Source organism: Diabrotica virgifera, chromosome 4 (assembly GCF_917563875.1).
Source record: "Diabrotica virgifera virgifera chromosome 4, PGI_DIABVI_V3a".
In the NCBI taxonomy this organism is placed as follows: domain Eukaryota; kingdom Metazoa; phylum Arthropoda; class Insecta; order Coleoptera; family Chrysomelidae; genus Diabrotica; species Diabrotica virgifera.
Window position 1 is genome coordinate 57,316,917 of NC_065446.1, and position 288,358 is coordinate 57,605,274.

A 288,358-nucleotide genomic window follows, 5' to 3' on the forward strand; every position below is an offset into this window, starting at 1 on the left:
AGTTTTAGAAATATTGACGAAAAACGTAAAAAAACTACTAATTTACCGACTTCTCCCCCATCTCCCCCCCAAACCGGACGCTCAATATGATGTAACTTTTTACTGAACAATATGTGGACCATATAGAACAATTTGGTGTTGAAGGAAAACTTTTACTTTGGATGTCTGGGATAGGCCTTTTTTGGACCAATTATACAATTGTACTATACTACCTCCGTAACTTTGGAACCGTTCATTTTAAAAGGGTTATGCATAGGGCCTTTTTTATTTCAAATTTAATGTAGAACAATTTTGTTTAGAGGGTTTTCATGCTAAACCGCTTAGTTTTAGAAATATTGACGAAAAACGTAAAAAACTACGAATTTGCAGATTTCTCCCCCCTCTCCCCCCCAAACCCGACGCTCAAAATGGTGTGACTTTTTTCTAAACATTATATGAACCATATAGAACAATTTTGTGTTGGAGGATAACTTTCACTTTGGATGTCTGGGTTTGGGTCTAACTATACCATACTATAGGTAACGCATTATATTTTATTTTAAATTATCCGAATGGTGATAAAACTTATGATATTATAAATTAGTTTTTGTACAGGTTTGGTTAAATTTTCGAAAAAAAAAGATTACTTGTAAAAAAGGTATTTTTCATATTGTTCTATTAGCTTTAAGAGTGTGTATCTATTAATACATGTCATGTAACCACTGTATTTATTCTTCATAAATATAATTTATTGGAATTTAAGTTTTATTGTTTATGCTAGTTCAACAGTGAAGTTACAAGGAGGTGTTAAGAAAATGTTCGTGAGCTTTTAGCTCTTGAGGAAGTGGACAAGACAAAACCATACTTATTATTCTCTCTTCTATTTCTGCTTTCTAGCATTACTGTACTCTATAAAGCGTCAAAAACAATTGGACTTAAAATTAACACCTCAAAGTAGTCCGCGATGAAATTGAAAGCCATAGCATCGACTAAGTAATAATAGCTTACAAATCGCACCCTCAGTGCAAGACTGGGGGACATGAAAGGAGCCTCCACGTAGATTGTGATCACTTGTGAATACAATCGGGCGTCCCCTGGAAACGAGTAATGTCGGCTAATCCTTTCAACACCGGTGCACCAACAACACAGATGCAATCAAAATCAAAACGGTCTTTATCAAGGCCATTTTTGATGACGACCTCAATTAATATTGAAGGACTATCAGCAGATAAAGAAGACCTATTGTCTAATATGTGCAGAGAACATGGTGTCGATGTTCTACTGGTTCAAGAAACCCATAGAGGTACTGCAAGCCGCAGACCAAGGATTCGGGGTATGAAGCTCATACTGGAGAGACCACACGACCAATAGGGTAGCGCAGTCTTCGTCAGACCAGATATCGACGTAGCATCCACATCTCTAACAGATCAAAATGACATCGAGATCCTCACAGTGGAGATAAACTCCTGTACAGTAACGTCAATCTACAAACCACCAAACGCTGACTTTGCTTTTGAGGAACCGAATAACTTTCAATCACAGCAAATCAAATTCGTACTGGGTGACTTCAACTGTCACAGTGTCGCGTGGGGTTACAACGAAACAGATTCCAATGGCGAAGAACTAGAAAAATGGGCTGAAAGCATGAACCTAAAACTTATTCACGATCCAAAGCAGCCTGCGTCGTTCAACAGCGGAAGATGGCGCAGAGGTTACAACCTAGACAATATATTTGTCAGCGACAGAATTTGAGACCAGGTGACAAAAATCGTTGGAAGCGCCCTCCCAAAGACACAGCACAGACCAATAATTTGTCTTTCCAACGCGGCAATCAGATACGAAATTGTTCCTTTCAAGAGAAGGTTCAACTTTACTAAAGCAAAATGGGAAAAATTCTCTGAAACATTGGATCAAGAAGTTTCCCAGCTAGAACCTTGCCCTGATTCATACGATAAATTTGTAGAAATCGTAAAGCAAGTATCACGGAAATTTATCCCTAGAGGTTGTCGAACTGAGTACATAGCGGGGCTCAATGAGGAATCTAAACCCCTACTTAAAAGATACGAACAGCTATATCAAGAAGACCCTTTCTCGGAAGCGACAATACAGGCTGGGGAGGAAATGTTACATGCGATATCCGCCAACAGAACGGAAAGGTGGTGCAAGCTGGTCACGAGTCTGGACATGAAACAAAACAGCAGACGTGCCTGGAAGCTGATTCGGAATCTTGGCAACGATCCCGCTGCTCCGGCAGTCAACATGACAGAAGTCACACCCGATCAGATAGCCCATCATCTTCTAATGAACGGTAAGACGACATCAAAAAAGAACAAGGTGAGAGCTCAACGGAATATCGACGAAGAAAGATATGTTCTAGGTACCTCTTTTTGTCTAGAGGAGATGAGAGGCGCGATCCATCAAATGAAAGATAATAAAGCGGCTGGCCTGGACGACATACGAACAGAGCAAATAAAGAACTTTGGACTAAAAACCGTAGAGTGGCTCGTAAAAATGATGAATTGCTGCATCCGTACATTACAAATCCCCAAAATCTGGAGAAAAGCTAGAGTGGTAGCCCTCTTAAAACCAGGGAAGGATCCGGCGGATACAAAGAGTTTTAGACCTGTATCTCTCTTGTGCCACCTTTTCAAGGCCTTTGAAAGAATGATACTGAACCGGATCGCAGAATATGTGGAGACTAAAATTATTCCAGAACAAGCAGGATTCAGGCCCGGAAAGTGCTGCTGCAGTCAAATTCTTAATCTCACCCAACATATTGAAGATGGTTTTGAACGGAAGGAAATAACAGGAGTAGCGTTCATAGACCTAACTGCCGCCTATGATACAGTTAACCATCAACGGCTACTCGCAAAACTCTACGAAACTACAAAGGATTTCCGACTAACAAGGTTAGTGAAATGTCTCCTCCAGAATAGACGCTTCTACGTAACGCTCCAGTCCAAGAACAGTCGGTGGAGGGACCAAAAAAATGGGCTACCACAGGGAAGTGTCCTCGCGCCGATTCTATACAACATATACACCAACGACCAACCCATACACCAACAAACAAGGCAATTTATTTACGCTGATGATACAGCGGTGGCAGCTCAGGGAAGAACCTTCAATGAAGTCGAAGTGAAACTGACAGATGCCCTGGGAGACTTAGCTCTATACTATGATAAAAACCATCTGAAACCCAATCCCACAAAAACCCAGGTATGTGCTTTCCACCTGAGAAACAAGCATGCCCGAAGGTCGCTGGAGGTGGAATGGCGTGGTCAGATGCTGGAACACAACAAGACGCCAAAATACCTTGGCGTCCGTCTGGATAGAACTCTGTCTTACCGATACCACTGTCAAGATGTCAAGAAGAAAGTAAGTGCCAGAAATAATATCATCCGCAAGCTAACTAATACAAAATGGGGAGCACAACCACACACTCTCCGCACTTCTGCCTTGGCATTATGTTTTTCGGCCGCGGAGTTTGGAGCACCAGTATGGGCAAACTCCGCTCACGCAAAGAACGTCGACGTGGCTCTAAATGAAACGGTCCGTATAATATCGGGTTGCCTGAAACCGACACGTATCGAAGAGGTATACCCCATTGCTGGAATTGCTCCACCACCTATCACGTCAGAGGTAGAACGGAAAAAGCAGGAGACGGACCGAAGACACCCCTTATATGACCACCAAACTCAGCCAAGCAGACTAAGATCTCGGAAAAGCTTCCTGAAAACATCAAGATCCATCCCCGAAGCGCCAGAGACGTGCCGAATACACCTATGGCAAGCGTCAGCTACCGCGACACATTTTCCTCCCTCGGAGGAAATGGATGCTGGACACAATTTACCGTATCCGACTTGGAAAGCGCTAAACAGACTAAGAACCGGCGTTTCACGTTGTGCTAGTAACCTGAAAAAATGGGGATACCAGGAGGACGATACCTGCGACTGTGGTGCGGTTCAGACCAGCCGGCATCTACTATCATGCACAGAGATGAGAGAGACCTGCACAGAACAAGACTTAATTATAGCAAATGACAGGGCCATCTATGTGGCCAACCATTGGAAATACAGAATTTAAAGTTGTTGGTGTTCCGGACACGGAAAGTAAGTAAGTAAGTGCAAGACTGTTGTAAGTCAAAATAAGTAAGTTTCGAGATAAAGACGATTTTGTTTATTTTCGTGTTAATATCGCTGTGCTAATGTCGGTGTGATAGTTGTGATATTTGGCCGGTTGAGCATTTGAAAGTTACTAAAGTTTTACACGGGATAGATATGCATGTCCACGAGCGAATGCCATGATTACTTCATTTTCATAAAAATTTTGACTTATAACAGTTTTGCACTGAGGGTGCGAAATATCTAGGGCATGAGATTCGCTTAGGCCAAGATAATCAGAAAACTGAAATAAAGAAGGATAGGTCTCACATGGGCTGCTTTTGGTAGGTTGAACAACATTTTCAAGTCTGATATACCAGTTTTTGAAAAGGAAGGTTTTGACCAATGTTTTTTACCGGTTCTTACATATGGTGCGGAAACACCTCTGAAAAAAGGAACAATAAATAAAATAGGAGCTACAACGTGATCAGTATAAAATATCTTCAGGATTCTACGATAAAGCCACATTTCAAAAGCCTCAATTTTCTTGCAGGTAGCGTCTGTGAGAGTCCACGATTCAACTCCGTACAACAGTCTAGGGAAGATATAACAACGTAGTAACCTGATTTTTAAGGGTATAGATAAAGCACGATATTTTAATAGCTTAGCCATTTTTTGAAATGCAGATCTTACTTTTTTTTCAAACCTTTAAATACCTTGAGTTTAACCATTGATACTCTATTATGAGTATCATCAATTATAAGACTTCATAATATCTACGCTAAAAGTAAAAAAAAATGGAAATAGCAAAGTCCCAGATACATAGAATCAATTATTAAATATAATAATAGACACAAATTTAAATCTGAAACTTTCCTTATTAGAACCTACTTCTATCAACATCCTAAATCTCTGGCTTCCACAATAATTTACAAGGCATAGAGACGACGAATATAGAAAGCGAGAAGGATTCTACAATATGCAATCACATTCCGCTTTCATTCATCTAGGAAAAGATACGAAAAAAGGTTCTTAGTACTCACAATCTGAGTAAAGATAGAAGTGAATTAAAGGACAATTAATTTATGTTTCATTTCGATTCAGAGCCAAGGCCCAATCTACAGACAGCTGTTTCTGTTTAGAACTTCATCAGTGTACATGCTTGCCCGCCTCTGAATCAAAATGAAAACGAGATTGTCCTTTTAATAGACCAGAAAGGATCTGTTTTTAGGTGGATGTGAGCGGTGGCATTCGGATTTTTGCGGATAAAGTTAGGTGATAACTTCGTTAATAATAATTGACTTATGCTCCTTCTCAAATATGCCCGGAACATTAATAAAAAAAATAAAATATTAAAAAATTTCGTTTTTTTTCTACTTTCTTTTCTTATAACTGTAAAACGATTCATTTTGGAACAAAGTCGTCTCAAAATTTGGAATAAAACAAAGATAATTAAATTTTCTATCAGATACGATTGGTTAAAAATGTCTTAATTTAACACCCTTGCTGCAAAATAGCAATAAATATAAAATAAGGGGGCAAAACAAGCCTGTCCTTATTCAATATTTATCCATCACTTAGGTTACACTTGGAACCTTGCTAATTCGCTTAGAAAATTTTTGTAATGTGCTAAAACCGTACACCAAATTTCATTAAAATTGACTTACTAGATTTTGCATAATAATTTTGCAATCTAAACTTTTTTTTTTTTAAATTAAATTTTTTTAAAATCTTGCACAACAAAAACTAGTTAAAGTTATAAACAATTTTTTGGCTTATAAACAAATTAGTGCTGTGTCCAGGAGGAAGTGCTACGGGCTCCTTTATTTAGATGGACTTACCCAAGTTTACTCTATGTATTTTGACCCGTAGAACACGAATTTTTTGGGTAACAGTTGATCCGGATGTCGATAAGATTGTTATAAACAAAGAACTTGAGGAGTTACATAACATCGATTTCTCGCAAGATAATACATTTTGTTGTATTTCTTGGGTAATTCTAAGCAAAAAACGTTCTTACAAGTTTTTTCGTAGGATGCATAGTTTTCGAGATACACGGGAACATTCAAAAAATCGAAAAATGGCAGTTTTTGAACGAGAATAACGTTTGATTAAAAAATAAAATAGCAATTCTGCTGACAGCATTTGAAAGTTTAAGTCAAATTATACCGGTTTTAATTATTTGCATTGCTAAAAATTATTTTTTTTTATTATTAAACAAAGCTATTTGTTTATAAGCCAACAAATTGTTTATAATTTTAAAACATTGCTGAGGCCCCTTAAATAATCCGATTTTAATTCTGTAAAGTGTATTAGATAGGTAGAGCACCTCTTTATATGTAAAAAAAATTAGCCAACTTCTAAATGGTCTACTTTTTGTTCAGAAAGATTTTAAAAAATTTGAACTTTTTTAAAAACATTTGCATTGCAAATTTATTACGCAAAATCTATTACGTCGATTTTAATGAAATTTGGTAGACCATTTAAGTAAGTTATAAGAATTTTCTAAGCGAATTACTAAGGTTCTAAGTGCCACCAAAGTGGTTAAGAAACATTGAAAACAACAGGCGTATTTTGCCCCCTTATTTTGTATTTATTGCTATATTGCAAAAAAGGTAATAACTTAATACATTTTTGACCAGTCGTATATCATACAAACTTCAAATATCTTTATTTTATTTCTGTACGACTTTGTTCCAAAACGAATCGTTTTAAAGTTATAAGCAAAGAAAGCAGAAACAAATCGATGTTTTTCGAAATTTTTAAATATTTTAATTTTTTTATTCATGTTCCGGGCATATTTAAGGAGCATAAGTCAATTATTATTACTAAAGTTGTCACCCAACTTTATCTGCAAAAATCCGAATGCCACCTCTCACATCCAAAAATACACGTTTTTTTACAGATTAGTCCTGGTCTATAATAGTCCAGAAAGCCACTGCGCATCCGCTAGGAAAAATATTCGAATTCGGATTTTTTGCACAATCTTACTCAAAAAGGACTCCTTTTAACAAATTTGCATGTTGCCAGGACCAAAAGATGGTCAAAAATTTTTTAAACGTTTTTTTTTTGTTTTTTTCCTAAAGTTATTTTTTTTGTATGAAAAAAAGTTTTTTTAGGTTTTTTGGATCATTACAAACAGAAAAAGTCTTTAGTGACTTTTCTCTAAAAATGATAGTTTTTGACAAATAAGCGATTAAAAATTGAAAAATTGTGAAATCGGCCATTTTTAACCCTCAAAAACTATGTGAAAAACTGAAAATTTGAATGTTGCCAAGGTAGGTAGATATTCTTTAAACATCGATTGATGGACTTCCGAAGAGTTTTTTGCAATACAATATTCAAAACTCCTTTGTTTTTTAATTGCTAATCAAGCGTGCGCGACACTATTTTCCACCGACAGTATGGTGCAAATGAAAGGAATAAATTCGTTATTTCGTAAATCGGCGACTTTACGGAAAAATCCAGAAACAGGTCGATTTTTATTTTTAAGTTATGATATTGTGGCATATATGGTATACTAGTGACGTCATCCGTCGGGGCGTGATGACGTAATCGATGATTTTTTTAAATAAGAATAGGGTTCGTGTGGTAGCTCATTTGAAAGGTTCTTCAATTATCTATTCAGTAATATAAACATTTACATCATTATTGATACAGGGTGTCCAAAAAATGTTATTAAATTAAATTATTTGACAAAGAAAGAAGTAGAAGGACACCCTGTATAAATAATGATGTAAATGTTTACATTACTGAATAGAGAATTGAAGAACCTTTCAAATGAGCTACCAAATGACACCTATTCTCATTTAAAAAAGTAATCGATACGTCATCACGCCCCGACGGATGACGTCACTAGTATACCATATATGCCACAATATCATAACTTAAAAATAAAAATCGACCTGTTTCGGGATTTTTCCTTAAAGTCTCGGGTTTACGAAATAACGAATTTATTCCTTTCAGTTGCACCACACTGTCGATGAGAACGCTGCCGCGACATCTATTAAATAAAATAGGAAAGTCTCATATACAGAATCCATTATTAAATATATATTGTGGAAGGCAGAGATTTAGGATGTTAACAGAAGGAGGTTCTAATAAGGAAAGTTTCAGATTTAAATTAGTGTCTATTATTATATTAGTAATGGATTCTGTATCTGAGACTTTCCTATTTTCTTTAATAGATGTCGCGACAGCGTTCTCATGGTGGATTTCAATCTATTTTTGAAATTCCCCTTAAAAGGACAATCTCGTTTCATTTTGGTTCAGAGGCGGGCAAGCATCTACACTGATGATGTTCTAAACAGAAACAGCTGTCTGTAGATTGTGCCTTGCCTCTGAATCGAAATAAAACATAAATTGTCCTTTAATTCACTTAAAAAAATTGGGTTTAAACATGTTTAGACTAAAATATTTTTACAAATAATTCGAGGCAATCATTTATTCAACAGAATATTGGAAAAACAATCAAAAATAATAATTTATTTACATAGATATACAACTTTACATACAAGTTAGCGTGCTTCTCAAACAGCTTTTAATGTATTATACTGGCTTCGTCTGGTTCGGGGCTGAAAATAAGATATTTCATTTAAATAAAAGATTTTAAATCAATAAGGAGTATTCAAAAATCAAATAATATCAACGTTTATACTTAACATAATGTCCAAAAGAAATTAGTTTCCCAATAAACGACACATTCTCAAGCAAATAAGATGAAAGGACCCCAGACCCATGTAAAAGTGGTTTCAGTTAAACTGGCAAAAACTTCACAATCAGGTAGCTTTGGTCATGCTGATCAGCTGATCAAAAGTTTCATTGCTCAGACGCATAAATCTATTATTTATGAGTTACAGAACTTCAAAGTGCCCCATTTACATAATATATATATATATATCTGATTAATATACAGGGTGTTAGTAAATAACTACCTGTAACTAGATAGTAAATATCGACCACATTTGTACTCTAGGAATTATCTTGAATCAAGCTAGTGAATGGCAAAAAATATAAACATAATGTTGACATAATTGACTTTGAAAAGGCCTTCGATAGTGTAAACAGAGAACAATAAATGTGGAAGATTCTAAACTGTATGGACTACTCATGAAATATATTATTATCAACTTGATCAGACTATTCTACAAGGAATATAGAGCCAGACTGCTACATGCGGGAGAAATGGTAAAAGATATGGCTATACAAAGTGGGGTTAAATGATGATGCGCGACATTATTCCTAATAATAACGGATTTGATCATGCAGAAAGTAAGTGATAAAAAACAGGTATCAGGTGGAATTTGCATGACCAGTTGGAGGACTTATGAGTTCGCAGACGACATTAATTTGTCTCCTAACCGAACATAGCAGCCATATGCAAAAGCAGATCGACAAGGTTTCAAAATACTCCAACGTAATGGACCTGAAGATAAATACAAACAAAAACAAAACACTGGAAAAGCAGCAACCAAGAAACTAAAATTGAAATAAATGGAAGACAAATAGAGGAGGTAGATAACTTTATATATCTCAGATCAATCATGAAAAAAAAGGTAGTAGTAGATCAGATGTAGAAAAAAGAATAGTAAAGGCTTCTTCTTCTAAATAGCTCTGCACTACTGCATTCAAATATGCATATAACTCAGTAAAGGCACAACATGCATATAACTCATTAAAGAACATCTGGAACACACGCGATATAACAGAATTAACCAAAATCAAAATATTTAACAGTTGTATTAAGTGTATATTAATTGTATGGCGCAGAATCTCGGAGACAGGAAGAGACAACTACTAAAAAATTACAAACCTTTATAAATAAATCGTTGAGAAAAATTCTGAAAATATACTGGCCGGATAAAATAACAAACGTATAATTACCTATGGGGATGAACAAAACAAGAGAAAATAACAGTCACGATTAAAAGAAGGACATGGAAATGGATTGGACATACTTTAAGGAAAGACCGAAATAATATAACCAGACAAGCACTCGCATACCAACCAGACGGAAGAGGAAGATCCGATAATAGCTGGAGAAGAACTGTAACAAGAGATCATGAAAGAATTGGCCTGAAATGGAGAGAAGTCAAACAGAGAACGAGAAATAGAGAGGGATGGAAAAATATTGTAGAGGAAATCTTTAAAGAATAAAACAGAAAAGGATGCGCTGATCCTGCCATCTTTCACTTTTGGCTAAGAAATGCAAGAATGCCCAATACTCCATAAGTAGGAAAGGCAATAGAGACAGAGAGAGTAAATAAGTGCGACAAACTTTAGGGATGATTCTGCATAAACATTAATGACAGCATAAAAATGGTTTAACCTAACCCTCTTCTCAACCCACGCACAAACTGAAGAAGCAAATGAAGACGACAAGGAGGAATTTTATGAAATTCTAGAACAACAGTACAGAACGGCAGCCAGACACGACGTCAAAACCATACTGGGAGACTTCAATGCCAAACTAGGTAAAGAGGACCATCTTAGAGCGGTGATCGGTACACATAGCTTACACGATAACACCAATGATAACGGATCAAGACTGGCAGAGTTCGCTGTAGCCAACAATATGGTAGTGAAAACTACACAGTCCCAAAGAAAAAATATACATAAAGTAACCTGGGTGTCAAATGACGGAATCACACGAAACCAAATAGACCACGTGCTCATCGACGGAAGACACTCTAGCAATATCATCAGCGCACACAGTTTGAGGAGAGCAGAAAGTGATTCTGACCACTTCCTGGTCAGAATAAAAATGAGAACAAGGCTAAACAAGAGAAATCCTAAGCAACGCCAACAAGGAAACAGATAGGACATTTCAAGGCTCGATCAACCTGATAATGAAGGCCAATATCAGTCACTGATCCAAAATAAATTGCAGACACTGGAAGAAGAAGAAACATCAACACCAGAATTGACCATAGACCAGAAATGGCAAAATATAACAAACGCCATAGAAAGCGCCGCGGCGGAAACTAAAGGGAAAGAAAGGAATAACAAGAAGAAAAACCAGTGGTTTGACCAGGAGTGAGAATAAAGCTTACAGCAGAAAGCAATCAAGAGGCTGGAGTTACTAACACGACCTACAGAAGAGAACAGGGAAGACTACAACAGAGTAAGGACTCAAACGAGAAGACTTTTGAAAAGAAAAAGAAACAGTACCTAGAAGCACGAATACAGCAACTCGAGGAGGAACATAGAACCGGTCAGTCTAGACAGTTTTATAGGGACCTAAAAACAATGACGGGCAACACGATCAACAGCCCAAGATTTATAAAAGACGATGCAGGACAATTGCTCACAGACGAAGAAGACATAAGCCGCCAATGGAGAAAGTATTTTGAGCAACTCTTAAATACAGAAAACCCCACAACGACAGGGCAACAAAGGCAGTACCAGTTAGCCGAACCTGAAATACCAGGGCCCACTCTAGCTGAAGTAAAGTCCGCAATTTCGTCCCTAAAAAAACATAAAGCCCCAGGCCCAGACGACATACAGGCGGAACTACTAAAAAAAAGGGGGAGAAAAACCACGAGATATATCATCTTATAAGAGAAGTCTGGGAAAGAGAAGAAATACCGAAACACTGGCATGAAAGCCATATAATACCTATTCACAAGAAGGGAGACAAACAAATATGTCGGAACTATAGAGGAATATCGTTAATTAATACAACATCCAAGATTATATCCATAATACTGTTTAGAGGACTAACTCCATACGCAGAGGAAATAATAGGCGATTATCAAAGCGGATTCAGACCGGGAAGGTCGACCATAGACCAGATCTTCGTCCTACGTCAGGTGTTGGAAAAAACTGGGAATTCAACCGCGATGTACACCAAATCTTCGTGGACTTCAAACAAGCTTAATATTTTGTTAGCAGAGAGGCTTTGTGGGAGGAGACTATGGTAGAAATGGGAGTACTTGGAAAGCTGGTACGATTAGCAAACGTGAGCACGGAGAACGCTTCCGCACGAATCAGAATTGGTAGCACCACGTCGGAGGAATTCCTCATTGACACCGAACTTAGACAAGGAGATCCTCTCGCCCGCTGTTTAACTTCGCACTGGAGCCTGCAGTAAAGAAAGCTCAGCCACAACTGACAAAAGGATTGCCGCCCAAGGATCAAAAATACTATTGGCTTTTGCGGATGACGTGGACACAATTGCACAATCCACCAGAGATGCAAAAGAAGTTTTCACCCTATTCGAGAACGGAGCCAAGGAAGTTGGTCCTAAGGTCAACGAGGACAAGACCAAGTACATGGTGGTTACGAAGAACCCAAGACCAAGGGTTAGACAAAACGTAACAATTAATGAATACAATTTTGAAGTCATCAAAGAATTTAAGTACCTGGGAGCAATCATAACATCTGAAAATAAATATGAAAAGGACGTGGCAGCCAGGATCATTGCAGGAAATAGGGCATATTACTCATTAAGGACCCTACTTAAATCAAAAATACTCTCAAGACCAGCAAAAATAAGAGTATGTAAGACAATAATTCGTCCCACAAGAACGTATGGAAGCGAAACATGGACTCTGAATCAGCGGGAAACGACAAAATTACTGGTACTTGAAAGAAAGATACTGCGGACTATCTATGGGCCTTGCAGAGAAGAGACAACAGGAGAATGGGGAAGAAGACACAATGATGAACTCCAGACAATATATGAAGATGAAAACATAGTACGCTACATTAAAGCAAACAGAATACGATGGGCGGGTCACGTGCTAAGATCAAGTGACGAAAGACTTCTGAACGCCACATTCTGGGAAAGGCCCGATGGAAAAAGGTCAGTTGGTCGCCCAAGAAAGAGATGGAAGGACGCAGTAGCCAGTGATCTACGCAAAATGGGATTACAGCAATGGGAAATAGCTGCTCAGGACCGACAACAATGGAGGAAAATAGTAAACGCGGCCAAGACTCACATAGAGTTGTAGAGCCAAATAATGATGATGATGATTAATGACAGTTTGTTACATAAATGTTATGTCAGCAAATGCTTCGCTTTCCGACATATGAGGTGTTGAACTTTTTCTTACAAACTGCTGATTTATTTATTGCTCTGAAACCGGTTGAGATATGCAAATGAAATTTGGTGCAGTGTAAGAGGTATTTATTGCACATTTTTTGACATATAATTAAGAATTTTATATTTATCGTTTACGCACATAAGGATACATTGGCCTGCTTAATAGCTGGATTTAGCTCCTCTAGATTTTTACATTTGGGGTTTTCTTAAGTTCTTAGTTGATTCCACTCCCGTTGAAAATATGAGACGATCTGAAATACACCAGGAATATCTGCGCGACTAAGACAGCCAATGAGACGGACAGGGGTGAATATTTAAAAATTATATTAGTGACATTTTCTGTTATTGTTTTGGTTTAATGCTACTGTATTGTGTGGTTGTTGCTAATGTATTAAACAAATGAAAAATACGCGTTAAGGCATTTAATTTTTTTTTTCATAAAAACGGCGCCTCATGTGAATAAAGGGCACAAGAGATAAATTGCCACAAATTGAACAACAAATTCAAAAATGATTTTTAATTTGAAATAACTCAGTGGCGTATCATTTTTTTTTTAGAAATTGATACCATTACTCGTATGCGCTCCAATGATAGATATACAATTTTTAATTGTATTTTAAAAAATGCGCAATAACTACTTCGTAAAACCCACCAAATTTAATTTTCATTTCTTAATCGGTTCTAGAGCAATAAAAAAATCGGCAAGTTGTAAGAAAAAATTTAACACCTCTTGTCTGAGAAAACGAAGCATTTGTGGAAATACTATAGCAAACTGTCATTATTACTTCTTGTGTTAACCTTATGTGAATATTATAATTTAAGATGTGAAAAGGGGCAACATTTAGACGTTAATCTTATGTGCTTACTTGTGTAAAATACATTGATAGTCAATGATCTTTTAACAAGAAATTGATAGGTATATTGCCAATTGTGAATTTTGTGAAAATCCCAACACGCACTTAATACATGTAGAGGGTGTAATAAAAAGACTGATCATAAATTAGATATTAAATTATTATTTTGAACTTTTAACATCACGTAACATTTTCTGAGTGCACTTTTACATATAGGTGTTAGGCTAAATCGACTTATTTTCAATTTTCATCCCTAAAAATCGTGGTATAATATTTATGATCAATCCTTGAGTATATGGAGATGTAATACAGTTATAGGCCTGGATCCCGCGTAACAAAAAAAGTTGTCTAGTTGGACAAACTTTTTTGTATAGAAACACTGGAACAGGGGAAGTTTTAATTGTGGAACGTGATTTTTTGTAGAAAGTGTCATCCTGACAAGTTTATGATTGTGAAAACTAGCAGTTGTTCTTAAGTTTATTCAATAGCAAACTTTATATTAGGTTTGTTCTAGCAAACAGTCAAACTAGTCAGAAACCATCAGCAAACAGTTGGTCAGTGAGAGAAATAATACTGTCACCAGTGCTATCCCCTCTACTCACGCTGGTCGACTATTCGCTGATGGTTTCAAACCGTTTGAAACTGATGCTAGAACAAACTTAATATACCTATCATAGTTGCGTTCGCGGGAACCCTGAACAATTTGTCGCCGACAATTCCTAATCTCACCTAATATAAATTATACCGTTATTAGATAAATATACACGGTCTATTTACTTTTAATTAATATTAAAAACTAATTATTATTAAATTATACTAAGGTAAATATACCTTGTATATTTATCTATTAACGATATCATTTATATTATTTTAAAGCGCGCATGCGTTTTCTGACAATTTATCCAATTTTCTGACAATTTCAGGTACCCGCGAACGCAACTAAATAGGTATATGAAAAAATGTTTGTCTGACAAATATGTTGGGCATTTTAATTATGTAGAGCATGTCAAATGACAGGAATTATGTTAGTGATAAATAGCAGTCTGATTTTTGCATGAGAGTTTAATGAAAGGGTAACAAATCAATTGGAAGTTCTGTCAGATAAAATACTTGGGACGTTTTCGTAGTCTGACGTTCGCAACCTGTAACATGTTCCACAGTTAAAACTGCCCCTGTTCCAGTGTTCCCGTACATCAAAGTTTGTCCGACTAGACACCGTTAAGCTATTAACAAATTTTCAGCTTGCTATTAATAGACTTTTTTTGGTACGCGGGATCCAGGCCTATTAAATGTAGGCACTACTTATAACAAATACACGAAATTATTACAAACACGCCCGAACTACATTACTTTTGACAGACAAGTGAAATAACAGAAAGGAAGCAACGTGTTAAAGGTCCCCAATGTGACTATTAAAATTACTTTACTAAATAAAACACTCGGTTAGATTAACAACAAAAAGTAAGAGCAATTTTTTATATTTTTCATTCAAGTTACCGGCCTAGGTTGATAAGCTTTAACTTAATTTTTATGTAAAGGTCAGTGCATAATTATTATTATCATGCACCATGCACGTATATTTTCCGGCACATAGCGTTTCCAGTCCAGCAATCAGACTGCACGTTCACATTTTCATACATCGAACGTTTGAGTTTGGTCGGGTGAAGATGTATTCTCGCTTCTGGCTCTTCTACTGGACGATGAAGAAAGCAAGTCAGTAGTAAAAAGTGCAATTGCTCTTTTACTTGACGATGAAGAAAGCAAGTCTGTAGTAAAAAGAAGATTTGCAGTATACATCCAGTGCTAAAGTCAATTATTTTTTTCAAATGAAAACACATGCATAAACGACAAAATAGCTAATATTTTTTAAAATACTGTAACAAAAGATTACTTTTGACCGACCCTCGTATAACAAGTCCCATCTCCACACACACAGAGCGACATCGATGTTTCTAGATCAGACGCGATGCAGCGGCGGGGAAGACATGCAAATTAACAGAATGTCGCGACAATAACTAAGATGGGCAGAACCTTCCAGAAATAACGGCTGGTGTATATAAAAGAACGAATTTTGTAAATAGAGTTAGTGATAAGCTAGAGTTTGTAAAGTAAACTTGTATAAATAAATTTAAAAAGTCGTATATAAATACGCACCGCTCGTTTTTTTTTTAACTGTAAGTTCGGTACAATTGTATCAAACAACCACCTAACAACGACTGGAAAACGACGAACCTGAATTCACATTATCCGTACCAACAGGTTCCGACTCGTTCCGTACTGCGATGCATCCGGAAAATATTGTTTGTGAATAAATGAACGGAAACGTAAGGTGTTTGATACTATAGGTACGTGCCCGAGAGTGTGAATTGTTCATATTTAAAATCAAAATCATTAAACCATATTTTTCGGAAACGAAACTCTACATGCTGGAAACGCTACGAGCATGATAATATGCACCGACCTACGTAAATATTGAGTTAAAAATTATAATTAAGATTCCTTAGTATTAGGCAAGGCACTAAAGCAGTAAAAAGCCGAAAACCTACCAATTTTTTGCAGATAGATGGATCTCGATGAAATTTGTTGCATTAGATTCGTAACTGCGTTAGGAAATCTTTTGAACTAAAGTGGTGACGTCGAAATGAAAATTGCATTATTGAACAAGGAAAATGCATTTTCCAATGTACATTTCGAAGTATAATTTAAAAACAATTGACAAAACTGAGTTTAGTATTAGATACCTACTACGACGAAGTTTTTGGGGTCGCTCAATACGAATATCATGTTGGTGATGGTCTCTGAGCCATCTGGTACAGAGGACGAACTGATTTTGTATCGAATTTCCTTCAAAACTCCAGGAGAAGAGTCCCTTCCCGGTCACCAGGAGGAGACTATCGCCGTCATATTTGTATTAAGCGACCCTTAATTTGGAAAATGCATTTTTTCTTGTTAAATAATGTAATTTCCATTTTGACATCATTAAGTTAGTTCACAAAATTTCCTAATGCACTTACGAATCCACTGCAATCCATCCAACTGCAAAACTGGTAGGTTTATTCCTTCATTGCATGGCCTACTCGTATATGTATGTTATTAGTGTATTTGGCCTTGGTACCTCTTTAGTAGTAGTATTATTATTTAAGTAAGCAACCCAAAATCCCAAGCATATTAATATTAACCGGTATATATTCCAATAAAAGAAATTTTCCTAGTCTATACCTTTATTTAAATTAGTAAAATACAACCTATATAACAAACACTACATTTAGTAATACAAAGGCTTTGTAATAATTCTAAATAAGGATAAAAGCTTATAATACTGCGATAAATGTGCAGACATTAGTACCAAATGAGAAGTGAGAATACTGATACAACATACTGTCACATTTATCAATGACTAGATCCATTTTGAAACTAAGAAAAAATAAGGTGTTAATATATATCACAATTAATTTCGTGTGGATCATTACCTCATCTCAGTCTTAGCTATACACTAAAAATAATAATTCTAAAATTAAGTAGTATTTCTTAAGATCAGATTGATAATTCTATCGAGGCAATTTTAAGAATTATTCTCCATTTTATTTTTTACAATGTTGATGAAATACACTACCAACAAGTATTGTACAAAAATGAAGGCGATAAACAGGAAATAAAAAAAATAACCGGAGATAAAACAAGAGTAATGGCCAACCGATGTAAATTTATGGTTCTTTTTCTTCTTCTTTTTGTATAGACATGCCTCTGTCTGTTTTTTCAAATGTGCCTCTAGTAAGTTGTCGTTACATCGTTCTCGTGGTTTTCCCACTGATCATCTTCCCATTGAGGAACCGTCTCTCACTGTCTTTACTACTCTATTTGTTGTCATTCGGCTTATGTGGTCATTCCATTTTATTCTTCTGTTTCTTACCCGGTTATTAATGTTGTCCACCTTGCATCTCCGTCGTATATCTGTACTTCTAGCTCTGTCCTATTGAGTCTTACCATCCATTTTTCGAAGGGTTTTCATCTCCGCTGTTTCGAGCAATCTTTTTATCCTCTCTGTGCCAGATCGTGTTTCTGCCGCGTATGTCATTATTGGTCTGATGACTGTTTTGTAAATTCTGCCTTTCATTTCTTTTCCGATATTTTTATTTCTCCATATTGTGTTATTCAGGCAACCTGTGGCTCTGTTTGCTCTATTCACTTGAACTTCCACTTCTGTGTTGAGCCTTCCATAGCTAGATAGTGTGATGTTTAGATATATAGGCATCACACTATGGTCGGTATAGTATAAATACCGTTGCACGTCATTAACTACGTCAGAGATCAAGTTGACATTGTTGCCAAATTGCAAAACAATTGCTGAACTCTTAAATTAAATATATCACTTAATTATTGCAGAAGTAGATACAATAAAACAGATTAATATTAAATGTAAATAAACAAAAACATTATAAATAGAAAACAAGAATTAAGTAATAATCTTCCGTTATAGTAAATAATAAAAACGAATCTGAAGTGTCAATACCGCAACTGTCAAATAAGGCTACCAATTTATACCAAAATGTCAGCTTCGTTCGATCGCAGTTAAAATGTGATCCGGACAAGAAGTGTGCTTCATAAAACCGCTTTATAATCCATTTATACAAGTTAAATGAAAACAAAGTTATGGTTTATTTCTTTATATTTATATTTCTTATATACCTACTTTCTTTGTTCCAAAGGACTTCCAAAGCTAAACGATTCTAAAAAGGAATAGACCTATAACTTAAATATTTTGTGTTGGTATCATGTGACGTCACTTACTATGACGCGGATGACGTGCATCGGGATTTACACTGTACGAACCATAAATTACCAAGGCAATATCTTTGTGGGCCACTGAAAACTTCATTCATATATTTGGCATTTTTTAAAATTTTTTGAATTTTATTCCAATGGGTATACATTCTCCTCCACCCCATTCCAGTTACAGAAATCCTTATTTTTTTTTAAGTCACTTTCCATTTCCTAAAAATATGGAAACAACCGCAATATTGGTATTAAAAATTACTTATTGAAATAAATCATTGAATTACTTATTGAAAGCAGATATAAAAAACTACCGTCCTATAACACTCCTGAATGCATAACAAACATTTTAACCAATAGACTGACGACAAAAAAGGGATTTAGCACAAGCGACCATTTATTAAGTATGAAAATCCTTATAGAACGAGCAAATGAATACCACATTCCTCTCTATATAGCGTTCATAGATTTAGAAAAGGCTTTTGACAGTGGTAAAATGTAAAGGCAGTTTTTGTTTTTGACAGTGTCGAACATTGGGCAGTGAAAAGTTCTTTGATTAAAAGCAGAATTGACCACAGATATACAGACCCAATATATATAAAGAAGCCACAACAACAATTAAAGTATACGAAGGAACACAATCAACTCAAATAAATAGAGGCGTAAGACAGGGTGAGACAAAATCACAGAAACTTTTCAATCGGGCTCTGGAAGATATTTTTAAAAGATTAGAATGGAAAGAAAAAGGTATAAAAATTTGTGGTACAACGCTTGAACCACCTAAGGTACGTTGATGACATCGTATTGATAACCGATAAAACAGAAGAATTGTTTGAAATGATGAAAGAACTGGACATAGAAACCGGAAAGATAGGTCGTAATATGAATTACAGCAAGACCAAAATCATAACAAATACAGATGAGGACATCACATTGAGGATCGGACAAGATGAAATAGAAGAAGTTCACGATTATATATATATATATATATATATATATATATATATATATATGTATATATATATATATATATATATATATATATATATATATATATTTTTTTTTTTTTTTTGTTTTGGTATATATTTTGATTACTAATTAAATAATCTAATACTAACTTTTCAACTTAAAATAAAATAAACAGATTTTTGTGTCTTTTTGACATTATTCGAGTGTCTTTCTGGCATTAATCAAAATTAAAAACTAAATTATTAAATCGAATTTTTGAAAATTAAAACATTGCTATTTAGATAACGTTGTAAGTCTCTTTTGTTATTTTTTATACAATGTATTTTAACTTAATTTCATTGTATTTATAATATACTCATTTCAGCTTACCCTGAAGAAGCAAATATATTTTGCGAAAGCTAGGTAATAACACAGAGTTTCACTTATCCTGCCCCTAAAAAATAAATGACTGCAACCCCAAAACAAAACTATAATCTATATATATATATATATATATATATATATATATATATATATATATATATATATATATATATATATATATATATATATATATATACCAGATATGACCCAGATATATATATATATATATATATATATATATATATATATATATATATATATCTGGGTCAAACTATAAAACTTAACAAGGAAATCCAAACAGCAGAGATCAAAAGACGAGTTAGACTGGCATGGGCGGCATTTGGCAAACTAAGCTACATCCTTAATAACAAAAGATATCCACAACATCTTAAGACCAAGGTATACAATCAATGCGTACTCCCTGTTCTCACTTACGGTTCCCAAACGTGGACGTTTACAAAAGCAAACATGGACAAGATCATAAAAACGCAAAGAGCAATGGAAAGGCAAATGTTGCACATAAGACTAATGGATAAAAAGAGAAACGAGTGGATCAGAGAGAAAACCAAAGTTAGGGATGTTAGACAAAAACAAGAAGTTGCAAAATTGAAATGGAGATTTGCCGGATACACTATAAAACAAAAAGAACACCGATGGAACAAAATTCTCATAAATTGGAGACCGTGGGAATATAAACGAAGCAGAGGAAAGCCACAAATGAGATGAGCAGATGATGTCAAGAAGCACGTGGGCTCTAGGTGGATAAATGTAGCGACAGACAGAGAAGAATGAAAAAGGGTTGGGGAGACCTATGTCCAAAGATGGACCGAAGAAGGCTAATTAGATAGATAGATATTGAATTAACACCCTTGTTAAATTTTATCAACAATCCAAATCAGTATATGCTCTATCAACAATCCAAATGCAAATCCACTTTGCACAATCATTGTAATGTAGGTTTTGATGTTATTGAAAAAAAAAACCTAAGCGTTGCATTTCATTTTTACGAGGTGTACCATTTCCAATAAACTGATATCCTTTAACAAAAATTTATTCTTAAACACTCCATCGAAATGCCTCTTTAATGATATGGCACACATGATATAATGAACAGTTTTTGGAACTGGACTATATAGGTGGTTGACAAATGATAGATGCCTGATCATCCCCTTTGGAATAAAATGGATCTGTTTCAGCATTTTTACAAAATCTAGTTGATATTGTAAAATATCAGAGTAGACCACGTATTTTCAGTGACCCAATTTGGGAAATTTGAAAACCCTTTTGTGTTCTGCTATACGTTTGTCAAAGATTCTGCTAGTTTGACCTATGTAAGTTTTTGGACAGTCACATGTCAGTTTGTATACACCACAATTGATTTTTTCTTTTGGCTCTTATTGTTCTTTTTTTATGTGTGTTGTTCCTTATGACTAAATGCTGTTAACACAATAAAATGTACTGCAGTAAATTTTAAATGGAGAATAAAAATGGTATTTTTTAAATAAACGAATGAAATAAGATAGATACTTATGAAGTTATTGAACTGATTCTATGTATGAAAGCTGATCAAGTATTTAATATTCAGCTTTAAATCGATGTAAACATTTTGGTTTCAAGTTAAGACTTTATACAAGATTTTAATAATTTACTTTTGAAAAATATTAAAAATTTGATTGTTTCACAAAGTCGTTCTTTCTCTGCTTCTTTTATGAAATTTAGTAGTTCTAGATTCTAGATTAATGTTTTTGCGGCGTTTTATGTTGTTCCTTGTTTTCTGATGATTTACTATTTCTTTAGGCCCAAAATGTTTTCACTTGTATCCACAAGAGTATTGCTAATCGTTTGCCAATTTTTGTCGTTTCTTTCGTCTAGTTTGGCTCGCAGTTCTCGTTCGAATTCTATTTTTGTCTCGTTATATTGTAGATTCTCAACGTTGAATTTTTTTCGTATAGGCCTGTTTGGTTCTTTCCTATTCCTAGCTATCTTGAATCAAATTTCAGCTTTCATCAGCAGCATCTAGGCGTAATTAAGTGATCACTGGTCGCATCTGCGCCTCTTCAAGACTGACACCTAACGGTGTGCTTACTACGGAGACCAAAGGATTGTATCCTGGCTCCCTGGATTTCACGAATATAAATACCAGGGAGCGAGGGTCGGAGCGAGGATACAATCCTTTGGTCTCCGTAATGAGCACACCCTAAGACAGATACGTTCTTCACTGCTTACTTATTTGAGTTGTGATCGTTTGATTGAAAGTGAGGATGTCTGGTGATTTCCATGACATCTTGTGGTCATGGTCATATCTACATGGTCAATTAGTATGTTGTTTATCCATAACTGTCGAGCAGGTTGTTACTTTTTGCTTATCAGCATCCATTTTGTCTTCTTGAAGTTGAGGTTCAGGCCGTATTCATCACTAACTGAATTAACCCTTTCCATTTCCTGTTGTAATTCATTTATGCTACTGACAAGGATCACCGTGTCATCGGAATATCTTATATTGTTCGTTAACTCACCGTTTATTTTTATGCCCTCATTTGCATTTTCCATACATTTTTTGAATACTTCCTTGGAATAAATATTGAATAGGAGTGGGGATAAGATACACCCCTGACGGACACCTCTTTTGATCTCCACACTTTCAGTAAGTTAGTTGCTAATTTTTGCTATTGCTGTTTGACCCCAGTATAGGTTTGCCACAAACATTGATCCAGTAATTTTAAACGTATACTTTTTTGACAATATCATTTATATTCACTTACTCTTTAATTTAAAAAGAATCTCAACCTGAAACGATTTCCATTATGATTTACGTGTATTAAAATTATTGTATTTGATCGTATTAAAATACTATGTATAGTAACCAGTTCAATACCTCTAGCGTCTTTTCTGTATTCCAAGTCATGAGATAAGATTAAGAAAGTTTTCTTTATAATAAAAAAATAATATCTACTGCATAACCCTCAGTATGTTGTAGATAAGCACTTGTGTGTAAAATATTTCAAAATATCAGTCGTGATCTATTTTTTAAAAATATTTTGTAAACGTTAACATTTAAGTCTAATTTAAAATTAATAAGCAGCTTTATACTTAACTAAGTACCTAGTAGCAATTCATACTTCTAAGCAGGAATAACTTGTTTAATATATTTAAAGGCATACATTATTGATGATAAAAGATTTTTTCAAATAACGTTGTGTTTTTAAAAAAATCGCTTACATGTTCATAATTTTCTTAATCACATAGGTACATCTCATGCCACACAAGTCACCGTCTTAGTCCAGCCTAAATTTTCTATTGCTGAACATAAGCCCATCTCATGCCTTCAACCTTATCTGTTCTGCTCCGTTCGTATCCAGTTTTTGTTCAAATCCTCCTTCCATCAATTGCGCCAGTGCTGCTGTTAGATGGATCGAGCAGCCAGCAACCTCTCTTTCTCTGGCTGCTCTTCTCCAGTTATTCACCCTAAATATCTCTTTAGTATAGGTTTTCCTTTCGTCTATATACCTCTTCCTTTCTTCCTACTGGCCAATCGTTCCACTAAGCGCCCTACTAAGTAGGTGTTCAGCCAGCAAACTACCCCAGTAATAAGTAAAAAACACGCCCTTAGAACCGATCACAAAGCCCCGGATACGGGGCAGAAACATTGAAATACCTTAGCACGGAAAAGTACTAAGAGAAAGAATACCAATTTACGAGCAGCATGCTGGAATATTAAATCGTGAGAAAATAAAAGATCAAGAGATCAAATCAAAATACCAAAATTTTCTAATCATTTACAACGGAAAGGATAAAGGAGATTATGCAAGTTTATGAGTACGTCTTTTACTGTACGAAAAAATTTTAAACGACATCAAATACATCAGCCACAGAATCTTGAAATCGACCTTGACTATGGAAAACTGCAAACTAGCAAACTCCATATTATATAAGATAACGCAACAGACATAGCAAACGTGAAAGTGAAACTGAAGATTTTATAACAATTGTCTCCAAGATACAATGGACAGGATACCAAGACATCCAAAAATAGCAATTCTTGGAGATCTTAAAGCAAGAATAAAGACTAATAGCATAGACAACCAAAAAACAGTGATTTAAGAATAAACAGCACATTTTCCCCCATAAACCCCAAAACAAGTAGGACTTGAATACTCGGGACAACACTCAGTGATAGACTACATAATAATAGGCCTGGATCCCGCGTACCAAAAAAAAAAGTCGAATAACAGCAAGCTGAAAATTTGTTAATAGCTTAACGGTGTCTAGTCGGACAAACTTTGATGTACGGGAACACTGGAACAGGAGAAGTTTTAATTGTGGAACAGTTTAAAAATTTGGAACGTCAGATTACAAAAACGCCCCATGTATTTTGTCAGACAGAACTTCCAATTGATTTGTTACCGTTTCATCAAACTCTCATGCAAAAAATCAGACTGCTATTTATAGACCTGGATCCTGCGTACCAAAAAAAAGTTGATTAATAGCAAGCTGAAAATTTGTTAATAGATTAACGGTGTCTAGTCGGACAAACTTTGATGTATGGGAACACTGGAACAGGGGAAGTTTTAATTGTGTAACAGGTTAAAAATTTGGAACGTCAGACTACGAAATCGTTCCATGTATTTTGTCGGACAGAATTTCCAATTGATTTGTTACCATTTCATTAAACTCTCATGCAAAAATCAGACTGGTATTTATCACCAAATGGGCATTTTAATGAGCGGAACACGAAGAACATGTCAAATGACAAGAATCATGTTGGTTAGTAATAGCAGTCTGATTTTTGCATGAGAGTTTAATGAAAGGGTAACAAATCAATTGGAAGTTCTGTCCGACAAAATACATGGGACGTTTTCGTAATCTGACGTTCCAAATTTTTAAACTGTTCCACAATTAAAACTTCCCCTGTTCCAGTGTTCCCGTACATCAAAGTTTGTCCGACTAGACACCGTTAAGCTATTAACAAATCTTCAGCTTGCTATTATTTAACTTTTTTTGGTACGCGGGATCCAGGCCTATTATCACCAATATAGTTCCTGTCATTTGACATGTTCTTCGTGTTGGACTCATTAAAATGCCCAGTTAGTGATAAATACCAGTCTGATTTTTGCATGAGAGTTTAATGAAATTGTAACAAATCAATTGCAAGTTCTGTCCGACAAAATACATAGAACGTTTTCGTAGTCTGACGTTCCAAATTATTAACCTGTTCCACAATTAAAACTTCTCCTGTTCCAGTGTTCCCATACATCAAAGTTTGTCCGACTAGACACCGTTAAGCTATTAACACATTTTCAGCTTGCTATTAATCAACTTTTTTTTGGTACGCGGGATCCAGGTCTATAACGAATAGACGAGTAATACCCGAACAACTTCTCGACAAGATCTCTAACATCGCAAAGTACAGAAAGATCACAAACTAGTACTGGGCAAATTGTTATTAAATATACCACAAATATGAAAAAATTACCTAAATACCCCGAAAACTTAAGATGGTCTCTAGCTAGAAGATCATAATAAAAGACGTTTAGAAGAAAAGTTTGAGACAATCCCAGTAATAAGGGGTGAACATGTAAACATAATAAAAAAGTTCAAAACAAAGTAGTTATAGAAGTCAAGAAATCTAACCCAACATAACAAACATATCAAACCCATATGAGACGCAGACCTACAATAACACCTGCTAGCAATACAAAGATATAAGAAACATTATAAATTCTAAGACAAGAGGAATAAAAAACACTGGACACGATTCACCAAGACATGGAACATAACCTATATGGACACAAAGAAAAGTTAAAGCGCATACCCAGTTTAGCATCGAAGAATTCTTTTCTTGCCGTCGCGATGCACTTGGCACGTTTCGACGCTGTCCTCACCACCTGCTAACCACATTTCAACATGGGGTAAGAGCGTTTCTTTTTTGAATTAATATTGATTTATGAGTTATGCCAATCGATTTTTCTACATAAACAAATACGGCATTTGCTATAAGAGAAGTATTTATCAAATAAGCCAATTTTTAAAAACACATCGAATTTGAAATATCCGCTCTCATATTTTCTAAAAATATACTAAATATAGACTGTTCGTTGGATCTGTTATCATAGTACTAAGAATAAATATTTTAAAAGCACCAGATACTTTATGGGGATTATAAATATCATCAACGAGTTTTACGTATTTTTAGTAACAACAACTTTTCAAAAAAGATAAATCTAGAATGGCATTCCTACTTGTAGACCCACCACACTTTTAAATACAATACATACCTACACATAACAAGACATAAATACACTAGACATACCATATTGGACACCGTGTTTGTAGTACAGACAATCATGCAAATAAACATAATGTGTTAATAAAAAACAATAATTGTTAAGCAATTAAAACTTAAGAGCGTAGGTGCAAAATTTCGGGCCAATGCTATTTAAATGCATTAATTTTTTTCGAATCCTAAGGAAACTAATAAGTATTTATGAAAAATTTAAACGTAGAATGAAAGATTACGTTATTACCGAAGGCCAAAAGTCCCTGAAAACTTCTATATTTATTTTAATAAGTTATAGGGGTGAAAAAAAAAAAGAGAAAATTAAGTGACTGTTCATTTTAAATATCTCATTCAAAAGAAACTTTTTGTTTATTCTAAGGGACTTTCGGCCCTCGGCAATAATGTAATCTTTCATTCTGCGTTTAAGTTTTTCAAACATATTTATTAGTTTTCTCAGGATTCGAAAAAAAATGAATGTATTTAAAAAGCATTGGTCCGAAATTTTGTATCTACGCTCCTAAGGTTCAAGGTATGTCAAATTAAATCTTATTTAGAGAATTTTAGCACTATTTTCCAATTTTGCTAGTGACAGGTTCCTGATATAATCGCAAAAACACATTTAGGTCATTAATCTAAAGAAAAAATAATGTAAGACTGGCATTTATTTACTGGCCAACTTTATAAAAATAAAATACTTAAAATATCGATTTTAAAGTTATCTGGATATCTTATTCCAATTTATTAATATAATTTAATTTTGGACCTTGTTGGGGGGTGGGGGCATTTCCCCTCCTCGTAGATCCGCCAATGGTAGATAATAACTGGTAGACATAAAATCTAGTCTTTAATTTTATTGTATAGCTTCTTCTTCTTTTGGTGCCTATTAGTTTCAAATATTGGCGATCATTTTGGCTATGGTATAGTAGTCAGTTAAATACAGTGCGCTGGAATAAGTGTTACCCCCCCCCCTTGAACTCATTTATTTTTAGCACATAAGCAAAACGCTTGGACAGGTCGATGTTTAAAATAATCGAAGTATATTATAACATAAATGTTTCGAACTTTACGCAATCACTCTTCAGGTGACATGCACAACTTTGATTTTTTTAAATGGGAAGCTTTTGAAATACAGATTACAAAAATGTATATTACTTTTCAATTTGATAATACATTGATTACAAAACGATCAGAACTTTCAGTTGCCATAAAGTCATCGGAATGTAAACTCAATTTTTTTGCATCCCACATGTTGGGAATTTAAATACCTTACATTAGGGCATTATTCCTGTTGCCTTTTGCCCATCACAAGGCATTTTAAGTAAATATGCATCTGTAAAGCATACATTTTATATTTGAAGGGTTATTACCCCTATATTTCTTTGGTGGCTCAGCTAGCATCCAGACTGTCTTACACTGATGATGATTTTGTAATAAAATCGAAAACGTTTTGTTCTGATGTAGCCCTTTAGGGATTTTAATAAATTTTATACCTTTTACAAAGGATTTATTCCAATTTTTATTTTGAATTATGAATTTATTGAATTAAAAATTTCATTTTAATGTAGTTTTTGACGTAAAGGGAAGAACTTCAAAATTAATATGGAAAAAAGCATGGATGCCTTCTGCAAAATATCTGTTTAATATGTGTCACACTTGGTATATTCTCTACTTAAAATAAAAGTTTGTGGTACTAGAAGGTACAGCATTGACAAATGAGATATTTATATTGTTAAATAATGTTGCCTTAGGAATCAAAAATCGACCTAGTTTAGCATTTTCACAAAATTCAATGAATATTGCCAAATATCAGGGTGGATCTTTTGAGTGGTCATTCCTGTATTAGAAATTTATAAAGAAAGGAAAAAAAGACCTGCAAGCAATAGGTTTTTTTAATAAGACTCTTTGTTTTCGCCAAGTACGGCAAAGTTCATTTAACTTCATTTACTATTTCTTAATTACTTATATAACTAACATTTTATATTCGTGTTATAAATAAAAGATACCACATTAAAAAATATAGACTATTTTGTCCAAATCTTGAATATTTATATCGAGCATTTCTGCGGTTTCGGTACCAACAGAAGCAAAATTCAATCTTCATGTAGAAGAAAAGTTGTTGTTACAATATAAATAAGAATAAATGGAGGTAACAATTTTACCGGTATTTTGGATGTACCCTGCTTTGAGTATGTGGACGTGTTATAACATTAAAATAACAAAAAAAAAAACATAAAATTAATTAAAACATGATAAATTTTTCATGGGAATATAATCCGATTCTCTTTTAGTTTCGGCAAACCTGAAAAATATTAGTAGCTAGATCACACAAAATAAAAATGAAGAAGATTATGCAAAAAGTACCAAATATCTATAAATAATTAACCTGTCTTCTGATTAATCTTTAATAATACCATTGTTTAAAAAGGATAATACGGATTCCTTTATTAAACAATGATAATACGTTTCTCTGCAATAAATATACGAGCCTTAACAACCAAATGTTCGGACAAACGAAGATTTATTGAAAACTTGGTGAATGGCTTGTAGTCTAGGCGCCAGAGGGGTCACCGTGTCATATTCAATTCTGATGGACAAACTCAACGGTTTCTTATGGATTTTTGGCTGCTGATTACGAATTTCGAGGGGGGATTTCGATCCGAGTGGTCAAAAAATTGTTATAAACAATTTAATTGTTTATAAATTGTTTATAAGGCTCTGGCTCATAAACTAAAAGAGATAAAAAAATGTTTCAAGTAAAATTTATTCCTTAATAAAAAACGAAGAAAAAACCGTTTACTAAACTTAAATCTAACAATTAGAACTCAAGATATTGTAAAATTAGTGCACAATGCAAACTGCAAATTGCAAAATAAGTATTTTTCGAAGCTTTATCGATCGTAACTCGGCTTCTACGCATGAAAATAAGTCCTAGAATATGTCGTTTTAAAGCTTAATTAACAGGCTTCCAAAAAAAGTTTGTTAGATTACTTATCTTCATTTGTTTTAAAGTTATACCCGTTTGAAGTTAGAATTTTCTTAAAAATATTGTACATTCATTTGTTTATAAGGGTTTCAAGCAAATTTGAGCTATTAACATTTATACTTTAATGAACAATAATGATAGAAAAACTCAAAAGGAACAATTTGAGGTTATGAAAATGTTCATAAGTTTATTTTTGGCTAAGATGTCGATATTTTGATGGCGCGCGCTATGAGGCGCAAGATCGGCTCACCGCGTAAAGGTTCACGCGCTAACTTCTCGATGCAAATTATAATTTCTATGCATACATATACGTTATCTTCATTTTTCATTTTTGAAGGTCCTAATAAAATTTTATCATATAATTCTTATAATTAAATCATCATACTGTACCTCGTATCACCTTTCATTCTATTTACATTGTCTCCTATTTTTTGCACTAAATGAGAAAAAAACATTAAAACCTAATATTTCAGAAGTATAACTAAAAAGTAAGTTGATACTATTTACTAATACTATTTTTACAAACATTTTTTTCATGCATCTGCAAATCTGCATACAGGGAATATCAGCTTTTTTACATCTGCATAAGTTCTTAGCGAAATTTTAACAGTTACATGGTGGTACAAGTCTGTTCTTGTAGGCAGTAAAACTAAAACTTTTTGAGGCTTCAGAGTCTAATTATCTATATGATATCCATATAAAGTGGATCTAGTTCTTTTGCAGCATCATCAAGGCCCGTCAATTGTGTGTATGCCGCCACATCATAAATGCTCGTTTTATATGCAATGATGATGCTGCAAAAGAACTCGATCCATTTTTATATGGATATCACATATTGGCTCATTTTCATGCGTAGAAGCCGAGTTACGATCGATAAAGCGTCGAAGAATACATACTTACTTGACTGTGAGCCAATCTTGCGCCTCATAGCGCGCCATTAAAATATCGACATCTTAGCCAAAAATAAACTTACGAACATTTTCGTAAGTTCAAATTGTTCCTTTTGAGTTGTTTTATCATTATTGTTAATTAAAGTATAAATGTTTATAGCTTAAGTTTGCTTGAAACCTTTATAAACAAATTAATGTACAATTTTTTTAAGAAAATTATAATTTCAAACGGATATAACTTTAAAACAAATGAAGATCAAATAATTTAACAAACTTTGTTTGGAAGCCTCTTAATTAAGCTTTAAAAGGACACCTTATAAGGCTCATTTGCATGCGTAGAAGCCGAGTTACGAACGGTAAAGCTTCGAAAAATATTAATTTTGCAATTTGCAACTTGCATTGTGCACTAATTTTACAATATCTTGAGTTCTAATTGTCGGAAATCTAGAGTTCCTTAGAACAAGTTTCCTCGTGTTTTATTAGGAAACAAATTTTATTTGAAACATTCTTTTTTATCTCTTTTATTTTATGAGCCAGAGCCATATAAACAATTTATAAACAATTAAATTGTTTATAAACAATTTTTTGACCACTCGAATCGAATTCCACCCTCGAAATTCGTAATTAGCAGCCAAAAATCCATAAGAAACCGTTGAGTTTGTCCATCAGAATTGAAAAGGACACGGTGACCTAATATACTTTATATATGACTATATAACTATATATGACTAATATACTTTAAGGAAAAATGAAAAGTACATACATTTAACCCCTCATCCACCAGAATTTAAATGCATTTTTTGCTTTTGCAATACCTTTTAATAGAGTGTTATTTCTACTTTAAAAAAGTTGAACTGGTTTAAAATGAATGGTTTTTGTAAAAAATGTGATCAAATTATAGAATTCATTTTTAAATTTTCTTAAAAATCTTTCTTTTTCTCCATGTAATTCGAAAATAAAAATGTTCCACCCCCCGAGAACTGGTGGGAGCCGCCCCCATAAAAAAAGCGCCATAGTATATAGGATAGACTTTGAATCAGGAGATTGGGCTACTCCCAAAATTTCATTAAAATCCATGCAGTAGGATAGAATTCGGAGGTAATATCTTGTTCTTAATCTCGCGCATTGACTGTAGTAATAGAAATAGAATGAAATGCAAATATTGTAAACTATTAATTTTTTAGAAAAATGAACTAATTTGAAATGAAACTCTGACTATAATATTCTATTGATTTATGCAATAATCTATACATCTATAGTGTGTCCCCGAAATGTGGCATCGAACATTTTCTCAAATGCAGGAATTAATGATGCGTAGAACCATAAAATATTTTCAAGTATACAAGGTGTTTCTAAAATATCAAAATAACGAGTAACTTTGCTATTTTTCTAGAATGTCAGTATCTAGTACGATAACGATAATAGATCGGTACGATAAAGATCTCGGGCGGCCCTTCCGTCCAGCGTTTTTTGAATTCTTTACTAAATCATTAAAACATCCCAATTCTCGCAATTCTAATTTTTAATGATGTGCATACAGCTACAAATCCAGAGAATCCATGAAGACAGCGTAGTAAATAAGTATTAAGTATTTTTAAAATAAGTATTGATTCATTAACATTAGATTATTAAAAGTTAATAATACCTACCTGCTTTTTAAAGAGTTTTTTTAAATTTCAATATAATTTCAAAACTGATGTAATTAAATCAACGGCGCAAAAAATTAAAATGAACCTTTAATCACAGTTTTTTATGCTCTTTTTAAAATGCACAGACAAATTTTCAAAATTTCAATATACAGGGTGTTGGTTCAAGGTCACAATTACTTTATATTTTTTTGTTAATCCGGACCTGGATTTTTCTTGTCATTAGTAATTGGTTCGTTCCAATGTGGTAAATAAGTACCTACTGATTATTTTTAAAATGAGTATTTATTCATATAACTTTAATAATTTATAACTAAAAGTTAAAATAATATCTGCTTTTTAATGTCAGAGTTCTAAAAAATCCAATATAATTTCAAAAGTCATAAAATTGTCTGGCCGAAAAATTAAAGCGAGCCATTAAACTTACTTTTTTGTGCTCTTTTCAAATATACAAACAGGTTTTCAAAATTTGAATATACAGGGTGTTGTTTTAAGGTCACAATTACTTTATAATTTTTTGTTAATCCGTACCTGGATTTTTCTTATGGTTAGTATGTCGGTCGTTTGGGTTTTGAATGAGACATATGTGTACCAAATATCAAAAAAAATACAGGGTGGTTCTAAAGTTATGGCTTAGGAAAGAAATCGGCAAAATCGATAAAACAACCTGTAACTCGGTTATAAAAGTCGGTAGGGTAAAAAATGTAGTATATCTAGAACCGGCCCGGTGACCTCTATTCAACGTTAAAGTATTTCCGTTTCCCAATGAAACACCCCGTATACACCCTCAAATAATAATTCCTTTGTCAATCAAATGAATCAAAACCTAATCAAAGAATAGAATGTTAAGAATACCTGATGTTATAGTTGGGTTTTAATTTCAGTATTTTATAAATGCTAGAATATTCCACGGGGTGTTGGGAACTTTGAGAAAAAACACAGTTTGATTGGTATACCCGGTATACAATGACAATTTACTTGTTTAGCAACAATATTATTACAGCAATATTGTTAAACAATATTATTACATCAATATTGTTAAACAATAAGGGTAAATATATTAAAAAAATCACTTAAATCGGACAACAGGTTTAGAAAATTCGAGATATTAAAAATTACCACTTTTTAAGGTGGTGCCTGCTTTTCGTGCCGGTCAGTGTAGATACTTTTGAATATTTAGTTGCCACGATATTATGATGCAATATTTTCGTTTATTTTACCGCCAACATTATAATTCAAAGTTTATAGAAACCAATAAGCCATTTCAATATTTTATTATTAATGTTATTAATATATTTGTTGCGGCTCGATGACGATATCTATAAATATATGTTTATAAATATATCACATACATATATAAATCTACTTTCGCTTTATGAAACAATTAAGCAAATGCAAAGAAATAAACTTTTCATTGATTTAAAGCAAGATGTGCCAAGGCCAGAAGACTAATGCATAAAATCAAATAAACTCATAGACATACTTGGGTGTCCCGGATTAGAGTAAGGCATTTAGAAAAAAATAAATTGATTTTTAAATGCAACAGCTAAAATATAGCAATTATCGCGGAATATCAGTAACAAATACAATAAGCAGAGTATATACAAAAATTTTAAGAGAACTGTATTTCCGTTAAAACAAATCATCGAAAAAAAATTGGAACGGAATAGGCCAATACACCTAGTTTTTATAGATTTGCCAAAAGCATATGACAATATACCGATACCGAAACTATGGGAAGTACTGCAAAACTCCAACATTAACTTTACTCTCATAAAAACTGTCCAAAATTTATACAGTGACATGAAATCTGCAGTAAAATTAGGAAACAAAATAACAGATTTGTTTACAGTCAACAAAGGTCTACGACAAGGTTGTTGCATATCACCGAGTCTGTTTAAGATTTATGTCGCCAAAGCCCTTACAATATGGAAAAGAAAATGCAGTGGAATGGGCATCCAAATCGACGACAACACCTGCCTGTACACCCTTCAGTTTGCAGACGATCAGATAATATGTGCAAACGATAAAGAAGATTTGGAATATATGACTCGCAAATGGGGACTGCAGATGAGTGTAGAAAAAACACAATATTTATGTCTAGGTGAGCATTCAACTGATATGATATTGGACAATAATCAGAAAATAACTACCTAGCTGTGACAAATATAAGTATTTGGGAATTAATTTCAACAAGGAAGGTACTGACGATGCAGAAATTAAGAGCAGAATAAATAAAGCAAGAACGATAATTAAATCATTGAACGGAGTTTTGTGGAGTACCGAGATAGGGAAACAAAGAAAAAGGAGAATATACAACACCATGATTAAGAGCACATTGGTATACGGATCCGAAACATGGAGAATAAAGAATAAAGGAACACCAAAAAAGAAAAATAGAAGCTACTGACATGCGACGCCCTAAGAAGAGCAAGTAGAACATGGAGATTGGACTGGGTTAGAAATGAGGAAGTAAAGCACAATGAATTTACAGGAAACGGTTGTAGAATGCATTGAGAAGAAACAATTAACGCGGTACGGACATGTTCAGAGAATGGGGGAGGAAAGACTGTCAAAGAAAATTATGAAATGGATACCTACAAAAAACAGGAAGGCCAAGAACGACGTGGATACAAGGAGTAAGACGATCTATGAGTGTACGAGGATTAGAAGATGAAAACTGCAATGATAGAAGATATTGGCAACAAGGCATCGGACAACGTCGGAGGACGTTTTGAACCCGAATTTATATATAAGCCCGAATAAGCAAAAGCAAAAAGTTGTAAGTCAATAGCTGTTGTATATATATATATATATATATATATATATATATATATATATATATATATATATATATATATACAACAGCTATTGACTTACAACTTTTTGCTTTTGCATTGTGTTCGGGATGACGTTCAAATAAAATTCTCCCAAAACTGCATAAACATGTCAAAATCGGTATATTAAGGGCCAGATTTTGTTACTCAGAGGTTTTGGGGTCGCTGAGCATAAATACGCCATCAGAACCTACTCCCCTTGCACCTGATGCCCAGGTACTGCCAACGAACATCATGACCAAATTTCGGTGCTGAACTTATACAGGGTGTCCAGAAACTCTAACGACAAACGAAGACAGGAGATTTTTCAGATAATTTTAAGACAATTTAGCTCAATTCTCCTAGTCCGAAAATGCTTTATAAGGGAGCTAGAGCTCTTTGAAGATGGCGCCTTGTAATTAGTTTTTCTTAAATACCTCCAGAACGCTTCAATTTAGAAAAACGAAAATTGGTACGTATATATATCTTCCAGAGATAAATCCATTCCATCCAGTGCCAATTTCTAGTACAGATCATAGGCGTCCGTTTTGGGTAGGGCAACGGTTATTTTATCACATAACTTTTTTGGCTTTAACTTTTAAGAATTTTTGATACTGGATTATTAAATTGTGCGGTATTCTAGTACTAAAAGGTACTCTTGGTTTAAGTCGGTAGGACACACGGTTTTCTAGAAAAATCGAATTGAAAATTTTTCGTTTTTTTGCATTTGAATAAAAATTAAAAAAAAAACGGTGTATTTTACCAACTTAACCCAAGAGTAACTTTTAGTACTAGAATACCTCATAACTTAATAATGTAGAGTCAAAATGCTTAAAAATTAAAGACAAAAATGTTATGTGATAAAATAACCGTTGACCTACCCAAAACGGACGCATATGACCCGTACTAGACATTCGCAATTAATGAAATCGATTCATCTCTGAAATATAAATAAACGTACCAGTTTTCGAATTTTTAAATAGATTTTTTTTGAAATTCTTTTTAGAAATTCAAAAAGAAAAATTTTTAAATCGATTTTTCTAGAAAACGGTGTATCCTATCGACCTAAACCAAGAGTACCTTTCAGTCGTAGAATACCTCACAAATTAATAATCCAGAGTCAAAAATGCTTAAAAATTAAAGATAAAAAAGTTATGCCATAAAATAACTGCTGCCCTTCACAAAACGGACGCCTATGACCGGTACTAGAAATTCGCAATGCATGGAGTCGATTTATCTCTGAAAGATAAATATGTGTACCAATTTTCATTTTTCTCAAAGAGCGTTCTAGGCAGAGGTGTAACCAGGATGATCCTAAGGGGGGTTACATCTAGAAAGTCTCTGGGGGGTATGGAATAATAACGGTGTTAAGCGTATAGAGCTCAAATTACATCCAAAAGGGGGGTTATAACCCCCAAAACCACCCCCTGGTTACGCCTATGGTTCTGGGGTTATTTAAGAAAAACTAATTACAAGACGCCATCTTCAAAGAGCTCTAGCTCCCTTAGGAAGCATTTTCCGACTAGGTGAATTGGGTTAAAATATCTTAATCTCCTGTCTTCGTTTTTCGGTAGAGTTTCTGGACACTCTGTATAAGCAGGTCAATCGGAGGTTTTTGGGGTTGCTGAATACGAATACGTCATCAGAACCGACCCCCGGTTACTGCTGAGGCACGTCATCTTCTGAAGTTTCGGCACTAAATTGATGCAACTAGATTATCTCAGTGATATTTGGGGTTGCTGAACAAGAATATGACCTCAGAACTGACCCTCAGAGCACCTACTGCCGAGAGTGACTGCTATGCACGTCCCGGAAAATTTTTCAGCTGGAAATTATAGTGATAAAAACTTTTAGGATACATTTCTAAAAAAAATACAAGTTCGAGCTCGCTACGACCAACTTAGGCTATTTTTGTACAGATCCTGAGTGAAATATCTTAAATGTTTGGTAGATATCCTTCTCCATGTCATAAATAATAGCTCTGGTGAAGTATAACTATCTTTTAGATTTCACACGCCTTTCATATCTTTTGTCTTTATTGCTATTATCTCGTCTTTATTATTTTGTAAACATGATTTTCACAAGGCTCTAACTGTAAGTACATAATATAGGTATTATTTCATCCAGCTCTAGATTTTCTTTTGTAATTTTTATCTTTTGACTAGTACTTGCTCATTTAAGTTTCCCACTATGTTTTTCTTTTATCTTCATTATTTGCTTTCGATGTTGTGGCCCATAAGATTTTCTTTATCTTTCAGTATTCCAGTATACTTCAACAGACTATTTTTGGAAAAAAAAAATTACGTAAAATTAATCTTGCAACAAAAGATACATTTAGTCCAGGATGTATCGTCGCCCCCGTTAGGTAAATTATTCCGATTCGCTATTTTTTGCACAAATTTACTCAAAAAGAGGTCCTTATAACAAATCCACAGGGTGCCAGGCGGTACCCAAATAATTTTTCCACTTCGAACATTTTTTTAGTAGTCCAGAAAGCCACTGCGCATCCGCTAGGAAAAATATTCCGATTCGGATTTTTTGCACAATCTTACTCAAAAAGGACCCCTTTTAACAAATTTGCATGTTGCCAGGACCAAAAGTTGGTCAAACATTTTTTAAACGTTTTTTTTTTGTTTTTTTCCTAAAATTATTTCTTTTGCGTGGAACAAAGTCTTTTAGGTTTTTTGGATCATTACAAACAGAAAAGGTCTTTAGTGACTTTTCTCTAAAGTTGATAGTTTTTGACATATAAGCGATTAAAAATTGAAAAATGGCGAAATCGGCCATTTTTAACCTTCAAAAACTATGTGAAAAACTTAAAATTTGAATGTTGCCAAGGTAGGTAGATATTCTTTAAACATCGATTGATGAAATCCCGAAGAGTTTTTTGCGATACAGTATTCAAAACTCCTTTGTTTTTTAATTTCTAATCACGCGTGCGCGACACTATTTTCCACCATTGCATGTGTATACAGTCATTTCGTAAACCGGCGACTTAAAGGAAAAAACCCGAAACAGGTCGATTTTTATTTTTAAGTTATGGTATTGTGACATATATGGTATACTAGTGACGTCATCCGTCTGGGTGTGATGACGTAATCGATGATTTTTTAAATGAGAATAGGGGTCGTGTGGTAGCTCATTTGAAAGGTTCTTCAATTCTCTATTCAGTAATGTAAACATTTACATAATTATTTATACAGGGTGTAGAAAATTTTTTTATTAAATTAAATTATTTGACAAAAAAGAAGCAGAAGGACACCCTGCATAAATAATTATATAAATGTTTATATTACTGAATAGAGAATTGAAGAAGCTTTCAAATGAGCTAGCATACGACCCTTATTCTCATTTAAAAAAATCATCGATTACGTCATCACGCCCAGATGGATGACGTCACTAGTATACCATATATGCCACAATATCATAACTTAAAAATAAAAATCGACCTGTTTCGGGATTTTTCCTTAAAGTCGCCGGTTTACGAAATAACGAATTTATTCCTTTCATTTGCACCATACTGTCGGTGGAAAATAGTGTGGCGCACGCTTGATTAGCAATTAAAAAACAAAAGAGTTTTGAATATTGTATTGCAAAAAACTCTTCGGGATTTCATCAATCGATGTTTAAAGAATATCTACCTACCTTGGCCACATTCAAATTTTCAGTTTTTCACATAGTTTTTGAGAGTTAAAAATGGCCAATTTCGCAATTTTTAATCGCTTATATGTCAAAAACTATCAACTTTAGAGAAATGTCACTAAAGACCTTTTCTGTTTGGAATGATCCAAAAAACCTAAAAAAATTGCTCCATGCAAAAAAAATAATTAAAAAAAAAAAAAACGTTTAAAAAATTTTTGACCCACTTTTGGTCCTGGCAACATGCAAATTTGTTAAAAGGAGTCCTTTTTGAGTAAGATTGTGCAAAAAATCCGAATCCGAATATTTTTCCTAGCGGATGCGCAGTGGCTTTCTGGACTATAGATCATTTTGGCCATTCTGAGCAAAAAAGGTCTCTTGTGATTTTTCTCAAAAAACGATTGTTGTTGAGTTATACCGGATTTAAAATTTAAAAAACGCGAAAATAGCCATTTTCAAGGCTTAATAACTCGGTTAAAAATTACTATTATGAAAGTCAGGAAGTGACCAAATCAAAGTTTAAAGTCCCCCTACAAGATCCTGAAGAAACTTCAGTTATTAGTGTATTACTAAGCAGTTATTTTTAATTATCAAAAATGAGCGCTAAGCGCGTATTAGGCGGCCGTCAATGGTGAGTGCGAAAGAGATGCACCATTCCGGCCGTCCAATTAACAATAACAGCTTAGTAATAAAATAATGACAAAAATTTCTTTAGGATCTTGTAGGGGGGCTATAAACTTCATTTGGTCACTTTCTGACGTTCATAATAATAATTTTTAACCGAGTTATAAGCCTTTAAAATGGTCATTTTCGCATTTTTCAAATTTTAAATCGCGTATAACTCGACAAAAATAAATTTTAGAGAAAAATCACAAGAGACCTTTTTTGCTCAGAATGACTCAAATGCAAATGACCTAAAAAATTGTCCGAAGTGAAAAAATTGTTTTTGTGAATTTGTTTTAAATGCTTAAACAATTTTTCGATCACGGTACCGCCTGCCACCCTGTAGATTTGATATAAGGACCCCTATTTGAATAAGTTTGTGCAAAAAAATCAAATCGGAATAGTTTACCTGACGGGGAGGACGGTACAGCCTGGACTAATACAACAGTTTAAAATCTTACAGCTAGCATAAACACAAAATTTATATTGTAAAATTTTAGTAAAAAGCGGTGCAAAAGTAATTTTCTGGCACATTACACAAGAAAGATTCGTTTACAATATATTAACATGTAGATTTTGGTACGTTTTACAATAATTTTCTTCTACTATATTGTTAAAAACACTCACACTCCATAAGCCGCACAAATAGGGAGAATTGGGACACAAAAAGAAAACAAAAAACATTTTCCCAGGAAATTTATTTTAGCTCAAGTTACACAAATACAGCTGTCACAGCCAATATATACTTTTTCAGACCTATACCTTTCACAGCAAATACAGGGCGGTTCAAAAAGCTTCTAAAGCCAACAAATAACGTCAGCAACAAATAAATTCTAGAAACCAAAGTTTTACGTGTTACCCTGTATACCTGTTAACTCATACCAGGCGCTTTCTCGATTAAAATGTAAATATATTACCAATACGTGGACTGTTCCTTAAAATAATATCAAAATTCAACTATGCTGTATTTCACGTTAAGAACGAAACGTTTGGCTTATGCGGATCAGTGTTGCCAAAACTCTCAGGCACGTGTTGCTACTAATTTGCCGATATAGATTCATTTTAATCAGACGGCGTGGCATCGGCGCGCTTCTATCGTCCATAAGAAATACATAGCCCTATCTCGGCAATGTTCCGTTCTTAACATGAAACGCTCTATAGTTCAAGTATCATTCAAGGGCGACTAAAATTTGAAGAGGAATACCTGGTAATGATTATGAGAATAGTTCATATTTACTATTATAAGGCATTATACCTATATTTAGTTATTTTAAATAATGTACTACTATTTACTAATTATATTACGTAATGCTATTTAATTGAATGTTTGCATAGGTTCTTTAAAAAACGAGTTATTCTACCCTTTCTATTAAATATATCTGCTAAATTTAATTTTATAAATAGTAGGTATCACATGACTATATCGAGGCAACATTTTTTAGTATTATTATTGCGAACAGTTGTTTTTATTAAAATATGTAATTTGATTACAGTCAGCATCATTCAAACTATTTTATAATAAAAAAAATAAGCCAGATACAATAGAGGATTAAAACAGGAAGACTTCCTGTCAACAGACTTATTCAACCTAGTACTAAAAAGACGATTAGAGGAACCAAAATCCAGACAAGCGCCACGATTCTGAGCAAGAGGCAAAAGTGCATAGGTTTCGCAGATGAACGCATAGTGTTTCTGATGCGTTCAAGAATGTAACTTCGAAAAATGTTCACAAAATTCGAAAAGGCTAGAAAATATGGCCAGACTATAAACCAAGAAAAAACCAAGTATATGGAAATGAGAGGGGAAAATGCAGAAGAAAATAATGGATCACTCTAAGGACGAATGAGAGAGTATAAATTTAAGAAGGTAACGGAATTTGAGTACCTTGGAGTAACAGGAATAGAGGAGGCGAATAGAGAGAAATAGATAAACGGTTGCTGAAAGGTAACAAAGCAGTAGGATCATTAATCGCACTGTTGAAGGGAAATAACGTGTCCAGGGTAGCCAAGATTCGAACTTCTGAAACAACAGTGTGACCAACGGTGATATAAACAACTTTCCAGAGGACATACCTTCAAAAATCTTGGTTCTGACTCACTGCGACCGACTTTTGGGGTTACATAGGTTTTTTAGTTATAGAGATTTAAATACCGTGCAGTCGGTACGTACCTTTCCTATTAGCCGGGTACACATGTGCGGGCCGAACTGTTTGCGAACTGGTCGCATCCAATTCGTTGAAAATATATTTACAGCGAACTCATCACGATCCATGGAAAGCGACGAACCAACGTGAGCAAAGTTTATGTAAATCTCGGTACACATATGAGAGCCGAGCTGTATGCGAACGCTATATTCGTATAATTTGTACGGCGGGACGAATCGCTTCGGAGCTGTTCGTTCGTCGCTTGTCTCGAACCACGGCCTGTCGGTTTTTGGGACAAACACAAAGGATATTCGTCGTTCAATTTGGATCGCGTACGCATCGATATTGTCTGGTTCGTTTCGTCGAGATTAAGTGAATGACGTATTCCTAGAGATAAGCAATGTGAGAAACACAATGTAATTATTTTTATTCTATAGCTGATACACAAATAATAATTGCTGTCTTTATGTACATTTAGAACATGACAGGGAGCAAAAAAGTGCGGAGAATATAGGCTAATAAGTCTAATGAGCCATACATTAAAACTTTTTCTCAAAATTATACATCGTAGAATATACAAGCTATGCGAAGAGAGAATACAAGACACACAGTTTGGATTCATAAAAGGCGTAGGTACAAGAGATGCACTGTTTAGTCTACAGGTTTTATTTCAAAGATGCAGAGATATGACTTGCGATATTTACACCTGCTTTGTGGACTACCAAAAAGCATTTGATACAGTTCAACACCGAAAAATGATGGATGTTCTAACAAAAGCCCAAATGGATGATAAAGACCGACGTATAATATAAAATTTATACTGGAACCAATCAGCCACAATAAGAACGAATCTTGGAGATGAACCAACGGAAGCGATCCAAATTCTACGAGGCGTTAGACAAGGTTGTATACTTTCCCCTATATTATTTAACCTATATTCAGAGGAAATATTTAGTGAAGCCTTGGAAAATTGCGAACATGGAATACTTCTAAATGGAGAACGCCTAAACAACATCCGCTATGCAGATGACACCGTTATTTTTGCAGACAGTTTGAACAGTTTACAGCAACTAATAAACAAAGTAAATGAAGTAAGTGAAAGATTTGGACTTCAAGTAAATATATCAAAAACTAAATTTATGATCATCAGCAAAAATAAAATTAGAGACGCCCAACTACTTATCAATAATACACCAGTGGACCGAGTAAAACAGTATAACTATCTTGGAACAATAGTAAACGAACAATAGGATCACTCACAAGAAATAAAATGTAGAATAGGGAAGGCTATGAGTGCATTCAATAACATGGCCAAACTCTTCAAAAGCCACAACCTTAATCTGGAGATAAAAATAAGGCTCCTACGATGTTATATCTTCTCAATATTGTATTACGGAGTTGAATCCTGGACACTCACTGAAGAAATGGAGAAAAAACTTAAAGCCTTCGAGATGTGGCTATACAGACGAATCCTAAGCATATCATGGACGGACAAGATAACCAACGAGATCGTATTACGAAGAGTGGGCAAAGAAAGAGAAGTGATGTATACCATTAAAAGGAGAAAGTTAGAATATCTCGGACACATAATGAGAAACGACACTAAATACAAATTACTGAAGGTAATCCTTCAAGGTAAAGTATTCGGAAAGCGAGGAATTGGGAGAAAAAGAATATCATGGTTAAAGAACCTGAGGAAATGGTTCTCCACAACAACAACTAATATATTTAAAGCATCAGTTAAAATAATTATAGCCAGAATGATCGCCAATATTCGAAACGAATAGTCACTGAAAGAAGAAGAAGAACATGACAGATAAAATTACAAATTAAATGAATCATTTACATAAATTTCGCACAAGTTGGTTCGTTGCTTTCCATGTATCGTCATGAGTTTGCGATGAGTTCGCTGTAAGTATATTTTTAACGAACTATATGCGAGCAGTTCGCAAACAGTTCGGCTCGCATATGTGTACCCAGCTTAAATGATTCATTTAATTTGTAATTTTATCTCAAAGTCACGTTCTAAATGTAAATAAAGACAGCAATTTATTATTTTGTTTATCAACAACTATAAAACAAAAATTGATTACATTGCGTTTCTCACGTTTCTTATCTCTAGGAACACGTCATTCACTCAATCTCGCGCCACGACAACGAACAGACAATATCGCTGCCTTCTTCTTCATGTGCCTTCTCCGTTGCGGACGTTGGCTATCATCATAGCAATTTTAATTTTGTTTGCGGCGTTTCTGAATAACTCGATCGATGTTAGTCCAAACCATTGGCGTAAGTTTTGAAGCCATGAGTGTCTTCTTCTTCCGGGTCCGCGTTTGCTTTCTATTTTACCCTGTATTATCAGTTGGAGTATATGATATTTATCATGTCTCATAATATGACCGAGGTATTCAAGTTCCCGTTTCTTAATTGTGAAAGAGATTTCTTTTTGTTTTCCCATTCGGCGCAGTACCTCTACGTTGGTGGTGTGAGTCGTCCAGGATATTTTGAGGATACGTCGATACACCCACATTTCGAATGCCTCCAGCTTTCTCATTAATGTTTCCGTCAGTATTCATGCCTCTGCTCCATACAGCAAAACTGGAAATACATAGCACTTTAGCAGCCGTATTTTTAGTGGGAGAGATATGTCGGAATGGGTGCCTACGTGGTCCAAATTGAACTGCGAAATTCCTTTGTGTTCGTCCCAAAAACCGACAGGCCGTGGTTCGTGACGAATAAACAGCTCGTAATGACAGAACGTTATACTAAAAATATGGGACAAAAATTCATTCAACTTATTTCAAAACTTTTCGAATTTTTTATGCGAGTTGAACCTGTACAGAAATATCCTGCTTCCAACAAAAAAGGCTGGACGAGTGAAACTGCAGGAAAAAATCGACAATTTTCAATATTTTTACCTGACATTTTTTTTACAACTTGTTCAAATGCTAAACTTATCACTGTGTCAATTTTAAGTAAAATAGATTTTTCGTTTTTAAAATAAAATTATTTGAAAAAGTTGTTTTTCCCTTCAAGATCTATGTAACTCCTTAAGCTATTATTATACAGATCCATCCATCCATCCATCCATATTTATCACAATATAATATAGTGTGCTATCATGGAAAAGTCGCACTAATGTAGGCCAAGATTAATAAAGTCGATGCATTGTACTTGTACAGATTAAGAAAAAAACAAGAATGCTTTAAAAAAAGAAGCAAATACATTTAGACCTCAATTGAAGAACCCATAAAAGTAATCTTTGGGTAAGGTATTACATAGGAAAAATGTTATTAAAAAATGTGTATTTGTTAGTAATCAAATCGATAATTATTTTCGATTTTTTAATTGTGTTTGCTGACCAATTGCCGACAAACTGTTTGTTTCCATAATATATATGCTTCTATCTGCATATAAGTTTCGGTTTATACATTTTCTTTTTCACTTTTTTAAAGAACCATCCTACTATTAAAGTGTAAGTAACTACTATGAATGTATATCAAATAAATCAGCCGTTTTAGAACTCGTATTTTTAATATTAACTAAGTCCTAATAAATATAACCTGTTTTGCTAGAATATTGAGCACAAATCTAACTTTTAAAAATAAAAACTAATTTATCAACGGTGTTTAAAATTAATGTATTTGGTGATTAAACCTTAATGTGAAAACTACATAAACAATGGTTAAACTATAATTTTTAACTGTTCGTTCTACTCGGTTTACCCATTTTAACCTCTTGCACGACATCGGTTATAGTTTTATAAAACTAAAACCGGAAATTGAGTCAAATAGTAGAATTATGGTGATTTCTACAGAGAAAACATTAATACTTATGTCAAAGACTTCCGTCGACAAATACTAATAATAAATTACAATTAAAAGCGAGAAGACATTCACAATATTATACACTGAAGGCAAAAAACATCGGCATAATTATGACTTGTGCAAAGTTTTCTCTATTCTGGGCTTTTCTTAATAAACTTTGAAAGTCTAATCCTGCCCATTCTTTGATGTTGCGCAGCCAGGTGATTTGTCGTCTGCCTTCTATAACAAGCTGAAGGAAGTTATACCTGTCGTGTCTAAATATGTGTCCTATGTAAATATGTTTTACGTTTCTTGACAATTTCTGTGAATTCACGTTCTCTATTCATACGCCTTAAAACTTCTTCATTTCTAACGTGATCGGTCCATGGAATTTTCAGCATACGACGAAATACCCACATCTCAAAGCTCTCTAACACATTCACGGACACGACTGCATATGAAGTCACTTACTCCATAAGAAGACGGCTACATGTGAAGCGTGTCCGTGAATGTGCTAAACGTCGTCACGAGCTGACTGTTAACGTCCAGGCTTCCATGCCGTGTAATAGTACACTATATACATATCACTTTAAGGCCCTAATTACAAAAGGAAATCATAGGCCCCAAGTTAGGCCCTACTACGATACGAAAGCATTACCAAAGACGAAGAGGCAGCGCTGAAAAATTTCTTTGAATTTACTTAAGCTAAATTTTTCACAGTTCATTACTGTGATTGTGTAGAGAAACATACTGCGGTCGGTCAAGCGAAACGTAGAACAGGGGTTACTGAGAGGGTATCAAAGTTGCTTTCCTACGAAGGTAATTAAATCCATTTACTAAGGCTGAAAATCAGTATACATATTCTAAATTGAATATAAATAAAAGTTATTATAGTCATTATAGTTATTATCAGCTGCATGACGGGACAGAGCCGGTCGGTCGGCCCCAATGAATGTACAGGGTTATTCACTATATTTTGACCCCCTTGTAAACAGCTTTATTTACAGAATTAGAAAAAAATGTAAAATACAAAAGTTATTCGATTTTTTAATTATGATTTTTTGACATATATATCATACTAGTGACGTCATCCATCTGAGCGTGATGACGTAATCGACTATTTTTTTTAAATAAGAATAGGGGTCGTGTGCTAGCTCATTTGAAAGGTTATTCAATTCTCTATACAGTACTATAAACATTAAGATCATTATTAATACAGGGTGTCCAAAATTTTTTTTTTGAATTATTAATTAAACAATTTAATTAATTTTTTTTTGGAAACCCTGTATAATTAATCATGTTAATGTTTATATTACTGAATAGGGAATTGAATAACCTTTCAAATGAGCTAGCACTCGACCCCTATTCCCATTTAAAAAAATAGTCGATTACGTCATCACGCCCAAATGGATGACGTCACTAGTACGATATATATGTCAAAAATCATAATTTAAAAATCGAATAACTTTTGTATTTTACATTTTTTTCTAATTCTGTAAACAAAGCAATTTACAAGGGGGTCAAAATATAGTGAATAACCCTGTACATTTACTGGGGTCGACCGAGCGGCTCTGTCCCGTCATACAGCTGACCGACTATAATAACTTTTATTTATATGTAATTTAGAATTTGTGTACTGATTTTCAACCTTAGTAAATGGATTTAATTACCTTCGTAGGAAAGCAACTTTGATACCCTCTCAGTAACCCCTGTTCTACGTTTCGCTTGACCGACCGCAGTATATTTCTCTGCACAATCACAGTAATTAACTGTGAAAAATCTAGCTTTAGTAAATTCAAAGAGATTTTTCAGCGCTGCCTCTTGGACTATATAATTTTGGTAATGACTGGTAAAACAATTTTTCAAAAGCCCCACAGAAAAAGGGTATCTGCATACTGCCGATATCATATTCAAGAAAAATAGGTCAGGTCTAAACTGGAACGACATGAGTACAGTACAACCTGCCATATCCGGACCTCCCCATATCCGGACGGTTCTGCGCGTCCGGATCTACCGAAATCTACCGAGAAAAGCAGTCCTGCTATTGGACAACGCACTAAAACAAGAACTAAAAGATGGCGAAATAATGCATTAAGGAATCTATAAAACGTGTCTATCGACGAAAGTTATTGACGGCGTTGATTACTGGAATGTATGAAGAAGAAAACGTTTCAGAGACTGTAAAAGAAGTAGTGGTTTTGATATCCGGATTTTTTCATATCCTGATCGGTGTGTCGCCACATTGATCCGGATATGGCAGGTTTGACTGTATTTAGAACGAAGAGATAAAATAGGCAAACCTTCACCACTATCTTTTATATATTCATTGACAATCAAACAAATAGTAAAATTCGGCAACTTTTTATTTCGTGTACGTAAAATATATCCTTAGTATTCGAAAATTTGCTTGACATAAACAGAAACATGGTATATATAATTTTTTAATGAAAATATTCTAAACAAATGAGCAAAATGTACAAATCACTAATGTATTACCTACAAAAAAAAAAACATAAATCCCATTCGACTTTCACACCTTTGGACCAAGTAGAAGCTCCAAAAAGCAAGAAAAAAATTCGTAATCACCAACACCAAAACAAAAATAAAACAGAGTGACGATCAAATTTCATTATTACCATACTTAAATAGAAAAAAAAAACTATGTATGTATATTCATCATAAATAGAAACTAAATTAACTAATAATTAAACACTCGATATACAATTCAGTTTTATTTTTTATGTAAAGGGCTCTTTGAAGGAATTTGACGGTTAAAGTGCTATTGGAAATGAGAAACTAACAGAATTACAGGGACAGAATACGAAGAAAAAATTAGTTCGTTGTTAACTTATATTAACGTATGTGAAGATTCAGTTGCAAAAGAGGAAATCTTCAAAAAGCTCTTCAAAAAAAATTTGAAGAACTGGAACTCAAAAATGAAGAGATAACAAAAAAATTGCGAGAAATATTTGCAGCTTCCACAACTGCACAAATTTATATATAAATAAATAAAAAATAAAAGCCGTTCAAACTATTTTTCAGAGAAAATTTTTATTAATTTTATCAATCATATTATTTAATTAAACTAAAAATCTTTAGTGATTCCAATAGAATGCTTTTTTTACACAAGTTCAGTATAATATTAAACACGAATAAAAAATAATTATTTAAATAAATTGCAATAAAACATAATACATTTACTTTAGCTAATCAAATATTTACTGTAAATACGTATTTATAATCGATGACAAGATCGTCACTCTGTTTTAGATAAGACAAAATAAACACAACTTAGACTTATTTGCCACAAATAGATGTAATTTATGACTGTAGTGTCATACTGTTAATATGGATTACTATACTTTATAATAGGTTTCAAAATTTAATCCAGGCTGGGTAAATCCCAGGGATTTTACTACGTCTCGGTATGCAGTCAAATAATAAAAGATTATTTTGAGAGTTCGCTATTTCAAAAATTATAAGTTCTACAAGGCTTAAAGGAATGAAACTCATAAGAGATCATACTTCATTCACGGAGTTAGGCAACTCCTTCAGTATATGAGATGTCAATTTGTCATATACCACTATTGATTAGCCTATCCTTAGTTTATCACAGTACGAACTAAATTTTAAATACTATTCAACATTAAATTTTGTTTCAGATCTTCGCTTTTAACAAACATATCGAAAATAATCGAGACTAAAGAGTTCATACTTTTGCCACAGTATAATACTGAAGAATCAGTAGTCCCTCCCCGAAAAGCCTTTGTTCTCTATGTTCCATTTTGGTAGTGCGCATCAAACATTTTAGTCCCTCGCGCAGTCAAATGACAGCTGACGTTTGCCGTGATTGATCTTTATCGTCGCGCATACAAAATTTTGTCTCGGGAGTGGATTGCAAAAATTGGAACCGTCAAAATTCGAGAGTGAATTAACTGATTCTTTAACATTAAACTGTGCTATAGGAAAAACCGATCACAGTGACATTTGACAGATAACGGCAATGTTAACTTGATAATAAAATACACATCAAATAAAGTATGTTCTCGTTATTAATTTAGATAGTTAAGCTCGAGATGTTATGTAAAACGCTCCCTATCTGCGAGCTTTGGAGTGTTTTTGCAACTCACATTGAAGTATATCCTCTGGCTTGGCAATAGCGTCTTCCTACGAGGTAGGCAACCAGTACCACGACTACTAGAAGGGCTAATACGCATCCAACTACGATTGGGACGACATCTGAAGTTATAGCGGAAGCTTCACAATCGATAGCTAAAAACATTAAATAATTAATTAGTTAAAAATAGCAATTTTATATAATTTATTTGAAAATTTCATTAGATACTATTAAATTTTTTTCTGAAAAACACTGTTGACAAATCCCATTGGTTACATTCTGTGAATGCATTGCAGTAGTAAACGAAGTATAAAAATATTGAAAATGAAAGACCTCTTCCGTACGTATCACCCTTTTGAGGCTCTTCAGACCAAACGAACGATAAAATCGAAGAAGACTAGGGGAATCTAAAATTGCATTCCACTACCTGTCTATTTATCTGCGTAAAATTCCATCGAATCTTGGTTCCATGTACTCAGATATAAGTAAAACTAGTAAAAAATGAAAATGAAAGACAGCTTATATTTCAATTCGTTTCAGAGGTACGTATTACGTACGTTTTTAAGAAAATAAGCTGTCTCCCCAAGCCAAATTATACAAATAATTTGCTTCAAAATTATACAAATAATTTGCTTTCGGACGCTGTAGCGACATCTACTTAAACAGTCCTCAGGTTTAGATCGAACTCGCTTTTCAAGTTCACATTTTTGTAAATCTCTCCTGTAAATCTGTTGGGACAATCTGTATTGTGTTTGAAAGATTTAATTCTCTGAAAACTTGAGTGTTAGTGTTGTGTTAGGGCACAAAAGATAACGGACATATGGTTGCTGCTTTGGCGTCTTCGATGGTCGCAAGGGTATAACATGTGTGGATGCCATGGATACGCTCTTGTTAAGTGACATCCTTACCCTTAAATAAAATATTGCAGTTTTAGAATAAAAACTGAGTATCGCCAGCCTCTCTAAGGCGAGGTGTAAGTGTGTGCTCCTCTTTTAAAAATACGTTACGCTCTCGCAATAATTACCCCTCTCGCTAATTGTCAACACGGAAATTTGTATAATACGACCCTTTCTCTCTATTTCGCTACTAAGACAATTTATCGTTAAGCCGCTTATTTGTCAAACTCGTTGTTGTTAATAAATGTTTTTGACGCTTATCACTTTTATTTCTCGTGTGCACAACCCTTCATATCGTGTTAATTAGTAACTATAAAACCAAACCAAATAAATTCTCAGAAATAGTCGCTCTAAAAGTTCACTAGTTTGTTAATATCGAAGGACTCTCTGCTTTTGAGACATATGCGTGTGGTATTAAAATATTCACCTATGTCCAATTAGGCAAAGGGTAATAATTAAACCCTTTTCGCCACTGTTGGGGTGAGATTCAATAAAAACTCACACCATCTGTTGGTCTATATCGACCCGGATTTTGGTTTGGTTTTCGCGTTGGGTGTGCCGCTTATTCGAACATTTTTGTGTGTAATACCTATATTACAAGACTTGTTAGTTCGCGACGCGATAAACTCTAAATAAAAGGAAATGAAGTTATTGTGTGTGGTTAGTACCTGCCGCTTGTCGCTGTATTCACTGGACTAATTTGGTGAGATTTTTTCATTTTTAAAACCTTTATCGCTGATCCAAGGTAAACTCTGCTCAAAGACATTTTACGGTCAAAAAACACTTTTGTAGACATTTAACGGGAATGCTGTATCTCTCTGTGTAACTTAGACTCTTATTCTTTCGCGTGGTTGATAATTGGCAAACAAAACTCTCCAGTGTAATTTAGGCTTTGCCGCGTATCGATAGACTCTCTCGCCGTGTGTGCTCTATCGAATTCGGGATAGAAATGGAAGACCTCAAGAAGAAGAGGACGCATTGGAAGGCTAAAATTACAAGGATCAAAAACTGGCTCTCACAAAAGGCTAGTACGGAAAACGATGCGTTACAATATCAATTTCGGCAAACAGAATTAAAAACCTGTTTTTTAAATATGAAGAAGTAATGGATCAAATAGACGAGATTGATGAAGCCGGTACTGAAGCAGAAGACAGGGTGACAATGGAGCAAAAATATTTCTCTATTCTCGCGGGCCTACAGCGTAAGATGGACGAGTTATTGTTGGGCCCCCCCCTCTCTCAGATGAAATAGCACTCAGTCAACTGTAGCCACTGCTAAGGCTAGGCTTCCCAATATCACCATGCAAACGTACTCCGGGAACTTCTCTGAGTGGAACTCGTTCTACCAGCTCTTTGAGACGCTAATAGTGAACAATGAAGAACTCAATAATGTGCAACGGTTTATTTACCTCAAATCGTTCCTGCGAAATTAACCCCTCCAGTTGATAGACAACATCGAAGTTGTCGAAGAAAATTTCGATATAGCTATAAAAACTCTCAAAGATCGCTACGAAAACAAATCGCGAGTGATTAGCTTACACATTCAAAAATTGTTAAAGGCTCCATCTCTAGTTAAAAGTAATTCAATGGCATTACGCGAATTTTTAACTCTAGCTCAGCAGACGCTGCTCGCTTTGAAAAATATGTCTGTACCAATTGAGCATTGGGATTTACTATTAATCGAAATATTTTTACAAAAATTAGATTTTGCTACACATAGGGCCTTTGAATATGATATTGGGACAAAGACCTTACCTACCCTTTCACAGTTTTTTAATTTTCTCGAGAAAAAGTGTGATATTCAGGAAAAATTAAATGTTTCAGACCATGAAAAAAGGTTACTAACATGACTCAATCAAAAACATCTTTCTTCTCATCAGTTGACCAACCATCACACTCTTTCTCTGATAATAATTGTATTTTTTGTAGAAGTAATGCTCATAAGGTTTATCAGTGTAATGATTTTAAATGCCTCTCTTTGCAGGAAACATTTAATTTTGTAAAAGGTAAGAAACTGTGTTTTAATTGTTTGGGTAGAAAACATTTCTCTCAAGATTGCGGCTCTACTTGATCATGTACTTTGTGCGGAGGTCGTCATCACTCATTCCTCCATGGTACCTCTGAAAATGTCTCTTCCTCTAGGAACATCAATAGGCAATCTCTCTCTCGTGGGCGCAATCTCTCTCTCGTGGGCGCAATGCTGAAACTCCCCAAAATTCGCAAGGTGCTTCTCGTATTGTCGCTCCCATATCTACTCAGCATTCTTTTAATAATTGCAGCTAAAATGAAGCTTCTACTATTTCATTCAGAACTCCTTTAGATGTGCAAAATTCTCCAGATTCTCAGCCAGCCACGTCTCTCTCCGCTTTATCAGTTAAAACTTATGCATTGTTGGCTACCGTTTTAGTAGCAGTTTATTCGAAAGACGGCAGACCCATGCATGCCAGAGCGCTCCTAGATAATGGGAGCCAACATTCGTTTATCTCTCGTGATTTGGTTGAGAAGTTAAAACTCATCCCTTATTTTAAACAGTTACAGATATCAACCATATCCGAAAACAGCTCACTCTCAAACGAAATGTTAAATTTAGAATTTTTCATTGGTTCAAAGTGCACATTTAAAAAAAATTGGGTTTAAAATAAAACATTTCTTTTAATTTTGAAAAAAAAAAATGGAATTGTTTATGGAATTATACCCCCTAATTAGCATCACATCACAAATACATTCTACCATTACTAGTTCACAAGTTACTTTGTTTATGTATTATTTATATGATCTATAAGTTTCATCGGCTCTAACTACTTATTTTTGAACAGGCTGTAGTTAAAATTGCTTGAACGAGTCACTAATCACGAGTTTAGGCAAATTTTTAACAGCCATAGCATAACCAATTTTTGTCTATCAAAGAGTAATAAAATGTATGTTTTGCTTTTCTGAATATTTTTGATTTTTTGTTTTCTTGTTAGACAAAAATTGGTTATGCTATGGATGTTAAAAATTTGCCTAAACTCGTGATTAGTGACTCGTTCAAGCAATTTTAACTACAGCCTGTTCAAAAATAAGTAGTTAGAACCGATGAAACTTATAGATCATATAAATAATACATAAACAAAGTAACTTGTGAACTGGTAATGGTAGAATGTATTTGTGATGTGATGCTAATTAGGGGGTGATTTTCGCGATTTTTTTACCAAAAAATATAAGGAACCAACAACATTTTGAGCGTAACTAACTTACTTTTAATGTTACAAGTTTTTTTTTTAAACAAAAATAAAACTTTTTTTAAACAGTTTAAAAAAGTTAAAATGAATTTTCCCCGAAAAGTGCTTCGTTTTTGGGTTATTTCACATTGAAATATTCGATTTGGAATTTGACGAAGAAGAACCTATTTTTCATTAGCTACAATTCTGCTTCTACTGGGTCTACACCTCGTGCATACACCATTTTTTTCAATTTTTTATAAGCTATATTTTTGCTAACAATATTTTTTTCGCTAAAATACTTCTTTTTGATTTATCTCCGAAAAACCGTCCAAAAACATGTTTTTTTTTGTTAAAAATGAACATATTCACTCGCAAATAACTCAAAAAGTATTGACTTAGTGAAAAACTCTATAGAACAAAAGTTGTTTAGAATTAGTAATTTTATCTAATTCCGGTCTTATTTTAAATGTATATTTTTCACATTCGAGAGGGGGGTATTCCCCTCCATTTTTGTAAAATGGACGGGATGTAGAATTGTAAACTTTTTCTTAAATAATAATAGACAATTTCAACTGCCTATTCCCAAATTTTCATCCTTCCTTTATTTTTTTGGGGTCAGATTGTTTTGATCGGGCTAATGTGTAATGAAAATAATGATCAAAATTTTTTTTCTTTACCGTACCATTTTGATATTATACATAATAGATTTACGCATTAAAAACACATATTTGTTTAAAATAAAAAGCTGTTTTGATTAATATTCTTAGGTGTTACCTTATGAAATTAACACACTTATGAATTTATTTAATAATACAAGTCGCATTCCGACTTCATTAGTGCAGTAACCCTGGAATCGCAAACTTTTCAGGAGAGCAAAAACAAAATGTTATGTGAACTCTTCATTTTTTTCTTTGCAACTTCCTTATCTAAGTTAACCAAATTCTGCACTCGTGTTGATTATGTAGCTACCTAATTCTAGTATTTAATTTTAGTTATTGACATTGATTTACCCTGAAATTCACCCTTAAAGTATGATAAGGCGCTATTGCTAAGGCACCCATATTCAAAATTCCTGGAGTATCAACAAATGTAGGGCTAACAAATTCATTATCACATGTTAGGGCAATATTTAAAAATGAACGGTAACGGTACTTATCACACATGCACTCTCGACATCTCGAAATCCATAAAATATATGACACTATTCCACAATGAAGGCAACGCCTAAAGCCTAAAGGAATGTGTTAGGTCAAAAACACAGATTTTCCATTTTTTTAGGGTTATGGCTTTATTGAAGTCGGGCTGCGAAGTATTTTATACCTGTTTTATACTTATTTTTGTAACAGGTCCTGGGGATCCAGTTGTAGTTCTTAAATAACGTATTTATGAGGGTGGTAGTTATGGGTTAATGTCCAAGTATCCAACCCAAAAAATGATACGGAGAACATCTCAGTTATCGTTAAATGAATTGAGGGGATCAGATGCTAAGGGGTACAAGTGATAAAATGGTTCAAAATTGAGAAAAACGAAGTCAAAGTTAAATTTACATAGTAAATTCTACAGCAAATTAATCACTTATGAACTTATTTTGAATTAATTTTATACCTTTTATTTATCTAATTGTAAAAGCTTTTGTAAAATTAGTTTTTATTTTCATTCAAAATATTTGAAATTTGGAAAAAAACGTTCGCACTTGTACCTCTCTGCTTCAAATTTTGCACTTGTTTCTCTTTGCCACTTAAGTACCTTACGAATTTCTTAAATTCTTAAACTAAAATAAAAGAAAAATTACGTAAAAATTAACCATTTTTATTTATGAAAACTTACTTGGTATATTTTGTGTTATTATTTCACTTATTTTGAATACTTTTTTAAGGGCTTGATTTGCAAAGATACTAAACAAATCACCAAAAATAATATCCAACACCTTACAGGCAAAGGGATACAAGTGAAGTTATACCTGTTTCCCGCAAACTGTTTTTAAATATTTCGTATAAGTAGGCAAACTAGAACCTGCGATATGTCGCCACTAGTAGTTTAATTCACCTGTATCTTTTTTCCACTAAATTTTTAATACTATCTGTCTGTCCCACATTGACTTTACAGTACACGAACATACAGTTGAGTCCGCGAGTCTTTACTCGTGCGTCATCATTTAAAGCATAGGAAATAAGTCGGAAATCTATTTTACGCAACAACAACTGACAGAAAGTGGCTACTGTTCCGATTACAGGTTTTATTATAAAATTTGACGTTATCAAATATATAGAATGTCAAATGTAAGTTTTGCTTCAAAATTTTTGTGCAGAATTACAGCTACATTTGAAGTAGCTTAATAAATTCTTTTATTATTATTGATTAATAAATAAATAAACAATTTATAAAAAAATTCAATAACATATTTTATTTTTGTTACTTTATTCACTTTGACGGAAATCTAAACACAATCATTTCTTTTCTGTGTGAATGACGTTAGCTTTGTATGTTTTAAATATTAATTGCCAGAATATAATTATTTACCTTAAAATTTCAAAGCCCAATATAAAATTAGTTGTGAAAACAACTGTTTGTGTAATAGAAAGAAACTTCAAAACGCAAAAATTCGACAAAAACCGCAAAAAATTCAACTAACTGACAGCCATAAAAGTAAACAAAGCAGAAACGTCAAACAAATTGTGCTTAAAATATGAAAACATACCGAATCGTCTTTTTTGTACCTATCTCTTTTCAATGCACTGAGTCTAGATGGTTCATAAAAATAACATGTGTTTTTACTTAATAACAAACGGCAGCTGGTTTGTCATGAGTTTCATGCGTGGAAGAAAATGATGCTAAATAAAAAGTATGTGTTTTATCTCGCCAGGTATTAATGACGCACGGGTAAAGACTCGCGGACTCAACTGTATGGCAATGCAATCCTTATGGGAGTTTTTAGCGCGGCGATGCCGATTTTCTTCAAAAGAATTTTCAATCGAACATTACCGGGGTCCTAAAAATGTAGGGCCCTAAAAATGTTAAATTAAAACTAACCCGTTACAGTCAATAGCATTGTAGTAAAACAATATTTTTCATTGTTTTTTGTGAGTGATAGTCATTTTCGAAAAGTAATCAGCAATCTTATAATCGATATGCGTAATAACTTTTTTTGGTTAAGAATGTTAGAATATCCAACATTAAAAGTGGATGTTGTTCTATGGTTGTTAATTTATGTATTGACAGTATAGACAGTTCTGAAGTAATGTCAAGAAAAATTTAAAATAGATTGTCAGTCAAGTTTAAGTAAAGTTTTATATTGTCCTACAGTTGAGAATAAATAAATTATAATTGTTGATGGTCAGTTCACCTAAATTAAATTATAACAAAGAATATCAAATAAACTTATAATTATTACTGATAACATTGTATTGAGTAACTGATTGCTTATTTGGAAAATTTGGATCCTAATTGCAGTTTATTGTTATTCTTAATGACTGATTTCCAACCTGAAATTAATGTCATTTTAATGTGTTTACACCCTCATTTAAATTTAGTATACGCTGTGAGCTCGTACGTAGAGGGGATATTTATAAATTCGCGAACGCCAGTAGTGGCAAGTCTGTAAACGATTACCGGAAATTTGACATAAATGTCAAAGTGACTAATTTAAAATTAAAATTAAAAACATTAACTATAAAAAATATTAGTTGGTCAAAGCTGTAGTATATATTTTTACCTTAAATATACTTACGTTTTAAATACTGAATTTACGTTTTTTAATGTTCCGTAATATGTAATTTTAAATTATTCTATTAATCTTAGCGCCATCTACACGATAATTGTGAAAGTATCCGAAGTAAGAAATTAATATTTCATCAATAGAACGTCAAAATGATTAGCAAAATCTTAAAAAAATCTATTACAATTTAATTACTTTTTAGCATTGTAAATATTAAGCGATAACAATTAAATAATAAATTTAAAAATTACCGGTGAAAGTTGAATTAGTAATCCGCCAGGAGCGACACCAGCGAAGCTCAGAGCGTATAAATTTTAAACTTAAAATTAATTTTAGTTAGTTCATTTGATTCGTTGAAGTTCATTAATTGTTAGTTAGCTCAGTTATTTTTCGAAAAAAAAAAAAATGTTTTAGAACCCCTGACAGCCACAAAATGTCACCAATATTAATTCCTAAGTTATCCTATAGAAAAAAGTATATTTGCTTAAAACCTGTGAAGAAGTATCGCTTTGGTATTAATTCCCAAACCGTTTTCTCCGTCTCTTGGTTGTAGAATAAATTACTTCTTTTTCCTAATTGGTTTATTTAAAAAGACTACACTTACTAAAGCTAAGTTTAGCTTTTACGCCAGACACATCGAGAATTAATATTGTACAAAAAAGTCCCAAATATTAATTTGGACTTAATTATGAACTATTATAATTGAAAAAGCTATCGTTTTTGAAATATATGTAACATTGACAAATATTTTTATTTAGGAATTGTCACTCATTTTTTGAGATAGATTTTTTAAGAAGGCCAAAATCGTGTATTAAATGTGACATAATTTTAGGGGCGTAGTAAAGCAAAGATTAGAATTTGGATTATATAATAAAGTTTCAACATTCTCCCCCGCGTTGAAGCATCCCTGCTTCAACTAAATTACACAGTAACAGAAACAGAAAAAACAAAGTGTTAGGAAGAATGTAACAAAACTAGAAATAAGCATGTCGGTCGTTTTAAGGTTGAGTTTGATTTGGTAATAAAGAAAGCTTTGAAATGGATCGGATAAACTCTCCGGAAGCCGTACGGAGCTTAACCACACGGACTTTGCCATCCTTACCAGGATATACTTCAATGATGCGCGCCAACGGCCACATCATTGGAGGTGCATTATCTTCCTTGAGTAAAACTAGTTTATTTACTTGCAGGTTAGAATATTCTTCAGCCCATTTAGGCCGGTTCTGAAGGCGATTTAAGTAATCAACCGACCAACGTTTCCAAAAAACTTGTTGAATTTTAGAAATCTGCTGGAAGGTGGAATGTCTATGTTCGTTTAAATGTGAAAGATCCTTTTCAGGATAAGCGGTGAGAGGAGACCCTATCAGAAAGTGTCCCGGTGTAAGGCAGGTTAAATCTGTAGGGTCATTAGAAACTGGACCTAAGGGCCGAGAATTTAGTATTGCCTCGATTTGACAAAGAATAGTGTTAAACTCTTCTGAAGTGAACAAATCATTACCCACCAATCTCCTGATATGAAATTTTGCGCTTTTGATGGCGGATTCCCAGATTCCACCCTAATGCGGAGATCGAGGTGGAATGAATTCCCACTTGGTCTCATTTTGTGAAAGAAAGTCACAGATAATATTTACATTATTATTAGTTTTGAAAAATTGATACAACTCATGTAGGACATTTTTTGCACCTAAAAAATTGGTGGCGTTGTCACTATAGATCACTGACGGATTTCCTCTTCTCGAGACAAACCGTTTTAAAGCGTTCAGAAAGGAGTCAGTAGACAGTCCAAGAACTAGCTCTATGTGAACTGCCTTGGTGACCATGCAAACAAAAACCGCAATGTATGATTTTATGAGTGGAGATTTACGAAGCCTTGAGGATTTTATTTGAAAGAATCCTCCGAAATCAATTCCAACTTTCTGAAATGGTCTAGAAACATTTACACGATCAGAGGGCAAACTTGCCATAATCTGTTGGCAGACTTGATTATTAAATCGAAAACACATATTGCAATTTCGAATGATTTTTTTGATCTCTCTGAGCCCATTAAAGGGCCAAAAACGTAAACGAATATTGCTCAGAACGGTTTGAGCACCAGTATGCCCGAGCCGCCTATGTTCGTACTCTAGTATGAGGGAGGTCGTATGATTATGGGGTGGCAAAAGCAAGGGATGTTTCTGTTGGTAGGGAATGGATGCGTTACAAAGCCGTCCGCCGATCCTCAGCATTGATAATTCATCGAGAAATGGATTTAAAGATAATAATTGTTTATTTGATAGTTGCTGGTTTGCAGAAAGTTCGGAAATTTCTTTGGAAAAATTGGTTAGCTGAACTTGCCGAACTATAAAATATAGAGCTTGGTCCAATTCTTCAACAGTGAGGGGATCAGATTGTTTGTTTCCTTTTAAACAACTGACAAATCTGAGTACATATGCGATAGTACGACGTAATCGAGAAAAAGAAGAAAATTTTTGAAATAATTGTTCCCAAGGAGGTTTTGAGTTGACGTTTGTGAGTATATTGGAACGAGTTTTTCTGTGCTCTGTAATTAGTTGATCAGCTATTGGGGGTTCATCAGAGAATTCTAAAGAATGATTAAGAAGAAAAGCAGGACCGGACCACCACAACTTGTTGTCCAGAATTTCTTGGGCTGATAAACCGCGTGATAGAATGTCAGCACTGTTTTCAGCTGATTTAACGTATCGCCACTGACAATTTTGCGTCAGTTCTTGAATTTGAGCAACTCTATGCGATACGAACACTGACCATTTACTAGGGTGTGCCCTGCACCAACATAAAGCGACCTGAGAATCGGTCCACAAATTTATTGAGTCATACTCTAATTTATTTTCGAAGACTTGTAGAATTTTGTTTACAAGTTTCGCCAGCAAGAGCATAGCGCAAAGTTCTAACCTTGGAATGGTAATTGATTTAAGTGGGGCGACTCTAGATTTTGAAGATACTAAAGTAGAAGAAATATCATTGTCAGAATAAAGAACTCGAAAATAAATGCAAGCACCATAAGCCTCTATGCTTGCATCAGAAAAGCCTTGAATTTCTATTTTGCTAATAGTTTTCGGACGAAAATATTGTCTAGCTATTTTTTGTTGTGAAAGCAAGGGGATATGTTCAATAAAATTGTGCCAATCTTTAAGAATGCAAGCGTCGTTTTTTACGGTGTCCCAATGAAACTTTTTGAACCATAATTTTTGCATCAGTATCTTACCTTTTACTATAACAGGATTTATCAAGCCTAACGGATTATAACATTGAGCTAAGATAGAAAGTATTTTTCTTTTGGTAACTGGACCGTGCACGATTTCTTGAGGCACGGAAATACAAAGAGTATCTTCTGCTGTACTCCACTTTAGCCCAAGAACTTTACTTGGGACTTCATCTATGTTTATGTCATAATCAGCTTTTTGATTTTCCGAAATGTCTTTGGAAATATTTTTAAGAAAATAATCACTATTTGAACAATATTTATGCAACTCAAACCCATGCTTATTTAAGATGGTCTTTAATTGAGAGTATAAATTGAAAAGTTCGTTGTGATTATATGAACCACAAAGGCCATCGTCCATATAGAATTGATTCAGAATTGCATCAGACGCAAGAGGAAATTCTAAAAAGTTTAGACAAGCAATTTCTTTAAGAACCCTTGTTGCCAAGAACGGGGCTGAATTGGTTCCAAAAACTACAACATCGAGTTGGATACATTTAAAGTCTTCATCAGGGTTTTCTCGCCATAAAATATTTTGAAGAAAAGTTTGTTCCGGGTTCACGAGGACCTGTCGGAACATTTTTTTAATATCTACCGTGAATACAAAAGGAAAAAGTCTAAATCTACATAGAATGTCATACAATTCTGGCTGGACCTGATATCCCTTTAAACACACGTCGTTTAAGGAATACCCTGAGGAACTTTTGGCGCTGGCGTCCATGACAACGCGCAAACGCGTTGTTAAACTGGATTCTCTAACTACACCTAAGTGCGGAATAAAATATTTATTTTCAGATTTGGCATTTAGCAGAGTTAGGGGTACATAATGAGCATGTTTAAGTTCAATTAATTCATCAATAACTTTTTTATAGTCTTGATAAAAGTTCCAATTAGTTTTAAATTTATTTTCTAAAGAAATGAAACGCTTTCTGGCCATGTAATAAGAATTTCCTAACTTTAGATTTTCTGAAGGTGATTTCAGCGGCAAACTTACTTGAAATCTACCATTTTGTAAAATTTTAGTTGTAGAACGGAATAGGTTTTCAGATGCCTCATCAGCTTCTGAAAGATAGAATTTATTGGGAATTTCCTCGATTTCCCAGAATTTTTTCAAACGGCTGTCTAATTGTAATGTGGAAAGAAATGAATTAGATTCAGTTAAAACTTCTGAACTACTATCTGTAACAGACATATTGGATACAGTAAAATGATCAGGAACTGTACCAGCTACCACGAAACCTAAGTGAGACTCTTGTAAGACTGGAAGATTTTTGCCAAGTCTGACGAAGTTAGGTAAAATAATATCGTAATAAAGATCTAAACCAATTAGAATGTCAATTTCAGAAGGCTTAAAAAATTCGTCGTCTGCTAGAAAGAATTGTTCCGGAATATTTAATTTTTTCACTAGTATTTTTGATTGAGGGAGAGCACAAGTAATCTCGGGTAATACAACTACTGAAAAATGAAAACTTCTTCGACGATCATAATTGGAAAATATGGTTATATCTGACATTTTAGTACAAGTCGAGCCACTCCCTCCTATTCCTGATATATGTACTGACTTGTTATACGTATCTAATTGTAACTTGTTCACAAGCTTCTCTACGATAAATGAATTTTGGGATCCTGTGTCCAAAAGAATTTTCGCTATGCAGAAATTAGCGTTTTTACCAAGTAAGGTTACTTTTGCAGTACCCAGAAGGATATGACTATTTTTTACTGACTGAACAGAGTGATTCGCTGAATGATTATTTGCGGTAGGGTTATTTTCCGTAAAATTTCTCGAAGGACCTTGAAAATTTGTTATTCCTGAATTTTCCTGTACTGGTTGGATATCCAGAGAACGGGTTTGAAGATTTGAATTACTATCGAGATGAGAAGATGAATTATTACCATTTTGAACATGAGCAGTATTATCTAAATAAGAACTATTAGATGAGATTAGAGAGCTATGGTTACCTGCGTAGCTATTAGGTTGAGAATTTGAATCATTATTATATAGAGAATGTGAATGACGCTTACTACTAGTCATTGGCGGAGAATGTTGATTTTCGCCGATTTTTATGTGCATTAACGAATTGTGTGACTTGGAGCAAAAAGAACATTTTTTAGAGGATTTACACTCTTTCAAATTGTGTTTACCAAAACAATTTATGCATAAATTCTTTGCCCTAATAAATTGCAATTTGGCTGAATGAGATATATCTTTAAACTCAGAGCAAGTGTAAATTTTATGGCCCTCCTTGTTACAGTAGATACAAATTAATTGAAATTGGCGATTTGAAGTTGCCTCATGCATTGTCGAATGAGATGAGAAATTTTTTCTGGTAGTTTTAGGACTAGAAATTTCAACATTTTCCAGAATTACTGCACGTTTTTCTAAGAATTTTAAGAAATGATTTAAAGTAGGTATTTCATCGTGATTCCTCTCAGATTCATATGCCTTAGCCGATTGAAAATCTAACTTCTTTTTTAGAATGAATATAAGTGTTAAGTCAAATAAATTTTCGGAAGTTAAATTCAAATTTTTTAGTGACAAAATATTCTTTTGAATTGTAGTGATTAATTCTCTTAATGTGTCTGACTTACATTTAGAAATATTATTACAATCAAAAATTGCTTGCAAATAAGAATTTATTATGGTGAATTTGTTTTCGTATCTCTTCTTTAAAATATTTAACGCGATTACAAAATTTTCATTAATTATCGGTAATGAATCTATAAGTTGAAGGCTTTCACCTTTTAAATAACTCTTCAAGTACACAAGTTTTTGGACATCTGTTAATGTCTCATTTTTCACTATGAGCGCATCGAAGAGCTCGATGAACGATTGAAAGTCTCTAATATGACCTGAGAATTGTGAAATTTTTATATCCGGAAGACGAACTGCTATTGGAGCACTACAAGAACCCTCACTGGATGAACTAGATCTTATCTGAGAAGGTGCAGCTTTTAATTTATTAACACAAGCGGTCAAATCGCTTACAAGTTTGAAATATTGATTTTCTGTAAACTCTCTATCTTTTTCTTCTTTGCCTGTATTTGATGCAAGGAATTCGATTTCATTTTGTGCTTTTTCATAATCATGAAATATTAAATGAAGTCTACTTAATCGCGTCTCGAACTGGGTAACATCTAATTCTACGTCTTTTTTGACTATAAACCAGTTATACATACGAGTAAGAGAAGACTTAGCAATTTTTCTGTATTTTTTGAACTCATCCATTTTTATTAAAGATATTGGAACACGAAAATGTCTTTGAATCACAGAATTTAATGATTTTAATGTCTTTGAATAACTGATAGCCAAATAGAATAATGAAACAAAGGGTATATAAATGGACTTATCTCACCCAGTATATCCTTTTACTGTTGTGTCGGCGAATAATCTTGAAGAACTTTCCATAAGTTTTATGCTGGTCAAAAATCCGGCTCGATGTAGGCCAAATGAAGAAAGTATCGCTTTGGTATTAATTCCCAAACCGTTTTCTCCGTCTCTTGGTTGTAGAATAAATTACTTCTTTTTCCTAATTGGTTTATTTAAAAAGACTACACTTACTAAAGCTAAGTTTAGCTTTTACGCCAGACACATCGAGAATTAATATTGTACAAAAAAGTCCCAAATATTAATTTGGACTTAATTATGAACTATTATAATTGAAAAAGCTATCGTTTTTGAAATATATGTAACATTGACAAATATTTTTATTTAGGAATTGTCACTCATTTTTTGAGATAGATTTTTTAAGAAGGCCAAAATCGTGTATTAAATGTGACATAATTTTAGGGGCGTAATAAAGCAAAGATTAGAATTTGGATTATATAATAAAGTTTCAACAACCTGTTTCTGATAAAATTTGGCATCACTGTTGGTCATAAGAACCTGTACTGTAAAGTCAAGGTGGGACTGTAGTATTATTTTGTGCACCTAACTTAGTTTACAATATTTTGTCACTTTTACCCCTTAGCATCTAATCCCCTCCATTGTAGCGCCCCTGCTACGGAATACTTTATTTAGTTTGGTTCAGAAACTGATTTTTTTTTTAATTTAGCTTAAATGCCTCGACAACTAAGGCCATTTGCATGGTATGGTAAATTTCGCAATGAGACGTAATGTGTTGTGTGTATTGAGTAAATGTCTTGTTACTTGGTAAAGTCGACTTCATTGTCTTTACAAAGAGACGCCACTTGTATACGAACGTCTGCGGCCCCTTCGGTGTGCGGTGTGTACCGATCCCACAAGGATATAGAAAGTATTTTTACTTATTAATTTTTAATAAAGAAAAATTTCCTACTCAGCTGAGATTCGAACTCACAACCCTTGGATCCAAAGTTAGGCTCTCTTACCACTGACTGAGCCACAGAGGGGAGAAACTGATAAATGAGGCTAAAATAATGAAATGCGAATACAATAAGTAAGCCTCATTAAACGTAAGATTAAGTTTTTTTCCTATTAATAATAATAATAATAATAAAGGCCTTTATTCATTCTATAATATTATTCACATAATGAATATTAGTTTAAAAAAAGCTCCAGGCGAGTTTCAGTTCAGGAGATGTATAATGCGGGGCAGAATACATGTCCTGTCTGTTCAGCTAACCTGGGCAAAACAAATAATAAAAAAAAATATCTAGGATTATGTATAATAGGTTACCTACTAACATTTAAATAAAAATAAATCAAAATGTAACATTAATTAACTTTAGTTTACCAATATGCGCTTTGAATGTAAGCTCTACTCATACCATGTCAGCCAACTCTACCTATGCAATATTTCCTAATTTTTCAATAACGAACCTTCTAAATTTGTTTTGAGTAAAATTAGTACCAGTAGTATATTTATTCATAACTTGGGCTATTTGATATGTAAAAGACCGCTTGTATTGCTGTGTACGATGATAAGGAATAGAAATGGTGTTTTTATGTCTTATGTTAATATTGTGTACATCAGTACGGAATTTTATTTTATTATAGAGATACGGGGGGGTTTTGAAAATAATAATTTTTTGGAATTGACAAGCTGAATGTACATGTCTTCTATGTTTCATACTTAACCACCCTGTTTCTTTAAGTTTGTAACTAATTGCTTGATATCTACGGATACCATGTATCAAACGCAGACAAGAATTTTGCATTTTTTGTATCCGATAACTGTCACGTTCTGTGATACAGGAATTATAAATGGAATCACAGTAATTAAAGTGTGATAACACCAAAGTATCACAGAGCAATTTTTTTAATTTTTTAGTAAATATATGACGAGATTGGAATAAAAACTTCAGGTTCAAATAACTTTTCTGCAAACACTTGGCCACATGACCACCAAATCTTAGGTTTTGATCTATATGTAAACCTAAGTTTTTCACAGTTTCCTTAAACTCTATTGAACAATTATCGATGGTGATCATGTGAGCAAAGTCTCTCAGAAAGATTTCTCTCCGCGCCGCTGAACCAAACACTATGCCTACCGACTTGTTGTTATTAAGTCGAAGACAATGGCTAGTCGAAAACTGATAAACTCTTTCTAAATCATAGTTGATTGCTGCCACTGCCTGTTCAGACTCATCAGGCTTAAAAGATAAATATATTTGAGTATTGAATATTAAAGTAGCTGTGAGCATTTTTCATTTATATGAATATGCTATTAAACCACAATTCGTGCAAAAATAATTATTCTAAAAATAACATCTCATTTTTGCTATAAATTATGCAGGGAAACCCCGGCCATAAAATAAACCGATTATTCTATGTGCATCCCGCATCCCGTTATTAGTTTTATGAACTTTTGGTAGACAATGAAAACCCCATTTCTTTTGTTTTTTTTTCTAAATAAATGCGATAAATGAAGTAAGCTGTATGTGTAAAATATGCACAGCTTTTACATACTTTAGTACATGTTATTGTGGCTTACTTAGACCGCGTTTATTGAATTTTTGAGTAACTTCTTAAGGTGAGTCCAGATGACTCCTGCTCGTGCTCGTACTCAGGCTTTTACTTGTGACTTGCCTATATGTGTACGAAATTTTCGCGTTTTGTGTACTTATATGACTTGTATTAATCGGGCGTGCATATCGTGCAGGTTGATGTTTAAAATGGAGTGGAATAACGATAGTCTGATGGATTTAATAAAGTTGTACGAAAAACACGCAGTTTTGTAGGAGAGTACTAATAAATTTGATAAAATCCTAAATAAAAAGAACGATCCATGGAAGGAAATATGCCAGCCAGGAACTGAATATAGATGTGCAAGAGATTAAACGCAAAATCACTTCACTACTGGCAACTTACAGAAAGGCTCGCTAAAAAGTTGCCCAAAATAATAAATCCGGAATAGGAACCTATGAATTGTACTGTCCCTGGTTTGCCTTTAAACATGTTCGTTTTTTGCACATGCAATATCAGCCTACTTCATCAAGTTGATAAAGCAATACATACATACCTCTGGCACAATAAGCAAAATTGACTGCTTGGAGAACTTAAACAAAAAGCTTAAGCTGGTGTAGGAATCACCTGAGGCTAAATATCTTAGCGTTACAGCTAATCTTTCTTTTACAGGAATTGCTTTTCGAAATGTTGTGTTTTTCTTAATGATTTTTGGACCAATTAAAGTTATCAGTTTTTCAAAATTACTAGGCGACATTCTACAAAATTTATGAAAATGGAGATTTTTAACATTAAGGTCACTAAGTAAGTTACTTCCACTGTACTCGCTTCGACTTTTAAACAGTGACGTCATCCACCGCCGTCTTTTTTTCTCATTTTCGATTTTTTTAACACGATAAAAGCCTCACTGGCTGCCGCAAGCTCGCCCTCTTCCATTGGAACCGCCGGAGTACAAGTATTTTTCCAAATGAACAAGTCTATGTGGACGGCCAAGTGAAAGTAAGGACAAGTACAACAAGCTTCACGAGTTCCAAGTAGAAGTACGAGTACACGTAGGAGCACGAGTAGTCTGGACGCACCTTTACTGGTCTTACTACTTACTTAGTCAGGCCCGCACTGGCCGATATAATTTGGCTTGAACTTTCAAATGCGGTAAGCAGAATTGCTATTTTATTTTTTAATCAAAAGTTATTCGGGTTCAAAAATTGCAATTTTTCGATTTTTTGAAAGTTCAACCGCGTTTATCTCGAAAACTATGCATCCCACGAAAAAACTTTTAAGAACATTTTTTGCTTAGAATGACCCAAAAAATACAAAAAAAAAATGTTTGTTTTGCGAAAAATCGCTGTTATATAATTCCTCAAGTTATTTGTTAATAATAATCTTATCGACATCCGGATCAACTGTTACCCAAAAAATTCGCGTACTACGGGTCAAAATACATACAAAAAAACTTGGTAAGTCCATCCTAATTACCCCCCCCCCCTGGCGATAGCAATATTTCGAAATGCATTTCGGAAAATACATTTTCCTTGTTCAATAATGCAATTTTCATTTCGTCATCATCACCTAAGTTCACAAAGTTTTCTAAGGCTTTTACGAATCGAATGCAACAAGTTTCATCTAGATGGATGCTGCTAACAAAACTAAATTTTTTGTAAAGTTTCCAGAATTTTGGCCACTAAGTAGTGTAGATAATTGTATATTTAATTTGGACATGTACGAGTAACTATCCATTGAACCTTCATTTATTTGGCATATAGAAATCTGAATATTATGTTTGTGAGTCACAGTGCTGCAATACTTTTTTGTTTATTTCTTGTATAATTTCAATCAATGGTATAATGTACAAGAATAAGATTGTATAAGAACGTTTCAAATATAAAGATATACTTAAAGTCTGAACAAATTATACAAAATAGTTTTCGTGATAAGTTTCATAAAAAAAATTATGAAACAGTTCGTGAAGTATGCTTTTTTGCGAACGCACGCGATGTTTAGAGCACGAGCATAGCGAGTGCTATATATCGCGTAAGTTCGCAAAAAGTACTTCACGCACAGTTTCATAAAATATTTTATCTACGATAAACAAATAAAAAAACTGCAACTCTTCGTCACTGGAATTCAATTCTATTCTACAATTTTTAGAACTTTGACATTTAAAAATTCTAACTTCTTTCAAACCACAAAACTGTCAAAACTTTTGTTGTAATTTACTGCTCATATGTCATCGCCATGACAACGCGAAAGTTACGGATATTTGATTATATGAAAGTGTGCCAAAAAACAGTGCGAAAAAGTAAATCCCATTTAAAATACATTGTTACCTACTTCACGCACACTTTAAACCCTTCACGCACTGCTATCTATAATGTCAGTTTTCACAAACTAAAAACTTATACATAATATGACATAGAGTAGATAAAAGGCCATTTTTAACTAATATTTTCCTATTTACTTTTCAAAACTTTACTGGTTTGGGGTTTCAAAAATATTTTTAAATGCAACTTTATGTAATGTGAAGCTTAGATCCAGTAACAAACAGGTCATAGAACACTAATTTCACTTTTTAGTGCGGGATTGCCACCACCTTCTGAGTGCGTCAAATAGAAGATGTTGTGGCAGTGCTCAAGGGTCGTATTTTCGAATTCAATTGAATTTTTTCGTATGTGTTTGGTATACGAATCTAAATGTGTATTTTTGAATGTCATTCGAAATGATATATACTCCATCTAATTTACTTACCGTTGCACGTCATCCGCGTCATAGCCCGTAACGTCACATGATACCAACACGAAATATTTAGGCGGTAGGTGTTTTCTTTTTTAGAATCCTTTTGCCAAGTACACTGGAATTACAGCTACTAGACTAGACATATTTTATTATATACGCATAGAAATAATATTTGAAGATTTTTATTAATGCTAACTTAAAGAAATACACAATAATATGTTTCGTTTAATTTGTATAAATGTATCATAAAGCTTTTTTTTTGAAGCACATTTGTTCGGAACACACTGTTACTATAATCGAACGAAGGTGACATTTTTGCATAAATTGGTAACATTTATTTGACAGTTGCGGTATTGACACTTTAGATTTGTTTTTATTCTTACTCTAAGTATTTGTTTTATTTTATTTTATTGTTTTTGTTATTTACTTTAAGGTAAGATTATAACTTAATTGTAGTTTTCTATTTCTTATGTTTTTATTTATTTACATTGAATATTAATTTGCTTTGTTGTATAATCCAAGTTTGCAATAATTGTGTGATTTGTTTGATTTAAAATGGATTCAGGATTTTTTTGTACTTTGGCAACAATGTCAACTTAGATCTCTGACGTAGATAATGACGTGCAACGGTAAGTAAATTAGACAAAGTGTACGTATACGAGAAGAATTTGCACCGACAACACTGCAAATTCGAACAACCAAAATTCAAATAAGAAAAAAAAAAGAAGAATAATTGACAGTTTTACTTAACCTATTTTATGGTGATTTTGTCATCTCAAATCTCAAACAATTAGTCATTCCAATGAACTGTCAGAATGGCCGACGGAGGGCAAATTTCATATGTTTACATCGACATTAATTTGTAAAGAAAATCCTGTTTGGTTGTTTTTTTTTGTTAATTATTTAGCGAAATCTGCGAAATTGTGATAGCAAATTAAATATGAAGTGGTTTATCGCCTACAGAACTGAATTATCCCATAGCAGTTACCAGTTTGTGTCAATAACTACTATGGGATAATTCAGTTCTGTAGGCGATAAACAACTTTATATTTAATTTGCTATCACAATTTCGCTGCACAATTAACAATAAAAAACAAAACCAAACAGGACATTATTTACAAAAACTGATGTAAATATTATATTATGACATTTTTGCCGTCCTTCGGCCATATTATATCACGTGATTTGGAATGGTCTATTCATTTCTGGTAAATTAGCTGAAAGGAGCAAAAATGGCATGAAATATGGTGGTTCAGTATTGGCCGAAAAGAAAAAGAGTTGAGCGAATTTGGACGGCCTCTGTGCCAAAGGTAACAAGTCATTTTTCGGATTTTTTTTTATCGTGTGATATTCATTGTTTTACCAATGTCTAGCTCTGTGCAAAAATAAACAAGTCCACTACCACTGAAAGGCTATATTTTTTTACGTGTAGAATGTAACAAGTTAAATATGAAAAATTTAATTTGTGCAAAAGGAAATAAGTGGACTTTTTTCCAATTAGTAAAAGTACATAAAGTCATTTTATAATAAATTTAGTATTTTTGTGCCTTAAAGTTGCTGAAAAAAAAAAGAAATAGTGCCTGAGTAAGTCTGTGTCAATGGTAACAAGTAAGGAAAATATTGTACATTTTGGAAGACGTCGAAAAATTTAATTAAATTAAAAGTACAACTATAAAATTTTTAAAGTTCAATAAAAACCACTATTTTGTATTGTTTTCTGAAAAAATTTAAAAATTTATTCGAAAAAAATCCAAGAACCGTTTTTTTGTTTCCTCAAAACCAGGAAATTTGACTTGTTACCTTTTGCACATAGGCCGTCCATTTATTGAGACGCATCCAATGTTAAAATGTAAGTTAAATGTAAAAATATTGTATGCAACAAAGATTAAAACTATCAGCCGAGATCTTTTTTCTGACGTACACGTCAGAAAATGACAATTATTACTTTTGGGAGTCAAACCGGCCAATTCGTGTACGAGCATCAAAATTCGAATGGTTTAGACTTTAGACCTTTTTGAGTCGACGTATACGAAAAAATTTGTACACGAAGTATTCGAAAATACAAGAAACTGGATTTCAAGCGAATGTCTTCTAATTTCGTATGCATCTCGAATGAATTCGAAAATACTACCCCTGAAGTCAGAAATTTTGACTGACGTAAGCGTGTTTTTGTAGTGAAAAGGACATAATACTACGATCTTTACACCCATTCGACATACATCTCATACAAATAATATTATGATAACAATATATCAATAATATACGAAAAGATAAAACACTGAAAATTATACCACTTAATCTATTTTACATACAGCTCAATAACATTTTGCAATTGTTATCTAGAAACGGATTAGTGACCAACGCGTTATATAGCAACTGAACAATTTTTATCATAAAAATGTGATAACTAGTTTCCTGTATTGAGATACAGGGGAAAAATAAAAATATGTAATCAAAAGTTCAGCACGGCCAAATTGTAATAATTGCTTTATGGAACTCAATTACGTTGACATACATGAAGAATAAGTAATACATGAACGTATACAGGGCGTTTCACTAACAATTGTCCATGTCGTAACTGGAGAAACCCTAGCACAAAATACGAAGATTTAACCCAAAATACTTAAATAAAATATTCTTTCTTACCGAGATACATAGTGTTTTATTACAGATGTTCTAAAATGATTTTAGCCCATGGTTAAAGAACCTTTTAATATTTTTTGTTCAAACTTGACACACAGTTTACACATGCTAGGGTACTTTAACTAGTCTTGAAGATATACCCTATTCCATGAACATACGCCTGTTTTGGATTACTTCGACAACGAATATTTTACTGTGCAAAATAAGAAGAACGAAAGTAAATTGCAAATTACATTGTTGTTTATTGGAATAATTATTAGCGCCATTTACTTTCGTAGTTCTTATGTTGCACAGTAAAATATTCGTTGTCGAAGTAATCCAAAACAGGCGTATGTTCGTGGAATGGTCCATAGTTTTCCGCCGTTACCAGAGACGAGCTGTAGGAATATATACTTCTTTTCCCCCCTTACAATATACGCCACTGTCGTAATAACCATTTCAGCAGTTTTTTTTGATTATTCGTTACTTTTTACCTAAATATCATCCGTTGTGTAAATGCGATAGAGTAAGTAGTTTTCAAGTTATTTGCGTTTTAAGGTAATGGATTGAATAAGATTATGTATTTAATGCCTGGTTGCACCAACAGATCTTAGGCTTAAGCTGAGAATATCATAATATAATAATAGATATACTTGATAACAACGTAAGAATTCAAAATTATGCTGCAACGTTAGTGATACTTCCGGTGGTCCTATCTATAAGCAGAGCTTAGCTAAGCTGGAGCTTAAGATCTGTTGGTGCAACCAGGCATTAAACACATAATCTTATTGAATGTAGTTTAAAGTACATAGTCTTATGGAATCCATTATATTTAAACGCAAATAACTTGAAAACTACTTTCTTTATCACAAAAGTAACAAGGAATCAAAAAAACATGCTGAAATGATTATTACGACAGTGGCGTAGATTGTGGGGGGAAAGGAGGCGAAAATGAAGTATATATCCCTACAGCACGCCTCTGGTAACAGCGGAAAACTATATTTTAAGACTAGTTAAAGTACGCTAATATGTGTAAACTGTTTGAACAAAAAATATTAAAAGGTGCTTGAACAATGGGCTAAAATAATTTTAGAATATTTGTAATAAAACACTTTGTATCTCGGTACGAAAGAATATTTTATTTAAGTGTTTTGGGTTAAATCTACGTATTTTGTGCTAAGGTTTCTCAAGTTACGACATGGACAATTGTTAATGAAACACCCTGTATACAGAAAACTAGACGATAGAATAACAGGAAACCAACTGGGATTTAGAAAAGGTTTTGGCACACAAACACTCATAAAATGGTGTCGAGATGTCAAAGATTACGAATTCATATGTCTAGGTCACCCAGAAAGCCTTCGACAATAGAACACAGAAGGCTTGCATATTACGGAACATAGAAATAGATGATCAGTATGTGAGAATAATTACCCATTTATACTGATACCAGAAATCCATAATATGAGTAGTACAACAAAAATCTAGAGACGCCTAAGACGAGGAGTACGCAAAAGATATGAACTGTCTCAGAAAGCAGACCATGGGTCTATTGAATAAAAAGAAGTATTTGCTTTTACTTTCTCGTATTTAAGTATTTACTTAATAGTAATTGAATAAAAGAACAGTAACTACTTTATATACAAGAGTTTACTTAGAGCAAAAAGTAATCCCTGTTATTTTCAAGTAATTACTGAAAGTATAACGTTATACATAAATTTTTCCAGTTCTTTCTTCTTTTTAGTTGAATAAAAAGAAGAATATTCTACAATTAGTAATACCTTAATATTTGTTAAGGGATCTCAAATGAATACTTACGCCAGTATCGTATACATACATACACCAGTAGGTATAGTAGAATGGTGTTTCTAAACATGCTTCGTTTATTATAATTATTATGGTTGACCTTATTATAAAAAAATATGCTCGTAAAATTAAACACTATAAGAACAGAAAAAGCATAAGTCCCAATAATGTAAGGTTCTATTGCGTTTTTAAAGCGAAAGTATGGACTTTCTATCAGATTATTTTTGCCACAGCAAGATGAAAGCAAAGGAGGTACACTTGGCTCTCGACAAAGGATCGAGATTTTCCTGCGATACTTTATGGTAGGGGAGCCCAAGCGGAAATTTTTGCAGTTTCTCGAGCGCGTCAGATTATTACATGGGGAGAAACCTTGTACCCTGAAAATGTACCTCTACCATATATTGACTCTTAATGCAGGGAGTTCGTTATGGGTGGGGGGGGGGGGGCGGAAAAAATCTATCCTTAGAAAAACTCGAAATCGTCAGATTAAGATAAGGTAAGTTAAGTACATGCAAAACAGTGTATACTTCAAAAATCTGACGATGTGAGCGGGGCCTAAGGAAATGGGTGAGTCCCAAAGTTTCACAAGCAAAAAGCAGATATTTCGTGAAATGAATGATAGATCGAAAAACTAAAAAATACTTACTCAATATTTTTCAAAAATCTATCGAATGATACCAAACACGACTTCCCGCGGAGAGGGGTGGGGGTAAATTTAATATTTTAACATCAGATCGAAAAACTGAAAAATACACTTATGTAATATTTTTGAAAAATCTATCAAATGGCACCAAGCACGACCCCCCACGGAGGTGTCGTGGGTTTTTTTTAAATCTTAAATGGGAGCCCCTCTTTTTATTGCAGATTTGGATTCCCTACGTAAAAATAAGTAACTTTTATTGGAGACATTTTTTCGAATTATGGATAGATGGCTCTATAATCTAAAAAAACGATTGTTACAAATGGAAAATTAAATTAAAAATGGAAAGTCCCCACTAAAATGGAAAACTTTACTTAACGTTTTTTGGTTTTAGAACCTACTCTTCACAACCCAATAGATCCCCAAAGTGCTTCAGTGACTGCACATTTAGCATACTTTGCTCCCCTACCATTAGTGACACTGAATTTCATCCTGGTGCTGAAGATTTCAGCGTTCACCATACGACAGTATGTAAAGCCATAAATAATGTTACTGACAGAATTTTTAAGACATGGCATTAGTGGATAAAATTTTCATCTGACCTGGAAGGTATGGAAGAAGCAATGATAAAATGGGTAAATCGATTCAAAATACCTACAGTCATTGGTGCACTGAATTGTACTCATGTTCAAATTAAAAAACCTTTAGAATTTGGTGACGAATTTATTAATAGAAAAGGATTTCCTAGCATAAATGTAAGAAGTAAGTGTGATGCAAATGAAGTGATTACAAGTGTGGAAACTCAGTGGCCTGGGAGTGTTCACGATTCGAGAATTTGAAAACAAAGTTCTATTTATCAAATTATACAATATACAATTATAGGTTTAGATGCAATTTGTGCCTTTTTGGAGATAGCGGATATGGAATCGCTCCATGGTTATTATGCCCATTCAAAAACCCCCAAACAGAAGCGAGATAGGCATTCCAGAGAAAGGGTGATAATTTAAAGGGTATTTGGGCAGCTTCCGGTATTAGGGTCTAAAGTACAGACTTTGGCTTAAGTTCCAAAAATCATGGTTTGTTGTGCTGTTTTGCATAATATTTGCAAACTTCTACGGGATGATTTTGACTTTCCCGAAAATTAACTGGAAAACCCGTAGGACCTTTATGATGTACACCACAATGAAGCGGAAGTATATAGCATCCGTCAAAAAGGAGTTGCAAAACGTCAATCAATAGTGGAAACAATATTTAACAATAAGATAATATTTAAATTAGATATTTAAAGCAGATATAAATAACATCGCAAGACAATTTTAAAAGTAAAAACTTACAAGCATAAGTTATTACTTACAAGTATATACTTAAATTTCAGACTGTTTTTCCAGCATTACCTTATCAGAAAAAAGTTACTTTTACTCAACTATAAATAAGTAATATCTTATTATTGTAAGTATTAGCTTTTGTTTAAGAGTTACTACTTCTAAGGTAATACTTATTTTTATTCAATAGCCCCATGCGTCATGCGATACACCTTGCGGGCAGCAGAGAAGGGCTGTATATTTTAGTTGATCGCACTACACAGTAATGCGAGATATAGAATGGATTTGGACAAAAAAAAATTGCCAAGCTTTTTCGATTCCATCACTTTCTATGATAAATATGTTTCTGTTTCTTTCTGTTATTCTTTTTGAAGTAGCTATCTTGTAGAGTCATTCTGTAAGATTTCGACTTTTATCTATGTGGTGCATTCTCGTGTTTTGTTATCATATGCGTTTTCATTGGGACTTTGCACAATAACAATCTATGATCGCCTCCTATTTCTGATGATGTTAGTGCTCTTCCATTGCGGTGGTATCTCTGTTGTCCTTAGGTGCATACATTGACACCAAATTCAGAGGTCTGACGTCAAGTACTTTTACAATTTGGTGTAAAAATTTTCTGTATACTAACAGAACGACTCCTTAGGCTCCAGTTTCTTTCAGCATAATTTGACCCTTTCCTTTTTTCTTTGTTTCTTATAGTGTACACATGTCTATATTTTTAAAGTGAAAACTTCTTTAGCGACGTTGTGCACTTTTTGGATGGGAAAAAGCATTGAATTCGTGACCGTCATCGCTTAGACGAAATAAATTCTGTACGTAAGTATATATGTTACGGACAATGATGTAAATTGGACATTGACGTTAAAGACCGGGTATCGTCGTGAATGTCCATTTCCGTTGGTTATTAGCGACAATGCCCGGCCTTTAACGATAATAACATTAGCTATTGGCCAATGTAAAAAAATAACCTAACATTATCAGTTTATCAGAGTTTTCATCAATAACCGGTTAATAACGACAGTGGCCAAAAGCAAATGGCCAATGTTGATAAATAAATAAAATTATGTATGATGTTCTCTTATTTTTTATTTAAGATATCTTTTGAAGGCTAATCATTTTTATTTTGACAAGATAGTGAACCATGGCATTTTGTAATACTTTTTACATAAATTTACGACGAGTAATTACAGCACGAGCACAGAAATGAAGCGAATAATAAACATAACCTAGCTTTTAGTCTGAATTTCAACATTGACCGATTAACAACGGGCATTGTTGACATTGACCGGAAAATGATAGAAATGTTATCAAGAATTTAAGATTATCATCAATGTCCAATTTCTATGATGGACAATAACGTTGATGTCCGGCCATTGTCGACAACGACTAATTCAACAGGCCATTGTCGATATTGACCGGTTATTAACGTTATTGACCGTATTTACATTATTGCCCGTAACATATATATTATGTGTATGTATATATAAATAGTATAGGATGCACGCAACGGGTATATAATATAGGTATAACACTTCTTTTTGGATAGGGAAAAAGCATCGAACTCGTGACCGTCATCGCTACGGCGAGATATTAGTAATTTATATACTATATATTGAATTGTGTATAAGTTCGACCGAAGTTATAATGGTTGGAGGAGGGGTAGAGTGTGTACCCGAAGGGACTTGCGGAGCAAACGCCCGAGGTTCACTTTCAATCATACTTTTATACGCATACTTTCAATCAGTAGTAACACGTTGTACTTACGGAGCACATGGTTTATGAAAGATTGTTATTTTTTTATTGTTATTTAGACCAGGAAGGATCTGTTTTTAGGTGGATGTGAGAGGTGGCATTCAGAATTTTGCGGATAAAGTTAGGTGATAACTTCGTTAATAATAATTGATTTATGCTCCTTCTCAAATATGAACGGAACATTAACAAAAAAAAATAATATATTTAAAAATTTCAAAAAATTTCGTTTTTTTCTACTTTTTTGCTCATAACTTAAAAACTATTCATTTTAGAACAAAGTCCTATTGGAATAAAACAAAGATAATTAAATTTTCTATCAGATGCGATTGGTTAAGAATGTCTTAATTTATCACCCTTGCTTCAAAATAGCAATAAATATAAAATAAGGGGGCAAAACAAGCCTGTCCTTATTCAATGATTTTCCATCACTTAGGTTACACTTGGAACCTTCCTAATTCGCTTAGAAAATTTTTGTAATGTGCTAAAACCGTACACCAAATTTCATTAAAATTGACTTACTAGATTTTGCATAATAATTTTGCAATCTAAACTTTTTTTAAAAAATTAAAACTTTTTAAAATCTTGCACAACAAAAACTAGAACATACAAATATTTGTCAATTTTTTTTACATATAAAGAAGTACTCCACCTATCTAATGCACTTTACAGAATTGAAATCGGATTATTTAAGTAGCCTCAGCAATGTTTTAAAGTTATAAACAATTTTTTGGCTTATAAACAAATTAGTGCTGTGGCCAGGAGGGGGTGCTACGGGCTCCTTTATTTAGATGGACTTACCCAAGTTTTGTTATGTATTTTGACCCGTAGAACACGAATTTTTTGGGTAACAGTTGATCCGGATGTCGATAAGATTGTTATAAACAAAGAACTTGAGGAATTACATAACATCGATTTTTCGCAAAATAAAACATTTTTTTTTTGTATTTCTTGGTCAATTCTAAGCAAAAAATGTTCTTACAAGTTTTTTCGTAGGATGCATAGTTTTCGAGATAAACGCGGTGAAACTTTCAAAAAATCTAAAAATTGCAATTTTTGAACGCGAATAATGTTTGATAAAAAAAATAAAATAGTAATTCTGCTGACAGTATTTGAAAGTTTAAGTCAAATTATACCGGTTTTAATTATTTGCATTGCTAAAAATGAATTTTTTTATTATTAAACAAAGCTATTTGTTTATAAGCCAAAACATTGTTTATAATTTTAAAACATTGCTGAGGCCCTTTAAATAATCCGATTTTAATTCTGTAAAGTGTATTAGATAGCTAGAGCACCTCTTTATATGCAAAAAAATTAGCCAACTTCTAAATGGTCTACTTTTTGTTCAGAAAGATTTTAAAAAATTTGAACTTTTTTAAAAACATTTAGATTGCAAATTTATTATGCAAAATTTATTAGGTCGATTTTAATGAAATTTGGTACACGATTTAAGTATGTTACAAAGAATTTCCCAAGCGAATTACTAAGGTTCTAAGTGCCACCAATGTGGTTAAAAAATATTGAATAACAACAGACTTATTTTGCCCCCTTATTTTGTATTTATTGCTATATTGCAGAAAAGGTAATACCTTAAGACATTTTTTACCAGTCGTATATCATACAAAATTCAATTATCTTTATTTTATTTATCTACGACTTTGTTCCAAAACGAATCGTTTTAAAGTTATAAGCAAAGAAAGCAGAAAAAAATCGATGTTTTTCGAAATTTTTAAATATTTTAATTTTTTATTAATGTTCCGGGCATATTTGAGAAGGAGCATAAGTCAATTATTATTAATGAAGGTGTCACCTAACTTTATCTGCAAAAATCCGAATGCCACCTCTCACATCCAAAAATAGACGTTTTTTCGCAGATCCTTACTGGTCTAATTCAATGTTTTCACTTCTGTCGGCACTCCATCGAGTGCCAGTTTCTTTTTTTCTGCAAGCTCTTTTGTAATTTCCTGCTCTCTTCTGTTTAGAAACTTGAAGTTCTAAGTACCGATTCGAAGTATATTTCTCACTTTCCATGAATTAGTTGTCTTCCTCTTTCTCGCGTTGGTCGTCGTAATGAAATTCCTTTTCTGAGGCATTATCCCGTTTCTATGAGCTGTATGGATATAAAGCCTAACATATATCACTTTTATATACCAAAATATGTAAAAATATTTTGATGTTGAACGGGTCGTCAGTGCCGGATAAAGGGGCGGGCGGGCCGGGCGACCGCCCGGGGCGCCAAATTTTGGGGGCGCCAAATTTTGAGAGACGCCGATATATAAATATAACATTTTTTACATTCATTATTTTTTTAAACTTTATAGATTATCTTTGGGCTAATATTGCTCCTAAGACAATTATTATTGAATAATTGTAATAATAAGAAACAGATTTCTAGCTCACAAAAATTCTCTAATAAAAATAATGTAACCTAAAAATTGTTATGGCTTTTAAAGGTCATTTGTCAGGTACTTTTATGGTAAACATGTTATACATATATACTTAAAATACACGAAGATCGGATTTACGAAGTATCAACAAATTTATGAATAGTCAGTGATATTATTATACTGGCGCTTGTCGTCATTGCCTCAATGGTTAAATAGTTTTGTCTTTCTGTTCTGTAAACTTTGCATTATCAACATTGTCGTGTGTCCGTTGGTGTGTAATTTGAAATAAAAAAAAAAAAAAAACAAACTGGGTATGTATGAATTAGAAATGACAAGTTCTTTTTCATATAAATATAATATAGAAATTTATTTCGAATACTTTGTAAGCGTTAAGATGTTTCACTTTTTGCATAAAAACGGCACGACCGACGTATGAAAAAAAGGAAGAATAGATTTTTGTATCACAAATTGAACCAGTAAATTGAGTAATTACAAAATGATTTTTTATTTAAAATATTTCAGTGGCGTACTATGTTTTTCTTTAAAAAAATTCGTCCATTACCAGTATTTGCGTCAACAGTAGATATAAAATTCTTAATTTTATGTCAAAAAATGCGCAATAATTACCTCTTAAAACACATCAAATTTCATTTGCATATCTGAACCGATTTTAGAGCAACAAATAAATCGTCAGTTTGTAAGAAAAACTTCAACACCTCATATCTCGGAAACGAAGCATTTGCGGACATACGTTTATAGAGCAAACTGTCATTATTTTTTCATATAGAAGTACCCCTTAAAGTTTGTCGCATTTATTTAGAAACACCCTGTATATTGAAGGATTTCCACAGTTTTCACTGTATTCTTTCACTCAACCGTTCTCTTCAGTTCTTTCAGTTTGCAAAGAATATCCTCGTGCTCTTTTATGATAAGTGGATGCCACTTCCTCATTATAGTTATTGGGGATGCAGCTATATCTTGCGCACAATCAATATGTTTTTTTGGTATTGTAGATAGAAGGTTTATACACATTTTTTCTGCTTGTTAACAATGTGCATTTATCTTTACCTCGCTCCTTCGTCGCTTGAACTTCAAATGTGCTCGATATCCTACGCTCTATGTTGGATAAGTTATAAATAATAACTATTGTACTATTTTCTAAATACGTAAATATATTTTTACATAGTTCTTTATAATAAAATTTCGATTTTTTTGCTTTTTTGGCGATTTTTTATATTTGCAGTAAATTTGTATATTCTTGTATGAAAGGGGCGCCAAATTTTATTTTGCCCGGGGCGCTCAAAACCCTTAATCCGGCCCTGGGTAGCGTTGTATGTTGTATTTTCAATGTCACAAAGTACCGGGTGTCCACTTATATTTTCCCCATTTTAACTGCCTATAACTTCTAAACGGCTCAAGATAGAAATATGCGGTTTCCGCTGAAATGTTTTATTTTAGTAAAAGTTTTGTCTGAATGGACTAAATTTTTTATATCGCTTTCAAATACGAAAAAAAAATGGCGGATTTTTGAAAAAACGTTGACTTTTTTTTAATGGAACACCCAGTATATTTTTTTGTAAATTGAAAGAAAGGTCATTCACCTATCCAGCGATATAAAGTTTTTCAAAATCGGTTGTCAAATCACTGAGTAATTAATTTTTAAAATGAGAGGTGCAACGTGGATATCACATACCTAAATAACATAACTAAGCAAATTGATGTTATGTTATGTGATTTCCACATTGCATCTCTCATTTTAAAAATTAATTGCTCAGTCATTTGACCACCGAATTTAAAAAAATTTATATAGTTGGATAGGGAAATGGCCGTTTTTTCAAGTTTTTAGGTAAATGACCATTTTTATGTCGCTTTTAAATAAAAAATGACGGATTTTTGGAAAAAAAAAACGTTGTTGACTTTTTTATTGAAACACCCAGTATATTTTTCGTAGCTTGAAAAAACGGTCATTTACCTATCCAGCGATATTAAATTTTTTAAAATCGGTTGTCAAATGACTGAGCAAATAATTTTTAAAATGAAAGATGCAATGTGGAAATCACATAACATAATATCATTTTGCTTACATAACATAATATCATTTACATGCATCACATAACATAATATCATTTTGCTGTAGTTATGTTATTTAGGTATGTGATATCCACGTTGCACAGCTCATTTTAAAAATTAATTACTGAGTGATTTGACAACCGATTTTGAAAAACTTTATATCGCTGGATATGTGAATGACCTTTCTTTCAATTTACAAAAAAATATACTGGGTGTTCCATTAAAAAAAAGTCAACAACGTTTTTTTAAAAAATCCGCCATTTTTCTTTTCGTATTTGAAAGCGATATAAAAAATTCAATCCATTCAGACAAAACTTTTACTAAAACAAAATATTTTATCGAAAACCGCATATTTCTATCTTAAGCCGTTTAGAAGTTATAGGCAGTTAAAATGGGGGAAAATATAAGTGGACACCCGGTGTAATATTAGGTGATTGCAGAACTATTATCGACTTATACCTAAAGATCGCGTGACTAACTTTTTCGAAAACAAATAGTACAACCTAAAATATTAAACTACTTACTTTTATCGTTTTAGAAAGCATTTTTGTTTTTTTTTCTTCTTGCGTCTTAATGTATTCATCACCGCATTAGATATGTTAACTACACATTCATAATGTGCCCTTCTGAAATTCCTTTTAAGGTAATATTTAATCGAGTCGGAATTTTAATAATACAAAATTTCTACTTGACACAGAGAAGAGAAAGAATGTTGATTTACAGAAGGTCGTAGAAAATGCTGTGAAACAATAAAAAACTAAAAATTATAAAAGTGATATATGTCAATTACTTTGATTATTTTGACGAGGGAACATCCGTAAATTACGTCGTTGAAAAGGGGAGGGGTGGACTTTGCTTATTACGACGGTATACTACCACATCCGAGGGGACCATGCGAGCACATCCGACGTCGTTTGAAGTTCACGAATATAAAAAATATATTCTATTTTAGAATTAAAAACAATTAGTATATTATTTTTATCGCATACTTTTCATTTTGTTTTTATCACTCACAGCCTTAATAATATTGCTAGCAGTTTTATACAGACTAACAAACAATAAAACAATGTTCTATGTCTTTACACAAACGCTTCTTTTCAGAACAACGTCTGGAAGCAATAAATATTAAACTTTTCACTTATTTACTGAATACTCTGTGTGAAACAATTCTACAAGAATGAATAGAAATAAAATATTCTATTCTATTTAGTTAGTACATTGTACCTATTTACACTTAATAAAAGAAATGGCATTGCAATCAAAACAAAATAAATATTAAGATTTATATGATGCAGTTAAGGAACATAGGAACTCCGATAAGTGTTGTCTTTTGTCCCAATAAAGCTAATTATTATTAGTTGTACAGTGAATTGAGACAAAAAAGTACGGGGATATTAATGAGCTCCATAGTAATACTAATTTGGATACATTCGTAAATAAACTTGGAGAGCTAACTTTAAAAAATCCAGAAATAACATTGAATTCACTAAAAGGGGGGTCCTGAGTTGCAATTGGGACGTCGGTATGAAGGGGGGTGGTCAACTGCAAACGACGCTTTACGACGGAAGGGGGGGAGAAGAGGGGGAAGGGGGACTCCAAAATTTTTACGACGTAGTTTATGGATGTTCCCCTAAGGGAAAGTTCGATGAGACGTTTACTGCACAGTGCAACTTTTCCATGAAAAAAATCTAATAACAAGCTCTACAATTAGCACATAAAAATCCATATTTAGTCGAGAAAATGAAGCATTGCATTTTTCGAGGAAAACTTAAATAATATTTTTTCAAGTATACAATCAGGCCTTTCAAAAAATAATAATAAAAAGTTTCTAGCCTAAAAATTAAGCGACTTATGATCAAAGAAATGTCGGTACCTGCTTTTCTCTATGAAAAAATCAGTGAAAGCAACACCCTAACTACCCCCTAAGTAAAAAATTGGTCTTCACCTTTCTGTAGTTCCTTTTATATTTGTATTGTCAATACACCCAAAAAGATTGACCTATTTAAAAGGCCTAATTTTGGAAAAATTGGAGTTTAAAGAAAAATTAATTTTTTGGAATTTCCCATTTTTCACCTTTTACTTCAAAATATCTCCGAAAGTACTGGAGATACGAAAAAAATGATGGACTATTAAATTGTAGCCTTTTTAATAGCTAAAATTCCCTTGTTCATAGATTTTCATTACAGTGAACAGTTAGCGAGATATAGCTGTTTAAAATCTCTATTTACGAGCAAACACCCCCTTATTCGAGCCCTTTAAACCCACCCTAATTAAAGCCTAAGGGATCGTACGAAATTTAGTTTACACAGTCTTATAACTCTTCAAAAATCGTACAGTCATTTTTGAAAAAACTTTCTATCGCCTAAAATGAAGGAGCTATGTTTATAAAACGAATTTTTTTTTTCGAAAAATACGGATAGTCCGCTTATGGATAATTTTCAATGTATGTATAATACCACAAAACCGGTTCGTATACTGGAAGATGACTAAAAAACTATTTGTATTTGTATTTGTACATATTTGTAAATTTGTATTTTTGTGTAAATAAATGTTTTTGTAATTCTTTAATTCTACTTTTTTTTTGTACAGATCTATTAAAATATCTGTACTTATAAAAACTGTAATGTTATTAAGGGTTGAAATGTTATGATATTATATCCTAAAGTATAAAACAATCATTATTTAACTAATAAAAACCAAATTTTACCCATATTAAACTTTACAATGTTTTTATATAATTTTTGACAATAAGGGGTAGTTTACACCCCTAAAATAATCAACGCCCTCAAACATGATATAGAATATGAAGTACAGGGTGAGATGATCCTAATCCCAATTTTTTATGTAAATCGATGCAAGCCGAAATTATTGTTTTAGGATAAGTACATTTTTATATATAGCTGCAACAAGGGTGGTTTTAAGGGTTGAAATATTATGATAGTATATCTTAAAGCATAAAACAATCATTATGTAACTAATAAGAACCAAGTGTTGACAATATTAAAGTTTAAAATGTTATTGTATAATTTTTTACAATTAGGGGTAGTTTTCACCCCTAAAAAACCAAAAGCGTACTACGGTTCAATATAGAAAATGAACTAGAGGGTGTAATAAGCCTAATCCCAAATTTTTGTACAAATCGATGCTGGACGCAAAAATTGCGAGGTTTTGCCATTTTTTCAGCTTCATTTCCTCGACTAATTGTATTGCTTCGTTATGTAGAAGAATTTTTGTTGCAACCCAACAGCGATGCTTAAGAGACATCAAACGACCTATAGGTAGGTACATAAAAGAGTCTTCCTTCAAGTGCTTTCTATTCAATATCCAATACTTATTCGGACTAACAGGCACACCCCGAAGGGCATACGACGGCTGCATATTATAGCGCAGATACTGAGAAAAATTTATTAGTGATTGTGGATAATGACACCACTTTTACGTCTCTTCCCTGCCCGCATATAAACCACGATACAACAATAGATACTTCCTGCTTCCTTTCAAACATCTAATATATTGATTTCCGTTTCAAATAATTATTTTTCCATTCTTTGACAATAACTTTCTCTATCGATGTTTTCAAGTAAATTTTGAAATATATGTATAAAAGCAGAGCCGGATTTTAGGCAGTGGGGGCTCTGATCAGAATTGGTGTGGGGCTCTACCTCCTACCATTGTTGTTATAACTATGGTATACAGCCAACTACAAGATCTTCCCTTTTAGAAATTAAAAAAAAAATGTTGATCTACTTTTCGAGATTTTTTAATTGAAAATTCCTTGATTATGTCGGGCATGTCTAGTTGCTTTAAGACATCGTGTTCAAGGCTCATTATAGAGAGATGATTCAAACGCTCCTGGCCCATCGGCCATCATAGACCGAGTTTTGAGAATGATCTCACTCCAATGCAATTAGTTAACATCAGAACTAAAATATAAACGAGGTGTCACGTCAACGTTTGGAAACACATCTTTCACATTTATTTCTTTTAGCTGTCAGTACATTTGAAGTTCTTTACTTATATTTGATGAGCCGATTTCCTCTTTAAATGAATTGAAGAATTCTACAAATTGTACCAGTTCAACACCTAGATTTTCATCTAAATCATTGCTTCAAATGTCGGTAAGCTTCAGTGAGTCAGTTTCAACTTCATTGGGAGTTAAATTTTCTGAATGACGTAAAAACTCAAAATTGCAATGAATGGATTCATATGCAGAAAGCCTCTGACTTAAAGAGGAACTGAACTGATTTATAATAGTAAAATTTTCAGTCTTAAATTTCTCCGATGTTGTCATTTCAGCCTCTGGAGATGTTCCATAATTCAGTGGAGTCACTCGAATATTCCTTAAAAGAATATAAATTGATGAAGTGATCTAAGTACCGCCACTTCTGAATTAAGGTCAATACAGTAGACTCGCGATTATCCGAGGTATCTGGGACCGTGACTACCTCGGATACGGAAAAACTCGGTTAACACTGACATTGGTTATGTTGATAGAAAAACACATAAATAACCATAACTGTGGATATTTTAATCACAAAACTAATAAGTTTTACTGTCTATAAAAGGTAAAAACATTTACCTTATCAATATTACTGTTTAAAAAAATATTTGATTGATTTTTGCCTATGCTTCTTTCCTGTTTTTGAGGAGGCAATGTTGCACCAAGGTTGAAAGTTGTAACTCACCAGTTATGACTTTTGCCTCGGTTAACCGAGGGGCCCGGATAACCGAGACTCGGATAATCGCGAGTCTACTGTATTTGGATCTTGGAGAGTACGACTTGTGCTGTTTGTCCTCAACACCTATTCCTGTTTCCAGTAAACACACTCATACAGTTCTTCTAAGAAATCAAGGAATGCCATGGCAGCAGGACAACACTCACTTTTGTAACTAAATTTAGAGAGTGGGCGGCACACGGAATCCACAACGCCTAGATATTATGTTCTGTAATTTTAGCCTGAACAAAATTGTATTTTCCACTCATAACTGATACGTTATCATAGGACTCTCCCCTGCAGTTTTTCAAATCGATATCATGTTGTAGCCAGAATGTCATTCCATGTAACAAAGTATCATAGTTAATTGATTGACAAAAATTATTCTATGTGAATAATGTGCTGATTTTTTTACGTTTGGAGCTTTGTGGGGCCACCCCGAATGCAGCTGCCCAGCCTGCCCCCTTAAATGCGGCCCTGTATAAAAGAATAACTAAACAAATTCAATGCAATTTTAATGCATTCATGAACACCAATAATTCTTATCAACCGTTAGCAGAAATTGAAATGTTGTTATTCGTGAAACAATATGTACATCTAAAAGTAATAAAATAAATGGCAATGATAAGAACGCAATGACTAATAAATTGCAACAACAAAAACACGCTGCCAAGAAAATGATTAAAACAAAAAACGTGAAAAGGTGCTTTATATGGTTATTAATGTAACCTTGAACACATTTATTATATCAAAAAATATTATTTAGAATGCAAAGAAACTCGGTACAAAATTAATATTATTTTATTTTACGTCAGATGATTAATACTATGGTATTTTTTAATTGATACGATAGCTGTTTTGTTTTCGAATGCAGTAGATTATAATTATTATTGTATTGTTAAATTAGTTATTTACTTTGGTATGCTGGCCCGTAAATGGCCGTTCTGGAGAGTAATTTTTCTAGTCAAGACGGATTTGCTTGAAAATTAGGATTTAGATTCATCCCTCTTACCCTCTAGTTCATTATTTGACCTGAGCCCAGGGTTATTTTTACTTGGGGGTGTAAAACATACGTTCAGAATAAGTCTGGAAATGTATACTGCAACCAGTTTTACACCCGTATCTACAAACCATTTCAAATGCGATCTTTTAACAGGATAACGCAATACCTTATATTTCCCGTGAAACCAGCGCCGGATAGGGGCAGCAAATTTTGAGGGGCGCCGATATAGAAATAAAATATTTGTTCGTTCATTATTTTTAGATTTTTTAGATTGTTATATTATTTATGAGAGAACTATTTGTAGAGTCAGAATTCATAATAGATACCTCAAAAAATATTAACAGACAAAAACAAAAATTTACTATAAAAACAATGAAACCTACGATTTTTTATGGCTTTTATCACACACCATTGTTGCAGACAAATGCTTTTTAATTTCTAAACACCATCTACTCAAAACCTAGCATTCTACGACCATCTACTCAAAACATAGCATAGACCAGGGCTTCCCAAACTGTGCGTCGCGACGCCCTGGGGCGTCGCGGCGTTGTCCCAGGGGCGTCGCGTGTCATCGCGGATTTTTAATACAGAAAATATACTTATTTGATTTTAAGCGAGTATAAAATATATGTACTAATAAATAAATCAAATAAAAAATATAACATCAAGTCGATAGACCCTTGAATTATCCGAAATTATTCAAAAAATTGTTCGTCGTATTCACGACATGGCAGAAGATGTTAATGAGCAAATTGTGGGGAAACTTTCAGGTTTATTTGCCATTCAACTTTGCGAGGCGACTGATGCTCAATTGATATGTTATGTACGGTACATACAAGAAACAAATATATGTGAGGATTTGTTATTTGGCAGAAAAATGTGTGAAGTTGAAAAGCTACTGATTTATTCGAGATTTTAAACTCATATATTATGGCTGAAAATAATATTAACTGGGATAACTGTGTAGACGTGTGTACGGATGGTGCCCGAGCGATGTCTGGACAGTATGGAGGACTACAAGCTCTCATCAAAACCAAGGCTCCAAGTGTAAAATGGACACATTGTGTCAATCATAGAGAGGTCTTAGCAGCAAAGAACATTACACCTGACTTAAGTGTTGTGATGGATAGAATTATTAAAATGGTGAACTACAATAAAACACGAAAGCCTATTTAATTTATTATTACAAGTTTCGTTGGCTGTCCAAAGGCAACGTACTCGCGGCACGTGTTTACGCTGTCCAAAGGCAACGTATTAAGAAATGAATTTTACACGTATCTACATACAGAATCACATAATGATGCCCAAAACTTTATTAATTCAGAGTTTATAATAAAATTAGCATACCTCTGTGACATATTTTACAAATTAAATAATCTTAATAAGTTTTTGCATGGAAACAATACTCATAACCTGCAATTGGCAGATAAAATTACTGGGTTTTAGAAGAAGTTGCTCTTATGGAAGAGAAAATTAGAAGATCAAGAAATTGACTGTTTCCCTGCTTTGTAAGGTATTCTACACAAAAAATCGATAGTAATCCTCGATACCTCTTTAAAAAATATGTTTACACAACACATGTTATCATTGAGCGAACACTTTGAGAAATATTTTGCCGAAGATCTGGAGTAATATCACTAGGTCAGAAACCCTTTCCAGTCGTCCACACTGAATTTTGAATTCAGAAAAACTGTTTGAATTTTGGAGCTCAGTTTCTCATGAATATCATGCCATCTGCACTTCTGCATTAAAGGTTTTATTGCTATTTGTGACTTCGTACTTGTGCGAAACGCGCTTTTCTGCATTTGCAGTAATTAAAAACAAGTACAGGTCAAACATAAACTTAGAAAAAGAAATGTGAGTGGTAATTTCCAAACTAGAGTCCCGGTTTCATAAGCTGTGCTAAAAAAAGCAAGCACATCCCTCATATTCACCAGCCAGTTACATAAATAAATATCCCTTTTTATTTTTGTGCCTATGTTTTGATCTCGTTCTTAATTTCTAGTAAAAATTAAAAATGTTCAAATTGTGTTTTTGTCATAACTATAACCTGTTACTAGGCTAATACTAAAATTGGTAAGTATTATTGGGGGTTGGGTTGAGGGGCGTCGCAAAAAAATAGCAAAGTCCCAAAGGCGCCCCAGTACGAATAAGTTTGGGAAGCCCTGGCATAGACGATCAATTTTTTAAACCAAATTATGAATAGTCGGTGATACTAGATACTGGCGCCTGTTATACGCCGTAATGGTTAAATAATTTTTGTAAACTTTGCATTACCTAACGATACTTGAAGTATAATACACACACATTATACCTGCTTTAAAGTGAAATATAAAAAAGCTTGAATAGGTAGTATTTTTTTCGTGGACGAGAATAAGATTATTTGAACTAAACTCGTGGTTAATCGGGTAAATTTTTCACTAAAAATAATGTAAGTTTATTGTGGTGGGTTGAACTTGTTAGTAAATATGACGTTAATTTAGATGTCCAACATTAACATAAAGGCCTACAGGTCTACTCAATGAATTTAAATGATGCTGATAGTTTATTACAATCTTGTTCTACATATCTTGCAACTTATCGTTTCAATGGTTTTGAAAAAGCCTGGTAGTCGCGAGAGAGCTAGCTCAATTAAGTAGTACATACCTAGATACTGAATCGATCTTTATACAAAACGCATCTGGCTCCTTCGTTGCTCGAACTTTACATTGTCGGCTTACTATAAAAAATGCAAGTTCAAAATACCTGATTTTACAAGAAAGACAAAGAACCAACTGTTCATAACTATAACTCCACGTGTATGCATAAAAATATAACTTGAAAATTGTATAACTCCCTTAAAATAATTTAAATTGACGTTTTTAGTACATAATCAATTTATTTAATCATCAGACAATATATTGTCAATCTAACCTGCAGGTATGGTCGAAGCGACGATCGGTGGGATATGCGCATTTTATCAATGAAATTCGATATTTTTAAGAAATTCCAGAAGCCGCTACAGATAAAATGTTTTAACGACCTGCTAATCATTCAGAATTACTCGACGGATATTAGTACATACAATTAAAATAATTAAGACGATAACCGGACAATAATGATTTAATGAGTGAAATTTAGTTTTTTTTTACTTTAATGACAAAAAAAGCAAGCCCATTAGCAGAACCCAATTAAAAATTATTTTGCACATCATATTTGAAACATTATTTGGTTGAAAAATCTCATTTTTGTTGGCCAAAAAATATATATATTTGTTTGGACTAAGTTACAGTTGTGCTTATCTTAAAAAGGATATGTTACTATCAACATTCACACAGTGTTGCCAAACTGAATTTTGTTATTTTGAGTGTAAATTTTTTCCACGGATCTCCGAGAGTACAATACTCACTCGTTTGCAAAAAAATTATTTTACAAACGGCAAAAAAGCAGCAATTTTTAACAATTTACTCACTAACAAGAGCGAACTTGTGCAGATTTCATATGGTTGTCAACATTAACAGACGTACGCAGATTTCTTTTTCACAATTTTGGCAAAATCTAGCAAAGTATATTAGAAGAAAACAGAGCTGTACATAGCTTTTGGATAATGCTAACAGATGCCATCAAAAGCCTAAAACTTAATATTTTGGACTTACGGATTTTCACAGTATGCCGACGAAATGTGGTGGTTATGCTGTTGGCTATTGCATTCTCTCTTTCTTCAATCCTGACCCACCGAAGGAGGTGTAGTGGTCGACGTGATGTCGTGTATTGTCCGTCTCCAAAGATCTCTGTCTCTGGTCAATTCTTTTAACTCATACATAGGTCTTTTGCATATTCCTGTAATCTGATCGATCCATCTTGTTGGGGATCTTCCTCGTGATCTTCGGCCTTCCACCTTTCCTTACTGTTGCATTACTTGCATGTAAATAACTTTTGTATTATTTTGTAAATAAATACATTTTTACACAGTTCTTTATTATGTAATTTAGATTTTTTGCCTTTTTCTGTATATTCTTCTATAAAGGGGCGCCAAATTTTGTTTTGCCTGGGGCGCTCAAAACCCTAAAACCGGCCCTGCATAAAACCGTTGAGTTCATACAAGAATCTGGTACAGACACTTTGGAGTAGCCATCATGATCAGCTGATTTGTCACCCATCGAACATGCGTGGGATATGGTAGGTCGAAACCTAAATCGATTGCCACGTCCTCCAAAAAACTTAGAAGAGAAGAATCTGGAAGTAGGTATTTCGCAATATGATATAGACCACTTAAGTCAATCAATGTCCTATAGAGTAACTGAGTTTATAGAAAATCAAGCAGGAGCCACTCATTAATTTTTTGACGAAAATGACGTTGTAAATTTATTTAGTGTTATCAAATAATAAGAATATTATAATGTATACTTCCATAAATAAATATTAAAAAAAAAAGGATTTGTTCTTCTAGGTGTTGCATTTTTTTGGCCATCAGTATAATATACAAGAATAAAAAACCGCTAAACGCCGTAAAAATGAGTGGCGCAAACAATATTCCAGCTACAAAAGAGCTGATATGAGTATTATGTGGCGCGAAAATGTATTTTCATTTTGATGGAAAATAAAATTCTAGTTTTATTTTAAAAGATTTTTCCATAATATTTCTCAATTTGAAGAAATGCGTCACAAAAGAGTAACTTTGATATAGTTTGCATTTTGAGGCTCTTTTGTGGCGCGTTTTACTTCCAAATTTAGCAAATATTATGGAAAAAATCTTTCAAAATAAAACTAGAATTTTATTTTCCATCAAAATGAAAATACATTTTCGCGTCACGTAATATGTACTGTACTCATATCAGCTCTTTTGTAGCTGGAATGTATTGTATGAGGCGCCACTCATTTTTACGGCGTTTAGCGGTTTTTTATTCTTGTATCAGGAGTTTTAAGTTTTTTTTTTATAAATTAAATGTACGGATTTGAATGTAATGTTTCTCGATTACACGTTAAGCGTTATAAATGGTCGCCTTTGTCGCATTCTCTTCCAAATGATCTAGGCGTTACGAACCAGACTTGTGATAAGACAATCCGAGTTCATATCCCAGCCATCCTAATAATTATGGCCGGCAAATGAACTCGGATTGCACGATCAATCTTAGCGTCGTAACCACTACAACTACATAAACCATTTCGGCGATAATGGTTAAATGGATTATACTTTTGGAGCTCGATTACTTCTGAACGGCTTAAGCGATTTTGATCATTAAACATGAGTTATTGACAAGTAGTATCTGATGCATCCAATGTCAAGTATAACTGAAGGTATTACAGGAATTACTGAAATTGAAAAACCGTTTTTCCCATAAGAAATAGATTTGATCATACTTATGAAGCCTATAACTTAAAAATTCGAATTTTCCCAGATATCAGGTATACACATTTTGACGAGTCTAGAGTCCTCCTACAAACGCTCAGTTATTGGCGTAATTCGTAGGTTGAAATTTTGAGTAATTTTCAAAAAACCAAAATTTTCAAAGTTTTTCGGCTATAACGAGCCGTGTGTATGTCTGATCCTAACCGCTTAGGCACCATTTGGAAGCTTCTCAACGCTATTGATTTGGTATATTTGCGGTTTTTCTGTCTCTCCTTAAACCCAAGATATATACGCCCAAAAAATATGCCATTTTGTATCTACCAAGCTCTACAGCTGGCTTATGGGTGATCAAAAATCACAAACTATACCGGTTCTGAATCGGCCCTGACCCACTCTTGAAACACAGAAAAAAAATTCAGATCGGTGTAACTTTTCCACATACATATACGTACATATCCACAAACATTTCCCCCTTTTTAAATAAAAATTGAGTCATACTTCTGAGCTCGGTAACTTTTGAATGGTATAACCAATTTTCAAAATTAGACATGCGTTGGAAAGGTAATGATCAGTACTATTAGAAGCCGCAAAGGCCGGACTTAAATTATTGAAATTTTTGGGAGTTTTGGGGACGAGAACGAAAAACAGACCCTAAATGGGAAAGGCCGTAAAATCGACACCCTTGGACCAAAATGGAGAGTTGACATATGAATGGACGAGCCTTTTCCTAAACTTTAAGATGGGATTTGGTCCGATTTTCAATTCAGTCAGATTTAGAAAATCGAAAATTTTGTGTATATATTTATAGTGTCGCATGTAGGGTTATTGTGCGCCACTGACGAGAACTGCTGTTCTCTGGTAATAATCATATCCTTTAACAAAATTGTTATTAATCCTTTGTAAGTATAAGATGTTTCTGTTGTCGGTATTAATCAATTTCATGTAAAATGTTATTTTTAAAAAATGTTAGGGATTCAAATCTATTACACTATTACGAAAAGATTCAGATAATTATGCAAAGATCTATGACGGCTATGACTGAACGGGTTAATGTATCTTATGTATAATTATTATTATCATTTCCACACCACTTGTAGATAACTTTTGGCGTGTGTTTTTATAGTGGTAATTTTATTTGGATTTGAAATTGATTGATACTGACTTATCTTCAAAAATTTTTGGTGGAAATTATTAATTACATCAATTAATCAAAAATTACATTTAATTTTAAAGGGCTATCCTAGTCTAAGGGCCGGTACTTTATGTCCCGGTTAAACCTCGGTTAGCTAACCGGGGTTTAATCGGGACAGAAAAGTACCTCATAGAGCCTCTTGCGTTGTAATAAAAGCAATTATAATTATTATTATAATTATTTATGAATATAATAATAAGTATAATTGCGTTTATGTCTATGTTATGCATATATTTCTGTCCCGATTAAACCCCGGTTAACTAACCGGCTGTTAACGGAGACATAAAGTACCGGCCCTGAAAGTACGAAATTCATATACATTTTTGGGAATTTCTAAAATAAAAAGTACTTGTATTACCAGTTTTAAACATTTGCATGAGCATTTATTATAAAAAGGTAAAAAAAAATTCATAAACAAATATTGAAAATTAAACGGATTATGCGCCATCTGCTGGCACCGTAAATAAAAAATCAAAAAATCTTTAAAACCCGATTGATCTGACAACATCGCGAATAGGCCAGGGTAATAAGACAAAAATATATCCTGTTCGTGATACTTCAACAGCCAGGGTACTGAAGCGTTTTTTCGACAGGTAATACCTCTAAGAACAAATTGTAACTATTTCCTGCGTAGGATCTGGCGACCATTTTTATTTATAAACAATTTAGAGTCAAAAACGGCCTTTTCCATTTTTTTTTTCAAATCAATGGAAAACAGTGAAATTTATGATTTTTTTAATACAAACATCTTCGAGAGCATGGAAAAAGCTTTAAAATGGCGTATTACAAAGTTTGATATACCTACTTATTTATTGTTAATATAATTGCGAAAAAAGGTCGAAATTGCAAAAAAATTAATTTTGCAATAACTATTGTAAAAATTAGTGTACAACTTTGAAATTTTTGTCAAATGAGGGTTCTTTGGTGCTTAATATGTGATAAAAATTTCAAAGCGATTCATTCAACTGTTTAAATTTTATTCAAATTGTTTATCGCAGAGAGCTTTTTTTGCAATATCATAAGTCAGAAAAAAAAATGATTTAGAACCATTCTACAGGTGCAAAAGGTACAATAATTATGCAAAAGTCGTCAATTTTTCCTTATAAACTTTTTGAATAACTTAAGTTTTTAAGGAAAGATTGACGAAACTTTTTCATAATTATTTATTACTAATAAATGCATTTTTTATTCACTTTTTTCAACCAAGTTGAAAATATAACTCATGCTCTTTCATTTGACACCTGTGGACTTGTTCTAACATCATTTTTTCTGACTAATGTTATTGCAAAAAAAGTGCTCATTGAATTAACCGCATTGAAATTTTTATCACATATTAAGCACCAAAGAACCCTCATTTGACAAAAATTTCAAAGCTGTAGACTAATTTTTGCAATAGTAATTGCGAAATTAAGTTTTTTGCAATTTCGACCTTTTTTCGCAATTTTATTAACACTAAATGAGTATATCAAACTTTGTAATCCGTAATTTTAAAGCTTTGTCCATGCTCTCGAAGATGTTTATACTAAAAATTCCATAAGTTTCACTGTTTTTCATTAGTTTGAAATAATAGGAAAAAAATGCCGTTTTTGACACTAAATTGTTTATAAATAAAAATGGCCGCCAGATCCTACGCAGGATATAGTTACAATTTGTTCTTATAGGTCGAAAGGTACCTGTCGAAAGAAACGCTTCAGTACCCTGGCTGTTAAAAGTGTCATGGAAAAAACCTTATTACAGTAAACTCTCTCTTAACGGACACCTCTCTTCGCCGGACACCTCTTCTATACCGACGTTTCTTAAAACAAAAATATGAACCTGTACGCCTGTACCCTTTAACTCCGTTAGACGGACACTTTCAACAACGGACGTGGACAGTAAATGAGGGTAAATGCGGACAGTAAATGAAGAAAATTAACATTTTTTTCAAATATTTTGCAATATAAATGTGTATAATACATTTTAAAATCAACACAGATGTCTACTGTCTACAACGTGATATTTGATACTGTTCACGTAATAAAAATTTAATGTGTGTGTCCGTCGGTGAAAGAAATGCGACACCAAAAACTAATTAAATTATTGTTTTGACTGTAACAAGGAGGGTGCTGCATTAGACCTAGAAATAATTGTTTTCGATTGATTTTGTAAAGTGCGGTCTAAAATTATTTCTGTTTCTGGTAAAATTATTCAAGTCAATGCATTAGAAGTTGCAGGGGAACTAAGCGTTGACGTACAAGCTTCTGGTGGATGACTCGAGAAATTTTGTAAGCGACACCATATATTTCCTTCAAATATGTGTGTGACGAAACAGCTCCTGTAGATTTATTAGTGGTTTCTAACTGGAAGGAAAAACTGCGAAAGTATACTCTCCGCGAACATTTTTAACGCAGATGAGAGGGGATTATTTTTTTAGAGCTTACAGCATTACCCAAGGAAACTTATACCCTGAAAGGAGAAAGGTGCACTGGAGGTAAGGCTTTTAAAGATATAATCACAATTATATTTTGCACCAATATGATGGGGGACAAAGAAAGGACACTGGTAACGGGGAACACTAAAAATCCACGTTGGTTCAAGGTTTCACACGAAGAACAATTACCTATCGAATGGTAAAGCAATAAGAAGTCATGGATAACAAGTGATAAGGGAAATCATGACAGGCTGGCTAAATAAATTTGATAGAAAAATGCAGAGAGAAAATCGAACAGTTCTTTTGTTCCGAGAGACGATACTGTGCTCATCCACAACTTGTGCTATGTAATGTTAAACTAATATTTCTATTTATATGCATAAGTAATGCATACATATGTACATGTACTTATTTTACAAAATTTTAATTTTTTTCTCTTCAACGGACACCTCCTTTAAACGGACACTTTATGCGGAACGACTACTGTCCGTTCAAGGGAGAACTCACTGTACCTTGAACTATAACCAAAGTTTTCGATCGCTTTGACTTTGGAGGTTTCAGGTATTTCTGTCAACTTATAGTTAACACAACATCAACATATTTAACATAACATTGTTTATTAGAAAAATATCTTAGTAGAAAAGTTACTTACCATCATAAAACTTATGTGCTGTCACATTAGAAAAGGCTTGGAACTGCACATGACTAATATGCAATAAAGCAATAGTATCATTACCACCTGCGACAGTCAAATTCAAAGTTTGGACCTTAGCACACTTGTAAGAATGATCCAACGAAGTAGAGAACTCTGGCTTTTCATGAGTTACATTTAAAATGCTTGAGGTACCTAAAATAAAAAAAGTAATTTACAAGAGTTGCCATGGAGTTCTTTGAACAGGCTGGAATCAATATTTTGCCCTAGCCCCCTAGATCCCCGGATTTACCCCCAATTGAACACGTGTGGGACATGATGAGTCGTAAACTTCTTAATTTATAGCATCCTCGTCAAACTTTAAAAACGCTTCGAGAGGAGTTAAGGATTAAGGCAGGCACATCAAAGAAACATGAAACGTAAAACATGAAACATAAAACGTGAAGCACGTTTCATGGAAATAAAACACTGCTAAACAAATAGACGTCCGCATATCTATGAAACGAGTGTGATTCATGCCCACGAAACATTTTTATCTTCTTGAAACGTGTTGCATGAAATAGGTCGTGTTCTATTTTTCGATATCATTTTCATTGTTTTGAATAATTAATTACGTGCGTAAAATAAATGCCGCCCAAGAATTTAATATTGCATTTGTTTCTGTGGTGGAGCATCTTCTTATCTCTGGTCTGGACATGTCCTAGCCATGACAGTCTTTGACTTTTCACAAATTTTACAACATTATACCCCTCATTCAATTCATATGCCCATTTTTACACCTTCCCTAAAGCAAAGATTGTTATCTGCAGCTGGTAAGTAGACCTTATGGGCGACGAAAAATATCGATTAGGAGGCTGTCTACATTCACTGATATCCCACACTTCTAACTGAAAATAATATATGTTAAATAAATAAAAAATTGATGGATTCGACCGTTACTTGATGGAAGTTCATTTTATCTAACAATAAAACACTGAAAACGTTTGTTTTCTATATTTCCACAAAATTTATTACAACTAAGTGACTACAGCTGTTTCGGCAGAGTGCCTTTCTCAAGTGATTTAGTTTACAACGGTTTGCCTATTTAAAGTCTTTAACTGAAGAGGTTGAGGAGTGGGGAGCTGTTTGTCTCGAGTTGGTCATTCAGAATTATATCTGTATTTTTCAATTTATTAATTTCCATAGATTATAATAGAGATAGCTTAAGGCCTTTATTTTGAATATGCAGAATTTGAAACTGTTCATTAAAAGAATGATTATGATCTAGAAGGTGAAGTGCGTATATAGAAGTGTCTGTTTTTCTATTGTTGAAAGCCCTTTTGTGTTCTGCTATCCGTTTGTCAAAGGTTCTGCCAGTTTGACCGATGTAAGTTCTACAGAAACTTTTGTTTTAGTTAAAAATCTTTTAGACCATAATAGTACAAATCCGATCATTGCATCTGAAATTTTACACCTTCTTGAAATTTGCATAAATCAAGACTATTTTGAATTCAATAATCAAATATACACAAACAACAGTGCAGGACTTGAAACAACAATTTCTAAACATCCCGTATTTAAACAGTTCTTATATTGGTGGAGATACGTAGATTATATACTAGTATGCTTTACACTACAGGAACTAACAGACAACTTGACCAATTTCTATCATACATTAATTCACTTCATAGTAAGATTGAGTTTACAATAGAAACAGAACAGAATAATTCCATAAACTTTCTAGATGTAACGATTACCAGACTACACAACAAACATGAGTTCTCCGTATATCATAAACCTACCCATACTGACACAACGATACACAATTCAACATCCACCCTACACAACACAAATTAGCAGCCTACCATAGCGTGATACATAGACTGACAGAAATTCCCATGACAAAAAATAACTTCGAGATAGAACTAAACATCATTAAACAAATAGCAGTAAACAATGGCTATAACGAACAAACAGTTAACAAAATTTTAAACCAAAAACTCCATAAGAAAGCCCTGAAATTAGTGTATCCACCACCACAGAAAGAACCCAATACCTTCTGCTCTCTAACATATACTGGCAAGATAACAACAAAAATAGCCAGATACATAAAAAAGAAAAGAATAACACCAGCTTTCAGAACTAACAACAACTTAAGTAAATATATTAAGAACAATAAAAGCCGAAAGAGAAAGCAACTACAGAGTGGTATGTACAAACTAACTTGTGGTGACTGTCCGAAAACTTACATCGGTCAAACTGGCAGAACCTTTGACAAACGGATAGCAGAACACAAAAGGGCTTTCAACAATAGAAAAACAGACACTTCTACATACGCACTTCACCTTCTAGATCAGGGGTCACCAATTAGTTTCCCTGAGGGTCCGTTTCGAAAACCTATGACACTTCCGGGGTCCGGATTTATGTTGCCTGTGTCTGACTGTTCTGATTCGGTTTCTTTGTGGATTCTTATTAAGAAATATCCCCTATAAACAAATCAGAAGGGTACCGGGCGAAATTTTTGGGCAGAAATTGTTTAATATAAACTGCGCGTCATAGAAAACGGGCACCCTAAAAAATGGGTCATTTTTGATGTCGCGTATCTCCTTAACTTGTTGTCCGATTTAAGTGATTTTTTGAATATCTTATAGCCTTATTCTTTATCAATATCCCTGTAATAATATTTTTGCTAAACAGCTAAATGTTCATTGTATACCGGGTGTACGAATCAAACTGTGTTTTTTTCTCAAAGTTCGCAACACCCTGTGGAATATTCTAGCCTTTATAAAATACTGAAATTAAATCCCAACTATAGCCTCAGGTTTTCTGAACATTCTGTTTTTTGATTCATTCTCTTATGTTGGATAATACAAAAGTTATGTACTTTAACAACTAGTCATGTTCTTCATCAGTATAGGTTGTTTGTAAATAAGTGCGACAAACTTTAAGGGGCAATTCTGCATAAAAAAATAATGACCGTTTGCTTTATAAACTTATGTCCGCAAATGCTTCGTTTACGAGATACGGGATGTTGAATTTTTTTTACCAACTGACGATTTATTTTATTGCCCTAAAACCGGTTGAGATATGCAAATGAAATTTAGTAGGTTCTAAGAGATAGTTATTGCGAATTTTTTGACTTGCAATCTAGAATTTTATATTCACTATTGGAGTGAATACGGGTAATATGACCGATCATATTACCCGTATGCACGCCAATAGTGAATATAAAATTCTTAATTGTATATCAAAAAATGTGCAATAACTACGTCTTAAAACCCACCAAATTTCATTTGCATATCTCAACCGGTTTTAAAGCTATAAATAAATCGTCAGTTTGTAAGAAAAAATTCAACATCCCGTATCTCGCAAACGAAGCATTTGCGGACATACGATTATAAAGCAAACTGTCATTATTTTTAATGCAGAATTACCCCTTAAACTTTGTCGCACTTGTTTAGAAACACCCTGTACTGAAAAAGAACGTGGCTAATTGTTAAAGTACCTAACTTTTGTATTATTCAACATAAGCGAATGAATCAAAAAACAAAATGTTGAGAAAACCTGAGGCTATAGTTGGATTTTAATTTCAGTATTTCATAGATGCTAGGATATTCCACAGGTTGTTGCGAACTTTGAGCAAAAAACACAGTTTGATTCGTACACCCGGTATACAATGAAAATTTACCTGTTTAGCAAAAATATTATTACACAAATATTGACAAAGAATAAGGCTATAAGATATTCAAAAAATCACTTAAATCGGACAACAAGTTTAGGAGATACACAACCTCAAAATTACCCATTTTTTAGGGTGCCCGTTTTCTATGACGCGCAGTGTATATAATTGTTTAATATTATAAAATATTTTTTTAGCATTTTTGGGTCATCTTAAATAAAAAGATCTGTCATTCTATTAAAACTCAAGAGTTTTCAAGCATCGCAAATGCATATTTTCGCATTTTTCAGATTTTAAATCACTTATAACTCGAAAACTATCAACTTTTCAGAAATATGACAAGAGACCTTTATTGCTTATAATTACCCAAGAAACCTAAAAATACGTTTTTCGAGGCAAAAAAGTAATTTTGAATTTGCTTAAAAAATTGTGTCACCCGGCACCCTTCTGATTTGTTTAAAGGGGACATTTTTGAACAGGAATCTGCAAAGAAGTCGAGTCAGAAACATTTTTCATACGAAAGTGGCCTCACACATGGACTAATATGGAAAGAAAAACTAATAATATCGTGATTTTTTTTGTTACTGTATACTTTTCTGTAAATTTTCCCGGTACAATAAATAAAATATAAATTAATTTTGTATTGTTTTGATCTTATTATCAGTATACATATTTTGAAAACAGCAGTATTGTAAATTGTTACTGAAAATATTTTAAAAATTAGAAATTTATATTTTGAATGCTAATGTTTAGACATCTTCAATTTTGTAGAAAGGAAACTCAGGAATTTAAAATAAATAATCATGGCACAAAATGCTAATTAACATGTTATCTTTTCTACATTAGTTTCAATGCAAGGTGTTTGTTGCAAACTTATTAAATCTAAAAATTATTTTAATTAAATGCACATCTGAATGTACTCCTACTTAACATATAGTAGGGAGGAAATGAATATAAAAAAATGCACATGACAATTTTATATTACAGCTTACTTAATTTCAAAATCAATGATTAGTAAGTATAACAATAAGGGGGAAAACTGTTTACAAAATTAAATTATCAGAGAGAAAAATGACATTTTTTTATGTACAACCTTTCTGAAGTTTGGAGTGAGTTTAGTGCAACTGAGTCTCATTAAGAAGTTGAGATATTCATCTGTTAAGTGAGATCTCTACCGATTTTTAATCAAGTTCATTCTTGATAAAGAGGCTTCGCACACATAAGTTGAGCCAAACATAGTACACAATTTCATAGTCAAACATTTTCAAAATTGCCAAACACTAGGTATATTCTGAATTTATTGACGGTCCGCACAAAACTAGCTCACGGTCCGGATGCGGACCGCGATCCGCTAATTGGTGATCCCTGTTCTAGATCATAATCATTCTTTTAAGGAACAGTTTCAAATTCTGCATATTCAAAATAAAAGCCTTAAGCTGTCTTTATTAGAATCTATGGAAATTAATAAATTGAAAAATACAGATATAATTCTGAATGACCAACTCGAGACAAACAGCTCCCCACTCCTCAACCTCTTCAGTTAAAGACTTTAAATAGACAAACCATTTGATTGTAAACTAAATCACTTGAGAGAGGCACTCTGCCGAAACAGCTGTAGTCACTTAGTTGTACCTAATAAATTTTATGGAAGTATAGAAAACAAACGTTTTCAGTGTTTTATTGTTAGATAAATAAAAAATCTTTGTTAACATCAAATCCCCTATATAATAATATTTCCGTCACGTTGGTTAACAGATCGACAGTGATGTTTTCTGCGAATTGTGGAGCCAATATCAATAAAATGACACTGGGTATCAAATAGCGATAAGAAACGTTTACATTAGAATGTTTGCCTTAATGTTGAATACATAAAGCTAAAAATAACACAAATAAAATATTATCTACAAATATTTCCTACATCAGTTTAAAATTTGTGGTTGTAATAAATCATACTAAGTGTTAGATCGATTCATTCTCAATTCTATATAAATTTTAGTTATACAGGGTGTCCCCGAAAATAGTGCGTTCCTTTAAGGCTAATGTATGGATAAAATACAATTTAGAACAAAAAGGTCCTATAACATTTTTTTCTGAAGTTAACAGTTTCCAAGAAAAAAATTACATTGTTCGCCATATAAGTGAATTTTTATTTTCATAAATTCGAATGACATGGCAACGTGGCGTAGAAGAACTTGTTGTCACTTTGAAAATTTAACCTAATCAAACCCCTTTTTATTTACTATTAGGTGTGATTTTTGGGGTTGTTGAAATGGCACCTATCTGCAAAATAGTTATTTCTTGCCTTAATAATGTGAGTAGACGCCAGATGTGGATATCGGTTTGGTTGACATTTTCATTATTTTACCTACCGGATACAACTGACCTACAAACCTATTTTTAATTGCACGTTGTTGTCAGACTTCAATTTGCATATCAAAATGTATTTTCGTTTTTTGATCAAACGGCGGAATTTAGAAAAAAATGTTATAAGACTTTTTTGCTATAAATTGTGCCTTCTACCTATACCTTTAAGGAACGCACTATTTTCGGGGACACCCTGTATATTTGTATGTATTTACATATTATACTCCAGCGAAATAAGGCAAAACTATACCATGTTTGGATACTATATACCTAATACATTATAAATACAAAAATGCCCGTCACAGTTAGGAGGAGAACTTTAGTTATTAACAAATAAGGGTCAAAAATGGCAGTTATTTCGTTTAAAACGCTACAGGTAAATTTTGGGTAATTTAATAGCTTATTTAGAGTATTCATCTTTCAGCAGATGAGAACTAAAATATTGAAAATCAAAAATTTGCTATAACTTTTGCGAAAATGAACTTAAGACTTTGAGATATTGCATGAAAAATTGAGTCAAACACAATATAATATAATATCACAAAAAAATTCAAGATGATTCGTCAATTAGTTTAAATTTTATTCAATTTGATCTCACAGAGCTTTTTTCCCAATGATATTGCTCACAAAATGATAACGATACAGCGATTGTGTGGGTACCACATGAAAGAAGAAGACCCATTTTCATTATTCAGCAGATGAGAACTAAAATATCGAAAATCAAAAATTTGCTATAACTTTTGCGAAAATGAACTTAAGACTTTGATATTGCATGAAAAATTGAGTCAAACACAATATAATATAATATCACAAAAAAATTCAAAATGATTCGTCAATTAGTTTAAATTTTATTCAATTTGATCTCACAGAGCTTTTTTTCCAATGATATTGCTCAGAAAATGATAACGATACAGCGATTGTGTGGGTACCACATGAAAGAAGAAGACCCATATTTTCATTATTCTTAATAAAAAAATCAACAATAGTCATTTTTACCATTAGTCCTGTCGCCAGGGGGGGGGTACAACGGCCTCCATAATTCAGATGGACTTACCCAAGTTTTTTTTATGTATTTTGACCCGTAGAACACGAATTTTTTGGGTAACAGTTGATCCGGATGTCGATAAGATTGTTATAAACAAAGAACTTGAGGAATTACAGCGATTTCTCGCAAAACAAAACATTTTTTGTATTTTTTGGGTGATTCGAAGCAAAAATGTTCTTACAAGTTTTTTTGTAGAATGCAGTTTTCGAGATATAGGTACCTACGCGGTTAAACTTTCAAAAAATCGAAAAATTTCAATTTTTGAACCCGAATTACTTTTGATTAAAAATTAAAATAGCAATTCTGCTTACTGCATTTGAAAGTTCAAGTCAAATTCTATCGGATTTGATTATTTGCATTGCTAAAAATTAATTCTTGTATTGTTAAACAAAGCTATAAACACATAGTGTTTCCCGTGCCCAATGCATGCGTTTTAATGTACGTAATATACGTAGAAATTGTCTGTATGCGCGCCTACTCGTTCGATTAAAAATGCCTTGAAAACAGCATTCAAGCACTATGCGGTTATAGCTTTGTTTAACAATAAAAAAATTAATTTTTGGTAATGAAAATAATCAAACCCGATAGAATTTGACTTGAACTTTCAAATGCGGTAGGCAGAATTGCTATTTTATTTTTTAATCAAAAGTTATTCGGGTTCAAAAATTGCAATTTTTCGATTTTTTGAAAGTTTAACCGCGTTAAACTGCGTAAAAACTTGTAAAAACATTTTTTGCTTAGTAACATACAAAAAAATATTTTGTTTTGCGAAAAATCGCTGTTACGTGATTATAACAATCTTATCGACATGCGGATCAACTGTTACCCAAAAAATTCGTGTTCTACGGGTCAAAATGCATAAAAAAACTTGGGGTAAGTCTATCTGAATTAAGGTAAAGTAAAGTCATTTTTGGCTTATAAATAATTTGAATAACTTTGTTAATATTAACTGTGGACTAAATCCACTTTGTTTATAAAACTGATATTTTTACACAAATTATCACAAAAGAAATTCGCCTTGATAAATTATTACGATAAAAGTTAGCCACTTTTTTATTTAATTCACAGCTACTTTGTTTATAACAATTAAGCAACCTAACTAGCGCCATTTTGAAGTTCAAGGCATATAGTTTATGCGTAAAAGTAAACTTTGAATTTCAACAAAGCGGTTAATAAAGCTTTTAGAAATGAAATTCATTCTTCGAACATATGCTGCGATTAATATCTCCGGAGCTTGTTGATGGATTTTGATCATTGATGTTTTTAATTTGTATGTACTCTTAGTCTTGTAGAGTACGTTATGTACATATATCCCCACCTAACATTACAAAATGTTATGGGGACCCCCCCTTATCACTACTCAAGGGGTATCTGTAGCTAAAGTAGCTGAGAATTATGTAAAAATACCAGCTTTTCAAATCCTAAAGTAGATTAATTTAGTCTACAGTCAATATTAACAAAGTTATTAAAATTATTTATAAGCCAAAAATGACCCTACTTTACTAAAATGTTTTCGGAATGGTAAAAATGACTTTTTATTGATTTTTTTAAATACGTTGAAAATACAAGTATTCTTCTTTCATGTGGTTTCAACAGAATTGCTGTATCGTTATTATGTTTTGAGCAATAACATTGCAAAAAAGCTGTGTGGAATAAACAAATTGAATAAAATTTAAACTAATCGACGAAATGTCTTGAAATTTGTTGTGTATTATATGGACTGTTTGACTCTCTACTTTTCATGCCCTAGTAAAGTATTAAGATTATTTTCGCAAAAGATATAGCAAATTTTTGATTTTCGGAATTTTAGTTTTATTTTACAATTTCCGAAGCAACAAATGATCGGACCAAAATTCAAAACCTGCCATTTTCAACCTTTGCTCATCTACTAAAATATGAATTCTCTAAATAAGATATTTAATTACTCTACTGCCATTTTTGACCCTTATTTGTTAATAACTAAAATTCTCGTCCGAATTGTGACGGGCATTTTTGTATTTATAATGTATTACGTATATACAGTGGAACCTCGATAAGTCAGATTAATCGGGACCGCGGCCAATCCGGGTTATCGAAAATCCGTGTTAGCCGGAGAATATGGTAAAAAATAATAAAATACTATATACCTACAGGTAAACTCCATTATAATTGCGAAAACATGAAATACATATGGCTTAGTGTGAAAACCTCGTATCTCATTAAACTACAATTTTACAGGAGAGGCAAAAAATTGATATTCTGCATAATATAACCTTACAACAAAAATTACGTTACGTATTTTTAATTTGAGCACATTGAGACAAATATCTGATATTGGCACAGAGCTAAAAGTGTTAAATGTTGCTATTAAATTGGAAATACAAATATTAACTACGAAAAACACGTAAATATCCTTGCAGTATATAGAGCCTTTGCCGAAGTAACTATGATAACCTCGTATATCTTGATATAGTGTTTTTCATCTCAAATGAGGTTGTGTTTATTATTATTTACGAGTTTATTATTAATAAAATTATTTTTTTCATTTTAATTGTGGCTTATTTCCCATATAAATAATTAATCATAAAAATGCCACAAGGAAATAGCTTCAGAACAACATTATTTACGAGGTTTTCATTTTTCCTAGCTTATTATTGCACACCTCCAAATTAATACAGTGACGGTTTAAGGCATCATGGGGCCCTAGGCGGCCGTAAGAAGTAGGCCCCTTTATAGCGACCATTTACTTATAACAAATTTACAGATATTTATGTTGTTTTGGGAAGTAGTTAGGTACTCCAAAAATAAATTACGACAATGTAAAAAAGATCATTTTTCTTTTTTTTTACATTTCACAACAACTTCTCATTAATAGTCCATAGCTAATATACCGAAGAAAAAAAGGGATATTGTGTCGATATGTGATTTTGCCCTTGGTATGAGTGCCACCCCTTCGGGGGTGAAAAAACATACATACATACATTCAAAATAAGTGCGGAAATGGATAAACTGATTAATTCTAAGTAACTTTTGTTCTATCGAGTTTATTCACTAAATCAATACTTTTTGATACAAAAAACTCCAAAACTCCAAAATTAAGTATTTTATCGAAAAAATATTCTTAGAAAAAATATAGCATATACAAAATTTAAAAAATGGTGTATGTTGTATGTAGTATGTATGAAGTATGTAGACCCAGTATAAGCAGAACTAGAGCTAATGAAAAGTAAATTCTTATTCGACAAATTCCAAATCAAATATTTCAACGTAAATAACCAAAAAATTAAGCACTTTTCGGTGAAACATCATTAGAACTTTTTTAAAGTGTTAAAAAAGTTTTATTTTTGTTTTTTTTTACACAAGTTTCAAGTATCAAAATTAAGCAAGTAAAGCTTAAAATAACTTTGATTCCTTTTTTCGGCAAAAAAAATCTTAAAAATTTATGAAAATCTTGAAAAAACTTATTAGTATATTATTTATATGATCTGTAAGTTTCACCGGTTAACAGTGCCATTTCAAAATATTGGGATTTAAAGTAAAACAAATTTTTTGAAATTTTGAAAAAATTGCCTTTTTTTCAAAATAACTTAAAAATTATTAGTGGTACCAAAAATCTTAAAGAGTAAAAAAATGTAGGTTTTACTTTTCTGAATATTTCAGATTTTTGCTTTTTTGGGAGATAAAAATTGGTTAAGATATGACTGTTCAAAATTTGCATACCCTGGGTAGAGAATTTTTCATTTATTAAAAATCAATAAATGAAAATAGTTTCTATCCTTGTGGGATCGGTACCGCAGACGTTCGGATACAATTAGCGTCTCTTTGCAAAAACAATGACGACCTTGCTAAATAACAAGCAAGACATTTACTCAACACATACACTACCCATTACACTAGGTATCTGATTGGAAAAATCCACTGTACTTGAAACATTTCTGCAAGTCAAACCTCTCAAACAAACACTCCAAATTAAGTACCAAATTCTTGGTTATAAATATACGTGGTATTCACACTAAATCAAGAGAGCAATTGATATACGTGGTTTCTTTTTTCGGCTGTAGAAAATAGTCTAGTGTATTTGGAATTTTTCTAAGAGATGTAAATCGTGAGATACAAGGTTTTCAAACCAAAACCACCAAAATGTCATTTTCGAAAAAAAAAATGAGATAGGTACTCAGTATTCACACTAAATCAAGAGAGCAATTGATATACGTGGTTTCTTTTTTCGGCTGTAGAAAATAGTCTAGTGTATTTGGAATTTTTCTAAGAGATGTAAATCGTGAGATACAAGGTTTTCAAACCAAAACCACCAAAATGTCATTTTCGAAAAAAAAAATGAGATAGGTACGAGGTTTTCACACTAAGCCGTCGAATGGACAATACATGTAAATTACGTACAGTTGTATACAGTATTGTTCATTTCTTTGTAAAAAAACTCAGTCAAACAAAAAAACTGTTTGTTTTGTCTGATGAAAATCGGTCCGGGTTAGCCAGACTTCCGGGTTATCGGAGGCCGAGTTATCGGGGTTCCACTGTAGTACCCAATTGAAACCTGGCTGGTCAAGTGTCCCGCCAAAAACCTTATTTCTCTGGACTAATACAGGGATGCAAAAACTTTCTAACCTTCAACATTTTACCAGAACCCTTTAATTTTTTTAACCTTAAACATTTTACAGAATTTTTCCAGAAAATAAACAAATTTGTCTAACATGACGTAACACTAATATAATGAAATAATAATAAACAGATGATTTAAAAAAATGTGCGAAACATATAACCAGTGAAAATGTTGAATATATGAATAAAAATAATAAACAGCATATTTATATAAATATTATAACAGTATTAATTTTTGATAAAATTCATAAAAACAGTCGTTATAACCTATGAATGTCTATGCATTGTTTTTAAACCAGGAGGAGTAAACTAAAAAGACATATTCACACCCAAGAAAGTCACTAGAAAAATCACCAAATACATCTTCTTTTCTGGTTGATAATATCGGCCTTCGATGGTAATCCATACATATTAAACTAATACGTCGCCAAAGAGTTTTAAAAACAACTGTTTTCAATATAAAAGTAGACTAAAAATCTAAAAATTAAAGGAATATCGCAGAAAACACAAAAAATCGCTGATATAAATATAACCTATGAAATGTCAATAGTGTCAAAATTTCATAAATTTCATTAGTGTCAAAATTGCATAACAGTGGAGTAAACTTGCCTGAGGTTGGACCAATAACAAAAAAGCATTACGGCGCGGTAAATTTTAATTACTCCTCCTGATTTAAAAACAGATCATAGAATTCTTCAATAAAAATGATGAAATTGATTCATTATGATATAGATGTAGGCTGTAGACCAACTATAGTTGGTCTGTATCACTCGCCGGGCGAACTGCTCTATTTTCGAGCAGGAAAATCTATGTTCCCAAGTGAATTCCTTTAACATCGACCTAGTGTTATATCAACTTTATAGATCGTCCCAAACCCTTTTTTCAGTGCGTCACAGATTATATCGAATTCTCTCTAACGCATTACAGTTGGAGGTGACAGAAAAAAACGTACCTCTGTGATTATTATACATTGAACTTAGAAAATTATGTATTCCTTGACGGGTATTTGCATATTAAAACGACTTAGGCTTATAGATGTATAATTGGTTGGCGATTACAATACTCTAAATCGATAACCAATCAATGACGCGAATAAAGAAAATATGAAACAAAAGTTTTCGATTGTGACAGTATTTTTAAAAGATCATATTATGGTAAAATGACAATTGTAATTTCTAGGTTAGCGACGTAAATCAGCGACGTTTTCAGCGACGTAAATATAAATATATTCGGGCATTGTATAGTGAAATTATTTTATAATTATATTTATATTTAATATTATATTTATTTATTTTTAGATTAAAATATTTTAACTATTAATATTCTGACAAATGTTTGTACAATAAATATTGATGTTTACATAAATATGGATAACATCAAATGTAGACCAAACCAAAGAAATTAAGACACGTATTGAAATAGCACGTGCATCATTCATTAAACTTAAAAAGTTTCTTCGTTGTCGGGATATAAGGTTAGAACTACGCCTAAGGATGCTTCGATGTTACGTGTTCTCTACTCTTCTAAGTCCATTTGAATAAGTTGGCCGCCTTTGAATTTTGGTGTTACAGAAGAATCCTACGAATATCATGGATTCAAAGAATGTCGAACGTGGAAGTAACTAGAAGGATAGGAAATCAACCGGAAATAATAATAACTACTATCAAAAGACGAAAACTTGAGTATCTACTTGGGACATGTGATGAGAGGGCAAAAATACTCATTATTACAACTTATTATGCAAGGCAAAATCCGAGGAAAGCGAAATGTGGGAAGACGAAGAACATCCTGGCTTAAGAACTTACGGGAATGGTTCGAATACAGTAATGCAGAGCTATTTAGAGCGGCAGTCAACAGGGTCCGCATTGTCATGATGATTTCCAACCTTCGATAGAAGATGGAACTTAAAGAAGAAGAAGAAAAATATAATTATAAATATTCTGACATCAGATTTAACTAAAATGTCATGTAATGATTTGTGACATTCTTAAAATCCTATCATCATCATCATGGCTTATTCACTCCTGGCGGAGTGTTTGCCGCCCTTTTGGGCTTTCTGATTCATTTGTTGCGGAGAATCAGTCCGCTGTTGTCTTTTATTATTATAGCAGCGTGTGTGACTTGGCTTTGTCTACAACTTTCCTCCATTCTTTCCAGTCCTTACAACGCTCCTTCCAATTGTAGATTCTCAGCTTCTTTATGTCTCCTAAGACTTGATCTCTCCATCTTGTTTTGGGTCTTCCCTTTGGTCTCTTTGTTGTTGGTCTCCAGCCAGTTATTCGCTTTAGCGTAGAGTCTGGGTTAGCTCTTTCTGTGTGTCCCAGCCACCTCAGCCTCTGCGCCTTCACGAACTTGATTATGTCTTCACCCTGGATGACTTCTTTAATTTCTTCATTTGTTAATCTTCTAAATTCGCCTACACTTATCCTCACCGGTCCCATTATTCGTCGAATTATCTTTCTCTCTAAGATTTCTAATCTCATTTCATCTTTTTGTGTTAGGCACATTGCCTCTGCACCATAGGTGATCACTGGCCTGATTGCAGTCTTGTAAATTTTTAATTTGGTTGTCTTACTAATGCGTTTTTCTTTCAAGAATTTTTGGTAGTTCCAATAGGTTTTATTACCCAGTAGGATGCGTTCATTTATTTCATCCGTTCTATGATTTCTCCCATTCACCATCACTCCCAAATATTTGAAACGGTGTACTCTTTCAAATGTATATGCTCCAAGCTTAATTTCTTTCTCGATGTTCGCATTCTCTCTTGAGCACTTGAGGTATTTCGTTTTGCTTTGGTTTATTACTAGCCCTCTCTTCTTTGCTTCTTTATCTAGTATTAATATTATATTCTGCATGGTTTTTAAATCTCTAGTACAGTGCAATATCGTCTGCATACGCTATCAGTTGGGCTGAAGATTCGATAATTGTTCCCCTAATTTTGGCTGCTCTTACTGCAACCTCTATGGCAATGTTAAATAATGTTGTTGATAGGGAGTCTCCCTGTCTGACACCTACCTCCATTTGTACTTCATCTGACGGGCCTTCCCTTGTTAAGATTCGTGCTTTGGATTCCTTCATCGTCATTTTCGTGAGACTTACTAGTTTTTCTTGAATGCCTAGTTGCTTCTTATCATTAATTAGCTCCTCCCTTATTACACTGTCAAAGGCTTGCTTGTAGTCAATAAACAGTATATGTACATCTATTCCATGCTCGTAACTTCTTTCGACGATTTGCGTTACCATGTGTATTGCATCTATTGTTGACTTACCTTCTCTGAATCCATGTTGGTATTCACCTATTTTTGTTCTCGTTTCTTTTTCTATTCTTTGTCTGATCAAATTGGTTAATATTTTGTACATTGTATTTAATAGCGTGATTCCACTGTAGTTAGTGCATTTCGTCTTGTCATCTTTTTTAGGGATTGGTGTTATCAGACCGCAATTCCAGTCGTTCGGCTTGCGTTCTTCTTCCCATATTCGTTCTATCAGCTTGTGGATTCTGTGGGCTAGTTCCTCTCCCTCTTTCTTGAAGAACTCATTTATAATGTCGTCTGGTCCTGCTGCTTTCCTTGTCTTTAATCTGTTTATGGTCGCCAATGCTTCGTTGTATGAGGGAGGCTCTGATTGTTCTTCATTCCTATTTTCTGTTTGTTCTTCATTTTCTACATTTTCAGCATCGCCTTTCTTTTTGAACAATTCTCTATAGTGTGTTTCCCATTCCTTTTGTCCAATATTTGCCGGTTTCTTTTTCTTATTCTGTGCTTTTATGTGTTTATATAGTCTTGCATTATCGTTACTATTAGCTTCGAGTTCCAGCAGTAAGTCTTCAATCCATTTCTTCTTTTTAGTTCTGCAACATTTGTCTGACTCTTTCTTTTTCTCTTTATAGTGTAGGAGATCTTCTTGTTTCCCTGTGGCCAACCACCTGTGTCTGGCTTGGTCCTTGCCTTTACTAGCTTGCTCGCATTCTTCATCGTACCAATCTTTTCTTTTATTGTCTTTCATTAGTCCTATCGACTCCTCTGCTGCTGTTAAAATACTATCTTTTATGTCTTCCCATGTTTCGTCTATGTCCGATGGTTTTAGGACTAGTAGTTTTTCTTCCAACTTAGTGCAGAATTTTCTGTTTGCATTATCTGTGTTTAGTTTTGACCTATTCCACCTCTTTCTTTTGGCTCCCCTGTAGGACCTCACATTCTGTACAATTATTGTTCTCCATTTTTTTGAAATTAGGATGTGGTCTATTTGGTTTCCGTCTGTCGTTCCAGGTATTAGCCACGTTACTTTGTGCTCTTTTTTGTGCTTGAATTGGGTGCTAATAATAAAAGTATTGGTTGCTGCTGCTAGATTACATATTCTCCTGCCATTGTTGTTCGTATTTTGATGGATCGTTTCTTTTCCTGCGATTTCTCTGTTAGTGTCTTCTTTCCCTATCTTTGCGTTTAAGTCTCCTAACAGGATTAGTATGTCGTTCTTTGGTATTTCTTCGTACAATTGTTCAAGTTTCTCATAGAATTCATTATTTTCTTCTTCGGGAGCATTCTCTGTAGGTGCATATATATTAACAAATGTTAAATTTGCTTGTTTATTTTTCATTCTTATATATGCTATTCTTCCATCAACCGCTTTAAAGTTAATAATCTTGTCTCTTACGCTATTACTAACTAGAAAGGCGGTTCCATTGCGACCCCGTTTGCTTTCTCCTGCGTAGTACATTGTGTGGTTTCTTCTATCGGTCATCCCTTCTCCTTTCCACCTTATTTCTTGTAGCGCTAGTATTCCCATCCTGTATTTTGTCATTTCTTTTGCCAACTCTTCCATTTTGCCTGGTCTTAGAAGTGTTTTGATGTTCCACGTTCCTATTCTTATTTTCCTGTTTTTGTTTTTTATTTTATTTTTTTTTGTTTTGTTTTTGCGTCTTTTCTTACAAAATATTTTCATGTCCGTATTCATTGCCAACTCCGTTGTACTGTCGCCGTCTTTTGTTATATGTTCTGTTAGTTTTTTGACGTCATTTTTATCAATTTTCCGCGTGGATCTATATCATCAGATAGGGGGATCTGTCGTTTATTGTCCTAGCGTTACTCTTCTTCTCTTCAGGTTTCTTCCAGTAATTTACATCCATGCCTTCTAGTTGCTCCAGTGAGAACAGTTCACCATTTATCCATAATTTGTTGTATTTTAGTGCGGCTGTGTGTCCTTCCTGGCGTACCATTTTCATGTGCTGGAGAAGATGCTTCCTTTCTTGTAGTATTTTTTTTCGGGAAGTCCTCATTGATATATATTTTAGTCCCTTTTAGGTTTTTAGCAGCCTTCAGAATTTCCATTCTCGTAGCTTCCTTTTTCATTTCTAATAAGATGGGTCTGGGTACATTTTGAGGATCACCTTGTCTACCTATTCTTCTCATCTCTACCAGTTCTTTATCTAGGTTTGTTTGTACGTCGATTTTTTCCATTATCCCCTTTATCTTATTTATCATCTCTTGTTCGCTTTCTGTTTGGTTTTCTTTGACCCCCTGTATTATTATGTTTTTTCTTCTGGCTTGTCTTTCCAGTAATTCGATTCTAACTTCTTGTTCCGTGATTTTAGTTCTCATCGCTTGGTTATCTGCTTTCAACTGCTGGTTTTCTTTATTTAATTTATCCAGGTATACTTGCATTTTATCTATTTTGCTTTCGATTCTTACATTTCTTTCATCCATTCTCTTTAATTTTTCTAATATCTGCTCCATTGTACCGCGGTAAGGGGGTTAGCCCAATCGACTTGGCGGAGCGTCAACCCTTCTCAGCACTTTAAAGTTTTACTCAGATATAGATTTTCGTATTAATGATTCGGCTTTATTGCAGAAATTTTTCAATAGCCGGCAACGTCGCTTTTATTTTCGACGGAACTTCACCTCTTATCGGAATGTTTTTGTCAGATTTTGTCTGTTGTTTATTAATTGTTTGAAAGGTTATTATGCTTTTTGCAATGCTTACTCACTAGTTTCTGCTGAATTTTGACGAACTATTTTTATCGGGAGCACTGTCGTCTGTCTAAATTCACTATAGTTTGTTTGTATTAGTTTATTTTTCACTTTGTTACACTAAATTTTTATATTTTAATACGGAACGTATTTTGACAGTATCGTTCAAGTTCAAGCCTCGATGCCAATGAATCAATCCTATATGACGTCAAAATTAATGACGCACGAAAAAAAGGGTTTGGGATCCACTATACCATTTATTAATATCAACATGTAACTAAGTTTTTTAACCAAAATGTGGGCTAGTTTCAACTACTAACTGAATGTTTTACTGATGATGGTCTGACTAGACCGAAAACGTTCTGGAGGATTTATAATCCATTTGGATGATTTTCAAAGTTTTTTTAAATAAAATATACCATTACTCCATTTTACACATATGAAGTTTTCACTTCTTCGTAAGTTTTTTTAAATTTTTACTCTTTGTGTTCAAATTTTACTCCATATATCCCACGTTAACCCTCCGGTGGCCACACTGCGGTACTCCGTGCCGCATTTTAAAGTTTTAAGTTTTACCAATATTCTTTCGTACACACCACTATCTACACTAAGCGTCAAAATTAACGCACCACCTTAAAAATGGGACATTTTTGAAGTGTCGTATTTCCTAAACATGTTGTCCGATTTGAGTGATTTTTTAATATGTTATATCTTTATTATTCAAGAATATCGATGTACAGTGTGTCCCAAATTAGTATGTTTTGCAGTGTATACCAAAAACTAGAGGAGTTAGAAAAAAAGTAGTTAAGATGTCATGACTTCTTTTTTCGTTAAAGTAACGATTGCCCAATCAAATCATGAATAGCTCCTCACATTATCGAGATACTGGGCGATTATTGAAAAATGTCGAAAACGACAGGGTTACAGATCTTCTTTATTAAAAAAAATTTTAAAAAACTTTATAGGAACTTTTGATAGATATATTATGGACGGATTCAGTGGCGTACAAAAAACTTTTTTAGGGGGTCTCGCTAAGGAAATATAAACCATACTTATGTTTTTTTAAATGGGACACCCTGTATATTTTGACATTTTTCGTTTACCTTTTTAATTCTCTTTCATCTGATATGACATATCATATATCTATTTTCAGTTGTTGGAGCTACTGTGCAAATAAATTGTTTATAGTTGACGTCAGGTTAAAGGCACTTAAAAATAAAACACTCGGTAACGTATTTTAACATTTTAATATTAGGGTACCAATTCTTGACAGTTTTATTAAATTTATTTATTAACATAAAATCAGTACCTACCTAACTTGAAAATAAAGTAAATACTTAACTGCTTATTTTGGTTCAAAGTGAATTTTTATTTTTAAATTGTTGATTCCATATTTTATAAATAAAATTATCACGAAATAGAATACACTGTATTTTATTACCTTTTTCGTTTCCATTTATAATTTTTTGACCCAATACATATATTATTATTGTCTTTTATACTTTCTGTCTAAAATGACATATTGTTACATCTTGTAAGAATGTTCATTTCATCGAGTAGGCTTTGGTAATGTTGGCATGGAAAATAAAACAAAACATGTGGCATCTGGGTTATCTGTCAGAATTAATATTGTCACTAAAGTATTGTCAACAAAAACATGAATTTTGAAAATTATGAAAAATACGATATGCATTTGGCATATATTGAATGTCAAAAGAATGTTATTGCTGCATCTGAATTATATTTTCAACGATATCCAGAAAGAAGGCAACCAGACAAGAAAATTTTTAAAAAGCTTGATTCAAATTTATTACAGTATGGATGTTTCGTAAAACCACGGCGTCAGTATGAAAAAAATAATGAAGTGAGAGTTTTAAATACGTTGGGTTATATACACGCATACCATAAAACTTCTTTACGTCAAATTGAGAAGGAAATAGGTATTCCAAAGACAAGTGCTGGGAGAATTTTAAAGAAACATAAATTTAGGCCTTATCGTACATCTGTCCGACAAAAATTATATCCGAACGATTATTTGAGAAGGATACAGTTTGCAGAATGGTATATAGAAAAATGTAGCAAATCCAGTTCAGGAATCTTTAACAGACACAATGAACTATATTGGAATGACTCAAATTCCCACTTAGTTCAAGGGATCAGGAGGCAAGGCAGATTCGGTTTTAATGTTAGTTGTTTTGTCAAGCATAATAAATTAGTTTATCACGTATTTGACGGTAAACTAACTGCTGCCGGATATGTAGATATCCTAGAAACGAATTTAAATGACATTTTTGATGAGGAATATTTGGCTGATCGGAATACATTTTGGTTCCAACAAGATGGAGCACCTGCCCATAACGCAGAATTCGTTGGAGATTATTTAAATGAAAAATTTCCTAATCAGTGGATTTGAACTTATGGTCCTGTTAGGTGCCCCCCCCCCCCCCCCGTTCACCAGAACTAAATCCTCCTGATTTTTTTATTTGGGGATTTTTAAAAAACAATATTATAAAACTGAATTTAACACCAAGGAAGAATTATTACAAAGCATTCATCAAGCATTTAGAAAAATAAAACCAGTGCATATACTCAATTGTGTAAGATCTGTAAGAAAAAGGTGTCAATTATTATTACAACAAAACGGGGAGTATTTTGAACATTTATTATAATTTTCATATTTTTGTAAAATTAATTATAGTTGTTACGTTGTTTATTACTGTTGTTTGTTGGTTTATGTTAATGTTATTATTTTTGTATAATTAATTCTTGTAGTTAAGTAGTTTTTTGTTGTTGGTAAATTTGTTATTCCTATTTTTTAAGTTGATTGATTTTATTTTTGCTAAATAAAAATGTCAAGGATTGGTACCCTAATATTAAAATGTTAAAATACGTTACCGAGTGTTTTATTTTTAAGTGCCTTTAACCTGACGCCAACTATAAACAATTTATTTGCACATTAGCTCCAACAACTGAAAATAGATATACGATATGTCATATCAGATGAAAGAGAATTAAAAAGGTAAACGAAAAATGTCAAAATATACAGGGTGTCCCATTTAAAAAAACATAAGTATGGTTTATATTTCCTTAGCGAGACCCCCTAAAAAAGTTTTTTGTACGCCACTGAATCCGTCCATAATATATCTATCAAAAGTTCCTATAAAGTTTTTTAAAATTTTTTTTAATAAAGAAGATCTGTAACCCTGTCGTTTTCGACATTTTTCAATAATCGCCCAGTATCTCGATAATGTGAGGATCTATTGATGATTTGATTGGGCAATCGTTACTTTAACGAAAAAAGAAGTCATGACATCTTAACTACTTTTTTTCTATCTCCTCTAGTTTTCGGTATACACTGCAAAACATACCAATTTGGGACACCCTGTACAGTTGAGTCCGGGAATTTTCACCCGTGTGTCATCATTTAAAGCATACGAAATAAGTCGATGATAAGTCGGAAATTGAAATTTACTAAATGCAACAGCAAGCCACTTACTGTCACTTGCTGTTGCGTTTAGTAAATTTCAATTTCCGACTTTTCATCGACTTATTTCGTATGATTTAAATGATGACGCACGGGTAAAGATTCGCGGACCCAACTGTAATAATATTGTTGCTAAACAGGTAAGTGTCATTGTATACCGGGTGTAACAATGAAAGTGTGTTTTTTCCTCAAAGTTCGGAACACGCCGTGGAATATTCCAGCGTATATAAAATATTGAAATTAAAACTCAACTGTAGTCTTAAGCTTTCTTAACATTTTGCTTTTTGATTCATTCGCTTATGTTGGATAATAAAAAAGTTAGGTACTTTAACAACTAGCAAGGTTCTTCATCAATACAGGGTGTTTCTAAACAAGTGCGACAAATTTTATGGGGTAATTCTGCATGAAAAAATAATGACCGTTTGCTTTATAAACATATATCCGCAAATGCTTCGTTTCCGAGATACGGGATGTTGAATTTTTTCTTACAAACTAACGATTTATTTATTGCTCTAAAACCGGTTGAGATATGCAAATGAAATTTGGTAGGTTTTAAGAGGTAGTTATTGCGCATTTTTTGACATACAACTAACAATTTTATATTCATTATTGGCATGCATACGGGTGATATGACCAGGTAATATGACCCGTATGCCCGCCAATAGTAAATATAAAATTCTTAATTGTATGTCAAAAAATGCGCAATAACTACCTATTAAAACCTACTAAATTTCATTTGCATACCTCAACCGGTTTTAGAGCAATAAATAAATCGTCAGTTTGTAAGAAAAAATTCAACATCCCGTATCTCGGAAACGAATCATTTGCGGATATACATATGTTTATAATACAAACAATCATTATTTTTTCATGCAGAATTACCCCTTAAAGTTTGTCGCATTTATTTAGAAACACCCTGTATTGATGAAGAACGTTGCTAGTTGTTAAAGTACCTAACTTTTTTATTATCCAACACAAGCGAATTAATCAAAAAGCAAAATGTTAAGAAAGCCTAAGGCTACAGTTGAGTTTTAATTTCAATATTTTATATACGCTGGAATATTCCACAGGGTGTTCCGAACTTTGAGGAAAAAACACAGTATCATTGTTACACCCGGTATACAATGACACTTACCTGTTTAGCAACAATATTATTACATCGATATTCTTGAATAATAAAGCTATAACAAAAAAGAATTAAAAAAGAATGTGTGTGTACTTTGTACGCACGTAAGAGGTTACACTTCTATTATAATATAATCTAACTTATGATTTCAACGAAATCAATATACCTATCTACTTTAAACAGTTTTTTTTGTATTGTATTTAAATATTAAACTAATTTTAGAAAGAACAAAAAGAAAACCAATAAATAAAAAAAAAGGATATGACGAACAGGGGACCTCTCGATCCCTAGGCGAATGCTCTACCGATCAGCTACCACCGCTTTTGTATTCAGTCGATCATTTCTCGGACATAATTACAATCACGGTGACAGATACATTAATTGAAAATAAACATTTTCAATAATACTTATAAGGAGGAAGACAAATCCACAGACATAAAAATTATAATAAATATATTTACTAAAAATACTAATAATATATTCTTTTCACGCACACCTCATTTGCGCTACATAACTTAAAAGATGTAGCGACTAATACCATACTGTCGGTGTGAGCATGCGCCAGGGAATGTAAAAATTCACCCTCGTGCCTAAAGAAGTATAACTTCAAAAATAACTCAAATCGGACAACAGGTTTAGAAAATAGGAGACATCAAAAATGTCCCATTTTTAAGGTGGTGGGTTAATTTTGATGCTTAGTGTATTAAGATATGGTCTAAGAGCTGGCAACGTTTTCGAGCAACTATTTTAAGACAGCTGATTCTTTAATATATCATTCCCTAAGCATCCTAGAACACCTTACCGGCCATCTGGCTACTGAGACAAGTTGCATTCATTACTGCGCAGCGCACCTGTACAGGTAAATATATCGAATTTAAAATTATTTTAAGACGAAAAATTTTTTTGCCATTACTTGTAAAACATTCTTAGAAATATGAATTATAATTGCCAGACATTTCTGTGGTTGCTAAATACGTGCCAGACGCTATAGTCTAAATGGCTATCAACGTTTTCGAGAAAGTATTTTAAGAGAGCTGATTCTTTAATATATTATTCCCTATGCTTCCTTGAGCACCTTACCGGTCATCTGGCTACTGAGACAGGTTGCGTTCATTACTGCGCAGCGCACCTGTATAGGTAAATATATCGAATTTAAAATTATTTTAAGACGAAAAATTTTTTTGCCATTACTTTTTAAACATTATCAAAAACATGAATTACAATTGCCAGACATTTATGTGGTTGCTAAATGTGCGCCAGACGCTATTTATTATAAATAATAATAGAAAAATTTAAATCATTTTAGTATGTCTGTAATTTTAATATTATACAGAGAGAGTCTGTAAAGTGGAATAAATTCAATATCTCAAATACTAATTGTTTTTTTGGAAAATGCTCAGACCCGTCGATTAGTATTTCAAATTGTCCTTTTTGACATTCAATAATAATGATACAGGATGTCCCAATTTAGAGATATGACGTCATCGTCGATTTTCTTAAATGGCAACACTGTCATTTTGATAGCTAATTTGATAGGGTTTGTAAAGTTATACATAACTGCAAAATATCAAATTTTTATTCTCTACCATTTACAAGATAATAGAAAATAACAAAGTTATATCTGTAATTTGGAATATATTCAATAATTAAAATACTAACTGTTTTTTTGAAAAATTCTCAGACCCGTCGATTAGTATATCAAATTGTCCTTTTTGACATATAATAATAATGTATACAGGGTGTCCCAATTTAGAGATATGACGTCATCGTTGATTTTCTTAAATGGCAACACTGTCATTTTGATAGCTATTTTGATAGGGTGTGTAAAGTTATACACAACTGCAAAATTTCAAATTTGTATTCTCTACCATTTAGATGATAATAAAAAATAACAAAGTTAAGAAAAAGAAGTAATCAACTAATAATTGAATTTAATTATTTCAATAAATTAAGCAAAAACTCATAATGTTGCCCTCAATTATTGTCAAATTGTCAATGGGCAACGTTATGAGCATTTTCTTAATTGAAATAAATAAATTCAATTATTATTTGATTACTTTTTGTTCTTCATAACTTTGTTATTTTTTATTATCTTGTAAATGGTAGGGAATAAAAATTTGAAATTTTTCAGATGTGTATCTTTACACACGCTATCAAAATAGCTATCAAAATGATAGTGTTGCCATTTAAGAAAATCAACGATGACGTCATATCTCTAAATTGGGACACCCTGTATACATTATTATTATATGTCAAAAATGACAATTTGATATACTAATCGACGGGTCTGAGCATTTTTCAAAAAAACAGTTAGTATTTTAATTATTGAATATATTCCAAATTACAGATATAACTTTGTTATTTTCTCTTATCTTGTAAATGGTAGAGAATAAAAATTTGATATTTTGCAGTTATGTATAACTTTACAAACCCTATCAAATTAGCTATCAAAATGACAGTGTTGTCATTTAAGAAAATCGACGATGACGTCATATCTCTAAATTGGGACACCCTGTATACATTTTTATTGAATGTCAAAAAGGACAATTTGAAATACTAATCGACGGGTCTGAGCATTTTCCAAAAAAACAATTAGTATTTGAGATATTGAATTTATTCCACTTTACAGACTCTCTCTGTATTATTAACACATAAATAAATGCAAAATTAATTTGCCAGACATTAACTCGGTTGCAGTCATCAGCCAGATGGATTTAAAATCGGTTAAAATGATATATATTTTCAGCAAAACGTACGCTGGCTGTGTTAAGAAATAAGACAAACAAAAATACAGGTAAATATATTTGAAATTAGTCTAAGACGAAAAAATTGTTTGTCATTACTTTTTAAACATTATTAGAAACATGAATTATAATTGCCAGACATGTCTGTGGTTGCTAAATGCGAGCCAGACGCTATTTATTATAAAGAATAATAGAAAAATTTAAATCATTTTGGTATGTCTGTAATTTTAATATTATATTATTAACACATAAATAAAAGCCAAATTAATTTGCCAGACATTAACTCGGTTGCAGTCATCAGCCAGATGGATTTAAAATCGTTTAAAAGGATATATATTTTCAGAAAAAGGTACGCTGGCTGTCTTAAGAAATAAGACAAACAAAAGATACAGGTAAATATGTTTGAAATTAGTTTAAGACGAAAAATTTGTTTGTCATTACTTTTTAAACATTATTAGAAACATGAATTATAATTGCCAGCCATTTATGTGGTTGCTAAATGCGCGCCAGACGCTATTTAAAATAATAATAGAAAAGTTTACATCATTTTAGTATGTCTGTAATTTTAATATTATATTATTAACACATAAATAAATGCAAAATTAATTTGCCAGATATTAACTCGGTTGCAGTCATCAGCAAGGTCAATTAAAGTTGTAGGGTATTCCAGTAATTTATTAGTTATTACAGAAAGATAGCGGTAGAGTAGACTGGCGGAAAGAGACAGGAATAAATCTACCTACGGTATTTAAAGAAATTTTTATTTATCTCAATCTAGCTAATAATGACAGAATTAAATATATAAAATGTTAATAAATAAAAATTTTATTACACGTGTCTGTTGACTGATGATCATCAATCGGCGCGATTTCAGGACAAAAGTTTGTTTCTTGGAAATTTTAATTAGTACATGAACTTGAAGAAGCCTCGTCATATGCCACTGTTTCACTTATACTAATTGAAGTTTTTGGTAATAATGAATAATGTCTTAGAACTAGATGTACCAGAAAAACCTGTCGACGATAAATTGGAAAATTCATCACTATCTAAAACAGTGTCACTCACACTTGACAGCGAAGAACTTGATGTATGACGAAGATTTGACAAAACTGAATTAATGTCAGATATGTTACGATACTTGCAAAAGAATTGTAACATTTTTATGGTATCCATCAGTGGTATTCACTTAGTCCGGTAACTGTACATTATTATATTTTAAATTGTATTTAATACGCGCACTCAAAACTTCTTTACACTTTAACAGTTTTTCATCCAAAAAAGTTATTACATTCTCGTTTTTTTCCTTGCAAAATACACATTGTATTTTATTTGCCATTATATTGTATCACAATTACTTTTCACTAAATAGAAACTCGACAAGAATCGTTAAAAACAAACTGAATTTATTGTGACTGACCCATCTTAATAACATGTGCGGACAACATTCACCCCCGAAATTGTCGTATCTTTTGTTTGTCTAGTTTCTTAACCCAACCAGCGATCGTTTTGCTGAAAATACACATTATTTTTATGATTTTAAATCCATCTGGCTGGTTAATGCAACTAAATTAATGCCTGGCAAATTAATTTTGCATTTATTTATGTGTAAATAATATAATATTAAAATTTCAGACATACTAAAATGATTTAAATTTTTCAATTATTATTTATAAAAAATAGCGTCTGGCGCATATTTAGCAACCACAGAATTTCCTGGCAATTATAATTCATATTTCTAATAATGTTTAAAAAGTAATGGCAAAAAAATTTTTCGTCTTAAAATAATTTTAAATTCGATATATTTACCTATACAGGTGCGCTGCGCAGTAATGAACGCAACCTGTCTCAGTAGCCAGATGACCGGTAAGGTGCTCAAGGAAGCATAGGGAATAATATATTAAAAAACCAAGTGTCTTAAAATCACTGTTTTCCCGACGTTGCTAGCTCTTGGTCCAATATGACAATGTGCGAGTGACTACCTTTAAAATACTACCTGTGGCTATTGCATTTTTTTAAGTGTTTTATCAGTTTGATATAGCGTTGAAGCGAGAGTTGTTCAATAATTTTTTTTGCAAAAAACAAAGTGAGAAAACAATTCAGTGCAATGTGTGTTTATAAGACTAATTCAATTATTGTCTATTTATACTAAATTTACATTCAAGATGCAGTAGAAATAAACAAACCAAGACACGTTAAATGCTACTAGGAGCACTCCCGAATCATAATTTACAATGTATATACAGTAGAACCCCGATTATCCGTGTGCGGATTATCCGGGCTGCGGATTATCCGTGCTATGATTTTGTATTACCTAAATTGCATTTTTGAGGTTTTATCAAAATAGCGTCAGTGTAAATCACTCGACAGAAACCCTATACGCGGAGAGGGAGACTCATAATGAAAGATTTATTTGTTCTGTTGTATTTTTATGGTAGGTATATATGTATGGACATACGTACATATGTATTATAATAAGAAATAAATGTTCGGTGCTTTTCAATTATTCGTGCCAACGTCCAGTCCCGAGGAGCACGGATAATCGGGGTTCTACTGTACATACATTGTAAATCCCAAATCATGATTTTTAAAGTTTATACATTGTAAATTATGATTCGGGAGTGCTCCTAGTACCATTTAACGTATCTTGGTTTGTTTATTTCTACTGCATCTTGATTGTAAATTTAGTATAGGTATTTTACTTTTGGGATGTTTGTGATCTTTTTGTAGTAAACGTTTTCTTTGTTCAGATTACATTGTAAGACTGACTACTCGTTTTTTTATTTTGCGCCTGAGTCGTTACATTATGTTAAAATAGAATAAAATAAAAATAACGCTTTTCTTTTGTTATTCTAACAAATTTTTGATATTTTTAACATCTATTGCCGTATTTTATATAATATGTGCGGCATTATGTACCGCAGTGTGTCCACTCATGTAACTTTACGAGACGTGGCTACCGGAGGGTTAAAAAAATTGAAAAATAATGAGCATTTTTGTGTTGTTAAATGTGATTGTGTTAAATTCACTAAATGTTCATGAAATGTGTTCACTATTTTCATAAAAATGAAGAAACTGTTAAAAATAATCGTGATTAGAGCTGCATTACCGGGACAAATTTCCCGGGAAATCAGTAAAAAATGGAAATCCCGATTCCCGGGAATTCTTACAGATTTCCCGGGATTTTTTTAAATATTTTATTTTAAATTATGAGCGGAGATATTACTAACTCAAAATGAATAAATGATTCTGATACAATAGGGATGTTCACTAATTTTTAAATATAATTAAATTCAATAGATTACAAGGTATATAAAAACGTAACAATCATAAAACTGTTTAAAAATGTATATTTTTTAAGATAAATGAGTTCATAATGTTGATTTTCTTGGAGGCTAGAAAAACGGTACCCTGCAGCGAGGCTACGGTCTGTGACGTCAGCAGTCGTAACGTCTTTGATCGACGACTAGTTTTGTATACTTATTTACTCAGTGTATTTGAATGTGTGCAGTTTTTTACGTATTTAATTATTAAAAATAAAGCCAAATAAGTGGTGTTTTGTTCCTGGGTGTGTAAATACATCAAAAAACAGTTCTGACAAGATTTTTATTACCGTTCCAGCCAATTTAAAACAGAAAAAGAAATGGTTTGTTGCAGCTAGAACTTAAAATAACTAACTTAGGAACTAACTTAATAAAATAAACATTATAGAAGTTTTCCAGAGACTTTCGGCCCTTGGTAATAATGTAATTGTTCTTTCTGCATTTACATTTTTCAAAAATACTTATTAGTTTTCTCAGGATTCGAAAAAAATGAATGAATTTAAATAGCATTGGACCAAGATTTTGCACCTACCCCCTTAAAGAGTAAATGAAAAAGTTTCGGGACCTCAAATTTGTATTCCTTAAACTGGGATATTCCTAAAAACGGGATTCTAATAATACATACAGTAAAAGTAAACCTTGAAATAACTACATGTGGATGTAGGTAATATGACTTTATATTATATTAAAATCATTAATAATTTAGTGAAAAGATTGGTTGAAATGAAAATGTATAATACCCAAGTTCAAAAATATTTTTTACCTTGGAACAGTTGTCAACTCGAAATACGAAACAACCGAAATAAGATCTAGAGTTAAAAAGGACATAGCAACATTTAACAACATGCATGAGAAATATTTTCACCCATTGCGACATAATATCTCTCCCACTAAAAATGCGGCTGCTAAAATGTTATTATTTCCGATCTTGCTATATGGCGCAGAGGCCTGGACAATAATGGAAACATTAATGAAAAAGCTAGAGGCATTCGAGATGTGGGTGTACCCACGAATCCTCAAAATATCCTGGGCGACCCACACCAACGTACAGGTATTGCGTCGAATGGGAAAACAAAAAGAAATCTCTTTTACAATTAAGAAACGAAATCTTAAATATTTCGGTCATATCATGAGGCATGATAAATATCGTATACTCCAACTGATAACGCAAGGTAAAATAGAGAGCAAACGCGGACCCGGAAGAAAAGACACTCATGACTTAAAAACTTACGCCAATGATTTGGACAAAAATCGATCGAGTTATTCAGAAACGCCTCAAATGAAATTAAAATTGCCATGATGATAGCCAACGTCCACAACGGACAAGGCACATGAAGAAGAATAAAAATATTTTTAATACACCTAACCAAGGTAAAGTAATAACCAGCCAATGTATGTATACAATATGCATGCGTACAATGCATGCATACAACTTTCTCTATTTTTTTTTTGTGGAGTATTAAGCATTTCTTTTTTTAGCTTAAAGAAGACATGGAAAATTATATGGAATATACACTCAGTAAAGCTGTGGTAGATTTATTTTTTTACAAGATGCCAATAAATCATACACCATTGTTACATCTACACTACAGTCGGTAGTTTATACGAATCGGCTTTCTGAAAACCTTCTTCCATTTTATTTGTTTATTTTTGTAAAACCCAAAATATGTCCTTACAAACAGTCTATCTATCCACTTTAAACTAAACAAATTCACTATAAAACTCCACTTTAACCCTGATAAAACAAGAAGAGAACAAAATAAAATGACCTGAAACGTCAAACAGGTAAACAGTAACACTATGAGAATGGCGCGCGCTTGGGGTATGCAACTAGTGACGTCAGGCCAATAGAGAAGCGTTCTTGAAATTTAAAATAATGCTAGATTTCTAATAAAGATTTTTTATAGAAAGGCTTTTTCAATTTTGTTGAAATTTTGGACAATTATTCCTAGGGTGTTTCTTAATCGTTTTACATGTTTGAAATGACTTTTTAATTTTTTGTGAACATCCCTATTATTATCTCTGTCTGCTTAATAATCATTTTAAATCATTCCAATAATTAAAATATTTATTTTTCAATTATATTTTAAACATTCCAATTTTGGCGTTAAATCAGAATGTATCATATATAATAAGTCAGCATAAACATTCTTTTGTTTATGCGACGATCTGATTCATTCGGAAGCATCCATAATTATAACATAAATATTAATTTTTAATTAAAATTATGTTTATGAAGAATTAGTACATAGGAAATGGAAATTTAATACGTTATTATATTATTGCAAATCAACTGACCGGACGTTTAAAAAATTACCTACACTAAAAAGCATCAGACCTACATCAACAGAAAATGCGTTTTCAACTTCAGCAAATTTCTGTACAAAAAAAGCCAGCCTAAAAGATCAAATATGCACTCAACAATTTATGTTTTTTAAAAACATATTTCAATAATAAAACAACGAAAATTCAGATTAAACACATATCTAATTTTTCTATTTTTAAAATTTCCTTTAAAATTCTGAATTTTCTTTTAAATTTTTGAATTTTTCTAAACATTTTTAATTCGTAATCAAATGTATAACGTTTTTATAGTAATTCCATTAAGGTGATACAGTAGCGATCAACAGGTAGGCAAAACGCGTTCCAAGATTGCGGCTGTAATTTTGAATATATTTTCGAGATATTTGGCACACGTATTCGTAATATAATAAAGAATGGCCGTACAGAGCCCAATTTGAAAAATATATTAATATGTGGAAATTACTCTGTAATCAAATACAATATTTAAAAAACGAGCCTGTACCGCCATTAAGAAGAACAAAAAAATACACTTTCTTCAAATAAACTTTTTTATCCGATGCCTAGATTTTATGTCATTTTGGAACTACTAAAATTTTTTATTTCATTAGTTGTTCCAAAATGACACAAAATCTAGGCATCGGATAAAAAAGTTTATTTGAAGAAAGTGTATTTTTTTGTTCTTCTTAATGGCGGTACAGGCTCGTTTTGTTAATATTGTATTTAATTACAGAGTAATTTCCACATATTAATATTTTTTTCAAATTGGGCTCTGTACCGCCATTCTTTATTATATTACGAATACGTGTGCCAAATATCTCGAAAAAATATTCAAAATTACAGCCGCAATCTTGGAACGCGTTTTCGCTACCTGTTGATCGCTACTGTTTCCTCTTAAAGAATTTAAAAAAACCCTTCTTTTTATTTTTAAATTTCCCGATTCCCGGGAATTCGCGTGAAATCCAAATTACCGACTCCCGATTCCCGGGAAATCAAAAGGGGCCGGGAAAATGGAGCTCCAATCGTGATTATCGTGTTAATAGCCAACGTTCGCAACGGACAGGGAACTTGAAGAAGAAGAAGAAGATATCAGTCTCTCTCTACGCACAAGAGTGTTAAGATATATCGTCGGCATACTGCCAAAAGTGACCAAGTCATGTTTGGGTAGTTTCGAGAAAATGAAATGTAAAGTTTTAGAATGAACTATAAAATCGAACATGATAACTACACAGTTTTGAAGATTTTTTGTTCCTAGGCTTAGTAATCTAGAAGCAAATAATGTAGTTAATAATAAAATAGCTCTTATCATAAACTAACAAAAATGAAATAAATATGACTTGGTCACTTCCGATGTAAGATAAAAATGACTTGGACATGACAAACTTTAGCAAAACGAACGTAACTACCGATAAAAAAAATACCCGAAAAACATGAAACTCGGTCTCTGAAGATCTATATTTAAATAAAATACATCCTTGGGCATTTCATACTTCATGCATTTCAGTTTAAGCCATTCAACATTATTGCCTCTTTTATCTTTGCTTTTATTATTAACCAAGTTACTTGCTAGAGATTTGAAGTAAATGAAATCAGAATCAGAGACGCGCATGAAAAAGTAAAAGCATTCGAACTTTGGAAAAATCGACAGTAAGCGAGGGCCAGGCAGGAGAAGACACTGGTGGCTCCAAAATCTGCGGAGGTGTTTCGGGCCACATCGATCGAACTATTCAGAAGGGCCATAAGCAAGATCAGAATTTCCATGTTAATAACCAAGGTTCGCAACGGACAGGGCACACAAAGAAGAGAAGAAATCAGAAAATCTTAATTCGTGAACGTTATAGGGACTACAACTTTTATTTTTATTGCATTTGGAACGTGCAAGTTGGAAAACGTTTCAAAGGTCATTGTGTGTAAAGATGCATACATTTTTTTTGCTTTTTTGATTGCAGAATGCATCCAGTCTGGAGTATACCTCCATGTATGTGCGCCCTTTCTCCAAAAAGTTATGTTAGATAACATCAAACAGCATGTGCTGCAAAATATACAAAAAAAAGAGCCAAAATAAATTGATTTCGGTTCTGTCCACTTCAGCTATCAGAAAAACACTAATTTCTTTTATAGTAGTTTTAATACTTTTAATCCAGCAGAGTAAAGCAGTTTCCATTTCACCTTCCCCTTTGACCACTTAATTCTGTCCAAGAAAAGCAATAAGCATTATTGGGTTTCTTAGACGGTTGACGGTGAGCGGAAATAACATACTTACAAACAAATCTACCCAATTAGCAGCATACGCAGATGATATAAACATAATAAGCAGAACAATGAATGCAGCGGAAGAAACCTACGTTGAGTTGAAACAGAGTGCAGAAGCAGTAGGGCTAGCAATAAATACAAATAAAACAAAACTACTCATACAAACCAGATCAAATAGACCGGCGCAACAACACTTTATTGACGATATAGACCATATGTGAATAGATTCACGTAGATACCTAGGAATGGATCTGGTCCCAAGCAATGAAGAAGAACCGGAAATAAATAGAAGGCTTGTGCTGGCAAATAAAGCCTATTTCGCGATGGGCCACATATTCAAATCGCGAGACGTACACCGGAAAACAAAACTCCGGGTCTATAAAACAATAATCAGGCCCATAGTAAGTTATGGCTGTGAAACATGGGTGGTGACACAGAAATCTGCCAATGCATTAGATGTGTTTGAAAGAAAAATATTACGTAGGATACTGGGCCCAATAAGTGAAAATAACAACTGGCGAATTAGGTATAATAGAGAAATATACGAGCAATATAGCGAACCAACTCTAGCACAATACACTAAACTGCAGAGATTACGGTGGGCAGGGCACGTGGTCCGCATGCATGAGAATAGAATCCCCAGAAAATTGCTAAATGCAAGAATGCAGGGAAAAAGACCTGTTGGAAGACCTAAAAAGAGATGGGAAGACGAAGTCGATGAGGATGCCAGGAACTTCCTGGGAACGCGTTCATGGAAAAGAACAGCGGTAAATCGAAATGATTGGAGAAGCTTGTTGAAGGAGGCCAATGCTCGATTTGGGCTGTAGTGCCATTGGATGGATGGATTATTGGGTTTCGCAGTTTCATGAGTAGTTAAATTGTAGGTAGATAACTTCCTTGTATAATACACTTGAGAAACGTCCGACATTGGAAGATTTAAAATCAAAAGATTGTAGATCAAAAGTTGCACTTATAAAATTAGTATCTGTATTAATTTGTTTTTTGAAATTTCTTTGCGTTAGAACAATGATTTTGACACAAAATTAAGTATACTTGTACGTAACGTCTACTTAAGTTAAATTGATCAGACAAATTCAATATCAACTCTCTAACGAAAAAAGTGACCAAGTCGACTTGGTCTGTTTTCGCGGTAGCGAATACCAGTATTATGACTTGAGCATACTAAGAGGTAGGTACCTGAAATTAGGCAACCATATTTGTATTGCGACTTGGGCATTTTTTTCTGAAAAGATATTATAATTTTAAGTTATTTGGTCAATAAACATCAAAATGATATTTTTTTGACTTGGTCACTTTTGGCAGTATGCCGACGATATGTTTAGTACCTGATTAACACGTTGCAGGCTGATTGAACCGACTATACAAGAGCATGCAATGAATTTTTAATACCAGATATAGTCCGCTAGTAAAAATAAATGGTGCACTTTGTATAATAAATTTTCTGTCTGCTTATTATTTGTCGTTTTTAGCAATAGAATAATTAACTCAGTGATTATCACATTTCCCGATTTTTATAACTACAGAGATAACCACTAAATAACCATTTCTGTAATATTGTTTATTTAATAATCAGGCTTATATTAATGTTATTTCAGGCAGTGATTAGTTAGTGACACAACTTTGACTCACTGTTTTTACACTCTTCATATAACAACAGTAGTTATCAATAATATAAAGATATGGGATTGAACGAAGCAATCAAGGCTGATTTAAAAATTATAGTGTTTTAAAAGATTAGAAGGGAAAACCCCAGTAGTTGTCTGTATGTCATAGTGGCAAAGTAAACTTACAAAGAAGTAAAAAACTTCGAATGTATTGTATGATGGTATTATCATCATCATCAATGGTGCTACAGCCCTATGAAAGAGCCTCGACCTTCCCAAGTCTATTAAGCCAGTCAGTCCTATCCATTGCCAACCGTTTCCAGTTTGCTGCGCCTATTTTTCTCCCATCCTCATCTACACCATCCTTCCATCTGAGTTTTGGTCTACCCCTATTTCTACTTCCCACAGGTTGTGACATAAGGATTCTTCTAGGAGGGTTGTTCTGCTGTGATCTTGCTAGATGCCCTGCCCATCTTAGTGTTCCTATTCTTATACGAGATACTACGTCTTTACCACCAAATATATCTGTGGTATACCTCGTAGTTGTACCTCCTCCTCCAAACACCATTTTCACAGATGCCACCGAATATTCCTCTCAGGATCCTTCTTTTAAATATAAGCAGGAGGTTTTCATCTGCCTTGGAGATGGTCCATGTCTCCGATCCATATGTTAACACTGGTTGTATAAGGGTTGTATATGGTTATTTTTTTGTTTTTTGACTTAAGTTTTTGCTTCTCATATGTCTACTCAGTCCAAAATAGCATTTGTTTGCTAGGATTATCCTTCGCATTTCTTCCGTCATAACGTTCTCCTTGGTGATCAGGGAGCCTAAGTAGTGAATTTGTCCACCACTTCAAAGGTAGAGTTATCAACCGTGAATTGGTGACCGATGTTTCTGGCTCTATTGTTGGGTGTTGATGCCGTCATCTTAGTTTTCTCCTCGTTTAGGCCCATATTTTTGAGGCATTTGAGAAGGTGGTATACATTTCTTCTAGCTTGCGTGTTGTGCGGGCAACTAGGTCCACGTCATCTGGATATGCCAAAATTTGGGATGATTTATTAAAAATATTTCCTCTGTTGTCTATTCGAGCATCTCTGACCGCCTTTTCCAGAGCTATGTTGAAAAGGAGACACGCCAGCACATCTCCCTGTCGCAACCCAACATGCGTTTCAAACGCCTGTGATTGTTCGCCCTGTATTTCAACTTTGCAAACAACTTTACGCATTGTAGCCTTTGATGGTACCTTTGGTGGTTCACCATTGTATGATGGTATAATTTATTTAAAAAAAAATTTCATTCATCCAAATGGATTACAATAATTCTTCATTCATATGGAAGTCAATGTACATCAAAAACATGCATTATTTCGGAAAAAAAAACAAATAAGCTTATATTTTTCTAAAACCTTTCTTGTTAGTACGTAAATATGTTAAAGTAAAAAGTTCTACTCACAGAAATAACCGCTAATTGTTTATTATAATTATTGTTTAAACAATAAAGCTGTTTTGTATAAATACTTTTAAAAATATCGGAGAATTCATTTTACTTCGATCAAATATTTTCTATTTTGTTTTTGATTATGCTGAATCCGATTGAAAATTAAAAAAAAAATTGAGCTCTTATGCAGTTAGTCCACTTTATGGTTGTTACAACCTGTTGGTCTGTATCTGTATCACTCTGCGCTCCATTTTTGTGCTGAAACAGTATGGTGCAAATATTTGGAATAAATTCGTTATTTCATAAGCCAGTGACTTGAAGAAAACATCCCGAAACAGTTCGATTTTTATTTTTAAATTATGATTTTTTTGGCATCATACTAGTGATGTCATCCATCTGGACGTGATGACGTAATCGATGATTTTTAAAAATGAGAATAGGGGTCGTGTGCTAGCTCATTTGAAAGGTTATTCAATTCTCTATATAGTAGTATAAAGATTAACGGAATTACTTATACAGGATGCCAAAAAAAAATGTTTTTGAATTAAACTAATTGACACAAAAAGAAGAATGTATGTAATTTATTTAATTCACAATACATTTTACTGCTGTTAGGAAAGAGAAAAAAATGTTTGTTTGCCAAAGAAACATTGCTTTTCGCTTAAATTGAATGTTCAAACTGCCAAGAGGCAGATAGGTGGCAGTTCGACATTCAATTTAAGCGAAAAGCTATGTTTATTTGTTAAATAAACATTTTTTTCTGTTTTCTGAACAGTAGTAGTAAAACGTATTTTGAATTAAATAAACTACATACATTCTTCTTTTTGTGTCAATTATTTCAATTTAAAAAAAATAGATTTTGGACACTCTAGATTTTTAATATAAAAAATTATAAGACTAAAGGCTAAGTTTTCAATCTAATGGCATATAAAACAACATAATGCTGCTCTACATCCCATTGTTTTCAGTCTGGTGAGTGTAGAGCAGCATTATGTTGTTTTATATGCCATTAGATTGAAAACTTAGTCTTTTGCTAGCAGTTGCCGCTAGGACATCTATGCCATTTCGTTTGTTGCAATCCGTGACTACACGCCGGGGTTTGTTTTGGTTGGATCAGAGAGAGCAGCCTATGTGCCTCCTGATGAGAGACTAATAAGTTTCGAAACCGGTAGAGGTGCTTGCTGCACTCTCTGATTGGACTAGAATATGATGCGGCTGTATTTTCGTTTTGCAACGAAATTGAAAATGGTTATTAATTTTTGATAAAAAATTATGTTTATGTTTACATTATTGAATAGAGAATTGAATAACCTTTCAAATAAGCTAGCACTCGACCCCTAATCAGCCTATTCTAATTTCAAAACAGAATGTGTGTGTACATACTTTGTACGCACGTAAGAAGTTATTCTTCTATTATATAATTTCAACGAAGTAAATATACTTAACAGGTTATTTGTATTTCATTTAAATATTAAACTAACTTTCTTATCTACCACTTTCAAAAAATTTTTATTAAAACAACCAAAAATTAAAAAAAAAAATATGAATCGTCCAGGATTGGAACCCGCGACCTTCCGTGTGCTTCCGTTCTCTGACCCACCGCTCTACCAACTACGCCAGCGAGCCACTTGAATTGACACGTAAGTTTCGGATATAATTACACAACACGGTGACAAATAGACATATAAAAATGTTATACCTACATAATATTTTATTATCTTACTACAGAGAAAGACAAATCCAAAAATTATAATAAATAATACATTTACTAAAAACACTAATATATTCTTTTAATGACTTATTTGCGCTGATACTTAATATACATACATACCGATCTTGAAAGATTAGCAACTTAACGCCATATTGTCTGTGTGCGCATGCGCGCAGATTTATGAAATTTTACTCTCAACCGCGCCAAAAGAAGAATAACTTCAAAAATTATCGATTACGTTATCACACCCAGATGGATTGATACCACACCCGGCTTTCGAAATAACGAATTTATTCCTTACATTTGCACCATACTGTATGGTCCCTTAAAGTGAATCTGTTAACATCGACCTAGTGTGAATTTAATTTTAATTACACAAACAGGCAAGACAAAGGATTTAACAATCATACAGTGGGCTAGTTTGAACTACAAGTAGAATGTTTCACTGATGATGGTCTGACTAGACCGAAAACATTATGGAGAATTTGTAATCTATTTAGATGATTTTTAAAAATTTTTAAATCCAATACACCACTTAACACACAAAGTTTTCACTTTGTAAGTTTTTTTTAATTTAACGTTATAATTTTACTCTAGAGCCTAGAGTAAAAATTTAACGTTATAAGTTTACCCTAGAGTAAAAATTTAACGGATGAAAAATAGAACGTTACACCGGAACCGGAACTAAATACTCTATTACAAACACGAAATTAAAAAAAATAGGATGTACCGTATAAAAGGCAATAACACTCACCATTAGAGAGGGTGACATTGACAGAAGCCTTAATTGATTCCAATTCAAACTTTTTGGTAGTTGCGTTTTGGACAAAATTCATATTGATGAAACTGGTTTTCTCTATCCATAGTGTCAGAACATTCAAATCTTTGCCACAATTGCCAGTAGCTGTTGCATTAAAAGGAACATTGATTTTCAGGGAGGTGTGATTAACTTGGGGAATTTCAATCTGTAAGGCTGCATCCATCAACAAACAACTGTCATTTGAATTGGTAAAGTTGAGGGACCACTTGCCCATTGATGGGTCAGGAACTGGTGTTGGTGTAGGTGGAATAGGAGTGGTAGTTTTCGCTGTAGGAGTTGTAGTAGGCTTCGAAGTAGAACTGGTAGGTGGAGTTTGCTTAGTTGTAGTAGGAGTAGTAATGGTAGTTGTACTAGATTTTGTAGTCATAGGAGTAGTAGTTTTAGTAGTTGTATCAGGTTTAGGAGTAGTAGTTTTAGCAGGGGTAGTTGTATCAGGTTTAGGAGTAGTGGTATTGGTGGTTGTTGTAGTAGTTGTCTTATGTGAAGTTGAACTAGAACTTGATGCTGGAGAAGTAGGTTGGTTTGTTGATACATGTGGTGGTTCCGGTCCTATGCCACTTGCGCCATCTGAAAAATGAAGTAAATAATATAGAATCATTTTGTATTTTGTATATTAGAATATTATTACATTTAACTGGTTTTCCAGTCTTTTACGGCAGCAATACAATTTAAAATGTCAAATTTAGGGTTCTTACACGACATGCGTTCTCGATAGAGGTATTAGTTAGAGAGAAACGTCAGTCAAATTGGCAGGGCCTTTATCATGATAATTTTGAAAAAAAAAACTATTTATTTTGGAATTTATTGTGTGACTTAAGGTCAAGTACAGTCGGAAAAATGAAAGAATACCCATGAACGATCACATCAATCACTTATTTTGTATTTGTTGTCTTTTTCTATAACAAACGTTTGTTATTTATAGAAAAAGACAGCAAATACAAAATAAGTGATTGATGTGATCGTTCATGGGTATTCTTTCATTTTTCCGACTGTGTGTACATATATAAGGTTCAAAACTTTTTTTGCATAATAAATGCCAACATTTTTTTACTTTTAAATTATTATTTTTTATTTTTTTTTTGTTTTAAACTAATAAGTATTTTTGAAAAATTTCAACGCAGAATGAAAGATTACATTATTACCGAGGGTCGAAAGTCCCTGAAAACTTCTATAATGTTTATTTTGACAAGTTACAGGGGTGAACAAAAAAAGAGAAAATTTAGTGTGATTTTTAATATCAAATACCTATTTCATTCAAAAGAAACTTTCTGTTTATACTTAGGGACTTTCGGCCCTCGGTAATAATGTAATCCTTCATTCTGCGTTTAAATTTTTCAAAAATATTTACTAGTGTTCTCAGGATTCGAAAAAATGAATGCATTTAAAAAGTGTTGATTCGAAATTGTGGGCCTACGCTCTTAATTGTCAACATCTTATACACTCACGGACAAAAATATTGCATATTTTGAAATTAACGTGTGATTTAAAATTGTTTGTGCTGCTCCCTTTGTCGTAGGAATATGATTTCTGTTCCGAATGTGATGTTTTGAAGTATCATACGGTGCGCTGAAATAAGTGCTACCCCCCCACCCCTTTTTAACTTATTTATTTTTAGCACATAAGCAAAACGCTCGGACAGGTCGATTTTTAAAATAATCATAGTATATTATAGCATCAATGTTTCGAACTTTACGCGATCCCTCTTCAGGTGACCAGTATAACTTCGATTCTTTTAAATAGGAAAGTATATTATGTGCCACCTCATTTAAAAGCTTTTAAAACACTGATTACAAAAATGTATAATACTTTAATCCTATTTGAGAGCGTAGGCGAAAAATTTCGGTCGAATTATTTTTAAATGCTTTCATTTTTTTCGAATCCTGAGAAAACTAATAAGTATTTTTGAAAAATTTAAACGCAGAATGAAATATTGCAGTATTATCGAGGGCCGAGAGTCCCGAAGAACTTCTATAATGTTTAATAATTTAGTCTGATTTTTAATTTCAAATGTATCATTCAAAAGAAACTTTTTGTTTAGTCTAAGGGACTTTCAGCTCTCAGACTGCGTTAAAATTTTTCAAAAATACTTAATAATAAATACAAAAAATAATTTGAGTCGAAAAAAATGAATGCGTTTAAAAATAATTCGACCGACATTTTGCGCCTAAATTTTTTTGCATAAATGGTATAATCGGATTTAAATTTGATACGGGCTAGGTATAATATGGTGGCCAATATAATTTTTAGATTGAATCTCATCAAGGTAAGTATTCACTATTCTACCGAGATGAAGACCTGCGTTATGATGCATTAACACGAATTTGTTATCCAATATGAATATGACTGGCAAATAGCAAAACATGATCTTCTAAAATGTTTTTAGTGTACATATCAGCTGTCATTCAACTAGGGCTTCCAATCCCGCAGCCTGAATGCAATCTCGGTATTTGCGGGACTACGAATTTTCAATCCCGCGGGATCTCGGTATTTGCGAGATTCCGCATATTGAAAATACTTCTTCAAAAAATACACAAAACAAAATTTTAAAAATCAACCAAAAAACACATTTTTCACTGAAAATTGATATAGTTTACTTATTTAGCTATATTACTTAGCTATAGGTTACTATTATTTAGCTAAAGCTTTCAAGTGAAAATGCTTGAGAAGGAAACACAACATATCCAAACTTTCGTCTGCCAAACTACTGCGTATTTTAGAGGTAATATAGCCAGCAGCAGAAAATGCCCTTTCGGCTTCCACAATTGTGTTTTAAGGCTTTAATAATGTAAATGTAAGATATTTTCTCATTGACCCCCCGGATTCATAGTCATTTCTTTTTTTATAATGGGTGTATTAGCTCGAGATGGCGATGGGCAAAGTATGTACATTAAATGCTGACGATATGGTCAACTAACTCCTGTTGCAATGTAAGATCAAGATAGGAATCCTGAAGGAACCCCTACATTGACGTTTCTTATACCTTCTCATTACGTCATCATCTTCGTGATCATATTGGTCAGATGAATTTAAAAAGCTGAAGTTCATCCTCGTAAAAACCGTTAATTTCTTTTCGAAGGTAACTTTTCGGTCGAAGATGAAAAGTTTCATCGATACACGATGCGTGGTAACTACAAGGATTTTGGAGATAAATCAGTAGTGCAGTCACATTTCTACGTCGCGTCGTTGTAAAATACGTCTGCGCAAAGACAAAACTAATTCTGAAGCTAACACTGAATGACTATTATCTTCCATTTTCTTGATTATAAATTTGGGCGGTAGCAATCGCGCTGGCGAGGGGTAGAATTTAAGCTTTTTTTCAGTCCCGCAAATCCCGCGCCTATAATCCCGCATCACGCGGAATTGGAAAATGGTGCGGGATGCCGCAATACCGAGATCTCTGTATTCCGGAATTGGAAGCCCTACATTCAAATAATCACCTCCACAAGTTCGGTACCTCCTTTTTAAGAAATAATACTCCATAGCACTATGCGTACCCCAACACCTTATTTCGCTTATAACTGAACTATACGAACACACTACTGGATCAGTTAAAGTGCTTGACACACTTTCAAACGAATTTCATCCAGAACGGGGTGTCAGACAGGGATGTATACTATCGCCACAATTATTCAATATATATGGAGAGCATATTATGAGAAGAGCACTTGAAGGATGGGAAAAAGGCATCTCAATAAATGGTCATAAAATAAACAACCTACGTTTCGCAGATGACACAGCCCTTCTTGCAAATAGTCAAGCAGAGCTGATTGATCTTATACGACTGGTTGAAAACGAAAGTCAAATATTTGGTCTGCAATTAAACATATCAAAGACAAAGATCATGATAGTGGATAGACTACATAACAATCATCCACATATAACCACAATTTATCGGTTTGAGGTTGTGAACTCATACTTATATCTGGGATCATTAATCACAAACACAGGGTCACTACAGAAGGAAATAAAACGTAGATGTGATCTAGCAAAAGTCGCCACAGAAAAAATGACCACAATATGGAAGGACTGTCAAATTTCAAGAGCGTTAAAGATGAGGTTGATCAACTGCTTAATATTCCCAATACAGACTTACGGATGTGAATCTTGGACCCTGAGAAATTCGGAAAGAAGAAAGATAGACGCCACTGAAATGTTCTGTTGGAGACGAATGCTACGAATTCCTTGGACCGAGCTAACAGTTATCCAACGGCTCTCCAGTAAAGTCCATCTCCAACAATTAAAATACTTTGGACATGTTATGAGAGCCAACACAGAAAACATGGAAAGACTCATTATACAAGGAAAGGTGGAAGGCCGAAGATCACGAGGAAGATCCCCAACAAGATGGATCGATCAGACATGAATTAAAAGAAATGACCAGAGACAGAGATCTTTGGAGACGGACAATACACGACATCACGTCGACCATCGACCACTACACTCCCTTCGGGGGGTCAGGATTGAAGAGAGAGAGAGCACTATGCCGCCACCCCCAAAATTAACACTATGTATGAGCGTTGTATGAGGTTACATCTGTCATAGCGTTCATCATATGGAAGAGAGATTTACAAAACCTCGTCTACAGAAGAGTTGACGAACAGTATGTCAGTTGTAACCTCATACAGAGCGTTAGATTTGGTGGTGGCGGCATAATGCTACGGAGCTGTATTATTTTAAAAGGACATACCGAACACGTGGATGTGATTAGGCGAATGCCAACTAATATGTACATGTACATTGAAAACATTCAAGAAGATCATGTTTTGCTATTTGAAAGCCATATTGGATATGACATATTGGTGTTAATGCACGTCTTCATGTCGCTAGCATAGTGAAGACTTACCTTGATGAGATTCAATTTAAAAATTATACTGGCCAGCATAAACCCCAGATCAGATTTAAATACGATTATAGCATTTATATAAAACTAAGGTACTAGTACAAACACTTACGACACAAAGACCAAAAATAAGCATTTTTTCAAGATTTTTTTTCTCAGAACTTTTATTAAACATGAACATAAAACTTTTTACATATTAATATCTAACTATTATAGAATACAAGAACTATATCTTTTTACATTTACGCACGTACACTAATATTACAGAGGGCGCCAAAGTCGAGGCCTCGAAAAAAAGTAGTTCCGATGGCGGACAGTTAATCTCAGGATTGGGATCTCTGACACAAAAAAATCGTACGGCATTTGAAAAGGGAAGGTTTCTTACGTGACAATTTACCACCGTTAGTGAAAAATTCCACAAAAAAAAATATTTTACGGAAATTTGAAAAACTTTGTGAAAAAATCGCCCGTTTTCTTCAGTTTTTCATGGTTAAAATATATTTATTTTTTATTCTATGGTCAAATTGTGGTAAATTGTCACGTAAGAAACCTTCCTTTTCAAACGCAGTACGATTTTTTTGTTTCAGATATCCCAATCCTGAGATTAACTGTCCGCCATCATTTTTCGAGGCCTCGGCTTTTGCGCCCTCTACAATATTAGTGTACGTGCATAAATGAAAATAGATATATTTTTTGTACTCTCTAAGAGTTAGATATTAATAAGAAAAAGTGTTATGTTCACTTTTAATAAAGGTTCGGAGAAAAAAAATTCTTGAAAAAAACGATTATTTTTGGTCTTCTAAAGTGTACTAGTACCTTAACATCGCATTCGGAAAATAAATCCCATTCCTATGATACATGGGGGCCTAAGGATAACAACACAAAAAATTTCATCCCACGTGCATAAACAATATTTTTGTCCGTGAGTATAAATTCAAAACGGTTGATTTCCTGGGACTATCCAAAATTGACGGCGAACATGGTTTAGTACTAATTAATTATCTGAAACATAAAATACACAAAGATTTCTGGTAAGTATCTAGTAACTAGTATCTTTACTAGTAACTATAGTATGAACCAAGAAATCGAGTTCTATAAAGAAATTATTGAATGACAGCAGCGTTGTAGCAGTTTAAAGACAAAGTTTCGAATTTCTTTTTTTTTTGCAATTTTTGTCAGTTTAACAATCACCGGCGCCCATATAAAAATTTTCAGGGGGGAGCCAGACGTGAAAATGTTGCACATTATATTTTGTATACTTTGGATAACCATATATAGTTTAAAGCAGCCGAAAAGCTAGGGGGGCACGGCCCCCCTGCCCATGGGTATGGGCGCCCATGTTAACAATCGATAGGTAAAAAAGAAATTTCAAAATAAATAGTTTTTTCTTCAATATCCATGGGTATTTTTGTAGTTACTCGTCAGAAAATCACAGGAAGGAACCTTGTACACTGTAAATGTATGTACCTAACTCTACCATATATGGACTCTTAATACAGGGGGGTGCGTTGGGGGCAGTCCGTAAAAAAAAATCTATCCTTAGAAAAAATCAAAAGCGTCAGATTAAGACAAGGTAAGTTATTATACATGACGAACAGTGTAATATATTTAAAAAATCTGACGATTTGAGCTGTTTTACTAAAAGTTTTACAAAAAAGCGAATATTTCGAGAAATGAACATGATATCGAAAAACTGAAAGATTTGTGTTCAATATTTTTCAAAAATCTATCGAATGAACGACCCCCACGGAAGTGGGGTGGGGGGTTACTTTATAATCTTAAATAGGAGTCACATTTTTTATTGCAGATTTGGATTCCTTACGTAAAAATAAGTAACTTTTATTCGAGACATGTTTTCGAATGGATAGATATCGATTGGATGGAAAAAACGATTTTTCGAAATGAACAATTAAATTAAGAAATAGAAAATTTCCATTAAAAAGGAAAACTTAACTTTTTTGTTTTTAGAACCCAATCTTCACAACCCAATAGGTCCCCATGACGATTTAGTACCTAACTGCAAAATTAGCATCCAAGGTTTTCCTACTATTATTAGAATAAAATAATACAAAATGAGATTATCACATTATTAGCATCTTCTGTTCGTGATATTTTGGAACGTACTCGTAAAGCAAAATATTTTAGTATTATTTTAGATTGTATTCCTGATATTAGTCACAAGGAACAACTTTCATTTACGTTACGTTTTGCTTTGCAGATATTAATCACAGCGACTTAATAATCAAGGTGCATTTTATTAGCTACCAAGAAATTGTAGAATCAACAGGCCCCTCATTATATGAGATAATAAAACAATTAATTATTCATTTTCAATTGAACTTATATGATTGATTGTAGAGGCCAAGGATATGACAACGGCTCTAACATAACGGACAAAATAAGGTGTTCAAGTTCGTATTTGTAAAGAATATCCTCGTAAAAGTAATAAAAAGAAAAAAACATTTTTGCGTTTTGGAAGTATAACAGTGGTAATCATCAGGTGACGCTGTCAATATTATGTCATTTACAAATCATAATTCGTTGTAATAATTTATGCATGATGAAAATAATCCAAAAATATAAAAAACTGGAAGTATTATATTTTAATAATATCTATAGTCTGGGCAGATTATTATCGGAGAATAGGCCATTTTTGGGAAAAGTTATTTAGGTACCAGCAATTTTGTTGCTGGAATCGAATTTCACGATTGTATATGTTACCAGCCAAACCCGATTTACCAGCCAAACTAGTTTGGCCTAGGCCAAACTAGTTTATCCTGATATAAAGACGCATACTTCAGGTCAAACTAGTTTATCCTGAAGTGTATGTTTTTATATCAGGATAAACTAGTTTAGCCTAGTCTAAACCAATTTAATCTAGTCGAAAGTAATTGATTACAGACTGGTTGCTGATTAAACGTAGATTTAAAGTTTAGAAGACACTATTAAGAGTTGTAAAACTTTTGAGGTAAATGATAAACCGAGCTGGCACTTGTATGAAAGATACAGAAATGAAAATAGTACGGGGAAAACAAGCCATGAAAGCACTCCATGGATTGATATGGAAGAACACTCTAACTAAAGAAAAAAAAAAAAGGATTTTTCAGGGCATAGTGCTGAATATTACCTACAAGACCGGAAGAATGGCCAGTGACAACAATAATACTAAATAAAATACGAACAGTTGAATTTGAGTTTATGTCTAAAAATCACCAGGTAGGATAGAATAAGAAATATGAAACGGAATAGAAGTATCCTGAAATGGTACGGGCATGTACAAAGAATGTCGGAGCATAGGTGGCCGAAAAGATTACTGGACTGTGAGATGGAAAACTCACATAGGAAATGGTATGACAGATAGAGACCTCAGAGATGGCAACTGGGAGAATAGATTGCTATGGAAGACGAAAACGGCAAACTCATAAAGGGAAAAGCCAAGAAGAAGAAAATAATTCAGCGAACTAGTACATACTTCTTAATATAAATAATAAATTGAATAAAATACTTTGTTCTTGGATTAAAAAATTCTTAAAAATAATCATTTTTATTAAAATTGCAATTATTCGTAACAAACAATAATATTGAGTTATATTCGCGGTCGGACGGACAGAAGGACAAACAGCCTAGGTCAAATTTCTCACCTTTAGTACCATCCTTGGATTATAAGCTTTCATTTGACACCTCATTTGTCATTCTTCACGTTGGCGGCAAGTGCAACGAAGTTATAAACAATAGGATGGTAATTTTCGAACCATCGCCTTTTTATTTCGGTTCTCTTTCTCCATACAAATTTTCATATCTTTAAGACAATAAAAATTTTTTCTGCAAAACTGAGAACCACCCTGAAGCACCTAACATTAACACAACATTCAGATACATTACAACGACGCACAGTGGGGCAGGAGAGCTAAAAAGTTTGCATAAAATGAAAATACTAAATGCAGTATTTTCTGACGCATTCATGTTAATTAAATAGTACACAATCCTGCGTATGATTTGGCATCATTTTTTTCCCATTCAATCCCCCTACACCCGTTGCGACGCGTCGCAAAGGGCACATAGTCCGTGTTAACAATGCATAGGACGCGATAGCGTGATTCGACTTACGTTTGATCCACTTATTTCAAGTCAAAAGTTAATTTACTAGTAAAATTGGCTACGGATATTTGATCTTTAGGAAAGTGACAATATTATTACCGATATGATATAATAATTAAGTAAATATAGTTTCTTATAATATGTTGTTTAAAACTACCTGTACAAAATATCAAAATATGCATTTTTCAAAAAGAGCAAGTGATTTGTTAGTGTTCCCAGACTGATCCTACTTTAATTTTGTTTTATTTTGATAGCTTGAGTATTATTCTTTAAAAAGTTATTTTAACTTTTTGCTCATATTTGCTCCTTTTTTCATAATTTTACTTTTTTGTTAGGTTATGTTAACCTAGTTAAATTGAATAACACCGTGAAACTGAATTTTAATTTTTCGTTATTTGTGTCATGTATTTATGTATCTACAGACAATCTCATCTCTACCCGTCTGTCAACTTCCATCTCTACCCTCCTGTCAATGTCAGTGACAGTACTTATTAGACAATATATTATTGTGGTGTACCTATTCAATAATAAACTTTAATATAATTACAAGTGTAAATTATAACGCCTCTTTCGATCCACAAGTAAGCATTACAAATTGTTTTAGCAGATTTAATGCTTGTACAATGTTTGTGACAAGAAAAGAACTTGTTAGCATCATGAGAAGATCTAGCAGCAAAGAAATTGAAAAGCAGTTTGAATTTTTAGAAGCCGAGATGGCAAATTTAACAAAATGCCAAGATTTCAAAAAATCACTGTCGCGTTGGTCAAAAGCGTGCAGAATAGATGACAGATTTCAAAGAAATAATAAAGAGTGACTGAATAAACCTATTTCATTTCCCCAAAAGACCAAAAACAGACGTGGTCGCCCAGAAGCGAGTTTTGAGTGTAGTTCTGAACGTACAAAACGACTAAAAACCAAAGACTACGCGATTCTACTTCAGCTTCGGTTTTAAGCTATGCTACATAGATGAGCTTCAGAGCAGAAGGGCATTCTAGAATACTCAAAGATCTTACGTCAACTACTCCAACCCGAGCCGCTAGATATAAGAAAGCATACAAAACTTCATTAGAATCCAAGCCAAAGATCATGTCAGGAGAAGACGCCCTTGCTGTTTAATAAGCGGAAAATTGTTTCGACACCAATATGAAGTGGTTAGAGCTAGTGCCCCTGATAGATTTCCTTCTTACAAGATCGTTCAGTCTGCCAAAAAAATGTGCTATCCTGATAATATCACATCTACAGAAACATCAGCAAGCGTTCCTTTACAGAACTTACTCGACCATACCGTTCAGAGGTTAGTTCAAAGTATTCAAGAGGTAGTGGAGATACACGTTAAAGACTCTGAATTAGATAAATTATGTCTTTACTCAAAATGGGGGTTCGATGGTTCCTCTGGGCACAGTTCCTACAAACAAGCATTTCATGGACCAGAAGCTAGTGATTCCGCTGTGTTCATCACATGCATAGTTCCTGTGCGTCTTACGTGCAACGCAAAGGTGATTTGGCAAAACCCTAGCCCAGCCTCAACTGTTTACGTACCATTAAAAACTGAATTCGTTAAAGAGTCTGTGCAAGTTTCCATTGCAGAAAAAAAGAGAGTCGATGCTGAAATAGATGAAATACAAAACTCTACTACTACAGTTAACAACAGGAATGCCCATATACGTCTTTCGCTATGGTAGACGGGAAAGTCTGCAATGCACTAACGGAGACAACTTCAACTCAAAAGTGCTTTTTATGTGGTGCAACATCGAAGAAGTTTAACAACGTTGAAGAAATGATCAACAGAAGTGTCAAAACGGAAAACTTAAGTTTCGGTTTGTCAGTTTTGCACGGTTGGATTCGCATGTTTGAATGCATCTTGCATGTTGCATATAAAATGCCAATAAAAAAACGGCAGGCTCGAGGAAATGATAAAACTGTAGTGGCTGAAAATAAGGCAAGAATTCAGAGAAAAATGTGGCCTAATTGTTGATACACTTAAACCGGGATTCGGCAACACCAACGACGGAAACACCGCCAGACGATTTTTTAGAAATGCAAAGTTGTCCGCAGAAATAACAAATGTTGACTTAGAACTTATTAAAAAAATCCATATTGTGATGATAGTTATGGCTAGTGGACATGAAATCGATGTCAACAAATTTCGACTCTATCTTCATGACACTGCCAGATACTTTGTATCACTGTATCCATGGTATAACATGCCACCAACCATGCACAAGTATCTCATACACGGCCCTGAGTAGCATTGCATTGCTACCTATAGGGCAACTGAGCGAGGAGGCACAAGAGACACGGAATAAAGGTTTCAAAAAATACAGAGAGCACAATTCAAGGAAGTGTAGCAGATCAAAAACAAATGAAGATGTATTCCACTTTTTGTTAATTAGTAGCGATCCACTGATCACATGCAAAAGAAATATTAAAAGAAAAAAATTAGAATACCTGCCAGTAGAAGCACTACATATGTTAAAATGTCCGAATGTGCAAGATGTTAAATATGATAGTAGCAGTGGAAGTGAAAATATCACATCTGATGATTCTGATGATGATCTATAGTTTCTTCTTCTTTTTCTTATACTATCTTTCCATCTCTTTGGTGGTCTCCCCGGTGGACGCTTGCCAACTGGTTTTCCTTCTAGCGCAATTCGTGGTAGTCTGTGCTCCTCCATTCTTTTTACGCGACTGAACCATTCTCTTCGTCTTTGCCTACCCCATCTTACTACATCTTGCACGCCACATTGTTCCCTGATGATGTTGTTTCGTATTCTATCCCTTCTTGTCTTCCCTGCTATTGCTCCTAGTGTCTTCATTTCGTCTGTTCGTAGCATGCTTTTGGTTGTATTGGTGTCTTATATTGATTCAATGCCATAGTTGCTAACAGGTCTGATGCAAGTTTTATAAATTCTAACTTTGCTGTCAATTCTCATATATGGGTTATTCCACACCACTTCTCTCAAACATCCGGACATGACTGCGGGCTTGTTTATTTGTCCTCTTAGGTCTCTGGCTGGGTCATGATAACTTGATAAGTCTAAACCTAGATTTTTGAACTGGTTTAGCTGTTCTATGGGTTTTCCCTCTACCACGAGCTTGCATCTAATTGGGTCTTTCGCAATGGTAATGCATTTTGTTTTCTGCGTGAATATGTTCATGTTGAGTCGTCGACATGTTTGGTAGAATCAATAAAGGTCCCTTTGTAGGCCATCCTCATCCTCTGTAATCAGGGCTGCATCATCCGAATAGCACACTGTACTGATTCTACTGTAACCGAGTCTGTATTCTAGTTGTAGAGATTTCACATCTTCTATTATTTCATCCAATAGCATATTGAATAGAAATGGGCTGAGGCTGTCTTTCTGCCTGATTCTCCCTGGTGTTAGTATGTTGACCGTATTCTATGGTTTTTTAGTTTAAGTTTTTTAATATATTACATACAAAATGCTATGTTATTCCTATATATGTGCAATAAATGGTATTAAAAACCAATTGGGTTACGTAATTATTCTAAAACAATGTTAAAACGGTTGTTTTGACATATAAATATTAACAAATATACACAAAAACAAGTAAATTAGAGTGTAGAATTGTTTAAAATGAAAATTATTAAACCTCAAATATCATTTAAATCCATATTGGTAGTAACCAGGTACATGCAGCTTTAAAAATTAAGTTTGAGCAAAACATTTGAATAAGTCATACTTCAATGAAAAATATTTGGAAATCGAGATCCAAAAAGAAGAAGAACATCCTGGTTAAAGAATCTCAGAACCTTCTTCAACGCAACATCTCTGCAGCTTTTCCGCGCTGTTGTAGATAAAATAAAGATTGCCTTGATAACCGACAACATTCATCGCGGATAGGCACAGAAAGAAGAAGAAAACATTTGAAAAAAGATTGTTTTTGTATATGTACACACCATTCATATTTTTTTTTAAAATTTGGCCATAATATATTGACAATGATTTAATGCCAACTTATGTTGTCTCTTGCCCCACTGTGCGACGTTCGGAAACCACTCAGTACGTTTCGGCGCCTGACACATACACATTTGAGGCATACGAATTTCAGATTTCAGTACTGTTTATTTTGCCGCATACCGTACTCCTCAGATGCGCTTATTTTCCATAATATATTGCATCACTTGTCAGTAATAGGTCTGGATCCCGCGTATGAAAAAAAAGTTGATTAATAGCAAGCTGAAAATTTGTTAATAGCTTAAGGGTGTCTAGTCGGATAAACTTTGATATATGGGAACACTGGAACAGGGGCAGTTTTAATTGTGGAACAGGTTAAAAATTTGGAACGGTCAGACTACGAAAACGGCACATTTATTTTGTCCGACAGAATAGACTTAAACTCTCCGAACAGAGATTAAACTCTCATGCAAAAATCAGACTGCTATTTATCAAAAAATGGGCGTTTTAATGAGTGGAACATGTAGAATATTGCAAATGACAGGAATTATGACAGCTGATAAATAGCAGTCTGATTTTTGCATGAGAGTGTAATCTCTGTTCGGGGAGTTTATGTCTATTCTGTCGGACAAAATAAATGTGCCGTTTTCGTGGTCTGACCGTTCCAAATTCTTAACCTGTTCCAGAATTAAAACTGCCTCTGTTCCAGTGTTCCCACGTATTGTCCAAGTAAAAAATACTGTAGAATAGCTTTAAGCCGGTGAAATATGATATTCTTCAAATATAGATGTTAGGTCAAACGTTTAAGAAGCGGCCCTTTGTGAAAGCATCTGTGTTTTTACGGCCAGACCTCCCGCATATCTATTCACAAGTTTCGTGCAAAAGATTAGTTTTAGTTCGGTAGCTAGCAGTGTATTAGTACTGGAGTGTACGTGTGTTAAGTGATACGAGTGTTTTGTTTGCTGTAATTATTTTGAATATTGGTTTAGTATTTCGTTTGGAGAGTGTCAAGTGTTGATTATTGTAATTTAATTAATGTGAATAGTGATGTGGCGCCCGTGGGATAATGTAAATATCGCGTACGATAACGCTGATATTGTAGAAATTGCCAGTGCTAGTGTGAATGTAATTACTAAAAAAAAAGAGATCGTAAAGAAGATTCGAATGCATTTAAATGCAGAAACACAGCAAGTATGTTTGAATGTATACAAAAATCTACGTACGAAATTCGGCTTCGATGAAACACTATTGGCACAAGCCACCTCTGATTTAACAGAAATTCCACTTTCTACTGTATATAAAATAGTTAAAAATGAACCCTATCATCGCAAGAAACGATGTGACTACAAATTTTCAAGACCTTTAAATCCTTCACTTGTAAAACTATTGAAAACCACAATATACGACTGCTACAAAAGCAATGAAATACCTACAATAGAAATAATAAGAAAGAAATTGGAAACAACCGGTCGAAATATGAACTGCTGTGAGAAAACTCTTCAAAATTGGATAAAAAAATGGGCTTTAAGTTCAAAAAAATAAATAAACGTCAAGCAATTATGGAAAGCCAAAGAATAGTCAACAGACGTAATATGTACCTAGAAGAAATTACTAAATATAGGCAAGAAAATAGGAGAATTTATTATTTAGATGAAACTTGGTATGATACCCACGATACAGTAAAGAAAGGATGGACAGATGGTTCAAGCATGTGCATACCAGAAATGCCTGCAAATAAAGGCTCGCGACTAATTATTGTACATTGCGGAGGAAGTGAGGGATGGGTTCCGAATGCTTTAAAATTATGTGGGAAGAAAATGGAAGATTGTAACGTTGACTACCACAAGAATATGGAAGCTGACATTTTTGAAGATTGGTTTGAAAACTCGCTGATCCCAAACTTGGAGAAAAACAGCGTAATAGTGCTTGACAACGCTTCCTATCATTCCCGACAACTCACTAAAATACCAAATACATCTTCAAAGAAAGCTGACCTACAAAATTTTTTAATGGAAAATGATTTGTATTTCGAAGATTTTTACACAAAAAAACAACTTATTGAAGTTCTACACACAAAGCAATTTAGAAAATTATACGCTCTAGAGAGTATTGCCGAAAAGCATGGACACACTATATTGAGACTTCCCCCCTACTTTTGTGTTTTCAATCCTATTGAGTTAATTTGGGGACAATTAAAACCAAGTATAAGGCGTTCAAATAAATTTCCTAAATTTGACAAAAAGGTAATTGAGATCATTAAAAAAGAAGTAGCCAATATTACCAAAGTAGACTGGCAGAAAAGAATCGCCAAAGTGATCAAAGTGGAAGAATATTATAAGAAGATTGGGCACTTCCACATTAATGGTGGAAATAAATTTATTATTGAATTGGGCGATGATAGTGACGAAGAAAATACGGAAGAAGGAGAAAATGAGTTAAGTGTATCAGTATTTTAATTGTTGTGTTGTGTAATTCATTTTCCAAGCATAAGTGTACTAATGAAAAGACTCGGTTAAAAAAATATTTTTAGATTTTGTATTTTTAATAAAAAAAAGAGCGGGGACATGCTTGCATTTTGTGCTGAATTTTAAAGTTTTGAACTGTATACCTAAAGTAATTTTAGATCTAACTGTGTTTTTATAAAGTTCTTTTAGTATCAGTAATTCTAACAATAACAAGATTAATTATAAAAGCTATTCTACATCAGTTATTAATGCAAGCATGCGGTAAGAGGGAGGTCCCTGTGAGGTTAAATGTTATTAAAAAATTGATAAAATTAATTTTAACACATACAATATTATGTCCTGCTTTAACGCTATTTACCTAAGTATAAATAAATATTTTTAACTACATATTTAATTACCAGAAAACACCAGCTGCCGGCCTAATATTAAAGAAGAACAACCCAAAGAAAGCTACAAATCTTACCTATTACACTATATAGATTGCTTGAACTATATCAAAGTTTATCCAAATAGACACCCTTAAGCTATTAAGAAATTTTCAGCTTGCTATTAACTTTTTTTTCATACGCGGGATCCAGACCTATAACTATTGCATTATTTTTTAAATAGATAAATTTTTACACAGTTCTTTATTGTAATTTTGATTTTTTGCCTTTCTTAATTTGTAATAAATGTTGTATGGAAGGGCGCAAAATTTTGATTTGTCCGGGGCGCCCAAAACCCTAGAACCGGCTCTGGACCTAGATAAAAAATGTACATCCTGTACTACATCAAATCCACTTATTAAAATTAAACTCATCACATAACTCTACTCAGAAATATTATACACAGTATCAAATATAAACAAGGAAGGTCAAATAACATTCAACGAATTCAAATTTTATCTGGAATGAAAACAACTTGCTGTGCGACAAAATCACAAGAGTTTAATTAAATAACCTTACTATAAAAACAACAAAAAATCGTTGGCAACAAAAGAATGCACCTTAGCTAACATTACTTTAGAATAGAATAGAATAGAAATATGCTTTATTGTCATGAAAAATTTAACAATTTTATAGACAAAGCTTACAAGAATCATAAAAATAAGAACAATAACAAATACAATTTACTAAAATTATACAAATCGTCAATATAAATAAAACATAATAAAGTCAAATAAAAATCAGTAACAATATATTGCAAAATTAAAAAAAAATTGCAAATTGCGTAATCTACCTTAAGAAATTTAATAAGTAATTTAATAAGTTATGCTGCTGCATATGACACTCAAATATAGATTAAGATTCTACTTATACATAACAATACTGTAATTTCTTAGTTATTGGTTAAGAAACTCTGCTATTGAATAGAATAGAATAGAATAGAAATATGCTTTATTGTCACTGAAAATTATACAATTTTATGGACAAAGCTTAACATAGATTCACGAAAAAGATATACATAACAATAACAATAACAAATACAATTTTATAAAATTAGATAAATCGTCAATAAAAAAAATATATAAACAAGTTAAAAAAAAGTGAAGTAAAAAAACAAAAACCAATATATTGCAAAATTACTATAAATTGCAAAATTGAACCTACAACATAATATAATAAAACACAAACAAAGGAACTAATAAGTTTAAGCTGCTGTATGTGACACCCAAATATAGATAAATACACTTTAGTTACTTGTACATTACTGTGATTTCTTAGTTAGTCATTAAGAAACTCTTCTACTGAATAATATGGTCTTTTAGATAAATGAGCTTTTGTCATTTTACGGAACTTGAGAAAGGATGTTGCAGATTTAAGTTGTAAAGGGAGATGGTTGTATAGTTTTTTTGCGGAATATAGTATAGATTTCTTTACTAACTCAGAAGACGGGATCGGTAAATAGACATCAAAAGTTGAATTTCTGGTGGAGTAGTCATGATGAGGCCTTGCTGGAAAGACATGCATGTGTTTACGAATTAAGCAAACAGTTTCTAAAATATACAAAGATGGAAGGGTTAAAATTTCGTGATCTTTAAAGTAACTTCTGCAATGGGTTGTTCTTCTGAGGCCAAACAGATATCTTATTGCTCTTTTTTGTAATTTGAAAATAACATCAAATTGGGCAGCTGTACTAGACCCCCAAAAAGGAAGACCATATCGAAGATGAGACTCGAATAAAGAAAAATATGTTATTTTAGAAGATGCTAAATTGAGTTCCTTCGAAACAGATCTTATGGCATAGCAGGCCGAGGCGAGTTTCTTACTTAACAAATCGATATGAAGGGACCATTTGAGGTTGCTGTCTAAAAGAATACCAAGAAATTTTACAGAATCAACGGTAGAGATCTGGCTGCTATTCACAAGCAGGGGTTGAAGAGCACCTTTATATGATAATGCTACCGTTTTATCCACGTTAAAGGAGAGTAAATTAGAGTCAGACCAGGTTTTTATCGTAAGAAGATCAGAAGTTATAGTTGCATGAAGAGTTGCAATAGTTGAGTTGCTCCAAGTGATACTGGTATCATCAGCAAAAAGAAAAATTTTTCCATCGATTTTTAAATTAGTGATGTCATTTATAAAGATCAGGAAAAGTAGAGGACCCAATACTGAACCTTGTGGTACTCCACATATAATGTTTTTGAGACTAGAGTCAGTATCATTTGCTCTAACCAATTGTTTCCTATTATCTAAGTAAGATTTAAACCAATTCAAAGAAATACCTCGAATTCCATAGTAATTAAGTTTTTTAATCAAAATGTTGTGATTTACACAATCAAAAGCTTTGGAATAGTCACAGAAAACAGTGGCAGTATAAGTGGCTTTACGCAACCGAGAAAACTAGATTTCCACTATATAGGGCATAAACAGTTTCGAAGTAGCAAATTGCTGGATGATATCTAGAAATTTGCGCAAATAGAGTGAAGTCAAAAAAGATTATTTCCCAAATAAATTATCAGAACACACAAAACAACAGGCAAAAACTATGGTCAACTTTAAATCCACAGCATTCATTCAATATTATCCATAATCCCCAGCATTAATAAAAACGCTGGACGGAAGGGCCGCCCGAGAACTTTATCGTACCGATTTATTATCGTTATCGTACTAGATAATGGCATCCTATAAAAATAACAAAGTTTCTCGTTATTTTGATATTCTAGAGACACCCTGTATAGGTACTTGAAAATATTTTATGGTTCTACGCATCATTAATTCCTGCAACTCTTATAAAAATATTTTTGTAAAATTTTCAATAGATTTTGAGAGAATTTTCGATGCCATATTTCGGGAACACCCTATATACAGGGTGATTCATTAAGAATATCCAATCTCTGAGTTGTAGATTATAGACCTCAAAATATTAAGATTTAACCCAAATCACTCAAATAAAACGTGGCTCGTTACTGAGTTACAGGGTGTTTTATTTAAAAAATGAATAACCATTTTTACCCATTACTTTAATACTACTTGAAATATCCTTGTGATACTAAGCAGAAAGTGTAAGTACTGTACACCCACGAAATTATGATAAACAAACGTTTCTGGCTACTACCAGAGGCGTACGACAGGGAATAGTGAATGGTTGACCCTTCCCACTGACGAAATTGCTATTTTAGCGCAATATTTAGATTCTCCATTACTTTCTATGTAAATAACATACTCTTGATTAGTATCGATTCGCGATTGAAACGGAATATAGAGGGCAGGTCGAATGCAGGAAAATGGCCGATATAAATGGTATAAACAAACATTCATTTGAGGAACAGAACAATACCGATTTGATTTAAAATATTTTAATGTATGTACTCATAATGCTGAAATTTACTAAAAATTTCCTAATAGTGACCAAATTCCATTCAAATCAACAATTTTCTGGTTTGTTTATACCACTTATAGTGGTTAAAATTTATTCCACCAGAGGTCAGATACTTTGTTTTTCATCGCGAATAAAGTCATTAGTTTTCGAGATATGTATTTGAAGTTGAAAATGAAACAGCACAGCTATTTTAATTTAATGTGTTGTGCCCCTTCATTTTTAACTTCAAACATCTTGAAAACTAAGGATTTTATCGTTTTTCTTTTTTTTTATGGCATAGACTTGGGTGTCAATTAGCCAGTCACAACTTTTTTGTTTTCTGTTCATACATAAAGAAGGCAATGAGGTCCTTAGAGTTCCATAGCAAACTCTTCTACAGCTCTCTACTCAGTTCAAAAGCTGGCCGCTATGGACTGTCCAAGTTGCTCACCACATTTTCCATTATACATCTTCTTCTTCTTTTTTCATATGTACATAATATACCAAATTATCAGGATTAATAAGTTTAGAGGTTAATTTTAGTTTCACAGATAAATTTCATTAAACAATCATATATATTCTTGCTGTTCAGAGACAATAGCTACGATATATTGAAAGGTGGAAAATCATTACATTTTATTAAATCTTGGATTAAATTATATGTACATGGAATGTATTTTGCGCACTCAAAGAAAGTGTGATTCAAGTCACCAACCTTCTGACATTCTGTACAAAGATTTGAATCAAAAACTTTGATTCTTGCTAGATGTAGAGGGAAACATGCATGTCCAAACTTCATTCTAATTAATGTTGTTATATATCTTCGAGGTACTACATAATTTTTAAACCAATATATATTTGGAAGAGAATTTATCGTTACGAATGAAAGTATATTATTTACATGAAAATATTGGAGAATCTAAAAATTATGATAAAATAGCAATTCCGTCAGTGGCGTAGAATTTGAGAAGGGCCAATCGTTCATTTTCCCCTGTCATACGCCTCTGGTAGTAGCGAGAAACGTTTATTTAACATAATTTAGTAGGCTGCACAGTACGTACACTTATTGGCAAGTATCAAGGGGATATGTCAAATACTTTTAAAGCACTGGGTACAAATAGGTAATTTTTAAAATTTTAAATCAAACATCATGTAACTCAGTAAGGAGCCACATTTTATTTAAGTGATTTGGGTTAAATATTAACTATTTGTAGCTAGTGTACACACTACTAAATTATGTTTCTGGTTACTACCAGAGGCGTACGACAGAGGATAGTGAATGGTTGACCTTTCCCACATTCTACACCACTGGTAGAATTACAATTTTAGCGCAATTTTTCGATTCTTCAATACTTTCTATGTAAATAATGTACTCTTTATTCGTAATGATAAAATCATTAGTTTTCGAGATATTTGAAGGTAAAAATTAAGGGGCGCAATTCATAGCACAAGATAGCTGTGCCGTTTCATTTTCTACTTCAAATGTCTCGAAACGAATGACTTTATCGTTAAGAATAAAGAGTATATTATTTACATAGAAAGTATTGGAGAATCTAAATCTTCTTCTTCTTCAGGTTCCATCTCCGCTACGGAGGTTGGCAATTATCATAGCTATTTTAATTTTTGAGGCAGTAGCTCTAAATAGTTGTTTTGAGCTACATCCAAACCATTCTCTCAGGTTCTTCAGCTATGAAATTCGTCTTCTTCCGATGCTTCGTTTGCCATCTTTCCTTGCATTATGAGTTGTAGGATGTCATACTTCTCGCCCCGCATCACATGTACGAGATACTGTAGCTTTCTTTCTTTAATTGTAAGTTCAACTTCCTTCCCTTTACCTATTCGTCTCAGTATTTCATTGTTCGTAACTCTATCTACCCAGGAAACCCTCATAATTCTTCTATAGGTCCACATTTCAAAGGCGTTAAGTCGAAGTCTTAATCTAAATATTGCGCTTAAATTGCAATTCCGCCAGTGACGTAGAATTCGGGAAGGGTCAACCATTCACTATACCCTGTTGTACGCCTCTGGTAGTAGCTAGAAACGTTTGTGTATCATAATTTCGTTGGATGTACAGTACCTACACTTTCTACCAAGTATGACGAGGATATTTCAAATAGTTTTAAAGTACTGGGTTAAATCTTAATATTTTAAAGTCTGGAACCTACAACTCAGAGATTGGACATTCTGAATGAATCACCCTGTATGTATATTATTGCATAAATCAATAGAATATGAGTCATATAGAGTATGTCCCTGTAAGTTGTATCCATATGGAAAATTTTGTTATTATTAATTTTATGAAAAAAGTTATTCTTTATAAAAAGTTCTGCATAGTCCAAAACCCAAGATTCAACCATCAGATATCAAATTTTATGAATGTTATACGAGGTATGTCAAAAAGTTTGAATTTCACTCAAGAGTAAAGTAGCTTTATTTTTCACAATATTGAAAATTGCTAGTAAAAAAAGTTGTTTGGAATTAAAAACTATATTCTAATATGCAATTACATCCTTCTAATTGAAAAAAATTTTTTGAAAAATTGTTATGGATATTATAGGTCTGGATCCCGCGTATGAAAAAAAAGTTGATTAATAGCAAGCTGAAAATTTGTTAATAGCTTAATGGTGTCTAGTCGGATAACCTTTGATATATGAGAACACTGGAACAGGGGCAGTTTTAATTGTGGAACAGGTTAAAAATTTGGAACGGTCAGACCCCGAAAACGGCACATTTATTTTGTCCGACAGAACAGACATAAATTCTCCGAACAGAGATTAAACTCTCATGCAAAAATCAGACTGCTATTTATCACCTGTCATAATTCCTGTCATTTGACATATTCTACATGTTCCACTCATTAAAACGCCCATTTGGTGATAAATAGCAGTCTGATTTTTGCATGAGAGTTTAATCTCTGTTCGAAGAGTGTAAGTCTGTTCTGTCAGACAAAATACATGTGCCGTTTTCGTGGTCTGACCGTTCCAAATTTTTAACCTGTTCCACAATTTAAACTTCCCCTGTTCCAGTGTTCCCATATATCAAAGTTTGTCCGACTAGATATCCTTAAGCTATTAACAAATTTTCAGCTTGCTATGAATCAACTTTTTTTTCATACGCGGGATCCAGACCTATTATTTTCAGTTATTTCAATTCTGATAACTCTTTTATTATTAATTTTACGAAAAAAATTGCTTTTTAATAAAAAGTTCTGGATAGTTTAAAACCTAAAAACAACCATCTTATATCAAATTTTATCAATTTTATACGAGGTATGTCAAAAAAGATAAATTTAGATCAAAGTAAAGTACCTTTATAGTTCAGAATATTTCAATTAGAAGTATGTATGTAATTACATACTGAAACATAGTTTTAATTCTAAATAACTTTTCATAATATTGTGAAAAATAAACGTATTTTACTCTTGAGCGAAATTCATATTTTTTTTGACATACCTCGTATAAAATTGATAAAATTTGATGTAAGATGGTTGTATTTTAGGTTTTAGACCATGCAGAACTTTTTATTAAGAATCACTTTTTTCGTAAAATTAATAATAAAGAGTTATCTGAATTCAACTAACTGAAAATAATGTTAGTTATCCATAATTTTGCAAAAAAAAAAAATTTCAATTAGAAGGATGTAATTACATACTAGAATATAGCTTTTAAGTCCAAGCAACTTTTCATAATAGCAATTTTCAATATTGTGAAAAATAAAGCTTTACTCCTGAGTGAAATTCAAACTTTTTGACATACCTCGTATAATATTCATAAAATTGGATATTTGATGGTTAAATCTTAGGTTTTGGACAACGCAGAGCTTTTTATGAATAATAAATTTTTTTCGTAAAATTAATAATAAAGTTTTCCATATGGATACAACTTACAGGGACATACTGTATACTTTTATTTCAAATTACATAGTTCATTTTTTCTGAGAAATGAATAGTTTACAGTTTACATGATATTTGCATTTCATTATATTTCTATGGTTTGCTATAATCGCGTTTATATGGACGGAGAGCTAGAGGCGAGAAATCATCGTCATAAGTAATATGGAGTTTGGCATGTCCAATGTATCTATTGTATATTGATATCTATGACCCCTTTCAGGCTGACACCTCAGTGGATACAGGAAGTAGCAATAAGGGATGAAAGGGGAAAGTTGGTGCAGTCATTAAATGTTTTCACCTTCTATTTTGTTAAACCTCCATCGATTTGCATGAAGATTGGTGAGTAGTTAGAGCATAACTCAAGAAACAAAACTGATATGGTGCCAACGTGCGCTTTTACCCTGGGGGTGGATGCCACCCCTTCTCGGGGGTGAAAACTATTTTATTAAAAATAACCCCACTAATCGATAGAGGGACAAATTTTAAGCAAAATTTGTTACTTCTAATTATTAAAATAAATCAATACTTTTTGAGTTATTAAAGATCAAACATTTGAATTTTTCGTGAAATAAATGCATGATGTAAAGCGGTTTTTCGTGAATAATTCAAAAACTGTAAGTTTTATCAAAATAGTTATGATTACCAAAATTGAAGATAATAAAAAATAAAAGAGATTTGTTATTCGAAAAACCTTTGAGAATTAATAAAAAGTGAGTTATAGGTGATGGAATATATATTTTTTTCGGCTAGTACCCAAATCTAAGTATTCAAGCTCAAATAAAGGGAAAACGGTGCATTTTATAAAATATATTTACTGAACACTTGTTAAAGTACTCAAGAATACCTATCAAGTGAGCTCCAGATGAAGTTTATAACATCAAAGCTAAGCAAGTGATGATGAAAATAAGAGAACCCTTTCGAGTTTTTAGGAAAAAGTGAAAATTAAAACATACGCTATTTATATATTTATTTTCAAAAATTTTTTAACAGAATAATTTTTAAAGAAATTTCGGGAATGAAGTTAGGATTATAATTTATTATCAAGTTCGTTTTATTACAATTTAAATATAACAAGTTAAAAATGCGAGCATTATTATAACGAAAACTTTCTTATGTATTTAAATTCCTAATATGGAAAATTGCTATTATGAAAAATTGTTTAGAATTAAAAATTATGTTTAATGTGCAATTATATCCTACTATTTAAATATTGTGAGCTATAAAGGCACTTTACTGAGCGAATTTCTTGAGCGAAATTCATATTTTTTACACATTGACTAAAATCGATACAATTTTATATAATCTTATGTTTATGATTGCATCTTGGATTTTAGACCGTGCAGATCTTTTTATGAAGAATAATTTTTGTTCGTAAAATTAATAATAAAAGAGTTATAAATGAAAGTGATGATTGGTAGCTATCTCTAATTTGAGAAAAAAATTAAATATTTTCTTTTTATTAGAATAATGTAGCTAATAGTTACATTATTATAATAATTATTAATTATTTAATTATAATAATAAAACTATTGCATATATTAGAACACAGTTTTTAATTCCAAACAATTTTTCGTAGTAACAATAATTTACAACAGTGTGAAAAAAAGGTACTTTAATCTTGAGCGAAATTCATATTTTTTAAAATACCTCCTATAATATAGATAAAATTTGCTATCTGATGATTGAATCGTAGGTTTTAGACGATGCAGAACTTTTTATGAATTATAACTTTATTTCGTAAAATTAAAAATAAAAAAGTGTCCCGTAATATATGTGTCCAACTTAAGTAGACACACTGTATATTATACAATATAATATACATAATACATTAATCATTGGGTAGACAGCACCAAAAATTTGTAACCTGCCATTTAACATTACTTACATTAAAATTAATAAGTAATATTTATTTGATATTTCAATTCTTTTACAGTTTATATGAAGTAATGTATTTTTGAAATAATAATGTATGTTACTAAAATATTATTTTTATATTATTTCGATATTTAATCGAATTTTTTCTATCGATATAAACTTGGTGGCAGTTCTAGCCAGGGGCAGGGGGCAGCTGCCCCCCTTCAGTTTTTACAGTACTTTTGTACTATAATTTTCGTTAAAAAGGCACGTTATCTTGTTTATTCACCGGTTGTGTTCCCTTGCCCCCCACTTTTTTTGGTCTAGAACCGCCCCTGTATAAACTGAATATGTACAGAAACTGAGGGTGTCCAATAATGGGCACATTTGACATAATATTCAAATACATTTTTGCTATATTTTATATAAATGTCTTAAAACAATTTTAAAAACTTATATAAATAATATAATAATTAAGCTCCAAGTTTTTGGAGCCTAAACTTTGAGAAATGTTTGTAGCATAATGTTTAATGGTATCAACTTTTCCGGGAGCTCATTTGATACATATTTCTAAGTACTTTGACAAGTGTTCAGTAAATATATTTTATAAAATGCACCGTTTTCCCGTTATTTGAGCTTGAATACATACATTTGGGTACTAGCCGAAAAAAAATATACATTCCATCACCTATAAGTCACTTTTTATTAATTCTCAAAGGTTTTTCGAATAAGAAATCTCTTTTATTTTTTATTATCTTCAATTTTGGTAATCATAACTATTTTGATAAAACTTACAGTTTTTGAATTATTTACGAAAAACCGCTTTACATCATGCATTTATTTCACGAAAAATTCAAATCTTTGATCTTTAATAACTCAAAAAGTATTGATTTATTTTAATAATTAGAAGTAATAAATTTTGCTTAAAATTTGTCCCTCTATCGATTACTGGGGTTATTTTTAATAAAATAGTTTTCACCTCTGAGAAGGGGTGGCATCCACCCCCAGGGTAAAAGCGCACGTTGCCACCATATCAGTTTTATTTCTTGAGGTATGCTCTAACTACTCACCAATTTTCATGTAAATCGATGGAGGTTTAACAAAATAGGAGGTGAAAACCTTTAATGACTGCGTTAACTTTCCCCTTTCATCCCTTATTGCTACTCCCTGTATCCACTGAGGTGTCAGCCTGAAAGGGGTCATAATTATCAACATACAATAGACACATTTCACATGCCAAACTCCATATTACTTATGACGATGATTTCTCGCCTCTAGCTCTTAGACTAATATGTGTGAGAGACGAAACACGAGATTACAACTTGTCCACATGAGGGCGGTTTGCCAACGTCGACGTCGCGGTTTACCCGAAAAAATACCGCAGTTCAAAGGCACAAATGGAATCGTACATATAAAACAGCTCCGTCGTCAAACCGCGGCGGTTGTACGTTTATTAGGGGAGGAATGGGACCGCCAGTCAACCACTATCATAAATATACAGGGTGTAACAAAAATACAGGTCATAAATTAAATCACATATTCTGGGACCAAGAATAGATCGATTGGACCTAACTTACCTTAATACAAATGTGCACATAAAAAAAGTTATAGCCCTTTGAAGTTATAAAATGAAAATCGATTTTTTCCAATATATCGAAAACTATTCGAGATTTTTTATTGAAAATGGACATGTGGCATTCTTATGGTAAGAACATCTTAAAGAAAAATTATAGTGAAATTTGTGCACCCCATAAAAATTTTATGGGGGTTTTGTTCCCTTAAACCCCCCAAACTTTTGTGTACGTTCCAATTAAATTATTATTGTAGTACCATTAGTTAAACTAACTATTTCTAAAACTTTTTTGCCACTTAGTATTTTTTCGATAAGGCAGTTTTTATCGAGTTGCGGCTTCTTTTTTAATATGTTTACATAAAAATTTATTTGGGGGTTTTGTTCCTTTACACCCCCCAAATGTTTGTGTACGTTCCAATTAAACTATTACTGCGGTACCATTAGTTACACACGTTTCTAAAACTTTTTTGTCTCTTAGTATTTTTTCGATAAGGCACCCTTTATCAAGATTCTTTTTTAATATGGTTCAAAATATGCCTAAAAATGTAAATTATAAATAAATTTTCATATGATTACCAAGTCCCCATAATCGTACTTAACCATTTAAAAATATGTGGTGGATTTGACTAATATTCAAAATATCTCAATAAAAACTGACTTTTCGAAAAAGTACTAGGAGGCAAAAAAGTTTTAAAAACATTGTGTTTAACTAATGGTACCACAATAATAATTTAATTGAAACGTACACAAAAGTTTGGGGGGTTTAAAGGAACAAAACCCCCATAAAATATTTATGGGGTGTCAAAATTTTACTATAATTTTTTTGTAAGATACTCCTGCCATAAAAGTATTACATGTCTAGTTTCAATAAAAAATCTATAGGAATTTTCGATATATTGAAAAAAATCGATTTTCATTTTGTAACTTCAAGGGGCTGTAACTTTTTTATGTGCATATTTATACTAAGGTAAGTTAGGTTAAATCGAACTATTTTTGGTCCCAGAATATGCGATTAAATTTATGACCTGTATTTTTGTTACACTCTGTATAATGATTTACCAACGTCGGCTAACCGCGGCGTCAACCGCTGGCAAACCACCCTCATATGGACAAGTGCTTATAGCAAAAGTTCTATTTAGTATAACTTTTCGAGTTTTTAAGTTACAGCAACGAGTTTTATGTCATTGACAAGGTAATTTTGTATTCTTTCAAGATATGTAAAAATATACAGAGCATGTCTAAAAAATTAAGACTTTTTTCATTTCCGGTTAAACCGGAAACCATGTTTTGTATAATACATAGTTATTTAAAATAAAAAGGTATTTTAATAATCTTAGCTGTTTCCATATGAAATTAACACACTCATAGTTGTTGAATTTACTTCTGAGTATAACTTCTTGTTGTTTCTTTATAAATCTTGGAATATGGTGAGATAATATCAATGTTTTAACATACTACTTTGTAAGTATATAGTAAAGAACTCACTTGTTGGATATGAATTTATTTTTAATACAAGTATTTCATTAATAATTATAAAAAATACATAAAAAAAACGAAAAGTTATTTAAAGTTTATTCAGAATTAATATTAGCGTAGTGTGCAGTTGCTTATGCAAGGTTGATGCAAGTGATGCAACAACTTGTTACTTATACATTTTCTCAGAATTATTAAAATAATCGCTTTTGAAAATGATTTCTGGAATGGAAATCAAAATGTCAAACATTAGTTAAAAATAAATATAGTTCAAGTCATAAGTTTAAAGTGCATGTAAGTTTATAACCAACCAGATATAGTAAAAAGAATAAAGGCAGAAAGATTGGTTGGCCATGATAAGAGACAAGATCAGCATGTCGTAAAGCTGGTCTGAGAAGAGAACTGTAAGGAAAGGGGCCGCTAGGGAGACCAAGGATGTGGTGGAGAGATAATATTGCAGCAGATTTAAACGTTATAAATATTGAACAAGCAGAGGAACTAATGATAGATTGTTACAAGAGGAGGCAGATTGTTAAGTCAGCGAAGACCAACTCCGATTTTTCGTGCTAGAGAGAAGAACTGTCCGAAAATTATTTAGAAAAACCATATCAAGAACGGTACTGATTTGTAAATTGCCCTTATTACAAATCTTCATTGTAGTAAATGTAAATAAAAAAATATGAAAAAAATATTTTTAAGAAACGCTTTTCTTTAGTTACGAGTGACTAAAATTAAACATATTATTGACAAATCAACTAAAAAGCAAAAAATGAAAAAAAAAATAAAAAAACACATTCGTCAAAGAAAAGCGTGGCGCGTCTTCATCGAATAAACGGTAAAAAAAAATTTGAAACTTTATTGTTTATTTATGAAGCATAACGTAAACAATTAACGTAAAAAGTGAAATTATGTATAGTTCATATAATTAGCTACAATTTGTAAAAGTTTCAAGTTTCTACATTGTAAAAAAAACAAGAGAATTTAAGCACTTTCCATTAAAATCTTTTTTTTTTATTTAAACAATTAATAAACATAAATTTTTTTTTATTGACTATTCGTGTATTGTTCCCGTGAATGCATATGTCTGCAAATTTTCATTCATTTGCATTGAAGAAAAGGCAGTCAAATTAACATCTAAAAATATGATGCAAACTATTGAAGTAAAGAAAAGCGTTTAATTAAATTTTTATTACAATAATTATTATAATTGTGGCTTAATCCCATATAAAATTAATAGTTAATCTAATAATGCATTTAATATTAATAATAATAATGCAAAGAAACTTTTAAACAATCCATACAGTAACCACCACAAACGAATATACACGGTGAGTGGGGAGGAACGCGCCAAACTTTAGGACTGTATAATATACGTAAAAATAATCAAATATAACTCAAGTTATTCGATTTTCATTTGTTTCCGAGATACGGCGTGTTTAAATTTTTGTTACAAACTGACGATTTATTTATTGCTATAAAACCGGTTGAGATGTGCAAATGAAATTTGGTGGGTTTTAAGACATAGTTATTGCGTATGTTTTGACACACAATTAAGAATTTTATATTCACCATTGGCGCGCGTACGGGTAATAGTCTAAAATTTTTTAAAGATAAAAATGGTATGTCACTGAATTATTTCAAATTAAAAATTTTTTTTGAATTGCTCGTTCAATTTGTGACAAAAAATCTATTTTCCCTTTTTTCGTGCGATGCTTAGTTTTCATGCAAAAAATAAAACATCTTAACGCTTACAAAGTTTTCGACCAAGTTTCTATATTATGAATGTGTAGAAACTTATTTCGAATACAGTGGAACCTCGATAACTCGGATTAATCGGGACCACGACCGATCCGGGTTATCGAAAATCCGAGATAGCCGGAGAATATGGTAAAAATTAATCAAATACGGTATACTTACAGATAAACTCCGTTAGAATTGAAATAACATGAAATATTTTTATAAATATGCACAGTACATATTACCTACTCATTACAATTCTAAAAAAAACACCAAACCCAAACAATACAAGACACACAACACAATACTAAAGACCATTGTTTATAAAAGAATTTTTTAAATAGTCTTTCCTAAACAATGCTGACAGTTTGAAATAAAAAGGAATCGATACTACAGACAGCTGGCTGTTGTTTCTGCGGCGTGTACTATGAGTAATTTTTAATCTCGTGTTCAAATTACACACATAAGTACACGACACAGAGAGTCTAGACACATTATCTCTCAAATATTATATTACATACACTTTTATTGTTGAAAGGATTGTCTGATAATTAACTATTTTGATTGGAAATAAGCCACAATTAAATTGAAAAATACAAAATATTGAAAATCAAAATGTTTATCTGATGAAAATCGGTCCGGGTTAGCCGGACTTCCGAGTTATCGGGGGCCGACTTATCGGGGTTCCACTGTACTTTGTAAGCGTTAAGATATTTTATTTTTTGCATGAAAATGAAGCGTCGTATGAACAAACATGAAGATAGATGGTTTGTCAGAAATTGAACAGGAAATTCAAAAATAGTTTTTAATTTGAAATATCTCAGTGGCATACAATTTTTTTTTCTTTAAAAAATTTCAGACCCTTATCCGTACGCGCGACAATGGTGAATATTCTTCTTTCTCGAAACTCCTTATGCCCCTCAGGGGCGCCGGAGGTTTTATTCATCCTCTATCCATATCTTCCATTTCTTGTGGTCCTTTGCTAACTCTTGTTGAAGTGTTTTTCCTGTCCAATTTCTATAATCTGATCGATCCATCTCTTCCTTGGCCTCCCTTTCCTTCTATTACCATATCTTTTCGATTCCATCACCTGCTTTGGTAGTCTTCCTTGGTCCATTCTGTTAATGTGTCCATACCATTTTAATTTTCTTTTTTGGATCTTGGTTATTATCGATTCCTGTTTCAGTCTTTGTCTAATATCTTCATTTCTTATTCTGTCCAATTTCGTTTTTCCTGCTATTTTTCTTAGCTGCTTCATCTCCGATGCGTTTATTGTACTGTCTATTTTTGCATTGTTTACCCATGTCTCACTTGCATATATTAAAGTTGGTACAGATATTGCATTGTATCCCTTCAGTTTTATTTCTTTATCTATTTCTTCCTTTCCAAATATTGTTTTATTTAGTGCATAGTAGATCTTATTTGCTTTTTTCGCCCTGTATGAGATTTCTTGATCTAGCTTTCTATCCTCTGATATTATTACTCCCAGGTATTCAAACGTCCACACTGTTTCTATTATTTCGTTTTTGCACCTAAATATCGTTTTTATCGATTTATTTCTTCCCTTTTTTTGGGCTACTAGCATGGTCTTCGTTTTCTTTACATTTACCTCCATTTTCAAATTTTCTATTTCTTCCACCCAGATATCGATTAATTTTTGCATTTTCATTTTATTGTCTGCTATTATTACTAGGTCATCTGCATATAGTAATCCTTCCATTTTCACTGGTACTAAATTCCTGTACCCTATTGTTGACTGTAATTGCCTTGACTTTCTTTTAGCGCTCTTCATTACTCTATCCATTGCTAATATAAACAAAACTGGGCTGAGACTGTCCCCTTGTTTTATTCCTCTCCTTAGGTTTATTATTGGCGATCTGTTTCCGTTTATTTGTACTTTAGCAAGTACGTTTCTATATGTACTTTTTACCACGCTTGCTATCTTTTGCGGGATTTGCAGGTCTTCCATTACTGACCATATTACTTCTCTATTTATAAAATCAAAAGCAGCTTTAATATCTATAAACGTAATATATAAGTCTTCTCCTATTTCGTTTTTCCTTTCAATTATATTTCTCAGTATGTATATCGCCGCAGCCTACGAAAAGTATAACTGCAAAAAATGCCGTTAAGAGTAGAACTTTCAATGAACGCCGCGAAAAATATTATTTTCGATTACATGATTGATTGTATATTTTATTACTAAAATTTTTTATTTCATTAGTAGTTCCAAAATGACACAAAATCTAGGCAACGGATAAAAAAGTTTATTTGAAGAAAGTGTATTTTTTTGTTCTTCTTAATGGCGGTACAGACTCGTTTTTTTAATATTGTATTTAATTACAGAGTAATTTCCACATATTAATATATTTTTCAAATTGGGCTCTGTACCGCCATTCTTTATTATATTACGAATACGTGTGCCAAATATCTCAAAAAAATATTCAAAATTACAGCCGCAATGTTGGAACGCGTTTTCGCTACCTGTTAATCGCTACTGTTTCCTCTTAAGATAATTAAACTGCAAATTGTTACAAATTCTCAAAATCCAGTGATTCTTCCTTTAGACAGTGCATTAAGGTGACTACAGACTATGCAGGTATTCACCATTCGTGATGCGCGATTTGTCCAGTTCATTGTAGTTTGTAGTAATTGGAAGTAGGGCATACATATACATACTATGTGTTTGTTCACTATTTGTATGCACAATGCCTGATTTATCCATGTTCGTTGCAGATTCAAATTAGTTCTCGGAAATTCTATACAGTGATAAGTGTGCTAATAACCGGCAAAATAACGGAAATGATGGAAAACGCAATATGTTGTAAAATAAAAAGAGATGAAACTAGTAGAGGTGGTAAATTATCAAATCCTCCTATCATAGTGACAGTTGCCAAACTCCTTTGATACGTCTTAAGGTGGGAAACTATCAATATAATGTAAATTTTAGGTTTCCATTGATAATTTCCCACCTCTACTAGTTTCATCTCTTTTTATTTCACAACGTATTATGTTTTCCGTCTTTTACATTATTGTGCTGGTTTTTAGTGGACTCATCACTATATGTAATTATTTTTATTAAATTGTATGTACATATTTCTGCTGTGAAAATATGGAGAATTACGGTGACGTGGCAATAGCTAGTGCTATTTTTATAATTATGGCACAAAAGAATATACACAGCCTATACTCACCCTAGAACAAACTAGTTCGCACAGTGAATGGACCAATTAATTATAAACACAACCGGAACTTTCAGCGAATCAGTGGTTTGTGTTGATGCGCAGCCTTTGATGTTCTCGAAGGAACAAATTACTATGCACACACAAATCATGTTGTTTACAAATCGATTTTTAATGAACAAGACCCTAAACACCATTCATGAACTACCTGCGAATTGTGCATGACCAATGCATGCATAGTCTGTAGCCGTATTTACAAGGAATTATAACTGTCTCTATTCAAGGGCACAAGGGCGGATCCAGGGAGGGGGCCATGGCCCCTCCCGAGAATTTAAAAAAATATAAATTTAATTATTTGCAGTTCAAATGTTTTTAGTTTCAAACACATATACAAAACACATATACACATATGTACAAAATGGGGATAAATATGTCTTCTTGACTATAATTGAACAAAAGCAGCAATGAAAGCTTCAAGACCTACATAGGCTCTTTTGTAAATCAAAATGTTGATAACTTTACAAAGTGCCAATTGTTAGAACGACCTTCGCAGCCATCAAAAACGTATCAATTTCCATATTCTGTACACACAAAAAATAAAAAAGGAATGAAATGTTACTTGGATCACTAATACTTAGAACAAAGGGGTTGGTTGGTACTTTCGCACATTCAAAAGGTTTTGCAAGTATTGCGTTTTATTATTCTAATAAAAATATGGCCACAATAAAGGAATGACAGCCCAAAGCCTTGTCACGAAACCTTTAACATCTTTCGCCAAACTCATGGGCAAAGACAGAGCCATACAAACCCATGAAAAAACATCATACCACAGGGAGTGCGTTCAGGTTGGGCTGAATTTTCTACAAAGTTATTGCAACCCACAAAAGTTAGTCATTAACCAGATAGACTCTCAGAGGTCTAAACAGATCCAAGAAAATAGAGTAAGACTACGACCAATAGTAGAGTCTATAGTGTTCCTAGGTCGACAAAATATTCCTCTAGGAGGCCATCGTGATAATGGCCTCCTGCGTCTAGACGAAGATGCTCTGGAGCTGGACCTAGCAATGAGGGGAATGTAACAGTTTAAACTCGCTTCGTGAGATAATACTCTCAAACAACACCTACCCACAGCCTTTTCCCGAGCAACATACATTAGTAGCACGAGTCTATTCTAGTCTGTATCAATTGATAACATGTTTTGGTGAAGAAATAATTTAAAAAATATTGAATCAGGTTCAAAGTGCAAATTATTACTCTGTCAGATTTGACGAAACGACCGATGCCGACGTATCCCACGTGGAACGGCTTTCTGTTAATTTGAGATACATACTCAATAATACATTCGTGAAGACTTTGTCAAGTTCATTGATGCTTATGAGAACATAAAAATAATTAGTGAAAATCAAGAAAGAGGGGAAAAATAAGGCCTAACAGGAGAAGCATTGGGAAAAATAGTATTAAAGTTGTTGAAACAACTGTACTTGGATCCTGAAACTGGAAGAAATGTGTAGAAATCGGAACTAACTTTAATAATACTTTGATAACGATAAGTTTTGAATGTCTTTATGACACTCAAAAGTGTGTGAAAAGTGCCTTAAAACTCACCATTGTAACCCTAAGTTTTAAAAATTACCCCCAGGCCCCCCGGTACCGCCTCCCCAAATAAAGTTCATGGCTCCTCCCGAAAATCGGTCCTGGATCCGCTCTTGGTTGGAACAAACCTATACGCTCTGAGCTTCGCTGACAACTTTGATAACGATAAGTTTTGAATGTCTTTATGACACTCAAAAGTGTGTGAAAAGTACCTTAAAACTCACCATTGTAACCCTAAGTTTTAAAAATTACCCCCAGACCCCCCGGTACCGCCTCCCCAAATAAAGTTCATGGCCCCTCCCGAAAATCGGTCCTGGATCCGCCCTTGCAAGGGCATTTGCCTAGGATAGTGTAGGATCATACAGAAACAACTTAAAATGTTTCTGTATGAATTTTAGACAGCAACTGCAACACTATAACATTCATAAAGAAACTATTAGAACTGATGCTGTGTGTATCTAGTAAAATAATGAAATGGAGATATTATCATAAGGAAACATATAACTATTTTAATGGAAAATAAAATGTTTTTGATTTATTTCTATACATATAGTATATGGTATCGATATTGATGATAATGTATGCTGATGATGTAGTGTTAGTAGGAAATAGTGCAAGTGATTTAGAACAAAAACTGGAACAGTTGAGGAAAAAGGTTTAAAACTTAGTAGCACAAAACAGAGTACAGTGGAATCTCAATTATCTGTCTCTCCATTAACTGTCACCTCTGTTAACCGTCAATCCGTAAGTCAATTTGCCACTAAAGACAAGTGTCATTTTGGACAATGCACCTGCCCATCCTGAAGCCGGTATGCTGCGAAGTGATGATGGAAATATCACATGCTCTTTTCTGCCAGCCAATACAACATCAAAGATATAACCAATGGATCAACTGAATAACGCATGGAAAAGAGCATGGATATGGCCTGAATCAACTGAAGATGAACATGCCCCATGACATCTGAGCATGATGCGGTAACAAATGAAGTTAGGGTTGAATCAACTGTTTTGTTTTCGTTATCTAATGATGGCATAAACGAATGGTTAATTTGTGATGAGGACGGAAATAGCTATCGATTGCTTACAGATGATGAAATCGTTGAAATGGCAACAGAGGCGGATGAAACAGATTCAGAAGCTGACACAGACTTGGAATTTGACGGTGGGGATGTCGATGATGCTATTGCAACTGACAACAATTTGTGTAAAGAAGCTAGCTAGAGAAGCTGCACCGCACATGCAACAATTTATTGAGTGGTATTCCCGAAAAGAAGGAGCCAATACAGTAGATTAAGAAATACAGCCGTTTCAAAATGTGAAGAAACAGTAACACAAAGATTTCAATGGTCTCAATGTACTGGAATTAAAAATATGTAAGGATAATTTTTGTTTTTAGGTTATATTATGCAGAAAATCAGTTTTTTGCCTCTCCTGTAAAATTGTAATTTAATGAGATACGAGGTTTTCACACTAAAGCCTTGGTTTCCTCGAAAGCGGCACCCATTTCCCATGAAACTTTATTGTACCATGCAGTAAGCCATCGAAAATGATTATGATTATGAAACAAAGAAAACCATAATTTGCTAAGCGAGTTTAATAACATGAGCAGGGACTGTATAATATGAAATCAATGACAAAACCACATGTTTTGAAGCATAAGAACACACACAATAAAATAATTCAAAATATCAAATCTAATCAATTTAGAGCTAGCTTTATTTGCTAGGATTTTATGTTGCTAATATGATTTGATAATAATACCACAATACATTCAATCAACAATTTGAACAAAACCAGATGTGGTTTTAATGTGGTTTTTTCTGATAATTTATAATCGAATATTATTGGTAATAATTATTGATAGGTATTCACTTTTATACAGTTTTTTCATGTAACGCTCTGTTTCATCTCTATCTTTAAAGATACTACACAGTAGTATCTTTAAATATACTACACAGTAGATCTTTTAGAAAAAATTAACTGGTTTACATTACAAAGTCTAACTACAAGACGGGTAAAAACAATGAGGAAAAAAATAGAACTAGGACATTAGTAACGACGTAGTGGCGTAACATTATGAGTGATTAAAAAGTTTATTACATGTTTCTTACCTGTTACTTGTAAACAAAATAAGACGGATAACACTAATAATATCTTAAAATTTGCCATGGTTTCTTATTATAACGTTCGTATTTATTCCTATCAAAACAAAGGTACAAGATGATCTGTCAGAAATTATTAACAGCAAGCAAACAACGTTCGTTCGAGAAACGACTATGTACAATTCGAATTCGAACTGTCACTCCGCTGTCACTGACTCACATTTTTTGTAAGCAATAAACTTTTGGTTAGGCAACATTTATTACAGACATCCTCATTCCGTATTGCCTACTCCTTCACTCTTAGAGTAGGGAGAATTTTATGTAAAATTCTCCCTACTCAAGGTTTCACCGGGACCGGTCACCATTTCACCTACACCACAGCCAAGGTTCATAAATAGACCTTCAAATGGTATAGGGACCTTGCACCACAGCATAGAAAACGCAACAGCGGTGACACACTAGAATGCGGGAAAAGTTCGCGCACTATTACTGCGCAGATCGTCGGCCATTATTCCCGTAGTACCAGACAGTGTAGAAAATCGACAGTATTGCCGATTTGTACATAATTATCAGATTTACTCATGGACGTATAAATAAAGATACTCTTTATTTATACGTCCATGGATTTACTTAACTTTTATGACATTCTGATAATAAATAATATTTTTTAATGTCCACTTTACATCAACAATAAATTGACAAAGTTATTCAAGGCCAAATTTGAGCTGTACAAAATGTATGGTTTCTAAAAGAAAATGAAGGAATTTGATGAAATAGAACAATTGGATATGTTTTATTTTGTCAAATTTCTTTATTTTCTTTTTATTCGCGGCAAAATTGGATGTAGAATTGTGTTTTGTACAAGCCAAATTTGACCTTGAATAACTTGTTGTCAATTTCTTGTTCAATTATTGTTGATGTAAAGTGGACTTAACATAATTTTATACGTATGCCTGTGGAAATTATGTCAATAATTGGGACATAACACAAAATATTGACGATGAATGGCGGGCGATTGTATTGTTAATCTTTTGCAGAAATTCCAGAAAATATTTAAAAATAATCTTTTTTTTCTCTCATTCTGGCCTTGGTTAACTAGAACCTTTAGCCACGTAACTGTATAGCTTATCACTAACTCAGGTGTAATGTGTAGTGTGTGTGTGTGTTAAGTAAGTATTTTGTTACTTTGCAAAGTCGACGTCATTGTCTTTGCAAAGAGACGCTAATTGTATCCGAACGTCTGCGGTCCCTCCGGTGAGTACCGGTCCCACAAGGACAGAAACTATTTTCATTTATTAATTTATAATAAATGAAAAAATTCCTGACCCTGGTGAGATTCGAACTCATTACCATTCGGAACTTTCTCGGAACTTTCGATCCAAAGGTTAGGCGCTCTTACCACTGAGTCACAGAGGGGGTAAAAAGAATCTCTTACGGGTAATAAAGTTGATACGCAGCAATGCAGAAATAAAAAAATCACGTTTTCTTACATATCGTTGTCTGTCAACGTTTAAATGCGATCTGTGAGCAAATATTAAATTAGTGTTAGCAAAAGTGAAGGAGTAAAAGAATGTTACTCCTTTCAAACAGACAAAAAATGTTAAATTATTTTAATCACATAAAGTCTTCATTTTCACAAGATGAGGATGAGGAAATTTTATTTGAAAGCGTTCCAGATGTAATTTTATTATAGTATAAATATAATATGATATATTACATAATATAATTTAGTTACAAGTATTTTTGAATTAACAAGTAAAGTTGAATAAAATAAACTTTTTTCTTAATGTATTTTTATTGCCCTTAGAAACTACCAAGATCAAAAATTTTAACATGATTTTTGGCAAAATCTGATCATTTTAGCACTGGCTTAACTATATTATATTAAATTATATTATAATTTCATAAATAGTGACATCGGCAACACTGATGAACGAACACATCACATCACCACTGAGATGTACTACTCGATCAATGTCGGCTCCGTACTTTTCAACTTCAAAGGCGGCATTAGGGATGGCGGTTTTTGACAAAACACCGGTTTTCGGTTATACCGGTTTTTTTGTTTACGGTTTAACCTGGCGGTTATAACCGGCCAAAAAACCGGTTTTTCCAAAAACCGGTTTTACATATCGTTAATATTTTATCGTTAAACGAAATATTATAATAAAACTTAATTGTTTCTCTCTGATGTGAGTTTGCACTTTCAGTTTGCTTCTGTATTTATAAAATAAAATTTAAATTATGGTTTTGTTTGGAATAATTACTTGAGAATAATAATTATGATTGGGATCCAAAATAATATCTAACCTAATCCTAATCACCGTAAAAACCTAATAACCGGTTTTTACTTTAAAAAGACAAAACCGGTTATAACCGGGACAAAACAACAACCGGTAAAACCGGTTATTGCGAAGTAAAAAAACCGGTTGTAGGTTAAAACCGGTAGGTTTTTCCCATCCCTAGGCGGCATCGTAGTGTGTTTTTGCACTTTACAGCATTACAGCACACTGACTTTACAGTTACAGGCTCAGGCTCTAGGTTCTTGTAGCAACAACGTTCTAAATTTCATTAGAAAATGGTAAGAAGAAGATAAGCGCGTATTTTGGTAGTATGAATATAGTAAATACATAGTCTTAATATTGAAGAGTTTAATCTACATTTTGTTGCGTCATGGGTTCTAAATAAAACATATAATGTTTTCGAAATATACCTACTTGCATGTGAATGAAATGAAAATAATTAGGTAAAATAATTATGCGATGTATTCGACCGTTAGGTACTTGATGTTCATTTTATCTAAGAATAAAATACTGAAAACTTTTGTTTTTTACATATCCACAAAAATTTAGTTTTTTTTATTCTTATTTATTTTAAATCATTTTACCTACCTAAATAATGGTAGGGGAGCAAAGTATGCTAAATTTGCAGTCACTCGAGCGTTATGGGGACCTATTAGGTTGTGATTATTAGGTCCTAAAACCAAAAAAAGTTAAGTAAAATTTTCCATTTTAGTGGGAATTTTCCATTTTTTAATTTAATTTTCCATTTCCAGCAATCGTTTTTCCGATTATAGCGCCATCTATCCATAATTCGAAAAAATGTCTCGAATGAAAGTTGCTTATTTTTACGTAAAGAATGCAAATCTGCAATAAAAATTTGGGGGTCCCATTTAAGATTTTAAAGTAACCCCCCACCCCACCTCCGTGGGAGGTCGTGTTTGGTACCATTCGATAGATTTTTCAAAAACATTTTGAAAGTGTATTTTGCAGTGCAGTTTTTCGATCTGATGTTCATTTTGCGAAATATCGTGGTGTTTGTATTTAAAATTTTAAATTTACCCCCCACCTCTCTCCGTGGGGGTCATGTTTAATACCATTCGATAGATTTTTGAAAAATATTGAAGTCGTATTTTTTAGTTTTTCGATCTCATGTTCATTTCGCGAAATATTCGCTTTTTTTGTGAAAATTTTTGACTCGCCCATTTCCTTACGCACCGCTCAAATCGTCAGATTTTTTAACTATACACTCTTTTGCATGTACTTAACTTACCTTATCTTAATCTGACAATTTCGAGTATTTTTAAGGATAGATTTTTTTTCCGGCCCCCCTTAACGAACTTCCCTGTGTTAAGAACCAATATATGGTAGAGGTACATCTGCAGGGTATCAGGTTTCTCCCCATATGATAATCTGACCCGCTCGAGTAACTGCAAAAATCACCGATTGGGCTCCCCTACCAACATAATTATAATACATACATTTCAACTACCTGCATGTATACCTACCTATACTTAAGTTTTTATTTATTGCATACCTACTCTCGTCTTCTTCACTGTCTGCCTCTTATTCTACTCCTTAAAGTAATCCACAGAGCATCAATTCCTGGTATTGGGTGATTAACGTCTCGACGTTGAACATGACCAAACCAAACCATCTTAACCGATGCTATTTCATTTTGGCATCAATTGGTGCCACACCTAGACTTCCCCGAATATACTCATTTTAATTTTATCCTTTTTTGTCACTCCACTCATCCATCTAGGTATTCTCATTACCGCCACATGCATTCGTTGTTCCTCTTTCTTTTTCACTGTCCAACATTCAGTTCCGTACATCATAGTCGGTCTTATGGCTGTTTTATAGAATTTTCCCTTCAGCTTCATTGGAATTTTTCTGTCACACAACACACCACTCGCTTCTTTCCACTTCATCCATCCAGCCTTAATTCTACTGCATGCATCTCCATCTATTTTTCCATTACTCTGTAATACCGATCCTAGATACTTAAAACTATTGCATTTCACAATCATTTCACCATCCAAAGATACCATTTTATTTATAGTAACTCCATCTTTAAATGAACATTCCAAATACTCTGATTTTGTCCCTTTTTTAGTTTTAAAACTTTTTCCTCCAGAGCTTGTCTCCACTGTTCCAGTTTTTGTTCTTTCACTATTTCCTATTAACACTACATCATCAGCATACATTAAGCACCATGGAATGTTACCCTGTAGTTTCGCGGTTATTTGCTCCAAAACTAATGAGAATAAAAAATAAGGACTAAGCACCGAGCTTTGGTGCAATCCTACTTTTACATGAAATTTATCAGTCTCTCCCACACCTGTCCTAACACTAGTCGTTACTCTCTCATACATATCTCTCACAATTTTTACATATTCACCAGGGACTCCTTTCTTATTGAGTACCCACCACAGAATTTCTCGAGGAACTCTATCATATGCTTTCTCAAGATCACTGAATACCATATGAGCGTTTGTTTCTTTATTCCTGTATTTTTCCATCAATTGCCTTAATGAAAATTGCATCTGTTGTTGATCTGCCTTGCATAAAGCCAAATTGATTATCGGATATTTCGGTTTCTTCACGTATCCGTCTATCAATAACTCTCCCCCATATTTTCATGGTGTGACTAAGTAGTTTTATAGTTATAGCCCTGTTACTCCGGTCAACTTAAGCATCCGAGGCTACAAAAATTACCATCAAGCTGAAAATTGGCAGGATTGTTCAAAATACCATCATAAATGAAATCTAAAAAGTCCTCATAAATCCGACCTCTGCTAAAAATTTTACGCGGGGTCAAAGGTCACCAAATATTGATTTTAGCGATTTTCAGCGAAACGGTAAGTTTTATCGTAAAATCAGTTCTAACAAAAAATGTAGATTAGATAATTATCTAGAAAAAATGCCTTATTACTTTTTTTCCTGAGAGCCACTGTTTTTGAGATATAACGATTCACAAAGTGGTAATCGTCATAATATGCGCACACGTTTCCACACCACTTTTGAGGTAGTGTACTTAACGCGTTTTTTAACGTGGTTTCCCCAGTAGGCCTATTCCACGGATCTGTTATGATTCTGTTTAATTTAAAGCTATTTTAATAATTGATATTGGCAAGGGTTAAAAATGATAAAAGTTATATAAAGCGGTATAAATTAAAAAAAAAGGGAAATTTATCAAACTGGTTCATAATTTTCTAATACTTCTGCTTCCCTTGTTCTTCTTCTCATTGTTATTCTTCCTCTTCTTCATCTTCTAGTTTTTCTTCTTCTCTTTCATCTTGTTCTTCTTCTTCTTCTTGTTCATCCTGGGTGCAAGTAAATTGTCCCAATAATGACACATCGCATGGCTCCTTGATAGAATCAAATGAATCCTCAATTGTTGGTGATTCAACATTGGAGCACGACCGGTTTTGACAATTAATGCATGCTACCGAACAAAACAGTTCAACTTTTTTGCAACCACATTTAGCGCTACATCCCTTTTTACAGTTGCAAAAAATTGTGTTCAGGAGTTTTTCCGGCGCAGGGGGGAGTAAAGTTTGAATTGGTTCTAATGAACTGTCGACTAATTTCCATTCCCAGTCTTTTGGATCTAGCTGATAACCAAGCCACACTTGAACTTGGTAATATACCCGACAAAGGTGTTGATGAGCAGCCGCTGAGGTTGGAGGAAGACAAGATAACTGCACTTGTTTTTTGTTTCGAGTACTTTTTAAAAAACATGCATATCGAAACTTATCTAAGCACGTAGTTTTCTTAGGCGCTCCATACATAGAGAGAAGAAAGCTTTTTTTTTTTTTTTTTTTTTTTATTTTATTCTGGCCTTGGTTCAGAACCTTTAGCCACGTAACTACATATGCAATTAGAGAAGAAAGCTAATTCCATTGTAAATAACTTCTTGTGGAGTTGAATTAGCTTTTTAAAAACTTCAGCACATTCAAGTAAATCTTGTTTTCCAAACATTTTAAAAACAGTAGTTTACCCCTCCTGAAAAATGTAGATGTCGTATGACAGCCAGTTATTGCGTGTAAAAATAGTATATGATTTTGACATTTTGCAAAAGTAGATAAACTTTTCGATGAATATATTTCCGATTGGTTTTGAGCTTTTCCAGGTTTTAAAAAAAAAAAGATAGTTTTTTCGATTGGAGTTCTACCAGTGAGTAATACGAGCAAGTCTACATCTTCACCTACAATAATAGTTGTATTTGTTAAGTTGAATTGCTCTATGGCTGTTTCAATTATCATTACGTCAGCATCATTATTAGCTTGTTTTACCGATATATTTTCAGCAATAAACTTAGCTTTCAGCATTGAAATGAACCGAGATTTGTTGTGAGTATTTGCAAGAAATTTCTGTTGAGTGGTAGATACTGTTATAGATTGATCAAATAAAATATTAGAAGATGAAGATGTTGCTGAAGTTCTACGACATTGTTCTGCAGCTCTAACATTTCTCGTAAAATCATTATAGCCATCAAATAAAGTTGTCTTTCATTATTATGTTCAAACCCTTCTGAGAAAAGAATAGGTAGGGTGATTAGATTAGCCGACGAACGTGTTTATTCCGACAAAACCCATCTTTACAAATTGAACTAAGGCGCATAAATAAAAAGTATTATTGTAAGGTAATACTTTGTCATATCAATTTACTATTTGTGTTGGGATTAAGCCGTAAAATTCAAATAATTCTTATTATTTTCGCGTTACATTCACTTTGTAAAGATTTTTTTGTTGGTACCGTAATATAATACAGCTTATACATTGCATCCCTCGGTAGACCGCAAGCGGTATAGTAGAAACATTATCATATTTATAATCTTATATTATTATGTGTAATATAAGTTAAGTTGACCGATAGAATATTATGTTTACTTGTATTACAGCTTCAGTGATGTATAATTCAGTGGTGTACTAACTAATACGTATGTATATTATGACGATTAGGAAGTCTTTCAACTCTTTGAATCGTTGTATCTCAAAAACAGTGGCTCTTGGGAAAAAAACTATTAAGATATTTTTTATAGATAATTATCTAACCTACATTTTTTGTTAGAGCTAATTTTACGATAAAACTTGCCGTTTCGCTGAAAATCGCTAAAAACCATATTTGGTGACCTTTGACCCCGCGTAAAATTTTTAGCAGGGGTCGGATTTATGAGGACTTTTTAGATTTCATTTATAATGGTATTTTGAACAATCCTGCCAATTTTCAGCTTGATGGTAATTATTGTAGGCTCACTCCTATTTTTGAGTCTAACTAGACCGGTCTATGTAGTTTGTACATACATTGTTGTATATCTCCTTTGTTTTTGTAAACAGATTCTAATATACTGCTTCTCCATTCGTCTTGCATTATTTGTCCAACTTCCATAATTCTATTAAATAGACCTGCTCCTTGTCCCTGTCTCTCCCAATGCTCTCCATACTTCCCCAGGAATATCATTTGGTCCGACTGCTTTTACTTTCTTTATTTTTTGAAGCGCTTTGAGCCACTTCCTCGTTTGTTATTTTGGTGACAATTGATGTTACTGTCTCCGTTAACTCTACAGGCTGTCTGTCAAATTCTTCATTTAATCAACTGCCAAAGTACTTTCTCCATCTTCTTTTGACCTCCTTTTCGCGAATTAGTATTTTATTATTTTCATCTCGGATACATCTAATCTGATTACAGTTTTTTGACTGATTACAGACTACAAATCTTTTGCTTTCTTTGCTCTCTGTTTGGCTATTTGATATATTATGTGTATCTTTGTTTTCAGCTTTAGCTTTTGCTACTGCTACTCTTTCGCTTCCTTTTTGGCGACCATATAGTTTTGAAGTTGTTCTGAAGCTATTTCCTTGTGGCATTTTTATAATCAAGTATTTTCTATGGGAAATAAGCCACAATTTTACTAAAAAATGAATTTATTAACGTTTCGAAGCCCAAATCGGGTTTCGTTGTCAAAATACAAAATACCATTAAAATAAACAAAATTGTTGTTGCTAAGTAAAAAAATTCTTCTAATAATTTATTTAATCTGACTCATTTATATTGGCAATTCAGACGTATATTATACATTTTAAAGTAGAAGACTTTAAAATGATATCGCTAATATTTATGAGTTGCGTTCCTGGGACGACTTTACTAAAAGATAGTTCATTCGATTACATGAAATCAATCCCAACTCAAGAATATCCGTCGAAAAAAAATCATACCATGTGATCTGTCTTTAAAAAGAAAACCAAATGCAACGATGACAGTAAAATTCTCGCGTTAGAGATTCCATAGTAAATCACGAAGGAAAACCAGGAAAAAACCTCGTGATACTATCCCGACATGGTAAGTATTTGGTCTTACATTTAATTTACCTTCAAAAAACTAATACCAAATTCTGACTTTAATGTTTAAATTATAAATAATATTAATAATACATAGATATACAATAAGTAATACTAAAATATAAAATTTGTACTAACTCGATAAGTTATTGACTTACTAATCGTGGTATTTTCTTTCTATTGACTTCCTCTTTCAGTATGGGTAACATCAACATCCTACTGGATTCTACCATATAGTTTTGAAGGTCTGTGTCCCATCTATTTTCTTGCCACTTTTTATATAATTTCCCTTCTCTTTTATTTTTCTTTCTGCTCAAACTTCTTTCCTGATGGTTTCCCAAATATTTCAATAGCAGTCTCTCTAATAATACTGACCATTTTTGTCCAAATTGTATTCATGTTCCAACATATTTTTTTACTATTCTTTTCCTTAAGTCTTCTTCACTGTCTTTATTAACGTTTATTAGGTATCTATAACTGGGTCGATATTATTCATTAAATTATCGATATTTCACAACTCTTCTACGGTAATTACCTACGTCTTGCACGTAGTTATTCCATTTTTATGCAGTTAAGGTGAAGATTTAACTGGAACCTAATTTTACAACACTTTAAGTACGTAGTCTTAGCCTTGGTTTGAATTCCTTTCTTGCATTATTCAGAGTTTTATAGAATTTTCTTGTTTGATTTTCCTGTTCTAATGCCTCAAGTTCTTCCAGTATTCTATTTTCATAAATTCTCTTTTTTCTTCTATGAATTCACTTCTCTTCCCTTTTAAGGTCTTTATATTTTTGTTTTTTTTTTCTCGGGTTCTTCTTTGCTGCATCTGTTTATATGCATCGTTCTTTCTTCTTATAATGTCCTCACACTCAGCATCGAACCAGTCATTGCGTGATGGTGGTTTTTCTGGCCCTAGAATATTATTTGCTGCGTCTTTAATGTTACTTTTACACATTTCCCATTGTTCGCTGATTGTTAGATTCTCATTAGTTATGCAGTTAGTTTCGATATAGTTTTGAAACCTTTCTACCGTTTGCGGATTTTTGAGGAGTTCAATATTAAGGCGCGTTGTTTTGGTACTTCTCTCCTTCTTCGCATTTGAGATTCTAGTTCGAATTCTTGTGCCAACTACAAAGTGATCTGAATCAATATTGGTGCCTCGATAGGTCCGGACATCCATCAAGTTTGAGAAGTGTCTAGCATCTATGATCACATGATCAATTTGGTTGTTAGTTAATCCATCGGGCGAGGTTCAAGTTCCCATATGTATGTAAGTGCCCTAAATACTTAAGAGGTGGTTTCTTCAATATTCATGCCACTTACTGAAATCTTGTCGCTTAACACAAGATTTGTCATGATTTGTGTGGTAAATTTTTAATCCAACTTGTAGGGAGGCTAGGTATAGTTTCTGTTGCGATATTGCATTATAGATGCTGTCAGCAAATAGAACAATATCGTCAGCGAACCTCAAACGACTAAGTATTTCTCGGTTAACATTAATTTCCTTTTTACTCAGATTTGCGTTCTTAAACATATACTCTAATAATGTAAACAATTTTGGCGAAATTGTGTCTCCCTGTCGCACTCCCCGTTTTATTTTAATTGCGTTGGTCTTTTTATCTACCAGTTTCAAGCTTGCTGTCGCATTTTGATTGATGCATTTGATCATCTTTATATATCGATCGAAAGAAAAGCAGGCCCACCAAATGCAGCGATTTTAGACTAATCAGTTTGATGAGTCACACACTTAAGATACTTTTACGTATTATACAAAACCGAGTATTCCTTCTGTGCGAAACTAGAATGGGTAATAGGCAATTTGGATTTAGAAATGGTCTAGGAACTAGAGAAGCACTATTTTGTATGCGCGTTCTATTACAAAAAAGTTGTGAATTCCGAAAGAACGTTTATGTTTGTTTCATCGACTTCGAGAAGGCATTCGACTGAGTACAACATGATACACTTTTCGATTGCCTGCAGGCAGCAGGACTTGACCACTACGATATAAGACTGCTGAAATACTTATATTACAATCAAGTAGCCTCTATCCAAATTGGAGACAGTCGTACTGAAATACTGCCGATTAGGGATGGCGGTTTTGACAAAACACCGGTTTTCGGTTATACCGGTTTTTTTGCTTAAGGTTTAACCTGGCTTTTTGGAAAAACCGGTTGTCGATTTTTTTAATCCACAAGAAATGAGATTTAAAAAAAATAATATCAACATAAATATTTTACTTAAAAATAAATTGGATAATGCAATTTATCTTTTATTTTTACTACCATCAAAAAAAATTTATCATGTATTACTTTTAACACGTTTGTATATTTGTAGAGTAGGTACATTTTAACTCATTTAATACTTCCTGTATGGGTGTATCGTTTTGAAAACGTAGGGAAATTCTTGGAGATTCGTATTCGTAATCAGTAATTCGATATTCATAGTCAGAGCATTATTTTTGGTAATCAGAAAAAGTCATTCACCCACTTTCAATGTCAAGAGTTAAGTGTGAAAAATAGATGATGTTTGCGTCTAATTCAACCAGATCACCTCTTATGTAAATATTAGGATTACAAATACCTTTTCAAGGAAATAATATAATAAAACTTAATAAATGTTTCTGGCTGATGTGAGATTGCACTTTCAGTTTGCTTCTGTATTTATAAAATAAAATAAAATTTGAATTATGGTTTTGTTTGGAATAATTACTTGAGAATAATAATTATGATTGGGATCCAAAATAATACCTAACCTAATCCTAATCACCGTAAAAACCTAATAACCGGTTTTTACTTTAAAAAGGAAAAACCGGTTATAACCGGGACAAAAAACAACCGGTAAAACCGGTTATTGCGAAGTAAAAAGACCGGTAGGTTTTTCCCATCCCTACTGGCGATAAAACGTGGAGTACGACAAGGTTGTGTTTTATTACCCACCCTTTTTAATCTGTACTCTGAAGAAATCTTTAGGGAGGCTTTAGATGACAGACAAGAGGGAGTAAGGCTAGGCGGAGAAGTAATCAACATCAATTATATACGCTGACGATACAGCCATTCTTGCTGAAAATTTACAAGATCTTCAGACACTACTAAATCTAGTCAGTGAAGCAAGTTATCGGAGAGGCCTTAAAATCAACTTTTCAAAGACAAAGTGGATGGCAGTTGGAAAGATTAATATAGATCAAGGTCAGCTTTCTCTTGATGGAGAGGAGTTAAAACAGGTAAATCATTTCAAGTACCTTGGCAGCTGGTTAAATGTAAATTGTGACTCTGATGAAGAGATAATAACTAGGATCGAAATATCACGGAAGGCTTTTATGACCTGGAAACCAGTTTTATGTAACAGAAACCTGTCGATGAATATTCGAAAGAAGGTGCTGAAATGTTATGTGTGGTCTATCCTATTGTATGGTTGTGAGACATGGACGTTAAAAACCACAATACTAAACAAAATAGAAGCATTCGAATTGTGGTGCTATCGACGAATATTAAAGATATCGTGGGTTTCGCACACTTTTTATGAAGATGTTCTTCAAATGCTGAATTCAGAACGTCTGCTCATAAGCATCATAAAGAGGAGAAAAACAGAATACTTCGGCCATATAATTAGAGGACCTAAATACCATCTGCTTCGCCTTATAATACAAGGAAAAGTGGAGGGAAAGAGATGGATTGGTCGAAAGAAACTTTCATAGCTGCGTAATATTAGACAATGGTGTGGCTGCACAGTAGAAGAATTATTTCGCGCAGCAGTCGATAGAGAGAGATTTCAAGAAATTGTAAACATGATGACGGCCAACGTCTGAATACAGACACGGCACCTAAAGAAGAAGAAGATATATCGATGATCTATACGGCACTCTGTTAAGGCTTTTAATATTGTTTGATGACTTATTGTGTGGAAAGCTTTTTCGTAGTCAACAAATATCAGGACTAATTGCGTGTTGTAATCAACACCACCACTCCTTTATAAGACGCCTGAACAGTGGGTTTGTCATATCGAGGCAGCTTTCCATTGGTTTAAAATTAATTTCTAACCAATTTTAATTACGAACGACAAGCTTCGACGACACGACAAACCCACCGATAAGGCGTCTGAAACTTTCGTCTTAGCTTACTTTGGAAGTGAACGAAGTATAGTGTCGATACTCACACTAGCCCAGGGGGACCGAGCGTTTAACGTACCCTCCGAAGCACGGTGAAGGGCTCGTATCATGTTTAGAAATAAAAATGTCGTTGAAGGTAAAGGCAGGTTTTGTTTTTATTTGATTCAGAGTTGGACCACCATCTCCATATAGCTATTTCAGCATCTATGCATCCTCAGTGAAGCTATGCAGTCACAACTCTGAAACGAATATCAACAATCCTGCCTATTTGCACAAGAGACGACGAATATAGAAGAAAGCAAATAAAGGACACTTTGGCCACGTATTTACCTTCTTTTCTACTAAGAAAAGGGCCGAAAGACAGTTTCAGGTACTCAAATCTGAGTAAAGATGAAAAAGATAAAGGCAGTTTTTGTTTTTATTTGATTCAGAGTTGGACCAGCATCTCCATATAGCTATTTCAGCATCTATGCATCCTCAGTGAAGCTATGCAGTCACAACTCTGAAACGAATATCAACAATCCTGCTTATTTAAGGGAAAACATCGCGATGCAATGTTTCCACCTTTTGAGACGCAAAACAGCGACATCTCTCGTAATACGAGAAGACGAAAAGCCCTAGATACAAAGTTTGCTACTTTTATACAATTAGAATAATTGAAATAAAAATAACAAACAATATTTTAAATCCAAGACTTTTCGTTAAGAAACTGCTTTCTGGCTGCATCCTGTATCTCCGGCTTTTACAATATATAAGCACAAGAGACGACGAATATAGAAGAACGCAAATAAAGGACACTTTGGCCACGTATTTACCTTCTTTTCGTCTAAGAAAAGGACCGAAAGACAGTTTCAGGTACTCAAATCTGAGTAAAGATGAAAAAGATAAAGGCAGTTTTTGTTTTTATTTGATTCAGAGTTGGACCACCATCTCCATATAGCTATTTCAGCATCTATGCATCGTCAGTGAAGCTATGCAGTCACAACTCTGAAACGAATATCAACAATCCTACCTATTTAAGGGAAAACATCGCGATGCAATGTTTCCACCTTTTGAGATGAAAAACAGCGACATCTCTCGTAACAAAAGGAAGACGAAAAGCCCTAGATACAAATTTTGCTACTTTTATACAATTAGAATAATTGAAATAAAAATAACAAACAATATTTCAAAAATCCAAGACTTTTCGTTAAGAAACTGCTTTCTGGCTGCATCCTGTATCTCCGGCTTTTACAATATATAAGCACAAGAGACGACGAATATAGAAGAAAGCAAATAAAGGACACTCAGGCCACGTATTTATCTTCTTTTCGTCTAGGAAAAGGACCGAAAGACAGTTTCAGGTACTCAAATCTGAGTAAAGATGAAAAAGATAAAGGCAGTTTTTGTTTTTATTTGATTCAGAGTTGGACCACCATCTCCATATAGCTATTTCAGCATCTATGCATCGTCAGTGAAGCTATGCAGTCACAACTCTGAAACGAATATCAACAATCCTACCTATTTAAGGGAAAACATCGCGATGCAATGTTTCCACCTTTTGAGATGAAAAACAGCGACATCTCTCGTAATATAAGGAAGACGAAAAGCCCTAGATACAAATTTTGCTACTTTTATACAATTAGAATAATTGAAATAAAAATAACAAACAATATTTTAAATCCAAGACTTTTCGTTAAGAAACTGCTTTCTGGCTGCATCCTGTATCTCCGGCTTTTACAATATATAAGCACAAGAGACGACGAATATAGAAGAAAGCAAATAAAGGACACTCAGGCCACGTATTTATCTTCTTTTCGTCTAGGAAAAGGACCGAAAGACAGTTTCAGGTACTCAAATCTGAGTAAAGATGAAAAAGATAAAGGCAGTTTTTGTTTTTATTTGATTCAGAGTTGGACCACCATCTCCATATAGCTATTTCAGCATCTATGCATCCTCAGTGAAGCTATGCAGTCACAACTCTGAAACGAATATCAACAATCCTGCTTATTTAAGGGAAAACATCGCGATGCAATGTTTCCACCTTTTGAGACGCAAAACAGCGACATCTCTCGTAACACGAGGAAGACGAAAAGCCCTAAATACAAAGTTTGCTACTTTTATACAATTAGAATAATTGAAATAAAAATAACAAACAATATTTCAAAAATCCAAGACTTTTCGTTAAGAAACTGCTTTCTGGCTGCATCCTGTATCTCCGGCTTTTACAATATATAAGCACAAGAGACGACGAATATAGAAGAACGCAAATAAAGGACACTTTGGCCACGTATTTACCTTCTTTTCGTCTAAGAAAAGGACCGAAAGACAGTTTCAGGTACTCAAATCTGAGTAAAGATGAAAAAGATAAAGGCAGTTTTTGTTTTTATTTGATTCAGAGTTGGACCACCATCTCCATATAGCTATTTCAGCATTTATGCATCCTCAGTGAAGCTATGCAGTCACAACTCTGAAACGAATATCAACAATCCTACCTATTTAAGGGAAAACATCGCGATGCAATGTTTCCACCTTTTGAGACGCAAAACAGCGACATCTCTCGTAACACGAGGAAGACGAAAAGCCCTAAATACAAAGTTTGCTACTTTTATACAATTAGAATAATTGAAATAAAAATAACAAACAATATTTTAAATCCAAGACTTTTCGTTAAGAAACTGCTTTCTGGCTGCATCCTGTATCTCCGGCTTTTACAATATATAAGCACAAGAGACGACGAATATAGAAGAAAGCAAATAAAGGACACTCAGGCCACGTATTTATCTTCTTTTCGTCTAGGAAAAGGACCGAAAGACAGTTTCAGGTACTCAAATCTGAGTAAAGATGAAAAAGATAAAGGCAGTTTTTGTTTTTATTTGATTCAGAGTTGGACCACCATCTCCATATAGCTATTTCAGCATTTATGCATCCTCAGTGAAGCTATGCAGTCACAACTCGGAAACGAATATCAACAATCCTGCCTATTTAAGGGAAAACATCGCGATGCAATGTTTCCACCTTTTGAGATGAAAAACAGCGACATCTCTCGTAATACAAGGAAGACGAAAAGCCCTAGATACAAATTTTGCTACTTTTATACAATTAGAATAATTGAAATAAAAATAACAAACAATATTTTAAAAATGTCGTTGTTGGTGCCGACATTCAAACTCGTGCGCTCTGGCTTATGAAGCTAGTATCTTGCCGCTGAGCTACCTCTGCCGCCATCCAAATCGCAAATCGAAAAGTACTGTTTCGTGATTGAACAAAAGAATTTTCAATCGGTCGACTCGTTCTTGTTTTATATGAATTTTTTTTAAACGGTGAGAATCGAAAAAATACTAAAAAATATGGGACAAAAATTCATTCAAACTTATTTAAAAACTTCTCGAATTTTTTATTTGAGATGAATTTGCACAGAAATATTCTGCCTCCCACAAAAAAGGCTGGACGAGTAAAATTGCAGGAAAAAAATCGACAATTTTCAACATTTTTACTTGATTTTTTTACAACTTATTCAAATGTTTTCCAGGTGTACCTACCTAAATTTTAAGTAAATAGTTATTTTTCTACAACTACTATTCAAAGTTCACTTTTCTGCACAGTTTTATGTCAACAAAGTTAATATTTTCTCACAGTATAAGATTTATGACATTAGTGTGCAGAAAAGTGACGTTTCAGTGCAGAAAAGTGACGTTTCAGTGCCGGAAAGTGACGTTTCTCTGCCGGAAAGTTCTTTTCTGCACAGTACCATTACATTCCACAATAAAATCATAATAATTATAACATGTTTAGATGAAATGGTTTTATTTAAGATATTAGATTTGATAGTGCTTTTCAAAAAAGAACCGATTTAACTCATGTCCGAGAAATCTGCAAAATTCACTACTTTAACACATTATTTTTGAACTTTACATTTGGTATTTTACAAATGACTACCTCATTCTGAGTAACGTTATATTATATTCTGTTGACATCTGTGGTTAAAATGTAGACAAATATACAACCTGTAAGACAATTATTATACTTAATTATCAAATAGAAATTAAATTATGGATGTTACAACTTTTTTATTTTACAATTTTATTCTTAATAAACATTTTATAATTATCAATTAACCAGTAAGGATTTAGCAACCTCAGCAAGATACGTCGAATGAAATTTAATCCAGAGCCCTGAATAAGAACAAAAATTATTCACATAAAAAATAAGGTGGTGGCATAACTGCACGTCACGTGGACATTTCAACGAATTGCGTTTGGCTTATCGCAATGCTCAAACAAAATTAATCGATGACTAAATTTTTACTTATGTAGTCAATACAATGTATGTATGGACCCTGACGGGTAATAGAGGTGACGGTTAATAGAGAGACGGATAATCGAGGTTCCACTGTAGGTCTGGTGGAAATCCGTGACTGCATAAATATAATGTCAAATGTGACATTATTTTGTAATAATTTATTTAAAATGGTTTAAATTCAAACAAATTAAGGCAGTGCATTAATTTTTTAACTGCGATTTCTGTGTAATTTGTTTAGGTATAAGGAATTTAAATTGATTAGTGTTAATTAAATACAGTTTAAAATTTATAATTAATTTATTATTATAGTAAATCTTCGTTTGGAAATTGTGATTTTTATTTTTAGCAAAAACTGTGGTTGTAGAAAAAGTATAGTGTGTAACACGTGCAGAAAGGTAATTTCTCACTCGTTTGAATTGCGACACTCGCCTGCGCTCGTACCGTAACTTTTTAAACTCGTGAAAAATTAGTACCTTTCTGCACTTGATGCACAATATACTATTCCCGCACGCCGCGTGCGGGAAAGTGCAACTTTCGGAAACGAAATGCAAGGGGGAAACTGGCTGTTTTAGCACGGCTGTAGAAAATAGTTATTTTCCTAACTAGTGTGGAAAGTGACACTTTCGGCACGAGACTGCCGTGGACCCGAACGACGCGATAGCGGAGTTCGGGCAAGCAGTCGAGTGCGGGGAAGACACTTTCCGCATGAGTTAGGAACAATATTTTTTCTAGGGCCGTACGTTTGGAAAAAGCCACAAAAAATAGAGTTATATCAATTTTTATTTAGAAGTGAAAATACACAAATTAATTCTTTGACAAGGTTGTCAAAACCAAACTTTCAATATAATGGGTTACCACGACGACGATATTGGTTTCCATGACGACGATTCAAAACCATTGTAATTGTCTACTGATCTGACTTTTAAATATTATGTCAAAATAATTTTATTTCATCGAATTATCAGTAGGTAGTAATTGCACAAGAGCTCTAAAATTCTATATTAATTTTAGAGATCGAGTGCAATTTGTTGCGATTTTTTCATGAATAAAACTGTTCAAAACCAAAATTTTATTGTAATTTATTTATGTAAGTACAAATTAGTACAATTAAATACACAGTTGTTATAAATATTTGACGGTTGAATGTCATCATTTTTATAATTTTTAAAACATTAATTGTGATTATTAGTGTCACTGAATGTAGTTTTTCATAGCAACGAAGGGCATCTGACGTAATATACTTGACGACAGGAAATTATTAAAAATTATCAGTTTAATTTTTATTTCTGTAGCTTTCTATTGGTCAGAATCTCTTATGAATGAAATAATCGCGCTAATTTCATTAAAACATGAACACAATAAGATAAATTTGAAATAAATTAGTAAATAATATCTAAATATTAGTTTATTGCATGTATTATAATATATTATAATGCCATATTACAAGGTATTTTACTTTCCCGCACGCCGTGCGGGAAAATTTACTTTCACGCACGCCGTGCGGGAAAGTGCAACTTTCGGAAACGAAATGCGTGCGTGAAAGTGGCTCTTTTAGCACGACCGTAGAAAAATAAATTTTTCGTTTTTAAAATAAAATTATTTGAGAAAGGTGTTTTTTCCCTTCAATACCTATGTAACTCCTTAAGCCGGCCACTCATTTTACTGAGGTGTCTTTCGCAGTGGCGTAGCTGAAGATTGGGGGGCCTCCCCGCGACAATTTTTGTGGGGCCCCGTATTATAAACATTACGACAACTAATAACAGTATAATTACTAAAATATGTATAAATGACAATATTTGGCATTTCTTTAATAAGTTTTCATCAGTTAGTGTTCATAGATTTTTTGGGAATACATAGAGATAAAAACCTATTATACATGTATTTTAATCCGACAAACCTATTATTTATGTAGATAAGGACACACCCTTAAACTTGATAAAAATAATAAATTTAAAGATAAAACCCATAACTAAATTAAAATTCATGGTGACGTTTCAATTATTACTTTAATCATCGTCAGAATAATAAGCTTCTTGAGCGGATGCTTTTAAATAATTTTAAAGGAACAAACATAATTAATGAAAACGTAAAAAATGACATTGACAATCATTGGGTTAAGTTAATAATTTCAAACACGCCATGTCTTGTTGCGTGTTTAAGGGTGGCTTCAAAAGAAATATGGATAATGCCTCCTTGATGCTGAGTTCTGTTGGAGAACTTGCATGACCAATGATTGAGAAGTCCTTACGACTAATAGTGTGGTCAGAATCAGTCATATGTTGGAATACTGCTGAATTTGGAACTGTTCTTGATCGTCTTCCTAAGTGAGGAGTGATACCTAAGTGTTCGCAACATCTGACATTAAAGTGACGTCGAGTCTTCCCGACGTACGTAGCTGCACAGCTACTACATTTGAATTGGTATATAATGTTAGATGCGAGATCACTAGGAATCATGCCTTTCACATGGAAACGAGATCCTATCCTTTCCAAAGTCGTGAAAGCAAATCTTAATTCTATAGAGGGAAATGCTTTTTTAATTATTCTACGGATGTTGCGTCGGATTTGTAAGCTGTGGTAACCAGTATATGGAAGTTTGATATAGATCTTTTCTTTGATTTCTTCTACTTTGTTGTTTGGTTGGAATTTGTTATTGAAAAAACGTCTGATGTATCTTTCTAAGAAGTTCAACGAAAAACCATTTTTACTTAAGATCATCTTTATGTTTTCTAATTCTTCATGTAGGAATTGCCAGGTTGAACAGATAGTGAAAGCGCGGTGAACAAGTATATTGATTAAACTTGTTTTGTATTTGTTGGGAATGAAGCTATCTGCGTTTATATACAGGCCGGTGAAGGTTGGTTTTCTGTATATTGAAGTGGAAAAACCTGAAGGTGATCTGAATATGTTAATTCCTAAGAAGGGCAGATTTCCATTGATTTCAATTTCACTAGTAAATTTCATATTGTGGTGTTTCTGGTTCAGATAATCTAAAAAATGTTGAATGTGATCGGTATGTTTGAAGATGAGAAAAATATCATCCACGTATCGTCTATAAAGAAGTGGCTTAAAATCAATTGGACAGTCAGCTAACCATGTTTTCTCATGGTGACATAGAAAAGTGTTCGCGAAAACTGGTCCTAAAGGAGAGCCCATTGCAACGCCATCTATTTGTCTATACACTTTTCCGTCAAAACTGAATAGACATTCTTTGGCAGCTAATGTCAGTAGATCTTTAAATTTTGACTGCTTCATTCCTAAAAAGCTTGAATTGGAACTTGGGAAAAGTGAATTTATTATTATGTTGATGGTTTCATCTAAGGGAACGTTTGTAAACAGACTTTCAACGTCGAAACTGACCATAAATCAATGGAAATATGCCCTTCTTAGGAATTAACATATTCAGATCACCTTCAGGTTTTTCCACTTCAATATACAGAAAACCAACCTTCACCGACCTGTATATAAACGCAGATAGCTTCATTTCCAACAAATACAAAACAAGTTTAATCAATATACTTGTTCACCGCGCTTTCACTATCTGTTCAACCTGGCAATTCCTACATGAAGAATTAGAAAACATAAAGATGATCTTAAGTAAAAATGGTTTTTCGTTGAACTTCTTAGAAAGATACATCAGACGTTTTTTCAATAACAAATTCCAACCAAACAACAAAGTAGAAGAAATCAAAGAAAAGATCTATATCAAACTTCCATATACTGGTTACCACAGCTTACAAATCCGACGCAACATCCGTAGAATAATTAAAAAAGCATTTCCCTCTATAGAATTAAGATTTGCTTTCACGACTTTGGAAAGGATAGGATCTCGTTTCCATGTGAAAGACATGATTCCTAGTGATCTCGCATCTAACATTATATACCAATTCAAATGTAGTAGCTGTGCAGCTACGTACGTCGGGAAGACTCGACGTCACTTTAATGTCAGATGTTGCGAACACTTAGGTATCACTCCTCACTTAGGAAGACGATCAAGAACAGTTCCAAATTCAGCAGTATTCCAACATATGACTGATTCTGACCACACTATTAGTCGTAAGGACTTCTCAATCATTGGTCATGCAAGTTCTCCAACAGAACTCAGCATCAAGGAGGCATTATCCATATTTCTTTTGAAGCCACCCTTAAACACGCAACAAGACATGGCGTGTTTGAAATTATTAACTTAACCCAATGATTGTCAATGTCATTTTTTACGTTTTCATTAATTATGTTTGTTCCTTTAAAATTATTTAAAAGCATCCGCTCAAGAAGCTTATTATTCTGACGATGATTAAAGTAATAATTGAAACGTCACCATGAATTTTAATTTAGTTATGGGTTTTATCTTTAATTAAACCTATTATTAGTAAGTTGTTGCAATAATGTCTAAATTTATCTAAATTTACATTGAAAACATTAACTTCAAAACTTTTTTGTTATAAGTTATTTTTTCGTCGCAGCTAAGCTCATCGTAAAATTTTTAATAAGGTTTATCCGTTTATTTTTAAATTCCGGTATAATACCCCACTATTCTGCTTTTCCTGCTGCTTTTGCTAAAGTTTCGGAAAACGAATTTCTCATTTCTCGAAGATTGTCACTAGTTTTTCCAAAAAGTTGAAGGGCGACCTTTAACTCTGCCATTTCAGATTTGAAAAGTTTTGATGTTAGAGATTAATAAAGTTAAAATTCAAAATTTTGATAGCATAGTTTTTTAGATAGCATAAAATTGTCGTTAAAGATTTATTACTTGTCGGAAAGCTCGACGCAAAGCCATAACAGCATCATGTCTGGATGAGCACAGGGTTTCACATAACATTTTAAGTATTGGCAAACGCGATGAATCCAAAGTCATAATAGTACATAGTACATCCCATATTTTAATACTTGCACTAAAAAAACATAATCTTTTAATTATATCCTAAAAAAACAACTCCTGTACACCAGCAAAGGCATCATTCAACACTAGGTTCAGATTATGGGATGCACAATGATCATATTGAAAGCTGTTTTTCAATGTCAGAAGGTATGTTGTGTACGGAACGGTCCTTTAATTGTATAAATTTTAGAATTTCATTTACAAGACCTTCTGCACTTTGGTCTAATATGCGAATAAATCTCAAAAAACTTTCAACAAGTTCTGCTTTGGAAGGTAAATTATTTTCATCGCAAGTTATTTTTACATACTGGAAAATAAAACTAAGCTGATCGTGTTTTGAAATATCTTGAGTAGTATCAAGAATTATTGAATAAAAACAACTTTTTTAACTCAATTAAGTAATCAATCGGTTTTCAGTTTCTTGAGCTAGCAAATTTATAACTTCGTTTTGTATTTGGGCGGTCAAGTAATTTGTTTTTAGGTTATTGTTCTTATCGATTAATTTAGCTGAAACATGATCATATTTAGCTAGTAAACGAACCACCGACAAAAAATTGCCTTTTTGGGATTCACTTTAATCTAAACTACCAACATGTCCACTAAATGCTAAATTGCACCCGGAAAAAGTCAATTACTCGCTTCATTACTTCGTTCCAAATTCCCCATTTTGATGCTTATTAGGAAAATATGTTTTGGTCCCCAATTTAAAGAAAGTAGAAGTATTAAGCTTGATGGCTTTAAGGGGCCCCGCTTTGCGGGCCCTGCGGGCCTGTCAGCTACGCCACTGGTCTTTCGACAAGATCTTCGATGATATCAATTCTGCAGTAGTGCAACAGACAGTTCAGTCTCTATGTGGTCAAATTGTACGATTTTGTTGCATGCACGGTCACACAAGATCAAAATTTTTGCCAATTACAGTATAACAGAAGCCACGAAAATGGCCATTTTCGCATTTTTCAAATTTTAAATCGCGTTAACTCGACAACAATCTATTTTAGAGAAAAATCACAAGAGACCTTTTAGAAAAAAAATATTTTTGTGAATTTGTTTAAAAAAAATTGTTTATAGTTATTTTTCTAACAAGTACAGAAAGTCATACTTTTCCGCACGCGACTGGAGTTTGCCGAACGACGCGAAGCGGGAGATCGGCAAGCAGTCGAGTGCGGAAACGAGACTTTCTGCAAGCGTTAGGAACAATATTTTTTCTATGAATCTTTAAAAAATGACCAAATTTTAATCAATTAATTTAATTAATATTAAAATAGATAGGTACACAAATTAATTCTTTGACAAGGTTGTCAAAACCAAAGTTTCAGCATAATTGGTTAGCATGACGACGATCTTGGTTTCCATGAAGACGATTCAAAACCACTGTTATTGTCTACTGATTTGACTTATAATATTATGTCAAAATTATTTTATTTCATCGAATTCTCGCGTTAATTTCATTAAAACATGAACACAATAAGATATATTTGAAATAAATTGGTAAATAATATCTAAATATTAGTTTATTTCATGTATTATAATCACTTTAAGGCCATATTAACATATCTAAATTAACACGCTTGCGGAAAGGTAAAACGCGTGCGGAAAAGTAAAACGCGTGCGGAAAAGTAACACGCGTGCGGAAAAGTAAAACTTTCTAAACTAAAATGCGTGCGCGAAAGTAGAAAAAACAATTTTTCAACTGACATTTGTTATAAGGACCTCTTTCTGAGTAAGTTTGTGCAAAAAAATCGAATCGGAATAATTTATATACCTAACGGAGGCGACGATACCGCCTGGACTAGAAAGGCATGACGAGTATTTAGAACGAAGAGATAAATAGGCAAACCTTTATGTTCTATATATTCATTGACAATCAAACAAATAGTAAAATTCGGCAACTTTTTATTTCCTGTATGTAAAATATATCCTTACTATTCGAAAATTTTCTTAACATAAACAGAAACACGGTACGTAATATACAGTGATGAGCGCGCTAATAACCGGCAAAATAGCACAAAAGATGGAAAACGTATTAAGTTGTGAGACAAAAAGAAATTAAAGACGTATCGCACGAGTTGGAGAACTACCAATGTCACAGTCACAGTGACAGTTTTAGTTGACATACTAATCTGATACTGGTAAAGGTGGGAAACAATTAATATAGTGTAAATTTATAGTTAATATCGCTAAATTTCCCAGCTCGACTAGTTTCATTTCTTTTTTTCTCACAACCTAATACGTTTTCCATCTTTTGTGTTATTTTGCCGGATATTAGCGCGCTCATCACTGTATATGCGATGTATTCGACCGTTACTTTATGTTCATTTTATCTAAGAATAAAACACTGAAAACCAAATTGACGTATATTTCGCGTATTTTAAATTTAAGAAATATTTTCCAAAAATTTAATATTTCTAAACTAGACATTACGCTTTCGAGGTGTGAACAGTTTCTGTTTTGCAGCAGTTAAAGTTTGCCACTAGTTTAGGGTCTTAACCTAGCTAACAACCGCCGGTGTTGTTGCTTAAGTGTTTGCATATAGGTAAGTTGAGCATTTTTGCTTATATTTTTTTAAGCGGCTTTCTTTTATGCTATTTTGCTTGCTCTTTTTATTTCTTTTTGCTTTCTAGTTATTAATACTTCATTGACTGGTTTTTTCTTACAATGAGTGAGGAAAAGGGGGGCTCAGTCCCCCCTTATCCTGATACTTCTTCTCCGGCTAAAATTGCAATGACTAATAATTCCGAAAAAAATCAAAATCAGACTTCCGACAATAATTCTCAGGATGAAAAAAAGGTTAATACATACTCCGAAAAAGATCATGGACCTTTTGTAGTATATCTTGAATCTACAAATATACCGAATATAAAAATTGGCACATTCAATACAATTAAAATAGCTCGAGATATATTCAACCTCAAACTTAATGACGTTAAAAAAATAGATAGTAAAGGACTCAATAGAGTTTCAGTTGAATTTGCCAATTTTCACTCGGCTAATATGCTACTTAAGAACACTCAACTTCTAAATCAGGGATACAAGATATATATACCTTTTAACTTCGTAACCTGCAAAGGTATCGTCAGACAAATTGATACAGATATTGATGAAAAAGAACTTCTTCGGTGTTGCGATACAGGAAATGACATTGAAATTTTACATATAAAAAGATTAAATAGAAGAGTAATTAAAGATGGAGTAACTTCTTATGAACCCACAGGTACGACACTATTTACATTTCGAGGCGTTCTTATGCCCAAAACTGTGTTTTTTTATGGCATACCAAGACTGGTGGACACATATATTGCCCCAGTGACACAATGCTATAACTGTCTTAGATTTGGCCACACAAAAACAAACTGTAAAGGGAAAGAAAGATGTTTTAATTGCGGGGAAAACAAACATGAAGACGTATGCATGACAAAATGTTTTTACTGCAAAGACTCTCACAAATCTATTGACAAGAGCTGCCCAGAATATACAAGGCAAAAGAATATTAAAGAACTGATGGCGTATGAAAATTTGACATTTTTTGAGGCAAGTGAAGCCATTCCAAAATCATACATCTCAAATAATAAATTTATTTATAACCCGAGAGATTTTCCAAATTTTAAAAATAACAGCAGGCCATTAGAAAATACTCCAAGTACCAGTACAAATAATTCTAACACCATAGAACCATCGCAACGAAGAACAAACAATTTTAGATCATCTACAGTAAAACGTTCCTTTCAACAGGTGGTTCTGAACTCCGACAACAAACGGAGAGTCGTGCAAAAACGTCAAGATAAGCAACCAAATGAAAAGAGTACATATACGCAGCAATTAAGACCAGAAAAGCCAACCTCTTCCCCCACTAGCTCATTTTCTCGTTCAGAACCTTTCAAATCAAGAACCTCGGCTAATTTATCACAAAACTCCAATCAAGCCTGGCAATCCAGTGCATCGCAAAACTTTCAAAATATTGATACCTTTTCTTCAAATGACTTTTTAAACTCATGCCTAAATTTTATTAGTAATACATCATCAGAAAACTTAAATTAAATTTACTTAAAAACCATTTATTTTCCCGATTAAACGTAGAGTCCTATATGGACCAAGAGGATAAATCTGATTCTGATTTTAATTAATTAAACATATCAAATCACATAATCATGAATTCAAAAAAGAAATTAAAAATTATTCAGTGGAATATTAGAAGTATTAAATCAAACAGGGAAAACATAACGAACTTAATTTTCAAAGAAGACCCTGACATAATTGCTATTAATGAAACTTGGCTTAAACAAGATTTTAATTTTTCTTTGAAGTATTATAATGTTGTCAGACAGGACAGAGATGACGGATATGGTGGAGTAGCTACTTGTATCAAGAAATCTATTATTTTTTCTACAATTCAGAAGTACAACTCAGACCAAATCCAATACATAACAACAAAAATTGGTAACTTATACATAATAAACATTTACTCCAATACAAATAATGCCATAACTCCTCCTTTCTTGAGCTCAACAATAGAAAACATACCTACAGAAAACTTAATTATACTAGGTGATCTGAACTCTCACCATCCCCTATGGGATAAATGTCCTACCAATAAGGGAGGAAAAAATATTTATGATTTTATTTTTGATAAAGAATTAATTATCCTAAATGATGGGTCAGCAACATTGTTTCAACCTCCTAATAATAATCTTAGCGCTGTAGATCTAGCCATAGCAAGTAATAATATGGCTCTATGTTCTACTTGGGGTGTCATACAAGATTGTGGAAATAGCAACCATTTCCCCACCTTTGTCATAATAAACAACTGTGAGTTTAACAAAAATGATAGCATCTATACACAAACATACAAAATGAGAAATATTAAAAGAGCAGACTGGTATACATTCCACACTGGGATGATAACAGGAATGCTTGATTTACCGGTAAACTCTAATTACAATGAGTTTTTGGAGGTAGTTAATCAAGTAGCAGATAACTCAATTCCCTATAAAAACTGTAGAACACAGGGTAAACCTTCAAATCCGTGGTGGGATGAAGAATGTTCACTTTGGATTAAAAGCCGCAAACAGACAATTCAAAACTTTAAACAATCTGTTTCCTTAGAGAACTATATAAACGCTAAACGTATAATCGCCCAAACTAAACGAAACCTCAGAATTAAAAAAAGAAATAAATTCATAAACTTCTGTGAATCATTAAATAAGGAATCTAACACTACCTATGTCTGGAACAAAGTTAAAAAATTCTCAAATAACAAAAATTACGGCCAGACATTTCATAACCCCGCAGATAACATTAAAACAGAAATTCTACAGAACATGTCTGCAGTTTTTATTGATCCAAATTTTGAGCTTGACGATATAAACGAGCAAGTTTCCCCTTTTACAATCTGGGAACTTAACAATGCTGTAAATAATAAAAAAAATTCGGCACCAGGTATGGACGACATTCCTTACCTTATGATAAAACATCTACCACTACAAGCTAAACATTTTCTGTTGAATATCTACAATAATTGTCTAAATGGTGACAACCTGCCTGAAGATTGGAAAAACCATAATGTGATAAATATCTTAAAGCCACACAAAAATCCACTCTTGGCCAGTAGTTTCAGACCGATAGTTTTATCCTCATGTGTGCTTAAAACATTAGAAATATTAATCAAGAATCGCCTAGATTGGTCCTTAGAACATAACTGTTCATTCACCAACCATCAGACAGGTTTTAGAAAAGGAAGAGGCACTGCTGACAACTTGACCCTCCTTCATTCCACAATTGTGGAAGCCTTTGAATCCTCCCAATCGGTTTTGGCCATCTTTCTTGATATCAAAGCAGCATATGATAATGTCAATATATACAAACTTTATAGCAAACTAAAACTTCGAAATATTCCATCTGCAATAAATAATATTGTGTTCAAAATTTTACAGAACAGACTTTTATATTCAAGATCTAATGATGGTGACTTTTTGGGACCTTTCATGGCAACTAAGGGGCTACCTCAAGGTTCTCCCTTAAGTACCATTTTGTTTAATATTTATATAGCAGAATTGTTTTGTATTAGCAATAATGAAGTTAAAATATGTGGATATGCAGACGACTTGGTTTTGTATATTAAGGGATATGATATCCAAAGCATGGTAAGTAAAACAAACAAAGAATTGGAAAACACATTACACTGGCTTGCAGAACATGACTTGTCCTTATCCAAAGACAAATGTGAAGCTGTATGGTTCACAAAGGGTAGGCGAAGAGATAATCTAACAGAAATCAAAATCAACAACACAGCCATTCCTCTAAAAAATGAAGTGAAATTTCTAGACATAATTTTTCATAAGCATCTATCATGGGACTTACATGTTGACAATATTATACTCAAGGCAAAGAAAAATATTAACATCCTACGTGCAATATGTAGAGTCTGGTGGGGAGCTGACCCACGAACACTCCTAATGGTTTTTAATGCCTTGATCAGATCTCACCTCGATTATGGTTCCTTCCTATTCAACCCAATATCACAAAAATGCAACAACAAACTCAATGCAGTATTTTTTGAGGGACTTAAGATATGTTTGGGGTGCATGAAGTCTACACCAAATTTGGCAATCTTGGCAGAGTCTGCCCAAATGGACCTAGAACATAGAAGATTATTGTTAGCCTCTAAATTTTTAAGTAAAATCATCATTATTGAGAATCATCCCATAATATTACTCCTAATTGAAATACGTAAAAGACTTATAAACAAACCTAATTTTTATACAAGGCATAATGTACCATACTTGGTTTCGGCATTAGAATATTTTTTTCCATATTTTAAAAAAATATACAAAAGCCCAAATTTTCCATGCTATGAATTAGACTATGATACACTAATGAATCCACTTCCAATTCTAAATTGTAATATCAAAAAATATGACCCGATGATTAAAGAAAAATTCCTTATGACTACTGAACAATATGGGAAAGACCATACCTTTATATATACTGATGCCTCAAAAAACAAAGAAAGGGTAGGTTTTGGGATATGCATCCCGAGTATTGATTATAATTTCTCCTCAAGACTTCCTGGAGCTCTAAGCATAAGCAAAGCAGAGAGTATAGCAATACATCAAGCGGTGGAAGTCGCAACTACAAAACATCTAAAGAATGCTATAATATTTTCTGATTCGCTCAATGCAATAACCAATATTAAAACATGTAACATATCTGCTTCAGCAGATATAAGGGCCCTAAAAACAAAGAAACTTATATCTTCAGCCAATGAGAATGGTACCAAAATTCTCCTTTCCTGGATACCTGGACACTCTAATATATTTGGTAACACCCAGGCTGACATACTGGCAAAAATAGGAAGAGACCTGAATGTACCCATGGAAGTACAACTGAATTCCCAGGATGCCCTATCAATCATCAAAGGAAAAATTACAAAAGAGTACCAAGAAAAATGGAAATCTTTAGTCCAGAAGAAGACTTCGCAATACAAAACAATTCAAGACTTCTTTCCTACAAAACCTTGGTATTCAAATTTTCCATATAGAAATAGAAGACACACTACCACCATCATTAGAATGCGCACAGGCCATTGTTTAACAAAACAACATCTGTATAAAATGAATATAAAAGATAATCCTTTTTGTGAATGTGGTCGTCTCGAGGATCTAAACCACATCTTTTTTGAATGCCCGATTAATGTGATTCCTAATTTTGATATATACACAAAATTTATTTCCATGAACTTCAAAACACCGCTCTCTATATACAATATTCTAAGTTCTTTAACGGAAGAATCAGTCAATGTAATTATGCGTTTTCTTGCAATTAACCAAATAAGCTTATAAACTGCAATGCGTTTTCTAGCAATTAACAAAATAAGCTTACAAATTGCAAGGCTCAACTGTTTATATGTATCCGTGTTATATTATGTTGCTATTTGTCATTTAATTTATGTTTTAATTTTTAATCATACTGAACCTGACCCAATTAATCTCATTTAATTATAATCATCACACCTCATCAAAAGCTTCCTTACAAGAACATAGTCAGCGATTTTGGTATGGCTTAGAGCCAGACTACGACAAGATCGCTTATAAATCGTGCTGGTAATCGCCTTGCAGCGAAACCAAAAAACAAAAAAGAAGAAGAAAAAGAACACTGAAAACTTTTGTTTTTTACATATCCACAAAAGTTTACTTTTTTGTATTCTTATTTATTTTAAATCATTTTACCGACCTAAAAAAGTAGGAACGTAATAATAGGGAAGTTGCACAATTTTTTTTATTACATAATAATGTTCAGTTTTGTTTAAAAATGAGATTTCCAAAATTTCACGCTTCAAAAACTCGTAATAACTTAGAAATACGTACTTAAAGTCCTCAGCGGTATAAAATAGTTCAAACGACCCGTGACGTCACATAGTTTTACATTAGTTATTATTAGGCTTACCATACGTCCCGGTTTGACCGGGACGGTCCCGGTTTGAGATCCCTGTCCCGGCGTCCCGGCCGGTTTGCATTAGTGTCTCGGTCAAACTTGAACAACACCGACACCCAAGCCATTGATCAAGGATCGTCCAAAGTGCTCAAAACACAAGTCCAGCGCAAGTACCATTGCAAGCTCATCTACCATAACATCGTTTTTCAAAAATGCTGAACCCGTAGAAAATGAACTTTCCATTGCTGCTAAAGAAGCTACTTTTGCATTCCATGTAGCAATCCACAATAATACATAATTTTAAGACATCTGATTGCTCCTCAAAATAAATATCGAAGCTGTTTGAGCCCAAATTGGGGTCTACACGCACCAAGTGCTAAGCGATCATCACGGGAGTGATTGCACCTCGCACCGATGGCAAGAGATGAACTACACAACGAGCTAAAAGAATGCAAATTTTCGGGCATTTCAACAGATACATCAAACATACATGATGTTCAATTTACAGGCACCAAAAGTTGTTAGGTACTTGGTACCTGAGACAGAATATCTGTCTGTCAAGTTACTCGATTTTTAATTTGTCGCCGGAGAAACGTCTGAAATCTTGGCAAATCACATAATGTCGATAATAAAAAAACACTAAATAGAAAACAAGATGGCAGCTTTCTGTGGTGATAACTGTAATACGAATTTCGGAGGGAAAACTGGCGAGACACCAACAACGTCTATTCCAGGTTCAAGGAAGTTATCGGCGTTACCATAAAAGGCATTTGTTCCAGCGCACACATCGTTCACAAAATAATTCAACATGCAGTTAATGGTCTTCCTGTCGAAATACAAGCAATCATTGTAAAAATATACAAATATTTTTGTATATATACCGTATAGTACGCGTTACAAACTTAAAAGGGTTTTGTGAGACAGCTGTCATCGAGTTCAAAAAATTAGTGAAACATGGAAATACAAGATTGCTGTCTTTATTACCAGCTGTGGAAAGGATACTGCCGCTACACTAATGCTTGAAATCTTATTTTCTTGCTCAAGTAAACTGCCCTCTCGCATTGCTAAATTTCTTCACAACAGAACTGGGAGCACTTTACTTTTGGTTTGTGCTCGGACAGTTAAATGTATTCAACAAAACCGTTTAGTCTATGGAAAAGACTAACTGAACTGTGACAGATGTAGGTATGGAGTTCACAAAAGTTAAAAAACAATCTTCAAAACAGGATGAACAACAAATTTCTTCCACAAGCAGCTAAACAACTCTTAAATAAATTGAATGATAATGTTGAAATGTCGATAAATGTTGATAAATGTCGAAAACTTCATGAGTGACGTTCACGCTTTCTATGAGCGCTGCATTTCTTATTTAGAATTGTGGGAAAAGATCTTCGGCGGAGCCGAAGATTTTGAGTAGTTCTGCTTGAAAAATGAGCTTAACTGGAGTGACATCGAAAAAGCAGCAAAAAATATAAATAAAATGCAAAAACCTCAATCGAAAACCCAAATAAAGATTGATGAGTTATTTGATGCTGTGTTAATGGTAAAAGGCACAGTATAAAAAGGGACAGTAAAACCACTTCTCTGTCGGCACTTTGATCTCAAGAAGTAATACCGGCAGTACGCACTTGATAATTCACCAGTGGTGGATGCGGGTTTTCCCTGTTAAAACCCGTACGTTTCTATGCAACTAGCAATGCGAGAGTGGGGCAAAAGCGACTAAGAACATTGCGCGGTCGCCATGCGCGACTACAGATTTTACTTCCAATTTTTCGGAGAGTGGTTCTACTGCCCCTCTTTATACTGTGGTAAAAGGCTTCTTCCAAAATTCTAATGAAACTAGTTATTCCGAGAAATGGGTCCAGCTATTCACCCATTTTCACAAGTAGCGTATTGAGGTGCTAAATTAAAAAAAATTGTGGAGTTTGCTATGTGTCTACCGGGTACTTCAGCGCCACTGGAGAGAATTTTTTCACGGATGAAAAAAAATGTGGTCTGACGATCGGGAGATGCCTTGTTTACGTGCAAACTCAACTTGAACATATGTCATGTATTGAATTTTATGACAAATAGAATTTTATAAAAATAAATAATATAACTGGGCAAGTTTTTAGTGTTGTTTGTATTGTACTTTATCTCTTTTTCTCATAAAAAATATATTCACATTTTTTACACAAACTAAACGAAAAGCAAAACGAAAATGAGCCTCTTCATCTTCTGCGTCCCGGTTTGGCTCTTCGTAATTATGGTAAGCCTAGTTATTATTATGGTTATGTTTCGCTGTGTCTAAGTACACGCTAACGTGTACGCAAATAAAAAAAGTTAGGTATGTACACGCGAATTAAACTTCATCAAGCCAGTGACGTTATTATTTAGCGTGCGCAGTGACTGTATATTTTGGTACATGCTATTTTGATATGTTTAGCGTGTGTTTGATAGAAAAATATTTGTTAAAGGAAGGGAAGGAAGGGAAGAATTTGTTAAAACAGAACTATTCAGATGTTTCAAACTTAATTGTAATAAATCAATGTATATACTAAAGTATATATTTAGGTTAGCAAAATAAATATATGTATTTAGTTGACATAACACGTAAAAAATATTGTTAAAATAATTTTTATACGTAAGTTAATTATTATAACCAACTATTCTAAATGGGAAATAAGCCACAATTTAACTAAAAAAATGATTTTATTAACGTTTCGACGTCCAAATCGGATGTCATTGTCAAAATACAAAAATTAGTCAGATTAAATAAATTATTAGAAAAATTTTTTACCAAGCAACACCATTTTTGTTTAATTTAATAATATTTTGTATTTTGACAACGACGTCCGATTTAGACGCCGAAACGTTAATAAAATCATTTTTTGGTTAAATTGTGGCTTAGTTCCCATTTAGAATAGTTGATTACAAAAATGCCACAAGGATAATAGCTTCAGAACAAGTTAATTATTATTGTGAAAGCTTTAGGTCTTCTTTTTATTTTAATCTTTTACGGTAATACATACTATTTCATTTATAACTAAAAAATATATATATTAATTTATAGTCTCTTATCTTTTTCGTACTGTTTTAAAATGTTCTTAAACTCATTAAAAGAACTAAATAATTGTCCACACTCCGTAGTTAATTTAAAAACAAACACTAAACAAATAAAAAATAAGAAATCACTGACACTCTAACTTTTTTATTTGCGTACACGGTAACGTATACCTAGACACAACCTTATATTTAGGTATATTCTTCTTCTCCTTCTTTAGTTTATTGGCCTCCACCTACTTGGGTATTTGGCAAGCTCATTGTCGTGGAATAAGTCAAAAATATTTATATTCTAATGACATTTATCGTATGTCATTGTAATAATATATACCAGTTTGTTAAAATTGTAGTTTTATACTGTTTTTGAAGGAAAGGAACGAAGGTTTACTATTGAAAATAAAACCATTTTGTAAAAGTACGAATTTTTCTATGAATAGTTCAAACGATCAAAAACACTTGTAACGTCACATAAATGTATTTTCTAGTGACGTTTATAACGTCTAATTTAAAATTCTGTTTATTTTAATGGAAAAATGTAAATGTAAAACCAAGTGACGTCACGAGGCGTTTTGGACCACCTGTTTTAATTTGAATTTTTAATCGTCTTTAGGGGCCAAACGAAAGACAAACAAAACTTTTTTATCTTTGATACATGTTTTAAATTATGTTGTGTTTTGATTTATAACATTTTTTTCGAATTTAAAAATTTATGCAAGTTCCCTATTATGGGCGACGATACAGCCTGGACTAGAAGGGCATGACGAATATTTAAAACGAAGAGATAACATATTCAAACCTTTATCTATTATATATTCATTGACAATCAAACAAATAGTAAAATTCGGCAACTTTTTATTTTCGTGTACGTAAAATATATCCTTAGTATTCGAAAATTTGCTTGGCATAAACAGAAACATGGTACCTACCTATATATAATTTTTTAATGAAAATTGTCTAAACCCAATAAATCCCAATGGACTTTCACGCCTTTAGACCAGGTAGAAGCTCAAAAAACTAGAACTAAATTCGTAATCACCAACACCAAAACAAAAATAAAACAGAATGACGATCAAATTTCATTATTAACATACAGTAGAACCCCGATTATCCGTGCTCGTCGGGACCGAAGGGTGGCACGGATAATTGAAAAGCACGGATACTCCGAACATGTATTTCTTATGTATAATACATATGTACGTATACACAATACACATACATAGTAACTACCATAAAAAATAACAGAAAAAAATAAATCTTTCATTATGAGTCTCTCTTTCGTCATATAGAGTTTCCGTCAAGTGATTTACGATGACGCTATTTTGATAAAACCTCAAAAACGCAACTTGAGTAATAGAAAATCATAGCACGGATAATCCGCAGCACGGATAATCCGCACCCGGATAATCGGGGTTCCACTGTACTTAAATAGAAAAAAATATATGATAAATAGAAACTAAATTAACTACTAATTACACACATGATGCAATTCAGTTTTATTTTTTATGTACAGGGCTCTTTACAACTTTACACTGGGAAACGTAATCAGTAGTCTTGAAGACGAAAAATTCCAGCATGGGTTTAATCCTGATAGAAGTAGCAACCTAACCAGGCTACTAAAAGATTCGCTTGGGGAAGTAGTATTACACTTATGATAGGCTGTATTATAGTCCAGAGTAATAAGGATTTTCTGGGGACATTCAAAGATACAGGTAGCTGACTACTTTTTTAGTTATTGTAGACATATAGGAAGAAAACCTACCTGTTTCCTGCCTAGAGTTCGCGTCCGTTTTTTAATTATTAACAATTTAGTGCAAAAATTGCGGTTTTTTTCGATTTTTTGCACTCTATTCAAAAGCTAAATAGTTGACATAAAATTACAACATTAAGTTTTTTAGAACATTGAGATGCCCGGTTGCACCAACAGATCTTAAGCTTAAGTCGAGAATATCATAAGAACTAATATAATATAATTATAATATATTACAATAAGAATACCATAATATAATAATAGATATAATTGATAATAAGGTAAAAATCTAAAATTATTGTGCAACGTAAGTGATACTCAAGGAGGCCTTATCTATAAGTAGAGCTTAGCTAATCTGGAGCTTAAGATCTGTTGGTGAAACCAGGCATGAAAAACCTTCAAAATGCATATTTTTGAAAGTTAATTTGTTGCTACGCAAACTGCAAAATAAGTGAAAATCGTTATTTATTAATAACTTTTACTAAAACTACCTTAAAACTTTAGTGTTTCACCAAAAGTTGGGTATTGGCGTACTTAACAAACCTTCAAAATTTGAGACTGATCCATTAATTATTTTAAGAGTTATTCTATTTGTTTATCTCAGAGACCTTTATTTTGCAATAAGATAAGACAGAAAATAACGAAGATAGGGCAATTCTGAGTTTGCCAAATGAAAGTAGAAAAGTGATAGTATCAAACAGTGGCGTAGGTGAAGATTGGTGCCCCCCCGCGACAATTCTTGTGGGATCCCGTATTATAAACATAACGACAATTCATCATCATTCAACCCGGATCTATCCACTGCTGGATATAGGTCTCCATTAGTCTTTTCCATGTTTTCTTATTTTGTGATGTTTGCATCCAATTTTTGTCGATCCGTTTTATGTCATCAGACCTCTATTACGGTATGCTTCTTGTGTTGGTATCCAGTGTATTATTCGCTCTGTCCATCTGTTATCCGACATTCTAGCTATGTGCCCCGCCCAGTTCCACTTAAGGGTCATAATTCTTTCTATGGCATCTGTCACTCCTGTTCTCCATCTTATTTCCTTGTTCATAATCCGATCCCTACAAGAAATGCCTAATATCGAGCATTCCATTGGTCTTTGTGTAACTCAAATTTTATTTCTTGTTTTCTTGGTTACTGTTAAAGTTTCTGCACCATATATTGTAAATACTAGCAACACGCACTGATCAAATTCTTTTGAGACACATAGGCAGTTTTGACTTACAGACATAGCTAATCTCATGCCCTAAGTACTTATAAGAGGTGGTTTCTTCAATATGCATGCCATTTACTGAAATTTTTTCGCTTAACACCAGATTTGTCATGATTTGTGTTTTTGTGTGGTTCATTTTTAATCCAACTTGTAATCCAACGACAACTAAAACAGTATAATTACTAAAATATGTGTAAATGCCAATATTTGGCCTTTTTTTTGATAAGTCTTCATCAGTTAGTGTGAATAGATTTTTTGGGAATAGACATGAAAGCCTATTATACATGTCTCTTAATCCGACAAACCTATTAGTAAATTGTTGCAATATTATATCTAAAGGACATCGCACACATCTTATGGAAAATAGAATGTCACTCAAATTCAATAAAATTTATACGAATAGATTCGTTTTAAATTAACGGTCAAATCTTATCATTGCGCCAACTCTATATTTTTAATAATAAGAGCAGAAATTGATATAAATAAATCTGAAATCAAATGGGTACGTACATAAGTTAGAGAGAGAAAAAATATTTTAAAATACCCAAATTGTCGGTACTCCATAAATCAGCGGATTAGTTTCACTAATCCGCTTAGGCCCAGCGGGGTTTAAGCTCTTTTGAATAGCACCCAGAGCAATAGTGATTGTAACTGACACTTTTACTGACTCCAAAAATGTGATTTCGATAAACTTTAATTGCAATTTGCGCCGTAATTAATCATAATTAAGAGTTAGCGCAATGATAAGATTTGACCGTTAATTTAAAACGAATCTATTCGTATAAATTTTATTGCATTTGAGTGACATTATATTTTCCATATAGACAAGGCGAAAACGGCGGGTTCGAAGGGAAAAATATTCCCATGAGATTTTTTTGCATAATCACATTCGTCAGACATCCCAGAATAAGGTTCAAGAAGTCGCCCACGTGAAAAGTGGGCCAATTTTTTTTAACAATTTTTTTTTTAATCAAATTGCAAAAATCAATATTTTTGGCTCGAACAATTTTTTCTTTAATTTTTTGGACCATTCTGGACGAAAAAGATCTCTTATAATTTTTCTCTAAAGTTGATCGTTTTCGACTTATAAGCAATTTAAAATTGAAAAAAAACGAAAAATGGCGATTTTCAAGGCTTAATAACTAAGTTAAAAGTTATTATTATGAAAGTCAATATATGACTAAATCAAAGTTTAAAGTCCCCCCTACAAGATCCTGAAGAAATTTTTGTCATTATTTTATTACTAAGCTGTTATTTTTAAGTAATAATAATAAGCGCCATGCACGTGTGCGACGTATGTAAATGCTGAGTGCGAGAGAGAAGCCATTCCAGCAGTCCAATTGTGCATCTTACTCGCACTCACATTTACAACCGCGTCAATACGATCTAATCGCTCATTGATATTAATTAAAAATAACAGCTTAGTAGTAAATTAATGACACAGATTTCTTCAGGATCATGTAGCGGAGACTTTAAACTTTGATTTAGTTACTTTCTGACTTTCATAATAATAATTTTTAACCGAGTTATTAAGTCTTAAAAATGGCCATTTTCGCGTTTTTCAAATTTTAGATTGCTTATAACTCGAAAAAGATCAACTTTGGAGAAAAATTATAAGAGACCTTTTTTGTCCAAAATGATCCAAAAAACCTAAAAAAAATTAGTCCGGGCCAAAAGTATTGATTTTTTGCAATTTGATTAAAAAAAATTGTTAAAAAAAAATTGGCCCACTTTTCACGTGGGCGACTTCTTGAACCTTATTCTGGGATGTCTCACGAATGTGATTATGCACAAATATCTCATGGGAATATTTTTCCGAACGAACCCGCCGTTTCCGCCTTGTCTAATAAGATGTGCGCGATGTCCTTTACATTGAAAACATTAATTTAAAAACTTTTCTGCTACAAGTTATTTTTCGTCGCAGCTGAACTAATCGTAACATTTTTTTATACGTTTTATCCGTTTATTTTTAAATTCCGGTATAATACCCCATTATTCTGCTATTCCTACCGCTTCTGCTAAAGTTTCGAAAAACAAATTTCTCATTTCTCGAATCATGAAATTTTCGTTAAAGATTTCATTACTTGTCGGAAAACTCGACGCAAAGCCATATCAGCATCATGCCTGGATGACCACCAGGTTTCACATAACCTTTTAAGTGTTGGCAAACGCGATGAATCCAAAGTCATAAGAGTACATGGTACATCCCATCTTTTAATACTTGCAATAAAAAAACATAATCTTTTAATTATATCCTAAAAAAACCAACTCTTGTACACCAGCAACGTCAGCATTTAACACTAGGTTCAGATTATGGGATGCGCAATGAACATATTAAGCTGTTTTTTCAATGTCAGTTATGTGCCTTTGTACGCCTGAATATACACCACTCATAACGCTTGCCCCATCATACCCCTTTCCTCTACAGTTGTGTACTGAAAAGTGCTTTGATTGTATAAATTTTAAAATTTCATTTACAAGACCTTCTTCACTTTGGTCTAATATGCGAGTAAATCTCAAAACAACTTTCAATAACTTCTGCTTTGGAAGGTAAATTATTTTCATCTCAAGTTATTTTTACATACCGGAAAATAAAACTAAGCTGATCGGGTTCTGAAATATCTTGAGTATTATCAAGAATTATTTAATAACAACAACTTTTTAAATTAAATTAATTAATTTGTTTTCAGTTTCTTGAGCCAACAAATTTATAACTTCGTTTTTTATTTGGGGGCTCAAGTAATTGATTTTTAGATATTGTTTTTATCGATTAATTTAGCTGAAACAGGATCATATTTAGCTAGTAAAAGAACTACCGACAAAAAACTACCTTTTTGGGGTTTACTTTCATCTAAACTACCAACATGTCCACGAAACGCTAAATTGAACCCAAAAAGAGTTAGGTCAATTAGGTACTCGCTTCATTACCTACTTCCTTCCAAATTCTCTATTTTGATACCTATTAGGAAAATATGTTTTGGGCCCTAATGTAAAGAAAGTAGAAGAATTAAGCTTGAAGGCTTTAAGGCGGGCCCTGCGGGCCTGTCAGCTACGCCACTGGTATCAAAATGTATTAAAAAAGATAAAAAAATAATTAATATAGTCAAAAATTTTAATGCCAAATTTTGGAAATTTTGTAGTTTATAAATTAGAATAACTTTAAAAATGTTGTCCGTAAAAACAATCTTTTTATATATTCGAAAAGATAGTATTTTAACACGAATTTTCAAATAAAAAAAATTAGCATGGGTTCATGTGGGACAAAGTTAGCCATATGTTTTTTTAAATTCACAGCTAATTTGTTTATAATAATTAAGGAATATCAATAATGTCATTTTAAAGAATGGGATTTGTATTTTTTGTTAAAAAATTTGCACAGACATTGTACCTTCATAGCACCCTCTACGATTTTTCAAAAATGTAGTTCAAACGATTATTATTGGGAACCTACAAATCCACCAAGTTAAAATACCGAAAAAGCAATTTCAAACGAATATAATTTTCTGTATCTCCGGATAAACTCCATGGATTTTGATCTTTCTTTTTTTAATTTGTATCTAATTTCTACGTACATTACAAATATGCAATTTGTTTATAAATTTATTAATTAATAAATAGTCTAATTTGTTTAAACAATTCTTGAAAAAATATTTTTTTTACAAAAATCTATTTTTTTAATCATGGTATCATTAATGATCATAGAAAAAGTTAAAGTACATTTTAACAAATAAATGATTTTTATTAGATAATTATTGATTGAAGATAATTTATTTTTTAAAGTATAGCTTAACGTTTTCTATGATTAATAATGATAGTATGATTAAAATCATGGATTTTTGGAAAAAAATTATTTTTTCAAAAATTGTTTAAACAAATTGGACTGTTTATTAATTAATAAATGTCTAGACAAATTGCATATTTGTAATGTACAGAAAAATTACATACACGTTAAAAAAAGAACGATCAAAATATATTCAGTAGATCTCGAGATATAGAAAATGATAGTGCCTTTTTAGTTTTTGAACTCGTGCATTTGTCGGCTCCCAGCTCCCCCTTCACTTACCACGACTAGTCACCAATTGAACTACATCTTTAAAAATTCGTGTAAAATGCCAGATTTTCTAATATGTAAAATGACTTTTTCTACGGACAACATTTTTAAAGTTATTCTAAATGTTTAAAAACTACAAAATTTCACCAATTTGTCATTAGGATTTTTGACTATATTAGATACTTTTTATCTTCTTTTAGTAAATTTTAATAGCGTCAGTTTTCTACTTTCATTTGGCATACGCAGAATTGCCATATCTTCATTATTTTCTGTCTTATGATATTGCAAAATAAAGGTCTCTGGGATAAACAATTAGAATAACTCTTAAACTAACTAATGGATCGATCTCAAATTTTGAGGGTTTGTTAAGTACCCCAATACCCAACTTTGGGTGAAACATTAAGTTCTAAGGTAGTTTGAGTAAAAGTTATCGACAAATAACAATTTTCACTTATTTTGCAGTTTGCGTAGCAACAAATTAACTTTTTAACTTTCAAAAATCGACATTTTGAAGGTTTTTTAATGTTCTAAAAAAATTAAATTTTGTAATTTTATGTTAACTATTTAGGTTTTTAATGGGGTGCAAAAAATCGAAAAAATCGCGTTTTTTGCACTAAATTGTTAATAATTAAAAACGGACGCGAACTCTAGGCAGGAAACAGGTAGGTTTTTTCCTATAGGTCTATAATAACTAAAAAAGTAGTCAGCTATCTGGATCTTTGAGTGTCTCAAACATGGTCTAATTCTAGCTTATTACCCTGGAGTATTAGTCCGACAGATTACAATTTAAAGGAGACTATCTCCACGCTCCGATATACCGATTGGGCGAAAAAAATTAATAATCAACCTGTTGTTAATCAAGATCTCCAGACTTATGAGAGAGCTTTTTTAAGAAGATTGTTCAACAATTGAGATTACACATCCTAGGGCAAGGCCGTACATAAGAAATACAACCGGCCAAAAATGAAAATATAGACAACGTTTAACACCAAAGTAAAAACTCCTGTTGTAATTGGTATAATTGGTAAAGTACTTTTCGGAGAAAAATTTTCTTTTCTACAGAAATTCAGTGTAATATTAAACACGAATAAAAAAAAGGAATTATTTAAATAAATTGCTATAAAACATAATAGATTTTTAGAAAAGCGAAAAGTCTCAGATAAAAAAATCACTATTAAAATAAAATAGTAAATAATTATTTAAATCTGAAAACTTTTCTTGTTGGAACTTCTTTCTGATACATCCTTATTCTCTGCCTTTTACAATTTATAAGAACAAGAGATGAATAAAGAAAGCGAAAAGGACTCTACAATATGCAGTCACATTCCGCTTTCATTCGTCTAGAAAAAAGGTCCGAAAGAAAAGAATGTTCCTAATACTCAAATATGAGTAAAGATACTGTCTTTTTCATTCAATACATTTTTACTTTAGCTCATAGGCGTAACCAGGGGGGGTTTTGGGGGTTGTAACCCCCCCATTGGGATGTACTTTCAGCTCTATACGCTTAACATCATATCCCTCAGATATTTCCAGTAGTTGTAACCCCCCCTTTCAGGTAGATGTAACCCCCCCTTAGGATCATCCTGGTTACGCCTATGCTTTAGCTAATCAAATATTTACTGTAAATACGTATTTATAATCGATGACAAGATCGTCACTCTGTTTAAGATAAGACAAAATAAACACAACTTAAACCTATTTGCCACAAATAAATGTAATTTATTACTGTAGTGTGATACTGTTGATATGGATTACTATACTTTATAATAGGTTTCAAAATTTAATCCAGGCTGGGTAGATCCCAGACATTTTAATACGTCTCGGTCGGTACGCAATCAAATGAAAGCTTATTTTTGAAGTTCGCTATTTCAAAAATTCTACAAAAAGTTCTACAAGGCTTAAAGGAATGAAACTCATAAGAGTACTCTACTAGAGAGAAGTCATACTTCATTCATAGAGTTAGGCAACTTCTTCAGTACCTATATAATATAAGATGTCAATTTGTCATTATACCACTATAGATTAGACTATCCTTAATTTATCACAGTACGAGCTAAAAACTAAATTTAAAAAATACTATTTAACATTAAATTTTGTTTCAGATCTTCGGTTTTAAAACATAATAAACGAAAATAATCTAGACTAAAAGGTTCATACTAGAGAAAAACCGATCACAGTGACATTTGACAGATAATAGCAACGTTAACTAGATAATAAAATACACATCAAATAATAAAGTATTAGTCCGGGAGGTAGCGTCAAGTTTGATCGGAGCATTTTAGCATGGCTGTTTTTTTTTTATAAAGGCAGTTGTTCCAAAGCTTATTAACAAATGTGTGTCAGCTGGCCCAAAACCGGGGCCTTTAGGCAAGAAAAGATAAAATATGAAAGAAGATGGAAAAACCCTACAACTTACAAGGGCGGACCCAGGACCGATTTTCGGGAGGGGCCATGACCTTTTTTTGGGGAGGGGTACCTTGGGGTCTGGAGGTAATTTTAAAAAAATAGGGTTACAATGGTGAATTTTAAGGCACTTTTCACACACTTTTCAGTGCCATAAAGTCATTCAAAACTTATCGTTCTTAAAGTATTATTAAAGTCAGTACCGATTCCTACACATTTTTTCGGATTCAAGTGCAGTTCTTTTAACAAGTTTAATACTATTTTTCCCAATGCTTCTCTGGTCAGGCCTTGTTCTTCCCCTCTTTCTTGATTTTCACTAATTATTTTTATGTTCTCATAAGCGTCTATGAATTTGACAAATCTTCACGAATGCTGTTATTGTGTATGTATCTCAAATTTAGAAAAAGCTGTTTCACGTGAGATACGCCAGTCTTTTCGTCAGATATGACAGAGTAATAATTTGCACTTTGAACCTGATTCATTATTTGTTCAATTATTTCTTCGCCACAACATATTATCAATTGACTTGAAAAGTGGTGCTGCTAATGTATGTTGAAGATGCTGAGGATCGGTGTTGTTTAAGAGTCTTATCTTCTGATGCGATTTTAAACCTTAATAATTCCCCTCATTGCTAGATCCAGCATCATCGTCCAGAAGCAGAAGGCCATCATTACGATGGCCTCTTAAGCCTTGGTTTTCTCGAAAGCGGCACCGACAAACTGCGACCGTAACACTGCGATGGATGACGTCATAAAAAACTGTACCACGCAAAATAATAGCAGTGGTTTCCAAGGATGCGTTGGAAACCACCGCTTGCTGAGTTTCAAATTTCATTGCCGCAGTGAAGAACCTTGAATTTTTCACCGTAATCTGACGTCATTCATCGCAGTGTTACGGTCGCAGTTTGTCGGTGTCGCTTTCGAGGAAACCCAGGCTTTAGAGAAATATTTTGTCGACCTAAGAACACTATACATAGACTCTATTATTGGTCGTCTTTCTCTATTTTCTTGTATCTGTTTGGACCTTTAAGAGTCTATCTGGTTAATGACTGACTTTTGCGGGTTGCGATAACTTTGTAAAAAATCTAGCCCAACTTGAACGCACTCTTTGGTGTATGATGTTTTTTCATGGGATTGCATGCCTCCGTCTTTGCCCATTAGTTTGGCGAAATATGTTAAAGGTTTCGTGAGAAGGCTTTGTCATCGTTTGATTTTTCATTAGAAAGATAAAACGCAATACTTGCAAAACAATCCTGTTTGAACATGCGAAAGCACCAACCAACGCTTTTTTTCTAAGTGCTCGTGACCCAAGTAACGCTTCATTTCTTTTTCTTTCTTTGTGTGTACAGAATATAGAAATTGATACGATTTTGATGGCTGCCAAGGTCATGTCAACAATTTGCACTTTGTAAAATTATCAACATTTTGATTTGCGTCATTCTTGAAGCTACCGTTACTGCTTTTGTTCAATTCTAGTCAGAAGACTTATTTATCCCCTGTTTTGTACATACGTATATTTGTTTGAAACTAAAAACATTTGAACTGCAAATATTTAAATTTATATATTTTTTAAATTCTCGGAGGGGGCCATGGCCCCCATGGCTCCCTGGATCCGCCCTTGACAACTTATATGTCAAATATTTATTTCCGTGCCTTACATTCATATAATGGCCTAGTGGTTAGAATACCTGGCTCCTGACTTTGACCCAGGCGAGTCGGGTTCGATTCCCGGCGTCGGAAATCCTTTTTGTTTTTAAAATTGACATTTCGATTGGAAAAATAATTGTTTTTATAATACCACGTTTTTATTATTTATATACGACACAATATAAAAAAGTATTATAAAAACAATTATTTTTCAAATCAAAATGTCAATTCGACTCGCCTGGGTGAAAGCCAGAAGGTAGGCATTCTAACCACTAGGCCATTATGAATAGAATAGAAATATGCTTTATTGTCACTGAAAATTATACAATTTTATGGACAAAGCTTAACATAGAGTCAAAAAAATAACAATAACAAATACAATTTTCTGAAATTAGATAAATCGTCAATATAAATAAAATATATGTACAAGTTAATAAAGTGAAGCAAAAAAACAAAACCAATATATTGCAAAATTAATATAAATTGCAAATTTAACATACAACATAATAAAATACAAACATATGAACTAATAAGTTAAAGCTGCTGTATGTGACACCCAAATATAGATAAATATACTTTAGTTACTTATATATTACTGTAATTTCTTAGTTAGTCATTAAAAAACTCTTCTACTGAATAATATAGTTTTTTAGATAGATGGGCTTTTGCCATTTTACGGAACTTGGGGAAAGATGTGCAGATTTAAGTTGTAAAGGGAGATGGTTGTATAGTTTTTTTGCGGAATATAATATAGATTTCTTTACTACCTCAGAGGACGGGATCGGTAAATAGACATCAAAAGTTGAATTTCTGGTGGAGTAGTCATGATGAGGCTTTGCTGGAAAGAGATGCAGGTGTTTACGAATTAAGCAAACAGTTTCTAAAATACTTATACAAAGATGGAAAAGTTAAAATTCCGTGAACTTAAAAGTAACTTCTGCAATGTGTTGTTCTTCTGAGGCCAAACAGATATCTTATTGCTCTTTTTTGTAATTTGAAAATAATATCAAATTGGGCAGCTGTACTAGAACCCCAAAAAGGGAGACCATATCGAAGATTAGACTCGAACAAAGGAAAATATGTTATATTAGAAGATGCTAAATTGAGTTCCTTCGAAACAGATCTTATAGCATAGCAGAGTTTCTTACTTAACAAATCGATATGAAGTGGCCATTTGAGGTTGCTGTCTAAAAATATACCAAGAAATTTTACAGAATCGACGGTAGATATCTGCCTCTTATTAACAAGCAGGGGTTGAAAAGCAACTTTATAGGATAATGCTACTGTCTTAGCCACGTTAAAGGAGAGTAAATTACAGTCAGACCAGGTTTTTATCGTAAGAAGATCAGAAGTTATAGTTGCATGAAGAGTTGCAATAGTTGAGTTGCTCTAATATTGATGTAAGGCTCGGAGATAAATAGCTCCTGGCTTTCACCAGGCGAGTCGAATTGACATTTTGATTTGAAAAATAATTGTTTTTATAATGCTTTTTTATATTGTGTCGTACAAATAATAAAACCGTGGTATTATAAAAACAATGAACACATCAATTAAACAGGTTGAAGAATTCAAATATCTGGGAACTGTAATAAACAGAGAAGACCTAGGCAACAAAGAAATTCAAAGGCGAGTTGAACAAAGTAGGAAGGTAGTAGGTTGCTTGAATTCCGTGTGGTGGGATAAAAATATATCCAGAACTACAAAATTAAGAATAGGGAAGACATTTGTGGAATCGGTACTCATGTATGGAAGCGAAGTCTGGACATTAACAGCAGAGTCCAGAAGAAGGATCAATGCTGTGGAAATGGACTACACACGTAGAAGTGCTGGAATCTCCCGATTGGACAGAATACGTAACGAAGAAATAAGAAGAAGAATGCAGGCACACGATACAGCGGTAGACAGGCTCGAGAGAAGAAGCCTAAAATGGTTCGGTCACTTACTTAAAATGGACGACCAACGATGGCCAAAGAAACTCCTGAAATGGAAACCTCCAGGTAGGAAGAAAAGGGGAAGACCAAGACTATCCTGGAATGACACGATAAGGAAGGCCATGGAACACCGAGATTTGGAAGAGGAAGATGCCCAGGATAGAAATAGATGGCGGTTAGGTGTGGGGATGCGGCGTCAGCCGATATGACACCCCGTATATATATATATATATATATATATATATATATATATATATATATATATTATAAAAACAATTATTTTTTAAATCGAAATGTCAATTTTAAAAACAAAAAGGATTTCCGACGCCGGGAATCGAGCCCGACTAGCCTGGGTGAAAGTCAGGAGCCAGGTATTCTAACCACTAGGCCGTTATGGATGTAAGGCATAGAAAGACATATTTGACATATAAGTTGTAGGGGTTTTTACATCTACTTTGCTGACAGTTTTACATCTACTTTGCGTCTATACAGCTGGCAGATATTTTCGTTATCAAACAAGTACTACCTACCAAAATAAATTCATAGAATCCGTGCTAAAATTACCGTAAACATTTGACACTACCTCCCAGACTGTATGTTCTCGTTATTAATTTAGATAGTGCTCGAGATGTTATGGAAAACGCTTCCCATCTGTGAGTTTTGGAGTGTTCTTGCAACTCAAATTGAAGTATATCCCCTGGCTTCGCAATAGCGTCTTCCTACAATATAGACAATCAGTACTAAGAACACCAGAAGAGCTAATACGCATCCAATTACGAGTGGTAAGACATCTGAATATGTAGCACATTCGATAGCTAAAAATATTAAAGAGTTAATAATTAAAAATATATAATAAATATATAATAGCAACTTCATACAATTAGAAAATTTAATTTGTTTTTAATTTTTCCTGTTATTAATTTTTTTTCTGAAAAACACCGTTGGCAAATCTCATTGGTTACATTGTGTACAATTAATTCAGTCAATTTGTACTCTAGGAGCCCTCTAGTGGGAAAGTTGTTGCATTTTTTTTGGCTATCAGTAGTAGGTAGGTATATACAGGGTGAGTTTTTAGTGCGGGATCGGTCGATAATTCCATTATGGTATAGAATATCGAAAAAAGTTAGTTAGAAAAAATGTAGGCAACGATATTCTCTAGGCTTGGAAAATATGCCCATTTCTACAGGGTGATCAATAACTGCGTGGTATATCAAACATATAATTTTTTAAATGGGACACCCTATATATTTTTTCATATTTATATTCCTCTCATAATTCCTGTTCATATAATATAGGGTTTTGCATTACTATACAGAGTATTTAACAAGTTATGACCATTTTTATTTCGAAATCCCTATGAGATTAACACCATGTATATAAAGAAATAATTCATAAACAAGAATTTGTTTTGCATAATAAGATAAAAAATATACTGTAGTTTTTAAGTTACGTTTAATTGAAATCATTGACAAATATTTGTATACAGGGTGAACTACAAAACCAAATTACGATTTTCTCAATTTTTTTAAATGGATCACCCTATATTTTTTTAAATAGTGTACTTATGATATTCTTTCATTTTTATATAGCATTCCCTATATCTAAACTCGTCAGTTTCCGAGATATTTTCAGTTTACTTCAAATTTCGGGAATACATTCAATTTTTCTACTAAAAATACATAAGTTAGTATTGAGTGATAATATAACAAAATTATTTTAATTCAATAAATAAGTAACACAGCATATAAACCATAACAATATGCAATAAATGTGATATTAAGGAATTATCATATTTCCCTAATATACAAGAATCGTAAAATTCCTACAAAAAAATATGTCTTGTGAGTAGTAATAACGTATGGTCCTAAAGTTTTGGGAAAAATTTCAAAAGCATATAACTCTGACCACAATAATCTTATATTTTTATTAAATTATTCAACAATTTAACTTAACTATCCTTATTATAAATCAAAATTCAAATGACAGACAAGGGACCATTATTTTCGATTTGCCTAATAATTCCCCTGACACGTTTCATCATCATTTGGACGACCTCGGCGTCAATTTCTCTAATTTTTGTATATATGCGGCGTCTTAACTGTTCCTGATTTTGTGCTTCCCATCCGTTATTATAGACTTTCCGACTTAATATTGCCCAGAACTCTTCAATTGGACGAGCCTGAGGTAGGTTGGGGGGATTGTCTGCTTTCGGTACAAAGGTAATGTTGTTAGTTTCGTACCAGTCCCTTGTGATCCTAGCGTAATGACATGAAGCAAGATCTGGCCAAAAGACTATTTGATCATTTGCATGATGTGTTTTCACAAACTGAAGCAATTTAGAGAGACATCTTTGAATATAAATATTTGCGTTTAAGGCTTCGCCTCGAACAACACCAATGTAGGGCTGTGAGGTAAAGCCAGCCTCAGAAATTGCACACCATACCAAAATTTTGTCCTCAAATTTTTTCTTACTTTTGAATTTTATTTCATCAGGTACATTTTCGTAATCGTTCGTGTAAAACCCATCGTTACCCTTCATCTCAGAGTTGGACAAAGTAATAGCTATTTGTATAACAAGGGAGGAAAGTGCTACTTTTCCTCCCGAGAATGAAGTTTACTGCCCGACGCGTAGCGGATGGCAGTAATCATTCAAGGTAGGAAAAGGCACTTTACTCCCATGTTATACATATGATTTTTCCACCTTCCTCAAATAACCAGTCATTTTTTTATTTTTACTTAATATATTTTTTGCACGATTGATCATTTTTGACTGTTTACCGTGACAGATTTTACGTCAGTAGGTGACATTTACTAGCAACTCGACGGTAAGTAATCCAACTCGACGGTAAGTACTCCAACTCGACGGTAAGTAATTCACTTACCGTCGAGTTAAAAAATCTCTTAATTTTAATTGATTTTTTGAAAGAATAAAGAAAACTAACGAATTATTTATTAATATTGAAACTTATGGTACAATTTGTTAAATTATTTAATGAAATCCCACTTGTTTGGGCTGTGGTTTCACTTCTAACAGAAACTCCTGCAGAATCGCATACATTGGTAGTATTACTAGTATTGCACAATATTTTTTCGGCAAAATCTATTTCATTTTGAAGAAAATCTTCTACATAGCTTTCTGCCACTGTCGATGAACGCCAACCTCCATGACGCTTTAATCCATGACGCATATTTTAATTTATAATAATCAAAATTGTACTTAAAATTATTGACAACTAAATAAAAACTCAATTCTCCATTGTTGTTATGCACCCTAGTTACTACCTAACAACCACAGTATCTATCTTGATAAAATGAATGAAACTAGTCAATATGACGAAAATGTTTAATTTTATAATTTATAATGGTATCAATCGTGCAAAAAACGTTATAAGCATGTCGAACGTTAAGGGTAACCGATCTCAGACAATAATTGGAGTCGTCGCTCCGCTCCTCCTCCAAACAATTGTCTTCGATCGGTATAAAACCCTTACCGTTCTCCATACTTAATATACTATTTGTAACTAACCAACAAAATTTATTAGAACTAAAACCAACAAGTAGGTACATTATAACTGTCAACTGTCAAATATAAGTCAAATTATTAATGTAAACAATTTACTGTTTTTTACCATTCTGCAAAATACAGAGTGTTTTTAAATAAACGTTAAAATCTATAGATACATACGTAATAGAAAATAGATATTGTACAGGGCGTCAATAAGTTATATTTCATGAATGAAATACCATGACGTCACTTTTACTTTTCCTCCCTAGGGAGGAAAAATATTTTCCTCCCTAGGGAGGAAAAGTACAACTTTGCTCCCTACAATCAGGTCAGGAAAAGTATACTTTCGGTAGAGGTAGGTGGAAAAATATTTTTCATCGTCCATCACGATCAACTTGTTGACGAAATGCACTCGCCTTAACGCGCGGCAACATCTCGGAATTCTCTCTAATTGATCCTCTGTGTATTTTGGAGCTTTCCTTCTTTTCCGGTAGATAATATTGTTACTCGATAGGGTCCTGTATACTGTAGTCTTTCCAACATGAAATCTTCTGGCCAGTTTTCGCTGTGAGACCTCAATTTTGTTCTTAGCTGCTTCAATCAGTCTTGTCTCTCTTATATGGTTCAAAATCCGCGGTCGGCCACTTTTACGCAAGTTAACACATGGTATCCCTTCTTCACATTCTCTGATTGTGCGATAAATTGTCGATTTGCTTATGTTTTGATCTCGATAAATATTAACAATATCTCGTTTCGACATTCGCCCAACCATATTATAAACACCTCGACGAATATCAATTTTATAAGACATTTTGCTGAGCACAAACCAAAATATTCTGCTTTGTTTATTAAATGTCAATAACTGATGACATTTCAATTCCATGGCCTTATTTGTTAAATGCATTTTGCTTCTCAATCAGACCAGGTGAAATTTTTCCCAAAACTTTAGGACCATACGTTATAACAAGATTATTTTTATTTAATAAACAACTCACACAAATCATAAATCAAAACCATATACAACAGATGTAACAGTTTCTAGGTTATGTTAACAGCATTTTAAGCCAAGAAGTTTTTAGTAACACATTCCTAATTGCAGATTGTGACGCGCAGTTATTAATACTATAATTTTCATACTAATTTTCATTAATATGCATCAAGAAATCCCTACTTTGTTAACACTCGTAGTCAAACTAGGTGATCTATAATGTTAAAGGTGCTATTGTTTGCGATTATTTGATTGGCCCACATTTTTTTGACGGTTGAGGTTTTACATGACGGTGCTCAAGTTCTTCCAAAATTGATTTTTTCATATGGGGCTATTAATCCGGTCAACTTAGACATCAAAATGCTTGGCAAATAACAAAAATTGCCGGAGAGCCAAATTTTGGTGGAGAGCTAGGGTATACCATAACAAATAAAGTTTAAAAAGTCCCCATCGATCCCATGTGTGCGTCAAAAGTTATTCGGGGTCAAAGGTCAAAATTTGAGATTTTTTGGATTTTTTTCGAAAACGGTAAGTTTTATCAAAAAAAAACCTCAAACCAAAGTTTAACCGTTTTCCGAAATAAATTTAATTTTTTTCCGAAGAGTTACCATTCCTGAGATATCGCGATTTTAAAAGTTACTTTATACATTATATGCACATATAAGCCACGTATATACATATGTGGTCCTTAAGACAAGTATAAATGCCTATTTGTGTCTCTTTTATATAGTATATTATACTATTCTGAAAATATTTCTTAAAAAGGTAATCAGTCCCAAACTGAATTTCCTCTATCCACGTGGCCTTGAAAAACATTTGGCTATACCATTGTTTAAAAAAGAACAGATTGTCTATTATCGGCAATGGCTACAGTATTGTCCGTAGGTCTGGTTCATAATATTATCTGTTTCTTTTAGTGCTAAAGGTTCAGTTCAAGTGAATATAAGTACTTATTACAAGCGTCTACCATTTAGTACCGTTACCGTTATTTGTACAATTTTATAGTTTTAAAAATGTCTCAGTTTTTCTTTATTTGCAATAAACTTTTAAGTGAAACTAAAACAGTTGTGGTTGATCGTGGAATGCCAAATTTAATCGAGGCTTATGTCGAGAGAGGTGATGAGTTTATTGAGTATTTAAGAACTAAAAATCCGTTAAAATACACGTGAATTGCAGAAAATCATACATTCGGAAAACTTCAATCGCTGCAGTGAAAAGACAACGTGAGGAGGAACAGGCTAGTACTTCAAAAGTAAGTCCACCTCATACTAGAACGCGAGTAAGTAAATCACAATACCGATACTTAATGTTGTTCTGAAGCTATTTTCTTGTGGCATTTTTATAATCAAGTATATTCAAATGGGAAATATATAATAATATATTTTAAAATATATTATTATATATAACATAATATATAACCGATACTTAACTTTTGTAAAAAATACGCGAAACAAGAAACAAGTAGGTACAACAATCATGTCTTCCTCCAACATCAGCATCTGCTTTTCAACATTTGTATCGAGTATATTATCAAGTTCAAACATGGCTAGGCAATGAACTGAATCCAGAAGACTGGGGTTGGAAATTAATAGATAATACTCTGGAACCGATTAAAACCTTACTCCAACCTGCTCCAGAAAAACTCCTTAAGACTATTTTTTGCAATTGCAAAAAAGGTTGTAGTGGCAAATGTGGATGTAAAAAAGTCGGGTTGCTGTGTTCTCTAGTGTGTACCAACTGCCAAGGTCAGTGTTGCTCATATGTCCAGTTTAGTACAACAGAGGAAGACTCCTGTGATTTTAATGAAGAGACCAATGACTGTCACATTTGAACAATTTTTGAACATCCAGAAGAGGAAGAGGAAGAAGATGAAATCGAAGAAGACTTGAGTTGAAGAAGACTTTCAAGAATATGAATCTGATTAAAATATCTAAAGAAATCAAAACAATAGTTAACCTAATAATCAATAGCAATATCAATAATCAATATCAATAATAAGGTAATATCTAGAACTTGACCGGTATTGTTTCCTTAAATTATCCTAAAATTGTCAAAACAGTTAGTGGAGTAGGCCTACAGGGGAAACCACGGTAAAAAAAACGCGCCGAGTACACTACCTCACAGGTGGTGTGGAAACGTGTGCATATCATGTATAATGTGACTCTTTGAATCGCGATATCTCAGGAATGGCAACACTTAGGAAAAAAATAGTAAGGACTATTTTTGCAGAGAATATTAAGATCTACAACTTTGGTTTAAGGTTTTTTTTGATAAAACTTACCGTTTTCGAAAAAAATCCAAAAAATCTCAAATTTTGACCTTTGACCCCGAATAACTTTTGACGCACACATGGGATCGATGGGGACTTTTTAAACTTTATTTGTTATGGTATACCCTAGCTCTCCACCAAAATTAGGCTCTCCGGCAATTTTTGTTATTGGAAATGTCTATATAGACCGGGTTAATAAAAAACCTTGTATACCATAAGCATCCAACAACGCATGATGATATGAAAAATAGAATAAGAGGAGCTTTTAATAATATTAATTTACAAAAATGTTAAGAAATGTGGCTCGGTCATTTGAATATCGGCTACAAAATTGCATAGACGTTGAGCGTGAACATTTTTAACACTTACTTTAGACTTATATCCTTAACATCACATTAATTGGTACTTTCATTAAATATTGTTACGGTTTATATGTTTTGTTTGAAATTCATTGAATGCAAATATTTGTTATATTATTACACAATACTTATTTGTTAAGTTATTTCTACTTATTAAAAACTGAATGTATTTCCGGCAAATGAGGAAAACTAAAAATATCTCAGAAACTAAGAAGTTTAGGTATAGAAGATGCTATATAAAAATGAAAGATTAATTATTTATATGGGAAATAAGCCACAATTAAAATGAAAAAAATAATTTTACTATGAAGTCTCTAACGCGAGAATTTTACTGTCGTTGCATTTGGTTGTCTTTTTAAAGACATATCACATGCTATAATTTTTTATGACGGATATTCTTGAGTTGGAGTTAATTTCATGTAATCGAATGAACTATCTTTCAGTAAGTCGTCCCAGGAACGCAAGTCATAAATATTGGCAATATCATTTTAAAGTCTTCTACTTTAAAATGTATAATATATGTCTGAATTGCCAATATAAATGAGTGAGATTAAATAAATTATTAGAAAAATTTTTTTTTTTTGCTTAGCACCAACACATTTTAGTTTATTTTAGTAATATTTTGTATTTTGACAACGGCACCCGATTTGGGCGTCGAAACGTTAATAAAATTATTTTTTTCATTTTAATTGTGGCTTATTTCCCATATAAATAATTAATCATAAAAATGCCACAAGGAAATAGCTTCAGAACAAAAAATGAAAGAGTATCATAAATACAACATTCCTAAAAAATAAAATATAGGGTGATCTATTTAAAAAAATTGAGAAAATCGTAATTTTGTTTTGTAGTTTAAAAGTGCATATGGGTGGTTCGCCAAAATAAGCGGCATATTGTGTAACTCGCTTTTTTCTTAAGTCCTTTACATATTGTGTTTCAAATTATGTTGCCAAAGTTAAGTCATACAATAGATGAATGTACGCCACTTAACCTTAATTTTAAAAAAAGTATTTTTACAAGCATTTTATGCAATTTTAATGTCAAAATATCAACTCCGAGGCTGTAACCCATCTTGTTTTTTGATCTGTTTTATAGTATTACACACTGAAAAGTTACAAAAGTGCAGATTATTTTATCAATAATTAATTAAAAACCCAATGTAATTTAAAACTATAAAATTAATAACTTTCATTTTTAAAATCAAACCATAAAAATCTACTACTAAAAACTGTAACCACTTTTGTGCATCAACACCGAGGCTTCATGAAAATATATGAAAATTTAGGCCAAACTGCACTATACTGTATGGCAGGCAGCTTGACAAGAGAGGAACGCTTCAGTCAAACCCAAATTGTGGAAGAAAGTGGACGAACATGATATCGTTAAGCGATAGAAAATTTATCAAGGTGTCTTAAGCTAAGCGTATGCTTTTATACAGTCAACACCGAATACTTCGTAAAAACTTAATTTTGCTAATTTTTTTAATATGTTTTTCTTTTAAGTATGCGCTATAAAGTTTTTTGACTCCAAACGAATAAAGCAAAAATATTTTTAAAATTTGTAGAAAGTAGAATTAAAAATGTATGAAATCATCAACACCGAAGCCATCAACTCCGAAGCCCAGTCGTGCCTCGGAGTTGACGAACGTGCCTTGGAGTTGTTGAAAGTATGTGAGTAGTTGTTCTTAAACTAAAAAAATACAATTTAAATTTAGTCTGATATAGGAAAAGGGTTACTGGGTAAGCTCTCAAGATGTTTAGGTCGGTTTGGTAATATTACCTTCTTTTTATAGAAAATGGCTCGTATGTATACACTAGAGTACGAAGGAAAAATGAAGGCGAAAACCCCCAAAATCGTTAAATAAAATTGTATGAAAGAAAGTAATATTTTATGCAGCTATGCTTATTTCTGTAAGAATATACCATTTTGGGCAGTCTTCTCTAATGTTGATAAAAGACACATCTGTCTATGTAGGCACATTATGTGAAAACATGGAGCTCATGTGTGGAAGCGGATAACAAATCATTATGTTGCGCAGAAAAGACTGAAGAATATATAGAAAGGAAATGCCAAGATTGTGTTCAAAAGCAGATTAGATTTTTGAAGTTTAACGGAGAAGACACGGCTACATATTGGAAAGTTTTGTCAACACGAAGGCCGGTCTAAATCAACTCCGACGCAATTGATATTTTACCTATTTTTCATGTTTTTCTGTAGTAGTTTATATCAAAATGGAAGTGTTTTGTATAGTTTTATTACATACCAATTTTTATTTAATTGTGACGATCATAAATTTCAATTAACAGAGAATTACGTCAACACCGTGGACACTTTCAACTCCGAATTCACATTTCCGTTTTACGGACAATATTTAAAAATGATCTCTGCTGGTATCATGGGTAAGTTGAATAGCTCATTTTATAAAAAATATTTAAAAATGAACTAATTATAAACCATTTTTTAAATTAAATTTCTCTACCTCGAAATTGCCGTCTATTTTGGCGAATCACCCATATAACATTTATAGTTTTACTAAAAACTACTTGGCTTAGAATACTGTTGATATAACAATCTAAAAACTGTTACATCAGTTGTATATTGTTTTGATTTATGTTCTATGTGAGTTATTTATTGAATAAAAATAATCTTGATATATTATTATATACAAGAAAGATTTTTTTTTGTAGGAACTATACGATTCTTGTATACATATTAGGGAAATATGATAATTTCTTAATATCACACTTATTGGTACATTCACTGCATATTGTGCATATTGTTATGGTTTATATTTTGTGTTAGTTATTTATTGAATAAAAATAATTTTGTTTAATTATCACTCAATACTAACTTATTTCTACTAGAAAAAATGAATGTATTCCCGAAATTTGAAGACAACTTAAAATATCTCGGAAAGTAATGAGTTTAGGTATAGGGAATGCTATATAAAAATGAAAGAGTATCACAAATACAAAATTTTGAAAAATAAAATATAGGGTGATCCATTTAAAAAAATTGAGAAAATCGTAATTTGGTGTTGTAGTTCACCTTGTATACAAATATTGGTCAATGATTTCCATTAAACTTAACTTAAAAACTACAGTATATTGTTTATCTTATTATGTGAAACAAATTATTGTTTACGAATTACTTCTGTATATACATGGTGTTAATCTCGTAGGGATTTCGAAATAAAAATGGTCATAACTTGTTAAATACTCTGTAGAGTAATGCAAAACCCTATATTGTATAAACAAGAATTATGAGAGGAATATAAATATAAAAAATATATAGGGTGTCCCATTTAAAAAATTATATATTTGATATACCACGCAGTTATTGATCACCCTGTAGAAATGTACATATTTTCCAAGCCTAGAGAATTGCCTACATTTTTTCTAAATAACTTTTTTCGATATTCTATGCCATAATGGAATTATCGACCGATCCCGCACTAAAAACTCACCCTGTATGTGAGAGATTGTAAAAAATGTTTATGATACAAAAAAGTTAATAGTAATTTTTATGAATTGTCGTAAATCTCCGTGTTTTCACAAAAAAATCATAGAAACAACAATAATTAAATATTGTAAGTTAGATATTTTTATATGGGATTCAGTTTTGATAGACAATTTTACCCACTTTTTCTTCATCACCAGCCTATTTACTAATGTGACTCTGGACTGGAAAGAACGGCACTTAAAAATAGTCAATTTTGTACGATTGGTCTTTACCCCGTCTGTAATTTTGCTTTTCCACGATAAATTTATTTTATTTAATATTTTTTATGTTTTGTAGACTTGCCCTGATTTGACCTTGAAATGACCTTTACCTGACGTGGTAGAGCTTAAGAGACCCCAGTTTTGTGTTAAGCGACCCCAAAAACCCCCTAATATAGTTTTTCCAGAGCGATTGTGTCGATTTATCTTGATTTGACCTTGAGCGAGAGGTGAGAGAGGTCAACGGACCCCGGATTCGTGATCAGCGACCCTAAACCCCCTAGTCATATGGTTTCGTTCAATAGTCCACAATTTATTGAAGTTATACTTCTTTAGTCGCGATTGAGAGTAAAATTTCATAATACTGCGCGCATGCGCACACAGACAGTATGGCGTTTAGTTGCTAAATCTTTCAAGTTATGTATAAATATATCAGCGCAAGAAAAGGTGTGAAAAGAATATATTAGTGTTTTTAGTAAATATATTTATTATAATTTTTGTGTCTTTGGATTTGTCTTCCTCGGGAGTAAGATGAGTATTATTAAAACATTTTATTGTATATTTATTATACTTCACCTTGTCTGTTTGTTACCGTGAATTGTCATTAGGTACGTCCGAACCGATACAGACACAGTCCTCGTAGCGTATTTGGTATAGCATTCGGCTAGAGATCGAGAGGTCTTGAGTTCGAATCCGGAGCAATCCTATACTTTTTTTTATTTTTTTGAAAGCGGTAAGCACAAAATTAGTTTGGTGTTTAAAAAAAATTAAACAAACTGTTTGAAGTATATTTATTTTTAAGAAATCATATAATAGAAGCATAACTTCTTACGTGCGTACAAAGTACACACACATTCTTTTTTTTGTAAACCTGTGTAATTGACGAAAAAATTTAATAACAGATTTCAAAAGCTTGTTGCTGTGAAACAGAAGACTCCGCCTACGGCGTCGGTCTGTTTCCAATAAGCAGCAAGCTTGAGAAATCTGTTATTAAGTTTTTGAGGATTTATCAATGTTCGAGGGTTATTCGGAAGAAAATGTTTTGCTTTTGACATGTTCAATTTATACTTATTAACTTATGTGAAACTTCAAAATTGACATTCATGCGTATCTGTAGCAACGAAGTGAAAACAGCTCATGGGATCTGTTATCAGTGTAATGTTGCTGTAATTGGTTATTTTTATTCACATGACCTCAAATGTATAAATTTAATTGGATTTCTAAATAAGCAAAAAATTTTCGGGTATAATATCACAAGAGAGTGAGAATAAATTGAAAATAATGCGACAGTTTTTCGAAAATTTGTTGCCAAATTTGACAACACATTTGAGTAAAAATGAAGCATTATTTTCTTATTTATTCGTAAGATTATTTTTTAATACGTATATTATGGATATTTTCTTAAATGTGACAGTTGTCAAAACTAGGAAACTGGTTGCCATTAAACAAAAACAATCTACTTAAAAAAATTATATCGGTAATTTTCTACAGTAGATAATTCTCAGTATAATTTTAATCTGATTGGACAGAATTAAACACGTGATCAAATATCTTACTATACAATTGGAAGTTAAAATCATCAAAAAATAATCGTATAAATAACAACTAATTTTTATTGTTGTCGTCAGCACTAGTTGTGGGCAGTTCGTTTTGAAAAAGACATAAGTCACGGACTGATAACCTTTTTCCTATACCCCATTCCACGAATATACGTCTCTTTTGGATTATCGCGACAACGAATATTTTACTGTGCAAAATATGAAGAACGAAAGTAAATTGCAAATTATATTGTTGTTTATTGGAGTAATTATTAGAACAAAATACTTTTGTACTTCTTATGTTGCACACTAAAATATTCGTTGTCGCGATAATCCAAAACAGATGTATATTCGTGGAATACACCATACTAAGCAAAAATCAAAATATTTCAACACATTCTAACGTCTATAATATTAGCTGGACTGAGCTGGACTGATATCTGTCTTCATACAGCACATGCGTCTACATTGTAAGAAACCATTATCATCATAAACGACGAAAAAAAAACGGGACTTATGTCCTTTTCGAAATAAGTGATTCAATTATGCAAAGATCTGCGACGGTTATGACTGAACCGGTGAATGTATAATTTTATTATTGTTATCATTTCCACATCACTTGAAAGAAGTAGATCACTTTTGGTGCATGTTTTTATAGTGGTAATTCTATTTGGATTTGAAATTTATTTATATTGCCTTATCTTTAAAAATTTTTAATGGAAATTATTATTTATATTAATTAATCAAAAATTACATTCAATTTTAAAAGACCAAAAACAGTTGTTGATGGCAGGAAGAAAAATTAGATTGTAGAAAAAATAATTTTTATCACAATTATTGTAAATAAAATATATAAACATATACATTTATCTATACAGGGTAGCGATAAAGTATAGAAACACGGTAATTTCTCGGAAACCGCTGGAACGATGTTTACAGATTTTGGTGGGTAAGTGTACTTTAATGAGGCCGATATTATAGTGGTTGTCAAATCTTCCATTTTTCTGGAAATATAATGGACTTTCCTATTTCATATATAACACCCTATATGTTTTTCATGTTATATTCCCTATACCTAAATGCCATAATTTCGGAGTTATTGCTACATTTATTAAAAAACAAAATTGTAAACCAATTATTATAAAAGTAATTTTTTTTAGCCCGGGTAGACATTATTTTAGGTTCTTTAGATCATTAGGAACAAATAAGGTCTTTTATCGTTTTTCTGTAAAGTTAATCGTTTCCGAGTTATAAACAATTTAAAACTGAAAAAAATCGAAAAATAACGATTTTCAAGGTTTAATAACACAAGAAAAAAAAAATAATTTGTGAAATTGCGAAGTACATAAATTCAAGCCCAAACTTTCTCCTATCAGCTCCCTGTAAGAATTTTTGGCATGTTTTATTGTAAAACATTGTTTTTTTTTAATTATTAATGAAATGCATATGAGAGGACGGACAATCGAGTTGCATTAACAACTAAAAACAATATTTTAAAATGAAACAAGACTAAATAACTTATAGGTAACTGATAAAACAATGTTTGAACTTGAATTTAGCACGTCGTAGTCTCAAAAATAATATTTTTTACTTGTGTTTTTGAACCCTCAAAATCGTCATTTTTCGATTTTTTTCAGTTTTAAATTGTTTATAACCCGGAAACGATTAATTTTAGAGGAAAATTACAGACTTTTTTAGTTCCCAATGATCCAAGGAACCTAAAATTATGTCTACCCGGGCCGAAAAAATTGATTTTTATAATTTGTATAAAATTGGTTTTTTAATAAATGTAGTAATACCTCCGAAACTATGGCATTTAGATATAGGGGATATAACATGAAAAATAATCAGTATTTCTTAGGGACTTCAAAACGCAAAAAATATACAGGGTGTTCCATTTAAAATAAGAAAGTTTATTAGATTTTCAGAAAAACGGAAGATCTGACAACGATGTAGTTACCACTATAATATCGGCCGCATTAGAAGACCCTTACCCACCAAAATCTATAAAAATCCTTTCAACGGTTTCCGAGAAACTACTGTGTTTCCATATTTTATCGCTACCCTGTATGTACTAGCTGACCCGGCAAACTTTGTACCGCCGTAGAAATATAGAATGTGTCAAACTTCAATAAATAAAAATTAACAGCAAATCAAAAAAATACTAAAAATATTATGTATTATAAACGAATTAATTTAATTCTTTCTGATAAGCAATATTTTTATGTGGTGCGTAAATTTACAACGATAGCGGTTTACCAACGTGCGATTAATTTTTCATGTCCGAAACATGGACACTCTAAGCTTATTCCGCAAACTTCCAAAAAACTTGCGATTTGTTTATCGTCATAGCAAAATCCAATGGCACGGGAAATTGTAGACGCTTAAAAACAAATGATAAGTCTGGTCTATCGATAATTTATTGGCTATCGAACATGGTTAAAAATTATTAAATTACTAATATGGCTATTAAAAAATAGGGGTAGGTTATAAAAGGGTGTAAATTAAGCGGTGTATGTATTTTTTATTTGACCCGATTGACAGGGCCCCCGTAAGGACTACTGACGCCTGTGTACAAAAAAGGATTTTGACGCCCCTCAAGGCATTTTGGATCATGTTTTTGTATTTATTTTTTTGAAGGTAGATAGGTAAGTAGGTGCTTGAAATAAAGCAAAAACTGATCTTTAGAAGTCAGACTAAAATATCAAAATCAAACAAACAGAGTGAAATCATAAAAAAATAACTTAAAATAAATTCTTGTTCACACCCATTTTAAATCATTGACTTATGGGGTACAGACACGTTGTTTATAAAATACTAGAACAGTGGTCGCCAACGTCTTCAATGTGTTGAGCTACTTTGTTAATTTTGGAATAAACAGCGAGCTACCCACACGGAAGCCACGTAACGCAACGTAAATGAAATAATCCACAGTTAATTTATCATTATATGTATTTATTTTACTATTTAACTGGTAATACATAATACATAGGTACTAATAATAAACTAATAACAAAATAACTAATATTACTAGTACGTACTTGTTCATAGCTACATTCCTACATATCAAACGAAGGTGTTTGAAAAATAAACACAAACTTTTATCCAGCCACAACGGCACATCACGTATGATTTAAAAATAGTTAATAATAACAAAAAAGTAACGCACTATCATAAACATAAACACTGAAAAAGAGAACGTCAAACTACTGTCAAAGTGTAAAGACGCATTTCAAAGTTCCTCTCGAAAATTTAAATTTATTAGCAGTTTTTATTAGTTAAATCCGTTAGATTTTCTTTTTTAGTTTCGTTAATTTAGTTGTAGTTTAAGTTTTATATAAATATAAGTCAGTTTTAGCGTTCGAAGCGATTAAATCTTGATGAGCGGACACGGTGACGGTGACCCTCCCGATCCCGGAGAGGACGAATTTTACAAGTTTAGAGAAGAACAGAATAATAATATGGAAATAACAGCGGTTTCAGGTATCGATAATATTAATAGAAATGTCAATAGCAGCTCAAACGTAAGTAAAAATCAACTTCATATTTCGTCAAACTCGTCCCAATTAAATACAAATGACATTAGAACTGCCTATAAATATTTACAAACTGACACAGGTCCTTTTGAAGTAATCATTGAAAATAAAAGTGATTTACGTTTAAATGCGATTAGATTAGGGTTGGTGACATAATATTAAAAAATTGGCCGGAACTGGATAATAAAATAAAAATAATTGATTTGGCAGGAAAACATCGAGTAAAAGTAGTTTTTGGAGAGTCAAAATGGGCCAATTTTTTAGTAGATCAAAATAAATCAAAAAGGTTTACTGAAAATAAACTTGAGGCTTATGTACCTAAATTTATGATTCATCGTCAGGGTATTTTAAGGGATATTGATAAAGACATTTCAGATGAGGAGTTAAAAAATAAAATTAAAGCCTATGACTACCACTGTAAATTTACAGTAGTAGAAGTCAAAAGATTAAAAAGGAAAATTGTTGAGAATAATACTACGGTATATGTTCCAACTAAAAGGATTATTGTGACTTTTAGGGCACAAAGTTTACCTAAGTATGTAGTTATTAATAAGGTATTAATTCCGGTCGAACTATTTGTACAGAAAATAATTTTGTGTTTAATTGCCATCGTTACGGACACGTAGGTGGACAGTGTCGTGGTAAGTCTAGATGTTTCAAATGTCACGGTGAACATTTATCCTCCAAATGCATAGAAAACCAAACAATAAATGCCTTCAGTGTAAAGGAGATCATTTAACTACAAATTTTCAGCTGTGTCCTGAATATCTGAGGCAAAAAACTATTAAAGATATTATGTCTCAAAAAAATTTAACATACAATGACGCAATTAAATTAATCCCCAATAGAACATATGCAAATGCAACTACTAGTGAAAATAAAACATTAAATCCTCAATTTCCCATAGAATTAGCGTCTCAAAAAGCTTTTCCACTCCTTCCCAGTCAAGCTGCTCTTCCATATTCTTCAGGTTTTTCGCAGTCTAGCCCCATAGATTCCCATAAATACACTATCTCTAGAAATCCAACGAAAAGGGCCAGGCCTCAAACACCTGATCCTTGTATTAATGAAGCAATCAAAATAACTAAACCAATTGAAATCGCTAGGTTACAAGGGGGTATTTTAAGTCAAGAATCTTACTGAGAGAATATTATTAAAACGAATGAAATGTCAGAAACAGAAACGATAACATTAGTATTTGAATTAGTTATGGATATATTAAAGTCTTTAAATAGGGATAATATTTTAAATGTTCAACAGTTTGAAATGGTTAATATTATTAAGGACAGACTCAATAAACAGGGATTAAGCTCGCAGACATGAACAAAACGTTTTCTATTACACAATGGAACTGCCGATCGGCAGTTTCAAATAAATGTAATTTGGAGTATTTACTTCATGAATATAAAATCAATATAGGTCTTCTTTCGGAGACTTGGTTTAAACCAAATATTTATTATAATTTCGTAGGTTATAATTGTTCACGTTTAGATAGAGAAGATGGAAAAGCTGGTGTAGCAATTTTAATTAAGGATGAAATTAGATTTTCTGAGATAGATTTACCTCAATTGGAAAAGATTATGGCTAGGTGTGTATGTGTTCGGATTGGTCAATTTAAGGAAGTTTATCTTGTTTCAGTTTACATAAAACCTTTGAGTAGAGTTACACTGACACAATTTCTTAATTTTTTTAATAGCATACCAAAACCATGTATAATTGGTGGGGATTTTAATTCGCATCATTCGGCTTTTGGATCAGATCTAGAAGATTTTGAAGGAAGAAACCTGTTAGAAGCAATAAACTCATTAAATCTTGTATTTTTAAACACAGGGGAACCAACCCTTGTTACTAGACCAGGCCAAAGATAAAGTGCTATTGATATTACTATATGCTCTCAAAATATCAGTCAATTATTTCAGTGGGAGGTACTTCAAGATCCCCATGGCTCTAACCATTTGCCAATACTCATGAGATGTCAACTTAGAGGAACGCCACCACCAACAAAAAGTCATAAAATATGGAAAATTAACAAGGCAGACTGGAGAAAATTTAGCACTTTGTTATATGAAAAATCATTGAATGTTATTGACGATAGTTATGACAAATTATTAGAAGATATGAACGAAGCAGCTACCGTAGCTATACCAAAAAAGAGTGCAAATAAACGAAATACTTGGGAAAAATGCAAACCATGGTGGAATAATGACTGCCAAGATGCAGTAACGAAACGCAAGCAGTTATTTAGTAAATATAAAGAGAATCCAAATTAGATTATCTTAATAAGTATCAAAATCAAGATGCGATCGTTAAAAGAATTACAAATGAAGCAAAAAGAGCTAGTTGGAAATCATATTGTGAAAGTTTGAACAAAAATACTCCAATGAAAGATGTTTGGGCTAAATTAACAGATTCAAAAACAGGAAACAAGCAAATAGACATCAAATAGAGTGGGGAGACTGGACAGAATATTTTCATAGTAAAATCTGTCCGAATTGGGTTAACGAAAAACCAAGAGAGTTCAAAAATTATTATACAAATGATCACATGCTAAATAAACCTTTCACAATGAACGAATTACAACAAGCTTGTAAGAAAAGAAATAATACGTCTCCCGGAATAGACAACATCCATTACCCAATGATTGCTGAGATTCCAGTTATAACTAAGCAGCGCTTATTATTCATTTATAACAGTATATATACAAACAAGTCGAACATACCAGACGATTGGAAAAAATATTTAATAGTACCTATTCTTAAGCCTAATAAACCTAGAGATTCTGCAGACTCCTACAGACCTATTGCATTGGGGTCTTGTATAATGAAAACGTACGAACGACTTATTAAAAACAGGTTAGAACACTGGCTGGAGAAAAACCAATTATTATCAGCAGTCCAATATGCATTCCGAAGAGGACGTTCAACTCAAGAAGTTACAACATCATTTGTTACTGATGTACAATTAGCATTTACTCGTAACAACTCAATCTCCTGCCTATTTTTAGACATTAACGGAGCATATGATGTAGTTAATCTAGACATATTGACAGATAAATTATACGCCATAGGAATTCCAGAAGGGGTTATTGCGAACTTAATGAAGTTATACCGTGATAGAAAAGTGTATTTAAATATAAATGGAGTGATAGGTACGCCCAAATCAACATCAATTGGATTGCCTCAAGGAAGTATTTTAAGTCCATTATTGTTTATTCTGTACACTGCTGATGTTACTAGTTCTATTACCGAAGAAACTAGAATACTTCAGTACGCAGACGACTTTTGCATTTGTACGGAAAAGAAGTCGATCGAAGCTTCAATCAATGCATTAGAAAACGCCACAGAAAGAATTGCCGAATGGTCACAAAGAAATGGATTCAGCATCTCTCAAGATAAATCAGTCATGTGTTCATTTACGAGAAGACGTTATCAACCACCAAACCAAATTAATATAGGACCTTTCACATTCCCATATAAAACATCTGTTAAATACCTTGGCATAATTTTAAATCAAAAGCTCTCTTGGAAAGAACATATTCATCATTTGTCAAAAAAATGTGAAAACGCAATAAATGTACTAAGAGCTTTTAGCCACACAAAGTGGGGAGCCGATCCAAATATATCACTAATCTTCTATAGAGCACTAATACGTTCAGTGATTGACTATGGTTGTATTTTATATGGAATTTAACTCAATTGGAGATATTGGAAAAAATAAAAAATAAGTGTTTACGACTTTGTCTTGGGTGTATACAAAGCACACCAACAAATATTTTAGAAATCGAAGCAGCAGAGCCTCCTTTGCATCTTAGACGGCAATTTTTGTGTGAAGTTTTTATATCAAAACTCCTAGCACAGAAAAGATCTGAGAAAATACAAAACCTCAATTCAAAAATAGATAGTTCCTTCTGGCGACGTAAAATTCAACCCAAAGTAATAAGCAGTTATCAGCTATTAATCCAATTTAATAGCGAGGTTTACAGAAATGACATCCTTCCCTTTTATAATTGTGATTATAACCTATTAGAACTACAAATTCCTTATTATTATCTTAATATTGAACCACATGTTAATCAATTTAACATAAATACGTTTGTTGAGCAAACAATTCTGAAAAGATGGCCGGAGTCCGATTGTATTTATACATATGGATCCAACTTCGCTGAGTCTACTGGATGCGCCTTTTACCATTCAAATGAAAATCTGTCCAAAAAATTTAAACTCTCAAATCAAATGTCTAGTTATACTGCTGAGCTCATCGCAATTCTTCAAGCTTTGAGGTATATTAATATCCATCACAAGAATAAGTTTATTATATTAACAGATAGCAAAAGTTCGGTAGACACAATAGTACAAACTAAATTATCAAGCACTTCATCAGTAGTAATTATAAAAATTTTAGAAACAATCCAGTTACTTACGAATACAGGTAAATAAATTTCTTTGGTTTGGATTAAGGCTCATTATGGAATTAACGGAAATGAAATAGTGGATAGACTTGCCAAGGATGCTACTACAACAGGGGAAACGATAGAAGAACCATTAATGCCAGTCACTGATCTACGACCATGGTTTAAGAAAAACAAATGGAGCAATGGCAACTGGAATATGATATCTCTCTTAAAGGTATACGATTTCATGATATCCAACCAAAAATTTATAGAAAACCGTGCTTTAACGACATTACAAATCGGCACTTCATTAAAACCTTAAATAGAGCAAGGAACAAACATGGTTTATATCCAGTTCACAAAAATAAACTAGGGTTGGCCACTTCTCAAAACTGCACTTGCGGGGAGTTGGGTACATTAGAGCATGTAATTTTCGATTGCGCAAACTTCCAGAGGCTGAATCAACAGTTATATAAGAATCTACAAACAGTAGGAGTTACTCTCCCCACCAATTTAAATTCCATTTTATGTACACGAAATATAAATTTGTATAAAATTGTTTATAACCACTTAAAAAATATGAAAATTGATATTCAAAAAAAAAATATATAAAAAAAAATTCAAAAAAAAATATATAAAAAAACAAAAAAAAGAAATAAATATTAAAAAACAATAAAAAAATAAAATAAAAAAAAAACAAAAAAAAAGCAAAAAAATCACAAAGAAGGCCTAAACCTCCGCGAGGTTGAATCGGGTTTAGGTCTTAGCGCTGAAAAAAAAATTAATTTCAATTAGTGGTTTAGTATAAGTATTTAGTAATAGTGTTTAATATTAGTATGTATTTTTAATGTAATGTATGTAATATATGTTTGTAATTATTAAAATATAATGTATATCAGTTAAAATTAGGAAATTGTGTCTATGAAAATAAAAAAAAAATGAGCTGTCCAATTGGTTCAAATCAAGGTCATAAATCTAAACACACACACACAACATTGAAAAATAAAAAAGCACGTTCAATGAGAAGGCTGACACTCAGACTCATCGATAATTTTTTTAATGTTTGCAGTATAATTTGATGCAGCCATTCGAATACAATTATCCAAATGTTCATCTGTAAGTCGATTGCGATATTTGTTCTTAATAAACTTCATATTGGAAAAAGAATATTCACACAAATAGGTTGAACTGAATAATGCTTTCACTTTCAAGGCAACACGGCATAGAACTGAATATTTGTCTTTACTTACAATAGGCCAGATACATTGAGTACTTGAGACTAACGATTTTAAGGCTAAATCATTTTGAAACTCAATGACTTTAATTTCTGTTGCAGCGATGTCTTCGCCAAAGTTCTGCATAACACAAGCTGTAAACTGTTGATATCAATTTCCATAAAGGGTGAAACAACAAACTGTGCTACTAAAGCCATTTCATTGAAATCCTTAAAACGATTTTTGAAGTTACTCTTCAGGGTAGAAATTATTTCTACATGATATTTGTTGTCATAGAGTTCTAATGGATTTTGAGATATTTTTTCTGAAAGAATAGGAAAATGCTTGGAATCGCTGTTAATTAGGTTTTGTTCACAAAACTCCAGCGTTTTGATAAATGCTTTTATATCAGAAATCATTTCCGCTAGTTCTTTGTCTCTCCCCTGAAGCTGCAAATTAAGTTCGTTTAATTTCTCTGTAATTCCACGAGAAAACCAAAATCTCTAAGCCAGATTGAATTTTCTAGTTCCGGAGTCGGTTCATCGCGTTGTTTGAAAAATTGAACTATGCCAGATAGGACGTCATTAAAACGTTTCAGCACCCGTCCTCTACTTAACCATCGGACTTCAGAGTGAAGAAGTAGGTCCCCGTATTGACAGTCAACTTCATCGGCCAAGGTTCTGAATAATCTTCTTTGTAACGCTTGAGCTCTAATCTTGTTCACAATTTTTACCACCAGTTTCATAACGTTGTTTAGTTTCAGAAAATTTCCACATAATGCTTGCTGATGGATAATGCAGTGGTAACAGAGAAATTGCGGAAAAGTTTCATCTTTACGACAAACGCCACCAGACCCTTATCACAACCCACCATAGCTGGAGCGCCATCGGTTGTCAAGCCTACCATTTTCGATATTGGAATTTTCTCGGAAGAAATAATATTTTTTAAATGAGAAAACAACTCCTGTCCAGTAGTGTGTCCTTTCAGTGGGATGAACTTCAAAAGATCTTCTTTAATCGTAAAATCACTAAAAACCATCCTGACGAACACGGCCATCTGGGCAGTGTCAACGAAATCTGCTGATTCATCCAGTTGAAGTGAAAAATAAACACAGTTATCTAAGTCAGTTCTTAACTGTAAAAAAATATCATTGCTCATTACTTCTACACGTCTCATCACTGTATTAGCAGAAAGTTGCATAGATTTTATAGCTGAAACTATCTCGTCTTTATTTCTAAAGTTGGCAAATAACGAATCAGCAGCTTCTAAAAACGCCTGTTTTATCATTTCCCTGTCTTCATAAGGTTTCTTTTTTTGTGCAATTATCTGGGACACACGGTACGATGCTTCAGTTGCAGCCTTATTTTTGTCGACTGTTCTTAAAAATATTGATTGTTGTTCAATTAACTGTTTCAGTTTCTCCTTTCTGGCGGCAGAATGTAGTGGGAATGATTTTTCAAAATTAGAATGTACAGTTTTATGATGTCCCTCAATATTTCCTTTTTTAGCAACGGAGACCGAAGTATTACATAACAAACACACATTTTTATCTTTAACTTCTGTAAAAAAGTATTGTTCTTCCCATTCCGAATGAAAGTGGTATGTCTTTACCTTCTTACAACTGCTTGCCATAATATTATTTTTGTTGTTCTCTACTAACCCAACCGCTGGATGTTGGTTACGCGTTCAGTTTTAAACTAAGCGCAATGCAAGCAAGCAAGCAATTTGATTTAACCCGACCTGTGGGAATGTCCACCCTCTCGAAAGAGTACATTCGGGTGTTGCGTCGCCGCGCCGTGAGTATTTATCCCGTTCAAAGCAATCCAGATCGTTCTCTAACACTAACGCGCTGGTCCGGCAGGTCGGTTCTATAAATAGCCGATTCTAGCTTGATGGCGTCAGCGACAGATCACTCACCGCAACGTTGCCGCTGTTTATGTTTAATATTATGACAATTAGATTTTTTTGTGGAATTTTCGGAAGCTTCTCTGATTTTTGCAGTTTGTATTTTTTAAATTAAAATCGTTGTGAGAGCTACCAGAATTGCCTCCGTGAGCTACCGGTAGCTCGCGATCGACAGGTTGGCGACCACTGTACTAGAAAATAACCCAAAACTAAAGATCACATCTTTTCAGGAACAAATAACAGAAATATTGCCCAATCTCTACGTATATTAAGTACTACTCTTTACTTATGCTTAGATAGTTTTAAAAATATGCAGATAATTCTGATAAAAAATACCTATTTAGGTAACTTCTTTATAAAATCAAAAATTGTAGCTAGATACAATAGAAAAATAAAAAATAGCTATTGTAATAGAGATATTTTTCGAGACTTTGCTGTTTCAAATTCATTAATTACATCGCTAAAATTTATACCATCAAAAATTTCTTGTTCAATTTCTAATATTGCTAGCCCAGAAAATCTTTTTTGAAGCATTGTCGATCTTAGTATAATTTTTAATGATTTTTTACTTTGAAAAAGATTACTCGCCAGAAACTACAGATACAGGCAATATCAAAATAATTATTTGGCCAACAAATCATTGGGTCTATATCCGTATTATTCTGATCTGTCAGTCGTTCTTCAAGAACAGAACATTTTAAAAGATCGCTGTCACTTAATTTGAATATGTCGCCAAAAAATCCGAAAATATTATCATACCCCTGTCATTAGTCAAAACGGATTTTTAGAGATCTTAAAGTTCGATCTATAATTTTTAAGAAAAAACGAATTTTAAAGGCGGTTTTTGGATAATGGGCGGTCTCATCTCGGTGTTTATAATCAAACAGTTTTGGTTTAAATTTCCCCCTGACCGTTGGTAACGGTGGATAGTCTTCTTCAATTTCGAAAGAGAGACTTGTAACCTAGTTCTTTGGCTTGTACAAGAATTTCTTGAAATGATTGGTCAGATCTATATTGCTGGAAGTGATCAACTAATTTTTTTAGCTAGATTGGCAAACTTTAATATTAATTGTAGCACTTTGCATTTAGTTGCTGACAATATTTATGTGGAATAAAATGTCATGCCAAATAATAATTCCACAAATAAATTGAAAATTTTGTACACATGTTAAGAGGGAACTCGCTGTATGTCTTGCATCAATGTGAAAGAAATTATCTTCAGCTACTTCTAGAAGACTTTTGCAAACTTAATTAAATAAAGTTTAAGTGGCTTTCTTGAATCAATTCTGCTGGACCATCTTGTCCTACTTAGAGGCTTTAAACTTAACCCGGGAATATTTTTTCTCATAACATCCCACCTTTTTGTGGGTGACAAAAAAAATTATATAACTCTTGCAAAAGATTAAAAAACTGTACCTAATTGTAGCATCTGATATCTTAGAAGCGTCATTTTTTGTTAAGTTCAAAGTATGAGCCGCACAAGGTACAAAATGGGCTCTAGGATTCGCATCAAGACAAGAATGAGTTTTTGAAGCGCAATTTGCTTTTCCTTCATGTTTGCCCTATTGCCATAACCTTGTCCCCTAATATTTTTTATATCTAAATTTAATTTTTTCAAATATTTATCACAAATATATATCCCTTCCTCTGTAGAGTTCCAGTATTGGATTAAACGCAATACAGCTTTCCTTAATTTTAACCTTTTTTGAAGTGGTGTTAAGAACAACATACCTCAGAACAAGCCTAATTTTCTCAATACGACTAGTGTCTGGTGTACAATCTAATATTATTGAAAAATATTTTGAACTACGAACCATTTCTTAAATATTATTCCTTACTTTAGACGATAATAATTCAATTATTTTATTCTCTATTTGCATGCCTCAATAATGGATCATTTTAACAATTTTTTGGGAATTACGCACTAAGCTAACGTGCTGTCTAAAATGAATGAGTGAGAGAAAGTGATTTCTGTTTTTTGTTGTTTTGCAATTTTTGACCCTGGATTTTGGCGCCCGTGTGCATTGCACACTTTGCACATATGATAGCGGGGCCCTGCCGATTGATCTGACAACGTTTCGTAAAAGTTTTCGATTGGTCTGACCTTGGCGATTTCAGATATTTCTGTCGACTTGTAGTTAACACAAAATATTTAAAAATAACATTGTTTATTAGAAAAATATTTTTAAGTTACTTACCATCATAAAACGTATGTGCTGTCACATTAGAAAAGGGTTGAAACTGCACATAATTAATATGCAATAAAGCAACAGTATCATTACCACCTGCTGCAGTCAAATTCAAAGTTTGAACCTTAGTACATTTGTAAGAATGACCCAACCAAGTAGTGAACTCTGAATTTTCATGAGTTGCGTTTAATATGTGGGAGGTGCCTAAAATAAAAATAATAGATAACTAATGCCTGGTTGCACCAACAGATCTTAAGTTTAAGACGTATCTTAAGTTTAAGACGTGTCTTAAGCTCAGCTTACTAAAAATATGGGTTGCACCATTGAGTCTTGGTTTAATTTTTAGCTTGCCACAATGGATTGTCGCGTGGATTGCATCGATGCACATTTGCATGTTTTCAAGCTGCGTGCCCGCTGCGAGCAAGATGCAAGCGATCACTGGCGGGTCAGCAGTCATGAGTTGAATTTATTCACTGCACACTTGAGCTGGCCCGCGGCGTGCACGCGAGTGTACAGTCAAAGTGCAGTAAATAAATTCAACTCATGCACTGCTGACCCGCAGCTTGCTCGCAGCGGGCACGCAGCTTGAAAACACGCAAATGTGCATCGAGCATTTTAAACTTCGTCTCACTTAAGACGTGCTTAGATAAGAATCGAAAATTATGGTGCAACGTAAGTGAGACCCTATCTATAAGCTGGGCTGGGCAAAGCTGGAGCTAACGATTTGTTGGTGCAACAGGCATAAGACAATTATATCACATACATCAAATATTTCATTCGAATTTTGAGGTTGATACTCAGAGGCGGCCCTAGCCCATGTAGCGCCCGTGTCAGTCGATGCCCTGGCGCCCTTGACTGGTTGACGCGCAGTCAAATTGGAATAGTCGAATAGGTACCTATAATACCTGTACTAATAGTACATAGAGTATTAGAGGGTATTAGGTGCTTATAATGCAAACAAAAATCCAGATTCAAATAGTGCAATATTAAATTATGTCGGGAGCCAATAGGTATTCACGGCGTCAGAACAACCTACCCAAATCTGTTAAAAATATTTAATTAAAAATGAAGTTTTTTATCTATGAGGTATACACAGGTTTGAGTACACGAGTAAGTAGTACTTTTTGGAGGGAATTGGTTAGATGAATAAAAAAGGACAACTTTGTGATTTATTTGTATACAAGTAATCTAAAATGAAGCTGGACCTTGAATGCCGCATCAATGAAAAACTAGAATCATTCGAGCTGTGGGTGTACCAAAAGTATTCTGAAAATATCGTGGACAGAACACGTCACAAACAAAGAGGTTATGAGAAAATAGAATAAAGAAATGGAAATCTTAAATACCATCAAAACAAGAAAATTGGAATATCTTGGATGGAAAGATTCAAGGAAAAATACGGAGACGTATAATATTTAAGCATAGGGAGACGCAGAATATCGTGGCGGCGCAACTTGAGACAATGGTACGGATATACAGCAAATGAACTTTTCAGAGCAGCCGTCTCTAAAATCCGAATAGCTGTGATGGTTGTCGACTTCCGTCGCGGAGATGGCTCTTAAAGAAGAATAATTTAAAATATCCAAAGGTGTAGTAGAATCATCGATAAAGATGGGTAATAATTCTATTTCATTAAAGAGCTTAAACCTATCTACGTCTGAAGAGCCAACATAACACAATTTATTTTCTAAATTAGAGCAATATATGCTCTTTTTGTATCTAACTCTAAATCCTTCCAGTGTTTTAATGTTTGAAGGAACGAAAAAGTGTCATTTTGTTTTAAAAGTTCGAAGCGTTCGTCAAACCTAGTAATTGCGGTATCTAATAGGTAATAGTAAAAGTTTACTTTAAAATGTATCTTCGCGTCGGTTACTGATTCATCTTCCGCCTCATAATTATTAAAAAAAAGTTCATATTTGAAACAAAGTAAAGGACCCGCTCTTTGGCGCTTGGAGCCCCCAACATCCCGGCGCCCGTGTGCACCGCACACCCTGCACAATAGGTAAAGCCGCCCCTGTCTAGGGAAATGTTGAAGTTTTGGTCCACTATTTTGGTCAACCTACATATTAACGTTTATTTAAATAAGTAAATGCAGAAACGATAATATTTAGGCAGTAACTGGAAGCTGGAAATTACCTGAAACAGTTGCTTACACGGATACGTATAATACGTACGTATACATAACGTGTGATCCAAAATTATTGTCACCATAGGTCGCTCTGAACGACAGAGATAGCTATACAGTGCACGTCCATTCTTAATTCAGATATATTTACCAGTTTACGTTAACTTTGCAGTGTACGTCAACTTCAAGAAAAGTTAGGTTATGTAGAGATGTTGGTTGTTTGATTTTATTTATTATTTTTACTTATAATTTTGTTAATTCTTTTTGTTTTTGATTAAAGTTCTGTGTTAAAGGTTTTGACTGTTTTTTTATGTTTTATAATGTTAATCAAAATTAATTGATAAACCAATGATATAAATTCAGATTCAAAGAGGACATACGTAATTTTTTGCACGGCTAGCTTTGATTCCAATAATTTTGGATCGCTCGTTATCTTTACGCCAGCCTTGCTACGCCCCTGATCGAACTTTAGGGGCATCCGTCGATTCGAACGACAGGTTCTACTGGCACCGAGAAAATTCGGTTTCAAAATTCGGTTTTCAACATACGGGATTCTGGGAGCGTTTCACGAAATACATAAAAAGATAAATTAGGTTTTATGAGTCAGTCGAAAATATAAATTTGTACGGTTATAGTATATTATTCAACGAGCATGTAATGATGGCTATTACTCACGATGATGAAGTTTGCGACACGAGCCGTAGGCGAGTGTCGTAATTCATCAGAGTGAGTATTAGCCATTACATGCGAGTAGAATACTATACTTTTTCTACGACCTTTTTTTATTTTAATTAGTAAAAAATTTAATAATCAAGTATATTCAAATGGGAAATAAGCCACAATTTTACCTAACAATGATTTTATTAACGTTTCGACGCCCAAGTCGGGTGTCGTTGTCAAAATACAAAATAATACTAAATAAACAAAAATGTTTGTTGCTTAGTAAAAAATTCTTCTAATAATTTATTTAATCTGACTCATTTATATCGGCAATTCAGACACGTATTATACATTTTAAAGTAGACGACTTTAAAATGATATTGCCAATATTGATGAGTTGCGTTCCTGGGACGACTTTACTAAAAGATAGTTCATTCGATTACATGAAATCAATCCCAACTCAAGAATATCCGCCACAAAAAAATCATAGCATGTGATCTCTCTTTAAAAAGACAACCAAATGCAACGGTGGCACTGAAATTCTCGCGTTAGAGATTCCATAGTAAATCACGAGGGAAAACCAGGAAAAACCTCGTGATACTATCCCGACATCGTAAGTATTTGGGTTTACATTTAGTTTACTCTCAAAACTAATACCAAATTCTGACTTGATATTTCAAATTTTAAATATGTAATACTAATACAACGACACCCGACTTGGGCGTCGAAACGTTAATAAAATCATTTTTAGGTAAAATTGTGGCTTATTTCCCATTTGAATATACTTGATTATAAAAATGCCACAAGAAAATAGCTTCAGAACAACATTAAAAAATTTAATTATCAACTACTCGAGATTTAAATAATTATAATAATTTACAAAATACCTAAATGCTATTTACCACTAGTACGTGGCTGAATAATTGGTTGCCTACTATTACTAAATTCTTATTTATTGTAAAAATACAACTATAGTATTTTTACTACAAAAACGTTATTACGTAGGTCAAAATTTTTGACGTAAGAGAACTGTCAAAACATTAGAATGTGACTTTTCATTATTGCTATGTTTATTATAAACACGGCAATAATGAAAAGTCACATTCTAATGTTTTGGCAGTTCTCTTACGTCAAAAATTTTGACCTACGTAATAACGTTTTTGTAGTAAAAATACTATAGAAATAGTTTATTATATAAGTCACAAACCATACATACTCATAGACGTTTCACGTAAATTGTCAAGGTCAAGACAGCAAATTAGTTACCATTCCAATCCAGAGATGTCGCTGTCAGTCAATTCTCTTGTCATATTTAACAACTGACAGTTTACAATTAAATTAATTTGTTAATTTACTTTTTATTTTACAGTTTGTGGCTTAATTATTTTATTATAGTGGTGTTACGTTTTTAATTAGATTTATTCACAATTTTAATCAAGTGTATTAACCTCCTCTCCGTTTTTATGAGTAGAATTTTTAGTTTACATTGATCATCCCGTGTTGTGTTTCTCCACATTTAAAAAAAAAACAATATAATATATCCTGAAACAGTTTATTCCAATAGACAAGTGTGTCATCAACATTTCGGACCTATATATTTTTGGAAGTTTGTAAAAGATTATAAGGTAATATTTATCTAAACAATCATCCTACAAGATTCTTTCAAAAATTTTCATTCAACTCGATACACATCAGTGCTTTCACGTGACACATAGCAGTAGTGTTTAGCATTTTGAAAACAAATTGGAATATTTGAAGTTTTCAGTAAAATATGGAATAAAACATTGAATTGTCTTTCTGTTGTTTTAATTTCCTGCGAAATTTCATCAAAAATCCCGCAAAATTTATAATTTGAAATTCTCACGTAACTAAAATTTGTCAATTTAGTTCCCATTCCAATCAAGAGATGGCGTTAATTCGATCCGAAAGATTAACATGGTCGTGAAACGTCTATGAGTATGTATGGTTTGTAATATAAGTTCTATTCGTTTCCGAAAAATTATAATCTTAAATTTGTACTTATTGTCAGTGAATCTAATAAATAGGAAATGGCTGTTGTTGGTGGACGTATTTCATATATATAGTTATAATGTATATTTACATTTAACTATATATAATATAATAATATAACTATACATACCTAATATGTTATAACATATTTCACACAATATAACTTAAAAAACAAACACAATATTATAAATTCCAATTAACATAAACAAAATGCGCTAATGTCACTGTCACTTAATTAAATGATAAACGTCAAAATTTTTAGTAAACAAGATATAAACGTAAAAAATATACTGACATTGTTACAGTTAGTATTCCTTTAAAAATTTTTCGAAGTTAAGTATTGGTATAAATTAAAATAATTATTGTATTAAATAAACAAGTTTAAGTAATTTTATTTGCAGTTTATATACTATTAATATTAAAAGTAGCATGTGTCACTTGAATCTAACTTCAGCCCGTGAGTAATGACTCGTGAGTAACTTCAGCCCGTGAGTAATGAATTATTACTCACGGGTACAGTAATGGTTGCTATTATCTATAAAAAATAGCGAATAATGAGCATGTTATTAAATGGTCGTAGAAAAAGTAAATAAATGTTATAAATTACAGTTGAGTCCCTGAATCTTTACCCGTGCGTCATCATTTAAAGCAGTGTTTTTCAATCTTTTTTATTTTGCAACCCCTTTACAGGTTGAAATATTCTGGCGACGAATATAGAGTTAGAATCTACGTTAGGTAATCATTTTTTCTTATTTTGGTACATTTATCTTTTATTCACGCGGGCCAAAAATTAAAGAACAGCCAACATTTTGCTTTGCAGTTTGACGAATCTATAGGTGTTTCCGACTGTGCACAGTTTGCAGTATTTGTGCGCTTTGAAGCAGATGACAATATCATGGAAGAAATCTTATTTTGCAAAGCACTTCCTGCAAACACTACTGGCCAGTGTTTGTACGATATGTTTTTAGAAAGCACCTGCCACTACAATATTGGTTGGGAAAAATATTTCGCTATTTATAGCGATGGCGTTAAACTATTAATGGCAAAAATAGCGGACTCATTGCAAAATAAAATCGATAATGCCAAACATATCCTGAACACACTGTTTTTTCATCGACAGGCTCTAAGGTAGTACCTTCTGATATAAATAACCTGCTCAAGGAGGTAATAAAAATTGTAAATTCTATCAAAGGTAAAGCTTTGCAAACCCGGCTATTCCGAATCGTTTGTGAAGATATGGACTCGCTTCATCAAAATCTCCTTTATCACACAGAGGTCAGTTAACTATCCAAAAGAAAGGTATTGACAAGAGTTCTGAAACTAAGAGCTGAATTGTTAATGTTCTTACAAGATGCAAAATCTAAATATGCTTACGGTTTTTCTAACTCTATTGGCTCTTGAAATTAACATCGTGGCACTTTTTTTAGCCACCTTAACAATTTGAACAAGAACCTTTAAGGAAGAGAAGAAATATTTTAACAGCTAAAGATAAAGTAAAAGCATTTCACGCAAAACTTCGTTTGCGGTCAACCTCTCTGCAAAACAAAATGTTTGAATCTTTCCCATGTGTTCAGAAGATTGATGAAGATAATGCAAGATAATGCAACAGACCAAGTTTTGCAGTATCGGCTCACGTTCCTTGCATTATACAGAGCTTGCATAATTTACAAGAGCAACTTTTGACATACTTTCCAGAGTTGCACCCTGAAGCCGACAATAGTCGTAGATGGATTAAAAATTCTAAACCCTTTGTTGGACACATCAATAGATCTGACTGGTGTTAACAAAAAAATGAAAGAATGTCTTCTAGATTTAGATGCCGATGGCATGCTTAAAATGGAATTTTATTCACAAAGTGTCGACGTATTTTGGATAAAAATAAAACACCAATATCCGGAGCTGGCACGGGAAACTCTTAAATTATTAGTGCAATTCGCCACTTAATACTTGCGTGAACTGACATTTTCTTCAATGGTAGACATTAAAACTAAAAAGAGAAGTAGACTGCAATTAGAAAATGATTTATTATTAACCTTTCAAAAATATTACCACAATTTGATAAACTTAGATTGAAAAACACTGATTTAAAGCATACGAAATAAGTCGATGATAAGTCGGAAATTGAAATTTACTAAACGCAACAGCAAGTCACTTACTGTCACTTGCTTCACGTTTCGCCGGGGGCACGCCCTTCACTTTTTGCCGGGGGCCCGCCCTTCACTTTTTACCGGGGCCCGCTCATCCCTCTCGACGCTCTGAGAAGAATGTATGTAATTTATTTATTTCAATATACATTTTACTGCTGTTACAAAACAGAAAATTTTTTTTTTGATAAATAAACATTGCTTTATGCTTAATTTCAGTGTTCAAGCTGCCACCCACCTGCCTCTTGGTAGGTTGAATTTAAGCAACAAACAATGTTTATTTATCAAATAATAGCTATTTGTATAACAAGGGAGGAAAGTGCTACTTTTCCTCCCGAGAATGAAGTTTACTGCCCGACGCGTAGCAGAGGGCAGTAATCATTCAAGGGAGGAAAAGGCACTTTACTCCCATGTTATACATATGGTTTTTCCACCTTCCTCAAATTAATAACAAGTCATTTTTTCATTTTTACTTTATTTATGTAACTAACCAACAAAATTTATTAAAACTTAAAGTAACATGTAGGTACAATATAACTGTCAACTGTCAAATATAAGTCAAATTATTAATGTAAACATTGTTAAATCAAAATAACAATTTACGGTTTTTTACCATTCTGCAAAATACAGGGTGTTTTATAAATAAACGTTAAAATGTATAGATACTTACGTAATAGAAAATAGATATTGTACAGGGCGTCAATAAGTTTATATTTCATAAATGAAATACCATGACGTCACTTTTACTTTTCCTCCCTAGGGAGGAAAAATATTTTCCTCCCTAGTGAGGAAAAGTACAACTTTGGCCCCTACAATCAGGTCCGGAAAAGTAAACTTTCGGTAAAGGTAGGTGGAAAACATTTTTTTCTGTTTTCTGTCAGCAGTAGAATGTATTTTGAGTTAAATAAAATACATACATTCTTCTTTTTGTTTCAATTAATTTAATTCAAAATAATTTTTCTTGGACACCCTGTATAAATAAATAAGTAAATGTTAATATTACTGAATAGAGAATTGAATAACCTTTCAAATGAGCTAGCACACGACCCCTATTCCCCATTTAAAAATAAGTGGTGGGGAAAGTGGAAGAGAGGGGGTTGACATATGACAGATGTATGTATCGTAAAAATGTGTCCCCCTTAGATCAAAAATCGACCTGTTTCTTCATTTCCTTAAAATCTAATAAATACTGTCAAATATCGAGGTGAACTGTTTTCTTTGGCCCACACTGTATTTATATTGATAACTACATAGTATTATTTTATGAAAAGTGTAAAAACAATGAGTCAAAGTTGTGTCGCTAATTAGGTAATTACGGCCTGAAATAACATTAATACAAGTCGGATTATTAAATAAACAATATTAAACAAGTGTATATTTAGCTGTTATCTCTGTCGTTATGAAAATCGGGAAATATGATAATCACGGAATAATTTTATCAGGCGACATAATAAACATACACAAAATATATTATACAAAGTTGATTATTTATAAAATAAAAATTCCATTTTTATTCAGTTGCAATGCAAAGGCAAAACCGTATTATTTTTCACTTAGAACAGCGAGCGCAGACCAGCACTCTAAATCGACGATTTTCGACTCTATTTGGAGTCATCATCAGAGAGGCGTAGGCCTGCTGCTCTTTGCCCGAAGTGACAAAATTACGAAAGATTATCCCAGCATTGCAACTGACGAGATTTAGAGTGCTGGAGTGCGCTCCCTGTTCTAATAGACGGAGAGGCAGCGCTGAAAAATCTATTTGAATTTACTAAAGCTAGATTTTTCACAGTTGATTACTGTGAATGTGTAGAGAAACATACTGCGGTCGGTCAAGCGAAACGTAGAACAGGGGTTACTGAGAGGGTATCAAAGTTGCTTTCCTACGAAGGTAATTATTTCCATTTACTAAGGCTGAAAATCAGTACACACATTCTAAATTGAATGTAAATAAAAGTTATTATAGTCGGTCAGCTGTATGACGGGACAGAGCCGGTCGGTCGGCCCCAATAGTCGATTGAGGAAATGAAGCATTTTGGCTCGCAATTTTTTCGTCCAACATGGATTTACTTGAAATTTTCACAGAAGGTAGAGAATAGTCCAAGGATCATTTTCTATATCATGACGCTATCATACGCTAAAACCTTGGGAGTGGTTGCCACGCCATCTCGGGGGTGGGAATTTTTATTACATTTTAACTATGCAATTCGATGGAAAAAGGGATTCTAAGAAAAAAATGTTTTTTACATTTTGTTCGTAAAACTAATATTTTTCGAGTTATTCGCGCTTGAAAATAACAGTTTTTCGACGAAAAAATCAACTTTTTTAGAGGGTTTTTTTAGAATACCTCGAAAAATATTCTATATATTTTTGGCGATAAAAAGTTTCTTCAAAAATGATTTTGTAGGATTTTTAAAGAGCTATAAGACTGTGTAAATTAGATTCCATAAGATCCCTTAGTTTTTAATTGGGCGGGTTTAAAGGGCTCGAATAAGGGGGTGTTTACTGGTAAATAGAGGTTTTAAACAGCTATATCTGGCTAAATATTCACTATAATGAAAATCTATATACAGGGTAATTTTAGTCATTAAAAAAGCTACAATTTAGTAGTTTATATTTTTTTTGTATCTTCAGTATTTTCGAAGATATTTTCAAGTAAAAGGTGAAAAATACCAAATTGCAAAAATCAATTTTTCTTTAAACTCCAATTTTTCCAAAATTAGGCATTTTAAATAGGTGAAACTCCTTGAGTGTATTGATAGTATAAATATAAAAGGAACTACAGAAAGGTAAAGACCAATTTTGAATTAGGAAGGTAGTTAGGGGGTTGTTTTCACTGATTTTTTCGTAGAGAAAAGCAGGTACCGACATTTTTTTGATTATAAGTCGCTTAATTTTCATGCTGAAAACTTTTTATTATGTTTGTTTGAAAGCTCTAATTGTATACTTGAAAAAAGATTATTTAAGTTTTCCTCGAAAAAAGCAAATTTTTCCCATTATTTGGCTTTGAATATTTCAAATTATGCATTTGACGAAAAAAGCTAATCTTTAACATGCCGTATCTCGGTTTGTATTGGTCTTAAAGATATTATAGGAACAGAATTTGGTTTGTGTTTGTTAAAAGATACAATTTCGATATCTAAAGTTTTTTTGATTAAATGCATATTTTTCGAGGTATTCTCAAAAAAACCCTCTAAAAAAGTCGATTTTTTCGTCGAAAAACTGTTATTTTCAAGCGCGAATAACTCGAAAAATATTAGTTTTACGAAGAAAATGTAAAAAACATTTTTTTCTTAGAATCACTTTTTCCATCGAATTACTCGGTTAAAATGTAATAAAAAAGTCCCACCCCCGAGATGGGGTGGCAACCACCCCAAGGTTTTAGCGTATGATAGCGGCATGATATATAAAATGATCCTTGGACTATTCCCTACCTTCTGTGAAAATTTCAAGTAAATCCATGCTGGAAGAAAAAATTGCGAGCCAAAATACTTCATTTCCTCAATCGACTATTGGGGCCGACCGACCGACTCTGTCCCGTCATACAGCTGACCGACTATAATAACTTTTATTTATATTTAATTTATAATGTGTGTACTGATTTTCAGCCTTAGTAAATGGAAATAATTACCTTCGTAGGAAAGCAATTTTGATACCCTCTCAGTCACCCCTGTCCTACGTTTCTCTTGACCGACCGCAGTATGTTTCTCTACACACTCACAGTAATCAACTGTGAAAAATCTAGCTTTAGTAAATTCAAATAGATTTTTCAGCGCTGCCTTTTGGTCTACAAGTGAAAAATAATACGGCTTTGCCCTCGCATTGCAACTGAATAAAAATGGAATTTTTATTTTATTTTTATATTGGTATTTACTCCTTTGAGTAACTAGGTCCATTTTCCGTTGGAATTTACCAGCTGAACAGACGGGGTCGTGAATTGAAAGTTTTTGAATTCCCTCTTGTTTTCTTCGCTTCAGCATCCATCTGGCTTGTAAATTTTAGAAGCCATGGAGGTGTTACCAGGGAAATGGACCAATAAGTTTTCAATTAAAAATCTTTTAGTAATATTTTTAATATTTTCCAATATTATTAATGTTTCTATTTGGTTGAAAACTTACTTTGCCTTTCAGTTGCCAGATGACGCTAGTCACCTACTCCATAAACGTCAGTTGCAATGCGGGGATAATCTTTCGTAATTTTGTCACTTCGGGCAGAGAGCAGCAGACCTACGCCTCTCTGATGATGACTCCAAATATAGTCGAAAATCGTCGATTTAGAGTGCTGGTCTGCGCCCCCTGTTCTAAGTGAAAAATAATACGGTTTTACCTTCGCATTGCAACTGAATAAAAATGGAATTTTCATTTTATTTTTATATTGGTCTTTACTCCTTTGAGTAACTAGGTCCATTTTCCGTTGGAATTTACCAGCTGAACAGACGGGGTCGTGAATTGCAAGTTTTTGAATTCCCTCTTGTCTTCTTCGCTTCAGCATCCATTTGGCTTGCAATTTTTAGAAGCCATGGAGGTGTTACAAGGGAAATGGACCAATAAGTTTTCAATTTAAAAATGTTTTAGTAATATTTTTAATATTTTTCAATATTATTAATGTTTTTATTAGGTTAAAAACTTACTTTGGCTTTTGATTATTTATTTTTACAAGCGCACTAAATCTGGAAATAAAAATTCATTGCATGAAAGAACTGCAATAGTTAAGTTCTACATTTCACTGGACACATAGATCAGGCTACCAAGATAAATTAGTGGCGTTTGTAGACATAACCGCAGCGTATGACACTGTCAGCCCTAGACTACTCCTTGAAAAGTTCAGAGCATTAATAGGAGATGAAAAGCTCACAGGCGTCGAAAAAACATTGCTGAAAAACGAAAAATTCTGTGTCTACTTCAAGGGGAAGAAAAACCGCTGGCGGAAGCAGAAGAATGGTCTAGCATAGGTGGGATGCTATCACAGATGTTGTTTAATGTATATGTTACCGGCCAAATCCGATTTCAGTTTTAGGCCTATCGCGCGTAGGCCAAACTAGTTTGTCCTAGGCCAAACTAGTTTATCCTGATATAATAAAAACTCACACTTCAGGATAAACTAGTACGGCCTAGTCTAAACCAATTTAGTAGAGTCAAAAGTAATTTAGCGAACATGTAAGGACTTTTACATGCGGGGAGTTCCCAAATCACGTCCCAACAGGGACGGCAAAAAAAATTATACATCGATATATTGTGTCATACGATACATCGAATGAAGATATTGTTAGATGCTATAAATCAATATATTCTTGTATAATTAAATAATATAAAAAATAATAAATAAAAAGATGAGGTTTTCTCCAAAAATTAAAAGAAAAGATACACTTATGAATAAAATCGAGTACGAATTAATATTGTTTTCACCAATTTTGAAAAAAATGTGAAAAGGTTGAACTATCCACGTCCGTCTGTCCGTCCGTTTGTCCGTCTGTCTGTCTGTCCGTGAACTCAACTCCTAAGTCGTAATACCAGGTAGAATGACAAATGAGGTTTCAAATGAAAGCTTATAATCCAAGGATGGTACTAAAGTTGAAAAATTTGACCCAGGCTGTCTGTCCGTCTGTCCGTCCGACCGCGAATATAACTCCTCCGCCACAATATAAGGTAGAATGAAAAATGAGGGGTCAAATGAAAGCTTATAATCCCAGGATGGTACTAAAGGTGAGAAATTTGACCTAGGCTGTCCGTCCGTCCGGACACGAATATAACTCATCCGTCACTATACCAGGTAGAATGACAAATGAGGTGTCAAATGATAGCTTATAATAAAAGGATGGTACTAAAGGTGAGAAAGTTTGATCTAGGACTTCCGATTTTAGAAATGCGAACGGAAGTACTGTTTTATAGTCACCGGAATATTACAAGTGATATATTTTTCGACGCAACTTCGCAAGACGAGAACAAATATATACTTCCAGTTTCATGGATGTCTGTCCGTCCATCCGCTAATATAACTCCTCCGTTATTAATACAGATATAATGACAAATGAGGTGTCGAATGAAAGCTTATGACCCAAGGATGGTATTAAAGATAAGAAATTTGACATCGGACTTCGGTTTTAGAGTTGCAACAAGTACTGTTTTAAAGTCACTCAAAATATGATATGAATGTAAATAAATATGACTCAAAATTAGTAAAATCGTATATCAATCGTCGCAAAGTTACACAAAGAGTTCAAATATTGACTTGCAGTTCTACTTTCGATTACTTTGGGTGAAAACCTATAACTTGCGAAGTCCAATTACCTACTTGTTTTTATTTATAAAAACTATCCCTGGATATATTGCATGATGTGCAAGCATTTTATTTTACAAAAGATTATTCACACTATGCTGAGATATCTAATAAAAAACAAAATAAAGATACGAAAGGAAACTCGCCCTGGAGTGTGTGTATTTATATTAGGGTAAACTAGTTTGGCCTAGGACAAACTAGTTTATCCTACGCGTGATAGAACAAACTAGTTTGAGCTAGGCCATACTAGTTTATCCTAATGCGCTTAGGACAAACTAGTTTGGCCTAGGCCAAACTAGTTTGTCCTGAAATCGGGTTTGGCCGGTAAGATATACACTAACGACCAACCAATCTTTAAACCTGCCGAGCACTTCCTGTATACTGACGGTTCTGTATACTGACGACCTTGCTTTAACCGTACAGGACCAATAACCTTCTAAGAGGTCGAAATCAAGCTTTAAGAAGCACTCCAGGACCTTACACTACGACAGAACCTCGCTAAAGCATATCATCATCATCAGCCCATAGTCATCCACTGCTGAACAAAGGCCTCCTCGAAAAATTTCCATTCAGATCTATCCTGCGCTGCTGCAATCCAGTTGGTACAAATCCTCTTTATGTCGTCAGTCTATCTTGTGGGTGGTCTTCGCTGATTTCGTCTGTCCGCTCTTGGTTTTCACTCCAAGATTTTTTTGGTCCACCTATCATCTCTCATTCTAGCGACGTCTCCTGCCCACTTCCATTTAATTTTGGCTATGTGTTTTATAATGTCTTCTACACCACTTCTTCTACGAATTTATTCGTTTCTTAACCTATCTCTAACGTTATGCCCAACAATGATCTTTCCATTCTACGTTGCGTCACTTGTAGTTTTCGTGCAGATGTCCTTGTTAGAGTATGTCCTCTTCGCCATATGTAAGAACAGGCAGGACACATTGATTAAAGGCTCTTCTTTTTAAGATGATAGGTATACATATCACCTTTAAAAAATCACGCAGTCTTCCATATGCTGCCCATCCCAGAGTTATTCTTCTAGCAGCTCAGCTGTTTGATTGTCTCTGCTAATTTTTACCGTATGTCCAAGGTATATGTAGCTGTCAACAACTTTAATTTCGACGTCTTCTACCTTTAAAGGATGGCTCGGAACTAAATTTGTCATCATTTTTGTCTTTTGGTAATTAATATTTAGACCTACTTTATGTGCCGCATCGCGGTTTCAAATTCAAACAAGCTGAAAATGCGAGCATTATCATAACGAAAACTTTGTTTATTTACGTATTTTAATTTGTAATATGGAAAATTGCTATTATGAAAAGTACTTTAGAATTAATAATTATGTTTTAATGTGCAATTATATCATTCTAATTTAAATGTTATGAACTATAAAGGTAGTTTACTCTTGATCTAAATTTATATTTTTATATACCTCGTATAAAATTAATAAAACTTTATATAATATGTTGGTTGCATCATAAATCTTAGAACATGAATAGCTTTTTATGAAGAATAACTTTCCTTCGTCAAATTAAAAATAAAAGAGTTATAAATGAAAATGTTGGTATCCATAATTTGAGAAAAATCTTCAAATATTTTTTTCCATTAGAATTGCACATATCAGACCATAATTTTTTATACCAAACAATATTATTTCATATACTGTCGGTTCGCTAAACTCAGACACAACTGGCAAGTGATTTCAGTCAATAATTTTGCCAATTTGGCAAAAAAAATAATTACTAATTACTAAATAATTAGTAATTTTGCCAATTTTGGCAAAATTCGCAAAAAACAAAAAAGTTACCTACTAAAATCACTAGCCAGTTGTATCGAGCTTAGCGAACCGACTATACAGGGTGTCCAGAAACTCTACCGACAAACGAAGACAGGAGATTCCTCAGATAATTTTAAGATAATTTAACCACATTCACCTAGTCCGAAAATGCTTCCTAAGGGAGTTAGAGCTCTTTGAAGATGGCGTCTTGTAATTAGTTTTTCTTAAATACCTCCAGAACGCTTTTAGTTAGAAAAAACGAAAATTGGTACACATATTTATCTTCCAGAGATAAATCGATTCCATCTATGGTGACTTTGGGTGGTGGTTTTGGGTGGGACAACGGTTATTTTATCGCATAACTTTTTTGTCTTTAACTTTTAAGCACTTTTGATACTGGATTATTAAATTGTGAGGTATTCTAGTACTAAAAGGTACTCTTGCTGTAAGTCGGTAGGACACACCGTTTTCTAAAAAAATCGATTTGAAAATTTTTCGTTTCCTGAATTTGAAAAATTTTTTGAAAATTAAAAAAAATCCTTAAAAATTAAAGACAAAAAAGGTATGCGATAAAATAACCGTTGATCTACCCAAAACGGACGCATATGACCGGTACTAGAAATTCACAATTAATAAAATCGATTCATCTCTGGAATATAAATAAATGTACCAATTTTGGTTTTTCTAAATATTTTTTTTAATTGAATTTTTTTATATTCAAACAACGAAAAATTTTCAAATCGATTTTTCTAGAAAACGGTGTATCCTATCGACTTAAAGTAAGAGTACCTTTTAGTACTATAATACCTGACATTTTAATAATGCAGACTCAAAAGTGCTTAGAAATTGAAAACAAAAAAGTTATGCGATAATATAACTGATGCCCTGCCCAAACGGACGCCTATGACCGGTACTAGAAATTTGCAATTAATGAAATCGATTTATCCCTGGAAGATAAATATGTGTGCCAATTTTCGTTGTTCTAAATAGAAGCGTTCTGGAGATATTTAAGATAAACTAATTACCAGACGCCATCTTCAAATGGCTCTAGCTTCTTTAGGAAGCATTTTCGGACTAGATGAATTGGGTTAAATTGTCTTAAAATTATATGAGGAACCTCCGTTTGTCGGTAGAGTTTCTGAACACCCTGTATTTTATTTTCATAACAAATGGAACAGTCCATTTATTATAAAGGGTAGGCCGTATACTCGTAAATATATACCTACTTAATAAATTATTGCTTATAAAATATACTCAAATTGTATTTTTGAACATCTTATTTATTTTATATAATAATTAAATTCGCTATCAAATATCATTGATGTTTTATTAATACTTAATTTAAAATTTAGTTTGACATTCACGAAGTGTCAAACTCAAATGTAAATAAACTATGCTTTGCTGAACAAATTGAGATTAAAAAAGTAGCCTACTTCCTAATCAACCATTTGAGCTGACGTTTAGTGCGTCGGTAGGAAATAACCCGATTCTGACGTCACATTTTATACTTTGAGGTCGATTATCTCGAAGACGGTTAGAGATATCGAAATGCCGTTTTCAGATTTGGATTCAGAAGGCAAAACTACATAAGAATCCATCGATACACCTGCTCTAAGTATTGCAGGAGCGGCAACGCAATAACACACACACTTTTGCAAATTTATAAACGAAAAGTTTTCGTTGAAAAGTAGTCTACTTCCTAATCAACCATTTGAGCTGACGTTCAGTGCGTCGGTAGGAAATAACCGGATTGTGGCGTCACATTTTAGACTTTGAGGTCGATTATCCCGAAGACGGTTAGAGATATCGAAATGCCGTTTTCAGATTTGGATTCAGAAGGCAAAACTACATAAGAATCCATCAATACACCTGCTCTAAGTATTGCAGGAGCGGCAACGCAATAACACACAGACTTTTGCAAATTTATAAACGAAAAGTTTTCGTTGAAAAGTAGTCTACTTCCTAATCAACCATTTGAGCTGACGTTCAGTGCGTCGGTAGGAAATAACCGGATTGTGACGTCACATTTTAGACTTTGAGGTCGATTATCTCGAAGACGGTTAGAGATATCGAAATGCCGTTTTCAGATTTGGATTCAGAAGGCAAAACTACATAAGAATACATCGATACACCTGCTCTAAGTATTGCAGGAGCGGCAACGCAATAACACACAGACTTTTGCAAATTTATAAACGAAAAGTTTTAGTTGAAAATAATAAAAAAGCCGCAGTTTAAATAATAATAATATAACATGGACCGTATAAAAGGCAATACCACTTACCATTAGAGAGTGTGACACTGACAGAAGCCGCAATTGATTCCAGTTCAAACTTTCTGCTAGTTGTGTTTTGAACAAAACTCATATTGATGAAACTGGTCTTATCCCAAACTAGTGTCATGACATCTATATTACCACAATTGCCCGCAGCTGATGCATTAAAAGGAACATTGATTTTCAGAGAGGTGAGATTAATCTGGGGGATTTCAATCTGTAAGGCTGCATCCATTAACAAACAAATGTCATTTGAATTGGTATAGTTGATGGACCACTTGCCCATTGTTGGTTCAGGAACTGGTTTTGGTGTAGGTGTAATAGGAGTGGTAGGTTTCGCTGTAGAAGTTGTAGTAGTCGAAGTAGAAGTGGTAGATGGAGTTGTCTTAGTTGTGGCAGGAGTAGTAACGGTAGTTGTACTAGATTTTGTAGTAGTAGAAGGAGTTGTAGGAGTAGTAGTTTTAGCAGTGGTAGTTGTATCAGCTTTATTACTAGTACTAGTAGTGGTCGTGGTGGTGGTGGTGGTGGTTGGGGTAGTTGTCTTATGTGAAGTTGAACTAGAACTTGATGCTGGAGAAGTAGGTTGGTTTGATGATACATTTGGTGGTTCTGGTTGTATGCTAATAGCGCCATCTGAAAATTAATTAAATAATATACAATAATTTTGTATTTTGTATTAGAATAGTATTACATTTAACTGGTTTTAAGGTCTTGTATGGCAACAGTACAATTTAAAATGTGAAATTTAGAGTTCGTACATGACACGCGTTCTCGATAGAGAACGCGTGGCAAACGCGTTCTCGACTAGCAAAATATAAAATTAGCAAAATTAATTTACTATAACGAAACAAGAGCAACTTTGACATTTAATAATGCGTTAGTTAGATATCTCTAATCGAGTTACTTGGGAACAAAAAAAATGAAGAAAATTGCTTCATGGGAAGCCGAGAAAATGCATTTTTTACCGTATACAGATTTTGAACTTTAAGATTTCATTTCCTCAAACCTAATTTTTGATTGGAATTTTGCTATTTTTGGCATTTTTCACTCGTAATACCAATAGGTTTTATTATTATAATATGTTATGAGTATTTTAAAAATATAAAAATTGGTGTGGAGAAAGAGGACTGAAATAAAACGGTGATGGTTTGAAAATTTTGATTCTATTGTTTATATCTTTGCCGTACATGCCGGTCAACTTTGACCGGTTTTATCTCAGGAACCACTCATTGCAATTAAACGTTTTTTCTTTTAAATCAAGCGTCCTGTCACGTTCTTTCCAGTACCGTTTTTATCATTTAATTTAATTTAATATTTCCCGAGATATTTTATTTGTTTGTAATCCAAAAAATTGTTTATAATTATAAAATATTCCTGAGGCCGCTTAAATAGTCCTATTTCAATGCTGTAAAGTACATTAGATTGGTATAGTACCTTTTTATATAAAAATCATAGTTATTCTTATGCATCATAATTACTGTGGTTATTAAAGCGACCGTAAATATTTAATTAACAATTTAATTGTTGCTAAACTGTTCATTTAATTTTCATCGGCTTCTGGAAATGTAATCTATACCAAAAGAGCTTTTATATAACCAAGTTTTATATAACCAAGTAAATCGGGAAAAAGATGTCTCTATGCAGAATTTAATTTCGGTGAATTTTTATTTGAGTGCTTTTGGTGTAAAGTTAAAATCTTTGGAGTTATAGAGCAAAAATTGAAAAAAAGACACGATTTTAGGGCGCCATTTTTTTTGTAAAAAAAGTAGCACACTATCTGCGGACTTTTCATACCGATGTTATTAATATAATATAGAATCATAAGATTCGATTTCAGCAATAAAATTGCTGGTAAATAACTTTTCCCAAAAATGGCCTTTTCTCCGATAAAATCTGCCCAAACTATAAAAGGTGCCCCGATAAGATTGGTCATAAATTATACCACAGATTCTGGGGTCGAAAATAGGTTGATTAAACCTCACTTACCTATATACAATAGTGCACACAAAAAAGTTACAGCCCTTTGAAGTTACAAAATGAAAATCGATTTTTTTCATATATCGAAAACTCTTAGAGATTTTTTACTGAAAATGGACACGTGGAATTCGTATGGCAGCAATATCTTAAAAAAAATTAAAGTGAAATTTGTGCACCCATGGGGGTTTTATTCCCTTAAACCCCCCAAACTTTTGTATACATTCCAATTAAATTATTATTAAAGTCACGAATGAACAACATTCATGAACTTGCCGGACAACATATCAAGATAGCCAGTGACAGAATGAAAGATCAATATGATTCTCGATGCAAGAATGAAAGCTTCGAAGTAGGTGATTTTGTCTGGCTTTATAATCCACAACGTCGTCGAGGCTTGTGTCCTAAACTGCAAAGAAAATGGGAAGGTCCATATGAAGTTAAGAAGAAAATAAATGACGTAATATACAGAATTAAGAAGTTGCCAAACGGTAAACCAAAAGTTATTCACATAAATCGTCTTGCACCATATGCTGGCTCAAATGAAACAGAAGAAGCCCGAGTCCTCCAACAGGAGGTGAAAGATGCCGCACAGCCAAGTTTTAAGGAATTTATGTCAAATTACGCAGAGAGAAAGAGTTCTAGATTCGGCGTGACAACAGAACTTCAGCAAGATTTGTTTAGTGTTCTAGAAGACGTCTCTCTAGCCCACTGTGTTGCCCAAGACCTTGAGATGACTAAAGGAATGTCGTCCGTATTCAACAGAAAGTTCGGCCGCCTGGACGAGTTAAGAAATCAGCAGCCTAAAGTTGGAAAAGTACTGCAATTGGAAGATGATCCTCGATCTTTGCTGTATATGGTGACCAGGAAGTCTTATACGCACACGCCAAGCTACGAGAACATATGGCGTTCTCTAACTAATTTGAAGAAAATCGTGTAAAATTATGACATCAAAAATTTGGCTTTACCAAAAATAGGCCATGCAGTAGAAAATCTGGATTGGAAGATTGTGAGAAGCATGCCTGAAGTGGTCTTCAGAGAAACTGGCGTACGAATTACTGTGTGTTGCATGAACCCGAAGATGTCGTACCCTTCAAAGACAGTAGACTGTTATTTCTTCTTGAAAGGTGTATGCAGAGCTGGAGAGTCGTGTAGATTCCGCCATCCTGGGCTTTCATCTAGAGTTGCTGATCGGGATGCCCAGATCTTAAGAGAAGAGCAATGTAACAAAATAATAAATCACCGACCGCAAGTAGCAGCTCCAAACGGTTCCATCTCGAGAACATTCTGGCGAAAGCACGATATACGTGGAATCGGTGGAGAAAGACGTGCGGTATGTGGAAGGTCACACAATAGCTAGAGGTGGCGAAGTCTAGAATTATCGAGATAACGTTATTTTGTATTTAAGCAAATTGCGGTATTAGGAGAGTTTATTAGGAGAGTTTAGGAAACTTGTATAAATAAATTCGTATAAACGAACTGAGAGAATTATTTTAACCGTAATTACGCTACAGCATTAATGACAGTTGAGAAACTGCAGGCGACCCGCGGTAATATCACTGTCACTTAAAATCATAAACGTCAAAATTCATAGTAAACAGGGTATCAACCATAGATATAATAACAAGTAGATTAGGCCAGGTCCGAAAAATAGCGTAACGCGGAGCAGTTCGGGTCGGTGGTCTATCTATCTCTCTCTACCGGCGCTTTGCTTTCTCTCTCTAGCATGTGATGGCCGCCGCCTCTGTGTTTGTGTCGTTCCATTACTCCCACCTCTTGGTAGATACGCTCACACTTGCACGACAGACAAAGATAGCTAACCTAGACCACCTTACTTGATATTGGCGTTACACCCCGATGCATTTAGTGGTATATAACTAGCCTGGTCTATTGTTAACATATTTCTGGTATCAACGCATGCCATATTGTTTATTCTTGTTTAACTTATTATGATTTCTATGGACAAACCGCTTAATTTTGCGATATTTACCTACTAGTTTCTGTGAGTAAAAAAGCCTAATTCTAGTATAAAAAGTAATTCGTGAATAATTTCATGCATGGAAAAAGTTAGAGTGGAAGAACTATAACGACGTAGTGGCCAGTGCCGGATTTAAGGTCCTTGCGGCCCTAGGCCAAATTACCCCGAGCAGCCCCCGATAACTTCACGACTATGTAATTAAAGCATAACGTTTATTTTACTTTACTTTTAATTTTGCTTTTTAAAATTGGCACAACATACAAAGCATAACATAAGTGAATAGAAATGCCACTATACTAATGTTCTATTTGAATACGGTACATAAATAGGTTGAAATGTTGTATTCACTAATTAAATAATCTTGGTTTAAAAATTTGGCTAAAACCTCAAACCAGCTTTAACTCTAACAAAAATTTCTATTTATAAAAATATATAATTCAAAAAGTTAGTAAACTGCACGTATTTGTAAAATTATTAATACTGCTAAATTTATTATATTCATTTATATTATAAATATGTAATTAGTATTGCAGTTAATTGTTAAAATTAAATACCATTTGTTTTTGTTTGGGAGGAAAGTACAGGTGACAACAAAAGACTAAAAAAAGCCTAGTTGAAACGACATTATAAGTAAAAGACAAGCAAAATAATGTGAACTGTAATAGTGATAAGCTACGGTACTGAAAAATAAAAATATTAAGAATACAACAAATAAAATTCTAAGTTGGATTAGTGATTAGATTACCACTGACACTCACTCCACTCCATACTCATAATAAATCTCATATCTAAACTTCAAACACTCAATTTTCTAGCTTTTTTGGATGTAAAATATTTAATCAAATTGTTAATAGTCTAAGGGCCGGTTGTTCGAACGCTAATCAACAATGATCATTATTAAATATTTAATTACTGTCACCAAAACTGTCAATGTCAACTTTGTTTGGGTCGCTGAAAACATAATTAATTACAATTATGAGATTTATTATTAATTGTGTTAATAATTATTGTTATATTAATTGATTATAGTCTCAGAATTGTAATTAATTATGTTTTAACAATTGACATTGACAGTAATTAATTATTTGATAATGATCATTGTTGATTAGCGTTCGAACAACCGGCCCTAAGGGCCGGTTGTTCGAACGCTAATCAACAATGATCACTATCAAATATTTAATTACTGTCACCAAAACTGTCAATGTCAACTTTTATTGGGTTGCTGAAAACATAATTGATTATAATTATGAGATTAGTTAATCAATTAACATAACAATTATTAACATAATTGATTAAGTAATTTCATAATTGTAATCAGCAACCCAAAAAAAGTTGACATTGACAGTTGGTGAGAGTAATTAAATATTTGATAATGATCATTGTTGATTAGCGTTCGAACAACCGGCCCTAAGGGCCGGTTGTTCGAACGCTAATCAACAATGATCATTATCAAATAATTAATTACTCTCACCAACTGTCAATGTCAACTTTGTTTGGGTTGCTAAAAACATAATTGATTACAATTCTGAGACTATAATCTATTAATATAACAATAATTATTAACATAATTGATAATAAATCTCATAATTGTAATTAATTATGTTTTCAGCAACCCAAACAAAGTTGACATTGACAGTTTTGGTGACAGTAATTAAATATTTGATAATGATCATTGTTGATTAGCGTTCGAACAACCGGCCCTAAGAGCTGGGAGCGGATTTTGTGCGTGATAAGTAATATGGAAAAACTATACGGGGATCTGTTGGATTAGTTGTGTACATGACTCTCCCCAACGACCGGAAACCAGAGTGGGGGACGAGGGTAGTAATAAGGGGTCAAAGTCGCGGTTTTTATTATTTTTTTTGTGACGCTCACGATCGACATAGTGCACCAAAATTTGGGAATAAGTAGGTTATGACGTAACTAAGTAAAATCTCCAGGGGTAGAACGCTGCGTGGCCGACAAAGGGGTGGGGCAGGGGTGAATATAAAAAATAGAAGGGGTTTTTTGCGACGTTCATGATTGAGATAGTGCACTAAAATTTGGGAATAAGTAGACCATGACGGGGACGCGAGTAGTTATAAGGGGTAAAATCGCGGTTTTTATTATTTTTTTTTGTGATGCTCAAGATGGAGATAGTGCACCAAAATTTTGGAGTAAGTAGGTCATGACGTAACTAAGTAAAATACCCAGGGGCGGAACGTTGCTTGGGGTACAAAGAGCTGGTAGGCGGGGTGAGTATAAAAATATAAGGGGTTTTTTTGCCGTTCGTGATCGAGATAGTCCACCAAAATTTGGGAATAAGTAGATCATGATATTACTAAGTAAACTCTCCAGGGGCGGAACGCTGCGTGGGGGACAAATGTTGTGAAGCGTCACAAAAAAAATACAAACTGCGACTTTCACCCCTTAAACTACAATTATTCCCAACTCTGGTTTCCGCCCCTAGAGATTTTGCTTAGATAGGTCATCATATACTTACTCCCAAATTTTGGTTCACTATCTCGATCACGAACGTCACAAAAAATCGCTTATAATTTTTATATTCACCCCTGCCCCCACACCTTTGTCGGCCACGCCGTGTTCTGCCCCTGGAGGTTTTACTTGGGTACGTCATAACCTACTTATTCGCAAATTTTGGTGCATTATCTCGATCATGAGCGTCCCAAAAGAAATAATAAAAACCGCGATTTTGACCCCTTATAACTACCCTCATCCCCCACTCTGGTTTCCGGATCTGGGGGTTTTAGTTAGTTATGTCATGGTCTACTGATTCCCAAATTTTGGTGCACTATCTCAATCACGAACGTCGCAAAAAACCCTTTATATTTTTTATATTCACCCCTACCCCCACCCCTTTGTTGACCACGCAGCGTGCCCCTAGAGATTTTACTTAGTTACGTCATGACCTACTTATTCCCAAATTTTGGTGCACTATCTCGACTATGAGCGTCACAAAAAAAATAATAAAAACTGCGACTTTGACCCCTTATGACTACCCTCGTCCCCCACTCTGGTTTCCGGCCGTTGGGGAAAGTCATGTACACAACTAATTCAACATACCCCCGTATAGTTTTTCCATATTACTTATCACGCACAAAATCCGCTTCTATCTCTCCGACTATTAAAGTCTAAGGTTTGAACTTGAAAAGGCTCAGCATTTGAAACAAAACTAGCCAAACTAGACAATCTAGAATCTTTGTCAAAAGTCGGGGCCCTTGCCAGTGCTGGTTACATCAATAATTCACCACATTCCTAGAACTATCCACAATCCACCTGCAATCTGTAGCCTGCTATACCCTGGCAAGCGTTAATAGTTATTTTTGATATGAACGTTGGTTATTTTAATTAGATTGTATACAAAAGTAATATACTAGATTCACAGTAGCCGTAATTACTAATTATTAATTTATAAAATAAAAATTCAATTTTTTTACCAAAAAAAATTTTTTTACAAAATGCTGCGGCCCCATTTTGCTTGCGGCCCTAGGCCGCGGCCTAGTCGTCCTAATGGTAAATCCGGCACTGGTAGTGGTGTGGTAACATTGAGTAATTAAAAATGTTATTATATGTTTCTTACCTGCTGTTACTTTTAGACAAAGTGCGATGGATAACGCTAATAATATCTTAAAATTTGCCATGGTTTCTTTATAACGTCCGTATTTAATCCTATTATAACAAGCAAATGTACCTATTACAAATTATCTGTCAGAAATTAACCGCAAGCAAACAAAGTTCGAGAAACGCAGTGATTATCACTATAACTGGAAAAACATGTGATAATAATATCACTAATAATATATTTTATATTCGTTGTAAAATTTTTGGCACATTTATTGTAATCGATATACATTTAGTTAGGCAACATTTTTTACTACAGACAGCATAATGTAAATTAACGACAAGATTGCATACTAGTCTAGTAAAATAAAATTACACTACATGTAAATAAAAATGTAAATTCGTACAGGTTGAAACAAATTTTATATCAAAGTTTAGGTGGGTAGAAAAGATATTTTGAAGAAAGTATCCAAATCATACAAGGGGATCATTGTTTAAATAATTAAAAAGGGGTCATTTTTGCAAAAAAATTACTTTTTTAACTGCTGAGGTCATACAATTACTAATGAAGGTCTATAGGATTATTTTCTACAAAGCTGAAGAGTAAATCTTTCACATAAGACTTACTAAATTAAATTTGACCCCCTATTTATTTAAATAATTATACATAAAACTTTAAAAACAAATTTGCAAAATATTATTTTTAGCGTTTTAAAAAAGCACTATAAAATATTTTATTTTATAGACTAAGTTGCGCTATGTTACCAGTATTAAGCAAAAAAAAATTGGTTAAAAAATATTTAATATTTTTTGAGATATTGAATTTGTTAATTAAATGTTACTATATTTTCAATTGCAAAAACGCGGTTGTTGCCAAAGACTTATTTACCTGTATTAAATCTTATTATTTTTATTTTTATGTATGTTTTCGATAAATGTATTGATAAATTCAAATTTCAATTAAACTTCCCCCTAAAATGGCATTTGAAAATTATTCAAATTTGTTTATAATTTGCTTTTTTAATAACGTCGCGGGGATTAAATATTTTGAAATGCCGTTTCGATAATTGGATTTCTGGGTATTTTCCACTAATAAACAAATTTTTTTGTATTTTTTCCTCTTCTTTTTTTTTCTTGGAGTTATATTACTACGGGCCCTTTTAGGGTTAAGTTTCATTAAGAATGTCGACTCTCTAAGTTGTAGATTCTAGACCTAAAAATATTAAGATTTAACTAAAGTCTCTTAAATAAAATGTGGCTACTTACTGAGTTACAGAGTGTTTCATTTAAAAATTTAAAAATTATTGTTACCAAGTACTTTAAAACTATTTAACGTATCCTTATCATACTTGGCAGAAAGTGTGGGTACTATACAGTCTACTAAATTGTGATAAATAAAAGTTTATAGCTACTACCAGAGGCGTACGACAGGGGATAGTGAATGATTGACCCTTCCCACATTCTGCGCCACTGAGGGAATTACTATTTTAGCGAAATTTTTCGATTCTCCAATACTTTCTATGTAAATAATATACTCTTTACTGGTAACGATTAAGTCATTAGTTTTCGAAATATTGGACGTTAAAAATGAAATGGCATAGTTATTTTGAGTTATTCATTCATTCATTTTAAACTTCCAATATATCTCAAACTGATTACTTTATCGATACCAATAAGGTTATTTACATACAAAGTATTGGAGAATCGAAAAATTTCGCTAAAATAGTAATTTACTCAGTGGCGTAGAATTTGGGAATGGTCAATCATTCACTATCCCCTCTCGTACGCCTCTGACACTAGCTAGAAACGTTTATTAATCAAAATTTAGTAGGGTGTATAATAGCCACACTTTCTGCCAAGTATTATTCAAGGGCTGAGTCAGCCCCCCCCCCCCCCCCACTACTTAAAAATAGGAATATTGAATCGGTTTTTGCGGCAGAATTACGAGCTATTTATGAGCTCTTGAAATTATATAGTTTCGATTTTTGAGCTCATCCCCTTCACCCCCAAACAACCCTTTAATTGATTTAACTTAAGAGAAAAATGCTGAGAAAACTTAAAATATATTGTATTGAGGATATAATTACTATAGCGTATATACTCTAAGAATACACTATTAAATCACGTGCATTTCGATTATTGAGCTACAACCCCTTCGCAAGAAAACCACCCTATCTTCCCGGCTTAAGAGAAAGTTGTACTTGAAATGCATTAAATTAATTATTTGGCTACTACATATCATTTAATAATTTATAAGCTTTCAAATTACGCGCATTTAAAGCAGTAAATTGCAATTTATTTTATATAGTGGTCACTGAAAGTAAAAATCAACGATTACCTTCAATTTCGGTGAACCTTCATCGATTTTCACGAAAATTGGTCAGTGGTTAGAGGATACCTCAAGCAACAAAGGTGACATGATACCACCTTGCGCCTTTACCCTGAGGGTGGATACCGCCCCTTCTCGGGGGTGAAAAATTATTTTATAAAAAATAACTGCACAAATCTATAAAAGAACAAATTATAAGCAAAATGTATTATATAAAGTTATTAAAATAAGTCAATACTTTTTAAGTTATTAAAGATCAAAAATTTTAATTATTCGTGAAAAAAATGCATGTTTTGAAGCGGTTTTTCGTAAATCACTGAAAAATTGTAAGTTTTTACAAAAAAGTTAATAGTAGTTTAATTCGTAAAGCTTATATTCTAAGAATAAACTCTTAAATCACGCGCCTTTCGATTATTGAGATCCCCTTCGCAAGAAAACCATCCCATATTCCCGGCTTAAGAGAGAGAGTTCTACTTAAAATAATTTAAATTAATTATTTGTGGACTAGATATCGTTTAATAATTTATGAGCTCGCAAAATATACGCATCTCAATTATTGAATTGCTATTTTCTTTCTATAGTGCAGTCACTGAAGGTAAAAATCAACTATAACCTTCGATTTCGGTAAATCTGCATTCATTTTCACGAAAATTGGTGAGAGGATTTTGATGCTATCAACTTTTTCTGGAGCTCATTTTGGATAGGTATTTCTAAGTACTTTGATAAGTATTTAGTACCTAAGTGTTATAAAATGCATCTCTTTCCCGTTATTTAAGCTTGAATCCTTAGATTTGAACAGTCGCAGAAAAAATATACATTTAATTACCAATAACTTACTTTAAATTAACATTAAAGGGTTTTCAAGTAAGCAATTTATTATATTTTTTATTGGCTTCAATTTTAGTGATAAACACTTTTTTGTAAAAACTTACAGTTTTTGAGTTATTTATGAAAAATCGCTTTAAAACATGCATTTTCTTTCACAAAAATTAAAATATTTGATCTTTAATAACTCAAAAAGTATTAATTTATTTTAATCACATTATATAACAAATTTTGCTTACAATTTGTCCCTCTCTCGATTTGTGGGGTTATTTTTAATAAAGTAATTTTCACCCCCGAGAAGGGGTGACATATACCCCAGGTTAAAACCGCAAGTTGTTATTGTTAATTCGTGAAAATGAATGGAGATTTACCAATATCGAAGGTCATAGTTGATTTTTACCTTCAGTGATTGCACTATAGAAAGAAAATGGCAATTCAATAATTGACATGCGTATATTTTGCAAGCTCATAAATTATTAAACGATATGTAGTCTCCAAATAATTAATTTAAATTATTTTAAGTACAACTCTCTCTCTTAAGCCGGGAATATGGGATGGTTTTCTTGCGAAGGGGTTGTAACTCTATAATCGAAAGGCGCGTGATTTAAGAGTTTATTCTTAGAATATAAGCTTTACGAATTAAACTACTATTAACTTTTTTGTAAAAACTTACAGTTTTTCAGTGATTTACAAAAAACCGCTTCATAACATGCATTTTTTTCACGAATAATTAAAATCTTTGATCTTTAATAGCTTAAAAAGTATTGACTTATTTTATTAACTTTATATAATAAATTTTGCTTTTAATTTGTTCTTTTATTGATTTGTGCAGTTATTTTTAATAAAATAATTTTCACCCCCGAGAAGGGGCGGTATCCACCCTCAGAGTAAAGGCGCAAGGTGGTACCATGTCACCTTTGTTTCTTGACGTATCCTCTAACCACTGACCAATTTTCGTGAAAATCGATGAAGGTTCAACGAAATTGAAGGTAATCGTTGATTTTTACCTTCAGTGACTGCAGTATACAAAATAAATTGTAATTTACTGACCTAAATTCGCATAATTTGGAAGCTTATAAATTATTCAATGATATGTCGTCGCCAAATAATTAGTTTAATGCATTTTAAGTACAACTTTCTCTTAAGCCGGGAAGATAGGGTGGTTTTCTTGCGAAGGGGTTGTAGCTCAATAATCGAAATGCACGTGATTTAATAGTTTATTCTTAGAGTATATAAGTTATAGGAATTATATCCGCAATACGATATATTTTAAGTTTTCTCAGCATTTTTCTCTTATGTTATATCAATTAAAGGGTTGTTTATGGGTGAAGGGGATGAGCTCAAAAATCGAAACTATATAATTTCAAGAGCTCATAAATAGCTCGTAATTCTGCCGCAAAAACCGATTCAATATTCCTATTTTTAAGTAGTGGGGGGGGGCTGACTCAGCCCCCCCCACTAAATTATCAAATTCCTGCTCAGTGGAACGAGCTCAAAATTTTTAGTTTGTGGAATATGAGAGCTCATAAATAGCTCATAAATCAGGGCTATTTGCTTTTTGATTTTGGCAAGTGGGGGGGGGGGGGCAGCTCAACACGGGTCCTGCTTTCTACCAATTCCTCTGCGTCCTTCGATTTCACCCATCATAATAAGTTGAAGAATATTATACCGGTCTCCCCTTACTACGTGTCCAAAATAGGCCATCTTTCTATATTTGATGTTATCAAGCAGCTCGCGGGTAGCATTTGCTCTCTTAAGGACTGCCACATCTGTCAGCATAGCCGTCCATGGTATTTTCAGAATACGTCTGTGAAGCCACATTTCAAAGGCCTCCAAACGGTTAATGGTGGATATTTTTAATGTCCATGCTTCGACACCATACAAGAGGACTGACCAAATGTAGCATTTAATCATGCGCTTTCGAAGTTGAAGTTGCAAGGTATCATTACAGAAGAATGACCTCATTTTTAAAAATGTCGTGCGGGCTATCTCGATTCTACATTTTATCTCTTTATCTGGATCTAGTTGTTCAGTAATATGGCAACCAACATATTTAAAACTGGGTACTCTTTGAATTATATGACCATCAACATATAACCGTGAATCTTGATGGGCCAAACGGCTAAATACCATGTATTTTGTTTTTGAACAGTTTATATTTAGGCCAAACTCTCTTCCCACTGTGTCAATGGCATTTAAAAGGTGTTGTAATCCATTCATATCATCACTTAAAATAACTGTATCGTCTGCATATGTACAGGGTATGTACAAAATTATAACCAATTTTATAAGAAAATCGTAACAAGTTCAACATCCTGTATAAATAAAAATAAGCACAACAGAAATGGTTTATTGGTGCCATATTTTTTTATTTATTGTCAAAATTTTTAAAAATGATTGATATTGCTAATTTTCTTTATATCGAATACAGGGTGAGTAAAAACGCAAGTACATTATTTTCTCAGTAATTTTAAATGGAAAACCGTATATTTTATATCACTATTGAAAAGTGCCATTAATTTATTAGTTTAATTTTTTAGTCTGGGGAGATTATCGGAGAAAAGGCCATTTTTGGGAAAAGTTATTTACAAGCAATTTTATTGCTGGAATCGAAACTTATAATTGTATATATTAATAATATAGGTATGCAGTGGCGTGCTGGCCATATAAATGAAACGGTGCAATCACCGAGAGGCCGCGGCCTCTTGAGGCTAATTGAATGATATTAACAAAACATTTCAAAAAAGGCTATGTATATAAATATAAACATGTAATTGTTATGATTGTTTGAGAGAATGCATGCGTAGCCACCTCAAATTAGATATACATATTACATGGTCCTCAGCGCGTGGGACTTACGCAGTCTGAGGGCCACCTAGTGCTGAAAGTTTGTCATTACATACTCTCATATATTATAAAAAATGGTATAACTTTAATGGCATTTAAATCATTTACTGAAATATTAGAGAACTTTTATCCTGCCATATATGCGACTGAAATAATTAGAGAAGAACTCGTCCATTTTGCTGATAAATGGATTGTATTAAAAAATAGGATTTTGCAAAATACTGAAATTATAGAAGATCGAGCTAATGATGAATATGTTCAGTTACAGAAAATATGAACATAAAGTAATAAATAGCAATAATTTTGATACCGGGAAAACTTCACCTCAGTGTGGTACTAAAAAGTGTGTAAAGATTGTATAGCTTGCTGTTAAGCTGTTTTGCATAAGTACAATTTATATCAGTGTTCTTATCCATTTATTAACTCTTTCAGTGACACAAGGACCTTGTGAAAGAAGCTTTTCAACGTTGAAATACATAAAAAATCGGTTAAGAATTACTTTAACACAAGATCGCTTGGAAAAATATTATTTATGCTAATGGTCATAGAAAATGAAGCTTTGCATGAGAAAATTATTGCGGCCAAATATTATTTCGCCAAAAATGGCGAAATAATCGACTAATTGGCTCAAAAATCTACTTTAATGCGGAAATTATTGATTGAGAGTAAATTATTTTACAAATAATTGCAGAAGAATGTTTAGATTATTGCGTTTTATTAACATTTAAATTGTTAAATTAAGTATTAAATAAATTAAAAAAAAACCATGTAATTCAAAGTTTTATGTTTGATTTAACAATAATTTGTATTTTTGTTTGATAAATAATAATTAAAAATCCTGTTAATAAAAGGTAAAATGAGGATGGGAGGCCGCTTTTCTATAAAATCACCGGGCCACTTTAAAAGTTTCAGCACGCCACTGTAGGTATGCAAAGTCCGCAGATAGTGTGCTACTTTTTTATAAACAAAATGGCGCCCGAAAATCGTTTTTTTTTCAATTTTTGCTCTATAACTCCAAATATTTTAACTTTACACCAAAAACACTCAAGTAAAAATTCACCGTAATTAAATTCCGCATGGAGAAGTGTTTTTCCCGATTTACATCGACAAAAATTTTCCCCGAAAAATGCGGGTTTTTCCAACAAAATCTTTAATTTTCAACTAAAATTTTAGATAAGCAATTGTTTATCGATAATTAAATAACTTGGTAATATAAAAGCTCTTTTCGTATAGATTATATTTCCAGAAGCCAATGGAAATTGAATGAACAGTTTAGCAACAATGGAATTGTTAATTAAAATTTTACGGTCGCTATAATAACCACAATAATTAGGATACATAAGAATAGCTATGATTTTTGTATAAAAAGACACTGTACCTATCTAATGTACTTTACAGAATTAAAATGGGACTATTAAAGCTGCTTCAGGGATATTTTAAAATTATAAACAATTTTTTGGCTTACAAACAAATAGAATATCTCGGGAAATATTAAATTAAATTAAATCTTCAAAACGGAATTGGAAAAAAGCGGTAGGACGCTTCTTTTAAAAGAAAAAACGTTTAATTGTGATAAGTGGCTCCTGAGATACAACCGGTCAAAGTTGACCGGCATCTACGCAAAGATATAAAAAACAGGATCATAATTTTCGAACCATCACCTTTTTATTTCGGTCCTCTTTCTCCACTCCAATTTCCATATCTTTAAAATACTCATAACACATATTATTATAATAAAAACTATCTATATTACGAGAGAAAATTACCAAAAATAGCAAAATTCCAAAACATTTTATTCCAATCAAAAATTAAGTTGGAGAAAATGTTATCTCAAAGTTCAAAATCGGTATACGTTAAAAAATGCATTTTCTCGGCTTCCCATGGAGAAATTTTCTTCATTATTTTTTTGTTCCCAAGTAACTCGAGTAGAGCCATCTAACTAACGCATTATTAAATGTCAAAGTTGCTTTTGTCATTTTTTTAACGTCTACCGATTTTGAACTTTGAGATAACATTTTCTCCAACCTAATTTTTTATTGGAATTTTGCTATTTTTGGCAATTTTCACTCGTAATATCGATAGTTTTTATTATAATAATATATGTTATGAGTATTTTAAAGATATGAAAATTGGAGTGGAGAAAGAGGACCGAAATAAAAAATTGGTGTGGAGAAAGGGGATAAAAATAAAAAGGTGATGATTAGAAAATTATGATCCTATTGTTTATATCTTTGCCGTAAATGCCGGTCAACTTTGACCGGTTGTATCTCAGGAACCACTCATTAGAATTAAACGTGTTTTCTTTTGAAAGAAGCATCCTGCCGCTTTTTTTTCAGTACCGTTTTTATGATTTAATTTACTTACTTAAGCCGTCCTCTTGTATCTTACGGTGTCGAGGTATGATTTAATTTAAGTTAATATTTCCCGAGATATTCTATTTGTTTATAAGCCAAAAAATTGTTTATAATTTTAAAATATTCCTGAGGCCGCTTAAATAGTCCAATTTCAATTATACTGGGTTGGGCTAAAGAATGGAACCAAGCAAATATCTTTGAAACGAAAAGAACAATCTGTTTGAAAATTTGCATGCAAGTACAGTGACGCAAAACGCATCTCTTGCTATACTTTTTGTTACTAGTTCACTTCCGGTTTCACCGGAAATACCCTTAACTTATTTATTTTAAATGGGACACCCTGTATATTTTTGCAGATTTTGAAAGAACTTATTATTTTTAATTCATACATACCAGATTTGGAAGAAAAAAATAGTTAAAAAGTGTCTGTAGATAATTTTTTGTATTAAAAATAAACGAGTAGTACCATCCATACTATAGACTAAATTATTGTTGTATTTATTTGAATTTAGCATAGTAGGTAACTGTCACTGAACTAATTGAGAGAAATAAGTTTTATTCAAAATGGTTCATTTAAGTGAAAGAGATCGCATTGAAATATTAATGATAATCGGTCATGGTGATCGTGTTAGAACTCACGACGGGGTGTGTAATATTTTTAATGAATTGCATCCTGAAAGAAATCCTATATCACGTTCAACGGTTACTAAAACATTGAAATGTTTTAATGCAGCTGGGATAGTCAAAAATTTGCCAAAAACTGGAAGACCACGGACTGCAACGATCGAAGTTATTAAACAAAATATTGCAATTGATTTAGAGGAATCACCTCAAACTTCCACAAAAAATTTGGCACTAAACCATGGAATAAGTCAACGTTCTGTGAGGAGAATATTGAAAATGGAAAAATATCATCCGTATAAGATACAATTGGTTCAAGAATTGTCAGATGATGATTTTGACCGACGGCTAGAGTTTTGCGAACGAATGTTGGACATTTGTAACAATGACGAACATTTTGCAAGTAATGTAGTGTTTTCTGATGAGGCAACTTTTTGCTTAAATGGAACCGTTAACCGCCATAACTGTAGGTATTGGTCGAATGAGAATCCTCGTTGGATTATTGAAGCACATATCCAACATCCACAAAAGTTAAATGTTTGGATGGGAATTGTTCAAAATAGACTAATAGGCCCTTTTTTCATAGACGGAAATTTGAATGGTGACAAGTATTTAAATTTACTACATAACCAAATTATTCCTGCACTTCAACAGAATGGCGAGTTACCACAAAATTTTTGGTTTCAACAAGATGGAGCGCCTCCCCACTATGATCGACGGGTTAGGGATTTTTTGGATATGAATTTTCCAAATCAATGGATTGGACGTAGAGGATTCCTAGAGTGGCCAGCTCGTTTTCCCGACCTCAACCCGTTAGATTTTTTTCTTTGGAGTTATCTAAAATCACGGGTTTACGTTAATAGACCAACATGCTTGCAGGATTTGAGACAGAGAATAATTGAGGAATGTGATCTAATACGTGGAGAAATTCTGGAAAGAGTGACTCAAGAATTTATTTATAGGCTTGCAAGTTGTCAAGAGGTGAATGGAGGGCATTTTCAACATTTAAAATGATTTTTTTTATTTTTATTATCATTGGTCTAACGTAAATAAATTAACCTATTTTTTAACTGTAAAGAGATTTATTTCTTGTTTTAATAGTTTTTTCTTCCAAACTTGGTATTTATGAATTACAAATAAAAATTTCTTTTAAAACCTGCAAAAATATACAGGGTGTCCCATTTAAAGTAAATAAGTTAAGGGTATTTCCGGTGAAACCGGAAGTGAACTAGTAACAAAAAGTATAGCAACAGATGCGTTTTGCGTCACTGTACTTGCATGCAAAGTTTCAAAAATATTGTTCTTTTCGTTTCAAAGATATTTGCTTGGTTCCATTCTTTAGCCCAACTCTGTATAAAGTACATTAGATAGGTACAGTATCTATTTATACAAAAATTATAGTTATTCTTATGCGTCTTAATTAATGTTTTTATTAAAGCGACCGTAAATTTTTAATTAACAATTTAATTGTTGCTAAACTGTTCATTTAATTTTCATCGGCTTCTGGAAATGTAATCTATACCAAAAGAGCTTTTATATTACTAAGTTTTCCTCGAAGTAAATCGGGAAAAACATGTCTCTATGCAGAATTTAATTTCGGTGAATTTTTATTTGAATGTTTTTGGTGTAAAGTTAAAATATTTGGAGTTATAGAGCAAAAATTGAAAAAAACACGGTTTTAGGGCGCCATTTTGTTTGTAAAAAGGTAGCACACTATCTTATGCGTCTTAATTAATATTTTTATTAAAGCGACCGTAAATTTTTAATTAACAATTCAATTGTTACTAAACTGTTCATTCAATTTCCATTGGCTTCTGGAATTATAATCTATGCGAAAGAGCTTTTATATTACCAAGTTATTTAATTATTGATAAACAATTACTTATCTAAAATTTTAGTTGAAAATTAAAGATTTTGTTGGAAAAACCAGCATTTTCTTTTCGTCGAAGTAAATCGGAAAAACCCGTCTTTATGTAGAATTTAATTAAGGTGAATTTTTATTTGGGTGTTTTTGGTGTAAAGTTAAAATCTTTAGAGTTATAGAGCAACAATTGAAAAAACACGATTTTCGGGCGCCATTTTGTTTATAAAAAAGTAGCACTCTATCTGCGGACTTTGCATACCTATGGTGTATTCCACGAATATACGTCTGTTTTGGATTATCGCGACAACGAATATTTTAGTGTGCAACATAAGAAGTACGAAAGTATTTTGCTCTAATAATTACTCCAATAAACAACAATATAATTTGCAATTTACTTTCGTTCTTCATATTTAGCACAGTAAAATATTCGTTGTCGCGATAATCCAAAACAGACGTATATTCGTGGAATGGGTATATATTATTAATATATACAACCATAAGATTCGATTCCAGCAATAAAATTGCTGGTAAATAACTTTTCCTTGTATTTTGCTAATTAGCCCAGAGTATTTGTATAATATTCCCTATGTCTAAATTTGTTAGTTTTCGAGATATTTTCATTTTTCAGAGCAAATTATTAATTATGTGTCTAAATTTTTCCAAATATTAAGTAAGCCATGACTGAATTGTCTAAAGCTGGGAATTTGCGATTAGGTACTGATTATCCATCCGGTAATCAATGTAACAATATAGTAAATAAAGAAAGAAAAATAATTTATTAGTAATAAATTTTACAAGAAAAAACACAAACACAAAATACAACATTTTGTGAAAACAACAATTAAAAGCTACTTTTTTATGTAAATGTAACAAATGAAGAACGAACAATAATTTATCAATAATAAATTCTACAAAAAAACATGAACACAAAATATAAGATTTTTAAAAAAACTAAAAGTTACTTTTAATAAAATATTTTAAATATTTAATTACATAAGGTGTTCAAAATAACCTCCTAACACCTACCGCAATTATGCACACCTAAACACGGTCATTAAATGAGTTATTTACACTACGAAGCATTTGTAAAAACACTTCGAAATACACTTTGTATTCTATTTTTCTACATTTCTATCATTCTACATTTATATTCATCTCATCCCTTGTTGTTAGAGGTATTTTATAAACTTCATTCTTAACGTAACCCAAAAAAAATGAGTCCAGTTGATTAAACTCTGGTGACCTGGGTGGCCACGCTACTGGTCCATTGAAAAAGAAAAATATCTTGAAAACTAATAAATTTAGACATAGAGAACGTTATATAAAAATTAAAGTACGGTAATGGTACTTCTCAATAGTGATATAAAATATAGGGTGTTATATTTAAAATTACTGAGAAAATAATGTACTTGCGTTTTGACTCACCCTGTATTTGATATAAAGATAATTAGCAATATCAATAATTTTTGAAAAGTTTGACAATGAGTAAAAAATATGGCATCAATAAACCATTGCTGTTGTGCTTATTTTTATTTATACAGGGAGTTGAACTTGTTACGATTTTCATATAAAATTGGTTATAACTTTGTAAATACCCTGTATAACATAACAAACCTTTATATTTTTGTGATGGAAAAGTTAACAGAATTTCGAAAATAAAAAAAAATACAGGCTGTTCTATTTAAAAAAAAAAACATAAGTTTGGTCTGCCACTAGGTTATCGAACACCCTGTATTATTCGTTTCACCTTGACTTTACAGTATAGGCTCTACTATAGTAACAAACAATGATGCCTTTCATCAGAAAATGGTTTGAATAAAATAAGCGTATATTTTGTAATGTGAAATATAGCTTTAATATTGAAGAGTTTTATGGAATTATATTTTCTACATTGTGTTTTGTCAGGGGTTCTAAAACAGTGATTTTCTCTCTAAGTAGCATCTTAACAACTCACCGTTCATTATATTTGCAATTTCGTCTACGATACGCTCACTCATCTCACTGTTAAGTATTTCAATAGGGCTTTTCATTCACAGTCATTTGTTTCGAGCTTCTGTCATATGTCGTATAATCCGTCCGTGTATAGGTATTAATATTACACACCGATTATACAATATATGACAGAAGCTCAAAACAAATGACAATCGATGAAAAGCCCTATTGAGCTACTACGTTCAACACACCGATTTCAAGTAATCTTCGAAGTGGATTTTCATTTCATTAAATAGTCCAGAAAGCCACTGCGCATCTGCTAGGAAAAATATTCCGATTCGGATTTTTTGCAAAACCTTACTCAAAAAGGACCCCTTTTAACAAATTGGCATGTTGCCAGGTCCAAAAGTGGGTCAAAATTTTTTTAAATGTTTTTTTCTTGTTTTTTTTTGCGAAAATTATTTTTTTTGCATCGAACAAAGTTTTTTTAGGTTTTTTGGATCATTTCAAACAGAAAAGGTCTTTAGTGACTTTTCTCTAAAATGATAGTTTTTGACATATAAGCGATTAAAAATTTAAAAATTGCGAAATCGGCCATTTTTTACCCTAAAAAACTATGTGAAAAACTGAAAATTTCGATGTTGCCAAGGTAAGAAGATATTCTTTAAACATCGATTGATGAAATCCGGAAGAGTTTTTTGCAATACAATATCGAAAACCCCTTTGTTTTTTAATTGCTACTCAAGCGGTCGCTACACTATTTTTAACCGTTGCATGTATACAACATTGTATGTAATTTGCGTATTATGTGAGGAAAAATATTCCGATTCAATTTTTTTTACCATCTTGCTTAAAAAGCTTCCCTATTAACAAATTACATGTTGCCAGGGTCAAAAATGTGTCACAAAAAATTTTAAACAATTTTTTTAAACTTAAAATGTTCTCCGATTACATAAATATACACATGCAACGGTTGAAAATAGTGTCGCTCCCGCTTGATTAGCAATTAAAAAACAAAGGGGTTTTCGATATTGTATTGCAAAAAGCTCTTCGGGATTTCATCAACCGATATTCTTAGAATATCTACGTACCTTAATACCACTGAAATTTTTGGTGTTTCACATAGTTTTTGAGGGTTAAAAATGACCGATTTTGCAATTTGTAAAATTTCAATCGCTTATATCTCGAAAACTATCACATTTACAGAAAAGTCACTTAGGTCTTTTCTATTTGGAATAATCCAAAAAACCTAAAAAAATTTGTCCGAGGCAAAAAAATTAGTTTTAGAAAAAAACAAAAATCAAACGTTTAAAATGTTGACTTTTTGATCCTGGCAACATACAAATTTGTTAAGAGAGGATATTTTCAAGCAACATGGTGAAAAAAAAATTGAATCGAAATATTTTTCCGCACAATATATTTACGCATGTTACATTATACATGCAACGGTTGCCAATCAGTACCCACGTAACAATGATGTTCGTATCATGTTCTAAGCATATACTACCAACATTCGTCGGAGTATATTCTTTTTAGTATATGCGTATTACAACATGTACCAACATGTACCTTAAAAACCATTCTAAATTCCATGTTCTTTGCATATACTTTAAAGTATATTCTCGTACCGAATATACTGAGTACATTCGTGTACGTAGTTACTCGGAATATTCGTAAAAGTTTATTCTTAGAATATACCTTTATCGAATATTCTTAGCACATACTTATAAGTACATTCTTAATACATTCTTATAAGTAGATACTTTTAAAATATCTTAAAAATAATATGTATGTATAGAAAATATAATATTAGCCTTATAGATTATCAACTTCGTTATATTTTAGAATAATTAATAAAATTTATGTATGTAGGTAGTATTGGACGAATTTCATTTCAAAATTGTTTTATGGTAAAAAAGTTTAAACATTAAAATTGTATTAACGTTTATTATTAAAAATTCGTTTTCATAATTGAAATAACTTTACCATTTCGAGTTTATCACGAGTATTTCTACATCGTTGGAATTTAAATTTAGGTACATTCAATTCAATACGGGAGGCTGTGATACGGGCCATTTCAGAACCAAAGCATGTCAAAACCCACAACCGCAAAGGCTTTGGTGTTGCCAACCATCGAGTAAGCTTTTTCCATCAACCTTAAAAATTCCCACTTTTATAAAAAAATTCCCTCCTGTTTACAAAATCTGAGAAGATATGTTTAATTATTTTCAAATATTTTGATTTTTTTTTAATATTTTACAATTTGGACTGGAACAAAAATTCCCTTTTACTTTTCCCTTTATCACCTTTTATGTTGAAAATTCCCGCAAAAAGTGAAATTTCCCTCTGTCTGGCAACACTCACTGGTGCACCGATGTTGTTATTCCACTTCCACAATACATATCCCCCTAACCCCGTCTTGTCTTATTCTGACCATTTCTTACCTGAATGGATAAGGGTAGGAAAAAACGGTAAAACATGAAATCGAAAATATGTATCTATGCAGTGTGGCAGGGTTAAGGATGAAGACGAATGATAAAGTACTAGGACTAAAGAACATACATATACTCTCTTTATTTAAATAACAAATTTGTTTGCGGTGCTTCAAAATAGGTATAATCTATTTTGGTAACTCAATATTATTTAATAAATACATATAAGTAAGTACATATAAGTATATAAATTTTAGTTACTCATACATAGTTTAGTTTAGCTAAATATTATAATACAGAGTGGGCCAAATAAAAGGAGCCACCCCGATATTTGGCAGTATTTATTGGATTTTAAGAAAATAAAAAAAGGTCAATTTTTGATTTAAGGGGGACACATTTTTACGGTACAAACATCTGTCATTTGTCAACTCCCTCCCTTCCACTTCCCCAACCCTTATTTTTAAATAGGGAATAGGGGCCGTGTGCTAGCTCATTTGAAAGGTTATTGAATTCTTTATTCAGTAATATCAACATTGACATAAAAATTTATACAGGGTGTCCAAGAAAAATTATTTTAAATTAAATTAATTGACACAAAAAGAAGAATGTATGTAATTTATTTAACTCAGAGTACATTCTACTGCTGATAAAAAACAGAAAAAAATGTTTATTTGATAAATAAACACTGTTTGTTGCTTAAATTCAATATTCAACCTACCAAGAGGCAGATGAGTGGAAGCTTGAACATTAAAATTAAGCAAAAAGCAGTATCTATTTATCAAAAAACATTTTTTTCTCTTTTCTGTCACCAGTAGAATGTGTTCTGAGTTAAATAAATTACATACATTCTTCTTTTTGTGTCAATTAATTTAATTCAAAATAATTTTTCTTGGACACCCTGTATACATTTTTAAGTCGATGTTGATATTACTGAATAGGGAATTGAATAACCTTTCAAATGAGCTAGCATACGACCCCTATTTCCTATCCAAAAATAAGGGGTGGGGGAAGTGGAAGGGAGGGAGTTGACAAATGAGAGATATTTTTATCGTAAAAATGTGTCCCCTTTAGATCAAAAATTGACCGGTTTTTTTATTTTCTTAAAATCTAATAAATACTGTCAAATATCGGGGTGGCTCCTTTTATTTGGCCCACTCTGTATAATAGTTTATATAGGCAACTAAAATTTATAAATATGTACTTACTTTTTAAGTAATATTGCAGAATGTAGGTGCTAACTACATTCTCATTTGCCATTAAAATATGTAAATATAATAGGTATTTGGTAGAACCAGTAGAACCTAAGATGATATTAGGTGATGCTGAAAACATACTTCTGAGCAATATAGCACTTGATAGCACTTTCTTAGAATATCCTTAAAAATATATTCTTCGAATACAAAGATGTGCAGTAGTACGTTTTAAGTATATAAATAGAAAGTTTATAGCACTTCCTTGGAATATTCTAAAAAGTACGTTCTTAGTATAAACTAAAAAGATGTGCGGTAGTACGTTCTAAGTATATAAATAGAAGGTTTATAGCACGTCCTTGGAATGTTCTAAAAAGTATATTCTTAGTATATAATGAAAAGAAGTGCGGTAGTACTTTTTTATCAGATTATATTCATTTTAGGTAAGCACTGATGATGACTGGTAAACCAGTCGAAAACTAGTTATGTGAATTTGATGTGGCCCTTTTGAGGGTTTTTTAAATATACCTTTTATACAGGATTTATTGTTTTTTGTATCACATGGTATACAGCCAACTACAGGAAAACTTTTTCCTTGTGAATTATATACATTACACATAGAACGTTTAAGTACTGTAATGTAGTATATACTCAGTATGTGCTATGCACATTCGCAATGGTAATTACGCATATTCTTAGTATATACTTTTTCTGAAAAGTATGTTCTATGAATCTACTAAGAACATGAAATTGTTATGTGGGTATTAGCTGATAACGAAAAAGACACTATTGAAACTGGCAAAGTCGAACGTTTTGAAATTACAAAAAAAAAATGAATGGCTTGATAAATAACTTTGCTTCGGAATAAAATATTTAGAAAGAACGACTACTGGAAATAATTAAACGGTTTAAAATGAAAATGACAATATTTTGTCAATAAATACTATTTGAGAGAATGGAAATAATTTTTCTAATTTAAATCGGGCATCACTAACTTCATTTTAAAATTGAAAATGTATATACAGGGTGCAAAAAAAGAGCATAGATGGAACGACTAATGAATGTTTGCTAAAAATGAAAAACAACAGCTACCTGGAAGGACCTCTAAATGCAGAGTGGGTCTCATTAAAATAAATTCTACAAAGTAGCGGGTTTGCCCGCTACAGTAGTTATTCAAGTTTATCTGTAGAATAGCTTTTGGTTACGTTTGCTATCTTCTTCCATTTTTAGCATTTTTCTTCCATTTTTATAGTTATTTTAATTCTCGTTTGTTTTATCTTTCAGATATTATTTTATTGTTTTTTCCTCACTTTTACTTGCTTCGGACTTTTTTTTATTTTTTTTTTTCGGACCACCACCAGGCTATTTTTTTGTTTTTTTACTTGTTCCACATACTTCCTTAGCTGCCTCCATAAGTAGATCATTAATTATTATTGTTCCATAGGTTGTTTGGTATATGTAGTGCCTTCCTTTTCCTTTATTGTTTAAGTTTTTCGTTTAGTTTTTTTTCACATGTTTTGCAATTTCTTGGCATTTTTTGACTTTTCCTTCTTTTTTATTTCTTCTCGTTTATTAATTACTGCCATGTGGTCCTCTGTATATTTTGTATCCATTACCTTTCTTGTATCGTTGCTTTCAACTAGTATACAGGGTGTTTCAAAAAGGTATGTCATAAATTAAATCACGCATTCCGGGGACAAAAATAAATTGATTGAATCCAACTTACCTTAGTACAAAAGTGTACACAAAAAAAGTTACAGCCCTTTGAAATTACAAAATGAAAATCGATTTTTTTTCATATATCGAAATCTCTTAGAGATTTTTCATTGAAAATGGCATGTGGCATTCTTATGGCAGCAACATATTAAAAAAATTAAAGTGAAATTTGTGCACCCCATAAAAATTTTATTGGGGTTTTGTTCCCTTAAACCCCCCCCCCCAACTTTTGTGTACGTTCCAATTAAATTATTATTGTGGCACCATTAGTTAAACATAATGTTTTTAAAACTTTTTTGCCTCATACTACTTTTTCGATAAACCAGTGTTTATCGAGATATTTTGAATATTTGTCGAATCCACCACATATTTGTATATGGTATCCACCACATATTTGTATATGGTTAAGTACAGCTGTTAATAATCTTAAAATTTATTTTTCTACAAACGTGTTAAAATGCAATTTTTAGCACTCCATACGAGCGTTAAAAATGCTACTTTAAGGCACTAGTGCTTTAAAAAAAATTTAAGGCACTGCAGTTAAAAAAGAGAAATGTCAGATTTTGAAACGTCAAAATATTTATATTTCATTTATTAACATTAATATTAATAGTACAACTTGCGCAATTTGAAAAAGGTGGTTTCAAAGGTTTTTTAAAATTGAATTTAAACTGTATTATTGCATTTTTAACACGTTTGTAGAAAAAAACTATTAAAATTTGTTAGAATATACAACAATAAATTAAGATGTTATTCTATAGTTGTTATGATTTACGTATTGACAGTATAGGCAGTTTTGATGTAATGTCAAGAAAAATATAAAAATGTCAGTCAAGTTCAAGTAAAAGTTTTTGTAGATAATGTCCTGTAATTGAGAATGAATAAATTATAACTGTTGCTATGAAGACGTTTGTAGAAAAAATATTGTATGATATACGTGTTAAAAAGTACATTTTTAAGGCACTCATGTGAATTGCAGAATTTGCTTCGCTCATTCTGTAAACTTTCACAAGCCTGCCTTTAACGTGTACTTTTAACACTTATATCATAAATAACTATTATAATTTACATTTTTAGGTATATTTTGAAGAAGAAGCCACATCTCGATAAAAGGTGACTTATCAAAAAAAGACTAAGAGGCAAAAAAGTTTTAAAAACACTGTGTTTAACTAATGGCACAGCAATAATAGTTTAGTTGGAACGTACACAAACATTTGGAGGGTTTAAAGGCACAAAACCCCCATAGAATTTTTATGTAAACATATTAAAAAAGAAGCCGCATCTCGATAAAAATTGGCTTATCGAAAAAATACTGAGGCAAAAAAGTTTTAAAAACGTTGTGTTTAACTAATGGTACCACAATAATGAATTAATTGGAACGTACACAAAAGTTTGGGAGGGTTTAAGGGAACAAAACCCCCATAAAATTTTTATGGGGTGCACAAATTTCACTTTAATTTTTTTAAGATGTTGCTGCCATAAGAATGCCACATGTCCATTTTCAATGAAAAATCTCTAAGAGATTTCGATATATGAAAAAAAATCGATATTCATTTTGTAACTTCAAAGGGCTGTAACTTTTTTGTGTACACTTTTGTACAAAGGTAAGTTGGATTCAATCAATTTATTTTTGTCCTCGGAATGCGTGATTTAATTTATGACATACCTTTTTGAAACACCCTGTATATTCAATTATGGATTTCTCATTTTGACTTTTCTAATGTAAATTATTGTCATATTTTTTAAAGTGAAAAATTCTAGTAATATCCTTCCATTGTCATTTATGTTCATTTCTCCATATGGTCCTATACGCATAGTGTAGATTTCGTCTTTTATTCCGACCCTACTGATAAAATCCTCTGCAAATTTAACAACTTTAGCATGGTTCTGATTAATATTCGTTCTATAAGATATAAAACTGATGAATTATTTCTATTT

At 33.0% G+C, this 288,358-nt stretch overlaps 2 protein-coding genes across 3 annotated transcripts; both read right to left on the reverse strand.

Moving 5' to 3' along the window:
• Positions 1–8,508: 8,508 nt before the first annotated feature.
• Positions 8,509–171,909, reverse strand: LOC114331726 (uncharacterized). 2 transcript variants are annotated; one of them, XM_028281364.2, is made up of 5 exons: positions 171,586–171,909; positions 135,001–135,633; positions 96,615–96,809; positions 49,078–49,219; positions 8,509–8,653 (listed from the first exon to the last, which is right to left on the reverse strand). In XM_028281364.2, the coding sequence occupies exons 1-5, from the start codon at positions 171,641–171,643 to the stop codon at positions 8,620–8,622; spliced, it is 1,062 nt and encodes a 353-aa protein (XP_028137165.1). In that variant the 5' UTR covers positions 171,644–171,909; the 3' UTR covers positions 8,509–8,619. The 2 variants fall into 2 exon arrangements, with proteins under 2 accessions (XP_028137165.1, XP_028137155.1); XM_028281354.2 differs by lacking the exon at positions 8,509–8,653 and adding an exon at positions 28,555–28,660.
• A 33,858-nt stretch (positions 171,910–205,767) lies between these two features.
• On the reverse strand, positions 205,768–268,517 carry LOC126883030 (uncharacterized). Its single transcript, XM_050648217.1, has 4 exons — positions 268,330–268,517; positions 260,807–261,430; positions 243,552–243,746; positions 205,768–218,745 (listed from the first exon to the last, which is right to left on the reverse strand). The coding sequence occupies exons 1-4, from the start codon at positions 268,388–268,390 to the stop codon at positions 218,609–218,611; spliced, it is 1,017 nt and encodes a 338-aa protein (XP_050504174.1). The 5' UTR covers positions 268,391–268,517; the 3' UTR covers positions 205,768–218,608.
• Between the last annotated feature and the right edge of the window lie 19,841 nt (positions 268,518–288,358).

Bases quoted from the DNA above. Each gene is read 5' to 3' on its own strand.
- LOC114331726 (XM_028281354.2), bottom strand. From the start codon at position 171,643: ATGGCAAATTTTAAGATATTATTAGTGTTATCCGTCTTATTTTGTTTA. The intron at 135,634-171,585 runs GTAAGAAACATG...TTCATTTTTCAG, and splicing joins ATTTTGTTTACAAGTAACAG to ATGGCGCAAGTGGCATAGGA. The intron at 49,220-96,614 runs GTAAGTAACTTT...TAATGTTTTTAG, and splicing joins AGCACATAAGTTTTATGATG to CTATCGATTGTGAAGCTTCC.
- LOC126883030 (XM_050648217.1), bottom strand. From the start codon at position 268,390: ATGGCAAATTTTAAGATATTATTAGCGTTATCCATCGCACTTTGTCTA. The intron at 261,431-268,329 runs GTAAGAAACATA...ATTAATTTTCAG, and splicing joins TTGTCTAAAAGTAACAGCAG to ATGGCGCTATTAGCATACAA. The intron at 243,747-260,806 runs GTAAGTGGTATT...TTTTTATTTTAG, and splicing joins CAGTGTCACACTCTCTAATG to GCACCTCCCACATATTAAAC.